This window comes from Phalacrocorax carbo, chromosome 2 (genome assembly GCF_963921805.1).
Source record: "Phalacrocorax carbo chromosome 2, bPhaCar2.1, whole genome shotgun sequence".
In the NCBI taxonomy this organism is placed as follows: Eukaryota; Metazoa; Chordata; class Aves; order Suliformes; family Phalacrocoracidae; genus Phalacrocorax; species Phalacrocorax carbo.
Window position 1 is genome coordinate 6,528,310 of NC_087514.1, and position 270,534 is coordinate 6,798,843.

General features: G+C 40.8%; 1 protein-coding gene across 1 annotated transcript; it reads left to right on the forward strand.

Annotated features, from left to right (window-relative positions):
• Positions 1-710: 710 nt before the first annotated feature.
• On the forward strand, positions 711-150,557 carry FAM135B (family with sequence similarity 135 member B). Its single transcript, XM_064442042.1, is given in 23 exon segments — positions 711-790; positions 33,114-33,193; positions 71,670-71,809; positions 78,780-78,850; positions 81,033-81,206; positions 90,807-90,933; positions 120,387-120,540; positions 123,192-123,241; positions 127,981-128,136; positions 130,239-130,312; positions 133,751-133,905; positions 136,464-137,065; positions 137,067-137,526; positions 137,529-137,735; positions 137,738-137,782; positions 137,785-138,535; positions 140,261-140,427; positions 141,616-141,707; positions 144,313-144,410; positions 144,704-144,855; positions 145,684-145,794; positions 148,254-148,367; positions 150,070-150,557. Coding segments are annotated over 23 exon segments (4,263 nt in total). The 5' UTR covers positions 711-713; the 3' UTR covers positions 150,276-150,557.
• Positions 150,558-270,534: the final 119,977 nt, after the last annotated feature.

Here is a 270,534-nt window from a genome sequence, read left to right on the forward strand (position 1 = left end):
CTCCTAAGGTCCCTTCCAACCTGAATTATTCTAAGATTCAATGAATCTACGAGATGTTACCTGTAAATGGCTGTAATGCTTAAAAATATTGATCTTGCTGTTGTGGCCTATTAGGTGTTTTGATTGTCGGCATTATACTTAGAAGAATCTCTTCCATTCATTAATCTTTAAATTATTCATATTCCCTCAGAAGGTTCCCTTCCGGGACTTTAGTAAAGTCATAGCAAAAGCAAGAGAATTTTGAATTCTGCTCTCATCTGTCTAGGGTTTTTGGCCTGTGCTGTTACAGAAATGAGCTGTGCTGACCCTGGATATCTGCCATTTGGTAAACGGGAAAAAAAAATCAATTTCCCATACAAGAGTAGCAAGAAAGTTAATTAAAATTTGCTTTGAGATTCTTGCACATGGTATGTTATTTACTTTTTGCTTCTTATACTTTCCATAATATTATCATTCTCTCCTCAGGCTTAATTAGATTTTTTACCGCTCTTAATTACTGCTTTGATCTGACTTTTATCGAGCCTTCCTGAAGATGGACCCCAATGATGTTATTGGAAAAATTCCAGTTGATTTCAGTGGATTTCAAGCTTTGCATGAACCCCAAGATGTTGAATAAAATGTAGTAATCCATTCATAGATTTGTTAAGGAAAATACTTCCAACGTTTATAGTGCCTGTATATATGTGTTGTTTAGGTGATGACCTGAAAAAATCATGTCTGAGGTCCAGGGAACGGTCGAGTTTTCTGTGGAGCTACACAAATTCCATAATGTGGACCTCTTCCAGAGAGGGTGAGTTGATGTTTCCATTAATTTGCAGCTGATTACAGAGGAGTAGTTTACAGAAAAGGGTTAAACTCCAGAACAGGTTCTTTTCTGCTAAAGGCAGTTATATTTAATGCAATCTCCAGGGCAGAGAAGGATGTCATTGGGCTTTCATTGCTGTCAAGGAAGATCAATGTACATTACTTTCACTGTAAAGTCAGACTGACTGACTTGTTTTTGTAATACAATGTTATAATCCTCCAAACTATTTTAAGCATCTCCTCAGATATAAGCACAATAGCTGCTTCAAATGCTTCTGGACTGGTGTTGAGCCTCTGTGCTGAATGATAACTGCATTGAACTATAATGAAAACATGTTCATTTTAGGGTCATATATCTAATGACTATATTCTTTTAATGAAATTTAGCTGAATCCCACCATTTCAGCAGGGAATATAAATACTAATGTTTGCCAAAAGCTCTGGTTCTGGTGGCTGCATTGTTTTTTCATATCTCTAAGTTATGCATGCACAACTCCTGTTTTACTGAAACTTTTGCTCCTATTCTTTTGCACCTCTCTTCCTAATAGCTTTTATAACAGCCTGGTGGCTGTGAAGTGAAGAAGCCTAACCAGGTGAATATAGTCATGGCACCAAGCCTGACGATATTCAAGAGGCGCTTGGACAACGCCCTCAGACACATGGTGTGAATTTTGGGGTTGTCCTGTGCAGGGACAGGAGTTGGACTCGATGATTCTTGTGAGTCCTTCCAACTCAGCATATTCCGTGATTCTATGAAGTGTGAGTTGTTACTCTGCATATTGGACCCCACAGGTGTTTTTCAGTGAGGAAAATGTAAGATGCTGAAATACTTTTTGAGGAGACCAGAAGACCCAGATGGGTAAAACCAATGTACTTCATGGACAATAATGGGTCTAGAGGAATATTATTTTCTTTCATCTATGAGGATCAATACGTACAGCACACTAGATACTCTCTTTCAAGACTTAGCTTGTCACAGGGGTGGTTCACAGCTGGTTTGTCCATCTCAAGCACCATTTTGAGCAAGAAAACTATGGAATTGTTTCAGATATTGGGATGAATTAGGTAGAACTGTTTCCATCAATATACAGGGGGGTTTTTTGTTATTTGTTTTTACTGTGATGAACTACATAGAAAAGATTCTGTGAACTTGAATGAAGGAAACACAGCTCTATTTTGTTTTAACAGCTGACATCTGTCATTCTGTTCATGTCTCCAAGGAATATCTACTAACTTTATGTAAAAAAGCATTCTCAGTATACCAAGTACTTGTGTTAAATAAAAAGAAAAAAGCAAATCCTCTGTGCTTGAGGTGTTTGGTTTATCTGAGTTATAAAAGAAACCTCCTGTGTATTCCAGTCCTTATGACCTTAGAAGCAGTCCTAGCTATAGACTTTTTTTCTTGGCTTCTCATGATCACTGTAGTGTCTTTGATCTTCCTCACTCATCTGTGGGTTCAGTTATTTTTTTGGACTTAGACAGTAGGATGTTAGAGGTTAGCCAGGAATCCTCCCACTTCTCATGTTGCTTTATGACAAGCTGCCTGTTTTTTGTTATACTGAACGCAAAAGCAGACCAATATTTTCTGTAAAATGCTTTCTTTGGCTTTGACAGTCAGATCAAATCTCTCGTGTGGGGGTAAACCAGCACTAACACAGATAATATATTCTGCTGTCACACTAATGAGTTCCTAATTATACTTGCTTTTTTCCCTACTGGTGCTTACCTTGCTTTAGTGATTAATATTCCAAACACATGGTACTATAGGTTATACTGCCTTAATTTGTTTACAGTAATTTTTCTTTCTATGTATCCTGCATAGTATTACATTTGCTTTCCTTCCATAATTTTAACCTTTGAATTTCCAACTAAATCCTTTATTCTGTCTCATATTTGCTGATCAGCATCCTCTGGCTGGCTTTATCCACTCAACAGCCCCTATCGCCATAGCATGAAAGTGTGAAGAAAAGGAGTAGATGAGCTTGCCAAATTCCATTTAACTTGGGCACACTTTTAATTTTTTCTCCTCCTCTTGCCATTGTTGATATTCACTACAGAAATCTGGGATGCCTTGGACTGACATATGGTCTCCTCAAATGAGATGGTGGTAGGACTAATAATGATGGGAATTGTCTATTTAAGTAGTGTTTTTCTTCTTTGAGTGCCTTGTAAATTGAGTCAATATCATTCTGTCCTGAGGAAGGCCAGACAGGTGATTTATGAAAGGTTGTCCATCCTGTTAGCATTGGAGCTGAAATGAATCTTAATTTCTGTGGGAACCCAAGATGCTGTGTTTTTTAACAAAAAAAAAGCAAGAACAACACTGAAGAGTATTAGTAATAATTTATGTTGTCTACTTTCCTCTTAATATTTTGGTACAAAAACAAAATAGAAAAACATAAACATAAAAGACCTGATTATGTATTTCCACAAATACATAACAGTCCTGCTACCTTATGCATAATTGACATAAGGTTGAAATTCCTGGGTAGGAACTGTTTAACTGTGCAGAAGTAGGGACAGTATTTTCCCAAAGCACTTATTTTGGGCTAACTGTCCTTCTAGAGACAGTACCTTTAGGAAGAGCATGGCTGGGCCAACAGTGAGACCTTTAGAGAAGAGCACTCCATGGAAAAAAAGGAATGAATAAATCAACAAGGTTTAGCAAGAGAATCCTGGGAGAATCAGCCCTTCTGGAGCTGTTAGGTGATGGTTAATAATCAAACTTGATTAAGGACATGATTTGCTGGCCATAAACCACATAGTCAAAGTGCTTTAAAATGTTAGGCCTTCAGTAACAGTCCTGTTCTATTTTTGATTGCACTGGAAGCTATTTTGAATTCTGTATGCACACATCGCCACTTGCCACCTCTCCCTCCCCACAAGAAATGGAAACTTTTTATTCTCTCTGAATTATACCCTGCAATATTGGAATCATGTTTCTTAACCTGTGTGAATGGTTAATATTGAAAAGAGACTCCGATACAAAATAGATCAGAGTTATTTTGGTGAATATTTATTATGGTTATATGTTTCTGGCATATGCAATAGGAGCAGTCATCAGTAAATTATGTGTTGCAGGTAGTTTACTTTGGTCAGTTAGTGTTAAATTTATCTTCTTGTGAAACACAAACATAACGGTGTCAATATTTATAGACATCAAAGATTAAATGCTGTGGGTGCTGCTATATGGGAAGAAAGAACATTTTCTTTGGTCAAACCAAAGGATTTGTAATGCTGTTTGATGCCAGAGTTCTAAAGGTTGAGTCATAAGTAATATAATTTCTGGAAGAAAAAACATTTTTACGTTTTCTATCCTTAATTCTCTCCACCATGTGCTGCTTAATAACTGGTGACAGATATTTTCTCTAGTGAAATTAGCTAACTGATTCTGATTTTCCTTAATAGAGTAGGAAATAAAATTATCCCTGACTGCCAGAGATCAATTAATTGATTTGTCTGGTTCTGTCAGAAGCAATTCTTCTGCACCTTTTTTTTTTTTATAAAGCTTTTCAAAATCTATTTGACAGAGGAAAAAAACAACCCCACAACTGTTGCGTTCACAGAGTAAAGTAACTTTTGGAGTCTGTGAGGGAATAGAGGGCACAAAGAAGGCGAAATACTGACTTAATAATGCTGGGATTCTGGCAATGATGAATTATAAAACAAGGATCAAGGTAAGTCATTAGTTACCAATCAAAAGACTGTATCAACTACTTATTAGTTTTTGCACTCCATAAATTCCAGGCTGCAATTTGTAAGTGTCTAACACTTACACCGATGTTTTTTGTGTGTAAAGGGTGGTGGAGATTAAAAATAAGTGCAAAAATGAAGTCCAGCTTCCTCTGAAATGAATGCAATATTGCCTTGGGCAAAAGATCAGTGGTCTCAGAGTTTCCAAAATTCTACAAGTACCAGACCAGGTATCAGCAACATTCAGAGCTGCTGAAAACATGGTATTTTGCCTTAACAGACAAAGCCTTTATGTGGCAAAACACCCCTATTTCCTACCAGATGGACTACAGTGTGCTTAGTCATGAAATCATCCCCTTCAGGGACACAGTGCAGCAGCTCCTTTCTTCAGTAAACTGGGGCTCGGCAACCAACAAATGCCTTTCTTTTCAGGATGGATACCTGGAAAATGCACATCATATTCAGAGGTTCAGACCTTATTTCCTGGACTCTCTGAGGTACAGTGTCAGAATATGGAAAAAAAATAATTTAAAAGCCTAAGACAGAGGTAAATCTTGTTGCTTTGTTCATAACAATATGAATTTTTTCAAACTTTTCACCTGTTATGAAATGCAAATCACATTTGGACTGTAAATCTATGTCCTTTTGAAAATACTTGCCTAGTTCATTTATGATGCAAGGATTCTCTTTAATATAAATGAAGGAAAAAAAGAAAAAGAAGAGGGCTAACAGACATGCTGAAGTGGTGCATTTCTGGAATAATGAGTGCTGTCCCTTGGAACAGATGTATTGACAGAACTGAATTTCTTCTTGGCATGAAGATATATTATTTCTGTGACTCTTGAACAGACCTTCAATTTGAGACAGCATCAGATACCTTAAAAAAAAAAAAAGCTCAGGAGTATGAAGGCGATGACTGTCTACATGGTCATGCGGTGATATCTGAGAACCTGCTGCACTGAACTGACAGGACTGAACCTAGTGTAGCACAAACCTGTACTTATCAAAGTAGCTGAGGCGATGGTGTCCGGTAAGCTAAACATCAGTGTCCCAAAGTGTAGCAAATGTCCAACTTCAGAAGAGTCAGGTATGATGAGTTATTTTCATGACAGTTGGTGAAGACAGTTCTCTCATTTGGTTAACAGTGTAGCCATCTTTAATTTTCAGGCACCTTGTGTCTACTGAAGAGAGGTGGGATCTCCAGTGCCAATGGTAGAGGTAAAAGATCAAAACTAAATATCATCAAGTCCAAGACATGAGACTGTTCTGCAGAAGAACAGCATCTCAACAAACTGTTGACCAATTATCAAAATAGTGGAAAGTAGGACACTCTCGTATATGGAAATTATCCTCCTCCTTCAGACAAGCAATACTCTGACTTACCTTAGAATACATACATTACATAACTGTTCTGTGTCACTTCTCTGCTTACAGAGAACTGAGCTAAAGGCCAACTCCAACTCATTGTATTGGCTTTGCATGTCAAGGTTTTGGTAGTGGGGGGAGGATTACAGGGATACCTCTGTGAGAAGCTGCTAGAATGTCTGATAGAGAAAATGCCACCTGGCTCCAAGATGGCCAAGAGCCGCTGGCCAAGGCCGAGCCAATCAGCAATGGTGGTAATGCCTCTGGAATAATAAATATATTTAAGGAGGGGAGAAAAAACCTGCTGGGGAAGTGCAGCCAGAAGAAAGGAGTGAGAATATGTGAGAAACAACCCTGCAGACATCAAGGTCAGTGAAGAAGGAGGGAAGGAGGTGCTCCAGGTGCCAGAGCAGAGATTCCCCTGCAGCCCATGGTGAAGACCATGGTGAGGCAGGCTGTCCCCCTGCAGCCCATGGAGGTTAATGGTGGGGCAGATATCCACCTGCAGCCTGTGGAGGACCCCACACCAGAGCAGGTGGATGCACGAAGGAGGCCCTGACCCCATGGGAAGCCCGCGCTGGAGCAGGCTCCTGGCAGGACCTCTGGCCTCATGCAGAGAGGAGCTCACACTGGAGCATGTTGGCTGGCAGGACTTGTGACCCTGTGGGGGACCCACGCTGGAGCAGTTCATGAAGAACTGCAGCCCATGGGAAGGACTCACTTTGGAGAAGTTCATGGAGGACTGTCTCCCATGAGAGGAACCCCACGCTGCAGCAGGGAAAGAGTGTGAGGAGCCCTCCCCCTGAGGAGGAAGGAGTGGCAGCAACAATGTGTAATGAACTGACCCCAATGCCCATTTCCCATCCCACTGAGCTGCAGCAGGGAGGAGGTAGAGAAAATCAGAAGTAAAGTTAAGCTGAGGAAGAAGGGAGGGATGGGGGAATGGTGTTTTAAGATTTGGATTTTATTTTCTCATTAGCCTACTCTGATTTTGACTGGTAATAAACTAAACTAATTTCCCCAAGTCAAGTCTGTTCTGCCATTGATGGTAACTGGTGAGTGATCTCCCCTTGTCCCTATCTCCACCCATGAGCCTTATGTTATATTTTATCTCCCCTGTCCAGCTGAGAAGGGGAGTGACAAAGCAGCTTTGATGGGCAGCTGGCATCCAGCCAGAGTCAATCCATCACACTCAACTAACAGGTTGGCTAACCAATGCAAAATCACAGAATTAGTACAATCTAGATTCAGAAATAAACGGCATGGATAGACAGTACTCAGGATCCTGAGATAATGTTTCACATTCTAGATGTGGCAGAGAACCTTAGTGTGTGCTCTCTGAAAGGCAGCCAGGGTAGAGTGATGAAAACTGTGCCTTGCCCGCTGGAGCTCCTTCTGTGGCCTACTGTAGTCAGTTCTCTTTGTGTCTTTTCAGCCATTTTTGTGTAATACTTGCTGATTCGACAATTAACAAGATGGTGTAAAATCAAGTGACAACATTATGCAGAAAAAATGCACATCCATTAGTTGCGTGTGTGTCACACTACAATGGTTCAGTGAGAAAATAGAGAGATGAACCTAAGAAGACACCATTTAGCAGTTAAATGACATATTCTTGTAGAGCATGTCTCACTATCCTTTCATGAAAGATATATATAAATCTATCTCTGTAACTGGTCTGTCTGGCCCACAGCTTGGCACTGTCCCTAGGCTGCCTGCTGATAATAACCTTACAGATATGACTGATATGCACAGAATCACAGAATCACAGAATCCCAGGTTGGAAGGGACCTCAGGGATCATCTAGTCCAACCTTTCTGGGAAGAGCACAGTCTAGACAAGATGTCCCAGCACCCTGTCCAGCAGACTCTTCAAAGTGTCCGATGTGGCTGAATCAACCACTTCCTTGGGGAGATTATTCCAGTGGTTGACTGTTCTCTCTGTGAAAATTTTTCCTCTTGTGTCCAATTGGAATCTCCCCAAGAGCAACTTGTGTCCATTCCCCCTTGTCCTCTCCATGGGACTCCTTGTAAAAAGGGAACCTCCACCTTCTTTGTAGCTGCCCCTTAAGTACTGGTACGTGGTGATGAGATCCCCTCTGAGCCTCCTTTTCTCAAGGCTGAACAAACCCAGTTCTCCCAGCCTATCCTCGTATGGCAGCTTCCCAGTCCTCTGATCATCCTGGTGGCCCTTCTCTGGACCCCTTCCAGCCTGTCCACATCCTTTTTGTATAGCGGGGACCAGAACTGTACACAGTGCTCCAGGTGTGGCCTGACAAGCACTGAGTAGAGTGGGATAATGACTTCTTTCTCTCTGCTGGCGATGTCCTTTTTGATACAACCCAGCATAGTAACTAGTATGGGGCTATGTTTTGGATTTGTGCTAAAAAGTGTGTTGATAACACAAGGATGTTTTAGCTATTGCAGAGCAGTGTTTACACAGAGTCAAGGCCTTTTCTGCTCCTCACCCCACCCCACCAGCGAGTAGGCTCGGGGTGTACAAGAAGCTGGGAGGGGACACGGCTGGGACAGCTGACCCCAACTGACCAAAGGGGTATTCCATACCATGTGATGTCATGCTCAGCATATAAAAATGGGGGAGGAAGAAGGAAGTGGGGACGTGCAGAGTTATGGCGTTTGTCTTCCAAAGTAACTGTTATGCGTGATGGAGCCCTGCTTTCCTGGAGGTGGATGAACACCTGCCTGCTGATTGGAAGTAATGAATAAATTCCTTGGTTTGTTTTGCTTGTGTGCACGGCTTTTTTGCTTTACCTATTAAACTGTTGTTATCTCAACCCAGGAGTTTTCTCAGTTTTACTCTTCTGATTCTCCCCCATCCCAACAGGGAAAAGTGAGCCAGTGGCTGTGTGGTGTTTAGTTGCCAGTTGGGGTTAAACCATGACACTGGCATTTCTTACAAGAGCACATAATAGTGTGTTTGTGTGTGCAAAGAGTTTAGACTTAAAATAGAATCACAGAATCACAGAATGTCCTGAGTTGGAAGGGACTCACAAGGATTATCAAGTCCAACTCCTGCAACCCCAAATTCACACCATGTCTCTAAGGGCATTGTCCAAGTGCTTCTTGAATACCACCATGCTTGGTGCCGTGATGCCTCCCTGGGGAGCCTGTTCCAGTGCTCCACCACCCTCTGCGTGAAGAACCTTTTCCTAATACCCAACCTAAACCTCCCCTGGCACATCTTCCTGCCATTCCCTCAGGTCCTGTCATTGGTGACCAGAGAGAAGAGATCAGCACCTGCCCCTCCTCCTCCCCTTGTGAGGAAGCTGCAGACCGCAATGAGGTCTGCCCTCAGCCTCCTCTGCTCCAGGCTGAACAAACCAAGTGACTTCAGCCGCTCCTCATACGGTTTCTCCTCTCAATCCTTCACCAACTTCATGGCCCTTCTCTGGACAATCTCTAGTGGCTTTATATCCTTAAGTACTGTGGTGCCCAAAACTGCACACAGTACTCAAACACACTCTACTGCTCAAGTTTCTTCCCAAGGGGACAGAATTAAAGGAAAATTATATGACAGACATTGGTCGTTGTGGAAGTACCACTGAGGGTTACTCAGATATTAGTCATGAGTATCATATAAGAATCTCATACTGAATGGGACTAAAAAAAAACCAAAAAAGGAGAGAGTTTGCCAGCTGGTGTGTTTATGTACATGTTTTTAACTAAAGAATGCCATAATCTTTTGGATGTTTAGACAAAGCCTGTACCACAGCAGAATGGACACATTTTAGTGATCTTCTCAGCAATGGGTTGTGACAGGCAAATAAAACAATGCAAACATCTACATTTCAGAAAATATAGGGTTTCACTGTTCTTCTAGCCTCAGTTTTCAAGACTGCTAAGTAGTCAGGAGTTCAATTAAAAGCATGTGCCATTTTATGTTAATCAGGCTTCTATAGCCTTCAAAACTATTGAGACAATGGGCATCTTCCCATCAGCTTGTTGGATTGGGTCAACTGTAATTTAGAGGCTGGTAAGAAATACACCTCTATAACTCATGCCTCCAAGAAAGCTTAATTTTGATACCCAGTATTTAGCAAAGATATTTCTAGTAAGTTTTCTGTGCCCGAGTTTGTAACTGAGCCTTTGGCAATACCTATGCTTTTGATGCAGGTCCCACCCTTTTTTCTTTTTAAAGCTGTGTTTCCTGGAGTCAGGCAGTTAGACTACAAGTTCTTGCACTATTTAAAATTAACCTTTTAATACTCATGTTTGCTATGAAAATCATGGAAGGATGTATGTCAAAGCTTAAAAAAATAATTTCATGTTTATTAGTTTTAGAAAATATTTTTAAAAATATTAACTCCAAGTTCCATTCACTTGTTAAACAATCCCTTGTTGGTAATCAGTGTTGGAAGAGTGGAAAAGAAGTGTGTTCCTTGCAAGCCTTTGAAAAAAAACCAAAAGAAAAAAAACCTAAACTTGGCTAACTGTTGTGTTTGGTTGACCAAAAAATAAACCTTTGCTCCCTTAACATTTGGATACTATCTCCTCTAAGGAAAGCAAATATCACCCCAATCCAAGTGACATTTACATTGCTGCTTTGATGACTTTCTGAGTGAGTTATGTCAGAAAGCAGCTTCAGTTTCACCTAACATGATTTACATTTACACAGAGCTACACTTCAATTGTTGACTGCAGTCCCTAATTCACAGAGCCACAGATGGACCTGTGTCTACCACTGGGAATCACTCAGCTCTGTGCGTGTATGAGTGTGTATGAGTGTGTAGGGGAGGAATAGGAGTCTAAGCCCTCAGACTTGTGAAAGGATATATATGTATGCGCTGCAACATTTTATTACTTAAGAACAAGTGAAGTGACATATTTTTAAAGCACTGAACTTAACCAGAACTAGCCAGAAACATGACACCAGCATAGACCGTGTCAGTGCACTTACTCTAAAGAAGAGACGGTGCCAGAAATTACTGAAAGAGCAGCTCTGGTAATAAAATGAGATCCTTCAAAAAACCACTGTGTACCTTGCGTGTAATTTTGAGGTAATAGGAAGTTATTCTAGAAGTTTTCATGTGAGGGTGATTGTGGTGCTTTGCAGCTCTTGTGGCACTTTTCCTCTCTAAAACACTTTGCAAACAGCAACTAATTGAGGCAGATGAAGTTATCTGTGTTCAGAATGTGTTATCACGTTGTTACACACTGTGTGTATCCCTAGAGGAAGCATGGCATAATCACCAGCAGCAAATCTGGTCTTTAAATATAGGACAAGCTGTTGAGAAAACAGACCTGTTCCCTTCCTACACTTCCTGGTTGCAAGGGGAAAAAAATCCAGTCCTGTGAGGATAGTCAAGCTCTGGAATTTGCTGTCCAGAGAGGCTGGGGAATCTCCATCCTTGAAAGTTTTCAAGACGTGACTGGACATGGCCCTGAGCAATTTGGTTCAAATTTAATAATTGGTCCTCCTTTGAACAGGCATTCGGCTGGAGATAACCAAAGTTCCCTTCCAGCCCGAATGATTCCCTGACTTTAGGCTGAGTGTGACCAAAGCCTTCTCCAGCATTGAAAGAAACCTGTACAGCTTCCTTCTGCATTGCTCAGTTGCAGCCCGTGCAGTAGACACTGTGTCTTAGTGATTTATCATCAGCACCACGGTCTGTATTAATTTGTCTACCTGCTTAGCTTACAGCACAGAATAGGTTTATCCGATTAACATTAAAAAATTATTTCAGCTGAGTGATGCAGTTTACAAATAAAATTAAATCCTGCCTTCTCGTCTACATTCAATGCTCCACACCTTAAGTCTTGATGTTATGGTGTCCATTTCCTCAATAAATATGCCACATCCTGAAGGAGCCCAGTTTTCAATGCTGCACTGAATGCCTCCCAATAATAAGTATTTATGGGATTTGTGTCATCAGTTCTCAGTGACATCATTAAGCACAAATACTCAGAGGGTAAACCATTAGACTCGAGTGCATCGATGAAGATCACAGCTGTTTCTAGAATATCCATGAATGAAAACCAACCACTTTTTGTATAAAGACTTTTGCTTCAAGCACAAATTCACCTCAAAGACATGGTTTTAGCCCGTTAAATGAAAACCTTTGCTTTGCTGAGATTAAAACTTAATTAACTTTCTCAAGGGTGATCAAAGCCACTCTGATACTCCAGAGTACAATACTTTAAATTTAAGGTCTTGCTTGTAGAAATATTTTTATTTTATGAATTGGATTCATTAAAATGGGCAAAGCACTACCCAATTACATACCAAGAGCTTTGAAGAAAATCTTATGATGGTCAATTTTTAATGCTATATACGATAGAATAAGCCATCTTCCAGTTTAATGACTGATGAGCATTAAAAGCCGGCTAAATCCCAAAAGTTTCATTTTAGTTTCTTCTTCGCTTTTAAATTATATTTTTCACCCAAGATTTTAATCTAACATCACACCTTGCATTTTATTTCCTAAGAGAGTGGATCCCATCTGTTTGCATGAGCTCCTCTTGGCTAGCACTCTCTGTATGATATATTTTAATGTTTGTCTTCCAGAAGCAAGCAGAATGCCTTCTCTGTCTTCTGAATTTTCCTGGTGTGTACTGTCTTTCTAACTGGGTAGTCAGAGTATCTATACCAAACTATGCTTTACTTAAGTATCACCACCTTTTATCTTTGGATCAGAAATCACTCTACACCTTTACTTATGCTTCAAAATACTTTCTTAAGTCCTCGTTGTTTATATTCTACAGATGGGAAAAAGCTAAGGTGACTGTAACAAGACTAGGATCAGAAAGAAAGCTAGGAAGTGAATGTATTGATTCACTAGATTATTCTTAAACTATTTTTTCCTTGATACCTATGACTAAACAGAGGCCAATTTGCTGAATGTTGTGTAATATGTACTTTTAAATAATTTGTTTTAATGACTAGTTATCATTCTAGTGTTCATGACCAAGAAAAATCAGCTGCCATCCCATGTGTGAAAGGTGACTGAAGTAAAGTGAGCACAATCTTTCTCAACATATGACTCAGCCAGTTCTTGTTGTGCTACACGGGCACCAAATGGGAGCAGAACAAGTGGTGAATTTGGTCCATATGTGTTGCAAAGTGACAAGGCGACATTTGGAGTTCTCACAAGCTCTCAAATTAATGTAACATTTCTGGGCTCTCCAACATGTGTTTGTTTTAAATAACCATGTTGTCCAGAATTTTCCCTCTGATATTGCACATGCTTGGTTTCAACTATGCATTAATGATTGCTGGGAACTGTATGTGAAAAATTTCACATTGCCATGCAAACTAGGGTTGAAGAAAAAAGCTACAACAGTAGTTTCTCTCACTGTTATGTCCTTGACTTAGTGTCCAATGCCCATCATTTTCAGAGAGAAAGCACTGCCTGATGGCTAGGACATGTGGTTCAGTTCTATTTCCCGCTCTATCTTTGAAGAAATCCTGTCTCTTGACACTACTGCCCGCACACTTCTGCACATATTGTCAGGTGCAGTTAAATGTAACTGATCCAAACCCAAATGATCTATGGCTGGTTTTATTTGTTGGAGTGAGTAACGAGTCTGGGAAATTTGAGGTAGGCTTGAACAGCCTTTTAACTCATCAGCTATTATCTACAAACATGGGAGTAGTAATAATATCTCAGAAGATTGTTCTTAACAAGGTACAATCACAAATGGTCAGATGCTGTGATAGTAGAAGACATCATTGTGCATGGGAAAAGTCTGCTCCAGAGTGCCTCTGACTTTTATTTCCCAGATATTTTTGTGTTCAGCTTAAAATATCCCAGAGCCTAATTTTCAGGATGGAAAACTGTACACCATCTCCGGATCAGATCCTTTTAAGATGGCTTATGTTGGGAACTCAAAGTCGTTATTTATTTCTGACACTTCATCCTTTAGAGCTGCCTTGAGATAATAACTGTTTGTGTAACTGGATAGTTTAATTCTGTGGATGCAATCAAACTATATGGTGTGTATAATGCAGACAAGGTCTGCTTGAGGTGCAATGGAAAAAAAAACCCGGCCTTTGTCCTTGCATTAAAGGAGTTCAGTATATTGTGTTTCTGGATTGGAAGATCTTTTTTAGCACTTTAATTACTTAATGTGCTTGCCGCAGCAAAAGTACATTAACAAATGCAGATCAATTTCTCCCATCAATCCACATCCACTTTGTTACTTCAGAACATTCATTCATTTGTGGGGATAACATTTGCCAAGAAAAGGTATTACAAATAAAATGCAGCTGAAAAATGAACTGTTGTTTACTAATCTCTTGTTCCCATTTGGCTATGCATGATAAATCTTTATAACGATGTCCTACAACAAATGAGAAGTCAGTTTATAATGCGACTGTTTGGAGTGACGTCAGTGATCAGACAACAGCAAGAATTCTGAGGAAGCCATGGATTTTTAATTTATTTTGTGATATTTTTGCTGACCAGTTTAACATATTCTCTTTGGCTTAGATACTGCCAGGACTCACACGACCTCCTCACAAGATAAACTTTGTGAAGCAGTGGAGAGAAATAAATTGATGTAGTAGACCTACTAGAGCTTAAGGAAAATGACTTGGTGTGAAGATTCTGAGATAAGAGCAGCCCAGGCTTGTCCAACCACTGGATAAAGAAGGAAGGCTAAATCCCTTAACAGAAAGCATACTGGACTCAAGTTCTTACTTTTGGCAATGGACACAATACTTAAGCATTCAGATATTAGTAAATAGATAATTTCATTTAAGTCAGTAGGTCACATTACCAGCTTGGGATGAATAAACCTGTTTAGGACTTGCCCTAACTATGTTCAGATAAAGAACCTGTGCTCCCCTACCTTATGGAGTTACCAAAAGGTGAAATACATGGGCAGTTTTTAGATAATAAAACAGTAGGAAATATTTCAGTGGATGAAGTGGGTAGAAGGTCTGTAAATATTGAAAACTAAGAATTTTTATCTAACCTGAGCTTCTGACAAATTTTGTTCCCTTATTTAAAGGTGTTAGTTATGTCATCCCCGGTGCTGGCTCATGGTCAACTTGTTGTCCACCAGCACTTCCAGGTCCTTTTCAGCAGATCCGCTTTCCAGCAGGTCAGACCCCAACCTGTACTGGTGCACGGGGTTGTTCCTCCCCAGGGGCAGGACCTTGCACTTGCTCTTGTTGAATTTCATTACTTTCCCCTCAGCCCAGCTCTCCAGCCTGTCCAGGTCTCGTTGGATTGCAGCGTAGCCTTCTGGTGTATTAGCCACTCCTCCCAGCTTGGTGTCATCAGCAAACTTGCTGAGGTTACACTCTATCCCTTTGTCCAGATCATGGATGGATATGTTGAACAGGACTGGACCCAGCACAGACCCCTGGGAACACCACTAGTGACAGGCCTCCATCCAGACTACCCTGTTAATGACAACCCTCTGAGCTCTGTTGTTGAGCCAGTTCTCTGTCCACCTCACTCTTCACTCATCCAACCCACATTTCCTTAGCTTGCCTGTGAGGATGCTATGGGAGACAGTGTCAAAAGCCTTGCTCAACTTGAAGTAAGCAACATCCACTGTTCTCCCTTCATCTACCCAGCCAGTCATGCCATCACAGAAGGCTACCAGGTTGGTCAAGCATGATCTTCCCCTGGTGAATCCACACTGACTGTTTCTGACAACCTTCTTTTCCTCTGCATGCCTGAAGATTACCTCTAAGATTAACTGCTCCATCACCTTTCCAGGGATGGAGGTGAGCCTGACTGGCCTATAGTTTCCTGGGTCCTCCTTGCCCTTTTTGAAGACTGGAGTGGCATTTGCTTTCCTCCAGTCCTTGGGCACCTCTCCTGTCCTCCATGACCATTCAAAGTTGTTGGAGAGTGGCTTAGCAAGAACATCTGCCAGCTCCTTCAGCACTCACGGGTGCATTCCATTGGGGCCCATGGATCTGTGAGGCTCCAGCCTGCCTAAATGATCTCTGACCCAATCCTCCTCAACCAAGTGGAAGTCCTCCTTTCTCCAGATTTTTTCTCTCTTGTCTGGGGGCTGGGATGCCTGAGGGGCAGTCTTAGCAGTAAAGTCTGAAGCAAAGAAGGCATTCAGTAACTCTGCCTTCTCTGCATGCTGTGTCACCAGGGCACCCACCTCATTCAGCAGTGGGCCCACAGTCTCCCCAGTCTTCCTTTTACTACTGTTGTATTTGAGGAAGCCCTTGTTATCCTTGACATCCCTTGCCAGATTTTGTTCTGAGTGGGCCTTGGCCTTCCTTGTTGCATCTCTGCATACCCTGACAACATTCCTATATTCCTCCCAAGTGGCCAGTCCCTTTTTCCACATACTGTGAACCTCCCTCTTCCATTTGAGTTTCTCTAGAATCTCTTTGGTTGTCCATGCAGGTCTTCTGGATCCTTTCCTTGACTTCCTCGTAGGGATGCACAGATTTTGAGCTCAGAAGCTCAAAAGTCTGGAGTTTCTTCTTCTGCTCATTGAAATAGTCAGTTTCTTGATTTATCTCTTGAAACAGTGTTAGTGGAAAAGGAAAATTGAAGAGTCATTGTCATCCAGTGTATTGGGTGGCAGTGGGGGCTGCAGGGGTGGTCTCCGTGAGGAGGGGCCGGGGCCGCCCCGTGCCGGGCACAGCCGGTCCCGGCCGGCTCCAGCGGCCCCACGGCAGGGCACAGCTGGGCCCCTCAGCCGAGCTGGGGGCGCCGGGGGCAAACGGGCTTCAGAAAGGGCCAAAGGCAAAACACGGCACAGGAGGAGGAAGCCGAGGAGGGAGCAGCAGCAGAGGCACCCCCAGGCCGGAGGAGGGGGAGGAGGGCAGGAGGCGGTGCAGGCCCGGAGCAGGGACCCCCCGCAGCCCTGCAGAGGCCCCGCCGGAGCAGAGACCCCGCCTGCAGCCCGGGGAGGGCCCCACGCCGCAGCCGGGGGATATTTCCTGCGGGGGCTGCGGCCGTGGAGAGCCCAGGCGGGAGCAGGGGGTCCCTGAAGGGCTGCAGCCCGGGGAAGGGCCCGCGCTGGAGCAGGGAGGGGTGTGAGGAGGGAGGGGCGGCCGAGAGGGGCTGGGATGGGCTGACCGCAGCCCCCATGCCCACTCCCTGCATTCCTTGGGCTGGGGAGAGGAGTCAGGAGTGAAGGGGTGAAGGTGGGAGTGGGGCAAATGTAGGGGGGAAGGGTGACTCTATTCTTCTTTCTTGCTCAGGCCTAAGTCAAAAGCCTAGGAAAAGGTTGAGGAGGTGTTGCTTTAATGTTTGTCTTTTTTTCTTACTAATCACATCTTTTGTAATTGGCAAAAATTAAATTAATTTTCCCCAGTTAGAGTGTGTTTTACCCATGATGATCATTGGTAAGTTATCTCCCTCTCTTTATCTTGACCCAAAAGCTTTTTCATCCTCTTTTCTTCCCCTGTCCTGTTGATGATGAGGTGGAGTGAGTCAACAGCTGGATGGGAGTTTAGCCGTTAGCCATGGTCAACCCACCAGAGACACACAATGTTTCCAATTACAGAAATATTTTTTTTTTACATACAAAGGCAGAATTTTTCATTTTGCAACCAAAGAGTTTGCCACTATGCCACAAATAATCAGATTCCATCTGGGACATTTTAATCTCAAAATCCTTTTTTACAGGAGGTGGAAGTAAACTGACTCAGAAAAGACCATGAAGTGGATTAGCATAAAGCTCTTTTTAATTAGTTTAAATGTGCTATTACATTTAAAGTGGAAAATAATTCCTATTGTGTTACATTCTGAAGTGATCGAAAAGGTATAAAAATCAAACGTAAACTTTTAAACTAAATTATAAGCTTATTTCAAAACATTTCATTTGTGTGATGTTTCCTGAGAACTTACATACAACTACAAACACCAATCCAAACATTTTCTCAATTAAATGCTATTTCAAGAAATCTTTCTGACCTAGTTCTACCATCGGCTTCTGGCAGGATATAGAATAACACCAGAAAAAATGAGTGAGAGTGTGACACAGGAACTACCAGTAGGCAGAAGGTGCTTGTTCACAGCAGCCATCACCATTCCCATCATCAGCATTTCATTCCCACCTTTCTGGCAGTAGGAGGAACACCTCGAACATCCCAGGGAACCTTCTGCTCACTTTGGAAACCATTGAAGGTGGCAAGAGGAAGGCTCTCCTCAGCCCTCAGTGCTCAGTCATACACAAACATTGAACAAGATGACAGGTCTGTCTGGCAGCTTCCTCTGTACTGTCCATGGCTGCTGTGCCAGGGCATGACAGCAGGTTAGTCAAACACAACTGTGGCACTCCAATCCAGACTCCACAGCCATTTATCACATCAAGTTTCTACGATTCTTGCCCCAGATTTATCCTCATGTTCTTTAACTTGATGAAGGTAGATCTAAAATTAATAGGGAAAGAGGAGGGCAATCCATACCCTCCTTATAGTACAGTAAGTAAAGTAGCCCCTGTCTCTAGCTAGAAGGTGTAGTGGGTTTACTGAAAGCAAACGTCTCACCTACAAGGAAGTTGTAGCATGCGGACAAAAGGAAGCATGACAAAGGGAATTGTGCATTCAATAAGAGGAAATTGTTCGATTCTAAATCTAGGGCAGGCCTCTTCTTTGATTTTTCATTCTGACAGAAAATCCTGCTTTAACAACAAGTGCTGTCCAGTTCTGCAGACCTGAGAGGTACCTGGTGTGATTTGTTCTCACGCAAGCAAACAGTGTGCAAGGGTTCTCAGCATCTTCTGGAGGTGCTCAGCCTGGCCCAGAATCAAACACAAGTAGATATGCTTTGAGTCCAATATTTAGAGCTGGAAGCTCCCAACAGCCACGTGCTCTGGGTACAATGTGGAGAAGATATAAACAACTTTTGTCAAATGAGCACTAGTGTTAACAGGAGAGCTCCCATGTTTCGGTGCATTACTGAATCTGAGCCTACACTCGGCACTTGATGCATTTCAGGCAAGGCTTTCATTTGGACCCAGGCAAGCCACAACCTTGATCTTTTTTATACTTCTAGCTTCTTGTAGCTTTTCATCAGATCATCTCTTCTCTGCAGAAACTTGCTACCCTACAGGCCATAAAAGCTCCAGCCCTTGCATCCCTGCAGCTCTCTGACAATTACACTAACCAGCACTCTTTACATCTCCTTTCATGCTCACCTCAGGGGCTCTTGCCATTTTATGCTCACCAAGGTAGCAATGCTGCCTTTTATTTGGTCCCATATCCATACTCTTAAAGCAATTTGCCCTTTACTTCCCTTTCAGACAGCATAGTAAAGTAGGGGTGAAGAGGAGTACGCAGTAGTATGATGAAGAGCAGAGTAACATGAAAGAAATGTGCTTTGTTGTTGGAAGAGACAGCGAGAGGAAAGGGCAGAAAAAATAGAACCCTGATATGGATACAAGCACTTATATGCTTGTCTCAAAGTCAATGAGAAACCTTGAAAACATGGCTTAATTTAGTCTCACAATCAAGTAGTAACCTTTTTCAATCTGCTCTTATGTTATATGAACAGCTAGAGATTGAGAGATTTTGTACTTTTCTAACTGAAACACCTGAAAAATCTTCCACTGTGATATCTCAGAGACTTAAGTTACCCTTAACTGTTCTGGGTGCAAACAAGAGGCACTCTATAGCGATCATTTAATAGATGTAAAAGGAGCTGAATATTCCTGAAGATTATTATTTTTCTTTCTTAATTCAGACTTTTATATTACATCTTTTTTATTAGAATAAGACAAGTACGGTGTCTCATGAGAGTCCTAAAGTGTTTCTGTAATGTTTATGAACTGAAATGGATAAACAGGTTTGAAGAAATGGTTATTTACACTAAATTTTATGAAGTTTTGGAACCTGCTCATAGAAATAGGAGACAACAGAAAATTACAACCATGAAATGGCTTCTCAGAGGCTGCTGCTTTAAAAAATACACAAATCTTTTCATATTCTCATTCTCAAAACTTCCCAGAAGATTGAAAGCCAAAGTGACCATGAAGCAGAGATACAGACAGACTGGGGACAAAATGGGTATGCCAAGGAGAGATTTTTCACTTCATTCACAGCCTGGCAATTGTCTAATCCCAAACGAATACAAAACCTGAGCTTCTTCCAGCCATTGCCCCTGAACTAGTTTCCAAAAGAAGGAAGTCTGGGGACATGAGAAAAATGTAGACATAGTGCAGTCTAACAAAATTAATCATGATCCCAGGAGAAGTTATGCCACTTAGTCGATCTAGAAGATCCCTAAATTCTGCTGTCACTAAACTGGTCAGTTCAAATACCTGTAAGTCCCATACAAGATGAACACTTCTTATGATGGAAGAAAGTAATGCAGCTAAGTCAAGTTGCATGGTCTCAGCATAGGACTTGCTTTGTTCCATGGCTATACATGTACCCCTGGCAACTTCAGGATGGTGTCCTGGTCCATAATCTTACCCAGCCATTGCTCAGGTACTGATCTGCCATCATTGGGCTCAGTTTCAGCCATTGTTGTTTGGCTGGCAGAACAAGGAGTAGAGAGGAGCCACATTCACAGAATCACAGGTTGGAAGGGACCTCAGGGATCATCTAGTCCAACCTTTCTGGGAAGAGAGCAGTCTAGACAAGATGGCCCAGCACCCTGTCCAGCAGACTCTTCAAAGTGTCCGATGTGGCCGAATCAACCACTTTCAATGGTTGACTGTTCTCTCTGTGAAAAATTTTCCTCTTGTGTCCAATTGGAATCTCCCCAAGAGCAACTTGTGTCCATTCCCCCTTGTCCTCTCCATGGGACTCCTTGTAAAAAGGGAACCTCCACCTTCTTTGTAGCTGCCCCTTAAGTACTGATACGTGGTGATGAGATCCCCTCTGAGCCTCCTTTTCTCAAGGCTGAACAAACCCAGTTCTCCCAGCCTATCCTTGTATGGCAGCTTCCCAGTCCTCTGATCATCCTGGTGGCCCTTCTCTGGACCCCTTCCAGCCTGTCCACATCCTTTTTGTAGAGCGGGGACCAGAACTGTACGCAGGATTTCAGGTGTGGCCTGACAAGTGCTGAGTAGAGTGGGATAACGACTTCTGTATCTCTGCTGGTGATGCCCTTTTTGATGCAACCCAGCATCCTGTTGGCCTTCTTGGCTGCAGCAGCACACTGTTCGCTCATGTTGAGCTTCCTGCCCACCAGGACCCCCAGGTCCCTTTCCACAGAGCTGCTCTCCAGCCAGGTGGATCCCAGACTGTGCTGTACTCCCGAATTATGTTTTCCCAGGTGCATGATCTTACACTTCTCCTTGTCAAACTTCATAAGGTTCTTGCTGGCCCACTCTTCCAGCTGATCCAGATCTTCCTGCAGAGCAGCTCTTCTTTCTGGAGTGTCTCCTTCCCCACTAAGTTTGGTGTCATCCGCAAACTTCATCAGGCTACACTTGATGCCATTATCCAGATCACTTGGTGAGATATTGAACAACATTGGGCCCAATATCGATCCCTGGGGACTCCACCTGTGACAGGTTGCCACTTGGAAAAGGAGCTATTTACCACCACCCTGTGGGTGCGGCCTGTCAGCCAGTTCCCCACCCACTGCACAGACCACTTGTCTAGGCCATAACACATTAATTTCTCCAGGAGGAGGACATGGGGACCATGCTGTAATTGGAAAGTGCCTACCACTAAGGCCTGACATTTACAGGATCTCAACAGGAATTTAACACTTTTCTCCTTTGGACCCTGGTTTCTAGAACTCATTATAACTTGGTTTTCTCCTGTTAAAGAGAATGGGGTTGCAATGGTTCAGCTTTTCTCAAAATGAGGTTCTTAATTCAAAGAGACAGCCTTATTTATGAGGGCAACTCCTATGAGATGTAAATAGAGAATAAGACATGACAGTGCCACACATGGTACAAATAAAGAAATAAAACACACAGAAAGGCAGTATTCCCTATTCTAAAAGGCTAAGGTTCTCAGCACAGAATCAAAAACAAACACTCAAGCAACAGCTAGGAGAAGTGGATGCTTTTCAATGTTTCATGAGTCAAACACGGAGCAAAAACGGTACAGTTTTTGTACAGAGTATTAGTTTGACAAATTTCACATACCCTGTACAACACCGTAAGACAATGAAAAGAAAGTGATATGCCACAAAAGTGTAAAAGAAATAATGCAACTCCTTGGGTCCTGTTATAAACATTTTCTAAGACTAGAAGTGGAATTTTTAGCAATGGAGTAATTAGAGCTTCAGTGTCAGGTCAGAAAGGACTGTCTAAGCTTGCCCTCTCAAATGAAAAAAATAGGACGTATAACCTGAAGAACAACTGCATAGTAATCAGGACTTGGCTAAGTAATTATTGGAGGCTGTGTATCTAAACAAGCAAATTACAGTCCATGAAAAACAGCTTGAAAACCAGTGGCAACTGATGGATAAGTAAGCTATAGAAAAGAAAAATTAATGGGATACAAAAAATTAAGGAACTGGAAGAAGAGTTAAAACTTACAGAAACATCAAAGACTTCTGGAATGCTCAAAGAATATGAGGGAGAAGTTTTGCAAGCAGGAATAAAATAGAGGATGGTTTATTACAGTAAGTTTTTATTAGAAAAGGAGCAAAACTGTCAAGAATGTACAGCTTGTGACATAGAGCAACTGGTGGCACAGATACAAGAACTGGAGAACACAGGTACTGAAGCCTTGAAGACTATAAACTAGTTGGAATAGCAGCTGCAAAAAATGAAGAAAGTGGAAACAGAATTAAAACAAAATGAAGAAGAATTACAACAGCAACGGTACAGTAATATGATTCAGGTGTCTGCTATAAAGTTTAAATTGGGTGATACAAGGCATGGCATACCTACAGAAGGCAGTTCTGATCAAGTGCTGAAGGAACAGTTAGAGGCAGAACAGGAAGCACTTGTGACAAAACAGAGAAAAAGACTGCAGCCTGATTAGACCAACTAGAAGAACATACAGACAATTTAATCAGTAAAAATTAGGAGATATCACAGCTGAACTTGCAGTTGAAGATGCAGGAAAACTACAGGACTTCTAGTGTCACTCAGCTTCAGTCAGCAAATGCACACCTGAAGGTGGATCTGGGTGTTGTGAATTGACTCAGGCCAGCTGCCAGATCCCGCCCAGCCACTTTCTCACTCCCCCTCCTCAACAGGATAGGGGCAGAAAATAAGACAAACTCTTTAGTCAAGATAAAGACAAGAACATCACTTCCCAGTTACCATCAAGGGCAAAATAGACTTGATTTGGAAAATAACTCACTCCTTTATTCCCAGCTCCTCTACATCCTTGCCCTTGCTAAGTGGCCGGGGTGGGAATGGGAGTTGTGGTCAGCCCATCCCAGCCCCTCTCGGCCGCCCCTCCCTCCTCACACCCCTCCCTGCTCCCGCGCGGGCCCTTCCCCGGGCTGCAGCCCTTCAGGGACCCCCTGCTCCCGCCTGGGCTCTCCACGGCCGCAGCCCCCGCAGGAAATATCCCCCGGCTGCGGCGTGGGGCCCTCCCCGGGCTGCAGGCGGGGTCTCTGCTCCGGCGGGGCCTCTGCAGGGCTGCGGGGGGTCCCTGCTCCGGGCCTGCACCGCCTCCTGCCCTCCTCCCCCTGCTCCGGCCTGGGGGTGCCTCTGCTGCTGCTCCCTCCTCGGCTTCCTCCTCCTGTGCCATGTTTTGCCTTTGGCCCTTTCTGAAGCCCGTTTCCCCCCGGCGCCCCCAGCTCGGCTGAGGGGCCCAGCTGTGCCCTGCCGTGGGGCCGCTGGAGCCGGCCGGGACCGGCTGTGCCCGGCACGGGGCAGCCCCGGCCTCTCCTCACAGAGACCTCCCCTGCAGCCCCACTGCCAGTGCCTGGGCACGGACACTCAGTACATTATGAAAGGTTGTAAATGGATTATATCAGTGACTGATATGTTCTATAAGCATTGTTCTGTACTGATACTTGTTTCCTGAGGCATCATCCACAGCTGCTATGAGCACCATATTGTCACAGTTTGGAGGGTGATCGTGAAGGGAAAACTTGTTCACAAACTGATTTTGTGGAGGTGTTGGTGAACCACTGACACTGGCTGTTCATTAGGATAAAGGGATTAATGGTTTGTCTGAAACATTTTGTTGTCATATTGTACAGCTTCCACATGGGTGTGGGTATTGCACAGAGTACTTGCTTGTATAGCAAAGTGATATTTTTTCTGATATGCAGCACAGTCTAATTTATCTGTCTTTAGAATTGTAGAATCATAGAATCACAGAATGTCTGAGCTGGAAGGGACTCACAAGGATTATCAAGTCCAACTCTTGTCCCTGCACAGGACAACCCCAAATTCACACCATGTCTCTAAGGGCCGTGTCCAAGTGCTTCTTGAATACCACCATGCTTGGTGCCGTGATGTCTCCCTGGGGAGCCTGTTCCAGGGCTCCACCACCCTCTGCGTGAAGAACCTTTTCCTAATACCCAACCTAAACCTCCCCTGGCACATCTTCCTGCCATTCCCTCAGGTCCTGTCATTGGTGACCAGAGAGAAGAGATCAGCACCTGCCCCTCCTCCTCCCCTTGTGAGGAAGCTGCAGACCGCAATGAGGTCTGCCCTCAGCCTCCTCTGCTCCAGGCTGAACAAACCAAGTGACTTCAGCCGCTCCTCATACGGTTTCTCCTCTCAATCCTTCAACAACTTCATGGCCCTTCTCTGGACACCCTCTAGTAGCTTTATATGCTTAATGTTCTGTGGCGCCCAGAACTGCACACAGTATTCACGGCGAGGCTGCACCAACACAGAGTAGAGCAGGACAATCCCCTCCCTTTCTTCACTCTTCATTCTTAGGTGTAAAGTCATCACCTTTTCCCATGCTTTCCTGTCTTTGAATACCCAGAGAGTCCACCAAAATATTTATAGACAAAATAGACTGTAAACAAACAGGGGATGGATTCATACAGTGCAGTGCTGTTTGACTCGTGCTTTATAGATCTGTGAAATATTATTGACTCTGCCAGATATGTAACCTAAAGTATTACCATGACAAGCAAGGAAAAATCCTCTGTTGTTTGATGCTCTCCTGGTTCTGGCTGGGGTAGAGTTAATTTTCTTTCTAGTCACTGGTATAGTGCTGTGTTGGATTTAATATGAGAATAATGTTGATAACACACTGATGTTTTAGTTGTTGCTGAGCAGTGCTTACACTAAATCAAGGACTTTCATCTTCTCATGCTCTACCAGCTGAGAAGGTTGGAGATGCACAAGAAGCTGGGAAGGGGCACAGCCAGGAGAGGTGACCCAAACTGGCCAAAGGGATATTCCATACCATATGACATCATGCTCAGCATGTAAACTGGGGGAAAGCTGGCCAGGGGGCTGCTGCTTGGGAACTGGCAGGGCATTTGTCAGCAGGTGGTGAACAATTGCATTGTACATCACTTGCTTTGTTTATTTTTTATTTTTATTATTAATTATTTAAATTATTAATCTGCTCTTACCTGAACCCAAAAATTTCCTCACTTTTATTCTTCTGATTCTCTCCCCCATTTCACCATGGTAGGGGAGTGAGCGAGCAACTGTGTGGCACTCAGTTGCCATCTGGAGTTAAACCATGACATATGCAAAGTTACAGAATCTTTCATGGCTGCACCTCTGATTTGTCTCATTCAAGGGAAAAGAAATAAACATAGTGCTCTGTGTTGCCTCCTTTACCCATGCTTTCTCTATATACCTTCAAGACAGGTATTGCTTTTCACTTTTTACTTTCTCAGCATAAAGCTAACTGGATGGGAGACTTATTTTTATGTTTCAGCTCCCAATGTCTGCATAGCTAAAAATTGTTTGGCTGATTATTGATTACTGTGTTTTCCTGGGAATCAACCTGGATGATCACAGGTGTTTCCTCTGTCCTCCATAAACTTCTGGAATATGTAGCAAGTAGATCTCAGATGCTAACACACTTGGGAATCATCAGCACAAGACAGAAAGGTCTGTTAATGTTTCCAGAGAGGGAATGCACTTTTTCCAGCTGAAATCCCTGAGTTCAAACTTTCCTTATGGCTAATAAAGTTACATCTTGCATAGAGATTTGAGGTCTCTCCTCATGGTGTTTTCATGAAGAAATCTGTCTTTTTCCTTGCCTATAAGGGTTTTACTCATTGACTTCCAAAACTGTGTGCTGCCTTGCCTCCCCAGCAGCAGTAATTTGACAGAGAAGTTTTGCTGACAGGATCTGCTGGAGGGCAACTCCAACACCCCTCTGAGGAGCAACAGAAACTCCAGGCTGACTGATCAGGCTCAAGCATACAGCTGGTTTGTTTGCAGAATGTATTAGCTTAAAGGTTGTTTATTAAAATGTAGCCTTACTTGGGATGAAATTTTAAGCCTTAGAGCTGGTCAGGTATAGTTCAAATCAGGCAGAGCTATGCAATTTTGAACTTGTCTGGCTCCTACACAGTATTACTGAGCCAATCTTTTCTATTTCCATGATGCAGGAATGATCAGGGAGGAGCAGCCTGGTCTGTCAGTGATCCTGGTAAGAGTGATCTGGTTTGGTAGTGTGATGCATCAATATTACCCAACAAATTGCTTCTCTCAAACTAGGCATCCCTTCTTAACCTAGGCTCTACAATGCTACTACCAGTCAATGGCAGGGGAAGAGAAGTAGGCAGCAGCTTGGAGGACCAGATGAAAGCTGAGCTCTGGCATTGATCTGAGAGAAGGGAGCAAGGGGAGGATGGAGTCCAAAGCATTAATAACAGGGCTGGTAGCAGCTTGCTCCCTCAACATGTCTCTTTGCTCTTTTTAATGTAAATCCTTTGGGGTTAGGTGCCTCCTTGTGGTATGGTTAGATCTCTAGAGATGGCACAATCTCTAGTAGAAGCAGAAACATCTTATTCTCCTAAAAGTAAATATTTCCTCTATGTATTTGATTGCATTGTAATATTCAAAAAAGACAGCAAAACACCCCAACCCTCTGCACCCTGCTTGATCATTTAGGGAGCACTTAACAACTGAGAGTGATCTTTGTGCTCCTGAGAGGAGGTCTGACCTCTGCAGTGCTGAGAGGCTGAAAGATGACACTGGGAGGCAAGGGGAGGCAGCATTACCTAACACATATGTTAGTGGAGTCAAGGGCCCAAGGGAGGCTTTAAGTTCAGCACACTAGGTGAGTCAGTACAAGTCATCAGGGATTAGCATGTGTCCAGGCACAGGAAAACAAAGTTAATATTCAAATTATCTATTTAACTTTAAAGATTAATAATTCACAAATGGCCAGTGAAGGTGGTGATGGCAAACTCATTGCTACCAGGGTGACCCATGCAGGCTGTCTTGCAGGAGAGGAGGGACTTGGACTGGTATGCAGTGCCTGTGTAAATAACATTGGTCCAGCAAATAAGAAGGATCCATGTCTTCTAAGTCTTTGGGAAATTTACCAAACTTCCCCTAAAAGTAAATTGGCTTTTTCATTCCTGCTTCTGTTAGGAGATTGTCTTGCTCCTTTGCCAGCTACAACTTCTTATTTCTAAATTACATTTATTCATGGGCAGTTTATATATGGTTTTTCTTGTGCCAATGTTGTACTTTTTTGTACTTCACTCTTCTTCCTTCCTGATTTTTCCCTCCCAGTATATTTATAGATCGAGAGGGGATCTGATTGCTCTGTGTTTTGCTAAGTTAAGTGTGCCAAGTTCCTTAAGATCTTTTCATAAAATCAGCTTGCTGTTTCCTGATCTTCCCTTCACAGTGATTGTTCCACATTAAGTGGTGATTTTCCCTGGTCTCCCTACTTTACCGAAGACTGCTCTTGTCTTTAAAAAAAACACAACAACCAAAACCTCCTCAAAAAGCCACACCCCAAAAAAACCCCAAACCACAAAACAGCTGTTTACTCAAAGAGAAGTACCATCTAGACTAATTCTAATGAGCCAGGCTTACACTAATTGTAATAAAACAGGAATTCTATTGCAGTTTCTAATTTATTTCCTAATTATTCTTTCCTTCAAAATCTACTATAAAGTCTTATGTATTGCTGGGGCCACTCTCAGAGCCTATAGTGCTGTCTGTTTTAGCCCCTTTGCAAAATTACTGTTTGGCTTCTGCTCATCATCAGCCTTTCTGTACCTTTATCAATTTCTTGGATTTGTTTTACACCTGTATTACCAAAAGTCCAGTTCACATGCCACTTCTGCTAAGGTTATCCAGCTTTATCTTCAATAAGCATGCTGACTTCTTTATTTTGGCAGCTTGGCTGTGATTTTTTTTAAAAGCTTTGTACTCCTTCCCTTTAGCCTTCCTATCTGTAGTCTTCATAAAAACAGGTAAGCAAGAGGGCAAAATAGCTTGCTATTTTTGGAGGCAATCTCTCATTTATCATTACTGTCAGCCCTGTCAGGCAATCCTTTCCTGCACATATCTGGTAGACAACCTCCTGTAACTATTTTGGTGGATTTTGCAGTGTTTACCTCAACCTGATTTTCCAGTTTTGGGTGTAGATTTTGATCTCCAGGGTCTGTTCCTATTCTTTGTAATTTTTCTGTTCTTGCCTCATTTCCTTTTGGAGAGGCTCACTCAGCTGGGCAGAGAGAAAGCCCTTGTCTGTAGGCTTTATTCCCAAGCCTGAAAAGCAGACAGCAGCTACTTACAAAAAGAAGAAGCCATGTCTGTGCAGTTGCCTCCACCCAGACAGCCCACCCTCAAGGCTCTGCTGTCACAGTGTCCACACAGCAAATGTTCCACTCGGGTGAGAGCAGGTCGAGCAGACTCTAGGAGAGCTCAGGCCATTAAACTGATCCCCCTTTTGTTTGGGTGGATTGGAAGAGGCTGCTGAGGATGGCCAGCCTATGAGGCCATTTCCTGATGAGAATATTTAGAGCCACCTGGAGATAGTTTGCTTCATTCTGAGGAAAACCAGAAACACTGAATGGTCAGCTGGACCTGTCACTTCTCAGCATGATTTATGCCGTTTCTAGTTCAGGCAGTACCTTGCTGTAACAGAATGAATGGTCTTAGCATGTTAAAAACATTTTCCATCTGCTGTCCTGTTAGCAGGGACTAAGCACGGTGTTCAGTCATACATCAGTGTGGATTTTTGTAAAGGTAGTGGCAAAAAGAGTGTTTTAGTTGTTATTTCTGTTCACATTAACATGGTTCTGTTTTACATCTTGGTCTCACTATTACCTGTACTGGCACAACCAAGATGTGTGTAGGGCAGTGGGGTGTGGAAATGGACATATTTATTTGTTCGTTGCTAAAGAAAATGTATGAGACTCTGAGTCTTACAGTAGACCATATTTTGACCAGGAAAACCCTCCTCACACTCCACAAACTATTGTGAAGTAACATCCAGCTTCACAGTGTGGGAGCAGGAACCTTGATTTTTATGTTTTTGCTTAGGCATAAAGTCACTGTTTCACAATTCCTCCCTGCCTACAAAGACTCAGAGGAAGCTCTGAGGAAGAATGGATACCATTTATCTGTCTTATGATATAAATATTGATATGTGGCTTAAAAATAGGAAAAAAAAAAAGTAATGGGTTTTATTCAATTTTCTGTAGGGAGGTTCTTTATTTTAACTGGACAAGAGTTTTGATGAAACTCAAATGAGGATGTCTTTAGCTTTTTCTGGCCACCCAGGGTGAATCTGTTCTTTGCTCATATTTTGCTTGTGATATTTATAACCTCCTTTGGAGCTGTTGTTAATGTTTTGCCTGAAACCTTCTTTGAAAAACGACTTGTTCACAAAGATTTTCAGGGAAAATATTCAATTTTAAAAAGAATAAATGGATAAACTGTGAGCATTTCTGTTTCTATTTAATTTTTAATTTAATCTTAGGGTTTGAGCCTTTAACACTTTCACGGCCATGTGTGTTACTTTCCACAAATGTCCCTGAGGAGTTGGGGGACTTTGATCTGCGGTACTCTACATCACTGTCCTTCTCTGCCGTTAATCTAATTGACCAACAGTGTCACTACCTTGAGGTGCAAGGCATTGCATTGTGCACATACGCACAATTGCACAGATCTTGAAACAACAGGATGTTCAGAAGTCTCTTGTGTCTTCTGGACATAGGACCATTGTCTAAACTCTTTATTTAAGAAGAATGTGTCTAATTCCATGATGGTTTGTACCAGAATTGCTTTATGCCATTGCATTATCAAGGCCAGACCTTTTGGATTCAGGTACCAAACAATCTGCAATAAATAGTTTATTAGTAACTGATTAGTGTCATTGTTTTTAGTAAGAATAAACACATGTTTGGTCACCTAGAATCATAGAATTATAGAATGTCCTGAGTTGGAAGGGACCCACAAGGATCATCAAGTCCAACTCCTGTCCCTGCACAGGACAACCCCAAATTTACACCATACCTCTGAGGGCATTGTCCAAGTGCTTCTTGAATAACATTAGGCTTGGTGCTGTGACTGCCTCCCTGGGGAGCCTGGAGGTAGAAAATATGAGTGGCATTTTTTGATGCATTCCTTAGTATTGCAGACCTTACCAGCTTCCAGATTCACTTTACATCTGGGACTTTAACGATAGAGTTTAACCTTAATCTGAGAGTTCCTTAGGTTTTTTATGAGTTTTCTATTCAGTCTTTGTTTTGAGAAGTTAAACTTGGTGGGTGCAGAGGAAGATGTCTATTTAAATGAATTTGCCAAAATTAAGGAGATGAACAAGGAAAGGTTAAAATAAGTTGAAGACCTATCTCCTTTATGTCATTGCACCTACTCCATTTTGCAAAGGAAATAATAAAGAGTGGAAATAACCTTTTAATTTCCAGTCACCAGGATTGAGGTATCTTCATGTGTTTTTGATATTCAAGGCTGTGTTGTAGTCAGCAGTTCTAGTCTGGACAATGAGGGAAGTCAAGGTCTGCCCAGCATCCCCTCTTAGGAACGAAATGTCTCCTCAGAATTTTGACTACATGGTGATTGAAACTGGCACCTTAGGCACCTATGTATAGTCTCCTCAGCTTTAGGTGACTTAATCTGGAGCACCAGCCAAACCACTGGAAATAAGTTTCCTAGTGAAAGTATTTAGAACTGCTTGAAATGCTTCTGAACATGATGAGGGAAGGCAGACATTATCATAGTTTGGCAGTAGGTAGACAACTGGGTATTTCCTGAAGGAACTGAAGCTGCTGGAAGGGTCCACACTGGATCAGGGAATGTGTGAGGAGGATGGAGCGGCAGAGAGGGGCTGTTATGGACTGACTGTAACACCCATCCCCATCCCCCTGAGCTGCCTGGGAGGAGAGGGGTCAGAAAGTGTGAAGCTGAGCCTGAGAAGAGAGGGGTTGGTTTGGGGTAGGTGTTTTTTTAATGTTTGGTTTTGTTTCTTACCACCAAATTGTGAATAAGTTAAATTAATTTTCCCCATGTTGAGTCTGTTTTCCCTGTGACAGTAACTGGTAAAGACTGATCTCCCTGTCTGTATCTTTTCCTATTTTTCATGCTATTTTCTCCTGCTGTCCTGTTGATGAAGGGGAATGAGAGAACATCTGGGTGGGAATTTGGCTCTTAGCCAAGGATAACCAATCGCAATCTTAAGCAGAAACAATCTAAAAGAGGTAGCTATACAGTTATAGGATATCATTCTTATGAATAAGTCTAGTGGAATGGACACATAGTAAAACATTAATATCTGCATACTGAGGGGTGTCCTGTTACGCTGCTGTGCCAATCCTCCTTTAATACTGCTTTGCTGTTATCTGGAAATGATTAGACTGTGTGGGTAGTCCAAATAGGGTATTTTTGTCTGTTAAAAAACTGTATTGCATATCATTGCAATGAAAATAAAAATGGTTTTAAGGCATTATTCTTCCATATGCTCTGGAAGAAATCAGGAGCGACAGCATTAATTAAAAATTCCTGCCATAGAGCAAGGACAGCATAAGAGGGAGAAAGATCAGGCAGTTTAGATTTAGATGCTGTTATTTTTAACTAGGCAATGTATGCATTTTGCATCTGAGACTCTTTTATTTTCTGAAAACTAAAATGTAAATGGAGATTTTTCATGCCCAAATTCTTACCTAAAATAGATACCTAAAACTGTCAAAGGATGTTCTCCAATTATATGCGGGTTGGCAAGGGTCTGCCCGTTGGAGTAGGCAGGGTAACGTGAGCATTCATCTGTGAAGGACCATGACACAATTGCCTCTGAGGTGTTATTTTAACTCCCCATCCTCCCCTTTCTTCAGCTTCTAACCTAGCAGAGACAGATGTGGTTTATCCACTGTTACACCCCTACCAAAGATTTTATTGGTAAGTGTAACCTGTATGAGCTGTTGTTTATACAGCAATTCACAGAAAACTGAATGTTTTAAATGTTCATTTCCACGTATTGTTATACTCTTCAGGAAATAATTCTGCTAAGTGTGATAACATCTTTAGGTGCGTGGTGGACCTTTACAGTTTTAATTTAACCTTTATTTTTGTATTTTGAGGCTCAGACACAAATCAGGCCAAAAATATCTGCAAGCACTTGTGAGGTATGAGGAATTTATTAACAAATAGACTGAAGAGTAGGAAGGAAAATGCAAAAAAAAGGGGGACTGACACCAACATGGTGTTACAGCAGGTCAGTGGGAGATCTGCAAACAGGCGGAGATATCCTGAGCTACAGTGTAGTAGATTAGGTACTGTAATGTACACTGCTTCTTACTCCTCATTCATGAAAGTATTCTTACTCCTCATTCATGAAGACTGGGATGAGTTTTTTTCTCTGTTTAGACTTGAGCTCATATTTGCAAACATTCTGGAGTAACCTGCACCACGTGTAACCTAAACTGATGAAATTGCTGATGTTTTCTTTTTCTGTCTTTCTTCATCTAACATAGTCACCACCTATGGGTTAGCAAATAACTAGAATACAGCTAGTTTAGATGTGATTAATGCTAACATTTTCATGATGTTGTAGCCTCCATACGGAACAGCAGAATGGTAATCACTGTATAAATTGAATTTTCCTAGATGTGAGATTAGCACATTTGTTGTCTTCCCACAGAAGTTTCCTCTTTCTTTATTCTGTATTAAATTTTTGTCACTCCTTGTCTGATCAGACTGTGTTTTATTGTAGATGTTTCTCTGCCTCTTTTCCCTACAAGAAGCCAAGAGGTTTTCACAATCTTTCCTCATTAGTCACACATCAGGCCAGTGTGTCCACTCTCACTACTGTAAAAGAAGAGGGGCCTGATTAAAATCAGCATAAACCCACTTTGGTTAAAATTCCAAAGCAGAAGAAAAGGCTCAGTATTTCTGAGCCTTTCTCCTGGGCACTTCTGTTTCAATGTGGATGCCAAGGATGTGTTCGCACAGATTTTTAAGTTGGATCAAGTGGTTGCCTGTGTAACAGCATGTAATTTTTAAATTCTTTCTCCTCAGGTATTACCAGATAAGAGCTGGACTGAAGATCCCATCCAGGATTCCCCACAGGCTGTTTGCAACAATTGCAGGGCAGACGGGTAAGTGGGTCCAGACACATGTGACATGACTGGAAGTGGAGAAGGAGGGGGTGTGTGGGGAATTGGTGAAGTGAAGCCATGAATTTCAAAGTATAAGCTTGAAACCTGAATTTCTCTAATCATCAGTGGCTGTTCAGCTCTCTGCTCTGGTAAGGGCTGTTACTGAGTTGGGCTTGAGTTTTGGTGTTTATATCTCTTTCCATGTTCAGCTCTGGATAGGTGTAAGGGGGTTGGTTTCAGACTGGGTTATACTTGGAGGAGGTGGATGAAGAGCAGTCCTTGCCATTGTGTGAAAAGAGCAGCAGGAAGAATGTCTGCTGAGGCAGATGGAATTGGTCCAGAGGAACACTGAGCAATCCAGATGTTACTTAGACATATTTTTTCTAGACTTGCAAAACCTGGGGAGCCTTATGAATTGTGTTGGGACTGAAAGAAGGGAAAACAAAATCCCGTACTGGGGAAAAGCTGTGCATCTAAAAAGAATACTTTATAACCTGCCCTAAATGTTTGGGTAACATTGAGTGCTGTCATGTGGTGCTGCAGAGGTGGGAGCATCTCAGTAGGGTAATGAATGTTGAAAGAAACCTGACCAAGTCCACACCCAAGTTCAGGCTGGAGGAAACCAGTGCAGGCTTGGCTGCAAGGTCCTTCACATAAGGATATTCACTGGTAGAGCAACGTTGTAACACAGTCTTACTGCAGAGCTTTCTAGGCTAGTTGTTCTCCAGGTATATATTCATTATTTGGACATTTCTGGACCGATATCACAGTCTGGCATACCTGTTAATTTATTGCAACATCATTATTATCAGCATAGATCCTGTAACTGCTTGTGGAATTTAAATTGCCCTTTTGCTGTTGGGTCTTCTTGTCAGAAAAGCAGAGGAAATTCTCACCATCCAGTCTGCCAGCAGCCTTTCTTATATGTGGCTTTGCTTGCTGACAATGGAAAGAGTTGGCTTACTGTTCTAAGTGATTTCTGGATGAAAATTGTTTTAGTGCTAATGGCAGCTTGTAGAGAACAACTTATGGAACCCTTTTGATTCAATATTGTGCATAGATGAAGGAAAAATGTGAGTGTAAAACTAATGAGCTCCTGAGCTTGGATATAGCTTTTAGGGATTTTTTACTTTTTACATTTGAAATATTCCGGTTTACCATTATTTGGCAGGTTAAATGTTCTCTTTTCTTTAAGTAATTATTTTAAAATTTGGAAATCTGGTTCAATTAAATAGATACATCAAAATACAAAATTATTATAAAAATTATATTTGCATAAAATAGAAAGAGTTATACAAAATATGAAGAAGTGATCTTAATAAAAATCCACAAACTCAAAATCTGAGTAAAGAAATTAATTTGGGAAATAAACAAAGAAAGATAGTCCAGGTTTGGCAAAAGAAGTAAGAAAACTGTTTTTCATCATGTTCCAGTGTAATTTGCCCTTGGTGTATCCAGAATCCCCTTGTGTTCCTTTGCTCTCTAGAAATGTCCTCAATTTCCAGTAGTTTCTGGCATAGGCAGTCTTGAACTAATGAAATACTCTCATATGAAGGTATCTAGAATTTTACTTTCTAGGAGCAAAACCCCCTCAACAACAAACAACAAAACCCAATATTCCTATTCTTCATTAAGCCAGGGATGGCTATATTATTAAAGGAAGAAACTCGGCTATTTTCTGTGTTTGTTTTTTATTCAGATTAGTGTTTTCTTCTGCCAGACATATCTTCAGTGTCCCATATTCTTTCACCTCTGCTTAAAACAATCCATGTAAAAGCATGGGCAGGAGAGAGGCGAGGCAAGCAGTGAGGTTACAGGATTAGCAGTTGACTTTCATAGTGCTAATGCAATCCAGACTGGAGTCTAATAGCTTTATAGGGCTAACATCAAGACAGGGTATTTAAGCTGTTAAGGCTTTAAACAGTTTTTCCTTGGCCATCCTCACAAGTACTTCTTAATTGATTTCATAGGCCTGCAACAGAGCATAATTTAATGGGATTGAACTTAAATGCAAACAGGCCATAATGTTCTTTTTGTTCTAATGCCACAGATCTCTCTCAGTATGGGATGGCTGAGATAGGACTAATTAAATTGCTATGCATGTTTTGGTAAGACACCCCTATTAAAGTCGTATTACAACAAACAAGGGTGTTACAAAATAGTGAATAAGCTTCTACCTCAGCAAAAAGAAAGAATACAAAATAGGTAGGATTCATGAGTTGGTTTAAAGGAAATATTTTTAATATTTTCCTTATCAGGTTCATAGCATCTATGAGAACTGAGAATATACTTTGAAAATTATAATGAAAGTTTATAAAGTAAAATCTGTAGATATATGTAGTAATAAAATATCTAAGATATGTAAATATATAACAAAAATAAGAGGTAGTACTTCTATTCCAGTGCATGTGGTTGTTTTTTTTTTTAAAATTTCATAAGATTTACAATAAAACTATGCGAACTGACAGCATTAGCAATATTTACTTCCCACTAAATATTTTCAACAACAGGGGTGCAAAAAAAAAAAAAAAGCTTTCAAGAATTCATTGGGAGGGAAGCTAAAGCTTGCACTGGGCATTCTTTTGGTGGTTGCCAGCCAAATCTGAGCAGCAAGGACTCCATCCATGGCACAGGACCTGCAGGTTGTACAGGAAGCCTTAATGCCCTGCTACTTGTGGACCTACTACAAAGTCCACAGCTGGCCTCATCCTGTCTGCATTGTGGGAAGAGAACTGACTATGTCCCAGTCGAAGCAAGGGGGAGATGTGCTGTAGCCCAGTAGCCCCTGTGGTTTGGTCACTTAGATCATCAAGGCTGCACATTAGCTTGTATTGAGTCAGGCTGTATGAACATAGACATGCCATGTAGCATATATATATGAACATACATATTCATAAAAATATATACATTTCATTCATACTCCTAAGCATTTTCAGCAAGGTGGGTTTCCTTAAAGACAGGAGAAGACTGGTGGTTAGTGACTTTTTCAGCAATGAAAAGGAGGGTGGGAACAAGGCATGTTATGCAGTCTTTAGTTGCTCTTATTCAGGTTTTCAACCCTGTCTTTGAATAGACATGACCGATGCAGCTTGCTTTTGGCTTAGAAAGAACAAATTATGCTCTCTGCTTCTTCTTGTGCAGCTTGTAACAGCACATACTTCATTGGCCTCAGCATAAGTTCTGCAGGGCTGAGCTAATGCAGACATATCTTAAAGCTGAACTCTAGAAATGCTTTTCTAAGCAGATTTCTGGGGCTTTTGCCTCTGGTGCTCTTCAGCAGGTTGTCTTGTTAAAGTAATCATGTGATGGTGTCCACCTGCAGCATACAGTGGGCTGAATCTGCATGACTCAAACATGAACAGCTAAAGGAATGGGGAATGTCAATATGCCATCTCACAGTAGCACATTTGCATAATTAACTCCTTGGCTGAGTCGTTTTATGATCCACTAAGTATCTTCCATAAGTTTTTAGGCTACTGTATAAATTTTGTGACAAGGATTCATAAAAGTTATGAATATACAGTCATTCAGTGATTTCCAGGCTATAGACACAAGATGAAAGACTGCAGGAGCTTATCTTAAAAACATATATTTGAAACACACACGATCATTGGTTAAAACACTGGGATAAATAATACTGGTCAGAAACAGTTAGGATTAGCTCTTTTATTTTGATTTCCTACATCACCTGAAAGAGTGGAGAATGGTGAAGATCAGGAGAACAGTATAGGTGACGATTACTTAGGGAAGATGAGATATATGGGGTAAATCTTAGCAGCATTACTGCCTATGAAGAATTTGAGGGTGAATTACATTGCTGAAAATGCCAGCTAAGCCAAATCTCAGGAAAAGTATAAATTTTAATTTTCTTTGCAGTGTTTTGCAGTTGTCTGCACTCCATCTGGATGCATTAGTGTTTTGAGAGAGAATTATTCTTTATTAGTGAAAATTGCAGACACATTTTTTTGTAAGTTCTGCTTTTAGACCCACTATGACTCGTTCTCATGTACTGCAACCATGGATAGCTGTTTGCCTATCAGCTTGCCTAGCTGTTTACCTTACAGGCCAAGGAAATTTTTTTGATTGGTGAACATCAAGAGAAAAATTATTTTACATGGCATATAACTAAAGAAATTACTTAGGACTTTGATTTATGCCCAGATTTCTTTTGTTTTTCCATCCAGAAGTATTACACTTCCAATTTTCAAAAATTTCAAATAGACAAATATTTTTGAAAACTTGGCCTGAAAAAGCTAATTGCAAGTAATATAAAGTATTTAAAAAATTATTACCTGCCAGGCTAATCTTTATTATATTATAGCAGTGTTCCACCTAATTCTAGTCAGTAAATTCGGTTATTGTCTCAGAGTGCAGAAAACCAAAGACAGCCAAGGAATGTGGTTCTTTCCTCGTCTATCTCATACAAGGTAGGGGAGATAAGATCCAGTACTTGTTCCAGACAAGTCAAGAAAAAGTAGTTGTGACTGCTATTACACATTAAATCTTCTGACTGGCGATATAGAGATGTTTCATGTACACACAGTTTGATGCTTTCTCATAAAATGGAATAGCTGACGTTAGGTGACACGAAAAAAATAGCATGATTGTGATGTGCAAAAAGGAAAGTAGGAGAGAGTCTCAGAAAATGAAGAACATTGCTGTAACCTGTGTCTGCATTGTGCTGTACAAGTTCATGATCACCCACACTGAATGTGTTTTGCTATAAATTAAATGTTGATCTGTGAGTACCTTGCACCTAAGACCTAATTTGAAGAGTTATTTATGTTTCTGTGATGCTCCTTAACTAACTGTTTGGGCCTGTTTTAAATAAAAAAAAATTAGTGATCCTAATCTCTTTATTAGTATTTGGATATCTCAAAGAAGTTCTTGGTGAAGGAATTCTACTTTGATTATTAAAGAAAGACCTTTTTTTGTAAATGGCTTCTTAATGCAGTCAAAACAAGCATTTGCAGTTAGTTGCTCATTAGAGCAAGAAGAAACAGCACCATGACTTGTGGAACAGTATGAAATTGCAGTCATTATTTTCAATAGCTTTTTGAAAGATAATTTCTGCCTCCATTAAGTGAAGATAAGCTTACTGCTTTCAAAAGCATGAGAAAAAGGGGGAGAGATTCAAGCTTTGGCAAACACACGGTTTTGTTTTCAAAGCTTATTAAAGTAATCTGAAAATAAATATGTATTTTATATATAAAGTAAAGCATACCTGACAAATACAAATGATATCTAGAGGGGACTTACTGTGTGAGAAGTTATTCTGGGGATGAGTTGTCTTAGAAAACCTCATTATCTGTGAGATCATAGGAGATGGTCAGACATTTTAAGAATTGTTGATTCACTCTCTAAACAGAACTAATTCCATGATATTCCAAGAGAAAAGAAAGAGACAGGAAAAAAAAGATGAAAATTAGTAAACTGAAGATATCTCTGACCAATGTGCTACTTCTGTGTGCATGTCTCAATCCTTTTCCAGTCAAGGCCTTTCATATATGACTCAAATGATGGAAGCTGAAAAGATGTTTTTGTAGCTGGGAGACTTTCCATTACAGACCCTGAACTATGCAGGACACCCTCCCTTCCCCCTCCAGAAGCTGGGGCAGATCATGCAGGTGGCAGTGGGGTAGGCTACAGTCTTGAACATGCTGAACAGCATCCCAACCTAAAACTGGACTTGGTTGGTGGAGAAAGCCAGAACAAGGGAGGGCCTGTAAGCACCAGTGCATGCCACAAGTCTGTTCCCCTAGGCAGTGAGTCTGAGATACAAAACTTCATCATCAGTGGCCACCTGAAGGTCTGGCAGAAACACAATCCAGTTGTTCAGACGCAGAGAGCCAACGCAGTATTTCTGCTGCTTGAGGCCAAGAATGAACTTCAGCTCTGTTAAATAGGGCATACAGCTCTTTCAGGCCTACCACTCTGGTGTGAACTGGACTTTCACAGAGCTCTCTTCTCTTCCAGGTTTACTTACATGTCTCTGATTTCCCCACACAATGATCCTTGCTGCCTTCAGTCTAATGTAAAGTTCAATATTGCAAGTCATTTGAAAGCCACCACTGCCCTAAATATGGAATAGTCATTTACACTAATTCAGTAGGCAAATTACATCCAGTCAACTATTTCCTCCTGCTCTTTTTTTGATGAAGATCTATTTGGTGTCCTATTGTGATGTCCCGTACTTCACTCAGGGAATTTTCTCATCTGAATTAATATTTGGAATAAATATACGGAGTGTCAGCTACAAAAAAGTATTTGCTCACCTAAGCTTCTGAAGCACGGAATTATTTTCAGAAGTTAATTCTCTAACTGAACAAAGCTCTTAAGGAACTGGCAATGAATTTAGAAACATAAAACATTACAAAAGCATAGATTCTGTTTATTTTAACAAAATATTAAGTATTTAGAGAAAGCAAAGACAAAACTCTCCGATGACCTTAAGTGGGTCAGCAGTTTTATCATCTCACATTTTAGCAGGTCTGAGAAATGAATCTTAGTTTATAGACCAATATAGTGATAAGAGACTGCATTTATGTTAGGATCTCTCATACAAGGAAATTAATAGGACATCTTCCTTTTTATCATCACTGAATCTATGTATGGGTAGAGAGACAGTTTTATGCAATTCTTTCCATGAGGCTAATTCAAAATGTCAAAAGGCAAGGTTAAGATAAAGGATTCATCTCAGAAATGTGCAGCTTTAATCAAAAGTCATGCTGAGGGAGAAAACATTCTGCACTTTTTGATCAAGCAATTTAAAAATAATGGTGTCTCCTTTAGAAATTATTTATCCTAAATATAACATCTGCATTTATTCCAAATATAAATATGCTAAACATAATATTTCAAAACTAAAACAAGTCTCTTCAAACATTTAAATAGGAAAATGATGATGCATTGAAAGAGTTTGTGCTTGAAAATGTTGTCTGTGCATTTTCAAAGTAAGCTTATTTTAGCTCAACTATAAAAGTGGAGGGTCTGCACGAGTATTCTTCTGCTAAAGAATGTGTATTTTCAATCTTCAGCAACTGAATTTTCAAGCCTACTAAAAAGATATACAACTCAGTACATGCAGATAAATGTGGCAGGTTCAACCCTGGTTTGTTGTTTTTGAGCCTAAATTTTCAGAAGTCACTGGTTATTTGTATTGCTTCAGTATTTCTTTTTTTTCCTTTTTTTTTTTTTCCTTCAGCCTGAAACACTAAAGTTTGAATAGAAATAGAAAGGTAATTCTGAAGATGGGATGTAAAAATGGGCTAACTAAATAACCTATCACAACTTAGTCTGCCAAGGCGGCCAACAGCATCCCGACTTGTATCAGCAATAGTGTGCCCAGCAGGAGTAGGGAAGTGATTGTGCCCCTGTGCTCGGCACTGGTGAGGCCACACCTCAAATCCTGCGTTCAGTTTTGGGCCCCTCACTACAAGAAGGACATTGAGGTGCTGGAGCATGTCCAGAGAAGGGCAACAAAGCTGGTGACGGGTCTGGAGAACAAGTCTGATGAGGAGATGTTGAGGCAATGAAGCTGGTGAAGAAAGAACAAGTCTTCTGAGGAGTGGCTGAGGAAGCTGGGGTTGTTTAGCCTGGAGGAGACTGACGGGAGACCTTATCACTCTCTACAACTACCTGAATGGAGGTTGTAGTGAGGTGGGTGTTGGTCTGTTCTCCCAGGTCACTAGTGATAGAATGCAAGGAAACGCCTTCAAGCTGCATCGGGGGGGGGGGTTAAACTGGATATTAGGAAAAAAGTCTTTACTGAAAGAGTGGTCAGGCCTTGGAACAGGCTGCCCAGAGAGGTGGTGGAGTCCCCATCCCTGGAGGTGTTCAAAAAAACGTGTAGAGGTGGTACTTCAGGGCATGGTTTAGAAGACATAGTTTTGCTGGGCTGATGATTGAACTTGATGATCCTAGAGGTCTTGTCCAACCTTAATGATTCTATGATTCCGTGATTTCTAAGTCTGTTATCAGATCCATAACCATAATGGGTTTACCTTAGCAGTTCATGGGTGCTATAAAGTCCTCTGAGCTCCAAGTACCTGAAAGGATGGTACAGCAGAGTTAGTGCTCAGACTGAATAACAGGTGTATTGTCTTTCTACAGATATAACAGACAAAACTGAAAGTTTGTCCTGCATCTCTTCAATTCAGTGTGAACTTGAGGCAGTATTATGTGTAACTGACAGGTGTAATAACCTCATTTTCCCTCTAGGTAAGGTATATCAGAGGGAATACAAGACATTGAATAGAGGTCTAAAAAATACTAGAAAATTCGGCAGAAGATGCTACTCTGCTGAAATTATGTTAGCTAAGAAATAGGCAGAGATCACAACTGAGTGTTTTCATAGGATTGGTTTGGTTGGAAAACACCTTTAAGATCATCAAGTACAACTGCTAACCTAGCACCGTGAAGTCCACCATTAAACCATATCCCTGAACGCCACATCTATATGTCTTTTAAATACTTCCATGGATGGTGACTCAAACACTTCCCTGGGCAGCCTGTTACAAAGCTTGACAACCCTCTTGGTGAAGTTTTTCCTAATATTGAATCTAAACCTCCCCTTGTGCAACTTGAGGCCATTTCCTCTCATCCTATCACCAATGAATACCCACCTCATTACAACCTCCTTTCAGGTAGTTGTAGAGGACAATAAGGTCTCCCCTCAGCCTCCTCTTCTCCAGACTATACAACCCCAGCTCCCTCAGCCATTCCTCAGAAGACTTGTTCTCTCTTTACCAGCTTTGTTTCCCTTCTCTGGACACGCTCCAGCAACTCAATGTCCCTCTTGTACTGAGGGGCCCAAAACTGAACACACTATTTGAGGTGTGGCCTCACCAGTGCTGAGCACAGAGGCAACCACTTCCCTACTCCTGCTGGCCACATTATTCCTGACACAAGCCACTATGTTGTTGGCCTTCTTGGCCACCCGGGCACACTGCTGGATCATGTTCAGCCATCTGTCAACAAGCACCCCCAGGTCCTACTCTGCCGGGCAGCTCTCCAGCCACTCTTCCCCAGGCCTGTAGTGTTGCATGGGGTTGTTGTGACCCAAGTGCAGGACCTGGTACTTGGCCTTGTTGAACCTCATACAACTGACCTCGACCCATCGATCCAGCCTGTCCAGGTCTCTCTGCAGAGCCTTCTACCCTCAAGCAGATCAACATTCCCGCTGAACTTGGTGTCATCTGCTGCTTTCCATCATCTTTCTGTTTTTGTAAAAGCTGTTTTCTACAGGGTTTAGATAGTTCAAATCCTAACAGAAAGGTCATAGACACCCTTTTTTTGAAGACCATGAATAATCAGTTAAGAGGGGATCTTCTATGCATCCAAAATGCAGAAGGTAGTGAGGGATGCAGCATGGCTGCACGTCTCTAGCCATGTGTTAGAGGAATTCCCCCGTAAGGAGCTCATTTAGCATGATTACATTCTTGGTCACCTCAGCCTCTTCATAAGCTTTATCATCAGATTTAGCAGGTAATTCTGGTTTGAAGATTTTGCTACCCAAACAAGGTGATAAATATGAAGTCTCACTGGTCATCTGAGCTGAAAGACTTTGGGGTCTGAATTAGTATGAACTAAGTTATTAGTTCCTATAACTAGCTCTAATTTCAGGAAGGTGCAACTCATTTTTTGTATGGGGACAAAAATATTTCTAAGCCTTTCTTTAAAAATACTTATGGATGGTGGATTATGTCCCAGTGTTCTGCTTGGCAAATCATTACAGACACATCTCAGGGAGTGATGGCTTTTTGAGAGTATAGGTCATCAGGATGTCCTAGTGACTATGGGACATAGAAGATCATAGAAAATTAGGATTTAAACACCCTGAGATCTTTAGATGACAGTTGGTATGTAAAAAGTAAATATTCAGTAGTTAGAACATATGTATATACTCTTAAAAGTTACAGGTAGTAGTGTTTTTTCCCTGGGGAGGATATCTTACATGATTTATATATGCTTTCTAAAAATATTATTTCACCAAGTTTTCTATACTAGCAGGAAATAGTTGTCTTGTAATGATGTGTTAGGCTGTATTCTGAAGGCAGGCAATAAATCATGCGTAACCTGAGTTATAGCTGTGAGATGGAAGAATCCCTGGGAACCTGTGACTAAGGGTAAAAATCATATTATCTAGCTGCTGATATCTGTGCTGTGAGTGTCTCCACCTAAGCTAATCAACCAGTCTCCCTGTATAGTCAGAGGAGAGAAACAGGTAATTTGACGGAGTAATTTAACGTATCTATTTTAAGATGAGTTGAATCACACCTATTTCTGTCCATTTACCATAAAAGAAGTTGCAGGAATTTCTGCAGAGAGGGGCACTTCCATTGTGTTTGTAAAAGACCTGTCACAAAAAGTCTGTGATTGCGATTTGTGCCTTCATGTATGTATGAATGCAAATTAGGCAAGTAATAATAAAAAGTAGGAAAGGTGACACAGTTTACAGAGGGAGCAAATGGTACTCTTGTCTTTCCCAGCAAATAATCAGATGATAGTTTGATTCAGGATTTTGTACAATGCTTCTGAATGGTTTCTCAGGGTAAAAAAGTATGATTAAAAAATGTGAGAACAACTTTCTTATTCTCTTCTTTGGACCTGATTCTGCCTCTGACAGGAAAAAAGCTAAATGATCTAAAATATGAATTAATATTTTCCTTCCAGATTGGCACAGTTATTTATTAATTGAAAATGAAATGATGGAAGTGGTGTAGTTTGTTTATTTTTATTTAATTAGTTATTATTTTTATTATTTATTTATACTTTGTATGACTAAAACTATGATTATATTTTCACCATAAATTTCATAGATGGATAAAGAATATACTAGGAAGTAGTAGCCAGACTTGAATTTTGATGAACCAAGAATTGAATTTGAGGGTTCAGCAAAGCATTCTGTACTATTAACAATTCTCTAGGACATTACTTGGTTGTGAGAGGCTCTGAAGTTTAACATTATGTATTAGATGTGATCATAAATCAGAAAAATGAGAATTTTCTGTGCATTCAAGTGTACATGTGGGCCTTTCAGAAGTATTTGCTTAATTTACTATTCCAGCCAAGGAATGCTGGTTGGTTTAATTTCCCATCGATAACGCTGACAGGGACTGCTCTGAAAAATCTTTTGGCCTACAGATTAAAACAGAGAACACAGACAACAGGACAAACTGTGTGTCCTTGTCTCTGTCTTATCTCTAAAATGATGGTACTGCTTCAAAGATGCAAATAAATATATAACTTAATAACTTCACAAATGTGTAAGTTAAACAAGAATCCAAATAGCTAGAGAGATATACCCTCTAGCAGGCGATTCAAAATCTTCCATCAGCAAAAAAGCTATGTCCCGGGCAGGATAATGAAGTCAGAATGAGAGGGAAAGTTCTGGATGATTTGTTCATGGATTCTTTTATGTTTAGAAGGGACCATTTTTATAGTTAGTCTGCTGCCCTCTGAACCTAAGCCATAGAACTTCAACAAGAGTTTTGTGCACAAAGCATAGCTCTGGTGTTTGAACTGTGGCATACCTTTGTAGAAGGATATTCAATGATAATTTTAGAGACAGGTGTGTTTTCTGGGGAGTTGTTTTTGGGTTTGCTTTGTTGTTTTTTTTTTTCTTTTCCACTTGAGAGAGAGGACTGGCCTGCTTTTTAGTAATAACTTTATGGTAGAAGTAAGTGGAACATCCTTTGCCTTTCTAGTAGCTATAATCAGAGAGACTTGATATCTTCTTTTGTGATTTTAGTAGTCTTCATCTTCTTTGTGTTCTCCTTATTGCTGAAAGAAGCAAAAAAAAAAATCAGATACAATCTGCTGGATAGGGCTTTGAGCAACCTAATCTAGTGAAAGGTGTCCTTGTCCATGGCAGGGGAGTTGGAACTAGGTGAACTTCCAACCTCAAGCATTCTATGATTCTAAGTATGAATTGTCATGACCAGCATGAACAAAGACTATGGGTTTGAATGTAGTAATTACCATTTTCTTTTTATAGTTGACTTATATGCCCAGTAAGTGTGAGAAGAATAATTAAGTGTGAGAAGAATAAACATAAACGCTGTTGCTGAACTAAGATTGCCCTTTAAGTACTTACATTTCATTCTGATGTTTAGGTTGCACAGACAAGATGTGTGTTATGGTATAAAACTTTGCCTAGAGTCAAACCACTTTCTCACTGATGATATGTGTACTGCCCTTAAAGAAAGGCCTCATTGTGTAGGTGCTCTCATACCTTTCTATCTCCCGTCTGTAGTAGGACCTTCGAGACATGCTATAGGCAGCCCATCCAGCAGTGCCTAGCAACCTACTACAGCAGTCCTGATGATGCGCTGATCAGTCCTGGCATTGGACCGTATGTCCCAGTGGGAAAATGCCAGTTTTACTTTAGACTTTGCTTGGCAGAACCCATTTGCATGGAGAGTCAATCTGGTTTGAATGGCAGCCTTGAACCATTGGCTGCCTACAAGGCTTCATCTTGCTCTCCCTCTGACAAAAAACTTGGGAGTCTAAGGGTTACAACAAATGGGATAAGAAGATACAGGCCTGAGGAAAATGAGACCTCACGCTTGTATAACATAATGAAAAATATGAGAACGATTCAAACCTTTTTCCTTCTTTAGACTTGCATTCCCTGCTGGTGTGACACTGTCTGCAGGTAATGCTGGAACTCAACACTTCCTTTCCTATAGATTTCTGCATGCAGATGTGATGTGTGTATGTTTATGCATTTACTTAAACACCCTTTTTGTCTTGGATTTCATGCACATCTTTCACACCTTTGCTGAAGATAAAAAACAATGTGTACCCTGACAGGGAACAATTTGCATTGTTTTTCACCTCCATGAATGATTAGGAAGCACTTGAAGGAGGATAACAAACCAAATAGTTCAAACAGTTCCGGCTATGTGGGAAAAAAACCCCACTCTGTTTGGTGTTTTCTTCTTTTCTGTATCTAGGCTTATGTAAATGTGGGTGGTCTTTCATGTTCCATGAACAAACAATTTCCTCCATGCTACATGGAGCCTCTGAATATGGCCTGATCTGTCAGAAGCAGACACTTTCTCTGGTGGATGCTGTAAAATTCAGTGGAGTAAAATGCTGGCTTTTGACTTGAAGCTTAAAACCAATCTTGTTGGATTAAATAGATCCTGCTCATTTATTAGATAAGCACTTCTTTAATGGTTTGGTAGACTGGCGATGAATGTTAGGAAAACTCCTGATTGCACCTTGATTTTAAGTTATATAGTCGGTGGCATAAAAATATGTGGTGTAATAGCATGCATTCTGTAGAAAATAGGAAAGTTCAAAATGACAGATTTAGCTTGTAAAAGGTGGTAAAAGCTCACCTTCTACTGAAGTTACCATGTAACTTAGTCTTCCCCTTGCATACCTGTGGGGGAAGTCATAACACATATTAAATATTTGCTAGCACAACACCCTCCACTGGTAAGATCACAAACTCCCTGAAATCTCACTGTGTCCATTTAAATGTGCCTCTGAGGACTGCATGTAAAATGGGTGGATCAGTAGAATAGTTGACCCACTACATCTTTTTGTGTCAGAGTAGAAAGTGATAAAGTCAGTCTCCAGCCAATATGGGCCATAATTTTTACTCTAGTATTGCAGACTATAACTTTGAGAGATCTGTTTCGCAAGAGTATTTTATAAATGATATGAATGAATTTTGACGAGCAAAAGAAAATGTATTATAAAAAAAAGCATATAACTGAGGGATGGTACTATACCTTCTGTTTTTTCTTCTTAAAGAAATGATATTGCACATTGCTTAGGCATCAGATGTTAGTATCTAAAGCTTATATTTAAACTAAGAAAAACAAAAATACAAAAAAGTAAGTTAGAAAAAAAATAGGAAATACAGTATCCCTTAAGAGTAAGACTAAAGCTTTCTCATTATGTTAGAAGAAGCAGTAATGAAATTGTTATTCATATTTAGTTCAGAGAATATTATTTCAGCATTTGTAGCTTTTACAAAAGAAACTAATTTGAAAGTATACTGTAAAGAAAATCCTTGTGTTACAGACATTTCACCTGGTTAAACAAATAACACAAAATTGAAACTATGGCACATATGGATAGTGACCAATGTGTATGTCCAATACCATGTCCAATGTACTCATTCAAACCAGTGAATACCAGAAGCAAAACCTCAGGACAGAGCAGAACAGAAACAAAACACCCTGAGTGTTTGTAGCACTGAGCTTTGTGAAGTTATAAATATGCCTGTGTGGCATATGACAGCTGGAGGATTTGAGGACCCAGGAGGATTTACTAGTCCTTAATTCCTATGATTGCTGGGCTCTTTCTCCCAGCTCTGATCTTGAGCAATCAGCCTCCCTCTGTTTTAGTTTCCCCATATGTGTAATGGGGTTAATTGTGTCTGTATCGTAAGGGTATTGTGAAACTTAATTACTTAATATAAAGAGCTTTGATATCCTTGGATATGTGACAGTGTAGGAGAGCAGAGAATTATTTATGGTCTTGAAACTTTTTATGGTCGGTTCACATTTTAGAGAGTAATACGGTGGATCCAAAGAGAGAAATATTTGACCTACTATTTCTGCCACGCACTGTATAATGAGTTGCAATAATAACAGTAATCTGGGAGTCTGTTAATGTAATTAAAACCACTGACTTTTCTTCTAGGTGGGAGGTTTTTGAATATGGCTTCTGTCCTAAATGGAAGCATGCTGCAACATCATCATAGCTGCTGTACCACATCCAAAATTAGAAGAATAATTATGCTCATGAAAATATTTCTTTCCCACCTCTACACATTAACCTGCCAGAAATAACTAATATGAATTTGGAAAATCTGCAGCAGTGGACCAGCTTCTGCTTTTCACAGTCTGAATACAGACACTGGCTCTGTAGTGTTATCAGTCCCATAGTCCTTCACGGTGAGAAATGGGTTAGTTTGGCGGAAGGTGTTTCCCCCAGGCACTCGAGTGTAAGAGGCATAATAAGGGAGTGGAGGGGTGTCTAGGACCTTTTCTTCCATTACGTGCAAAGGAAAATATAAACCTACTTCTTTTATATGCTCATCAAAACTATTGCCAATTTGCCTGAACTCCAACATGGGAGACTCCTCTGTGTGATGGACACCTCTGGATCCAGGTCTAGGAGGTGAATCACATGCTGAGCACAGAGTTGAATGCAGAGCTTCCTTGGAGCTTGGGCTGCCACCCCATTGCAGGAGGCTGCACTGCTTCACTTGCTCCATGACCCTCCATGTCTCCATATCTATCAAAGCCTGGAGCTGAAGGGCCACTGTGGATGCACAATTTGTTGTGAATATGAAACAGAGCCCAGCTGAGATGAGTGTGCAATTCAGGGCCAGCCAGACGGAAGGAGATTTAAGTCTCAAACAGCAAAAATCGCTTCCCCCACCAGCTTAGCTACATCTCTTCTGCACAGTGCCTGGGCAGCATAATATATGCAGCCAGGTACTACCTCAGTGGAAATTTTCTCATTAACACCTTTTTCACCTTAGGGCTGTTTTTAAGCAGATGAAATCCTCCTGTTTGCTGGGCGGTGTTCTTTCACTTTCTGGGAAGACTAAGCTTAATGCCTGTCATGTGTATGGAGGAAGATGCATATTTATGTCTTCAGAAACAGCAAAGGAAGCCAATTTAAAATGTGGGGACAAAGAACTGTTTAATTTTAAACAGCTTAGACACACTGATTAATGATTTTTGGTATTTTCTCATTAACAGCTACTAGGTCTTGCCACTTCCACGTAGCACTTCCCATCTGCACATCTCAGCATGCCTTATTACTGTGAGTTAACTCAGCTTTAGGGCCAAGTTCTTGTGAGGTAAACAAGAGCTCATTGTCTCTACTGTGAAGCACAAAATCATACCGAAGATCTTTAGCCTTAGTTTTGACCCGGTACGTTCTGCAACCTAATACAACACCTTTTGTTGAGAACAGTGTGCTTGTGCAGAATGTTTCTCCATCAGCACATAGGACATTATTTATCCTGTCTATTGCTCTCATAGAAGTCTGCTGGCTGTTAGGTGTGTTTGCACCATCCTCTGTTGTTCAGTTTTTGGTATCATGCCAAGACTTTTTCCATAATTTTCACCCAAATAAACCCATTCAAAGACCTGCACAGATGTGGGCCAAAATTTCCATGTTTGCAAGCCATCCCAGGAACTGGAAGACAGTATAACAGGAGGACAAATTTTGTCCATGCAAATTAATGGAAAGTACTGAGTGAGGTTTTTAATGCAACTCTCCCTGAACCTCCACTCTTTCCACTGAATTACTGCTCAGGTTTTCCAACAGTAGTGGTGCTCTGGTGAAGGTGAAGGCTTCATGCAAGTCCAGCCTATTGTTGTGCTGAGAGTACTTCCAGTCATGGTGACTAATATAATCTCATAATTTCCTGGATTCTTCTGTTTATGCCTACACATCTGTTATCTCTCATCTTACACTTCACCTAGAAACCAGTCACAAAAGTGAATATCCCTTTGCTTTGGATTTGAATTTTGCATATATGTATTCAGTTTCTGCCATGCCCCTAATAAGTTTGAATTGTCTCTTGCATCTCTGTCTGCTGGTCTTGACATTGGGGTTCAACTCACAGTATCAGGAGGAAGAAAGGGATTTTCTCACATGATCTTACTAATAATTACAGACTTGAGTAGTCTTGGAGTCAGACTGAGTAGCCTAAGATTATAGTGCAGGTTTCCTTCATAAGTAACACTGGAGGGATGTCATTCCACATATCTTAAGGATTAATTTTAGGTTACAGTGATTTTCTCCTATTATGTCTTGATTTACCTCCACTGATCATAAAAAAAAACCCCACACCAAAAACCCCCAAAACTTAAATTACTTACCTGCATTTTCTCTGACTAAAATGAGACATGACATCCTACGCTGAAAATTTTATTCAAGCCTAGTGGGTGCAACTGAGTGGTAGTACAGGTATGACGTGGATCTGTTCTAAGAAGGATGTGGAAGTTAGGACTTGAATTTTCACCATGTGACTGGCTCAGAAATATCAAGGTTTAATTCCCTCTTTTTTAAGTAGTGGGCAGTAGTGTAATAACTCCATTTGACCGCTAATAAAGTAGGTATTATATTTGTGGGAGATGAAAAATCTGTTGTACAAATAACATGATAAGGATCTCTGTGTTACTAGGCATAATAATATTTGATTGCAAATACAGTCACCAGAGCTCAGAGTCTCAAGATTTAGATTAGAAGAGACTACGAAGGAAAGGATCCAAAGGATTACTGTGTTCTTTCATACTGCTGCTGCACACAGGAAGCAAAAGCAGAATTTTAGACTTCTATAATGAATTTCTCTTGTTTGTGGATTATAATAGGAAGGCTGGGTGTTTTTTTTGTTTGGTTTTTTTTTTCCTTTTTTTTTTGTTGAATTGTGTTATAGGGTTTAATGAAACCAAATTAAACTGAAAATTGTTGCATCTTTTGATTTCTGGTAACAGAAGTTTCTACAATATCAGGAAGAGAGGAAGAGAACAGGGAGTCTAGACCGTCACTGAACTGTGAGATGTGGCTTCAATTTCCTACTCTCCAACACGCTTTCTCGCCAATGTTAGGCAAGACACTTAGATTCAGACCTTCAAAGTCCCTCAAAGGCCTAATTTGTGTTGGATTATATTGACAACTCCTGAGGAGACAGACCCAAATCATGCTCTCCCTCAGGTTCCCACCTGTAAAAGGGGCATGAACAATATCTACAAGCAGCATTTTGAGGGATAGAGAAGAAGGTGAAGAACTTACACTGTGAGGATGTGGTGAAGGCCATAAAAATATTCATGTGATGGATTGCCTCTAAGCCACTGAAACAATGTTGAAGGCTTTCATGTCATATCAAGTAGACTTAATCGAGAATGTTGCTCACTGTTTACATTGCACGGTGCCTGGTTTTGGCAGCAGTTAGCTGCAGCAGGAAATTGAGTGACTACACACAATGAAATAAACTCTTAACAATATAATGTGGATGTGGGTTTTCGTCCATTTATTGTTGTCCTTTCTGGTTAAAGAAGAAAGCCCATTTTAAAAAGTCCTTTTTAGAAACTTATTTTTATTTTTTTGTTTGGGTAGCAAGCTCTTTCCCTGGACTGAAATGAAAGTTATTTAGTTTTTCATCTTTTTAATCATGAGCTGAGAGGAACCAATGGAAGTTATCAGGAACTTCACCTTCATTTATGTAATTGATATACAGAATAGGAAATTGGCTTATGCAAGGAAGGAATCTGAGGCTTATATAGTGACGAGCATTTTCAGAAGAGAGAGTGCTCCCTGACATAGTATTTGGTTGCAGAATGTGGGTGGTCTTAGGGGATTCATGTCATGTGAGCCAGCCAATTAATGAAAACACAAATGAGTTGAACTGAATTTAGTGCTTGCCCGTGTCTGTGAGGTTGCTTGCCTTGCGATTGCAAACAAAAGCCTGATGACTATACTCATACAGCAAAACAAGATGGTGAACACAAGCTTGGGGAAGGATGGGAAGAGATACTTCTATTGCATATAGTGTGATCACCATAGACTAAAAAAGTGCTTCATAGTCTGAGTTGTGATGTAGAATAAAATAATGGATAAAGAGGATAAAAATTCCTCCTTCTTCTTTAAGCTTTTAGGTCTATCAGCAGCCTGGGGAAAAGGGGAAGTGCAGACACCTGAGGGAGCCAGCCTATTCCTTCACAGAAGTTTGATAGCATTCACTTATACTTGTTGACTCAAGTGGCTGATCCATGTCTAGGGAAAGGATAAACAGAATGTTGGTGGTGCTTTTGTACAAACAAGAAATTACCAAATTCCATCTTATTTCCCTAAAAGAATTCAAGAAGGAGCAATACCTGCATGGGGCTTAGGCATAGGGCTCACATACTTTATAGTCCACTGAAAAGCTTATTATCCTCTGACCCAATCCTCACATTGAAGGCACCTGATTTTGATATCACTTCCCTCTCTGCAAATATAGTTCAACATAGGCCAAAGGTTCTCAGCAGTATCCTTGATTTAAAAGATCAAAAGGTGGAGTTAAACAAGTGAAAAGCTAAAGGATGAGTAACAGCTATGACTGGATGAGTTGACCAAAGTGTCTCCCTTTTTGCACCAGGGACTCCTGGTGATCAGGGACTCCTTGTTGTTTCAAGTTTTGTGACAATCTGAGTATAAGGTAGACCTTAGTATACAACCATTGTCTGAAAGGTTTGCTTACTCACAGCTAGGTGTCCAGGTAGAAGTGTGATTTAAAATATAAAGTAGACATATGGTAGGCAGTGCAAGGGGAAAGTACCTGGCTTCAGTACAGAGAAGAAAGTAGTAACACAGGAAGAGCAATGTGATAGAAAACTACTGAGTATCAGTTGTAGTTTCCAAAATATCTATCCAGAAAGTCTATAACAGCTAAATATTAACTACTGTGTGTAAATGGTTGTCATGCTGTATGGATAAACTCTGCAGTTCTGAATGTCTCTAGCTGCTAACCTCCTTCAACTCATGACTTGACTGCACCTCTCCTATAAACAACATTAATTCTAAGTCTGAATTCAACCTTTCAGACAGAAAGGGAACAAAGGAGTATCCAGGATGCTGAAATACCACAAACTTAAGCATCATCAAAGGAAATCTTTGCCAATACATTGAGCCTCTGAAACTTGCTGATACCAAATAGTGTTGAATTTGGTAACAGTGGACAAAGATCATAGAATCATAGAATGGTTTGGGTTGGAAGGGACTTTAAAGATCCTCTTGTTCCAACCCCCATGCCATCAGCAGGGATGCCTTCCACTCGACCAGGTTGCTCAAAGCCCCATCCAACCTGGCCTTGAACATTTCCAGGGATGGGACATCCACAACTTCCACAGACATCCACTGCATCCCTGGGCAATGTGTTCCAGTGCCTCACCACCCTCATAGTGAAGAATTTCTTTCTTATATCGAAACTAAATCTACCCACTTTCAGTTTAAAGCCATTACCCCTTGCCCTATCACTACCTGTCCTTGTAATAAGTCCCTCTCCAGCTTTCTCGTAGGCCCCCTTCAGGTACCGGATGGCTGCTATAAGGTCTCCCTGGAACCTTCTCTTCTCCAGGCTGAACAACTCCAACTCTCTCAGCCTGTCTTCACAGGAGAGGTGCTCCAGCCCTCTGACCATCTGTGGCCCTCCTCTGGACTTGCTCCAACAGGTCCATGTCCTTCTTATCATGGTGGTCCCTGAGCTGGATGCAGTACTCTAGGTGAGGGCTTATGAGAGCACAGTAGAGAGGCAGAATCACCTGCCTCGACCTGCTGGTCACACTTCTTGTGATGTAGCCCAGGATACAGTTGGCTTTCTGGGCTGTGAGCGCACATTACTGGCTCATATTGAACTTCTCATCCACCAGTACCCCCAAATCCTTCTCCTCAGGGTTGCTCTCAATCCATCCTCCGCTCAGCCTGTGTTTGTGCTTGGGATTTCCCTGACTCATGTGCAGGACCTTGCACTTGGCCTTGTTGAACCTCATGATGTATGTACAGGCCCACCTCTCAAACCTGTCCAGGTCCCTCTGGATGTCACCCCTTCCCTCCAGCATGTTGACTACACCACACAGCTTGGTATCATTAGCAAAGTTGCTAAGGGTGCACTTAATCCCACTGTCCATGTCACCAAAAAAGATGTTAAACAGCGCTGGTCCCAATACTGACCCCTGAGGAACGCCACTTCTCACTGATCTCCACGTGGTCATCAAGCCATTGACCACTACTCTTTGAGTATGACCATCCAACCAATTCCTTATCCACCAAGTGGTCCATCCATCAAATCCATGTCTCTCGAATTTAGAGACAAGATTATCCTGTGGAACAGTGTCAAATGCTCTGCACAAGTCCAGGTAGATGATGTCAGTTGCTCTTCCCTTATCCACACTGCTGTAACACCATCATAGAAGGCCATCAAATTTGTCAGGCACGATTTGCCCTTAATAAAGCCATGTTGGCTGTCACAAATCACCTCCTTATTTTCCATGTGCCTTAGCATAATTTCCAGGAGGATTTGCTTCATGATCTTTTTGGGCACAGAGGTGAGACTGATTGGCCTGTAGTTCTCCAGGTGATGACGCATAAGATGCATAGGAATATCCAGTTATCTCAATAGGGATGTAAAAAGATAAGTGAAATGATGGACTGCATATGGATCCCTCAAGAAATTAATCTGCTTGTGGAACATTAAGGAAGCAACTAAATGTCCAATACAATATTGCACATCTTTCCCCAGAAACCAGGGAAATTTGAACAGCTCATGCAGTGAGGTGTTTGTTATACAAGTGATGATTTAGTCTGAGAAAACCTATAATCTTCCTTCCTCCCTTTTCTCTTTTTTTTTTTTTTTTTATTCTCCTTATAATTTATTAAGGTTTTCTACCATTTCTGCTAAAGGTTCTTGCCAAGACTATTTTGGATGTTTTCCAATTTACCCACAGTTTTTCATTCTTTCTGCCTGCATGGAAAGTTCCCATCAAGTCTTTAAATTCCCTCTATTAATTTTAAATAAGAACAAGCTAAGTCTTAGTCTTTTCCCTATGATTCATATCCATAGGCTCTTATATGATTTCCCATAGCTTTACTTTTCAAGGACAACCATCCTTACGAGGACATGGGCATGTGGAAAAGCCTTATGGAAAATGCACTCTATTTTTTTTCTCCTTCATATCTGTAGAACACTACTATGGACTTCTGGAGGGCTGACTTTGGCCTTTTGAAGACACTGGTTGAGAGACTCCCTTGGGAGGCAGTCCTGAAGGGCAAAAGGGTCCAGGGAAGGCTGGGCGTTCTTCAAGAAGAAAGTCTTAAAGGCACAGGAGCAGGCTGTCCCCAAGTGCAGTAAGATGAACCAGCAGGGAAGACGAACCAGCCTGGCTGAACAAGGAGCTTTTGCTGGGACTCAGGAAAAAAAGGAGAGTCTACCACTTTTGGAAGAAGGGGCAGGCAGCTCAAGAAAAGTACAGCGATCTCATTAGGTCTTGCAGAGAGAAAATTAGAAAGGCAAAAGCCCAGCTAGAACTAAATATGGCCACCATTGTAAGAGATAGCAAAAAAATATTTTTACAAATATATTAACAACAAAAAGAGAGCCAGGGAGAATGTCCGTCCTTTATTGGATGTGGGGGGAAACATCACCACCAAGGATGAGGAGACAGCTGAGGCACTTAAAGCCTTCTTTGTCTCAGTGTTTAATAGTCACACCAGTTATCCCATGGGTATTCAGCCCCCTGAGCTGAAAGACAGAGACAGAGTGCAGAACAAACCCCTCATAATCCAGGAGGAAGCAGTTCATGACCTGCTGTGCCACATGGACACACACAAGTCTATGGGGCCAGATGGGATCCACCGAGAGTACTGAGGGAGCTGGCAGAGGAGCTTGTCAAGCCACTCTCCATCATTTATCAGCAGTCCTGGTTAAGCAGGGGAGGTCCCAGATGACTGGAGGCTTGCTGATGTGACACCCAACTACAAGAATGGCTGGAAGGAGGATCCAGGTTACTATAAGCCAGTCAGCCTGACCTCGGTACCAGGGAAGACTATGGAGCAGTTCATCTTAAGTGCTCTCACCAGGCATGTGCAGGACAACCAGGGGATCAGGCCCAGCCAGCATGGCTTCATGAAAGGCAGGCCCTGCCTGACCAACCTCATTTCCTTCTATGGCCAGGTGACCCGACTAGTGAATGAGGGAAAGGCTGTGGATGTTGTCTACCTGGACTGGAGCAAAGCCTTTGATCCTGTCTCCCACAGCATCCTCCTAGAGAAGCTGGTGGCTCATGGCTTGGATGGGTGTACTTTTCACTGGGTAAAAAACTGACTGGATGGGTGGGCCTAAAGAGTTGTGGTGAATGGAGTTATATACAGTTGGCAGCCAGTCACAAGTGGTGTTCCCCAGAGCTCAGTTTTGGGGCCAGTCTTGTTTTTTATGTTTATCAATGATCTGGATGACGTGATCGAGTGCACCCCCAGGAATTTTGCAGACGACACCAAGTTCAGTGGGAATGTTGATCTGCTTGGAGGGTAGGGAGGCTCTGCAGAGGGATCTGGACAGGCTGGATCAATGGGCTGAGGCCAATTGTATGAGGTTCAACAAGGCCAAGTGCTGGGTCCTGCACTTGGGTCACAACAACTCCATGCGATGCTACAGGCTTGGGGAAGAGTGGCTGGAAAGCTGCCTGAAGGAAAAGGACCTGGGGCTGTTGATCTACATCTGCCTGAACATGATCCAGCAGTGTGCCCAGGTGGCCATGAAGGCCAACAGGAACAGCGTGGCCAGCAAGAGCAGGGAAGTGATTGTCCCCCTGTATTCAGCACTGGTGAGATTGTTCCTTGAATACTGTGTTGAGTTTTGGGCCCCTCACTACAAGAGGGACATTGAGTTGCTGGAGCGTGTCCAGAGAAGGGCAATGAAGCTGGTGAAGGGTGAGGAGACCAAGTCTTACTAGGAGCTACGGCTGAGGGAGCTGGGGTTGTTTAGTCTGGAGAAGAGGAAGCTGGTGGGAGACCTTATCGCTCTCTACAACTACCTGAAAGGAGGTTGTAGTGAGGTGGGTGTCGGCCTCTTCTCTAATGTGACATGTGACAGGACAAGAGGAAATGGCCTCAAGTTGCACGAGGGGAAGTTTAGATTGGATATTAGGAAAAATGTCTTTACTGAAAGAGTGTTCAGGCCTTGGAACAGGCTGCCCAGAGAGGTGATGGACTCACCATCCCTGGAGGTATTCAAAAAAACATGTATAGGTGGCACTTTCGGGACATGGTTTAAGAGATATGGTGGTGTTGGGTTGACAGTTGGACTTGATCTTAGAGGTCTTTTCCAACCTTAATGATGCTACGATTATATGATAACAATCTTAAACTAAATCACTATTCCCTGGTTAATGGAAAACATCTGCGTGGTTTATGGTATCTGTATAAGTATTGAAAACAGAAGGGACTTTGTTTTTACAAATTTTGAGTCTTCTGACCGTACTTTATAGATACTTTTCTGGTTACAGGACTGCAATTTTTGCTAGTTGGGATCTCTGATATTTGTTCTTCTCTCAGACTTTCCTATGACCAAAATCTAGAGGAACAATGGACTTACATTCCTTTTCTTAATTTAAATGCAGCAGCAGAAATCATGGGTTGTTTCCAAAGTTATGTCACTTGAATATATACTATTCATTTTATTATTCTCTGGGAAAGAGTTTAAAAGCTAAGAAGGGAGCTGTGAGCAGCTGCAACATAGGCCTGATTTGCCACCTTCTGCGAACTTTGTAAGAAGTTATAATCCCTCCGGGAAATGACCCCGTGGACTTCAAATCTTGCAAATCATGTGTCCTGAATATTTTCACATTTCATCAGGGAGGTGTATTTGTCTCCATGAAGTGCACTTGGGATTATTGCTTCCAAAATTATTAGGAATGTTGATGGATATTTTTAGAGGATGAGGAAATAGAGCCAAGATTTTATTAAACATTTAGAAAAACTTATGAGTATGATTGTCACTAGACAAAAAAACATCTAGGTAAATATTTGCACAATTTATCTATTGTGGATTCCATTAAAGACTTGTATTCCAGGTTCAGCAGTATTTCTCAGACGAGTTAGATGCAACAGCTGAGAGCAGTGTAGTAAGTACTGTAATAAAACTCAGCTCAAAATGGCAGCCACAGACTGGTTAAAAGAGACACAAAGTGAAGGAAAAGTTAATATATGGGAAACTGAGGCACACAGATAACTCATGATTTGCCTAATGTCTCTCAGGAAGACGGTGATAGCATGGGAATGCAGATCTTTCAAGTTCTGTCTGAATAGAATCATAGAATCATAGAATCACAGAATGCTTTGGGTTCGAAGAGACCTTTTGAGGTCATCTAGTCCAACCCCCCTGCAGTGAGCAGGGACATCTTTAACTAGATCAGGTTGTTCAAAGCCCCACCAAACCTGGCCTTGAATGTTTCTATGGATGGGACCTCCACTACCTCTCTTGGCAAGCTGTTCCAGTGCTTCACCACCTTCACTGTGAAGTTTTTTTTCCTTATATCCAGTCTAAATCTACCCTCCTTTAGTTTAAAACCACCACCCCTTGTCCTGTCACAACAGGTCTTGCTAAAAAGATTGTCCCTATCTTTCCTGTAGTCCTCCTTTAAGTACTGAAAGCCTGCTATAAGGTCTCCCTGGAACCTTCTCTTCTCCAGGCTGAACAACCCCAACTCTCTCAGCCTGTCCTCATAGGAGAGGTGCTCCAGCCCTCTGACCATCTTTGTGTCCCTCCTCTGGACGTGCTCCAACAGGTCATGTCCTTCCTGTGCTGAGGGCTCCAGAGCTGGACGCAGCACTGCAGGTGGGGTCTTACCAGAGCGGAGTAGAGGGGCAGAATCCCCTCCCTCACCCTGCTGGCCACGCTGCTGTTGGTGCAGCCCAGGATATGGTTGTCCTTCTGGGCTGCGAGTGCCCATTGTTGGCTCATGTTGAGCTTCTCATCCACCAGTACCCGCAAATCCTTCTCTGCAGGGCTGCTCTCAACCCCTTCATCCCCCAGCCTGTATTGATACTGGGGGTTGCCCTGACCCAGGTACAGGACCTTGTACTTAGCCTTGTTGAACCTCATGAGGTTCTCACAGGCCCACCTCTCCAGCTTGTCCAGGTCTCTTTGGATAACATCCCATCCTTCTGGGGTGTCATCTGCACCACTCAGGTTGGTGTCATCTGCAAACTTGCTGAGGGTGCGCACAATCTCACTGTCTATGTCATCAATGAAAATACTAAACAGCACTGGTCCCAGTACGGACCCCTGAGGGACACCACTTGTCACTAGTCTCCATCTGGACATCGAGCCATTGACTACTACCCTCTGGAAGTGACCATCCAACCAATTCCTTATCCACCAAACGCTCCACCCAACATATCTCCATCCATATCTCCCAATTTAGAGAGAAGCATGCTGCGGGGGACTGTGTCAAAGGCTTTACAAAAGTCCAGATACATGACATCTGTAGCTTTTGCCCTGTCCACTGATGTAGTCACTCCATCATAGCAGGCCACTAGGTTGGTCAGGCAGGACTTGGTGAAACCATGCTGGCTGCCTTGAATCACCTCTATGTCTTCCGTGAGCCTGAGCATAGCTTCTAGAAGGATATTTCCATGATCTTCCCTGGACAGAGGTGAGGCTGACAGGTCAGTAGTTCCCAGGGTCCTCCTTTCTACCCTTTTTAAAGATGGGCACAATCTTTCCTTTCTTCCAGTCCCCAGGGCCTTCATCTGACTGGCAGGACTTTTCCAATAGTTAATGAGAGTGCTTGGTAATGACATCAGCCAATTCCCTCAGGACTCTGGGATGCGTCTCATCATGTCCCATAGTTTTGTGTATGTTCAGGTTCCTCAGGTGTCAGCAAACCTGATCTTCCCTTACAGAGCTTTACCCCACCCCCAGGCCCCCCAGTCTCCATCTTGTGGTCTGTCAACTTGGGAGGGGTGAGGAGTGAGGTTACCATTAAGGACTGAGACAAAAAGGTTGTTGAGTACCTCAGCCTTCTCCTCATCTGTTGATGCTAGGCCACCATTTTGTTCCCCAGGGCAGGGCGGGGGGTACACTTTCTTTAACCTTGCTTTTCTGGCTGACATACCTGTAAAAGTCCATATTATTATTATTTGCATCCCTTGCCAAATTCAGCTCCAGCTGCGCCTTGGCCTTCCTGACCCCATCCCTACACAACTGGGCAAATAGCATTAGTGTAGCCACATACTCCTGCAGTGTGATGCCCTATAAAACAGCAGTGCATATGTATGTTTGGTAGTAAATACAGGATTTTCTTCACACCAGATGTGAGCCCATTCCCAGTTTGCCAATGATTTTCAGGATTACCTTGAGCAATGTACTATAACTTTGTGCAAGTGTCTCTCTATAATGTGGTGGTAATAAGATATTTTTTGGCACCTTTATTTGTCTTGGAGAGGTAAAAGCATTTAAAATTTTGAGTATAGGGAAGTTTGTATGAGATCTTTTGGACAGACAGGATTTGGCCCATTTCAGTTTCAAAGTCTTAGACAGGTTTTATTGAGAGTGGTACATAGGGTTAGGTTTAGGACTCTGTGTCTTATATAGCTTAGTCCATTTAAGAGCTTACTGCAGGACCATTATATGTATGCAAAGTTTATGCCAAATAAAGACAGGCTGTTCAGAAAGTGATAATAGATTCTTTTCTTGAATGACCCTTATCTCAGACTGAAGGCCATGAATAGCCTTACCAGAAAACAGCCCAAAGAAAGAGAACAGCTAATGATACTCTTTGCACATTACAGACAGAGAGAACATTAATGCAGTTTAATGAAATCCCAGACAGAAAGCCAAATGGCTTGTGCCTGACATGCATTGACAAAGTATGATTTGTCTCTTGCTGATTTATGTGCATGTGTGATCCAGATAAAGCTACAGGATTTCACTTAAGATAATGTACATAAATAAAAAGAAAAAAAAAATTAACTGATGTAGTGGCAGAGGTTGATGGAATCTAATTGGAGAAGCAAATTAATAAGAAAAAATAATTCTATGGTATTTTTGTGCTGGGCTGTATAGACAGTTCAGCACTTAAATCACTAATCAGACAAGAAGTGGCTGACCTAGGAAAGGAGCAATCTTGTGTCTCAGATGGATGGGAAGTTTTAAAACATCTGCTCAAAGGAAAGTTTAAAAGATACAAAACATGCAGAAGAACATTTTGGGTTTCAGTTAAGCTTATAGCTTGTATGGAAACAGTCCCTATTACAGATTAGCAATATAGTTTGCTTAATTGGAAGCTACTTTGTAATATATTGGTTTTATTTTTGACATGAAAATATTTTTCAGCAAATAGAACTACAATATATTTTTGTGTGCATGTGTGTTAGTATTTAGGTGAAATTTTTATTCCTTTAACCTCTTTAAAAAGCAGACAAAATTGTCTTTGTGTAGTTGTGCTTGAGTATCTAAGTGCCACCTGTCTGCTTCAAGGGTTGTGATGACACTTGTGTTCAAAATACGAGGCCCTGACATAACTTATCTGTGGTCTGATTCTGCCAATCTCCTTCATGCTCACTGCCTTTTTGGAGGCTGGTTTGTATTTCGTCACCTTGAGAAACCAGTGTTGTACATGTGAAATGTCTCCAGAAGAAAGATTGTAAAGTAATCTGTGGAACAAAATGGGGTCAGAAGAGGAACATCTTATTTATAGCTCATTAGCTTGCCCTGGGAACTCAGCAAGTTCTTCCATCCATTTAATGGGCAAGTAAGGAGGAGGTATGTGTGTTTCTGCCTTTTCTCCCACTGTACACAAACACCAAAGGTAGTGGTCTGAATCACAGACCACCTGGGCACTAGGACCAGGTCTCTCCTGAATGAGTAATGGATCTGATCAGGTCTACCTGCACGAGTGGAGGGATTGCTTTGTGAATGTGGATGTGACAAACCCACCTTGAACTTCACACTATAAATTGAAGCTGCAGCCTGTAGAATGAAAGATCCTCAGGTGCAGGGGCTAAGGAAACAGGTCTCTTGTACCTAATTTAACTCTGAAATTGATCCTAGAAAGGATATGAAAGACCTCCTGACTGGGATTGCACACAAACTGGAAAAACTGTAAGGTCTTGAAGACTTTTTTGTGTGTTTACTTTGGTGATCTAGAGTGAGGTTCAGGAACCTGTATTTAAATACCTAGCTAACTTACCTGGTTTTTCAGAAACACTAACCAGCAGTGGTGGCTTCTTTCAGTGGGAGCCTGAGGTCCTTTATCCTCAGGCTTTTTATTTTACAGTGGGAACCTAAAGACTACATTTTACATCTGACAAATTAGATTTATTGTCTGATTTTTAATTAGACTTCCACAAAATGTTTTACATATTTAATTCACGATGATTTACCCTCTGAGTGAAGTGCAACTGGCCATAATGCTGAAGATAAGAGTTTGGTAAATGTATGTCCTCCATCCATCATCTTGAACACAGCAAGCATTGCAATAGTACATTAGGAGAGCATTTAGTTCCCAATCCATACCATTGATCAGAGGACTTGAAAGTGTTACAGTCCTGTCTGGGAAATCTTTAATTTCCAGTGTGACTTAAAGTCTGTGATTTTAGCTCAAGACGTTTCTGCTTCAGTTGCTGTTGCGTTGATGAGATGGTGCCAGGTACGCTATGCAGCACTGAGGAAATAACAGGTGGGTCCTAATGTTATATCCATGCTTGAAGCGTCTGTAAAGTGCATATATTCACATTTTTTATACGTATTTCAAGTCTTACTTATCTGGACCTTTAAACATTTGTGGTGTTCCTGTTGTCAAAACATCATGTGAGCAGTAGTGAGAAAAGTGGAAGGAAATCTTCCCATTGGTAGCCAGATGAAAAGACTAGTTGAAATTAAATCGTGGAAGTGTTAGCTTTCTTCTATGTATGTGCACCACTCATTTACACAAAGAGGTTGTGGCATTTATAATGGGAAACAACTACTTGCTTGATGGCTGGAATGAATTAACTTAAAACATGCTATTTCCATTTCCCTGTTGGGTTTTGGGATTTTTTTTTTTGGGGGGGGGGGGGCAGGGATTGAGGGGGTTGGTGTTTTTCTTTATTTTTTTTAATCCAAATTTCTGGCAAAACTGTTCTAAACTTCCTGGAAGGTCAGCATGACTGTTTGAAATTGCCAGAGTCTTGTGATGCTGAAAGAGCTATTTAGAGTTTGGGGTTTTTAAAAGGCACTTCAACCCTTCATACCATATTTAGGACTGGGTTAATTTTTATCCTTCAGTCCTTTCACATTACACAGCAATTCAGAATGACATTGACAATGGAGGCAGTTATAAAACATTTGTGTGAATGGTATAAATTGACGTTTTTACAAATGGACGTTTATACAAACGTCCATTGAACATGAAAGTCAAATCTTGTCTTATTTGAGCTCATTAGGAGATTTATTGTTCTTTAAATGGGATGGAATCTCTCTTCCAAAATTTAATTTTAGTATTGGATCCTTTGCTCCAGTTCTTTAGTGCTAAAAGCCAGATAATCTTGTGAAAGGGTTTTTTCTTTTCTCTCTTTCACTCAGTACAACAGCACAGGGGCAGTGAAGGAAAATTTGAAACCATAAGAACTCTGCTACAGTACATATAAGTGGATATTTATTAGACACAGTCACTTTCTGTCCCAAAGTCTCCCCTCTGAATGAGCTTGGCAGGAACTGTACTTTGGCTTTTATTATTTCTCCAGCTTGTTATGAATTTCTCCCATATGTTAACACAGACATGTGTGCATCAACTGTAACTACTGTGTACCCAAGTCCAGAAAACCATAGAAAGGCAACCATCTCAGTGTCTGGTTTGGGGGGAATTTTTATAAAGAAAAAATTAATTTTCCAGCTGAAGTTTGCAACAGTTACCACTATTTGATTAGTTGTGGTGGAGACCTATAATTAGCTCTTATTTAAGAAGACATATGGCTGCAACAGATGGTAAAGGAAAAAAAGCAAGTTAGATAAACAGGGTTATTTGCACAAGATTTTCTGGTATCCTTTGGTTATATTTTGCAGTATGGAGCTTGGGTTCTAGCAAGACGGCATACTGTTTATTCGAGGAATGCCCACAAGTCTCAATTTTCTCTAAAAAATAGCAAAATTAGTATGGCCTGCAAGTGTTTAAGCATTTTGGCAATAGCAGAAGAGACTAGATGACAAGGAAACTTAGGAATGAGAAAACCCATACCTGTTTTGTAGGGACTCTGAACAAGAGCCAACTCTCCATATGAGGCTAGTGGGAACTTCAGATGCTGAAGACCAAGAGGCAGGACAGCCCAAAGTATGTGCCTGGATGGGAGAGGGAGGTAGTCAACTACTAGATCAATTTGGGTTATGTTAATGACAGTACAAGCCAGGACAATGTGTGCTGTAGAGATCACTCAGATTACAGATATGTGATCTACAGCTATTGCAGACTGAGATTTTAAAGACAACACTATCTATACCCATTTATTATTGTCCTCCCTGTTCACCTATGTTAATAGACTATGTGGTTGCTCTCAATCCGCTTCAAGGCAAGGACATCTAGCTCAGTTTAGACTGCCTTCTGCTGTGATTTACCAACAGTTGACTTTCCGCTGAAGCAGATTAGGAAAGATCACATGAACTGCTGACACAACTTGTCTGCGTGGGTAGTAACATAAGGTTTGGGGGTAGGAAGGTTTCAAAACGCTCACAGATCTTTCTTAAGTGAGTGCGTTGCAATGCCCTTCATCTGTCTGTGCATGAGTGACCTATCTACATTCAAAGGTGTCATATGTCTCTGAGATTTTCTTGTGTGAGAACCCAAGTATAGAGGCTATGAGATGCTTCTTATGGCTCTGAATTAATCTGAAATATAAATGTTTAAGTGTACACTGTTATTCATAAAGAAATATTTACAGTAAAGCTCTGTTTACAACTGCAGCATCTTGATTTCCCCGCACTATTGAAAAGCATTTCTTTCATTAAAACAAAACATAACAGAACCCTGCTTTCCCATTTATCTGAACAGCAGCATAATAATACTGCTTCTCTCAGACAGCAAGAGAGATTAGAGAAGTTGCCAGCAGTTGAATAATTATCTTGTTTCCAGTGCTATAGTTGTAAAGGCATCAAAGAGGCTAGATCTGGTTAGATCTGTTTTCTATATGGATTTTTTCCTGACTGTATAATCACTCCCTGTTCATTTTAGACCTTTCACACAATGCTCAATAAACCATAGAGAGATAATTCTGGAGAAAGCATGATGTAAACCTGAGGTCATCCTTCTGAAAGGCCATATTCCCTGGAGTTGTAATTTTATATTTAGAATTAAAAAATATTACTTTCTTTGTTCTCTGCCTTACATGGGGAATCGGAAGCAATGTAATCTCTCCACAGCAGAGCATCAGGACTGAGTCGTCACATTTCCTCCTTCCTTATTTTGAAAAAGTAGTGATTAACCTTGCTTCTCTGGGCTACTGAATAGAGAACAGAGTCAGAGTAAATCTTATCTCTGCTCTTTCTTTGCCAAACCCAGAAGTTGAAGTATACTCAAAGCAGAGGTAACAGGGGGATATAACTATGATGTTTTCCCATGTAATTCTCAGCAAAGCTGTAGCCAAGTCCGACCAGTCTAACAGAAAAATTCCATGGGAGAAAATTCGCTGTGAAGGAGGTTTTAGTGTGTTTCCTTTGGAGAACAGTTTTTCACATTTCATTTAAGTCTCACACTCCTTGTTGTGAAGGGAAATCTAACATTATTTAAAGTAATTTTTAGCAAGGTCATTGATTTTAAAATAAACCAAGGAGCTAATTCCAAGGCTTTCTTGATGCTTCTGGTACCTGTTGGAAGCAGAGTTAAAAAGTAATGTAAAGTCATGCAATGATGATCATGCTCGCTGTGCATGGCCTCTGTAGTACTACAGCTGAGAGCCTTTTCCTTTCTAACTGTTGTTTTTTCTTCAGAATCTCTCTAAAACATACCGCCTTTCAGTCATGGCTTTGAAGGTACCCTCCTATCGTAGAAACATTACGCAGAACTCATGCAACAGTTCTGAGTTAGGGGTTGTGAGATTAGGCATTTACCTGTTTTAAAGCCCTGAAAAAATAAATACAAACAAAACTCCAGCATTTTTCAAAGTTCAGATTGTGCCAATACTCTTGGGCAGATCTGGGTCTCAGACTGGGCTGCCTACCTTCCTCAAAAAGGTTTGTTGGTTAACATTTATGCCAGTCTTCTTTGACATTTATAGACATCAGGAGGAAGCACAGTTGAAAATGTAATTATGGAAAGAATCTAGCTGTTGAGATTGGAACATGCTAATCACTTACACGCCAAGCAGATTGCAGAGGGTATAAAAACTGGCCAATCCTGTTGCTTTGCAAACAGCAAGGGTTCATATGACTTAGGTAGCTCTAGGGAAATCATTCATCATCAAGTCTCAGCTACACCAGACATTGCCATTTCAAAGTCTCTCCTTGACAGAAATCAGAGGTTGAGATATGCTCGTGTCATTGTCAGTTGATTCTGCCAAGGTGAGTTCATTGTTTGTTTGCTCTGTGGAAATGTTATTGACATAGAACAACTACAAAACTTCTCAAACCATTTTTATAGAGGTTTAAAAAAAGTGAGTAAAGGATGGTTCAAATAAAGGAGATTTAAAGGGAAAAAGTAAGATAATTTAGGCATGGTGAAAGCAAAGGAAGGATCCTACAAAAGTTCAGAGTTGAAAAATTAAGATTTTGGGATATTTGGACAGTTGGGATAATTGGCCAGTGGAGTTTGGGAGAAGGAATGCTAATCTGTCAGGTGTGTATATTATGATCTTAGAAAAGTCAGGGCAACTGCCCTGACCTGCAGAATAATATCAACATTTTTAATTACTTTTCGCTAGAAATGTCTTCCTCTCCTCACATGAATAGAAGTGGTGTGTCTCCCCTTTCCAGGGGAAATGACACAAATGAGAACATTTGAAAATCAGGAAAACTTAGGTTCCTGTCACAGCCTTCCACCAGCTGAGGGATGCTGCCAGCCTGGCCTGGCAATACTCTCAGTTGATGTACCAGTGGGTCCTTCAAGTAGAAGGGCAAGCTTCTGTTCTGGCACAACACACCCCTTCAAAACACAGAGTAGCACATCAGTCAGATAAAGTTGATTTCATTATCAACTTTATCAAATTATACCTACTACCAGCAGCAAAACTATAGTTAAGTGAGTTTGACTAGATGTCACGTGTCTCTATAGGAGGCTATGGTTTCTGGTGGTGTCCTTCAGGTTCCAGTGCTTTTTCTTGAAGGTGTTAAACCAGAATTTCTTATCCGTTGCTTACTTCTTTCTACTTTCCTATCTCAACTCTCATTACATGCTCGGAGGCATTATGCAAAAATGAACTGTTTTCTCTTCTCTTCTCTGCTCTGCTCTGCTCCTTTTCTATATATTTCTTTCCTTTTCAATTCTAATTCTAATTCTAATTCTAATTCTAATTCTAATTCTAATTCTAATTCTAATTCTAATTCTAATTCTAATTCTAATTCTAATTCTAATTCTAATTCTAATTCTAATTCTAATTCTAATTCTAATTCTAATTCTAATTCTAATTCTAATTCTAATTCTAATTCTAATTTGTATTGCATTGCATTGTATTGTATTGTATCGTGTCCTGTCCTGTCCTGTCCTGTCCTGTCCTGTCCTATCCTATCCTATCCTATCCTATCCTATCCTATCCTATCCTATCCTATTCTTCAGGGGCTTTTGCACATATGCCACAGACACACAACACCCACTCCCACCAGTGCCTTCCTACTGGCAGTAGCTGTCAGAACAAAATAGTTTCTATTCTCACTAAATTAGGCTGAGGATAAGTAACAAATCTGTTTACAGGTCACCTATCCATCAGTTCCTTCCTCTAAAGACTATCTGGGCAGATGTTTTCAGGGGCCTTTAGGATCTAAATAGCAAAGCCTCACTCTGATTCTTTAAAGGGGTGAATAATAGGACCTGATGGAATGGCAGGAATATGTGCCAGAGGAGGTTTAGGTTGGGTATTAGAAAAAGGTTCTTCACATAGAGGGTGGTGGAGCCCTGGAACAGGCTCCCCAGGGAGGCATCATCGCACCAAGGCTGGCTATATTCAAGAAGCACTTGGACAAGGCCCTCAGAGACATGGTATGAATTTGGGGTTGTCCTGTGCAGGGACAGGAGTTGGACTTGATCCCTGAGGGTTCCTTCCAACTCAGGACATTCTATGATTCTATGATTGTTTCCCTTCCTTTTTTTAAAATACCATTACTCAATAACCTGCAAAGGGATTGCTCTGGGTGGTGGTTGGATGGCAGTATATTTCCTATGGAAAGAACAGAAAGAGAGAGATGCATCAACAGGCTTTTCTCATTCTCTGAAATGCATGGTTGTGGAGCACAACCCTCCTCTTCATGCTTGTGATGAATGATAGATGTTACAGCCCTGAGAGCTCTTTCACTTTCCTGATAATTTGAAGACATATTCAACCCAAAGAAGATAAGCAGTAATTGGAATAGCCACTTAGGAAAAGGAGACAGGAAAATAAGATTCCTTCTAGCTTAGGGGACACTGCAAGTGACACAAATAAACCTCCTAGCAGGGAAATTCACTACCACAAAATTAGACTTTCCTTGTTGAGTTCACCAAAGCTCAAGCCTTTGAGACTGTGGAATAAAGAGCTAGATGCAGGTTAATACAGTCTTAACTCCAGCTCTCACCAGGGAGTGAGAGCTCCCAGCAGTTTCCACACATTATGTCTGGCCTCCTTGCATTGCATGTGACTGCTGAGCAGTGCAGGCATAGCTTAGAGCTGTTTGCGTAACCAAGGTTATGCTAGAAAGAGATTTGGCAATGCCTATAGTGTCAAGCTTCTCTCACACACCATCCTGCGCTTTGTGCTGAAAGACAGAGGTACTTGTGTGAATATGGGGGTACATCTGCTATGTCTCCTGCCAGCAACCATCTCTGAACGTGTCAGCCATGGCAAAAGCCAACCTTATTGACACTGTGTAGAGACACTTGAGTGTTAGAAGGTATCCCAGGAACAAGTAAAAGTTACCGGGATGATAATGTTTTCATGGAGTATGCTTAGTATACTAAGGAAGAGTATGTCTGGTGCAGGTACCAATTCTTGTTAGTGAAAGAAGCTGGAGCACAGTCATACAGCCTGGTCCCTGTCTGTACCTTAAAGCACAGAATACATCAGTGAGTGCTGCTGCCTGAAGGACAATATCTATGTAGATGTTGTTCCCCTTTTCTCTGAGAGGCAGGATGTCTGCATTGCTGTCAGCATTACTAAGACATATTCGTGCTGCCAAGCGCTCCTCTCAGAAGACTCCCGCCACAGCCTTATGTCATACTTTAGGAGGGAAAGAAGCAGGCTGCGGCCATTGAAATAGGCAGGGATGGGTTGTGTTTAGGAAAAGATCAGGCACTCATCTGCTGTAGTTCTTTGCTAGATCTCTGCAAAGGTAGATCCCCCTGCTTAAAACGGAGCAATTTTTGGCCCTCTAGTATCATACTCATTCACACCGATTTGAGACGACCCTAAGCGTTGTAGCATGTCTTTGACTCGACCTTTCCAACAAAAGAAATTACTCTTTATGCCACCTTGCAAATCTAGCTCCTAAAGCAATTACACACGAGGAGTGGTCTGCGCAGAAGTGTGTTTGAAGAGAAAATTACATTAAACTTTCCAACTAGAAAAATACCAGTATATCAATATCCAAATCAAATAACATAAAGCTTCCTTCATCTGCCAGCTAGAAATAAGAATGCATTATACCTCTAATATGATTTTTACAGTGTCTATAATATGATGAGTTTTAAATTAAAATAAATATGAGGTGCATGCATTAGAAGAGCTAATCAGGCTGAAACATTCTAGCCTAACTGGTGTAGCACAAGGAATAAATGTGTATTTATCTAGGCTGTCAGGACTTATGCATAACCATTGTGCAGGATATGTGATGGAAAGACAATAACAAGGTGAAACACTTAGGCCGTTCCTGGGTGTGCTTGGTAAATGTCAGTAACAGGAAAATTATTTGAATGTAGTCTGGATGACAGCACTATGGTCCTTCTAATTAATTAGCTCAAGTCTTATTGGTCTTATTGGTATTTAATCAACTCTTCCTCCTGCCCCATATGAAAGACAAAGGTACTTCTTTGTCTACACTATTCCAGTTCCAGCAGACTGGCGCCACAATAACTAATCATTATAATGACAAAATTCCATTCATTTGTCTACAGAGGCCTTTAGTGCTTTTCTTTTTTTTAAAGTCCTTTCTCTTATTTTTTTTTTCCCTAACAAAACTTTACCTCAGGAAATCTTTAGTCTTCTGTCAGTCTGGACTCACTGACTTTTGATTGCAAATTATCTATGATTCTTGCACTGAAAAGCAAAGCAGTAGCTTTAGCACAGCAGAACAGGCCTGTCCTGATTTGAAACTCCTGACAAACCAGCAGTCCCTAAGACTTTCTGACCTGGACTTTTATCTTGCCACAGCTCATGGACTCAAAACAATTTTTTGGAATTTGGGCAAAGGCCCAAATTCCCAGAAATACCTTCTGAAAAACTATTCTTTGTAAAAGGCATGTGGCTGCTGGCTTCCTGATGATCACAGATCTGTCTCTTTTGAAGCACTGATACTGGTACACCTTTTTTAAGCACGCCTGGTCAGGAAAGTTCCAAAATACCATTTGCTAAAGGGCTATATTTCAAAAGCTCAGATTCCTACGACACTGGATGCTGGAGAGGGACAAAACTAACTCTGAGTAAATTTTGCAAGAAGTTTTTTTCTCAGGGGCTATGGAATTGGAATTAGCAAGGGATTCTGATTAACAGCCAAGAAACAGCTTGAAAGTACCTAACTCAAGTGCCCAGTTGTTCATTAAATAGTCACACAGTCATCGCAGGCTCCTCTGGAAGGAATTCTGGAAGGAATAGTAAATATTGTTGCCTCCAATGTGGGTTTGTACAGCTAAGTAAGTCACACTGTTCTCCTGTTAGTGAAACAAGAATTACTCAATAAGCAATAGACTTCAACCAAAATTTGCCTCAGTCTAAAGCATGCACTTTTTTTTTTTTTTTGTCAGATGAATGATGTCTTAAATTCCATAGGCTCCATTGTACCCAAACCAAAATGCATATGCTGGAGGCACCTAAAACTTAGGAAGGAAAAATTCCACCTGAGTTTCAATGAAGTTCATTTGAGATGATGTGATACATCAGCACACAGATGAAGCTACTGACTGTCTGAATTCAATGTGGAGAAGTTTAGGGTTTTGGTTCTTGAGTTCCTCAGATTAATCCCCATTGTATGGGTCAGACTGGGAGCTCTTACATGGGTCAAGGGCCTGAAGGGTTACACAGGACTTTTGGCATCTTGAAAAAATGGCTACTTTTTTCTTTTTCTGTATTTTAACTTCAGATGCCTCTGCACTTCCAGGCTCTACATTCGAGACCTGCTATTAGTTATTGTCCCCCTCCCAGATAGTAACTTCTGCAGCACCAGAGATGACAAGAAAACTCTCAATTCTGAAAGATGCCCATTGCAGATAAAAGATGAAATTTGACAGGTTAACACCCACAGTCCTCATGGTGCTGGGTAGCAAACCTCCCTAGAAGATATTTGACATTTTATCTTTCATTAGAAATAAAGTTAATAGGGTAAGTGCTGTCACAGGGTCAGCTATTCTCATTTTGAAATCCAGCCTGCCTATAGTTTAGCATTTATTTTCTTTAAATACCATGTTTGGGGACCTCCAACCCACAATAACAATCTGCTCCATTACCACTAATTATTGAGAATGCAAGTGTTTAATTACAAGTACACAAGATCTAATAAAACTGGCCTAGATAACCTGAAGTAAAAATGTGGGAGAAAAATAACCTCCCTGCAGAAATCACACCAGGGATCTGTCTGTGTTTTGTGCAGGTGATTCCAGCCTTTGCTCAGCCTGTGTTCATGAAAACAACGTTTACAGCAGAATATTTCAGATTTTGTACAGAAACGAAGAGATCATTCTTAATGAATCAATGAACTTCAGAGTGCACCTGCTTCTGGATGGTGAAAGGGTGAGTTGTCTTGAGATGCACATAAAAGCCTCTTACCTAACTTTAGGTCTCCTTTGCACAGATCTCTCCATATGAGAAGTTGTCATGGGTCCCTGTGCTGTCACAGGTCTCATCAATGTAGCTGGTAGAGGTAAAGGCATGACCAAATACCAACACCTGCATTAGAATGAGATCAGCTGTCCTGTACCCATCACTACATATGCCAACAAGGGTGCCTGGGGTGATTTTTTTATTTGTAAATGCAAACACTATAAATATCTACATTACGTCAAATAGATCCTCTGCACTGTGCTTGTTACGAAGAGTAGTCTATACTTTGGCTTTCCGGTGGAATAAGACGTTGACATATACTGGTAAATCAATATATCAGAAACTCAAGTGTATCAACCATAATTTGTCATTTGTGCACTAGATCACTTAATTTACATATCTGTGTAGACCAACCTCACCTAAGAAAGCCAGAAATCTGCATCTTACTTGGACCAGCTTCTACTCCTACCATCCATTACTGTTATCTTCTCCTCCTCCTCTTTCCTTGTGACTGTTTTTTGCTACAGCAATGACAATACTGTGACCAGGCTACCGGTCCCTTTCCACCACTCAGAGGTCTCCTCACCCTTCTCCTTAGTGCTTCAGATTACATGAGTGCATGGCAGAGTTGCTGGAGCTTACCCTCCCTATAGTCCACACACAACCTCTTTGCTTTCTGTCATGTCTCAGCTAGAGTGGTTTCATACTGAGATCCTCCTCGCCACTCAGCATCCACTCCTTCAGCCAACGTGAGCACATGCACAAGGGAAGTACATGATCTGAACCACCCATCTTGTAGGATACCTTTAGCTTACTCTTAATGATGTGAAACTAATGTCTTTCAGTGATAATTCCTGTTCTCATGAACTACAAGAAAGGAGCAATTTTAGGGTACGGAGAGTACTGTTTTACTGGACTCTTAAATAGAAAGGGGAGAAAATGTCACGGTGGATTGGCACTCAAGCCTGGCCCAAAGTGTCACTGCTGTGCTTTGCCAGCACAAGGACTGTTACAAAATATATGGCATATTGGTACTTGTTCTCATTGATAATGAGAGCACACAGGACATCAGCTGTTTTTGCAAAATCAGCATGCCATCAAAATTTGTTATGCAGCCAGTGTGAATCAAATGCTGTGTGCTGAACTTGGGGCCAGAGGTTCTCACCTGTCCTTCCTTGTATAACTTTGTATTTGAGCATGAAGAGATTTAAAATTCCTGTTTTGTCTGATTTCAACCCATATATACGTGGGTTATATATAGTTCTAAATTAAAACATCTGGAGAACCTAATTTAAGCTCATTTCACATGCTTCCCTTTAACTCCCACTTTTTTCTTGATGTTTTGGTTTGGTTGTTTTGTTTTGTGTTGTTGGTTTGTTTGTTTGTTTGGTAGGTTGGTTTGTTCCTCCATAGAATTGCTGTTCTGTGTTTATATGAAAAATTACTGAATGCAAGTTTATCAATATTTGTTAGGAAAATGTTCCAACATGCTTAATTGAATATTAATTTTATCCTTCCTCAGTGGAACATCTCTGATTAAAAGTCCCTCCCCTCAAATTATAGCAATTTCCACTGCATTGAGCAGGGATGATTTCTGATGATTTTTGCATTGATATTCCAGAAAGTTGTGCACCCCACAAAATGATGAAGGAAAAATAAAAGATCCCGCAAGATTCCTCACAGCTAAACCTCATTCTGACTCTTAATGTGCTGTGTGCTTCACACTTGTCTTTTCATAAGAGGTCCCTTGGGAAAAGGAGAGTTGCCCGATTCTTTATTTACAGAATGGTTTTGTACAGAGAAAACTTCATTACCTCTGGTGAAGTTGCTTTGGTTTTTCAGGGGTGTAGAATAAGAGGATAAACAGGTCTGTTGGTCCCACATCAGTTGCTGAAAAGACTCTAAAGAATCAAACGCAAAAAATAAAGGTCTGTAAAACATTTTGCGTGTTGAGCACATTAGCACAATTCACTTCTGCCTGATGCTCCCAGGTGTCTTTTTTCTGCTTTGATGTCTTGCCCTCCACAAATTTACATATTTGATATAGATATAGGAGAGACCAAGGTGTGCCAACCTACTATAGACACAATTATTGTTCAGAGAAGGTTTTGTATCTCTGTTATCTCTGTTGCATGTGATCCTTGCAATGCGGTGTTAGCAAAACACCTAGAGATTTGTAAAAGGTTTTATATATTATCTCTGTTCATAACTTGTTAACACACAAGATATGCAAATCCTTTTTGTGCCAATTGTGTGTCATGGTGGAGATTTTTGATTGAGGGTGAAGAACCTATTCACTGCTTTTTCTGTAAATGGAAGTTATGATAAATGGACAAGGAAGTTAGACCAGGTAATGGAAGCGCTGAGTTCTCACGCTCCATGTAGTTTCTGCTGTCAGAGTTGGAATTATGAAATGTTAAGCAAGCAGTATGCTTCCTCCTCATGGTGTTAGGGTAGTTTTGTTGATGAGATAAGTTGCTGAGATAGACTTAGTACGAAAAACCCCAAACAACAAAACCCAATGTTCATGTCCAGATTAGATTATTTGCTACTGTTTTGGGTTTGGTTTTTTTAAAGTTATTTTTTTTCCTTGTTTTCCCCTTCACGTGCATAACCCTAGATAAGCTTAAATATGGAAATACATCTTTTGTCTCATTAAATGGAAGCAGCCTCAATTATCCACCTAAAAGTGGCACTGAGCATACTTTTCACCATGTAAATGGTGCTTTAAGACTCTCTGGTTTATTAGATACTTTTTTCTATATTATCCCAAAATGTAGCATCCTTTGAATTCATAGGAAACCATAGTGCAGGGCTGAGGCAGCCTTTAGTGTTACAAAGAAGTCCAATATATTTTCATAAGCTTTTGCTTTCATTCTTATTAAAGAAGGAGCTCTGCCTCTTTCATCAAGCAATAAAACAGGTAACTTGTCTGCCTCCTTGCTTGCTGGCTCCATTCAGGGACAATTTAGTAGCTGAGAGCGGACAAGCTGAGGTATGCTGGGATATCACAGTATATTAGATTTTGTACTTTCCAGAGAAATTTAAGTAAGATGGGATATCCAGATTATTCAGTCTGACATTCTGGCTAAGTGGTTAGATATTATGGACGTACATCACAAGAATGCTGGAAACTTCAGTTATAAGTACTATTGCAGCTCTTAAAAGCTAAACCAAAGATGTAAATGTGGACTTGAAAAATTAGAATTCAAAACTGAAATGCTGCACTTCATTCCAGGCCAGTTCAACAGAAATCAGAGTACTTTGCTTTGTATATACATTTAATTGTATAAATACTTTCACTTCTTAGATATAAATACCTTCTGTTGTACAGATTCTGAATATTGTTCAATAAAATTCATTTCCCTGTCAGTGCAGTCTTTTGGCAAAAGAGGCAGAGGTCAGAAAACAGCCTGAACTCTGCACAGCACCTTCTGGAAAATTGTATGTGCTCCCAGACAAATATGGGGTCTTTTTGCACAAGCTATGAGGCCCAAGGTGGGAGCACTAGGGAAAATGTAGGCACACCCCAGCAATGGAGAACGGGATAATGAATTTGCAGACTTTATTGTCCAGAAGTCACAAGATGATTTTACAAGAAAATGCAGAGTAATATTAAATTGATGCAAACAATGAAGAATTAATCAAATCAGAATGATAACATTAATTTCAGCCTTGCTTGATTTTGGCGGGGGACGAATGAAATGCATGTACTATTTCAAATAAAGTTTTCAAAATTTCTGTTCAGATTGGCCTTTACTTATTTTATTTTTGACTGGGGACAAGATCAGCACGTAAAATACAATATTATTTCCCAGAGGTCAGACATTCTGAATTTCCTTTACTTTTGTTTGGGTGCATGGAATATAACAGAACAGCATAATATGCCTTGTTTAATATGAATGTGTTTGCACAAACACAGATCTTTATATTTGCTTTCATGAGTTGTGATTTTAATCAATAACACAGCTGCAGGGTCAAAGAACTTTATAAAAAACACTGGAAAACACAGAGTACCTGGGAGAATACTGCTTGGCTTAGCCAGTCAAAAACTAGTTATATTCCACAGAAATTTCCAGTTTAATTTCTTAAGTAAGTTGGTATGAAATTTTAAAGCTTTTCTTCAGGTGAGGGGAAAAAACCTGATAGTCTATCAAACTTTTGGAAAAATATACAGTCTGTAAATGATAACTGTGGAAAACACCACAATAGTCACAGTAGTGCTAAAAGAAGCATCCAATATTTCATTTAACGACGATATTATTTCATACGGGAAACTGAGGAATGATAGAAATTTCAGTGCCTCTTCTGTGTGAGTTATGGAAAGGCCATTTAGTTTTCTCCCATGTAAAGTATCTTATGCACCTGTGGTTCTAATAAGTGAAAAAAGTAAAACACAGATAAGTCCAGCAGATGTCAAAGCTGTAGAGTTACTTGTGTCATGTAATTACTGTATGTTATTCTGTTGTGTCTCAACCTATGTATAAGCCTTTTATTGATATTTTCTCACGGAGTCTAGTAATTTTTTTACAACTGTCCAATTTTCACTTGTCTTAATATTTGCACCTCCAATATACAGTAGAAAATATAAACTCTGTAGTGAAGGCCTTGATTTGATTTTATGTGGGTTTTTGCACTATTCTGAGCAGTCTGATTTCAATACAGTTTTGGGACTAAAAATATCCTATACTTGCACCATACTGCATGACCCCATGCAGTGATGAATACTTCTAAGTCTCTCAGACATCTGCTCATTGCCTCAAGGTGTTTTGAGCTAGTGTCACTACCTATTGAACACATTTTAAACACAGGCTCAGATTTCAGTGACAGTTGCAGGTGCTCAGCAGTATTAGGCACAGGCCCAAAATTTCATCCCCTCTGCTGGAGGATGAGTTTTGCTTTGTTTGAAGCACTGTACTTCAGCTGAATTTCTAGTTTAAATTCAGACTGTACCTTCAGTAATGATTATTTCCTTTGCAACTGTGATTTTTAGTGACAACAACTCATTACAAAAGAAAAAGTTTTTTTCTGAAAGACATACATCCAGGTGTTTTCAGACAAACACAAACAAGGAAGCATATTTTCAGTAAACAGAAGCTGGAATTTTCTCCTCACATCTCTGTGCCCGTGGTCATGCCAGAAGAAATACCATATTACTTCTGAAGGGTTTAAATTTTATATCTTTGATAATTTTGTGAAAGTGCAATGAATCCTTGGTTCAATTTTCATGCTTCAACAGAAAAAGCCACACTGTAGATGGAGTTTCAGCTTTGGAAAACCTAGCTAAACATGTTTTCTGTTATATATTTTCTGAATCCTGCCTGTCAGAACAAGATAAATGCCTCTGACATTGCCTTCAGTGCATTTTTGGTATAGTCTGTTGTTAAGAGGGTGCTAATCAGCTGGACAAAGCAGAATTCATCTTGCTTAACTTAAGCCATCTAAAGTTCAAGTGTGTCTAACCAAAATATTTCACTAAGTTCTACCTATTGTCAATGAAAAGATTCAAACATAAACAGAAACCAGGTGTCCTTTTCAGATGTGTACCTCAGGACAGGTCAACTCACTGTATGCATCTGCTTGTTGCTTTCCGTTGACAAAAGATGGAACCTAGATGTCTCACCTCACCTTTTCGTGGCAAAAACTGTGTCAAAAGAAGTTGTATTTATAATACTTTATCCCCAGTGAACAACTCCACTTTTCCACCTGTATTCCTGTGTGTCTCCTGTTGTACTCTGGTACACAAGAAAAGATGCTTAAACTCAGAGAAAAAGACCAGTTTTGTAATAAAATGAGTGATTCTTTTGGTTCATATTTACATTTAGGTTGATAGAAATAAAAACTTTTTTAGTTCTACTAAACCTATGTTTCTGGGGAAGAAAAAACTTTCCAAAGGAGTGAAGGAGAAAGTACTGGGCAGCTTAATCCTTCTTCCATACTAATTTACTTATTTCCATTGATTATACTTGCTTTAAATATGCCAATCTGGGATGTGTTATCCAATGTAGTCCTTTCCAGGTTAAGGTAATGAACAGACAGCTTCTTTCATATACTGTTTCAGAAAATCCAATTAAAGTATCTTATTGACAATAAAAGAAGGGTAATCTTGCTGGTGGTACCTATCAGAAAAAGGTACAAATGAGCCATCTTATGATCAAGCATGATATCTTCAGTGTATTTGGCAAGCTGAATCCTACCATGTATAAACATGTCCAGTGCCTTGCAACAAGGTGAACAGTTAAAGTTCCGTTAATTGAAGCTTTAAAAACAATAAAAGCCTTTGAATCTTGCAAAGAAAATGGTCTAGATGAGAATCAATTATAAACATCCTCCATGAATCTATCAAGGGCCAGAAAGAGTGACTGGGAGGCAGGAAAGCTTCAGTTTGCTGAGAAAAAACCTAACAGGTTAATGAAAGATCAGAAATCATCAGAATTATTTGAACCATTTCTGGTTGTTTTAAGCTGTAAATTTTGAACCTTTCATTAGCTACAAGCAGGTACTCATAAGGATTCATGGTTATTTCTCAACCAAGAAACCCTAGTTCTTGTTATCATTCAGCTGACAAGATAACCCAAACAAATACTCACTCAATGAAGGAGCTTGGCTTCAGAAATACTCCACTGACTCTCAGTCTGCAAAGAGCAAGTATCCAGCAAATGCAGTGCTCTACACACTCTGGTTGCTCTTGTCTGGAGTGATTTTTTTGACATGACAGGACACCCAGGAGCAGATAACACCTCTGACTGCTCTGGTTTTGTCTGACTCCTCCAGCAATTACCTTGACTTGCTGTCGCATTGCTCCTTTCTGCCACTGTGGCAGGGTGTTGCTATTGCTGCGTATTTATGCCTTTGCTCGTATCAGACAAGCCCATCCACCTTTGCCTTCAATGCTGTAGGTGCCAATTTATAAAGGTAACCTGCCTTTCTCTTTTTGTAGGTGGAAGATGCATTGAGTGAGGCAGATTTTCAGCTCAAGTTGGACCTGCACTTTACTGATAGCGAACAACAGTAAGTGCTGTTTTAAAGCTCAGTTGGTAATGCAGGCATTTGTTCAACTGGGAAATCGCTCTGATGAAGCAAGAGTCCTTTGGAAAAAGGAATAGCTTTGATTAGTCTTTCTTTTGCCTCAATGCTGAAGTCTCTCTGTTTCTTCCCTCTGTATTGGAAGAGTGTCTCTCATACACCTCTTTAAAGGAACAATATTTTCTCTCCTTTAAGTGTGAGGTTTTCAAAGGTGTTAAGTGTTCCTCTGTCTCTGCTACTGTTAAAGTCAAGGGGAATATCATCACTGACCTCCATGTGAGCAGGGGCTGTGGTTCAGGAATGCATTTATTCCAGGAGACAACGAAGTATTTTCTGGCTGAAGATGAGTGTATGAACATGCTAACTGCTTTTCTTCTGTAAAGAACCAAAGCTGTCTCTATATTTCAGGAGGAGTCTCCCCATTGACTTTGATCTCTTCCCACTGCATTTGATTCCATAATCTTAGGTGAAGTGGGGGTAGCATCCCTTCCTGAGACATAGCAGAAAATGTGATCCCAGGCATTATTTAGCACTTCTGTATCCCAGAAAAGGCTTCCAATGACTTCAGCAGCATTTATGGGGGGGTGGGAAGGGAAGCAGAGAAATTTTCTGAGCTGTGTTTCATGCTAGGACTGTCCCCATATGATTCTATTCATTTGCATGGGGCACACAAATGAATCTTAAGAACATGTTTCCTTTATCTTCAAGACACAAAAAGTGAAAACTTGTTCTCTCAGGCAGGTGAGACTGGACCATCAGTCATCAGCTGTGATGCCAATGGGTCTACAAGAGAGAAAAACCAAACATTTAGTGGTAGCCAAGAGTAAAAATCCTGAAGCTTTCATGTTATGAAATTGTGCTCTAACACATACATTTAATTTCTGTTATCATTTGAATGAATAATCTGATTTAATATAAACAAAAGCAGTTATTTTTATAAAAGGATATTCTGCAAATCTCATCAAAACATTTCTTGTGACTAACCATGCAACATACTCAACCATCTCATAACAGATTTTCTTAGCTCTAGGAAACAGTTGGTTTCAGAAGGGTCTTTAATGCTAAAACAATTCATAGAATCATAGAATCCTAGAACGGTTTGGGCTGGAAGGGACCTTAAAGATCATCTAGTTCCAACCCTTCTGCCATGGTCAGGGACACTTTCCACTAGACCACATTGCCCAAAGCCCCATCCACCCTGGCCTTGAACACTTCTAGGGTCAGGACATCCACATCCACAGCTTCCCTGGGCAATGTGTTCCAGTGCCTCACCACCCTCATAGTGAAGAATTTCTTCCTTATATTGAACCTAAATCTACCCTCTTTCAGTTTAAAGCCATTAATTCTTCTTTAGATGTGCGTTTCACTTGCATTGGGAAGATGTGGTTAGGCATGCTCCAGGTTTACATCTCAGTCTCCTGTCCAATAGGTGACTCAGATGTTATGTGGTTGACTCCACACTAGGAAAGTTATTTTGGAATAGTTATAATCAAGCTTTAAATTAAAATATTGGGGTTTATTTACTGGAAAAAGGAGAAGCTAGTCCAACTTGTGTTGTCCTTCTGCTGTTACTTCACTTTTTTTTTTTTGCCTCTTGACAAAAGTTTTTTCTGATCCACTATCGGGAAAGGTACTCTGAATATTTTCAGCTCTCTCTGACACATGACTGCTTCTAACTCTCACCGATTGCCTAAGTTGATTTTTCTTACATTGAAAATCACAAGAAGTGAGCTGTCCTGGCTATTAACACTCAAATAATCTGGGCAGTTTGCTAAATGCATTTCCTTCTGCTGCTCAGTTCTTGATGTCTGTAGAACTAGTGCATAGGTGAACATCAAGGACTATCACCAGGGGAAACTGGAATCACCTCTATTTTAATTTATACAGTATATTTATAGATCTCTCTATGCCTGTTATTTTTTTTTTTTTAATGTGTATACATATATGTGTATGTATATTTATATTTATGTTAATGTTTATGTTTATGTTTATGTTTATGCTAGGCACAAGTACAACACAAGATGCTCATCAATTATGTAAACCCTTATGAAGCTGGAGAGTGATAAAAATTTGCCTCAAGCCATCTCCCAGTCTCCTGCCTGTGGCATGTTACAGGCTGTGGCAGCTCAAGCTTTCACTAACCCTTGTAAACCTCTTTCTCTTCCAGACTGAGAGATGTTCCAGCGATCCCCATGATCAGCAGCCGTACACTGTGTCTTCACTTCCACCCCCAGAGAGGTCTGCACCACCATGTTCCTGTCATGTTTGACTATTTCCACCTGTCAGTGATATCCGTCACGGTGCATGCATCACTGGTAGCATTACACCAGCCTCTGATCAGGTAAAGGACACAGAAATGCCTGTTGAAAGGCAGAGGAGATTCCTCTTGAGTTCATTTGCTTAGTGTATAGGAGAAGTGGAGAGGATAGTTTAATTTGAAGTTTTTTAGTCCTGGGTTAGGATCCTGGAGATTGCGGTTTAGAACCAGCCCCTGACTCAGGCTCCTCCCCTTGATAAGATGTTAGGGGTCTGATGAAAAACTAAGAAAATCTTTGGGAAGAGGTTCAGAAATTTTGATTAGCCTTGATCTCTCTATTCCCCATCTGTAACAGAAGGAAAGTGAAAATTTTCTTCTCCTTGGCTGTATTTCCTCTTTAATCTAAAAGCAACTAAGAGCATTTACATTTTTTCCCCTGTTGTTTTGCAAAGCCTTTAGGATAGTTGGACTCTAATCTCATCTGTGGCCTCTGTGCATTAGCATAATTCATAATATGGCTAGAAGGAGGTATGCATGAGTCAGTGCTGGATAAGAGTCTCTTGAATTTTCCCTTTGCAGCATCATCTGATTTAACCATGCAGCAGTATAATACTAGCTGCCATGGGGTCTAGGTGTGATTTGTGTTATCTGATTCATAATGACAAGAAGATAATTCAGAACTCCTTCAAATAAAACAGGGCTGGAGGTCAATATCCTCTAATATTTAGAGCAAGCGAGGGGAAGCAAAGGTCTTTCTGGTAATTTACTTTGTGTCCAATCTTGTCATTGCATGAGATAAAAGAGTGGTGAGAGGGAGAGAGCTGTTGGTCCTGAAGCAAAATGCAGTGTTCAGCATTGTTCAGCTTCCCTTACTCCAGCAAGGCCTTGCTGTTTACCAAATGACCAGGAGACACTCAGGTTTGTCAGATATTGTGCAAAGAAAGAGCACTGTGTTAGAAAGAAAAGATGAACATGTAGACTTTTTTCCCTCAGGTTTCATGTTTTGACTTAATACATCTTTGCTTCAGTTCCCCATTTGTATAAAGGCATTGCTTGTACCTGCTGCCATAGAATGAGTTAAGATTGTAAGCGCTTGAGTTGTGACAGTGATGTGAGTTGTATTGGTAGATCAGACTGACATCTCTGTCTTTTCTTCTGCTGCTGAGATACAGGTAACTACTGTCTTTCTCTTCTGCTGTGTGTTGACTTTTTAAATGTGAATTAGATTGTAACAGACTGCTTCTAAGCAGATAATTTTGCTCAGATAATTTCCCTATTGTTCTACTATATAAAAGGATGAAAGAACAATAGTTATCAGGCTTAATGACTGTTTTCAGTGCTTTATTATCCTCTAATGAACAGGGCTGCAGAGACTTGTTACTGTTATTAGGCATAAATCGCATGATGAGCACCGTTCCATAGTCAGATTATTATAGTTTTTAAAATATGATTTTGTGGACATTTATGAAGTATGTAATATTTTTACTTAATGCAGTGGAATGAAGATTTTTGACAACACAATATAGAGTCTCATTTGTTTAAGCCAGTAAAATAATTTTAAAGTATGATACTGAGGATTTATCTTCTTGATAAATATTCAAAACCTGAGGAGTTTTTAGATCATGCGTTCTCTAAATATAAATCAGAGTGAAGACACTAATGTAAAAGAAATGCCAGTTCCAAGCACTCTGAAACAAAACCAGCCAACTGAATCTTACTTGCTTTTCTCCCAGCTCAGAGCTTTCCTGCTTATCACTTATCATTGGAATTTTCTAGGAATATAGAAAAAAAGGTTTACTTGTAAAATCAGATTTTTATTTTTGTAACCCAATAGAACCTGAATGACTGGAAAGTCTTTTTTGTCACATTGTAAAAAAACCCTGAACACAAGATAGTTACGTTGTCTGAGGAAAATATCTATGCAGTATTTCACTTTAGTTTGCTACCTTAAACTGTCCCATCATAGCACATACTTTACATGTATATGCACATTATTTCTACACCTATGTATACACTTAACTCTAAAGCAGTAACAGTTCTAGACCTGCCTTGGAAATAAAGATCTCACATTATGTAAAATTGAAATTCACTGCTGTCCTGAAGTTGTCCTGGAAAACAACTTTGCCTGAAGCACAGCTATGTGCTTACATATGCCCTGTGGACTCAGCTTTTCATATTTTCTTAGATCTGTTGGCAAATTAGATACTCTTCCCCAATGTCCTTCCCTGTTCTATGTATTTAAACAGTGAAAGTGGTAGGGAAAGCAGCAAGACTGACTCAGGCTTTTCCCTGCAGGGTAATGTACACCCACAAATAGCTGCTGTTGGGCAAACCTTGCCAGGGTCCCTTCATTAGCTCCTGTTTTTTGACAAGTGAACATTTTGATATTGATATTTGTCCTGGTTAATAATTCTTATACAATAAATATTACATTAGGTTTGATACTTTGAAACCCTTGCCTCTTACCAAACTGAGAATGAGTGAAATTCGTGTTTATGGGATCCTTTGCAGGATTCTGGATGGAAATTTTGTGATCTGAAACACTCACCTGTGCCTTCGCCTGCAACCAAACCTTTCTGCCAGGCGCAGCAGGACATTGTCACACCACTGCTTGCAAACCAGAGCCGCTGCAGACCCCAAGCCCCTTGGCCTCCGGCAGTGACATCTGCTGTGCGGGTCAGTGGTGTCGGCACTGAGTGCTTTTGGCAGCTGCAGATCACAAAGCAGGATTTTCAAACTTACGGAGTGTGGGAGAAAGAGGAGAATTTAGATCAGGAGTTGGCTGGCACATCTCAGCTAACACCATAGAAATGACAGTTCTCTTTGGAAAGTAAATGGCTTGCCTCTGGCAACCTCATTTTATCCAGGATGACAGAAGATGACCCCAGCAAGACTGTCAAAAGATGAACAGAAAAAGTGAATGATGTTCAGGCTTTTGAATACTCCCCTGCTGAATGCACTGGCCTCCACAACTGCTTAAATACATTTTTTATCCTCTTACCTAAGCTCCAGAGGCTAAATGTGAGTAGAGAGTTGTAGGAGGAAGGTGAGGAGGAGTTAGGGCTTTTGCACTCCAGTGTTCTGTTTTGTCTTTTGTATACATCAGTTTGGTTTCTGGCCTGAGACTTTGACTTCTTTAGCTCCCTGTCACTGGCTTTGCTGCTGGTCCAGTCTGTAAGTGGAATCAGCAGTTATTAGCCCAGCATCAGCTGTTAGAAAAGGCGTTTTGCTCCAGCATGGTTCAGACTTCAAGAAGTATTTCTGCTGTTCCCAAAGGGACACATCCACCTCTCTGGCATGCAGGTCTACTTGGTCTTAGGCATGCTGCAAGCTCCGTGCCTTTCTTATATTGGGCTCTTCTAGGAAGCAAACTGCAAGAAGCATGGTTGCCTGCTTCATTAATTCCATAGACTTCTGCACCACTCCTTCCAGAGCCGAGTTAGCATACGCTACTGCTTATAAACAAAAATACAACTTGTAAATTATCTCTGAAAGAAGTACCCAAATACATAGATTCACACACACACACACACACACATATTTTCCCACACTGAATACATTGCACTATATGTTGTATTTCTTGTTAAGTAGCATGGAAAATCGAACCTGATTGGCATGTCTTCTACTGAAAGTTTATCCAGTGACTTCAGATGATTTTTACTTTCCTCCTCTGAAAGCTTTCTGGAAATGTAAGAGCTGTGTTTCAGCACTAGACTGCTACTATCTGTACAGACCAGTCTCCCCAAAGCCATGTTTTCTCTGAGGACTGCACAGAATCCAGACCACCTGATGGCCATAGCATCTGCAGTCTTACTCTGGCTCTTGGGCTTCAGCTAAAAACCTCTGCAACTTGAATGAAGAAAATAAAAAAAAAAGTAAAATAAAAAAGCAAGGCTTGAAATTGCTGCTAATAAGCAAGATTCTTCGTCACAGGCAACTGGTAAACCTGTTTTCTCTTGTTTGCACAAGAAGGGGTTTTAATTTCCTCAGGTTTCTGGATTCTCTTCAGCTTTCTTTTCTCTTCCCCACTTTCATACATACTTTCAGGATTTTACTTGTTAGTATTGAATGCTTAATTTCCCACATCCAAATTACTGTATGAGAAACAAGAAATCTTGGTGGCATCTGAGGTGGAGAAATAATAAAATACACATTTTGCAAGTGGAGAAACCAAGACACAGATACTGAATTTTTCAGTGCCTTGAGCTTACTCTGCTTTGGGAAGAGGAAACAGAATCAAAGGCAGAACGGGTATTTAAAGGTTTCAGCCCTGACCTAGTTCTGCTGTGCTCCACTGCACTGAGGAATCAGGCCAACCCTGGCCATCCTCGAGCAATTTCATCTTGCATAAAATCTTTTATTCCCAGGCATCCTCCTGTTCCTCGAAAGCACGCCTGTAAGTGCATACATGCACGACAGGCTGTATGTGATACACTGCACTAACCTGCACACCTTGAATCTGTGTGTGGATTATGCAGGTCAATTTTTCTACAATTTTAAGTGTTGCTGACAACTACTTATGGGCAGCTTATATCTGAAACTGCCACAGATGTAAGCCTGCGTAGCGAAGTTCGTGACTTATATTTCCCACTCCATCTCATTTGCAAATAATCTGTAGAAAGAAAATGGAATATTAATGCAGTAAAGAGCTATTGCTTCCATATTATGTTTCTTAAAAGAACATATACATAAAACAACAACTGTAAATATCCACATATTATTCTCAAAACCAAATAACAGATCATCCACGTACCCTATGGCCACATGCCAGCAGTAATTTGCCAAAAGCTATATTAATGTTTTGAGTTAAAACAGTGAGGCAAATCAGTGTTGTGCACTGCATCTTTCCTGATCTGTGGGAGTTAGAAGGAAGTTCCTGGTGAAATGTAAACAGTGCTCTCAGTGGAGTATGTGGGGGTTTGATTCTGGAGTGTTTTTTCTATGGGACTTACTTATCTTTTTCATTTTTAAAATCAGTAAGATTTTATGCATAAGGGACTGATGGAAAAAAAGTGATTTCTCCATAGGATCTGGCCTAAATGGGATGCAAGTTCATTTCCTGAACATCCATTCCTGGTTCAGTCATAAGTTTATAATTTCTTGTCATTAGAAATGTCAATATTGTGGGGATATTTTTTGTTTGGTTTGGTTTTGGCATTTTATTTGTGTGGGTTCTTTTGTTTGGTTGGTTGGGTTTTTTGTTTGTTTGGGGTTTTTTTTTGTTTTCGTTTGGGGTTTTTTTTCGTGGTTTTGTTTGTTTTGTTTTTGTTTTTCACAGTTTAACCATTTCATTTACTCCAAAATAATTTTTCCTCAAGCAAGATTCAGAAGATGCCAATCTGTTAGATTTTTGCCTCATTCTGCTGAAATTTACAATTCATGAAGAAACAAAGCTTTTCTTCCAAAAAGAAAAAATAATCTTCATTTTGAAGAAAGTGAATGAAAAATTTAAAAAATTTATTTCATTTTGGGGCAGTTTAATCGCAAGAGGAGTATTATATTTTACTGAACTGGCCTAAAGCATTTATTCTGAATTACTTCAGAAACACCTCTGAATTAACATTTATGAAGGCCAATCCATATCTTATGCTAGGGTACTGCCATCTGGTTTATATGTTAAAGAATTGTCCACAGAAGGTAAAAAACCAGGGAATGGTTAATATTTTGTGCTGTAAAAAACTAAAAGGTGCCACATGCAATTCTCCAACAGCAGGTTCAAAACAAACAGAAAGTGCAGCATATATATATATATATTATATATATGCAATTGATTTCAAAATAAGTTACAGAGGACAAAAGTAAAAATGAAAAAAGCATGGACACAAATTCATGGAAGATAACCATAAGTGATGGAAATAATTACCTGAATATAACCTCTGAGTCAGAAAGTTCTTAAATTTTGATTGCTGGTGTCTTGCAGGCAATACCATAGGAAATATCTGGGTTTTCAAGGCAGCTTACTAGACTGTCTATCAATGGCTGCTATAAGAACTATGGGACTCCTCTGAAGGATACAGACCATGGATAAGGTCATGAAAAGAACAGTTCAAAAATAAAAGCAAAAATAAATTGTTTCTTTTGCTGAAAATATCAATATTCTGCACATTTGTTCGTTCTCTCTGACACATACACACTACCTCTTTTGACATTTTTCATTCTGACACCAAATAAAAGCTACGGTTAACATACAGGATGAGGAACTAAATGTTAAAATTAAATCAATGCTGTTAAAACATAGTCCAAACGGACACATAAATAACCAAGGTTCAAGATTCACACAAATGAGCATGGCTGCATGAATAACAGGAAAAAATAAATTCAGAAAACAAACTTTGATGTAGCAAATTAACCTGTTATTGTTAATAAAAATTGTCTTCAAGTATTATGTGCTTCAGAGAGCATTAGAGGAACCTCAACATTTTGCAAACCTTCCAGTTAAACTTTCACTAACAGACAGATGACATTTTGGCAGGTTTCCCAAAAAAGGTTTTTGTTTCAGTGTTATGTGAAATCAATTTCCATAAAACCAACAGATTAAAATCCCTTCTCTGCTGTAAAATCAAAAGATAAATAAATAAAAAGGCATTAAAAAGTGCTTTTCTCTCCCTTAAAACCTTTGAAAGCTTTGCTAATATTCAAATGAGGAGTTTTTCATGTTCAGGCAACATTTGTTTAAGCTTCATTCTCTGATACCACAGCAATCATTTTTTATTTCTGCTTCTTGAGCCTTTCCAACAGACCAGGGCAGGCAACATCATCTTGTAACAGCTGAAATTATTCAGAGCAGTGTTTATCTCTTGTCTGTTCATAATTGCTTTCGTTTATTTATTTATTTTTATCTTAAATGTTGCCTGTAGGAAATACATGCTGCTTAGAAGCAGCGAGCTGGAAATTTCTTGGATCACATAAATTAATACATACATAAGCAAGGCCAGATGTATACTATGGTCCTCTACACCATCCTCCCCGTCGTGGGATGTCCTTTTTCAGTGTAGGAATGCTAGGGGATATATAACAAAAAGCAGGTTTGATTTAGGGGCAAGGCAGGGATTTGTGATTAACTTTCTGAAACTGATGCAGTTCCTAACTTCGCTTGAGATTCTTTCCCTGATACTGCACACATCACTGAGTTCCCCTGCACATCAGAACGTCACCTGTTATTTGGGTAATGACAAGTATTGCTGCACATCCTTTTGTCATGTATCCTTAGCATAAGCATCCTTTCTTTTGTTGTGTGTTTTTGTACAGCAGTCAGGACTCTTGTCTGCCCTTAAAAACTGAATAAGGCGTAGATATCCATGAATTATGGCTGGTCTGAGCTGACATGACCACATGATACACATCTACATAGAGGAATAACCTCAGATTGGAAAGTTTTGGCAGAATAAATGACACTGCCCTGTGGCTTTTAGTTCTGGCATATTATGGTTTTAAATTTTTTTGTGTGCTTTCCATCTTGGAAGATTTTTTTTTTCCAAGAAGACTGGGTCTTCTGGCTATGGTGTTGTTTGGGAGGTCTGGATGGGCATCAGGTGCCTGTGGATAGTGATCCCAGTCTGAAAGCGGTAGCACAAACTCAGTGGGATTACTTCTGCCTTGGGTATGAACAGCAAATGTGTTTTTTCTTTTTTCTCTGCAGGTCATTATTTCAATTCCACCTTTGCCTACATGCTTTTTAAGAACACTTGTGGCTGCTTGCATTACTGTTTAGATTCAGTAATTTAGCTCATTGTATTTGCCACAAGTAGTCTGATTTATCTCTTGAAATCTTGATGTTGTTTATACACAGAATATGTTATCACGGGCTAACAGTGGGGTTTATCTTGCTTAACTGCAGTTCATAGAATCATAGAATCGTAGGATCATTAAGGTTGGAAAAGACCTCTAGGATCATCAAGTCCGACCATCAACACTACTATGTGTCCTAAACTATGCCCTGAAATGCCACATCTACACATTTTTTGAACACCTCCAGGGATGGCGACTCCACCACCTCTCTGGGCAGCCTGTTCCAATGCCTGACCACTGTTTCAGAAAACACATTTTTCCTAATATCCCATCTAAGCTTCCCCTGATGCAACTTGAGGCCATTTCCTCTCGTTCTGTTGCTAGTAACTTGGGAGAAGAGACCAACCCCCACCTCACTACAAGGAAGGTCTTTGTTGCCCTTCCCTGGACACGCTCCAGCACCTCAATGTCCTTCTTGTACGGAGGGGCCCCAAACTCAACACACTATTCAAGGTGTGTCCTCACCAGCGCTGAGTACAGAGGCACGATCACTGCCCTGGTTCTGCTGGCCACACTGTTCCTGTTGGCCTTCTTGGCCACCTGGGCACATGCTGACTCATGTTCAGGCAGCTGTCAAACAGCACTCCCAGGTCCTTTTCCTCCAGGCAGCTCTCCAGCCACTCTTCCCCAAGCCTGTAGCATTGCATGGGGTTGTTGTGATGGAAATGCAGGACCCGGCACTTGAACTTGTTAAACTTCTTTCAACTGGCATCGACCCAAAGATCCAGCCTGTCAGATCCCTCTGCAGAGCCTTCCTACCCTTGATCAGATTGACAGTCCCACCCAGGCTGGTGTCATCTGCAGACTTACTGAGGTTGCAGTCAGTACGATCATCCAGATCATTGATAAAGACTTTTTATGAGGCAGTCATCCTAGCCTCTCTTTGTAGTCCAGAATAAGAGATAAGCACTTTGACAGTGAAATTCATCTGACCTATTTGATATCACTACTTCAGAAACAGATGGCTCATACCCTGGAAATGCCAAATCCTCTCCAGCAACTGTAAAGGCAGCCTATGTCATGAACTAGGATGTAGACATTTGCTCAGATTAATCCAGAAGAAGAGCTCTTTCTACGCACTGGGACTCTGGCAGGATTGATGCTGAGTAAACTCTAGACAAGTTATTGCACTCTTAATGGGTTCACACTGTAATATAGGAGACACTGTGACTATAATAGTCGTCACTGAGAGGTAGTAACTTCAGCACTAAACCAGCATAAATTCTATCAGGTTTTTGAGGAAGGATTTGGATAATAGTAAATTCATGTTGCACATGGGTATGGGAGAGCACATCCCAAATGGATGGACTGCCCCCAGCAGAAGGAAATGCACGTTTTGGCCTGAAGTCTTGTCATTTTGATGCTGGAAGCTTATGTCAGGGGACAGTGAGAATTGAGCATGAAACTTACAATCTATAATAAAAGATTGGAATGAGCTATAAAGAATATTGACAGTAAAGAGAGTTCATGCACAGTTCAAAGAGGAAGGGTGATATGTTTTAAGCCAGAGAGAAAGATGTTGAATCAATCAAAATGCAAGTTGATGAGAAGCCGGCTAGATGGAAAGGTTGTATTGTTAAAAAGTTATGCTGGGAAAAGGTCTGTAAGATAGCAGAGACAGGACTGAGTGAAAGAGAACACTGAAGCCACTGGACTGAATGCCAAGAAAGCAAGCTCCATTCACATCATTTGAGCCAGTGCATGCTGGACAATGTTAATTTTGAAAGGAAAATGTGGACTTACAGTGTCAACTTGAAATAAATAAAAGCAGAAACCAACAAGAACAACAAAACCAAAACTGCAAACATATTCTAAGGAAGGAAATAGCACTCGGAAAACAATGACTCTAACAATACTGGTCTGATTATTTTTCTTCTCCATTTTTTCTCCTTCTAGTTTTGCTCGTCCAGGAAAAGGTTCATGGCTTGGTAAAGGCAACCTTGAAGCAGGACCAGACCAGTCCAGTATGTCACTAGAAAATCTAGTCTTTGGAGCTGGCTACTGCAAACCCACTTCTTCAGAGGTAAGGAGGATGAACAGTGATGTCTTTCTTCCATTTGGTCACACAAAGCATCCACATTACCTGTGAAGATTGTGCCCTGGTCTATACTGCTAGTAGAGGGATTTTGTTGGAAGATGAACCACCTGGCACCTGGATACACAGTTCCTGGGTGTTCAGCCCCACCTATATGAACCATTTCAGAAAAGTTCAAGATGTATAGATATACCCCTGATTGCCAATGACACTTTTAAGGCAGGATTCACCTGACTAGGTGTCTGCTGTAAGATGAAATTAATTATTCAGTAAAAGATCCTTGCTTTCAGGTCTTAGGTTTGACAGCCAGAGGACCTGAGTCATTATTGAGGACTGTGAAAGAAGGCTTTGTGTCTGGAGTATTGAGTATTGTGTGAGTTGGGGACGGGGATTTATGCACATTGTCTTCTCAAGGCAGTTGGTGAAAAGGAGAGCTCATTGTGCAATTTTAGTACAAAGTTGTCTGTTTGGAAAAAAATTATTAATGGGGGGTTTCTTGATTGTTTTTTAAGTGCTGGCTTTGAAGTCGTTTTTGTCAGAGATGTTTCCTCAGATCTAGAAACTCAACCCAAAATATTGGAATCATTAACTTGTTAAGAAACCCTGATTCAAGGGTTCTGATTAACATGCTGCCTTCAGCTTCCCTTAACCTTTCCTGTCGAAGCTGTTCTGTTCTGTATAAATATTAAAAATATGCTAGCCTGGAGCGGCTGGTGCAGAAGAACTACCAGGGAATTAACTCAGACTGAGACAATGTTTGGCCTGAGGGTGCTATCTTGGGTCATTGTATGCTTTTGGCAAACAAACTGACCTCAACCTCTGTTTCTGGTAGACAGTCACAACATATAAATTTAAATCACTGATTCAAGCATTTGTCTTTGTAGACGAATTTCTGTACATCACACATGAGAGAGAAGCTTCTTTGGAGAGTTGTTCCTACTCTTCATTATCATTTGGGCAAAACTCGATTGTAAGAAAATAAATGGAAAGACTAACTCTCCACTCCCATTTTTCCTTTTACTCTTTGTCTGGTGTGATTAGAAAACCTTATTTCCTTCCCAAATGTTTTCCATAGCTGCAAACTCTATTTTCTACCTATCTCTGTTGACTAATCTTCTTTGATTATAGGGTTGGTTTGTGGGGTTTTTTTTTGTTGTGATTTTCTTTTTTTTAATGACAGCATAATTATTTTCCTAGCAGGTGACCTATTCAATACCAAAATGAAAGCACTCTATCTTGAACCGGCTTTAGCACTCTGCTACGCCGCAGGTCATCCAAACATCACACACCAAATAATCATAGATATAATGCTATACACTTCACCTCCACATGGTCAGATGTGTATTTGCTTAGCTCCAGAAACCTCTGTAAGTCATGACATCTGCTCTTGATCTGAGCATTTTAATTTAATAGACTGTGATGGCCTTTTGCATATGCTATCCATGATGTATGATAATGGGCAAAGACTATTTCTTTTGATTTAACATAAATAAATGAAAATTCAGAGATAGAAAAGAAACTGCTGTGGAGGTAAACTTAAGTCCAAGTGAGGTCCTTGTCACTGACTGATGGTTTATCTGGGAGTTTATATCAAGCCACAAGGGACTGAAGGAAGAAGAGGAATAATTTGTCTTACAGTGCTGCAATGCTTTGCACTGGGTCAAGTTTATTTCCCTTTACAAGTTTGTAAATTCCATTCCAGGTTGTTTGAATGTATTTGTTAAATGTAACTTCGACTGGACTATAGACATGTTCCAGTTTGGGGAATTTTGCAGCTACCATCAGTGGGCATGAGAATGGATCCTACCCTTTTCATTAGCTGAAAACTGCAGAACTCTACTCGCTTTATATATATTTTTGGTTAGACCTTGCCTACTGCATGTCCAAGTTAGTGACTGTTGGATACCTTAACTCAAAATATACCACTATATAACAGACTTTATTTGTAAGCTACCCTAATTTGATGCAACTGGTTAAATCTAGGCTAGAACAATTAATGTATCTTGTCTTCCACGGCAGACAAAGCTTCATTGGGCAGGAGGACATGGGAAAATGACTTTTAAAGAGACTTTGGTTAGTTCCTTTTTATGTCATAAGATAGTGTGAAACAGTTAATGTTGGCCTATCCAGCTTTTTGTTCTCTTTTGTTTTGTTTTGTTTTCATCCCTGCAAAGCTGAGTTTGGATCCTTCTACTTTTTATGTAAATTTCTGTGTTTTCCTTGATCTGAGAAGTCTCCAGGCTTAAGCTCTTAAGATGCATCTCCTGAGCAAGTGTCTTCTGTCTGATGTCTTTTCTAGGGAACTGAATCTGATTATTCAGTTCTCTGTAAGACTGCAAACAACTGAGACTTCCCTTGTTTCGGGTTTACGTATTATGAGTAAAGCAAAAAGAGCTTTTTCCCCCTGGTTGCAGCCAGATTATTTTTCCAGAATAATTCCATTTGAGTGGAAGCTTGTCATGGGTAGGAGCTCTAAATCAATCCTACATCACCCTCTTCCTCAAGTCTAGGAGCTGCATGGCTTAAACCCCAGGTAATCAGTAGTTCACTGTGTTTGAGGCACTTACTAACTCCACAGTTTATTAATATTCATAGGTTTGGCATAAATTCTACAAAGTCATGAAGCAGACTTGCTCATGAGTAAACTTTGCCCTCACTAGTGTCATCGTACTCAGTAGACAGACTAATGTGCATTGTGTTTATGTGGCAAGGTTTTGGTAGCGAAGGGGGTTGGGAGCAGGGACAGCTTCTCTGAGAAAGCAATAGAAGCTGCCCCCATGTCAGCCAGCTGGCTTCAAGATGGACCCGCTGCCGGCCAGAGCTGAGCCTACCAGCAATGGTGGTAGCTCCTCTGTGATAATATATTTAAGAAAGGGTAAAAAAAAAGCTGTGCAGCAGCTGTGAGAAATAAAAGTGAGAAAATGTGAGAGCAACAACTATGCTGGCACCAAGGTCAGTGAAGAAGGAAGAGAGGAGGTGCTCCAGGTGCCAGAGCAGAGATTCCCATTCAGCCTGTAGTGAAGACCATGGTGATGCAGGTTGTTGCACTGCAGCCCGTGGAGGACCCTACACTGGAGCAGGTAGCTGTGCCCTGAAGGAAGATGTTTTTATACTTGTTTTTATTTCTTATTCTATTCGTTTAATGGTAATAGATTAAATTAATTTCCCAAAGTAGAGTCTGTTTTGGCCATGACGATAACTGGTAAGTGATCTCTCTGTCCTTATCTTCACCCATGAGCTTTTTGCTGTATTTTACTCCCTCTGTCCTGTTGAGGAAGGGGACTGATAGAGCAGCTTGGTGGGCCAAGCTGCCCACCAAGGTCAACTCACCACACATGGTTCAGACAAGTTTTGAACACATAGCTTTAGCAGAATAGTGGCTGGATTTACAATAGTGCGAAGCCCTCAGAAAAGCCAGAATTGTGCTCAAATCTGATGTTAATACTACTAACTCATTTTCCAGACACCTCTTGAATACAAAGTAGAGGACTCTTGTCTTGACATATCATCTCTAGGTCATACATCCCATTTTACCTCTTTATTCTTCAGAGTAGATATAATAATTCATTCTATTCAAGCCTTGGAGGTTTTTTTTTTGTCTTCCACTCTCTTCCCAGTCATCTACCCAGCAGACAGAGATCTTCCCTTCCTCCATTCCTCCTTCCCCCTCTCTCTGATACTTTCTCTCTATCTATACTACACTTTTCCTTTCAAGCAAAATTAAGACAACAAAGATATTATTATTGACATGAGAAATTTTTGTTGTCAGATAAATATGAAGGAAGATGCTTTCATGGTCAAAAAACCAGGAGAGAGCAATCTACAGAATAAGAAAAAGTACTAGTACTTTCTCAAGCTCTCTTCAGCCCATAATCTATACTGACTGCAGGCTTGGGTGATTTGGAGGGATGAAACAGACTCATGAACTGTGTGTGACTGGCTTCCCTCAGGGGCATCTGAATTCCCCTCTGGGTCTGCTAAATTGCTTTTCTCTGTGAGGAAGTTCAAGGTGTTGTTTCAGATGTTACGAGGTCTGTATCTGAACGTCACACTGACTCATGCTTTCAGGTGATCTCAGCAGCTGTAAGAGCTGGACACTGAAAAATATACACAGATCCTACATCTAAAATAAAATAAAAAGAAGATGTTCCTTGCACAACTGAAAACCGAATGGTCACTTACACTTTAGCATTTTTATGCCTTGCCCTCTACCATACGTCTCTTCTGTATCCATTGTTATCAGGTTGTTCTAATGTCTTTGTAATATTGTGCATCACATGCCTGCTGTGTTATAATCAAGTTGAGTCAATGACATACTGGGTATTATTAATAAACCCTACTCACAGTAATCTTATTTTCATTTGGATAGCAGTTCCACTGCAGATAAACTGACTTCTAAGTAATCAGATTGATTATTCGAATGCCTTCCCATTAATAAGGCACTGGTGTTTGATAAGAAGTGTTCTTCTTCCATCCAGCATTGATGTAGCTATCCCAAAAGACAAAAAGTTTATGCCTGGCATAATACAAAAACTAGGTGTGTCACTGAAATAAAATTGCATTGATGATAAGAGTTCTTTTCCACAGATAGGTTGCTAATATTTTCATCTTTTCAGCAACATATGGAAAACTTAGGCTGTTTCAGGCTAACACCACAACATTACTCAAACCCACATTTATATGTCACATCAGAGTCACCTGTGTTTTATTCTTCTTTCCTTCTCTATAGTTATGGCTCTTTCGTCATGATACTTTACTTTTTCAGCTATTGAAAAAGGAAAGTTGTGCATCAGAGAACAGTCTATGTAGGATCCAGTGAGGGAACTGTGGTATGCCCTGAAATCCCAGTTTAGCTGGAAGAAGAGGAATATATAATTGTAAACTCCATTCCTGTTAAAAATCTTAATGTAGAGATTCCTGTGATACTTTTTGTATTTATTTGCACAGAAGCCATCTTTCTAACTTTATTCCATTGTTCCTTCCCCCACCCCCCCACCCCTCCCAGGGCATCTGCTGCGCCCTGACCCCAAAACACAATTGTATTAGAAAGACGGGGCGGAGGGGGGGAGGGAACGGAGAAGTCTGAGGGAGAGAGGTATGGGTGAGTGAAGGCAAGGCAAGACAAGAAGAAAAAAACCGGTGTTAGCTTTGCAAAAGAACTAAAACTTTGCAAAAGACTAAAACGCCACTGTTTCCTTTAAAGGAAGGACAATGTGTATTTTTCTCTTTTTACCCTTTGAAACTAGCAGAGGTTCTCTACCTCCTCCTAGAAAAAAAAGAAAAAAAAGGACCTGATGTGTTATGAGGGCTGTGAAGTTGCCAAACATTTCCTATTATTTCCTACTTTTAAAAAAATTTTTCTTAACTGTGTATGAAGAGAGATTTTTTAAAAACAATGCCTGATTATTTACGAAGTTAAGGCTGAGTTAATATTCTGATTTTACCAATTTATAACTTATATAGGTAGGATAGCTCATATATATTATTTTATGTTTTAAAAAATAAATTTTTAAAAATGTCAGTATTTAAAATAACTTTTACTTATAATTACTCCATATAACTAATCTAGACTGCAGAAGTGTAGTCCACACCAGAATTTTAACCTAAATTATTATTTTTACATGGAAACAGCTTTATTGCTGTGAGTGAGGTATGGAAAGCACATCTTTCATGTATTAACATGAATTTGTAATGGGCATTTTTAAAGGAACAGGATTCTTGCAGGGTCTTGCTCATGCAACTGGTGATTAGATGTGATTGGGACTCCAGCAGATGTCCAATGCATAATTATTCTGAGAGCTGATATACTGTTCTTTATAAGGTATAATGACAACTATCTCTAATCAGTGTGTTCAAGGCACAATTTGCAATAATTGCTGATGAAGTCTTTAATCTCCAGTTGCCTGAAGATAAATGGCTGATCTTTAGAAAGAACTAAATGATTTCCTAGCTATAGCAGTGTTGTGGTTTAACCTGGCAGGCAGCTAAACACCACACAGCCGTTCGCTCACTCCCCCACAGTGGGATGTGGGAGAGACTCAGGGAAAAGGTGAAACTTGTGAGTTGAGGTAAAGACAATTTAATAGGACAGAAAAGGAAGGGAAAATAATAATAATAATGATAAAAGAATATACAAAACATGATGTACAATGCAGTTGCTCTCCACCTGCTGACCAATGCCCAGCCAATTCCCAAGAAGTGGCTGCACCTCCTCCCCGCCCGCCAGCTCCCCCCAGTTCTTGTTCGGCATGACGTCATACAGTATGGAATATCCCCTTGGCCAGTTTGGGTCAGCTGTCCTGGCTGTGCCCCCTCCCAGCTTCTTGTGCACCTCCAGCCTCCTCGCTGGCAGGGCAGTGTGAGAAGCTGAAAAGTCCTTGACTTAGTGTAAAAACTGCTCAGCAACACCCAAAACATCAGTGTGTTATCAACATTGTTCTCATCCTAAATCTGAAACACAGCACTGTACCAGTTACTAGGATGAAAATCAACTCTATCCCAGCTGAAGCCAGGGCAAGCAGAAAACATCGCAACAAATAATGTGACAATAACTGGTTTCTTTAATCACTGGCATATTTCTTTTCTGTGGCTCTTTTTTATCTCACATATGCAGGGTTCTGCAAGGCAATGATCTGCATTATGATAGCGTTCAAAACTGAGATTAATTTGGGATTAGGCCTAAAAATTGTTGAAAAAGCTTTGCAATCTTTTCACCGTGGGTGTTCAATTAAAATGTCATGAAATCCTCTGGAGATTCTTGTGAGACTCCAGAGAGGATGGTGATGGAATCTCCTCTGGAGAAAATCCTCAGGAATTGCTCAAATTGTACTGATAATTGATTCCTTTTGAATGTCAATAGAATTTGCATAGGAAATTCCACTTCTTAAAATTTATTTTTCTGCAATGCTTATGTATTGGAAAGAGTCATACTGCTGCATTCTCTTTACAAATCTCACTGTTTGCATGCCACTGTGAAAAAGTCAGTCACACCTAGACTGGTATAACTGAAAAGAGGTTTTTTATGGCTAATTTAGAGTTGTTGTAAGTAGAGTGGTAAAGGCAGACTGAGCATGAAGGATCTATTTTTCTTTCACAGCTACTATTACAGTTATATACTGAAGAATTTGGCTCCTATCACCATAATTTCTCACTTTGGGGCTGAACTCCACTGATGTGGTTTGTACAGTCATTCACTTGACTGACATTCTTTCAAATAAAAATTTCCCTTTCTACAGATTTCAGCACTGATTTTTGAGGAAGTTTATAGGAGGGGCTTGGGACAGATGTTTCTATCTTTCTTCCCTGAAATGGAGTACATGAGCAGCAGGAACAGCCTTTCTACTCTTCACTTTCGGAAGAGGACTTGGCTGCTCTCTACATTTTGATGGAGTGCTCTATGTTTCAGATTTTCTTTCTTGTCTGTAGTTTTTTCCCAGTGGTACTTTGTTGAAAAATTATCCTCATATGCCCTAAAGAACACTACAATAATTCCCACTGACTGATGATGACAGAGTTCTTGAAAGGACATCTAATCAACTCTCATAGCTTCCGAGCTGATGGCTTTTCCAACAGGAGCCCAGATGCCAACAACAGCACAGTTGAGATCCATCATCTGGAAGCTAAGCCTTTGCCATTGGCAGGTGTCCCAGACAGCAGCTTGGGGACTGGAGAATGAGAAAAGAGGTTCCCTCTTTTTCCAACGATTTTATCTTGTTTTGTGGAAACAAATCTTCAAGTGACAGCAAGAGCCCGTACCTCTGTTCAAAGTCATCACGCCAGTCACAATGACCCAAGAATCAGTTTCACGGCTAATATGAATTACAAGTTTTGGTGCAGTGCCTGGGAGGGACGCTTACAAGTGCAGTCCCCATGACACCAGCTTGTGCATAAACAGCTGCCCCTGCTCCAATGATGTGACAAGTTCTCCGAGAATCGGATAAGTTTCAGCAGTCTGACAACCATAAAAAAAGATGGGCTAAGAGAATAGACATGGGTCAGTGTGTTACGATTCTCAAAAGTATTGCCAGAGAGAGGCAAAAGTTTAGCCAATATAGACAAAGCATTTTTTGAAGCTTCATGGCAAGATAAGAATATTTTTAGAAGCTCTTCAGTACAAGAACAGTGAAGTTGACTTGACTTAATCACATGTTCAGAGTCTGAACTGGAGTGTTTTGATGAGTGGCAAAAAAAAATTTTGTGCAGAATTGGGTAATACTTCAAGGAAGCTCTTTGCATAACCAAGAAAGGTGTGTGAGTATTCAGGCAGTTAGAGGTGTGAGTTTTCAGGTAAGAATCTGGATCTAAAGGTTTATTTAGGGTAATCTAGACATAGTCAGATGCATATGAGTTTATACTACTACTTTGACTGGCATAAACCTTGAGAAATCAAGCTTCTAGTCAGTCTGGTTTTACAATACTATTTACCTCTGCTGTTCCCAGCTTCATAGTATGGTTTTTGAATAAGGTCTGGTGCATTCGTGCTGTCTGTGCACTCAGTCACTTCCAGGTTAGCTGGGTGTGTCATGAAGTGTGAAGGAGCTGCAGTTTCATTCATCTGTAGCCTCTGGTTTCTAGTAAGTCCGATAAGGCCAACAGCCTATTCCCATCACTTTTCTTCCTTGTCATGTTCATAGAATCATAGAATGGTTTGGGTTGGAATGGACCTTTAAAGGCCATCTATTCCAGCTCCCCTGCAATGAACAGGGACATCTTCAACTAGATCAGGTTGTTCAGAGGCCCGTCCAACCTGACCTAGAAGGTTTTCAGGGAAGAGCATCTACAACCACTATGGGCAACCTGTTCCAGTGTTTCACCACCCTCACTGTAAAAATTTTCTTCATTATATATAAACTGAATCTCCCCTCTTTTAGTTTAAAACCATTATCCCTTGTCCTATTGCTACAGGCCCTATTAAAATGTCAGTCCCCATCTTTCTCATAAGTCCCCTAATATTGAAAGGCTGCAATAAGGTCTCCCAAGATGTTCCCAAACTCTTCCCATGTGCAAGAGAAAGCCATAAAGTCAGCTGAAGGCACTATATGTTTGCTTTTTAATGGCCCAAACCAAAAGCCATTGTCATCTCACAGATTTTTGTTAGGTCTTGAAGCGGTTTGCAATGTCTCTGTTGGAATTAGGTCTACCTGGCATTGGTAGACAGAGTTGGCTGATAAGAAGCAAAGGTGAAAGCCTGAACAGGACAGAGGGGTACCTCCAAAGCAGTGCTGTCATGTTCCTGGGGGTGGTAAAGCACCTTTTCTGCTCTAAGTATTGCATTTCTTTTGTAAAAAAATAATTTGACTCTCCATAGCTGTCAGTCAAACCCTCTTTCTCCTTTACTGAACTCACTAAAAGTATTTTATTTAAAACCATAAAATGATGGCCTACAGACTAAATGGTAAGCTACTCATGGCTCATGAAATTTGATTGTCTTTGAGTGTAAATTACTTGAGGGCTGGTACATGTACTATGCATAATACAGGAGGTATCTACTGGGCTAGGAAAATGACTCTGTGAAAATGTAATACTTATGCAAATTTATACATCTCCAGCTATTCAAAAGTTCCCAATTTTGTTGCAGTAAATTATAGCAAATTAATATAATTGCCTTAAAGTAACATACCAAGGAAAGTTTCTGATTAGCCATTACTCCTGTTTCAGTGTTAAAATAGAAATTGTGGATTTCTGAAGTGATAAAAAGGACTGTATATTGTTTTATAATTGGCTTTGCAATTTGATGTATGTTTGCACGCATGTCAAAGAGCTATAAATTATTCATTGTCTGAGGGTGTCATAAGTGAAGACTTCAGGAATGGAGCATAATGACAACATTAGACATTGAGCTGTTTCCTGGCAGCAAAAGGCATAGAAACCACATCCCCCCACATCAAAGAAAAAGAGACCAGCATTATAGCACCTAGGCCAAAGTGGAGCATTTATTGTGCGGACTGTTTGTAAGAAGAAAGGTGCCTGTAACCAGGGCTGTAAATTATTATTTTTGGGGGTGAATGGTTGAAATAAAGTAATGCTCCAGGTTTTGAGGCATTGCTAAGAGAAAAATCCAATGGATCTCATTTGGTCACTTTGAAAACTTGAATCATCTGAACAATGGAAGTCTCTGAGCCACAAAATTATCTTCAGCAAAATAACTGGGAAAGGAATGGAAATTTATTTGCTTTACTTGGTTTTGCAATAAACCTTGGAGTAGAATCTTGCAAAAGATCATCTCCTGATTATTTTTCACAATACAATAATGGACAAAATTCAGGTAACCTGAAAAATAGCATATTTAGAACCAATAAAACGATCCTTTTGTTTTTCTCCATTTTTATAGACTGTAAGATAACTGGGTAACACGTTGCTGGAAGGTGCTTCTGTGAACTTTGTAGGATTTGCCACAACTGTGCAAAATGACGGCACTAACAATTCCTACAGTCCTCGATCAGAAAGGATAGGAAGTGTGAGGGCTGTGGCATAAACTAATATTTGAGCAATTTGAGGAAGACTTTGCCTGAAGGTATGCGATTTCTGAAGTTGTCAGGGCTTAGGTTTGGATTTTCTTTTCTTTGTTTGCCTCTGTCTCCTTAGTCAGTATTTGATAACATTTAAGTACGATGGGTTGAAAAATGCAAGACTTGTTGGACTTATGTTCTGATCCCATTTGACAGAGCCTATAAAAATCAGCATATTTTGTTCACATCTTTGGGGGAAAATGAGAAGTCAGTCATGAACCTAGTAGAAAGAGGGGGGTATACAACAACATTTGCAGGTGATAATAAAAAATAATGGTGCTATCAATAGAAATATGATTTCTTCCCACCTGCATATGACTTACAAGAACTTACATGGTAACACTGTGGCTGTGTAATGGACTGAAAGAAACAACAAAATAGAAAATCTGCTTTAATAACGAAATGTCAAACTGCTTAAAAAAATGAATGCATAAAGGTTGAAGTACTTTGTCACTGCCAAAAGACAACTAAATATTTCCTCTTTAGCCATGGTTTGACAGCATTCTTAATGTTTAAATTTACCAAGCTAAGGAAGAGATCAGAAATAGTGTTATGATTGTTCTAATTTTTATCTCCATTTGTGAAGACAAAGCTAATTAGCCAGCATGCAGCAACTGCTTTGATTATAGAGATCTCCACACTAAATTCTGAGCAAAGTTCTCAAATGAATAGATTTGGGTGGGCATGGTTGGCACCATATCCCTTCTATCCTATGAGACTATCTGTGATCAAGAACCCAGATGACCCACTGGGAACCTATTTTGAGATGATACCTATTGTAAAACTAACTTCAGAAGCGAAGCCAGTGGGAGTAGAATGACAGTATTCAAAGTGATCTTGGCCACCTGCAGAAGTAGTCTAAAAAGCAAACGGTACAATTCATAAACAGCCTGTTCATAGGCAGGAATGACAACATATCACAAATTCCAATTCCAATTCCCTATACACTTTCTATTAAAATAATTCACAAGACTTCTTTGCTTCTTGATGTCACCAGGCCATGTTGCAAGACAGTAGATATATGTTCCCCACAGCTAATACCAGTTAGAGCAAAGGCTCAGGCCATTAGATTGGTAGGGAGTACAGGCAAATGCTGTAATGCACAGAGATCCTGTTTTGTCTCTCTCGGTTTGGTTTTTTTTTTGTTTGTTTTTGTTTGGTTTGGTTTTATATTTTTTTGTCTGGCCTTTTTGAATTCTAGGTTCCCCAAGACAAGGATACATCTCTTATATCATTGCATGATGCTTGAATAATGGTCCTCAGATTTTGCTAGTGGTAGCATCAGACTTAAAGAGGTCTTTTCTGCAAAATGTGAACAGAAAATGAGGAAATTCATCATCTCATTTAAGTGGGACTTGATTTTTATAATATTTTTCTATCCCTTCTGCATTTTTGTCCTGCCTGGTTCTTTACATATTCCTTTCTTTGGACAGGAGGATTCCTGTCTTTGCTTTTGAATCTTTCCTTCTGCGCAAATGTCAAACACACTCATGTCAATGACATCTGAGAAGCAAATTCTATTTCTACTTGTAAGTCTTACACCAGTCATGAAAGAAGAGGTGCAGAAAGAGACTACTACTTGGAGTAACCAGCAATCCATTTCCTCCCATTTCTTATTACAGATGTTCCAAAGTAAGACTCCAGTCTTATGTCTCCATCTAATTTCTCCTTCTCTTTTGCCGTAGACCAGGACCCATGACCACTTTGTTACCAAATTCCCTGTTTGCTAGCTGTGGGCTTTTTCTGTCTCTGCTCAGCTGATAGGTAATGCTGATACATAGTCAATGGGCTAGACAAATGAGGTCACCCTTCAATTAAAATACATTTCTCTAACTCAAGTTACAGCTGTGTATAACTTGGACACGACATGTATACAAGCAGGGTTGTAAGTACCAGAACTTCCTGACTGATATCTTTTATTCAGCCTGCAGGTTTGGAACACAGTCGTCAAAACAAACAATTTTTTCAGGCTGCAGTAACACCAAAACTCCATCCTTTATCTTATGACAAGTTGGTGCTCCAGTGTTTGAAGTAATTAACTCTGCTTTGTATCTGAATATAGTTTTGTTTTAGAGAGTAGCAGAATGCAAAGTGGTTGGGGTTTTTAAGCTTAAAATGGCAGCTCTGTGTACTGCTGTCTCAAGGTCATCACACAACTCAAGCGCAGTTTGTTGGGAAATTTCACTAGGCCCAGGCTAAGCTTCCATTGGTATCACCTGCTGCATAAACAAAGAAAGCTTGGTTTCTATAGGCAGATTTCTTTAATGAGACTGCTGAGTTGAGCCTGTGGTTACTGGCAGGATATCAGTCAGGACCCTCTTTCTCTGAATCCAGCGACAATACTCCACCTTAAAAATAGACTCATAAAATGTTTGATCACTGTGATATTGACTTTTGAGGCAACTTCTGTTAACAGTTTGGAAGGGCAAAAAAAGGAACCTAATTTCAGGAAGCCTAAATGGAGTAGCAGTGGGATAAGTGCAGTGCAACAGGTTTTTTCTCAAAACTGAATGACATGCAGAGGATGCAGTGTCAGCCTAGGTCTCCTCTTATATGTTGTAGCCCATTGGTATGACTTTTTCTTAACAAGTGGGAGAGCCCAAATACTGTGGTCAGAGATAGGAAAGGGTGATGTGATCGCTGAGTTCCGTTCACCACCTTTATGGGAAACTGTGAAATAGGCATGTACTATAGAAGGTTGGAATATATTTTCTATACGAACATCCTCTCTCCATCGTACTGTTTACTGTTCACCAGCTTAAAAAATTGCTGTGACATCCTGTGTTATGTTACTTGATTCATCACGTGGCAATTTGTTTAGCTTCACAATGTACAGATGAGTTTAAGGTATGTTTTAACTTGCACCTGTAGCACATTAAGAGGGTGTACAAGGTCTATTATGGTACCTAAGTTACAAGTCTTGAAATGTGAAGCCACAAAAATTAGATAACTTGCAAACACTATCAAAATGTCTTTAAAAAAATAAAAAAAAAGAAGGGTGTTTCATTTCACTCTGAACAAGGAAATACTTTCTTTCTAAGTTGAAGTAGCACATTCTTTTTTTCCTGGTTTGGGCATCAAACTGTAAAATGCATTTTTCCTGTAGCTCTAGTCATATGTGAACAGAGATCCAAGCCTGAAGTCACTTTCTCTCCGGCAGTGACTGGCAGTATTTAATAGAGCCTGGCATCTCTAAATAGGAAGCAGTGGTCCTCGCTGTTGCTTTTATCAAATAAAGAGCATTTCAGAGTGACCATTTGCTCTGGGTCTGCATCAGAAAGCAACGCTGAGCCAAGTAGTTCAGTGCATGCAGTATCATAGAAGTTCATTGTGTTAAATAGCATATCGTGCCAAACTCTATGAGAGAAATGGCATCTGCAAGAGAACTGGTTTTAACTAATTTGTTTGCCAGGTCTGAACTAGCCCACAAGCTCTGGCAAGGTATCTTCAGTTGACTCCTGCATCAGCCATGCCCATACCCTCCTGCAGGGATCACTCTGAGGACAATGCAAGATGGGACCTTCACTTCCCTACACACCACTTCCATCTCAGGTGCCTTCGGTTCCTGCTTTTTCTCTAAGTTAGAGGAATTCCAGTCTTATACTAGACCCTGTCGTGGTTCAGCCTCAGTCAGCAGCTAAACACCACGCAGCTGCTCGCTCACTCCCCCCACCTCTGTGGGATGGGGAAGAGAATCGGAAAAGCAAAAGAACTTGTGGGTTGAGATAAGCACAGTTTAATAATTACAATAAAATAATAATTATAATAATGATTATGATAATAATAACAATAATGATAATATAATTAAATGGAAAAGGAAGAAAAAAAGGAAAAAAAAAGCCACAGAAACACAAATGATAGAGCCGCTCACCACCCACTGACAGACGCTGCCCATCCCCAAGCCGCGATTGCTGCCTCCGTCCCCCAGCCAGCCCCTCCCAGGTAACATACTGGGCATGACGTTACATGCTATGGAATATCCCTTTGGACAGTTCGAATCTGCTCTCTTAGCTGTGCCCCCTCCTCTCCAGGCTTCTTGTGCACCCGGCAGAGCACGGGAAGCTGGAAAAGTCCTTGACTGGTACAAGTGCTACCCAGCAACAGCCAAAACATCTGTGTGTTATCTCAACATTTTTTTATGCCAAGTTCAAAGCACAGCACTATGCCAGCTGGAGTGAAGAAAACTAACTCTATCCCAGCTAAAACCATGACAGACCCAAATAAATACATGCCCTGGGACTGGTTGTCAGCTCCTTGCAGCCAGCAGTTACCGCCGGGTGAAAAATCCAAATCATTATGTCTGAACCATTCATACCGTTTGAGGGAAGAAAATATCTATTCCAATTCAGGATGCCCTGCAGTTGTCTTCCTCTACCTGCACCTGAAAAGAGTTGCTCAGGTGATCTTTCTCAGCATTAGTTTTCTGAAATGTAAAACATGGAAAATGGTACTGACTTATTTATGATGCACTTCAGATTTTATAGATGACAACCGCAATATAAAACCGGAGCCTGTTAATCTTTATGTGTTGTTTTTATTGCCATTGATATTTCAGTATTTGCAGGCTGACATAAATACAACCCCCCAATTAAATCCTGATTCTTTCTCCAAAAGCTGGTGAATTTAAAAAGTAAATTAAAATAGCAGCTCTGTTATCTCTAAGCCCTAAAATGCAAGGTACACTGGGAAAGGACAGTTCAAAGCTGTATTAATTACTTTCATTTTTTTTAGTAATGGGTGAAACTTCTCTGCCCATCTCTCAGTTGTCTGCATGTGAGCCTCTAGCTTAATTTTCCTTCATGCAGAGTCTGTGGAAATCAAGGAGCATTTCTAGGGAATGATGCATTATAACATCAACATTTGAAGTAGAGGGGATGAACTGTGCTCCAAAAATGCCTGTTCCTCTCTATGTGCTGTGGAGACCAGAGTGATAAGCTAAGTTGGATATATTTACAGCCCAAATACAAAAGTTTTGCTAGATAGTAATCTCACCATTCCTCTGTGAGCAAACTGGAGTATGTGTTAAACTTTGGTCATTGCCACCTATGTAATTAATTACAAACTTTTTAAAACAGAACTATTAGGATTCTATAAAATCCTGGGAAGCACCTATGTATTAATTTCTTCATTTACTCATGTATTTAGTATCAGTCAGTACATAGCATTGATGCAAAGACCAAAATTCTTGTGCCAGCTGCTAACCTGCATGATTACATAGCATAAAGCCATCCACAACCCAGCCAGAGCAGCTGCTGAATGTATCCTTCCCTGTTGCTATGCATAAAAGTTGAATCAAAACATTTTTGGTATTTTCTGTTGTCCTGAACGTCAGTTCTAATGGCATAATTGTGTTATGCACTGGACAGGATCTCCTTCTGTATGTGTGAGTGTGTACATACAGGTGGGAGAGACAAAAATATGTTAACAAGTGTCCTTTTAAAACTTGACTGGCTTTATGCCTGCTGCCTGCAGCGATGTGTAATAACAAGGCAGTTCTTCAGCTCAGGGGTCCTTGTTTGATCACAGCAAAAGGAGTGGATTTGCTTTCCTTATCTGTGAGTAAGCAGCATGGGCTCTCTTTAATGAGAAGGGACAATGTACTAAGGCCTTTTGATGTCTCCACTCTGTTATTTTGTTTAGGAGGTCAGAATTGACACTGTGTGTGTGTGTATGTATATTTACAAATATTAAATTCCAAATTACATATAAAGACCTATTATATATATATGTCTGTCTTTCTATCTATGGATCTAAGATGATCTCTCTCTTGCATAAACAATTCTTTTCAAACAGTTTGAAAATCAGCCACTTTTTTTGTCCCATAAAATAATTATTCAGTGTTGCTTTACCATCTCTTAACCAAAGGATGCTTCACTGTGCTTTGTGAATGTTCTCTACACAGGCTCAATAATAGCAAGATGAAGATATGGATTAATAGGTGTCGTTTTCTTATGTGTACCCAACAAAGAGAAAGGAAAACATATGACTTTTCTTGTGCCAGATGATTCACTGTTCATCTCAGAAGCAGCATGTCTCCTGTCAGACACCTGCTCTAACTTTCAAGATATATCTTCCCAAGTGCTTAATTTACTGCTAAAGAAATGTTTTTATGGCTTTAATTTTCTCTATGGTGATGTATAACCGTAGAGATCAGGTGGAGGAAATGAATTTTTTTTCTTCATATTCATCATAATCAGAATTGTCTAAAGACAAGAGAATACCCTATGTGTGTTTTTACACGAAGAGTCATCGTAAATGTAGACACCTGTGATGATATATAGGATGTAACATGACCTCCAGACACTAGGTTCAGTTTTCAAAGTGATGTGGGAAATAGACTTCAGACAAGCTCAGGAGATTTCAGGACTTGGCATCATTGCTATTGAATAGAATTTAAATATTGTGAAATGCCTCCTAAAAGAAAAATCTGGAAAACCAAACCAAAACACCTGTGCATGGAAGAAAGATTTTTGTTTTGTTTTGGACCTTTAAACTGTATAATATGCTGCTATCTGAATATGATCTTGATGAAATAATAATTTTTATTTGAAGTGAAAAATCATAATGTTTTAAGAGTGTCAATATGAGACATTACCAGATTTTTCTCCTAGAAGAACTTTAAGGGAAATCAATGTGATCTGTGAAGCATTTTTATTTTACAAGAATGGTATTTTAGATGGAAAATTTCCTATCAAATATTTTCATGGTGACTTCTTCTTTCTCAGCCACTTGTAATTAAGAAACATACAGCTTCTGTTTTGAATAGTAACTTACAGTATTGAAACCCTGAGACACAACCATTAGAGCTGACCAGGATAATTCTCTTCTACCTGTTCTACCATCTACCATCTACCTCTTCTACCATCTACCTGATGGTTCCTGTTTTTCAAGGGGCTCAAGTAAAATATTTTCTTCCTGCTAATTTTGGACGAAGTATAAATTATCACTAAATCTGACTCACTAAATCTCAAATATTTTTTTTTCTACTGCATTATCATCCCAGTGGTTGGTCAAAGTAACTCTAAGAGTTAATATAAATGTCAAATTGTATCTTGTATTTATGAAATACCAACCTACATTTTCTTACATAACAGATTTAGTGAGCATAAATAGTTCAATATATTGTCAATGTCTTTCTATTGTCCTTTATTGACACTTTTGACAAGTTACAAGTGACATAGAAATCAAAGGTACATATATTATAATTTTTTTTTAATATTTTTTAATTTAATATTTTTTTTTTAGAGTTTTGGGTAATGAACCATCATATTATATAGCAGACTAGTAAATAAATACAAGCAAGGTAATACATTAAGTTGATAGAATATGGACATTCAAGTGCATCCTAATCCAATATATCTCTTTATCTTACATGTTTGGTTCTAGGTTTCACTTTGTTTGATAGAAAGTACTACATTTTCTCAATTTTCCGTAACTATTTCTCCCATAAGCCTGTTGTCTTCCTGTTAGTGGATATTAGAGGAATAAGGCTTATAGGAGCTGGCTTATGTGGTTGTCACCCATTTCTCAAGAAAATTGTCTTCACAGATCTGCTGCTGACAGATGGGGAACACAGAGATGTATTGTTTTTCTGCCAGATAGGATGAATGTTTGTGTACCATGCCTGTTATATGTAGTCTACAGTCTTTTTGTTAGACAAATATTTAAAGTCCCCTTTCTTTCTTGGCTGCCTATTTTCACCACACCTTTAGGCATTTAATGTCTAGGGGACTTCTTCCTATTTCTCAAAGAAGGCTAAATTCAGACACCATTTAGAAAAATTGCTGGGAGCCCTACTGGTGGAGTGACACAAACACAGACAGCATGACTGAATATGCAGTGTTTGCTGAGGAAACCAGGCTAAGAAGACAGAGTATGCCACCAGAGAGTGGCATCCGCACGTTGGCCACTGTGGACTTTCATGTCTTTGAACTATGGTAAGGTTGCAGATTTGCCAGTAATTTTTTACTGTCTGGCCCAGGGATCTAGAAGATATTTTCTATTGATGAGTGAATTAATGAGGGGGAGTTGTTTTGGTTTGGAGTTTTTTCCATAGCTGAATGGAAATGTAAATCTATACACACACAAGTATGCATAAATACGGAGTTTTTAAAATAAATACAGTATATATTTATAAAAATATTATTAGTCAACCTAAATGCAGGAGTTTTCTGTTTTTTTCTCATGAAACTTTCTCATTGAAAGTACTTAATTCTAAATTATCAAGGTTATTATTTTTCCCTTTGGATTTCATGTCATTTCTGCCATAGGCACTGCTTTGGGGCTCAGAAGAAGACATCCTTTGCCTCTTTGGTCTTCTGTTAGAGTTCAGCTTAGCATATTTACATGATAACCTCTTTAAGACAAAAATAATTTCTGACATACAAGCAGTTTCAGTAAACAGGGTAAAAACTTGCCCTTCTCCCACCACTGGCATCCTCTTCTCAAGATGTAGATTTTACATTCACAACACTGGTTTGATTAACAGGGATATATCATATCTCCCTCAACATGCATAGTCATGTGTGCCCATCACATGAAAAGGGAACCTCTGTGGGTCTACTATTGGTTTCTCAGCAAGAAATAAAAAACAGGGTTAAAGGAGGGAGAGAAACAAAGGTCAGGAGAAATGAAAAACTAAAATAATTGAAATCATTTACTAAATATATGTTTGCTTCCTGTCTCTGTGGAGTGCTAGATATAGCAGACCTTCTCTTTTTATTAGGGTCCCTGCCTTAACCGCAATATAAGTAATATGAATCTTCTGGAAATTATGCTTCTGAAAGCATTGGTCAGCTTCTCTAAAATAAAGCATTTTATCATTGGTGGCAACAGCTATGAATTTAAGTGATAAGTGTGTTATAAATATGAAGTTTAAGTTCATCCTATAGTTATATTTATTGAATGGTGGGGTGTCAGCACTGTGACTGTATAGACACTCAGAACACTTAGGCATTAATCCACTGGTGGTCCAGAAACCCCTCAGTTTGTCACCTGTATGGACGAGATAATGGATCAATCTGAGAGAAGGTGGCAGCAATTAGAAGCAGCATTAAGTCATTGCTGTAGAATTTTTCTGGGTGGAAATTTTAATCTGACCCAGAGATTCCTCCAAGCAGCTTCTAGGAAAGTTGACTGGTACAACTTCTGTGCTTTGGTATCATGACAAACATCCTGCATGGTCAATCTGGCTGTCCCAGAGATTCTGATGAAAGGTTCCTGATGCCAAAGTGACCAAACCTACAGAGACAAGACTCTTGCAGATGGTCAATAGGAAGTATTCCTCCAGAGGTCTTTTTAGAACAGTCTTTCAAAAACAGTTGAGATAATGAGATGTTTCATATGTAGTTTAAGGTACTCAATAACAGTGGATGATGCATGTGCTGGAGTGGTCACACAGGACCACAGCCTGCTGGTATAAGAATTCAGCAGAACAAGAATTGAGGGAGTCTCATCTGACCCATCTAAATATCATTGTAAGGACCCTTGCAATGGAGACTTGAATCATCCTCTGGACAGCAATGAACTGTCTTGTTCAGGAGCTTGGATTCACATACAAGCATTACATGATGCGAAGTTCCCAATATATTAGGGTTTTTTTGGTTGGTTGGTTGGGTTTTTTTAACACTTTGCAGATATAAATGTTCGTGAAATAATTAACAAGCATAAGATAACTGGCAAAATACAAGCTGCATGGTATAAGTCCTGGTGCCTTTCATGTTTTGCATTTTTTTCTTTATCTATAAAATACAAATATCTCTCTTTGTCATTTGTGTTCCTACACAGGTGAAAGAGTATTCTTCTGCTTGTATGCTTCAGTCATATCCCTAATTACCATAAATTATTGTCTTTTAAACCTCTTTCTTAAAAAAAAAATTATGAGGTGTAAACACTAGTATATTAGCTCAAGCCATAACTATAATTTCCCTTCCAACCACCAAATAACAGAAATCTCCCACCTTCGAAAACAGTCTCCAAAGTAGAGATGAAGAATCTCTTTGCTCAGCGGGTTTGAAGCTAGAATAATATTTATGTATTATGTGACCAGTGTGGGCATGCAGACAAATGGGCAGACACTGTGCTCTCAGAAACTGCATTCATCCTGGGATGCTAAGATTTATTCCTCTGTTTCAAGCAGTTCTCCACATCTTTGCCAGAGTAGTCAAGGTAGGCTAGTTCTGCCTGCTAATGAAATAGTGTTGGAGGCTGCAACACTTGTCTATTTAGTCTGGAATGGCTTTTTAGTATCTTAAAATTCTCGACAAGCAATTTGAATTTGAATCTGAATTGTGAAATGCTGTTTCAAATTAGGTTAAACATAAAGGGTCTAATTTACCAACTGTTAGTGCTGTTGAACGTTACACATAGTTAACATAGTTTGTGAAATTATTTAATACAAAACAAAAACAAGCAACTTACTGTATATTACAAAGCATAAAATCCAATTGGTGCCTTTTGATATTGGATGGATTTATTATGCTGGAAGTGGATATTCACAAATTGGCCTCTGGATTTGAATAATGAATTAGAATGAACCTTATTTAATTACAGTGTTTGCTTTTCTCAAGTAATTTTCTTTTCTCTTGTTATAAAGGAAAAGTACATTTATAAAGTAATACACTCTAATTACAGAAGAAATCTGTTGACTGAAAAGAGCATTACACGGGAAATATATTCATTTAAAAGGCTGATTTATATAAATATATTCAGCAGGGATATTGTTAAGAATGTTTAGTTTGTTTGGGGTTGTTGATTTTATAGGCTGTTTTACTTGGCTGGGTGGATCTAGAAGAAGAACATCTTAGAGGACAGAGGGACAAGGGGCAGTGACAGTCCAGTGTTGAAGTCTAGCTTTGCAGAGCATGATAAAATTGAACTGAAGCCTTTACATTTCCAAAACACTAGGCAGTTGTTTTTATCTAGCATTTAACTAGGTTTTTCTTTATGTCATCGCTTTATGTCATCCTCATTAAACTGACAAACAGAGAGATTAAGGCTATGTGTACATGATTCTTCATGACACCCTGCAAACATACCTTAAGGGATATATCCTTTTTGATGTAATGTATACACTTATGTGCTCACATGTCAGGAAAATTAATGTCTGTATGTTGCCACTGAGAACCAAGGAACTATGAAGTATTTTACCTTTATTCAGTCGCTGAGGTGAGCAGCTCTGGTGAAAGCACGATCGGCTGTAGAGTGCTCTAGCACACTGTGCAGTAGGGTTTCCTGAACTGGGGGAGCGTAAGGATGATCACATAGGAATTAGGGCTTTGTCCCCCAAATAAGGTGGCAGGATTAATAGCCCAGCTGGAGCGCATCTACACTGGTGCACGCAGCATGGGCAACAAACAGGAGGAGTTGGAAGACATTGTGTAGCTGGAAAACTATGATATAGTTGCAGTCACAGAAACGTGGTGGAACCACTCACACAAATGGAGTGCTGCAATGGCTGGCTATAAACCCTTCAGAAGGAAAAGGCAAGGAAGGAGAGGCAGTGGGGTAGCCCTATATGTTAGGGAGTGTTTTGACTGTCTAGAGCTTGACAGTGGTGATGAAACCCCTTTTAGGGGGTGGACAAGATAATCTCCAGAGGTCCCATCCAACCCCTGCCATTCTGTGGTTCTGTGATTCTGTGAAAGGGTCGAGTATTTATGGGTAAGAATCTGGGGAAGGCCAACAACGCAGGTATGGTGGGAGTCTGTTACAGACCACCCAGCCAGGATGAAGAGACAGATGAAATAGCCTATAAGCAGCTGGGAGAAGTCTCACAATCACTAGCCCTTGTTCTCATGGAGGACTTCAACTTACCAGATGTCTGCTGGAAATACAACACAGCAGAGAGGAAACAGTCTAGGAGGTTCCTGGAGTGTGTGGGAGATAACTTCCTGACACAGCTGGTAAGCGAGCCGACCAGGGGAGGTGCCCTGCTGGACCTGTCCTTTGCGAACAGAGAAGGACTGTGGTGATGTGATTGCTGGAGGCCCTCCTGCGCACAGATATCATGAAATTGATAGAGTTTTCGATTCTTGGAGAAGTAAGGAGGGGGGTCAGCAGAACTGCTGCCTGGGACTTCCAGAGGGCAGACTTTGGCCTGTCAGGACACTGCCTGACAGAGTCCCCTGGGAGGCAGGCCTGAAGGGCAAAGGAGTCCAGGAAGGCTGGACATTCTTCAAGAAGGAAGTCTTAAAGGTGCAGGATCAGGTCATCCCCATGTGCCATAGGATGAGCTAGTGGCAAAGACGACCAGCCTGGCTGAACAGAGAGCTTTGGCTGGAACTCAGGAGTAAAAGGGAGGTTTATGACCTTTGGAAGAAGGGGTAGGCAACTCAGGAGGATTACAAGAATGTTATGAGGCTATGCAGGGAGAAAATTAGAAAGGCAAAACCCCAACTAGAACTTAATTGGCTACTACTGTGAAAGGCAGTAACAAATGTTTCTCTAAATACATTCACAACAAAAGGAGCGCTAAGGAGAATCTCCATCCTTTATTGGATGTGGGAGGAAACTAGCAACAAAGGATGAGGAAAAGGCTGAGGTACTTTATGCCTTCTTTGCCTCAGTCTTTAACAGACCAGTTGTTTTCGGGGTATGCAGCCCCTTGAACTGGAAGAGAGGGGAGAAGAATGAAGCTGCTACACCACTTAGACACACACAAGTCTATGGGGCCGGATGGGATCCGCCCAAGGGTACTGAGTGAGCTGGTGGAAGTGCTCACTAAGCCACTCTCCATCCTTTATCAGCAGTCCTGGCTAACCAGGGAGGTCCCAGTTGACTGGAGGATAGCAAATGTGACGCTCATATACAAGAAGGGCTGGAAGGAGGATCCAGGGAACTACAGGCCTGTCAGTCTGACCTTGGTGCCAGGGAAGGTTATGGAGCAGATTATCTTGAGTGCCATCACACAGCACATGCAGGACAAGCAGGGGATCAGGCCCAGTCACCGTGGCTTCATGAAAGGCAGGTCCTGCCTGAGAAACCTGATCTCCTTCTATGACAAGATAGCCCCCTTAGTGGATGAGGGAAAGGCTGCAGATGTTGTTTATGATGTCCAAAAAGCGGATTCATCACCCAGTGTGCAATGATTCAATAATCAAACATTCAGGAGAGACACTGCTAATTTATTTCAGGGTTGCACAAGCCTGGGTGCTCAGTGGTTTTCCACAAATCAAGCACACCAAAGCCAGCTACTTCATTATATGTATACAATAATTCCATACATATTCTACTTATCTAATACATATTAATTCTAATCTACATAGGTTGCATAATAGTGTTAAGTCACTCCTCTTGGCTCTGCATCAGATTGTTCTGCACATGCCTTGCTCTCTTCAGGGTCTTGGTGGTCTTTGCAGATGAAGTACCCTAACCCTTTTTACCCATATACGGTTGTGTGTTACACAAGGATAATTTAAGGCTATTTTCTCTTGCCAACTTTCCATAATTTTCTTCTAAAAGGAATGCTGATCCTTGATTAAATGGATAATTGCAGGTGACCAAGATATGCCATCCCTAAGCTTAGGTTAAATATTAAAGGAGTCTAGATTCATGATAATTAAACATACACAATAACTGTTCTTTCCAAGGGGGAGGTTGTTCTCTTACATTTACCTAGACTTTAGTAAATTCTTTGACACTATTTCCCACATCGTTCTCCTGGAGCAACTGGCTGCTCATGGTTTCAGTGGGCGTACTCTTCGCTGGGTAGAAAACTGGCTGGATGGCCAGGCCCAAAGAGTTCTGGTGAATGGAGTTAAATACAGTTAGTGGCCAGTAACAAGTGGTGTTCCCCAGGGATTAGTAATGGGGCCAGTGCTGTTTTAGATCCTTATCAATAATCTGGATGAGGGGATCGAGTGCACCCTCACTAGATTAGATGGGAGTGTTGATCTGATTGGAGGGTAGGAAGGCTCTGCAGAGGGATCTGGACAGGCTGGATCGATGGGCTGAGGTCAACTGTATGAGGTTCAACAAGGCCAAGTACTGGGTCCTGCACTTGGGTCACAACAACTCCATGCGATGCTACGGGCTTGGGGAAGAGTGGCTGGAAAACTGCCCAGAGGAAAAGGACCTGGGGCTGTTGATCTACATCTGCCTGAACATGAGCCGGCAGTATGCCCAGGTGGCCAAAAAGGCCAACAGCATCCTGGCTTGTGTCAGGAATAGCGTGACCAGCAGGAGCAGGGAGGTGATCGTGCCCCTGTACTGGTCACTGATGAGATTGTTCCTTGAATACTGTGTTCAGTTTTGGGCCCCTCAGTACAAGAAAGACATTGCAATACTGGAGCGTGTCCAAAGAACAGCAACGAAGCTGGTGAAGGGTCTAGAGCACAAGTTTTCTGAGGAGCTGTTGAGGGAGCTGAGGTTGTTTAGTGTGGAGAAGAGGAGGCTGAGGGGAGACCTCATCGCTCTCTCCAACTACCTGAAAGGAGGTTGTAGTGAGGTGGGTGTTGGTCTCCTCTCCCAAGCAGCAGGTGATAGGACAGAAAGAAATGGCCTCAAGTTGCACCAGGTGAGGATTAGATTGGATATTAGGAAGAATTTCTTCACTGAAAACGTTATTAAGCACTGGGACAGGCTGCCCAGAGAAGTGGTTGAGTGACCGTCCCTGGAGGTATTTAAAAGATGTGTGAATGTGGTTTTTAAGGGACGTGGTTTGGTGGTGGACTTGGCAGTGTTAGGATAATGGTTGGACTTGATGATCTTAAGGGTCCTTTCCAACCTTAATGATTCTATGATTCTACGTTCAGTATAGTACGTTCAGTTTGATGCCTCACTTCTAGTTTAGGGAGCACAACAAAATAACATTCTCTATATGAGATTAGACAACATGCAACCTTATCAACATCCCTGTCTCCAGCTTTTCAAATTTATCAGTTATAGGACTGGTTCAGTCTTCAAAGGTAGTAAAGCTTTTCCTTCTCTTGAGGTTGCTATTTGTAGGTTTTGGTAATATGCCTATTACCTCCCTACCAGAAGTTGCTCAATGTAGAAATGAATCTCATTGCTGAGTTTATCAAATAGGTGCTGGAAGATAATCTCATTTGGCAGCTGATGGGACGACTTTTTTTTTTTCATCTAGGATCAATACAGCTGATGTTCTTTCAAATATCACAGGAAAAAAAACCCAGTTCTTAAAGCAAATCACTGCAGAGTCTGTAATTATCAGCATTATTTGTGGTTGTTTGCATTGTTTTTCTGACTACCTCCTCTTCCATCATATCTTGGCTTTCTTGATCTATTTTGCCTCTGATGACATTAACGCAGTGGAAGTCTTCTCTGGTGTCACTACTGTAAGCATCTGTTATCCATCTTTGCTATCAGAGTACCTTTAAGTGGTAAGTCTTGAAGTGAAGATATGTCGGGCATTAATTTGCTCCCAAAATTTTCATAAGTAGAAATGGGCAGAAACCAGAGATACTGTCTATGGTTACATACAGAGAGGGTCTTGGAAAAGGAAATCAGTGCAGATGCATTTTTCAACTATCATAGAAAAATCTGTCTACTTACAAACTAATGAGATTAAAATAATAGTAGTCCAAAGGAATTAACTCAAAAGGTCATGAGAATCTTTACACAGAATCTATCATGTACTTTTACAATGGATATTACAAGCCCAGGGCAGCCATCACGCTTTGTGCAAGCTGGGATTTTCAGCTTCGGTGTGAACTTTTGTTTTAATAGTTTTGTCTTAATCAGAAATAAACTGATATCTGTCCTCCTGATTCAAGAAACCTAGAAAGCTGAGCACTTTGTAGGTGTTTAATGGGTTATAGCCACTGTTTTTCCTTACTGCTAGGTTTACAGCAGTGTTTTTCCTTAGAATAGCATGTACCATGTTTGTTACTGAACCAGATTTGTTAGTATTGTAATCTGAATCCTTGTTTCAAGCTATAACGTAGGAAATAGGGGACCACCTAAATAAATGCACAGAAGAAAATGCAATTAAAATAACAAGTGTGGAAGGTTTGCAATCTTCAGGCCATCCCAAAGGAAGATATTGCTTGACATTTCTCAGCTTACTGAACAGTGACGGATAAGCTGATTTAGCTGCAGCAGTTTATAATGGCATCATCTGACAGATGCCTGCCCTGCTGGGGTCCCTGCAGATGAGGATACACAGACCTTAGTTCACATTAGCTTAAACTGTCCCTGAGGTGGGTTTAATAATCGCTGTTACGTCCTGCTCTGAATCCTGTATGTGCGTGACAACTTTCAGAAGAAGCAGTCCTGTGAGAGCAGTAATGTCTTTAAGTCACTGAAGGACCTGTGATTTGGAGCTTGGCATCTTTTTTCTATCAGGCTCACTTTCCACTTTGACAAGATGATTTTTCAAATTAGGATGGATGTTCCCATTAAACAACAGAGTTTCAAAGTCAGTTGCCATTTAATACAGCTTCATCAAAATGCTTCAGCTTAATGATATGACCTCTTACTCGTGTGCGGCACAGCCTGGCCTGTGCCTGTTTGGCATTGCCTCGAATTAAGAATGTGCATTGCAACGGTATTCTCAAAGCATAGCAGCTTTCTTTGTCACAGATATTCCTCCCAGAGAGCTGAGACACGAAGAGGAAGGAGATCTGGGAGCAATGTTTTCAGCCCTCTGTGCACAAATGTATATCACCCATAATTTACGGTGATCTGATTAGACGTGTTTTAAGCAGACAGTTGGACTAGATGATCTCCAGAAGTCCCTTCCAGCCTAAATTATTCTAAATTTCTACAGTAATGGCCAAGTTATGCTGCTAACATACAACACTCAATGAGCCGGTTTTATTTTTTTATAATGATTCTTTGCCTATTTTATGTTTTGCTACTGTGTAAATCTTTGCAAAATATACTCTCCTAAACCCTGTGATTCAGCAAGTTGAACTATCTGGTCTCTAAGGATTGTTATTAATTCAGCTGAGGTCAAATTTGAAAAAGCACTGTAAGAAGAGCAGGCAAACACTAAAGAATTGAAAACAGAGCTAATTGATAAAAATTTTCAACATATTTAATTCACACATTTTCTGAGCCCACCTGCAGTTGTGTTTTGCTATTACTTTTTATTTTTAGTTTTTAACAATAATCTATGTCAAGAAAGGCTGCAACTAGACCTATAAAAGTGTAGTATTGCACAACAATACCATGTTATACTATTGATATGAACTATAAAATTATCTCATATTTTTTCTTCTGCTTGTCAGTGTAGTATTTAAACACCAGAGTAATTTTTGCCTGAAAAAAAACAGCAATGGATTATAAAAGAAGACATTTTTTCATGACATTGTATTTGAATCCACTTCCAATTTTCTATTGTTTCCAGCACCACTTCTTTATGCTTCCTTTTTCTGTATTCCATGGTGGGAGTGAAATAGATCCATGCTGAGGCTGGAGGTTTTGAAACCTTCCAGGAACAAACAACTCCATCAATTATCATCAGCCATTTCTCTGTGGGTCAAGATGAGCAAGTCCTCATTTTGTCTAACACAGAATGCTAGTTAACATCTTGAAGCTTTGCATGAGAAAGCTGAAGGAAACATCGCAGCTCAAGCTAAGAGGCATGAAATACTGGGTTTAGGGAAGCCAAAGGGAGGAAAATGGGAGATGCATTGGTGTGTGGTTGGTGAGTCTTCACTGTTGCTCCTGGAGATGCATAGCTATTGGGACTGTCAGTGTCTGAAAAGGCAATCAGTACCTAGTTGGGATGCAGGATGTATTTTTACCCCGTCAGTGATAAGTAGTGGCCCAGTCTGCAAATTGTTCACGTTTCTCCATAGCCATGCAATGAGGCACCATCCTGGTGCCTTTGTGCAGTCCATATGCTGTAAAAAGCAGATCTAGATGTATTCTCAATTTACTTGATGTTTCATAGAGTTCAAGGACAGAGCACCTGGGTGGCTTTCTCACTTCTCTGTTTTCATAACACTTTCTTCTCCTGCAATACAGATAACTCACTCCTGTTTGGGGGAACAACAATCAGATATAATCATTGGCTGCAAATGCTCACACATCTTTCTACTGCATTGTTGGATAAAAATTATAAAATCCATACAGAAACCTCAGAAATATGAGCAGTTACTGATAGTTGTCGTACTACTCCTTGCAACTCTCCATGAAATCCTGGACACAAAACCACAGTTTATTAAATAGTTGTATTTTAAGTCTGAGCAATGCAAATTTCAAATATGAGTAATTTATACAAGTGGTCATTTTGGAGAAGTGAAAACCTTTCATTTATGGCTCCCTAACGTAAACTCAGCTTATTATCTAAGTATAAATGTGTTGATTGGTAAATTTTTGTAATAAACATGCTATGATCTGTCCAATTACATCTCCTCCCACAAGAGATGTGCTAGCCCAGACATTGACCCTGGAGTACAGAGTGGCTTATGTCTGTTGAAAGGATAGCAAAGCCATCTGCATTTTTTTTTCACTAGTATGCATAAAAAAGCATACCATGATACTGTCAAGCTACAACCTTTGCAGATGGGTATAAGAGGATATGAAGAAAAAGGAAAGTGAGTGTAGCCATCTTTATAGTCCTTTCACCCCTTCTCCTGTAGCGGAGAGTGTGTGTTTGGCACAGCTCTATGTTGTGGGCAGACATTGACTACACAGTGGGACATGTGTGAAGGGCAGAGATGGACTTCTCTGTTGGACTCTTTAGACTGAAGGTCTCTGTACATGTAACAGCATTGCTGGGACTAATAGTTTTGGTACAGTTTGGGCAAAATCTACATGTAGAATGAGATACTATTATGATTACACATCTAGCTATGTAGGTGGCTAGGAGGTAGGGATGGTTAAAATCTCTCTTTGGTGTCAACTGCTTGACTAGAAATGAAAGGATGCCCACAACCGGATTTCTGTGGAAACCTCTAGCACAAATGGCTACCATGAATTTTAATCTTGGTATTTTATTTTCTTGATACTTTTGTTACGCAGGGCAGCTTTTATGTCCCATCTGAAAACTGCATGCAGCATGCATACAAATGGCATAAGGACCTCTGTCTTCTGCTCCTGAGTGCTCAAAGTGGACTTCACATGTACTACACCCTCATAATGAAGGAGATTCCTGATTTACCACAGCTGAAGTTGGGTAAGTGAACAGATGTTTAAAATCAATCAATATTTTACAGTGCTGCATTTTCAATACACATTTTAGTACCAAAATTCTTGGACTGTTCAGAGATTTTAGAGGATTTAGTCCCTTTTTTCTGATTAGTGTTGATTTTGGCACACTGTTAGAGATCACTGCCTTCTCAGCTTATGCAAATCCTCTTCTAGGATGTGGTCCGATGTGTCAAGGGTTAATAAGTTTTGATAGATTTCTCAAAACACTTGCCTTTTGGTGATTTTTGGCCTCGGTTGCTTTTTGAAGACTTGAACTTCCAGTCCTGAATTGACATGAAATCTGGGGAAGACTCTGGCATTTTTCTTTTCTCTTGAGCAAACATCTTTTTTAAAACTGAAAAGAAAAATCTGAAAGGTGATATGAGTGTTTTGAAACATATAATTTGCAATGTATTTTTTTTCCTGCCAATTACATAATTACAACTTGCTTTTTAACATTATTCTGCTTTTCTTCCTAATTCAATTGTGTAATAGATTTTCTGGTTTTGGCAGAATACCTTTTTGGCCGGCCAGGCCTGTTAGGTCCAATATGCAAGTGCTGGCTGGCTGGATTTGTGGGATGGAGCTCTGTAATTTGTATTTAGTCATGTTTGTAATGACAGCATGAGCTTCTGTGAAAATGAGGCACATCCCTGACTAATTCCTGCTCTCCCACCTGTTTCTTTGAATTCAAGGAATGTGGCTCATGATTTCACATCTGTGTTTTTGTGTCTTTGTATTTCTGTATACAGGTTTTGAACTTATCAGTCTGTTATGTTGCAGAGATAATTATACTAGAAGAGTCGATTGCATTGGTCAGCAGATTTAAAAAGGGAGAAAAAAAACATTTTCCAGTTTCAGTGTATAATGCTTGTATACAAGAACTATCAAGCATATTACATCATGCTTTACAGGCTTATGGGCTTGATAGTTCCTATTTTCCACTTCGTGTCTTGTTCCCCAACATATATTTCCCTTCAAGACAGCCTAAATCTCATAGGGTGGGAAGACCACACACTGTTATTCAATCCAGCTGTGAGAAAAAAAAATCACAGCATTTTTATTTGCAACTTAAGAGCTCTCAGGCAGAATGCAACATGCAACGAAACTCATGCTTCAGGCATCTTGATTATCAGGCACCTATAATAGATTTGTGTCTCACCTGGACAGGCTTATAGGTTGGGAGATGGTAGAGTTATATATGGTTTGTTGACAACAACTCGAGCACTACCCCAGAGCACATGCTGGCTTTCTAAATAAAATTAGCTTGGTTTTCAAATGAATACAGGTACTGAAGAAGGCACTTAATTTGCAAATGTACTTGTTGTAACGCATGCAAATTTGCTAAATGCAAATACCCTTTTTAGCTTCTTGAGCAGAGTGTAATTTGCATCATTTTATTCACAGTCTGAAAATATTGAAGGTTTAGTTTTAAGGCTAATCTTCTGACGCCTGTTGCAAAATGCAGCAAAATCTTGGCGTGTAAGATTCACCCAGTATGATGAATATAAAGCAAATTTTTATATCTGTCTTCTCACAATCACTGGGGAGAAACAGGCCCATTTAGCACAATAAAACATGTTATATGACAAGTAGTGCGTTCCTTGGAATAGCATGAACTACACCTTGTACTTGCTCTTTTTTCTCTACTGACCAGGGGGAGAATGTAAATGACTCATTCAGTTGTAAACATCTATATTGATCAGATTAATCTTGTCATAGGTTTCTAAAGATAATTAAGATAAATCGAACACTATAAATCTCTGAAGACTTTCTTAACTCTTTCTTTCTAGCTCCTTGGGTAGTATATGAAAAAAAATAATAGCCTAGTTTGGACATTAAAAGTGGGAATGATTGTTTCCCAAATTTTACAAGCTGAGGATGGGTCTTTTCAAGGTCCTACACATCTCAGTCTGTCCTTCCCCATTCCTTAGTACTATTTAAGTAGAGTCATTTGGGGACTGAGGAGGATATTGGCCTGCTGGTTGTTCTGTTTTGTTTCTTTATGGATGCTATTAGAAAGTTCCGCATTGCAAAATCAAGCTGCCAAAGTTGGAGAGTTGATTTACGTCCTCCTTTGCCTTACAGTCTGTGGTGCATTTAAAGTGGAGTGTCCCTGTGCTGGATTCTCTCAGGACTACATCAAAGCACTGCTGCTTGCTGTAGGAGTGGAGAGGTACTTCACGCTCCACAAGGCACTATGGAGATGCCCAATTTTTCACTAGTCAGACATCTTGTATCACTTGCACAGTCCTGTGTAGCACAATAGGGAGAACCATTTCTTGCACACCATTTTCTCAGACTTTGTGTTCGGTTCTGGAGTTGGCCATAAATACCAAAGGCTATTAAGCAAACCTCTAGTAAAAGCGAGGGTAGACAATGAAAATCCAAATTCTGATGTCTTTTTCCTGACAACAACATTCCAGAACTTCTACACATTTAGTGGTGCAGGTTGCACAAGCAGAAATTGTACCTACACCTGCACCAGTACCAGGTGGGTTGTGGTTTCAAACAGAAAATTGTTTGTGAGAGTAAGACTATCATATGGTCTATTTCTAACAAGAATAAACAGCAGAACATAAACATTTCACATTTACTGTTCTCAAACCTGATCTTTTTCTTTGTGTTTTTCCCTAGAGGAGCTATCTGTGGAAGAGACGTTATCTCAGCTTTGCACGGAGCTGCAGGTATTTACTTAAACAGAATCTGCCCATACATTTTTCAAGTCCAGTTTTCATGTGCACTGCAACCACCCAGTCACATATCAGAGTGGGAAGAAAGGGAATTTGGTGCCATCAGAAAGTTTGTTGAATGTTTTTCTTCCACCAACAATTTAACGTAATTTTGATTAGGCACTTACAATACGTTTCTGTCGCTTTTAACAAGTCACCAGCTGGATTGCTTTAACATCATTAAGTGAGCCTAGCCCTGAGTATCAGAGTATGCAGAAAAACGTTATTTGGGGATAAGTTGTAATTACAGCTTTGATGCTGACAGGACAAAAGGTACTTTGGCAGGTTGTACAACTATCTCTTTTCAAATAAGAATTCCTAAATATGTAGGGAGGCTCATTGGAGAAAAAAAGTGATTTGGACACAGAAGTGACTGAACTACTCCCTTGAACTTGCTTCAGCCATGTTTATTTCAAGTCAGACACAGAGAAGTCATCAAGGATGCCAAGAAGAAATGCAAGCGTCAGCTGATCACTGAGGAAACGCTTTATAATCAGACATTTACTAGATTTTATTTGCTTGGTTTATAAGCAGCAGAGACAGCCATAGCGAAGAACGACAAAATAACAATTAACAGAGAGAACGGGGAGCCAAACCAAATAGGAAGTCCATTGACGTTCCACTTATGAATGGTGGGCTAATATTTGTCAGCCATGGGTGAAAGATATTTGAAATGGCAAATTTGTAAAATTAAGTCATGACTTGGATACTTTGCAAGCAACCTGATTTCATATAAATTTGATTAAAGAGAAACATAAGTTATTGGGCTCAGCTCTACTAGATTTAGAAGCTGTAAGGTTATAGGAGGTCAGACAACAAGATCTAGAGTCTCCTTTGGACTTTTCTATGAGTCTGGGAAAATCCACATTGGCTTGGCACATATCAGAAAATGTCAGCATTAATTTATCTGTATTTTCTAATTCCTGCTCAATTCTTGTTCTCCCAAAAAACTTATTAGCTTGTTTTTTCAGGGCAATATTAATAAAGCCAGACTGCTCTGACTGTTCTCTGAAAGCTGCTGGGAACAGCATAGCAACAGATAGGTGAAACACAACAGCTAGAACAGCTATTTCTCTGGGGTGTTATAAAAAATTTGGTTTTACTGTACATGATGAAAACATTTTGCATTACCATCCTGAGATGATGGTTTTCTATCCATCTGTGCATAATTTGATGATAAAGACAGTGAATTTGCAACAAATAAATGTTGAGATCTTGTACATTATTGGTGGAATATAGGTGCAGCATTGGCCATCACTCCAGTGTAAGTGCTTAAGTCATAGAATCATAGAAATGTTTAGGTTGGAAAAGACCCTTAAGATCATCAAGTCCAACCATTATCCTAACACTGCCAAGTCCACCACCAAACCACGTCCCTTAAAAACCACATCCACACATCTTTTAAATACCTCCAGGGACGGTCACTCAACCACTTCTCTGGGCAGCCTGTCCCAGTGCTTAATAACGTTTTCAGTGAAGAAATTCTTCCTAATATCCAATCTAATCCTCACCTGGTGCAACTTGAGGCCATTTCTTTCTGTCCTATCACCTGCTGCTTGGGAGAGGAGACCAACACCCACCTCACTACAACCTCCTTTCAGGTAGTTGGAGAGAGCGATGAGGTCTCCCCTCAGCCTCCTCTTCTCCACACTAAACAACCTCAGCTCCCTCAACAGCTCCTCAGAAAACTTGTGCTCTAGACCCTTCACCAGCTTCGTTGCTGTTCTTTGGACACGCTCCAGTATTGCAATGTCTTTCTTGTACTGAGGGGCTCAAAACTGAACACAGTATTCAAGGAACAATCTCATCAGTGACCAGTACAGGGGCATGGTCACTGCCTTGCTCCTGCTGGCCACACTATTGCTAATACCAGCCAGGATGCTGTTGGCCATTTTGGCCACCTGGGCACACTGCTGGATCATGTTCAGGCAGATGTAGATCAACAGCCCCAGGTCCTTTTCCTCTGGGCAGTTTTCCAGCCACTCTTCCCCAAGCCCGTAGCATCGCATGGAGTTGTTGTGACCCAAGTGCAGGACCCAGTACTTGGCCTTGTTGAACCTCATACAGTTGACCTCAGCCCATCGATCCAGCCTGTCCAGATCCCTCTGCAGAGCCTTCCTACCCTCCAATCAGATCAACATTCCCACTGAACTTGGTGTCGTCTGCAAAATTCCTGGGGGTGCACTCGATCACGTCATCCAGATCATTGATAAACATAAAAAACAAGACTGGCCCCAAAACTGAGCCCTGGGGAACACCACTTGTGACTGGCTGCCAACTATATATAACTCCATTCACCACACCTCTTTAGGCCCACCCATCCAGTCAGTTTTTTACCCAGTGAAGAGTACACCCATCCAAGCCGTGAGGCGCCAGCTTCTCTAGGAGGATGCTGTGGGAGACAGTATCAAAGGCTTTGCTCCAGTCCAGGTAGACAACATCCACAGCCTTTCCCTCATTCACTAGTCGGATCACCTGGTCATAGAAGGAGGTGACGTTGGTCAGGCAGGACCTGTCTTTCATGAAGCCATGCTGTTGTATGACAGTTGTATATACCTCTGTATGGTGTTCAGATTAGTTTTGGCAATGCTCTTCCAGTATTTTATCTCTAGGAGTATGTGAACTGAAACCATTTCTTCTCAGCCAAACATACAAAATCCAGTAATTTATAAAGGAAGAAAATTGCTATTAAAAACCATAAAGAAAGAAGCCTGTGGGGTTAGTGTCCCATTACCATGGTGTTACCAGAGCCAAGGCCATTTTGAAAATTAAATACAAATAAAAAAGAAAAAAAAACAAACTGAGTTTAACCTGCCATGGCTTTGTACTGAAACCAAGAACAGAGCAGACACTCAATGCAGGAGAAAGTGGAAGGAATATATTTTTTTCAATTGTAAAAATACATTTGTATTTTTATATTGATTTGTAACCAAACAAGGGAAAATGACTCGTCAAAAAACCTCTCAGTTTGTTTTGCGTGACAGTGTTGTTAAAGCCAGGCTACCCTGAGCAGGGTTTGAAAGGTGCAGTCACAGGGAACAGCCCAGCAGCAGGTATGTGAATGGAGTAGCCAGAATCACATTTGGTGATCATTTTAATTGCTGGGTTTTGCTTTGAGGAATTGAGTCCCTGGGATTTGACCTGCATCACTAGGGTTGCCAAGCTCTTGTCCTGCGTATGGTGGCAGTGCAGTGAGACTCTCATAGTTAGAAGTAAGCATTGTCTTTTCCTTCCTTCCTTCCTTCCTTCCTTCCTTCCTTCCTTCCTTCCTTCCTTCCTTCCTTCCTTCCTTCCTTCCTTCCTTCCTTCCTTCCTTCCTTCCTTCCTTCCTTCCTTCCTTCCTTCCTTCCTTCCTTCCTTCCTTCGAGAAGCAATAAACTAGACAAGTAGCCATCATACACCTATTCCTAGTATGGCTTGCATTAATAATGCATCCCCTTTGAAGACTGTGCTTTCAGTTTATGATGTAAGAGGCAGCTTACTGACTAAATTAAAAAAAAAATAAAATTGACATATAGGATATAAAATTGAGTGCAGTAAATAAAGTAGTGCCCTGACTGCATGGAGACGTGTTTGTGCAGGATTTTTTTCCACCAGTATCCACTGATTTTTGCAGTACCAGAATGGGTACTGGAGCTGGTGCCATTTTGGACAAGTCATTAAAACAGAATAGCACCCAAACAATGACAATATCTGTGTTGTCCACACATGCATTTTCTCTGTTTCTCTCTCTCTCACACAGACAATTTGATTTAAATCATGGCTTAGTTTGCAGTGTCACCAATCTGGAAACTACCTGAATAATAAAATGTGAAAAATAAGCAGACTTTCAGCTAGACTACAGTCCTAACCAAACTAAGACCTGGCCAAGAACTGATAAGCAATTCCTCTGGTATTATTTCTGGAGTCTTACTGGTAGTATTACTGGTTTCATGGGAGCAAGTAGGGACACTAGGAATAGGTGAAGGCTCAGTTCCGTACTCTTTGTCCCAAAACATGGTGGTAAAATGCCATGTCTGCCTCTTGTTAAAGAAACTGTGAAACGAGGAATATTGATATGGAGAGACTTTGCTGCTGACATGCACTTCCAGGCGGCACAGCTTTAGTGCAGAATTGCAGCCTAAAGCTGGAGGGCACAGAGGGCCCCATCATGTCCTAGCATGGGAACGAAGCAGCAGCAGGCTGTGGGATGTCTGTCCTCATCATATGTTGAGTACACAGTGTTTTGGTTTCGGGTTTGCTGTTCGTGTTCCCCCCAACCCAGCCCAATGACCCATGTGGTATCCTAGTGTGACATGGCTGAGAAGGTTTATTTTGCTATCAGAAAGGAGATGATGGGCCATAGTTTATTATTTCAGCACCATCTGGTGGATAATTTGGGACACACTTTGATTTTTTTCCCATATTAGTATGTCTGCAGTGAAGCGTCTGCAAAAATTGAGGCTGTTCCTACTTCTTGCTCTCCAGTTGTGTAGCTGAGACCTTTTGCGCTAAAATATGTGGCTTTTAAAGCATAAAAGCAAAAGTCTCACCATCTTTATTTGAGGTAAAATAACTGAAGATAGCAGTTTTAATAATAATTTTAAATCAAGTGGAAATTTTTTTGTTGTTCCTAAAAGGACTTAATCTAACATATGAACTGATTTTCCTTCATGACACTGCCTTGATCTCCAAATGTCCTTTCCCTCCTCCAGCTGCTGAGCAATCCAGAGAAGATAGCAGAACAGATAAGCAAGGACCTTGCTTGGCTTTGCTCACACCTCCTGGCCCTGTGGACCCAGTTCCTGGAGGTGGCAACACTCCATCCAGAAGTCACAGCTTATCTGACTCAGGAACATCACATGCTAAGGGTAATGTTGAGATGTTCAAAGCAAGTTCAGTAATGGTAACCTCCTGATAGATGTTAATGATTTATCTGGCTATATATTTCCAATACTGTTCTGCCTATATGAATATTTACTTGAAATGGGGTGAGAAGGACAAGGGGTGAAGAAGAAGTGAAGCCCAGGATTTGAAATTACAGATTTCAATTTCTCGAATGAAGGCTGTTGCTTTTATGGGATCCTGTATAAAATGAGTGCACTTTGAACACCACAATCAGACATGGAACAGGAGGTGAGTGGGAAGAGGTAGATAGCACCTGTATTTGCTAGATATCCATAAACCATAAACATTTGTTTCAAAAAGGACAAGCATCACAATGACAAATAACTAAAAACATGATTTTATCTCAACTTTTTTCACAAAACTACTATGAAGAATATATATTTGCTTTCTTCACTATGTCACACATATATATATAGCTAGCTCTTGCTTTTCTCCTAGTCAGGTGCACACAACAAGGTATTAATATTGTTCATGTGGAAATTGCTTCTTGTACATAATACTAAAGAAAGCACAAGAGCACTTGTCTTTTTAGCTAATTTTGTCAGGTCTGCTTATCTGATTGGTTCAGCAAGTGCTGTGTCTTCCATTAGGACGTTTTTGGTCATTGTTCTGCACATCACCTGAGCTGAACTCATAGTCTGATCTAATGATTAGATTAGGGACAGAGAAAAGGGTAGGATTCACCTTGGTTAGCTTTAGGAGTCTACAGTGTATGTATTGACATCTCAGCTTATGTTCTGGTTCCTGTCAAAGTCAGTGGAGGTCTGGTTACTCTCCAGAGTGATGAGAACAACCCTCTGGTTTCTCTCCCTGAGAGCATGGTTGAGTTTGCAAAAAGGAAGCATAAAATTCAGGAGGATGTGACTGAAGCTGAGACTCCCCTGGTTAATTTGACTAGGTCTCCCTTGACTCTGAGAGAAGCTGTGTGGCTTTCAACCAAAGGACCCAACTGTGTATGTTCCCAGCTCCAGCAAGGTGAATCCCAGCCTGTGGTTTGTTCCCGGCTTAACTGATGCCAACTGCCTGCTTGACTTTTGGCAAATTACTTATCTTTGTGAGCTTCAGTTCCTCCCCATATAAACAGTGTCTAATGACGCTTTCCCATCTCTGGAAAACAGTTTGAGAGCCCCAGATGAAAAGTCATACTATTATGTTACAGTCTTTTTGAAAGGATGCTAGTCCTTTTTTTCAGAAAGGCCATTTGATAAAGCACAGCTGGGATTTACGGAGACGTCAAGATGCTATGACATATGCTTTTCGCTGTCACTTTCTGACACTGTAACAGAGGTCATTTTTACAAAAATTATTAGTAATCTATGGGCTGTAGTTTAACAGCTTAGTACATTTGATTGCATATTGCACTTGATTCATTTAAACTCAAAGCTTACTCCAAGGCAGACAGCAGTACCGATATTTTTTTGTAGTGAATTCCACATTCTGTGCTCTGCCAGCCACTTCAGATCTGTGGCTCTTTTGTAATTGATTATCCAACACTGAACAGATCTGATGTCCATGAAGAGATTTGAAGAGCTCTTATTTGTAATTATCATGACATAGGCAGATGTGCTCCTACCATGATAGGTCTTACTCTCCTCTGGGATGATATATGAGACTTCCTTCATTCTCTTGGGAGTCACTGTGGATGTTCCCATAGAAGAGATGATCAGTTATGAATTGTTCTAATTTAGTAACTCACTCCACTGCTGCTATATTGTTTGCACAGTGGGAAAGGAAGAAAATTTCCCCACTTCAAGAATACAGGGGAAAATGGTAAATTTGACAGCTTTTAGAAAAGTAGTCAGAAGTGCACATAAGCAAATCTTGATTTACTGTCAAGGGACACATCTTGCCTCCCAGCAAAATATGCAACAACACCAGCTGCTTTGTGCTGGACTGGGAAAGTGAAACATATTTGAGCTCTTTGGTTTTTTTGTCACCAGAGTGGTTTAAGGCAGACAGAGCATACTAAGGAATCTGGTCCTGACATTCACTGCTCTGTATCAGCCTCATTGTACTTGGCATCTTTCAGCAGATCTTAGATTTAACTTGTGTGTTTCTCCCTCAGGTGAGGAGATTCTCAGAAGCCTTCTTCTACACCGAGCACCAGAAACTTGCTGTGCTCACTTTCCAGGAAGGCCTGTGAGTAACCAATTAACCCTTCCCTGTCACTGGAAAACTGAAAATGTAGTTTAAAACACTTTGCAATCAAGACCAAAGTCTTTTTCTGCTTGATATGGAGTTTAGTTTGAAAGAAGTCACTGAGTCTGTTCTACCTCCATATTGTAAAATCATTGAAATCAGCATCAAAAGTAAGTGACTCTGATCAGGCCCCAGAAATCATTAATTTCAATGTTCCTATAATCTAGGGATACGATGCAGAACATCCTCTTTCCCCACCTCTCTTCTTAGTTGCAATTGGGTGCATTTCTCCTCAGAGCATATGTCCACCAACACCACCAGCCTCAGGGCAGGCAGAAATTTTTTTTTTATATCTTTCTTCAGTTAACTTCCCAAACCCACTACACCAGAGCCAGTACTGGTATTTTTAATGTGAAATAAATGCTGACAAGCAGCAAAAGACTAACATTTCAAAATTTGCTTTTTACCATCTCTAATATATATTTTTGGGGGTGGGCAGTTATGGATTTCTTCTGGTGTTTAGTCCAGCCCTACTTTCTATAGCAGAAAGGAACCTTAAATGCAGACAGGAACATTAAACAGCCAGTGCAAAGCTGTGGATGTTCATTAGATGCAGCAGTGGAGGACAGGAATGGGAAATACCACCACATTAGCTGAAGGAACTGTGGGAACGATGTGAGCTCAAGGCTTATAATTAACTGACCAAGAATCAACAGTGCAAAACAGTCTGGGAAAACAAACACTGCGCTGGGCTGCATTCATAACAAATTGCTATAAAGCATTGGCAAGGTAAGTATTTCCTTCTGCTTGACCCTTCTTGCTTGGAACCAAGATGTGCAGTATGAGGAGCCAGTTTTAAAGCTACACCAGGACAAATCCTGCCTTCAGTTTTAGCCAATGATCCCAAGTGGAGCACATGGACAATACTCAGGACCTGACCCCTGAAGGCAGAGTTCAAAGATGCTCCAATTTGAATTTATGAGTAACAAGGAATATTCAGACTATTTGTCCAATGAAACAGCCTGTCACCATGGGAGGACCACAGCATTACCAGTGTAGAAACCCATCTTTCAGAAGGGGCTTAAAGGCCACGACATCAGGTCCTGTCACAATGATAAAGCTTAAGTGAGCCATCTGTTTCTGACCTAGTGCAAAGAAGAAAATCACTTTTTCAGAGCTGTCACTAAGGACTTTAGGGCTGATTCAGTGTTGATGGAAAGGGCCATGACTTCATTAGTGAATGGGTTGTACAAGGCTACCTTGTTCTGCCAAATTAGATCATCACCATAGCTGCAGGGGCCCAGCTGTGCTCACCTAGACCTCCCATGTCAGGTTTTAAGTGAGCTATGTACAAGGAGAACCCCATGTCAAGAGCCTGGGGTGAGGGCACAGACACTCATGGCCCCATTCAAGCAAGCATAACCCTGCACAGGGGAAGCCTAATTGCATGAAGTGCTTTTATTTCTCCAGGCAGCCACAGAACTAGCCCATATCCTCAGACAAACCTATTTTTCCTCAGTGATTTACAAGAAGACTGAGTAAAATAAAAAGTAAAATAGTTTACAAAATTTAAAAGTTGGTCTATGTAGTAAATTTGGTCTATACAGGCCTCATGACAAAGTCATGTTTTCTTTTTTATTTTTGCTAGATGATGTAGTTAGAAAAAGAGAGCCTTGGCTGCCTGAGTATTATTAATGGGGGGGATGACAGTAGGGAGTATTAGTCGGGTTCACAGACTTGCCAGGTGAGATCAGTTCTCAGCATGCCAGGTGCTGTACAACCACCTCCAACAGTAACAGTCTTTTCCCCTGGTTATTTCTTCCTTCTTACCAGACAGGAGCTTTATTTTTGCCTCCCATACTGTTGCTGTGAGTTCTTTGTGAGGCCATGTACCTACATGCCTGGCAGCATTTGACTGCTTGGTCAGAAGAGGACACACCATTTTCAATAGGTTGGGTGTCACACAGGGTGGGAGCCTCTAGCAGGCGACATAACCTCCCAATATTTTACAGAAAAAATATTTTTTCTCACACCTTTCAATATCAATAATTCATCTTTTGTGCCTGAGATTGGTCTCAAAGCAAGTTGGGTTTATTATTTTTACACGTAGTCTTTAGTAAAATGCTGATGCTATTAATTAATGTGTCAGTGAGAACTTTATTATGCTGTTAAGAGCTAACTCTAAACATCCAGGTGGTGCTGCTGCAGGCAATATTGAGCAGTTAGTTGTTTGTGACTCCTGTCTGAGTCATGTTCTAGCAACCAACGACTTGTTTATCTCTGAGGAAAAAATAACTGGCCTACAAGTAAGAGCAAAGGATAGAAAGCAACAATTATGTTCTGAACTTGAATCTGGTATGCTGGTCTGAACAAGTTATTTGTGTCTGGACATAGGAATCTTCCATACTAGCATGAATTACAACCTTGATGTTTGAGTTTTGCTTCATAAATTGTAAAGTGAGTTTTTTTCCAGTTAACTTCCACATGATGATTACCTGCCTTTTGCCAATGTGAAATATTGCCATTGTGCTGTCCTATGGGATCTGTGCAGAAGTGCTTCCAGCTGACCATCTATGAAAAGCTTGTTGCCTTCCCCTTTATTCCTTAGGATAAACAGATTAATTCTACAAAGAGTCAACACAAATAAACAAACTTTGTAGTTGCTGTTTTCCCCATTTTTTCAGGAAGATGATTACATAAGAAAGCTCATCAGAACTGAAAATTATTGTATTTATTATAGCTGAACCCACATTTGTGTGCCAGTTTAATGTCACGTTCACTGACGAAAACCAGGTAGCATTTTACATGGCCCAAAAGATGGAAACAGACAGTTATTCTAATTCTGCCAACAGGCAGTGGCTGAACTCATGTGTCTTAGCTCTTCCAGATGCATACGTATGTGAGATATTGCAGTGCTCTGTGGGCTGGTATAAGTGAGATAGAGGGCCTGCCATGCATCCTTCTTGGCCTTCTTTCTCCCTGTACTGCTCAACCAAATTTTTGATTACTGCTTCCTGCATCTGTGTTTTGTAACTGTTGCCACAGCCAGAGAGACCTCTTTTCTTGACCAGGAAGCCAGCTGAAGGATCCAGTCTCAGCCAGCAGCAGTGACCCCGGGGAGGACAGCAATGAGTTATGGTAGCTAACAGGAGCCTGTAGCAGAGACATCTGGAAAATTTTCAAAAAGACAGGGGTTTTGCAGTGAGGTAGTGTGCAAGTTGTAGGTTTCTCTAACTGAGAGATAGAAATCAACTCATGAGAAACCTCCTAGGAGGGCTGGGTACCCCCTTATCATGCAGTACTGCCTCCTCTCGTTTTAAGCACGTTGCCTCTGTCTTCTGCCTACACATCCAGCTTTGCTGCTGGGCTTGCAGGGGTCATGGAGAAACAGCACAGTAACTACTCAAACACTCAATTTCTTTTGTACTTTGCTGCCAGGATCCAAAGTCATGGACAGATTTCTACAGAAATTCGTAATTCGGAGTACTTCACCAGCATGCCCCCGCTTCCAGCAGAATGCCTCGACATCGATGGGGACTGGAACACGCTCCCAGTTATCTTTGAAGATAGGTACATGGATATGCCTTGCAAAGGTGAGTGAAACAGCTTGTGCTGAGGGAGGTTCACTTCCCCAGCCCAAGGTAAGCGATTTCCCATCCCTTGGGCTGACTCTGGCTTGAATCAGTGTGTGATATACTATGTAATATAGCTGAATTCACCTGCTTTCCCCAGCAAACTAGAAAAATCTGTTTTCTCTAGCAAACTAGGGTGTTTCCTGTAGATTCATATTTTTCATCTTCAATGTAAGCTGTTTAGTTACAAGAGCTGGAGGCAAAATCTTTTGGATTTTTGTTACCGTACAAATTTAAAGGAAAAACAGCACTACGAATTTCATCTCCAGTGTGACATCTAGTGGTAGGAAATTCAGAACAAAAAGGACAATCTCGGCAAAAAGCCCAACACAGCATTGCTTTCCAAAAAAATATTTTCCACTTGAGTACCCGAATCAAACTTTTAATTAAAAAATTATTTAGTTCCACAGATTTGTAGTGAAACCTCACAGGCCTTGGTTCCCTTTCTTCTTTTTATTTGTTTACTCAATTATTAAGATTAGCAAGGAATCAATATGTATTAATATTCTAGGTGGCCATAGTCCAGTAAATATGGCCTGTGGTCCCAAAATTCCCACTCTTCTAGAATTAGTCAACTCCCTAAATTTGGACAATGCTCATTAGAGATATTTAAACTATTAAACTGAGTATTAAACTGACTCACAAGCAAGAGCTATACTATAAACAAAGTTGTAGGACAGCAGGAATAAAAAGAAGTGTCAGCTTGGTTTTGCTTACTTATGCTGTAAAAACTAGCAGTTTAGATACAGTTATACTAAGGAAAATATATTTTATTGATATTGTCTACTTTGACCTCACTGTAACTGTTCAGTGAGTATAATTCTAGTTAAATACATTCTGGCATTTGCATTTGTAATATGCCTCCAACGTATGTGTAATTTATATAATATAAATATAAATAATTTTTAGGCCTTACAAACACCTTTTGAAGTCCCACATGACCCTAGGGTTAATTTGTTGTGCTCTTGCAGATACTACTTCTTTTTCTTCTTTCTTCTTTCTTTCTTTTCTTTCTTTCTTTCTTTTCTTTCTTTCTTTCTTTCTTTCTTTTCTTTTCTTTCTTTCTTCTTTCTTTCTTTCTTTCTTTCTTTCTTCTTCTTTCTTTCTTTCTTTCTTTCTTCCTTTCTTTCTTTCTTTCTTTCTTTTCTTTCTTTCTTTCTTTCTTTCTTCTTTTCTTCTTTCTTTCTTTCTTTCTTTCTTTCTTTCTTTCTTTCTTTTCTTTTCTTCTCTTTCTTTCTTTCTTTCTTTCTTTCTTTCTTTCTTTCTTTCTTTCTTTCTTTCTTTCTTTCTTTCTTTCTTCTTTCTTTCTTTCTTTCTTTCTTTCTTTCTTCTTTCTTTCTTTCTTTCCTTTCTTTCTTTCTTTCTTTCTTTCTTTCTTTCCTTTCTTTCTTTCTTTCTTTCTTCTTCTTTCTCTTCTTCCTTCCTTTCTTTCCTTCCTTCCTTCCTTCCTTCCTTCCTTCCTTCCTTCTTCCTTCCTTCCTTCCTTCCTTCCTTCCTTCCTTCCTTCCTTCCTTCCTTCCTTCCTTCCTTCCTTCCTTCCTTCCTTCTTCCTTCCTTCCTTCCTTCCTTCCTTCCTTCCTTCCTTCCTTCCTTCCTTCCTTCCTTCCTTCCTTCCTTCCTTCCTTCCTTCCTTCCTTCCTTCCTTCCTTCCTCCTTCCTTCCTTCCTTCCTTCCTTCCTTCCTCCTTCCTTCCTTCCTTCCTTCCTTCTTCCTTCCATCCTTCCTTCCTTCCTTCCTTCCTTCCTTCCTTCCTTCCTTCCTTCCTTCCTTCCTTCCTTCCTTCCTTCCTTCCTTCCTTTCCTTCCTTTCCTTCCCTTTCCTTCCTTCCTTCCTTCTTCTTCCTTCCTTCCTTCCTTCCTTCCTTCCTTCTTCCTTCCTTCCTTCCTTCCTTCCTTCCTTCCTTCCTTCCTTCCTTCCTTCCTTCCTTCCTTCCTTCCTTCCTTCCTTCCTTCCTTCCTTCCTTCCTTCCTTCCTTCCTTCCTTCCTTCCTTCTTCCTCTCCTTCCTTCCTTCCTTCCTTCCTTCCTTCCTTCCTTCCTTCCTTCCTTCCTTCCTTCCTTCCTTCCTTCCTTCCTTCCTTCCTTCCTTCCTTCCTTCCTTCCTTCCTTCCTTCCTCTCTTTCCTTCCTTCCTCTCTTCCTTCCTTCCTTCCTTCCTTCCTTCCTTCTTCCTTCCTTCCTCTCTTTCCTTCCTTCCTTCCTTCCTCTCTTTCCTTCCTCTCTTTCCTTCCTTCCTCTCTTTCCTTCCTTCCTCTCTTTCCTTCCTTCCTTCCTTCCTTCCTTCCTTCCTCTCTTTCCTTCCTTCCTTCCTTCCTCTCTTTCCTTCCTCTCTTTCCTTCCTTCCTTTCTTTCCTTCCTTCCTCTCTTTCCTCTCTTTCCTCTCTTTCCTCTCTTTCCCTCTTCTTTCTTCTCTCTCTCTCTCTCCCCCCCCCCTTCCCTCTTTCCCTCTTTCCCCTCTTTCTCTTTCCCTTTTCCTCTTTCCTCTTTCTCTCTTTCCCTCTTTCCCTCTTTCTCTCTTTCAGATCAGAATTTGGAAACTTTCCCAGATTTTGAGGTTCCTGCAAACACCCAAATGGATGTAATAGATGACAACGAAAGTTTTGAATCAAATGATGTCACTGCAGTAATGAAAGGAGACTTTGGGAAAGGGACTTTGCTAATACACACAGACAGGATAAAAGGGAATCCCTCCTGCATATACAGTGGTACTGAAGGTGCTGCTCATACAGCTAAGGGTTTGAACCACCACTCCGCATCTCAGGTATGTACAACGAACAAAGAAGCCCAAAGGAAACCTGAAAATATTTTTATTTCAAGTAAGGAAACTACTTCTGACTCAGAGCCAGGCAATACAGAACGCACATCAGAAGACTTCAAAACACCCAAGGAAGTTTTATTAAAAGACAGTAGGCTTGTGGCGGATGTCACCTATGGAGATACGAAACCTAGCAATAAGGATTCCCACAAAAGTGAGCCTGTGTTAATTGTTAGTGCTCAGTATGAGTGTGGAGCATGTGGAACTGATGGCTTGGAAGACAGGACTGAAATGCATAAAATAGATGAATCTAGTCATCCCGAGAATAATTTCACTTCTTCTGAGTTTGCACTGAATGAATTAACCAGTCCTTGAAAAAACAGGAGATTCAGACACCAAGGCTCTGCTCCCTGCTTTGAAAGCTTTGCCCACACACAACTTTGAACTGAAATTGTTCACAAAGGAGCAACGAGGTGAGGAGTGTGAAGAATTTACCCTGATGTCAGGGGTTATAAAAAGATCCTCCTCTATAATATCTGATTCAGGCATTGAAAGTGAACCAAGTTCAGTGGCATGGTCTGATGCTCGTAGCCGGGCACTGGAGCTGCCCAGCGATCGAGAGATCCTGCACCACTTGGTACGAAGGCATGCCATCCACCGAAATTCCCTGGAGGGTGGCCACACAGAAAGCAATACCAGCTTGCCCAGTGGGATCCAAGCATCGCTTACATCCATCAGCTCTTTGCCCTTTGAGGAAGAGGAGAGGGAAGTGGAGCTTACCAAACTGACGAAATCTGTCTCAGCTCCTCAGATCAGCAGCCCAGAGGAGCCGCAGAGGAGGTGGATATATCCAAACACAGTGAAGCAAACTCAGGAGATTCAGGAGGAAACTTAAAAATTTGCACAGAAACAGACAATGGAGATGGAAAATTAATCATGGACTTTTCTGAGTGTCGATTCACTGCTGAAAGTGGAGAACCAGAACCAAGAGGACATCCCAAGCCCTCCATCAAACACAGTAGCAGTAACACTGAGTTGAAGGGGAGGAAGAGAAAGAAGTTTTTCCAGAGACTTACTGTAGTTTGGAAATGCAAAACCACCCATTTGTCCAAAGCAGCTCCGAGATAATGTCTCTGAATGCCCGTCACTGGAGAGCAGTGTTGAGTGCAGCTTAAAAACACCAAGTGCTTCTAATTACTTGGACAAAAATGTAGATAAGTTTAATACATTCACTGAGGATCCAAAGGATAAGCTTAAGCTGGACAGTTTAAAAATACAACAAGGCTTTTACTCCAATAGCAGAATTTCAGAGGAAGAGAGTTTCTCACAAAGCGTAAAGCTGGTACCAGATTTTTGCTATCCTGTTCCAGCTCCTTCAGAGACCTCAACTGACCTTGGCTCAATGCAAGGAGAGTGTGGCAGCTCTCTTGCTGATGAGAGCCCAGCAGTGTATGCAGAAATGCAAGGGTTACAAGAAATTGAGCTCAACGACTCACCTGCCTCAGCAGACGCTGCTGCAGGATCCTACCAAGCTGAATATCCTCAGGAACCCAACAGCCAAGAGCATAAACTTGTAGCTAATGGCACTGGCTTTCATTTGGCGACAACGGAGGGAGTAGCCCTGGATAGCAGAAAGGCTGTTGATGTGGTTAACCTGTCTGTCTCTTGCACAGCCACATGTCTTCCCTTTTCTTCTGTGCTCAAAGAGACCCCTGCTATGGTCGGCTTCTCTGCAAAGCAAGCTGCATTCCCCATTACACGCCAGCCTCTGGGCTCTTTCGGAGTTGTCTCTTCTAATTCAAATGAGATGGATGAAGAAACCAATGAAAGGATGCTGAAGTAAGAATATCTAATTACTTTCTTTGTTAATGTTACTGTAATGCCAAGAGACCCTGACAAAGTTCAGAGCCCTAATACAGTAAGTTTTCTTTCAGAGACAGTTGATGCTTGAGGAATTAAAATATAAATAATCCAAATAGCCAAATGGCTTATATAGGATATATAATCTAAAAAGATAGAAAGGAATAAAACACAGAGAGACTGAGATTGCCAGAGACGTTAGGTCCTTAACCCTCATTAGGCACAGTGGGTGTCTAAATAAACTTTAAGACCTGGCCCTCCTTCCTGAAGTCAAGGTCACCCAGACTTGATTATTGATCCCAGATAGTCAGTTCACTATGGCAGTACCATAGCTTGTTTTTCTCTTCTGCTTAAATAATTGCACTCATTAGCTAAACTATGGAATAGGAGCAGAGATTGGCTGGTTGGGTCTCAGCTTCAGCTTCTGAAACTAGAAAAAATGGGTCAGTTGGCATTCTGGGTAGCTTGGGAAAAGGCATTATTTTTTTTGCTCGCTGCATTGCCCATGCACATTGTGGCCTTGATGTTACAGTGACCCATTTCACAGATTGACACGCTAGAAAATGTATACTTCTGACGTATTTTGGTGTCTCTGTTGTGCTGAGGGAAAACAGAAACATGGGAATTTCTCAACCCATTCAGCTGCCCAAAATTTTGGCTTTCTGCACTTGCATTCATTTGCCACCCAAGGCTTTATTTTTATTTTTCTGAAAGCATCTTGAGGTTTGTTTAATAGACCGTGTTGTAAGTCCTGCTTAATCTAATCACAAAATTTGTTCCTTCTTTGTGAAGCAAAATGTTTAAGCATGGATTCATGCACATGAATCCAGGGCGTCCAGGTCCAAATGCTAGATTTTTCATTCTTGTATCCCTTTAAAGTCGGTAAAGCTGACGTAAGTAATTGCTTGCCATTATATCAAGTGACCTTAAGCTATCCCCAAGGTTTGTATCTCCTAACCTGGTTCATCCCAATTTTCTACCTAATTCTACACTTATGTTGTGATTATTCCTTCTTTCAAAGCTCTGGATAAGTTTTGCTAAGGCAAAAAACCACTGAAGAGTTTGGCATCTTCAGCTAGCAGAATGTTTCAGAATGAATTCATGTGTCAAATTTTAGGCCTTGAGTAAGAAAGGGGCTAGGTTAATTCTTTCAGCATTGAGCTGCTTTTCCTCTACCTACTAAATATTTTCAAAACAACCTGAAACCAAACCAAACCAAACGTATCTACCATATGAGGTGCAACGTTTAACTCCACAGTCTGAAGAATGGAGAGAACACCTTCTGCCTGCCTATAAATGCATCTGATGCTAGAAATTTTTTTTTTTAATGTTTCTTTGAAATATAGCATTTCAGTATCTATAAGGCTGATGACATTGTTAAGATGCAAAATTGCTAAGTTTGTATCTTAGTCTCATTGTTATGGGCCATCATAAAATTACTTTTTGTAAATCCTTCGTTCCTCTGGTAGGTATGAGGTGTTAATGGGCTTTAGGTATTCCCTGTATGTAGCCAAATCATTCAGAAACTGATTTTCTTCCCTGCATCCTGATTTGTCTCAATCAGAATAGATAAGGGATAGTGTCCAGGTCTCTACTTAAAAGTTGCAAACATAACTTCTTGCAAATACCAGCCTCCTCATTTCTAGTTTGAAGGTTTATTGATGAACACCCAGTTCTATTGTGATTAATTAATGTATTCTCCAGTTTTTATCAGGCCAAAGAAAAATTTAAAAAAGAAATGAAGATTGAAGGATTTCTGTACAGTGACTTATCTGTACTAGCTTCTGATATCCCGTATTTTCCACCAGAGGAAGAGGAGGAAAATTTGGAAGATGGAATTCACCTGGTTGTCTGTGTCCATGGATTGGATGGTAAGGCCAGGAAGAATTGCTGTTTGCAAGTCATTTTGGTTTAAACAAACAAACAAACAAAAACAAAAAAAAAGGCAGATGTTCAGCAAGTTTGAAAGAATGGAGAGTCTAAAGTATTTATCTTAGCTAAGTATTTAGTCCTTATCATATTATTCATTTTATTGTAATAAAAGATCTAGGAGAATATTAAATATTTGCTGTAAGAAATGGGTGCTGCAACTTTTTGTTGTTGTTGTTTAAACAGAATTCTACACCAATTACACCAGTCCTTCTGTGTACAGATGGAGTGCATTACAGTAACTCTTCTTGTCTTTCCACAGATGCTTGGTTGTTTTGCAGTATGTCACCAGGATGAAAACATTATTTAACCCTCCCCCAATTCTGTTATAGGGTAGACAGTGGCTGGTTTTAGAAAGTAAGAGAATAAAAATCATTATTCACTGCAGAGGAAGCATGCCCTGGAATTTTTTACATATATGCTTTCTAAGCAGAAAACAGATGGGTTAAACTTGAAATATCTCTTGAAAAATTATTGGTATCAATGGGAAAGGTGTAGATGTTGACCTTAAAACTGCAGTGAAGAAGGGGTAGAGATTGAAATCTCAGGCATTCTCAGAAATATGGAAAACAAACATTGGCTTGAGCAAGGACTATTTGCCATTCAATATCTCAGTGGCAGTGAGTCCTTCTCATGAGGTGGAAGTACCTCCTTTTCCAACAAAATATTTCAGAAGATTTTGGATTTTTCTGGTATAGAATGGGGCATGTCCCAAAATATTTGGAGCCTGACAGTATTTCAGCACCATCTCTAATTGTGAATACACAGAGGCAGGCTACTCTTCCAGCTGCAAGAACAGACCTCAGCTTTTTGGCTTTTTGGCTTACCTCTCCTGTTCAGTATATAGGGGACAGAGTTGTTCCAGGCCTGATCTTCACCCTTTCTTCCCCACCATTTATGCAGTCCCTAGCAGCAGGAGGTGAGGTCCAGCCCCACCTTGTGCAGGCTGGGGGTATTCTTGCCCTCCCACTGTTTCAATGCATGATCCTGAGGTGTAGTGAGCTGTCTTAGCAACATTTAGCAAAAGCTCCCTGGTGTCAAGGTTTATTGGAAGAGGAATGTATCAAATTTACTTTATATTAGTTATTTTTCTGTTGAATTACATCTTTTACAGTACCATTTATTTCTAGGTAACAGTGCAGATCTGCGGCTGGTAAAGACTTTTATAGAACTGGGACTCCCTGGTGGAAAACTGGACTTCCTAATGTCTGAAAGAAATCAGGTAGTACAGAGCTAATTTCTGTCTTCCTTTAGATATGCTACAAGCTGTTGACATTGCTGAAACAGGGCCTTCAGCAAAGCCTTTTCACCAAGTGAATGAAGTAAAAGCACTGGAGAATTCAAGGAATTTTATATAGTAGTTAATGCAAAGGCCTGTTCCTGTTCCTGTCTAATTTGATAGGGTATTCAAACCCAAGAGAAAATATTCCTAGCATTAAAGCCAAAGGCAATGACATTAGCAGTCATAGGACTACAACTTAGAAGAAGAAAATTGATTTATCCTGTCAGTTTGCAAACTTAGCCTCTGCTTATTGAATGCCAGGCAACACAGCACTGACAGAAAGCAGCAAATTTAGTGATGCTAAATTCCCTGGAGGATGTGCAATATCCAGCAGGTGTTGCCAGCTTCCTTTGCTGCATCAGCCATTGTTTCTCCTGTTGCAATGTTTGTGAGATTTATTTCCTTGAATGATAAAGAAATGCCTTCCAGAAAAATTCATTGCTAGTCTAGGCAGAGAAACAGAAATGAATTCTGTGCTTTGCTCTGCAATGAACCTGTATTTATGACACAGAGGCCTCACTTTATGCACAAGATAAGGATTTCCAGTGCCCAGTCAGAAACATTATTCTGATTTATGAGCAGCTGAGAAACTTGAGTCAAAACTTTCCCACCTTCTTTGTTCAACAGCTTTTGTATTTTGAAGTGGCCACTTGGTGTTAGTCTGTGAACTTGCCACCTTCCAGTGCACATCTCTGTCAGCAGCAGACCTGCACAGTGAACGTAAGCAAGATGAAAATAATGAGGAGACCCCTTCAGACTTTCATCAAAGCCTCTTCTCATGTTTTCAGAGAATGAAACACCTTACAACATCTCTATTTAAAATTATCAAGAGCCCATAGGGGAAATTTTAGTGCTCCTGTAGTTTGGGAAATTGAGTAAGTTCCCATGGCACTGGAAATAGAACCTGTGTGGTTTGATGACTATTTGGGTACCGTAAATCATCCTGTCACCCTTTTTTCCCTGCTCTGTGAAGCACACTGAAAATGACTCAAAAAATCAGTCATTTAGCTGAAGTTTGCCTTCAAGAGGAAAATGCAAATCACTTTTTTTAGACATTCATTTGTAATACATTTGACAAGCTCAATCAGGCTGAGGTGAAACTAAAGGATGGAGATATAACCAGGTGAAATTTGATGTATTTTGTTTATGATTAATGTTCAGGCTGATATTCTTCCACTTTTAAACAACCTGAAAGATTTGGGATAATGAGCCTAGAAGGAAATAATTAATTATCAATGCAGAAAAAACAAACAGGCAGAAGGTTAGTGGACTGTTTGTAGTTTATGAGAACATTTATTTTAAGACTGTATTGCAACGTGAACATGCTCATGTTTTCCTTTGCAAGAGCTGCAATTAGCAAGATGAGTTGTGTCACAAAAGCATTAATTACTGATATGTTTGCTCTGAATAGCTGTTCCAACATTTGATGATTGTTTTTGTGGTATCTCATTAGTTATGAATTTGATTTAGAGTCCTGTTGGATTGTCAAATGACACAGTTCTGAATAAGATCTGCTTGCAATCATATAGACTGGACAATATATTATATGTTTTATTGTACCACAACTGGCAGCACTGTTGCAAGCAACAAATTGTTTGTCTCTGTCTAGCACTCATTCTCTTACTGATAACTGCTGAATAACAAACACACAGCATTTCATGAAGATGGCCAAATAATTTTGTGATTACATCCTTAGCATCAGCATAACCCACGTGTCAGTGAATATTGCTGTAAACTATTTTATTGCAGTAATCTGTTAAATCTTAAATGCCAAAAGCTTTTCTTCCATGTGCAGAGTATGGTATCTAGAGCAGCTGAGCCTTAGCAGTTCTCACCAGTGTCAAGTCAGGCTGCTTTGAGATAATACTTATGATTCTGGAATCACTCAGCCTAATATTGTTAATCTTACTGTTAATAAATTGTAGGTCCGGGTTTATACTATCATGACACGTACCAAAGTTAGAGGCACAGTCAGTAGAGAAAGAAAAGTAACTGCAGGAGATAATTCACTCCCCTTAAAATATAAATTGTCTTCTAGAGGGCCCAGTTTTCATGCCTTACAAAGTGTAGAGTTACTGTAGTACTACTTAAATTCTCAGGTTGTGTTCTTGAAGCTAAAAGGCACAATATAGAGTCAAAGAGACTCTATGACAGAAAATTTTGCCTTACTTTACCTACGAGCTCACTGAGGACAGTGAATATCCACATGGGCTTTAATGGTAGCTAAGTTACCCACACTGATGGTCTCAATACTGTTGAGGTTATTTGAGAAAGGGAATTCTTGTCTTGAGTAAGTGTGCAATATTAGTTGGGAGCTATTTTCTAAAAAACTGAAAGTGAAACTTCATTAATCTGTTTTCAAAGCAAAACTTCAATTTTTAGGGGACTTGAAGACTGAGAAAAATGCCCCGGTCCCCACCTTGAGCATGTATAAAGAAAGTTTGGACTGGTTTTTACTTCTGCTTGCATTTTACTTTGGAAATATCATCAGTCTGCAATAAGTGCAATATATTTTAATTCTCCAACTCATTCAATTTTTCACTAGACTGATACTTTTGCTGACTTTGATACAATGACTGATCGATTATTGGATGAAATTATTCAGCATATCCAGTTGTACAACCTCTCCATATCCCGAATAAGGTAAGTGTTCTGATAATTAATAGACTGTAACTGAGTTACATGAGCAACATTCAGTGAAATTAGCTTTTCCAAAAGTGCCCAGTGTCAAAAACCATTGTATCAGTGAGATGGATTTTCACTTTGTTGTAGATGGAAGAGCATCTACTGGCTGAAAAAAATGTGAAATGGTAACTAAAGGATGTTACTGAAAACCCTGATAGAGTCCCCTCAAGAGAAATTTATGCCACCCTTATGTTTAATTTAAATAAAATACTGATGGGTTTTGTGGTAATGTAATTCTTTCTTTCCAACAGTTTCATTGGACATTCCCTTGGTAATGTCATCATTCGATCTGTACTAACTCGCCCCAGGTTTCGCTATTACCTCAACAAGTTACACACCTTCCTGTCCCTCTCTGGGCCTCACCTGGGAACCCTTTACAACAACAGTACTTTGGTTAGTACAGGTAAGAGTTGATGGGAAACCTATGACTGGCTGCAGTCCATGGAAGAGTGCATGAGAGAGCAACACATGGAGGTAGCAATAAATTGTAACAACGGGACTTGTACACTGAAGTTGTGGAAAAATATTTGCTGAAGTCTTCAAACCCACACAGAAAAATTTGCAGTGAGAGGGGCTTTCAGTATGTACTACCAGGTCCAGCACAGTGCCCCCTGAAAAACCCAAGGTGTGCAGCAGTGAAAGATGATCTTGCTTCCACTGTATTCTTCCACTTCTCTGTGTACTGCCAATTCAGAGAGACATCTCCAAGGCTGACGAAGATACTTAGAGTGTTATGGGAATGGAACATCCTACAGTTCAGCCTTCCTGAGTGTTTAAGCTACCAGGGCATTGATAAACATAGAATCATAGAATCACAGAATAGTTTGGGTTGGAAGGGACCTTTAGAGGTCATCTAGTCCAACCCCCCTGCAGTGAGCAGGGACATTTTCAACTAGATCAGGTTGCTCAAAGCCCTGTTCAACCTGACCTTGAATGATTCCAGGGATGGAGCATCTATCACCTCTCTGGGCAACCTGTGTCAGTGTTTCACCACCTTCATTGTAAAAAATGTCTTCCTTACATTTAGTTTAAATCTGCCCTCTTTTAGATTAAAACTGTTACCCCTATCCAGTGAGACCCTTAGACTTTTCTCCCTGTTGATTAGCAATACAAGAGGAAACAAAGACTTATATTGAGTTACAGCACTACCCTTACTGTAAGCACATGCCTTTAATCCCCTTGGCTGGTAATTAGCAAACAAGATAAAAAATTGCATCAATTTTCATTCCAGGTCTATGGCTCATGCAGAAGTTGAAAAAGTCAGGGTCACTTTTGCAACTGACCTTCAGGGACAATGCGGATCTGCGCAAATGTTTCCTCTATCAGCTCAGCCAAAAAACGGGTGAGTAGGGCTTGGTGTGGCTGTGTAAATATCAAGGGCATTCCAAAGGATTGTGCTGGATTGCCATATCCTGCAGGGAGTAAAGGAAATCTACATTTTGTTAATGAATGTTCTTTAATCACTCTTGCTTTCAAGAAGGGCTGCTCTGCCTAAAATTTGATATCAATTTTCTCTGTTAATTTTTTTCTGTGCCAGTTATCAGTGAGTATATTTGCCAAACTTTTAGCTCCAAAGAAGACCTCCATGATGTAGTAAACATGCACCTAAGTTTATATTCTGCAAGAAGAAACATCATTCTTGACAGGCCACCATTGCTTAATTTATGCCACTAGATGAAAACCATTTTTCCTTTTTTATTATTTTTTTAAGTTTAACATCTCTTGTCTCTAAGAAATATGACTTTGTGAGATGAAAAACAAATTTTATTCATGTCTATTTTGACACCTTTGTACTACAGAGGGAGATGTATGGCCGCACACTGCAAAAATGATGGCTAAATAGAGATATTTTTACCCCATCCTTGGTCTGTCATGAATAGATGAAATAAATCAGACTTTTCTTAAGGAAACAAAGCAAGCATGATCCTTCTATTCAAGCAAATGTTTTCTTTTAATAGTTGGCTTTTTAATATTGTGCGTGAGCAAACGGGGGCCAAGTATGTAGTCACAAGTTCACTACTTGATATAGAATTTTTTTTCTCATATTTTGGTACATTGCTAATAGGAAACAAAGACTGTGTTAAGATTAATATAACTTCTTAATTCTTATTCTGACAGACAGATAGAGGTGTTTTATAATTTTATGAACATACTACATGACATAATCAATGATGGGAAGCTGCTGATTCTTGACATTACTTGAATTTCCTTATTTGAATTTTCCTTTTGATTCCCTGGCTCTCATTTTTGTGGAATACAGTTCGTCTGCTTTACTACTCCTATGTTCAAATAAAACCGAGTCTACACAGGAAGCTCACATTGTAACATCCCAAGCAAAGAATTCCCAAGCGTGTATTGTGAGTCAAAGCAATTCGTTGTTTGTTAGCTTTGTAGACTGGAGGTCTAACAAGCTGTAAATGAAGGTGTTGTCCCTGCAAAAGCAGAAAGCAGAAATTTAAATGTGAAGAGGGTTGTTTGTAAGGTCAGAATCATCCAGGTAGGTGCTTAGGTGAAAAATCTGAAGAAGGAGGTAGGTCCAGATGTGAACATATGAGCTGGCATACTAAGTCAAAATAGAGGTGCCACTACTCCAGCAACCTTCTCCCAAAACTATTTGAGAGAACCTACAGAGGGAGAAATACCAGAAGCAGTGTTGTGCCTACTTTTCCAGATAACTCTTTAAGCTTCCAGTAATTTCTGACTTTCTTCTTAAAGAAGAAGTCCCTGCTACTTTAATCTTGTCTTTCTTGCTTGTCTTGAACGAAAAAATAAATATTCCCTATTGAACCTTGTCACATAGATTTTAGATATAGTTACACTCACTGTTGCTTCTCCTACCTTTTACCTCAGACTGAAGTCACAAAATCAGTTGGTTTGATTGCACAAGAAAAAATGATAGACAGATTCGGCCAGGCTTAGCAAAGACAGCCAACAGGACTCTTCTTCGTGGTGGTGATCACATATTTTTCTATGAAAATCTAGAAATCAAATTATTTGATTCTGGGCCCCTTTCCCATAAGAGGCAGGGAAAGATGGTAGTCAAACCTACATCTCTGCTGTGTTCGGGATACTCTCTGGACTATTAGATTAGATCACCTGTGTCCATTTTCCTGCTTTTCTGCTGAATGTGGGTGATGGAGGGCTGAAGAGATCACAGACTGGGTAAACAGCAGGACCCTGTTTCCACAGTCTGTCAGTGCCCACATTGCCTCCAAGGAAGAGGGAGGATTCCTGTTTTCCAGTCCAGGTACCACCAGTATGCATTTATCAAGGGACTGCTGAATGCAGGGACTGGATCCCAAGACGCCCTGAAAACTGATGTAATAGTATGACATCATAGCAGTGAAGATGGTTCCTCTTCTCCTCTCTCTATTTTATTTGAAAATTGTACTAATTTGTTGTGTTCTTTTTGGATGTGATCCCCATTCCTGTGAACAGTTATTTCTCCAAAACCACTCATTGACTGTAGTGGGTCTGTACATGTGTTTCCAATGTTTAGAGGCATAAATATTTCAAGATTAAAGTTTTAATCAAACCGGTTTTTCAAACAGAGACAGTTCTTACATTTTTGTGGACATACAATTAACCTATATGGGTGTTGATAAGTAACAAATAGTTTCTTATAGTTAAAATAGAAATGAGTTTGAGCTATTCTGAATCTAAGATTGTGTTGCATGTTTATTATTATTTTGCACTGTAGATTTTCAAATGCATTTGAACATGAAGTAGTCATGTTGATGCTGTATATATTTTCATTTCTGTGCATCATTGTGATAAATGTATTTAATGCGTTTGTCACAGGTCTTCAGTACTTTAAAAATGTTGTGTTAGTGGCCTCACCCCAAGACAGATATGTACCCTTTCATTCAGCAAGAATAGAAATGTGCAAAAATGCACTTAAGGACAGACACACAGGTATGTTTAAGATCCTTTCTATATTTACAAAACTGTTGAGGAAATGTGTTTTTGTGTAACTGAGGTAATTGCATTAGAAGGGTTTTTCATAACCATGATGAAAACTCAAATGTTTATTTGATAAGGAAGAAAGTGTTTTCTTCCCACAGGAAATTACCGAAATCAATAAAAGAAGCTTTTTAAGATGCACTTTGTCTGATGAAAACAAATTTCAATCAGGTCATAATCAAAGGTTTCTTACTGCTTCTTCCCCTTCCCTCTAATTTATTTTTTTTAAAGTGATGATAATAGAACTAGCTCTTCAAGTGTTTTTCTGTAACCTACTTATTTGCTACTACTGTCTCACCTTTGTTTTACATAATGAAACATCTCTCAGCACATCCAAAGTCAGGGGGTTTTCCCTATGTTTTCAATAGTGTTTGGATGATTGCCAGGTAATTTAAAGGAATAGATCTAAAATAAAGATCTAAACTAAAGTAAAGCACATCAGGGCTCATGCCATCAGAGGTCTAGCCCTCCTGTGGATTTAGGCTTTATATTGCCTCTAGGTATTGCCTTTGTTTTTAGCAGTCTCCCTCATTTATAAAATCACAGAGTCACAGAATCACAGAATAGCAGGGGTTGGAAGGGACCTCTGGAGATCCTCTTGTCCGACCCCCCTGCTTGAGCAGGCACACCCAGAGCAGGGGGCACAGGAACGCGTCCAGGTGGGGTTTGAATGTCTCCAGGGAAGGAAAATCCACAGCCTCCCTGGGCAGCCTGTTCCAGTGCTTTGTTTTTCCTCATGTTTAGGTGGAACTTCCTGTGTTCCAACTTGTGCCCATTGCCCCTTGGCCTGTTGTTGGGCACCACTAAAAAGAGTCCAGTCCCATCCTCTTGACACTCACCCTTTAAGATATTTATAAGCATTGATAAGATTCTCCCTCAGTCTTCTCTGCTCCAGGCTAAACAATATTCCATGGCTTCAGTTTGATACCACTTCCAGAAATAATTTTCAGTGTAATTTCATACCCATTTAGCATAGGTGATTATCTAGAAATGGAGGCAGTCTTTGGAAGTAGAAAGAGACACCCAGGCCCAATAATCAACATGGTTGCCTTTACACATCTTACCTAAATTGCAGCTCTTTCTATCTACCTCAGATATGAATCAAAAGGTAATTTTCTAACTCTCCTGTTGGTTGTTTCTCAGGGAGATGTTTTACCTAGCAGGACCCATATCTACATTCAGTGTAGATCATTTATGAGCACAAGTTTCCTGAGCCATTGTTTTTGCCCTATAAACTCCTCAGCTATCTATATGATGTCCTCCCTGCATTTAGATTCCCCAGAGAAACCTGAATGGACCTCTAGGTCTTGCCAGACACTTTTGCATTTGAAATCACAGGCAGCATGAGTCCAACTATATTCCCCTGAAGGAAACGAGCATTTCTTTCCACCACAGATGTAATGAGTCTAAATGCTCAGGAGTGTCCCATTCTTCATGCTAGGAGCTTCAGCAGACCTTCTTCAGATGGCTAGTGCCTCCATTAAATTAACAACATCCTGGCACTCAGCAAACCTTTAAAATGGATTGCTCTCTCTTGCATTTTGGCCTTGCTTCCATTTTCCTTCTCATTGCTACTGTAACTAAATGACACTGGAAGGAAAGAGGGGATCTAGCAGCTTTGGCACATAGGCGTGACATCTAAACTCTTTTGCAGGTCCTGTTTATGCAGAAATGATTAACAACCTTCTCCAGCCTTTGATTGGGGCGAAGGACTGCACTTTGATCAGACACAACGTGTTCCATGCTCTGCCAAACACCGCCAACACATTGATAGGCCGCGCTGCCCACATTGCCGTGCTGGATTCTGAACTCTTCCTGGAGAAGTTTTTCCTCGTGGCAGGACTCAACTACTTCAAATAGTGCCTGAAGTACAGGGTAACAGAGGCAAATCATTTAATTGAGCTGAGGAGAATCTCTTAGCCAAAGGAGTGCAGTGTTAGAAAATAGATCAGGTGGGACTTTCAAACTCTCCATTTCCATTTCTGTTTCAGAGAATAAAGTGCTATGGCTTTAAGGCATTCAAGCTTCCAAATATTGGTGCTTTTGGAAGAAATAAATATTTGTCTTCAGTTTCTATGTCCTTTGTCCACATAAAGACATGAGCCACTTCTGAAGTACAGAATGAGAATAAGAAAGCTAATTCTCTAAATGTGATTGGACCAATATGATTCCTATTTCTCCTGAATATTAACCCAGGAACTTGGCTGTCTTTGATTTAATGATCATTTACTTATTAACAAAGTTGTAGCACTTTTGGGGTAGTTAACACATGAGGAAATAAGCATATATGATATATGAACTCAGGTTAAAACCTCCTTTGTGATGAACTGAGAAGTTTGAAAACATTTATGAAAATTTCAATGTTTCCATTCGTTGAATGAAAATATTTGGATGGTTCCATTACTGGTATTCATTTGTAACATGCGTACATTCAAGTAATAGAAAGGAGTGAAACTTTTATCATAGAATGAAGAAACCTTGATATTTGTCTTTTTTTTTTTTTAAAAGAAACTTTAATTTGTGAAGAATTTTTTTCATGTTAGAAGCTGCCAAACCAAGAGGAATCTATTGGATTACTTGTAAAATATCAGTGGCGTCTGTTCACATTTCTTCTGTTTACATTTATAGAGCATCATTCTTGTGCTTGTTATGACCTTAGAGGTACAATTTTTATTTTTACATTTGTATCTAAGTACATTTAACCCTCCCCCAATTTTTTTTTTTTACATTTATTACTCTGATATGAAATTCAATATCTAGCCAGTAATGCCCCTAAAAAACCCAATCAGATGAAAACAAGCTCAAGACATAGAGTGGTAAGGATTGTGGAAATCTTAAAAAATATAAGGATGTCTTCCTAGGCTCCTCTGCAATGCTCTGTTAATGCTTTACTAATGCCCATTTGCAGCACTATATACAGTCCTAATTATTATACAGTTATAGCTGGTTAAAACATTTAAAACTTTATTCATAAAAGAGATATCCAAGTTGTTTTTATGGGTTTGGAAAAGAACCCATTTTTCACTTTTTAAAGTTTTTTTTTCAAATTTTCATTGAAATTTTTATCAAAAATTTATCAGATTTAAAATTTAAAAATTTCAATAACTTTCTATACTTTTTCATAACATTTTGATAAATTTTCAATACCACTGCAGCTTTTTCAAAAAAGAGAAAGTGAATAATTCTTCATAGTTATTTTTGTTTGGAAGGTGGGCAATTTTTTAATGCAAATGTAATTTGTTTAAAAACATAAGTGACCAGTCCTCTGTAGCTTGTGCAAAACCCATTAAAAAGTGACAAAGGTGGTTTCAGTAAATTAAGATCAAGGTAGCGGAGATTTCTGAAATACAGAGTTAAAAAATTAAAACAAAAAACCTCGCAACCACAGGGAAATAGCTGTACATGCAAAAAGTAAAACTATTTTTTTCCAAAAGAAGAAGAGTGGAAAACTTACACAGAATTAGTTCAAGGAAAGAGTTGATAGCAGACTGGTAAATGCTGCTAAAGAACAAGGTTAGTTTGATAATGCAAGCATGTTTTTAAAATAGAAAGGAGAAAGAAGGAATATACAAAAGGGTGAGGTTAAGATCACCTGAAAATAGGAAAGTATATTGCACCTAAAAATCATCTGCCCGCTAAAGGGGCAGAAATTATATAGAAACAGTTACATGATGTGTTTCAATATTGACATTTTTTTAAAACATTAAATATTACCTCAGTACTTGAATTAAATAGGTTGATACTATTTTCTTAATTTTTTTTCCCCCTTAATAAATAGACAGTTTAAAGCTAAAAGACAGATTTACCCAGTTAACTAATAAATTGTCAGGAATCAAAAATATCTGGTTCCTGCTTCTTGTTTGGGAAGTCTTTATCACTTTTTGACCTCAACATTTTAGTGCCAGCTACACTTACACATCACAGCTTACTTCTTCCTTGGTAAATTGCTTACAGAATTTTAAATATCATGGGTCATGTAGGTTAAGCTGTTGTACAATGCAGTGGTTTTGAGCCACAGACATGGACTGCTAACGAGTGTGTGCAAAACAAGAAAGAAAAGCCATCCCCAACCATCAGCAAGCTTCAGTACGCTGTATGAGGGTCTGCTCCTCTTTTAGAAACTGTTCAGGAGTCTGCCGACAGAAAAATTTGAAAAATATTGGGAAGTTAGTTTACAGATATATACATGCTAATGTATGTGTGTATATGTATACAGTCTATACAAAGAAGTGTGCTTATTTCAAGGTCTCGTGCACCAACTTCTTCAATTCTGAGTATACTGAGTCTGACAACATGCCAGTGTAGCTGTTCTTACATTCAGATTGGTGGTTTCTTGCCTTGCCTTGTTCATTAGACAACATTCACAGCCTCGTGATTGCATGAGAGAAGGGAAATCTGAAAAGGAGTCTTTTGTATTGCTGCAGAAGTTGGTGGGCCTTTCAGTACTTTCACACTCTGTAGTGCTATTAGCGCTCTGACTGATGGATAAACATAGCTAAAGGTTTCTGTGTTCCTATATATAATATTCTTCCATGCCTCAGAGTCTGATTTCAGAATTGGAGTTGGATTGTACATGGAGTTGGATTAGGTCCACACAACTTGCTCCTCATGGGGTATGGCAGAGAGCGTCTACGGAGCCTCAGAAAAATCTGGGAGATGTCATTCCTGTGAAACGATGAGACACAGATTTAATCTTCCTTATGCTGGCAGAACACTGTAGGAAATATTGGCAGCAATGGTCTAGCTGAGCATTCATTTTGAAGGTTCTCAGAATAGCCTCCCCCTCTGTTCCTTCTTTTATTCTTTTTAATGGCATGTTGCCTTGATAATAACTCTCAATATTGTAAATCCACTCTAATTGTGTAGACTATAGTGCAAAGAAATCCTTATCATCATTATAATATAAATAACATCTAAGTAGTTGGACTTCATCAAACTATAGCAATCAACATGGACTTTTTTCCCGATTTTTATTTAATATAGATAAATATAAATTAAAGATTACCTTCATAACAAATAGCAAAATAACTGGACGTCTATCATCTTTGTTTCTTTCTCAATCTTTGGAATTTTAATGTATTGTCCTTTTGCATAAAGCCATTTTAAATACACATAAGTACATTAGCAGTATTGTTACAAGCATTTCCCTTCAAATTGCACAAGTTCCTCTTGGCTTGATATATCTATGGAGTCAGTGCTTAAATTCTTAAGTGAAGCTCGCTCTTATATTCACAGACAACACAACAGTTTTTCAAGAAGTTGGACAGAGGAGGGACAACCATGACATTTTTGTAACTTGCCAGTGCCCAGAGCCAGCTCTGGGCTTAAAGTTTGCTGTGTTTAAAGTGAAACTCCCTTCACTTCTGTGTGATTTTTTAGTTAAGAAAAAACAAAGCCAGCAATGCAGGGTTGTTTCTTTAGCATCTAAAAGTCTTACAGTCAGCATGGAGGTTCTCCTGGCTCCAACAGGTAAAGTGCATTTGGCTATTGAGGTTTTCCAGTGCTAAAGAAGTATGGGCTATAGCTGAGATAAGTAAGTTCTCTGAAGGAAAGGTGATACCATACATGTAGGAGAAGATCAGCAAAGACAGAGGATCTCACGGTTTTGAAAGGCATGAGCAAAGGCTGGGGGAAGGAAGGAAGGCAGGAAGGTGCACCAGCAAGGGTGAATTTCATAGAATTATAGAATGGTTTGCGTTAGAAGGGACCTTTAAAGACCATCTAGACCAAACCCCCTGCCATAATCAACCATCAGGTTGATCAAAAACTCATCCAACCTGCCCTTGAGCCCTTCCAATGATAGGGCATCCCCAACTTCTCTGGGAAACATGTTCCAGTGTCTCACCAACCTCATTGTAAAAAAACCCACCAATTCCTTATAAAGAATTGAAAAACTCAGCACAGCGTAGTATCACCTCACTTAACTTTAGACAATTGTGGTGTAGATGTCTGTTTGTGGCCTAATAAGGGGAGTTTAATTATTTTATGATAAGTAAAAGGAAATATGCACTTTTAGAGTGTGATTTATCTTTTTATTTTTACATATTTTACTTTTCTGTTCTAATTCTCCCCAGGCCTGTGTTTTTCCACTGACTATATCTGATTTAGCTATCTCCTCACTTGACACCTACATTTGATCAGATGAATTCCACAAAATACTGAAACTCTTATGGGACTCTATCCCAACCTCAAAGGCCCAAAGAAGGGGTATTGTGCTTTGAAATAGCACCTGGCCCTTGAAGCCATTTCCTCTTCAGTGATAGTTATCTACCTTGGAATGCCACAGTAATTCTGGAAGAACAAAAACTTACCTGGTTTTATTGATAAGTTCATAGAAGGATATGGTGAAAAGACACAAAGATACCTTGACTTGTTTTCAATCTATTTTATCTTTAAATAAAAAATATATATAAGCAGTCTATAGCATTTAAAATAATGGACATTAAGTATTTTTTAAAAATTGAAGCACTTGAAAACAGTGCAGTTATAACGATTCAGTGGATAACATGCCTTTATTAATAGCTGGGTGATTTTTTTCCCACTATTTTCGGGCTCCTAGAGCCCATTGAACTCCACATTTGAAATAATTTAATCTCTTCTGAATTGGAAGATTAGTTTCTTGAATATGGATGGAAAAAAACCACAGTAATGACTAAGTGTGAGTAGACAAGGGACAGCAAAGCTAGTTCTTTCTGCAGCTGGGCTGAGGATTTTCAAGTGAATGGTTTTCATTCTCCTGATTATAGTTGCATGCTAACCTGCATAAAACCTGGAGGAACCTCTGGAGATGTTTCTACTTTGAGGATAGGGTTTAGCCTAATTTAATCACTTAATTTGTACTTAAAAAGTAGTTGCAAAATGGATTTGTTCCACTAAAAGTCTTAATTTCTCTATGTAGTCGATGAAAAGAGGTGGGTACTACTCAAAGTCTGCAGGATTGATCCTGTTTTCTGCTTTGGTGGCATTCAGGGTTACTTACCTCTCTTCTTTGACCAGGGAACTTATTATAAGACTCTTTTTTTGGCTGCCTAAGATATAGTCAAAAAGTAGAAGTGCAGCATTCATGAACTGGATAACATGCCTGATTATTAGCTCTTCAGTTTTCCCTACTTAGGTGCAAGTTTTGACTGTACAGTTTGATCAAAAGCAAACACTGAAGAGGCGAATCAGGCTCCTTTAAAATTTGGCAGGAAATGTGTCTTTTCCCATCCGCCAATAGATGCCTATTTTCTCTTTAATAAAATAGATAATTGTTTTTCATAATCAGGTCTGTCCACTGACAACAGAGGATGTTGAAATTAATCTTTAAAGGATTGTATTCTAAAGGTTTGAAACGTTATCCCAGAGCTCTGGAAATTAGTAACAGGAATACTGAGCACTATTTTACTTCAGGGAACTTCATAAATAGCCACTGACCGATCCTCTTCACTGTTCCCTTGCCAGAGAAGAGCTTGAGAGGTAAGGCTATCACAAGACAATGTGAAAACTAGGAATTCAAGCCAAACTTTCATTAGAATTTGTAGGTTCCTGTAGTGCTTTATGCATGTTAAAAAATCACAGTGGTCTCTTCCTTTTTACTTCTGCATTTGAAATAGCTAAGTGGTGATGTAGGAGAAAAGTGATGACTTCTAATAACAGGGTTAGACCCTTGTGAAGGTTTATGCAAATACCCCAAGAAACTTTATATATAATGAATAGTCATGGAGCACTTCTGCAGCAGTCCCAGTATGCCAATACATGTCAGCCCAGCTGAATGATTATTTGCTTTGTGGACTTAAATCTCCATTTAAAAATTATCATCAGGACAGCCTAACATATTTCATTCCAGCTGGGCATTTAGGTGTTAAAGGTCATGTCCATTGAGAACTCTTATGGAGTGTTTTGTTTTATTTCAGTACACAGGCTCAGCAAATTTTATGTTGAATGTTGTTAGCTGAAAATTTCAAGCTCAATCCTTAATATTTATTTACCCCCTCCCACAAATTTCCAGTGTGTTTTTAAACATTGAATTGTTTTCAGGTATACATAAGTATAAATCCAGGTCTACTGGAGTCAGAGTTCAGCCTAGCCATTCCCATTCTTTAATGCAGTTGTTTTATGGCAAGCTATAGTACCAGAGGCTCAGGAACTTCATGAAACATAACACAACTGTGTGCACAGATTATCACTGACATAAAAATTAGTCAATTAATGTTTGGGGTCATAAAATAAACAGTCTGGAACTAGTTTAGCTATAGCTCACTCTTCTTTGGTTTGGTTTTGCCTTTTGTATCAAATTTGACCACAGCAAGACTGTGCCTTTTGTTCAGTTGTTCATAGTTCCCTTATTTGCTATCCTTTGAGTAGCCTAAATTGCCCTAAGATTTACCTAAACATTCCCAAGTTTGCATGGTCACCTTTCCATGATCTGATGGCAACTCCTACTTTTCTTCTGCCAATGTCTTCCATGGGTTCCTCTTCTCTTTATCACTCTGTCCTTAGAATCATAGAATCATAGAATCGTTAAGGTTGGAAAAGACCCTTAAGATCATCAAGTCCAACCATTATCCTAACACTGCCAAGTCCACCACCAAACCACGTCCCTTAAAAACCACATTCACACATCTTTTAAATACCTCCAGGGATGGTCACTCAACCACTTCTCTGGGCAGCCTTTTCCAGTGCTTAATAACGTTTTCAGTGAAGAAATTCTTCCTAATATCCAATCTAATCCTCACCTGGTGCAACTTGAGGCCATTTCTTTCTGTCCTATCACCTGCTACTTGGGAGAGGAGACCAACACCCACCTCACTACAACCTCCTTTCAGGTAGTTGGAGAGAGCAAGAAGGTCTCCCCTCAGCCTCCTCTTCTCCAGGCTAAACAAACACAGTTTCCTCAGCCGCTTCTCATAAGACTTGTGCTCTAGACCCTTCACCAACTTCATTGCCCTTCTCTGGACACACTCCAGCACCTCAAGGTCCTTCTTGTACTGAGGGGCCCAAAACTGAACACAGTATTCGAGGTGCGGCCTCACCAGTGCTGAGTACAGGGGCACTATCACCTCCCTGCTCCTGCTGGCCACACTATTGCTAATACCAGCCAGGATGCTGTTGGCCTTCTTGGCCACCTGGGCACATGCTGGCTCATGTTCAGGTGGCTGTCAACCAACACCCCCAGGTCCTTTTCCTCCAGGCAGCTCTCCAGCCACTCCTCCCCAAGCCTGTAGCGCTGCCTGGGATTGTTGTGACCCAAGTGCAGGACCCAGCACTTGGCCTTCTTAAACCTCATACAATTGGCCTCAGCTCATCTATCCAGCCTGTCCAGGTCCCTCTGTATGGCCTTCCTGCCCTCCAGCAGATCAACACTTCCACCTAGCTTGATGTCATCTGCAAACTTGCTGAGGGTACACTTGATCCCCTCATCCAGATCATCAATGAAGATATGGAACAGGATCAGCCCTGACACTGAGCCCTGGGGAACACCATTCGTGACTGGCTGCTAACTGGATTTCTCTCCATTCACCACCACTCTCTGGGCTCGGCCGTCCAGCCAGTTTTTAACCCAGCGCAGGGTGCACTTGTCCAAGCTGTGAGCAGCCAGCTTCTCCAGGAGAATGCTGTGGGATAAAGTGTCTTACTTAAAGTAAGACTTTAATTTACTTAATTACTAAATTCCAAGTAGACAATGTCCACAGCCTTCCCCTCATCCACTAAGCGGGTCACCTTATCACAGAAGGAGACCAGGTTAGTGAGGGAGGACCTCCCTTTCATAAACCCATGCTGGCTGAGCCCGATCCCCTGGTTGTCCCCCATGTGCCGCATAATGGCATTCAAGATGATCTGCTCCATGACCTTTCCTGGCACCGAGGTCAGGCTGACAGTCCTGTAGGTCCCCGGATCCTCCTTCCGAACCTTCTTGTAGATGGGTGTCACATTCGCTAGTTTCCAGTCATCTGGGACCTCCCCGGTTGACCAGGACTGCTGGTAAATGATGGAGAGTGGCTTGGTGAGCTCCTCTGCCAGCTCCCTCAGTATCCTCGGGTGGATCCCATCCAGCCCCATGGACTTGTGAACATCCAGGTGAAGGAGCAGGTCAGTGACTGCCACCTTTTCAACAACTGGGACTTCATTCGGCTTACTAGCTCCATCTCCCAGCACAGGGGCCTGACAACCCTGAGGATGACCAGTCTGACTATTAAAGGCTGAGGCAAAGAAAGCATTAAGTACCTCAGCCTTCTCCTCATCTTTCATGGCAAGGTTACCTTCCACATCGAACAAAGGAGGGAGGTTCTCCCTGGCCCTCCTTTTGTCACTGATGCATTTATAAAAACATTTTTTGTTACCTTTAATGGTGGCAGCCAGTTTAAGTTCCAGCTGGGCCCTCGCCTTCCTAATCTTTTCCCTGCATAACCTCACAACATCCTTGTAGTCCTCCTGAGTCACCTGCCCCTTCTTCCAAAGGCAGTAAGCTCTCCTTTTTTTCTTAAGTTCTAGCCAAAGCTCACTATTCAGCCAAGCTGGTCTTCTCTCCCGCCTGCTCGAATTACGGCACATGGGCATGGCCTGCTCCTGCACCTTTGAGACTTCCTTCTTTAATAACATCCAGCCTTCCTGGACTCCTTTACCCCTCAGGACTGCCTCCCAGGGGACTCTGTTAACCAGACTCCTTAACAATCCAAAGTCTGCCCTTCTGAAGTTCAGGGTAACAGTTTTACTGACCCTCTTCCTTACTTCTCTAAGAATTGAGAACTCTGTCATGTCATGGTCGCTGAGCCCAAGACAGTCTCCAACCACCACATCACCTACCAGGCCTTCTCTGTTCGTAAACAGCAGGTCCAGCGGGGCACCTCCCCTGGTTGGCTCACTTACCAGCTGTGTCAGGAAGTTATCTCCCACACACTCCAGGAACCTCCGAGACTGCTTTCTCTCTGCTGTGTTGTATTTCCAGCAGATATCTGGTAAGTTGAAGTCTCCCATGAGAACAAGGGCTAGAGACTGTGAGACTTCAGCCAACTGCTTGTAGAATACTTCATCTGTCTCCTGATTCTGGTTGGGTGTTCTGTAACAGACTCCCACCAGGATGTCTCCCTTACTGTCCTTCCCCCTGACCCTTACCTATAAACACTCAACCTTATCATTACCGTCGTTGAGTTCTAGACAGTCAAAACACTCTCTAACACACAAGGCTACCCCTCCACCTCTCCTTCCTTACCTGTCCCTTCTAAAGAGCTTTTAGCCATCCATTGCAGTGCTCCAGTTGTGCGAGTCATTCCACCATCCTTGCTATCATGCAAGTCTACAGAATTGTCTAACTACCCAAACAAAGCAATTACTTTCTTCCATCCTCTAAAGTATTGTTAGTAGTTTTAGGTTTTTTACTGATTTTGACTGGGATAAAGTTAAATTTCTTCATAGTAGCTAGTATGGGGCTATGTTTTTGATTTGTGCTGAAAACAGTGTTCATAATACAGGGATGTTTTTGTTACTGCTGAGCAGTGCTTACACAAAGTCAAGGTCTTTTCTGCTTCTCACCCCACCCCACCAATGAGGAGGCTGGAGGAGCAAAAGAAGCTCTGAGGGGACACAGCTGGGACAGCTGACCCCAACTGACCAAAGGGATATGCCATACCATATGATGTCGTATTCATAAATAAAACTTGGTGGTGGGTGGTATGGAGGTTGGCTGGGGCTGCCAATGCTCAGAGACTGGCTGGGCATCAGTCAGTTGGTGACGAGCAATTGGGTTTTTTTTTCATCACTTGTTTTTCCTGTTGTTTTTTTCTTGTTGTTTTTGGTTGGTCGGGGTTTTTTTCCCTTTTTCTCTCTTCGTTATTTTTCCCCCTCCTTTTTTTTTCCTTTAATTTTTTTTTTTTTAATTATTAAACTGTCTTTATCTCAACACACGAGTTTTTGCACTTTCACCTTTCCTTTCTCTCCCCTGTCCCACTGAAAGGGGGTGTGAGTGAGTAGCTGTGTGGTGCTTAGCTGCATACCTGGGTTAAACCATGACAGATTTGTACTAATCTGGTCCTTCAAGCTGCATTTTGTGTGTGCGATGTGAGATTCTGATTAAGTGACCCAACAGAACTTTTCCCAGAATTCAAGCTTATTCTTCGTGACTCCTTAGTGAGAAGTTGAAATATGGCTCCCCTGGTTATCCTGGGCTTTGTGATGGACAGAAGATATCTTGCTGATTCTGGATAAGTGTACTCAGTTCGCACTGGTTTACACCAGTCTGCTTTGCACAGTCTTGCAGCATGCTTTCTCTGCATCATTGTCATATGCTGCTAGTTGTAACTTTCCTTCCTTCCTTCCTTCCTTCCTTCCTTCCTTCCTTCCTTCCTTCCTTCCTTCCTTCCTTCCTTCCTTCCTTCCTTCCTTCCTTCCTTCCTTCCTTCCTTCCTTCCTTCCTTCCTTCCTTCCTTCCTTCCTTCCTTCCTTCCTTCCTTCCTTCCTTCCTTCCTTCCTTCCTTCCTTCCTTCCTTCCTTCCTTCCTTCCTTCCTTCCTTCCTTCCTCCCTCCCTCCCTCCCTCCCTCCCTCCCTCCCTCCCTCCCTCCCTCCCTCCCTCTGTGACATTCTTGGTTGCTCAGTACATACTCTAGCAATTAGAGAAAAAACTGTCATGCTGGTGATTAGCATCTCTTTAAAATGACAGAACCAAGTGAGGGATATGCCCTTTTAAAGAAAAAAAAAAAAGAAAAATATAATTATATGTATTTAAAATGTTCATAGGCCTGGTCCAGCTTATTCTGAAATAAATTAAAAGCTCTCAATACCTTTAAGAGTGCCACATATAACCACACACAGAGCTTCTTGCCGCAGTGAATATTCAGTTGGTAGTGTTTGCTCCTGAGACTGTGAAGTCAGTGTGGATGTGCACTCACAATATTCATCACTGCCATTCCCTTTATCCAGGAGTGGTACATCGTGTTCATACATTCATTCCAGTCAATTTTCTCAGCGCTTTATATAAGAACTGTTATCCACTGTCCCAACATATTGCAGGTGACAGAATATTTTCTTAGAGAAGGAACAGCTGGAAGTCTCCCAGTCTAATTGCCGTTCAAAGCAGGATTATCACAAGCATCGTAGTAAGGTGAGCCATGCCTTTGTCTTGCTGAGTCTTGAAAAAGTCTGGTGATGGATATAGTACAACTACTCTGGATTTCCTTTTCAACTGCTGTACGTCTCTCCTAAGGGAAGAAAATAACATAAAGAAAAAAATCCAATTCGAACTTTCCAAGCTGCAACTTCTTGGTGTTATATTTTATTATACAACCTTTTTATTCCATGGGGAAGATCTTGTTTCTGATGTATGGAACTCCCTTTTCAATACCTGCTGCAGCTCTTAGATTGTTACTTGGTCTCCTCTTTGCTAGACTAAGCAAGCCTAACTCTCAACCTTTCCTCAGAAGCCAAGTGCTTAGACCCCTCACCATCTTGGTAGCTCTTTGCTGGGCCCTTTCCAGTTTCTCAACCTGGATTTAGGAGGCTCCAGGTACTGGCAAGCTTCCTCAGATGGTAGCTGTGGTGCAGACTGGTGCCATTTTCCTGGGCAGGAGGGGCTCACTGGCTGTAGGCTCCCATCACATCCTCTCCCTAACTCAGGGTCTAGTCTGAAGAGCTGGAGCTGTTCTCAAGTTGCCACAGTTTGCAAGCTTCCAGCTTGCATCTGCCTATGAGTTCTTCACTTCTTGCTCTTGTTCTGTATTGGTTAAGGTAATAGCACTAGCAAGGGCAAAGAGTTGTGACCCATGGCATATCACTACCATTTATGGGCCTGTTTCAGCACACAATACGCTGGACCCCCATTGCACCCTTGGCATGCTCATTGCCATGCTAACTGTTTCCCTCCTGGTTTTGCACATCTTATTTGAGGTGAGCTTAGTCATTGGTAAGCTTTAGGCACAGATAGTGACGAAGCTTGATATAAGTCTGCTCCACCCTTGCATGACATACAGGGATAATCACTTACCCTGTGTTCATCAGGTCCATGGCATGCTTCTTCCTGACAGTCTCTGGTCTGAAAGAGCTGCTGTTGCTGGTTTTTTCTCTATTTTAATAAGACTACATAATACATATGCTTTTCCCTAAGAGAATTCCACACACTGAATATAAATGCTTATGAAAACAGTTTAATCAGTGTAGAGTGGCTTTAAATGCAGATGAGTCAGGCCTGCTTTTCATAGGATAAAAGCATAAAGAATAAATATGTATAAACTCTTCTTGTGCAAAAGGTCAGACTAAATTAACCTCTACTATAACCTTGAAACTTGATTTCTCTGCTTTTGAAAACTCATCTCTACTTTCACCCAAAGTGCTGCAAGATGCTATTATCTGTGTAGCAAACTAACCACATCCATGTGAAACTGATTTGCACACATACATGTGTGTGCCACAAGACCGCTGGTTATATGCATGGAGCTGCACATCTTCAAGTGGCTTCTGCCTCTGAAAATATGGAACTGTGTCACAGTGAATAGGACTACTTTTATTGCAATCCAGCATGCCTTTCAGTCTTTGAAAGCTATCAGCTACAAACACAAACAGCTTATCCAAAGGAACAAAAAAACCTCCACATAAAAGTCCAGTCTCAAACACCTCTTTTTTTTTTTTGGAGTGGGTGGTTCGACGCTTCAAAGGCCTCACTTATTCTACATTTCCCATAAATGGGGTTATACTAATAAGTGTAACAGCTTGTGCTGCTGAAAGCCCCAGTATTTCAATTTTCATGGCAGTTACTAGCAATAATTTAAGAAGTTTTTCATTCCTTCCTGAAAGCATAAGTGCTAGTAGAAATGTACCTGTCCCAGTCCAGGAGAAATGTTCACTTGCTATTTTTATATGGATAAGACTACCTGCATCTTTCCCAGCTGTGGAGAGATATCAAGATGTTTGTGATACACTATCATATACACAGCTACACGCATGGGAAAGGTTAAAGGAGAAACTATTGGAATCTTTTTGATCTAATGTGCGTCATCACTTTCAGTAAAAATGATAATACCTAATGTAGTTCTTGTATGCCATATATACCGTGTGTGTGGTGCACCCTACGTACATATGTGTACAAAAAATGTCTTTTCCCTTATGTAATGTATGTTATGTTCCCATATGTAATGAATGTATGTTCCCATATGCAGTGTGTATATGCCATACCATACTTAGAAGCTGGTGGTGATTGTTGAGTCTAACAGGTTTCTGTTACTTTTGCGGGAGTTTACTTTGGTGATCCTCTAGAGCTCCTGTGAAGGAAGAGTTTTCTGGCTCCATCCACCTCACTGGAGGAGAAAGACTGTTTTGTGCAGTGATTTGTAACCTCTTGGCACACCATTAGTCAACTAATCTTATCTGAGCAGTCTTGAACTTGATGTGTGTTATCTACCACCTCCATGGTTTCCATGGTCAATGCAACATGTCAAACCAAGCTGCCCTATCTCCTGAAACAGGAAGCTTGCCACCATTGTTTAATTTTCCTTGACATCCATCCTCTTCAACCAAGCATTCAGTTTTAAGCTGATAGACCAATGGTTTATCAGCTTTGCCACTCTTTTTACTAATTTTAATCTTGTATATATTTGACTATGCATCCAGTTTGGGAAATTAGCTATTTCTTTTTTCTGCCGTGAAATCTTCATATAAAGTATGAGGGAGATCGGTCTAGACAAGCCATGGCGCTCCTTTGCAACTGCATGTCTGGCAAAAAAAAAAACCCACCACCAAAACCACACTAGTAAAATGTAGTGTTTTCTATGTTTATTTTCCACTGTGTTTTTCTAAGAAAGAAGATACACTGGTGTTTCATCCCATGCCTTTTAGGATCTCCAGATGAGCAGGAGTCCAGATATAGCTCTGATAGGCTAAGGATGGGAGAAGGTAAAGATGCAAGATAAACCCTCCTTCTGTCTATGATGTGACAGGAATGTAACCCTGCAAAGATGGCAGTAATGATAGAGAAAGCAAAAAGAACCTTTTCCCAAACCCTATCCACTTCACCAAAATAAATAATTCCAGAATATTATTGTAGGTTTGGGAAAAGTATTGGGTCAAAATCAAAACAAATATCACTATATTCCAAAACACAAAGTTCAGAAACAAATTTAAATTTATGTCTATGTTTTGTTACTTGGATGTGTCGCTAATAGTAAGATTTCTTAAACGCTGAACAGTTTAACCCAGGACTGGATTTCTTGGACTTGGAACAATGACTTCCTTTATTATTGAGGGTTTTTTAACCGCAGCCTTAGACTAAGGCCTCAGTCAGGTGATTAAATCCCTTAATACATACTCAAGTCCTTTTCTGAAAAAAACCTTGACCTTCAATCTCTATGCTTCCACTTCTGCTAAGACAATTAGCCACAGCATCTGATATATCAGAAAATTTCCTTTATATCAGAAAACTTTCTTTAAATAAGAAAACTTTTTTTATATACAGAATTACCTTCAACAAACAGTACAAGCCTTAAGAGGCGAAGACTTGCCTGCTGGGGGACCTTCTTGTTTAGAGGGAGCTTATGGTAATGACTCTTTAATTTAGGCAAATCAAGAAAATAAGTTAATCCTGTGTTCCTGTTATCCCTTTGTTCCATGGTGCAAATTCACACTCAAGCACTTAAAATAATTCTAATTTATATTCCAAACAAAACACATCTGTGAGACAGGTCTTGATTTATGTCATATCTTTCCCTGTATGCAATGTACAAACACAATTATTCTTTTTGATGCTGGAACCACTATCTTGTTTTGAGAGTCTTGGAAACCTTGATGAAACTGTCTTTAAAGTATATTAAAATTGTATCCCTCAAAATCAGTCTCTAACTTTTTAATAGGTAAAGTTAGCAAAGTCATCGGAAATAACTTCTCAGTTGTACAGTATCTATTCAAATGGAACACCTTAAACTGACGGATTAATTCTCAGCTCAATGGTAACACCTAAAATTGGACCTTCACTGTTCCTCAACTGACATGTGAAATAGAATTCAGTGGACAGGAGCATAGTTCTGTGAAGATCCTTATCCTGTGTTTCAGAGAGTTATGTTTTACTTATTTTATTAAATGATAAGAAAATACCCTTTGGAATGAAAACCTCCTATTTCCTGTAAGTAATTTGCTCCGAAAGTGGTTTTCTTTAAGCTCATCTTTACAGTTTTTAGTTAACAAGGGCAGGGCTAGAAAATTTTTAAGAAGAAATATGTTTTTTTCAGATAAGCAACTGACAAATGCTATTGGGCTGAGTTTCAAGTGATTAATTTAAACTTTAAGCAGTTCAATTTTTTTTTTTCATAGAAAACTATAAAAAGAGGCTGACCCCTGGACATACTAACTATTTGTACCCATGCATAGTGGATGTAAAATACTAGAATTGATATACATGCCCATGTTTGTGTACACAGGCTGCAAAGCAATGCATCAGAGATATATAATTCTCCAAGTACTTCCTTTAAGGCTGATTGTTCAGGGCAAGCAATATGCATGATATAACCGGTGCATGTAACAGTAAGTACAACCTCTTGTGAATTTGGATTTAAAGACAGTACCTTGATACTGAGGCTGAATTTTGCAGATGAGTAGTCTATGGTATTTTTAATTATAACCATTTCTGTGGTCTGCATATGCATACAACTAATTCTGTCATGTGACACTAGAGGTTGTACCTTTAAATCACAGAATCACAGAATGGTAGGGGTTGGAAAGGACCTCTGGACATCATCTCATCCAACTGCCCTGCTTGAGCAGGTACACCTACAGCAGGGAAATGAGACATTACATTTAAATGAGGCAGTTATGTTTCTTACAAACTATATTTCAAATCAGACAGAAGAGGCAATAATTAAAGGCTGCGAGCTTGGAAAATCTGTACTATTTATTTATTTATTTTTAAGGTACCAACAACACATGCTTCATCTGCTTCTCTCTAATTTACTTCCTTTTCCCTAATGAACATTTGTCAATGGCCATACACTTCAATTTAACTATGTCTGTCAAGTGAGACTTACATTGAAAAAAGAAAACTGCTCTCACAAAGAGGAAACAAATGAAGCTGAGTCAATTCCATGACATTTTAGGGAAAATGGAGATGAATATCAATTTTCTTGAAATGTAGGTTCCGACTCAACAGCATTCACAAGGTCTTTGCTAAAGGTCTGATCCTGAGAAATGATGCTCAAATGCACTCTTGATATAATGGGCCAGATCCCCAAGTGGATTAACCTGATAAAGCAGTTTATACAGCCTGGGGATCTTGCCGAATGGCAGCCAGTAGCATTCAAGGCATCTCACATTCAGAGCACCAGAAGATAGCAAATGTCCTGGGTTCTTCTAAAGGCCAATTTTCAGATTGGTCAATTGTGTTTTAAAAGTAACATCTTTTTAGACAAATGCAGACCTCTCCAAGGGATCAAGTCATTGGATTAATGTGGACAGATCCTTATAGGTTAAAGGAAAGGGCTTTTAATTTTTAAATCTACTACTTCTAATCATGATCATACAAAAAAGCTGAAGAAATCTGACATGGTCCCTTGTATAAACAAGATCATGAATGTAAAGCTTATAATGCCACTGTGAAATTTTAATGCTTATTTATTATGGTTATGATGAAACCTGTATAATAAGATGATGATAATAATAATGAATAGTCATCAGTGCCAATATGATTCTACTATTTTTCTACATATGCTTTATTGTGGCATTTTGTGTAGCTTGTGTTCTGTGTAAAGAAATGTCAATAAAATATTTGCTTCCTTTTGTCTGTACCTTGTGTGGTTCTTGATACTTAGATGGGAAGTTCCCCAGCTGCTTTTGTCCACGTAGCGTGGGGCAAACATGATGACAGTGATAAAGAGAAGTAGAATAAAATATTCTGAAGCAAGAGATTAGATGAGCTGATGAGAAGCATAGACTGTGGCTAATTCAGACTGTCCTTCTGTTTGAAGAGTGCAAAACAGCTCTGACTTAGTGAATCAGTAATTATTAAATAAACTCATCGTGGCCTAAAAGCCCTTTAGCATGGAGCTCTTTTTGACCTTGAATGAGACCTTGAAGCAGCAAAACCTTGAAGGTAACAAATTAGTAAATGTTTGAACACTTTTTTTATGTAGGTCTTTCTGTGTTTAATGTTTAAGAACTCGTTTCAGGAATGTAATTCATAGGTAGGCTTGAGTTCCTCTGGCCTCATGTATTGAGACTGTGAACTTCCTTACACCCAGCTGCACACTGACATCAGGAGATTACAGAAATCATGGGGTTGGGGGGGGTTGCTGTTTCTTCACACCTCTATGGCAAAGTCTATACCAGTTAACAGAACAAGGAAAGGACTTTTCTGCTTTTTGTCCAGTCAAATAAATCGGGACTACAGCCATAAGTTCTGGTCTTACCCCACAGAGTTCCATAAAAATACATCTGCACTTAAAATTGGTCACAGCTGTGCATCAGCAACACAGGTATATGTTTATCCTTACCTGCTATCAAGGATATAGCCCTCTCTGACTGTTTGTGTTATTCTAGCCCAGGGATATTTACGACTGCTGATGGCACCGGTGGTATAGAGTGATATGATGGGATCCATCACAAGGTATCTATCTGGGGAAACGGAACGGAAGGAAGTGAAGCAGAGCAGAGTACAATCCCAGAAGAAATTTCCTGGCCCTAACTAGTGTATCTTTATGCTATTTCAGAAAAGAGATGTTCAGTGGTGTCTTCCACAGACACTCCAAAAAACAGCAAATACATGGAGAAGCTGTTGAAAGCCCAGACGCAAGAAGGGAGAGAGTGGGAAATTTAGGGGATTGCTGCCTTCATGTTTTAAACTGATTAGTAGCCAACAAAGGGCTGTGTTGTTGTGTCTGTGTCTGTATAGATAGGTTTTTTGCTGACGCACTTCTCAATCATATCAAATGGCAAAGGGACCAGCAGCAGGGAGGGAATAATTAGTCCATTCGTTAAATGCATTTCCCTTTTACTTTTGAATATAATTACATTCCACTTGCACAGGTAGAAAATGAATTGGCCTCACCTTAATCCCAACAAATCATTTGTCAATCCTCAAAATGTTACAGGCGTTGGCATAATTTCTGGAATTTGGCAGAATGCACCTCAAAGCAATCAGGAAAAGCACATAAGCAGATACTCTTGTCAATACGAGGAGATATTTGTTGGGACAACTATGTTGGAAAGCCAAGCCAATGCCAGTTTTATTGTGTCTAGTCCAAATTGGTATTTTCAGTCCATTATTAAAAAAAAAAAAGCTAATTGCATCTTATAATTATTGTAATTCAAATTGTGGTAGCATATGGTAAAATACATCCTCATCAGACTCTAGTGCTGTGCTGGGGCCTTCTAGTGAAGAAACACCATGATTTGTTGCCATGACTATCTGGAATGAAGTAGGTATTTTCCAAAAAGACCTATGGTACAGTCCACACCCTGGTTAGATTTTAGTCTACATTTCAGAGATGCATGGATTTTCTAGACCAATAAAGATGAGAGCCATACTTTGAAAGACAGGCCTCCATTGTCTAAAAGGCAATAGGCAGATGCCTGTAAGGGGGAAAAGGCTTTGTTTGGCCTTTTGGATATATTCTTAGTGGAGTATAACAGCAACCGCATGTATGCCCTTGAGACATAGGGTGAATCACAAATAACTCCATGGCGGGCTTGAGCGATGTGAAGCAGAGAACAGGTCACAGAAGCTTACTTAAGACTAGGGTCAGTCAGTGTTTTTTCCTTTCTGGTTGGAGAATTAAAAGCAAGTAGGCAGGCTAGTAAGATGTTACTCTATATTGCCCAAAGTGAATATGGTCTAAAACCTCTTAAACACGTGGAAGCGCAGTGCATTCTGCACGGTACTAGTCCGCGTATGGCTGGTCCTGTTCTCCCAGATGTAACTTATATCTGTGGCTGCAGTCTGTGTCCCTTCTCATAATCTTTAGATCCCAATTTCTCTCTCCTTTTTCTCTAACCTGTGCCCCAATGTAAACACATCATCTTCCCTCCATTACCAAGGATAGTACATAGCATGATGGAGAATTGACTAGAAAAGTCAGGAGGCAAATTTAAAACTGAAGAGACTGAATTAGTACAGACCCAAATATCTATTGACACAATTAAGACTGTAATTAGCAAACGAATAAGCCCAAACTGGCTTGCTGGACTTTGAGTTCATTACTGTGCTGGAATTGAAGCCAAGAAAAGAATAAAAGAGTGGGCTTTCTGCATTTCATCCTTCTAGGTGTCATTGATCAGACACCGATATGTACAGAGTGGTGGTATTAGCAACCTGTTCTTCAGCTTGGATGGTTCCTGAGAGTTTACACTGGCCTGATCAGGTTTTAATTATTTCAGGTTTTCATATTTTCATTTTCATGGCCCAAAGAGGTTTCCTCTCTAATTTGAGTCAGAGGAGTGAGACATATATTCACACATGTTCTCTCTCTCTCATACACACACACGTGAGCGCACAGAGATAACATTAGCATCTACTTTTCTTACAGTTAATTCTGCTGTAGGCCTTTGTCCAAATAGGTAACTAATAGCTTCATATTCATACCAAATCACACCTTTGGAGAGACAGATGAAATTTGAGCTGTGCTTTTCTTCTTTTAGCCATGAAAGTGCAAATAAGAAGAGACACCCAAATTGAAAACACTTTCATCATTGCTTGCCTTTTCTCCATTGTATTGCATGTCTACTGCATTTGTTATTCAAATTCAGCCATTAATTAATCATTGCTAGCTATTGTTGCTCCTGCTTCTAGAATAGGTTCATCCCATGGGTAGCATGAGGTGGTGTTTCAAAACAATGTTTATTGTGGGGACTGCAGAGAGTGTAAGTGTTACTCTATGGAAATACAAGAAGCCTGTCTTGTACTGTGCAGTAGGGATAGGTTAGCTCAGGAAGCACTGACTAAGATCCATCAATTGTTTTAGACAGATCTGGTGATTTCTCTAACAAATTTCAAATATTTTGGTGGGCTTGGACATCAAAATCATAGAATTGTCTCTCTTTAAATTGTACAACCTCTTGCCACAAGCATGCATCTTGCCTGGTTGTATAATCCAAAGCTGCCACAAGCTTTTTAGCTGCAAAGTTATTTATGGATTACCCTGTTTGATCTTTAATGTGGAACATATACAGCAATATCTCTCTAGTGCCGCACACTACTGTGCTAACTGTAAAGAAGCAGCAGGCAGCTCAGAAAGAACATCCTTAAGAAGCTTTGGTAAATCATAAAAGCAATCTCTACATGGCAGGGAGACACAGCTAGTCAAAATGAAAGCTATTTTAAATCACCAGTAATAGCAACTGGAGGCTCGCCATGTCTGGTTCAGTCTGGGTTAGATGTGAACTTTCCCAAGAGCTTTTTGTGCTGCATGGAGTCGCGATTGTGAAACCGGCATGCTGCCTTACCTCCTTGTGAATGTCTTTGACAAGAAATGTCTTTGGCAGGGCTAAACAGGCAGCAAATCTTTGCTTCTATTCTCAACAATAAACTTTGAATTCAACCTAGCACCCGCATGGCCATGTCATTTCCTCCATAGCTGAAATGCCACTGACTACAAAGGTGAATCGGTGGGGTGTCATTACCAGCCCCGAATAACCTGCACAGTCATTTTGTACATAACACAAAGTGGCCCTTGCCACTGGAAAATTTCAGAAAGGAAACAGGAGGGAAGACTCAGATTTTGTTACTTTTATGTTGGCTTCCCAAGCTGCAAATCACTAACAGATGCTTTTAAAAATCACAGGGATTTTTAGTCCTACAGTCAGTGGACAGTCACAAGAGAAGCCTGAGGAAGAGGTCTCCTCCTCTTGCCAGGCAGCCACACGATGTCAGTATTTGTTCATACAAATACAGTGAGCTGTACATTTCCTTGACTGTCATTGTGCACCCTGGCAGGACTATGACAGGCCAGGGATATGATGTTAGAAGCAACCCCAGGTAGGTGGCACACCATACCCAAGCACAGAACCAGGTGCACAACAGGTTGGTCATAAAGGCAAAGCTGTGTGTTCTTCTGATGTGCAGGTTTGCCTCTGGTAAAATTTCTTTTTTTCAGACTACCATCATGTATCCTGAGGGTATATGAATCACTGTTTCCTTATGCTTTTCCAGTTACAAATGGTATAGTTTGGAGATTCAGATCCAGCACATGGCTTAGCACCCATAGGCTTGGTTTGTGTTTTACCTCACGATTTTCTTAGAAAATCTAGAAATTGTCCACTGAGTTCTTACAAACCTAATTTCTTTTAAAGGCTGTTGAGGGCTCACTGCTTCTTATTAACAAAACTGTGAGCTCAGATTAGGCTACTGTACTATCAAAAAACCTGAGGGCACAGAGCCTGCTGGAATTTAATGGGAACATTTCAATGGATGAAGCTCTTAATGCAGGAATTAACACAGGAATTGCCATGAGGCATTAGTCAAATACTACCTTTGTGCTTTTTATGGACTTTCATTAAAATGGCCAGTGAATCTTTGATATGGACATGCCCTCCAGCAGAAGGGAATACTTGTCTGACATAAAGTTTATATGAAATATTGGATGTATTTTTCCACTGGAGAACATGTAAATACTAAACTGGAAATGGACTAGGCCTGTTACTTGGCTAGTCTGTTCCTGGATTTCTCTTTCAAGGTAGAACATCCTTAAACTTTTTAAGGAATTGTGCTGGGGAGCCTGTATTGAAAACCTTAAGCCATTCTACTGGTAACATGTCAAAGCTCAGCTGAAACCACATACTAGATACATTCTGTAAATGTTAGGTTTCTGGGTTTCTGCTGTTCTACACTTCCTTTTCTATGAGATGATTCATACACAGAGAAAGATTAGCACTGCATTACAGCAATTCTGTTGTTAATGTTCTATAAATTAATATTTTCTCTGTTGCCACAGTTTGGACGGTATAAAGACAAACAACAATGGTGAAAAGACAAGAAATCCTCTTAGACCCCTTTAGGAGGGAGCCAGCTGTCGGAGTTGTTATAGTTAAGCAACAAGTTTCTATTTTAAATTAATATTAGGTTTTTTGCATTACACTTGTTTAAAAGTCCTCCAGTGTGGTCCTCTCTAGAGAAACAGACGCAGCAATTGGGCCAGCTTCTCACTGTTCCTCTGCTGCCATCAGCCACCACCTTGGTGGTTCTCCAAGGCTATCACAACAGCTATCGATGTGTCTCCTCTTTTTGATAAAATGGATGGAAATTAATGGCTGTTAGAAACACTGAGGTCTTTCCAAGCTAGAGTTCTCTTGAAGCATTCTGGAAAAGCCTTCATATTAATGACACTTCTGCTCGAGATGGGACAAGTCCATTTGCTTAATTTCCTTAGCTCAGGTCAGGTTCAAGCATCACAGTAAACAGCTCTGCTTCAGAAATTAAATATGAGGTGAAAATGTGTCAAAGCTGAAGTGGAAGTACTTCAGACCTTCTGGATTCCTCAGAAAATGACAGGATCACACTATACCACAGCTCTCCCTCTCCTGTTACTCCAAAGGGGGGAGGGAGGATTTAGTGCATAGACACTACTGGCTGCATTATCCTGGGATCTAACAGCTAGAGTAGAAATGCTTCCACTATGAGGGATGAGTGAAAGGACTCCTTTCAGCCTCTCTTGCTTTCAACCAATCTAAAATATGAAAATGTGAAAGGCTTTCACATGGGCTTTTTTCATAAACAGATAAAAGGAAAAGGGAAGTTCAAGCTATGAAGAATGCTCCCAAATGCACAATTCTTCTGCCTTCCTTTGAGCCATACTGCAATACTCTTCAGTTTGTCTTGGAAGAAAGTTTCCACCACATAATAAAGGTTCCATTATGCAGATCGAAACACTAAAACATACCTCTAGGTCTCTCTCCCTCTCTGGGACTGCACTCACCAACAGCATGTGGTGAATGCCCTCATGTTCAGTGCACTTCCCATAGGAGTGCAAATTACTCATTAGTATGAATTCTCCCAAGGGGAACTGAGTGTGTTGAGTAGGACATTTTTTACCATCAAGGGGTTTAGCAGTTTTATTCCCATCCTTTACCATAGGTTTATTGGAAGAAGCAGATCCCAGGAGTACAATATCTTCATGGTAGTTCTTGGCTCTTAGAAGAGTTTGTGGCACAACTTCAGATTTGCACTGAGAAAGCTCTGTTTCCCTTAGCTTTTATTTGATAGGATATTCTTGTAGGTCCAACCAAGTGCAATGTCCTCAAGGGTTGGGTGCACCATCCTGAGGTGGTGACAAACGCAGCAGCAGCAACGGTAAGTTCCACAGCTGGGCACTAGATTGGGGCAGACGAGGGGGTTCCCAGAGCCCAGGAAGCCTGAGGAAGCACAGAGCAGCCCTGCAGCTCTTGCGAGGGAGGCTGACGCAGCCTGGGCATTGCCACGAGCAACCGTGGGAGTTTTAAACGGCCCCAGGGACTGCGAGCGACCAGGACGGGCAAACAGGGTGTGGCACGTCAGCCAGGGCGTGGCATGACAGTTTGCGCAGGGGCAGCGAGCAGGACGGTGTTGCATCCGGCTCATAGGCCCACAGCCCGGGGAGCTCTCTCGGTCTCTGCCAGGATGCTGAGTGCTCGCCACAGAGCGAATACCAGTGTTGTCATGGCGAAAGCCACAGAGAGGTCTGATGCATCCACCCAGACGGAGCTGGAGGCTTCAGTACAGACGGTAGGTTGCAACCTGTGCCCCAACCCCTCGACTAGTGAGAAGGTACGTACCTGCACAAGGTGTGCACAGGTTGATGATCTGCGGCGCCAGGTGGCTGAGTTGCAGGAGACAGTTAGAAGGCTGAGTAATATTAGTAGAACTGAGGCAGAGATAGATAGGTGGCCCCAGAACCACGCTGCTGTAGCAGACAACACTGAGAAGGAGGAAGCACCTTGGACCCTGGCCAGCTGCAAAAGCAGGGCTCTGCCTCAGCCCCCACCTCCCAGTACCACCACCAGCAACAGATTCGTAGCTTTAGCGACTGCAGACACCCATGAGCAAGGTCCACAATGAGACATTCTTCAACAACCATAGCCTGCTAGCGAGGGATGGACTCCACCTGCCTGGAAGAGGCAAGGGAATCTTTGGCAGCAGGTTGGCAAACTTGGTGAGGAGGGCTTTAAACTGAGGAACTTGGGGGGAGGGGGACAAACTGGCAACGCTAATGCCATCACCCACAATGGGGGAATAAGATAGGACAACCTGAGCAGTGATAAAGGTGCTGTGGAGGCCTCATGCAATGGCAACCAGGATACCAAACACCTCAAGGGTTTGCATAGCTGTAGTGGGTCCTCATATACCCCTCCGGGGAAAACTGAGTCTCAAGCACCTTTCTGAAGTGCCTGTACACCAACGCACGCAGTGTGGGGAATGAACAGGAGGAACTGGAGGTCTGTGTGTGGTCACAGGGCCATGATCTCATTGCAATCACAGAGACACGGTGGGATAGCTCACATGACTGGAATGTGGTCATGGATGGCTACAGTCTTTTCAGGAAAGACAGACCAGCAAGGCGAGGTGGGGGAGTTGCTCTTTATGTGAGGGAGCAACTGGAATGCATCGAGCTCTGCCTTGGAGTGGAAGGAGAACAAGGTGAGAGCTTGTGGGTAAAAATTAAGGGACAGCCAAGTATAGGTGGCACTGTTGTGGATGTTTGCTACAGGCCACCTGATCAAGAAGAGGTAGTTGATGAAGCCTTCTACAGACAGCTGGAAGTAGCCTCACAGTCACAGGCTCTGGTCCTCATGGGGGACTTCAAACACCCTGATATTTGCTGGAAAAGCAACATGGCGAGCCATGCACGATCCAGACAGTTCCTGCAAAGCATTGAGGACAACGTTTTGATGCAAGTGGTGGAGGAACCAACGAGGCAAGATGTGCTGCTCGACCTTATCCTAACAAACAAGGAAGGACTGGTTGAGGATGTGAGAGTTAGGGGTAGCCTTGGCCCCAGTGACCATGAGATGGTTGAGTTTAGGATACTGAGAGGTAGAAACAGGGCAATGAGTCAGGATACAACCTCAGACTTCAAGAGGGCCAACTTTGGCCTCTTCAAAGACCTGCTAGGAGGAATCCCATGGGCCAGGGCTCTGGAAGGCAGGGGGATCCAAGAGTGTTGGACATTATTCAAGGACCACTTCCTCTGAGTTAAGATCGGTGCAACCCTGGAGGAAGAAGTCAGGCAGAGGAGACAGGAGACCTACCTGGATGAGCAAAGAGCTTCTACAGAAGCTTAAATGGAAGAAGGAAGCTCACAGTATGTGGAAAAGGCACTGGCCACTTGGGAGGAATATAGGAATGGTGTCAGGGTATGCAGAGGTGCAACGAGGAAGGCGAAGGCACACTTGGAATTAAGTCTGGCAAGGGATGTCAAGGATAACAAGAAGGGCTTCTTTAAATACATCAGCAGTAAAAGGAAGACAGGGGAAACTGTGGACCCACTGCTGAACAAGGAAGGGGCCCTGGTGATGCAGGATGCAGAGAAGGCAGAGTTACTGAATGCCTTCTTTGCCTTGGTCTCTACTGCTAAGGCTGGCACTCAGGCATCCCTGCCCCCACAGAAGAGTGGACAAATGGGGAAAAAAGAAGACTTACCATTGGTTGAGAAGGACTGGGTCAGAGATCACCTATGCTAATTGGATCGTCCCAAATCCATGAGCCCCAATGGGATGAGTGCTGAGGGAGCTGGCGGTCGTTCTTGCTGAGCTGCTCTCCATCATCTTTGAGAGGTCGTGGAGGACAAGAGAGGTGCCCAAGGACTGGAAGAGAGCAAATGCCACTTCAATCTTCAACAAGGGCAAGAAGGAGGACCTGGGGAACTATAGGCCAGTCAGCCTCGCCTCCATCCCCCAAAAGGTGATAGAGCAGTTCATCTCCAGGCATGTAGAGGACAAGAAGATTATCAGAAATGGTCAACATGGATTCACCAGGGGAAGATCATGCTTAACTAACCTGATAGCCTTCTATGATGGCGTGACTGGCTGAGTCGACAAAGGGAGAGCAGTGGATGTTGTCTCTCTTGACTTCAGTAAGGCATTCACAGAATCACAGAATCACAAAATCACAGAATCACAGAATCACAGGTTGGAAGGGACCTCAGGGATCACCTAGTCCAACCTTTCTAGGAAGAGTGCAGTCGACACTGTCTCCCATAGCATCCTCATAGGCAAGCTAAGGAAGTGTGGGTTGGATGACAGGACAGTGAGGTGAACAGAGAACTGGCTCAACAACAAAACTCAGAGGGTTGTGATCAACAGAGCAGAGTCTGGTTGGAGGCCTGTCACTAGTGGTGTTCCCCAGGGGTCTGTGCTGGGTTCAGTCCTGTTCAACATATTCATCAGTGACCTGGATGAAGGGAGAGAGCGTCCTCTCAGCAAGTTTGCAGATGATCCCAAGCTGGGAGGAGTGGCTGATACCCCAGAAGGCTGTGCTGCCATCCAGCGAGACCTGGACAGGCTGGAGAGCTGGGCCGAGGGGAACCTCATGGAGTTCAACAAGAGCAAGTGCAAGGTCCTGCACCTGAGGAGGAACAACCCCCCACACCAGTACAGGCTGGGGGCTGAACTACTGGAAAGCGGATCTGCTGAAAAGGACCTGGGAGTGCTGGTGGGCAGCAAGTTGACCCTGAGCCAGCAATGTGCCCTTGTGGCCAGGAAGGCCAATGGTTTCCTGGGGTGCATTAAAAGGAGTGTGGCCAGCAGGTCGAGGGAGGTTATCCTCCCCCTCTACTCTGCCCTAGTGAGACCCCATTTGGAGTGCTGTGTCCAGGTTTGGGTGCCCCAGTTTCAGAAGGACAGGAAACTGCTTGAGCAAGTCCAATGGAGAGCTACCAAGATGATCAGGGGACTGGAGCATCTCCCTTATGAAGAAAGGCTGAGAGACTTGGATTTGTTCAGCCTCGAAAAGACTGAGGGGGGATTTCATCAATACCTATAAATATCTGAATGGGGGATGTCAGGATGATGGGACTGGGCTCTTTTCATTAGTGTCCAATGACAGGACAAGGGGCAATGGGCACAAGTTGGAACACAGGAAGTTCCACCTCAATATGTGATGATCTTCTTTCCTGTGCAGGTGCCAGAGCAGTGGCACAGGCTGCCCAGAGAGGTTCTGGAGTCCCTTCCCTGGAGACATTCAAACCCAGCCTGGACGCATTCCTGTGCCCCCTGCTCTGGGTGTGCCTGCTCAAGCAGGTGGGTTGGACAAGAGGCTCTCCAGAGGTCCCTTCCAACCCCTGCCATTCTGTGATTCTGTGATCCTCCTTGTTCCAGGTCACACGTCAAATGGCTGAAATAATGTATGAGAGGCCAGACCAAGTATAGTCCTAATGTTGAACGAAATACATGGAGGAGGGGAAATTAATAAGGAATACCCATTTATTTTTAAAAAAGTATTTGTTTAGGGTGCACTCAGTCAGGACTCTGTCAGAGGTTTTTAAAGCTTCAGACTTATTAATCAAAACTCAGATATCTCTGCAGTGCTCACCCTTCACAGAGGAATGAAGCACATTGTTAGCCTGAAGTGTTACAACAAACAGGTAAAGTAGAAATTAAAAAAAAATCCCAAATGAGAGACCCTGAATCCACTCATATCAGTCACAATGTTTTAACAATCTGATTAATCTTCACTGGGGCAATTTTGAAGCAATGTTCGTACTAGACAAGAGTGCTTACAGGTTTTGTAGTTTAAAGGCTTTTAACAGAAATTCTTTGATGGTTCCCCAGTCACTGCAAATATTGACTCCTCCTTTGAACAAGACAAAATGGAAAAGTGAAATCAATTAAACACATCCTCTGATTGCCAATGTACGCAGGAGATATTTGCAATCAATCCTAAAGGAGTAGTGTAGTAGTGAAGAAGTATCAATGCTCCACTTGCTCTCTCGGGGTAAAAGTGGTTCAGTATTCCCTCAGCTATTTTGTGGACTATTTTCTTGAGGCAATGGGGCTCATACAGTCCTGCGAAGCATTTCAGCTGAAGTCCAATTTCATCTAAATTTGATGGGGGGATAGAATTCACTAAGGTATTAAGTTCTCTCTCCTTCTGTAAACAGGAGAACCCATCAGAAAAAAAATACTAAAGTGCAAGTCTGGTCTTTATTAGATATGTTACTCTGCTCATTTTCTTTTTAGCAGCAGAGTAACTCAGCATTAGTATAGACTTGGGTTTATAATGATTATTTATTGCTTTTGAAATTAATGCCTAACATTAAGATATCTAAATTTACTGGGTCATTCCTGGGGTTCTTAAGTGATAAAGTGAACTGTGGTCTCTCCTCTGTCTCTCATTTTTCCCGCTAAATTTTAAAACCACATCTACTCTGTTTTACTAGTAACCAGGCAATGTTTTTTCTCCTCTGAAAGGCATTAGCATTAATAACTGAGTTGCCATTGTGCTCATGTGAATGCTAAACCAACCTTAACCAACACTACATATATTGAGGGGATTGAAATCTCGTGATGCTGCAAAGTTAAAATATATGTGTCATGAGGAAAGATAGAAGAGGTAAAAGGTATGGGCAAAAGACAAGCTCCAAAATCTCTCAGACTGACGTCCTGTATTGCTGCATTCAGTCTGGGCTCACAGGTGGCTGGTTCTCACTCTGTGGAAAAGAAATAGACTACAAAATTCTCCAAAGATGATGATCATCCACTCCATCTTCACCAGAAGCAGAGGTGGATAATGTCCTCGCTGATCGATGTGTCACATGCACTTTGTGGGGTTATAAACAACTACACTAAATGCAAATAGGAGAAAAATTATTCCCCAGGTACTTGTCCCTTCAGGGTACCCACTATCTTCACTGCAGTCGCTGCCTGTTTTTGAATGAAAATACCTATTTTGTGTTGGAAAGGCTGTTGGAAACCAAATCCTCATCTCACATCTCCTGCTGTCACCACAGGCAGGTCAGTACTGTCAACTCTACATTTATGTTTGTTAGCCTGACCTACTGTCCCTTCCCCCAGGTTGAGAAGGTTTTATCCTGGAGCCAAAGCAGAGCTAAGTGACAAAACCCATTCTTGCTTTGTTATTTGGTTGCCACCAGACTGTGACTGATGGTTTTTGACAAAGTGCCTGCGTCTGTTAAAGCTCTCAGATGCAGAAGGCTCCTTGATAAGCTGGTAGCCTGGGCACTGTGGGCTTTGTATAATGGGCAGTTAGTTCAGCTTTCCTGGCCATTACTTTCTACAATACTGTGGCATGATGAATAGCAAATTGTCCATGTTATCTTTTCTCTTCTGAGTTTTTTTTTTTTATGCTTAGCAATAACTATGCTTTCTGTCAGAGCTATCTGGGACTCCTCTCAAATGAAATGTTATTTGGGGGAGAACTGTAAGTTGTCCAGTGCTAGGTCTAAATTATATAGCATGCTTGTTTCAGCAGAGCAGAATACGGCTTTACCTGGTCTGTGCCTGTTCCTCTGGCCAGGAAGCAGAGTTATTTGGCCCATTCCTGCTGTTACAAGGGCCATGTAATAATTATAACATCTAGCCTGTTCAACAGTCCCAGCTGGTCCTCATGCTGTCAGGCTTCCTGCAGACCTACCTTTGAACACAATGGGAAGTCAGTCAGTGTCTGAGGACACATAGATGTGACCAGGAAGCCAACCAGACCCCAAAAACCTTGTTGATTCTGCAATTCCTCTCATTGTGTGGCTTTATATATTATAGGCAGGTCATCAAAACCTCATGGTTTCCCATGGTTCATGCATCTTTAAAAGAACTATTGCAAAGATTCTGGCAGGAGAAAAAGGGATCACAGAGGGAAGGAAGGAAGAAAGGGAGGGAGAGGAAGAGAGGAAGGAAAGGAGAAAAAGTGAGCAGATGAGGGATTATAGCAGACAACCAAGGAAGATAGCTTCTCCTCTGTGGAGATTACCATATAAAAAATTCCAGGATGGTGGATGTATAAAATACTCAAGTTGGAGGATGACAAGTGGGTTTTGTAGCAGCATTATGTTCTCCTTTTCCTAAGGGAACAGAAAGACAGTGGGTGGGAAGCACCTGGCACTTCTCCCCGGTAGCATTTTCTGGCATGCTCCAGCACAGCAGCTATGAGCTGCTCAGAGTGCTATACTGTACGTTCTTGATGCATGACTTCACAGGACAGAAGTGAGCCTGGAGGCAAAGAAGTAGCTCTGAATAGATACAGATCTATTTGTTGCATCTGATTAGCATGCAGTGTTTGAAGGATTAAGAATAAAGATAGGGGAGCTTGCAAATCTGAGGTAAAATTCAACAGAAGTCAACAAAAAGCCAAGACAAAATAACACAATTAATTTAAAATACAGAGAAAACATCATAGATCTTATTTGTCTTACGACATACTAGTGAAATCTCATCTGAAACTGAATGTACAGTGCTGGCCACTTCTGTCCAATCAATGTTAAAAAATGATTAATTGAAAAAAGGGTATGAAGGAATGTATAAATAGACTAATATGAAAACAGAAGAAAAGGAAAGCCTTTCAAGACCTAAAGAACTTGGGTTTAGTCTGATAAAAAAACATGGCAAAAGGGGCAAGAATGCTGCCTGCAAACATTAAGGAGGTAACATTTAGGGATCAGAAGAGCCATTTTTGTTGAAGGAAAAATGATAGAGCTAAAAAAGGAAACTCTGATAAACTAACTATGAATGTAGTTTGGCTGAATATAAAAGGCTTCCAGCTGTCAAGCACTATAGTCTGAAACAGCTTTCTGGTGAGAGTAAAGGGAAGTGGAAGCTGATCTTGCCTCAAGGTATTGGTCAGTAATTATTATAACTGAGGTTCCAGGACACTACGTTCTGCCATAACAGTGATCTGAGGTCTCCAAGCTAAGAAATCCCTTTCTACCAGATATCATACTCCAAAATAACCTGTGTCTCCAAATTGTAATTTGATTCTCATCACATCTCAGAGCAGTGAACCTTTCTGCACTCAGCAAATCTCTTTCAGATGTTAAAAGAAAGGTCAAGAATAGGGAAAAAGAGTGAGAGTGGAAGCTAATATTGACTATTTATAAAAATGGTCATGGTCAGCTATGAGTGAAGAAGAATAGAAACATTCACAGTTGGCAAAAACAAATTTCACAAGTCAGTTATAAAGTGAGATTTGCTTCAAGAGAAAAGTAGGATTTTTTCTGGAAAGATATTAATGGCTTAAGTTTCCAAAATATATGAATGATTTAGCTTAAGTCCTGTCTTCAAGTAATTATTTGAAAATCAAAATTCCATTTGCCTTCAAAAAGATCCAGAAACCTGTGTCATTCAAACACCTTAAAAAGAAACAATTTCTCATTTATGCTGCTGTCTTTCAGACCACTTTGAATCAGGTCAGAAAAGCTGTGAATATGAGATGCTGACTTGAAATATTCCTAATCCTTTGCCATTAAGAAAAATTTCTACTTACAGTCATTTCAACACATGCTAGTGCCGTACAGCATACAAAGAAGAAAATGACTATGCTTGCTAAAAACATGCCTGTATGGTAACATGGTTATTGATCTGTCACTTAATGTGGACACACTGGCCTTTCACATTTCAATCTTTATCTCATGATCTAAATGTCTAACTTCCTTTTTGAATCAATAGTCAATGAGGGTATGTAATTACTGCCCAGTCATGCATGCAATACCATTAAAATCAGTCTCAAGAATCTGAGTTTTGGACTCATTGACAAATATTATGCCCAGAAGGAACTACTGATACTCTATAGTGAATATTCTAAGAGCAGTAGAATTTCACCTGCTGCTGAAATGCATTATGTCCCAATTTCATCCACCCTTGGACCCCATTGTGTTAAACACTGCAACTTAACAAAGTTACAAAGAATAACTGGCAGTTTCTTTCCTGGAGTCCCTGCAATTTCAAAGTATGACCAAAAGGTAACTGGGAACTTTCATAAATGGAACAATCTATGCAGGAGAAAACTGTCAGCTTTCATGTACTGGACATGCAATTGAATTACCTTCTTGAGTTTGATTTCACTTCACTGGGACCAAAACAGGACGCAATCTGTAGTCGTTGAGAGAAAAGCCTCATCAGCACAATGAAATGGGAAAATAACCCTGAAAATAGTGCTGAGGTAAAAGCCCTTACACTCCTGCCTATCCTTCCAAATGGCTGGGGGTGAGAGAGAACATGTTGCTAACTTTGTAATGAGGCACAGATTGAAAATTGCTTAAAAGCCTGTGCACAGTAACAGGGAGGATTTTACCCAGTGGCACTGTGAGAAAATTATTGTAATTGCACTTTTTAGTTATTATCAACTTGGTCTCCAGGACCTCAGTAAGTGCCATTAGACATCTGCTGTGGGACTATTCTCAGGAAGCAAGAAGCCGCCAAGTCCTTTAAAAAATATAAATAAGTGGGGAGCACATATCGAGTTGGTGGTTTCTTTTTTTTTTTTTTTTTCTGTAGATGTGCTTCACAAATAACATTATGGAGATCTTTTTTTAAAAAAATAACACTTAAATATTATTATTAGGGTAGGTTGGTATATGCTATTTGTTGTAATGAGTAATTTCCAGGTGAGTTGTGTAGTATTTATTCTACTCAATTTATTACTTATAATAGCTGAACATCTGATTAAGGTGAATTTTCTAAACAATCCAAGAAAGGTGTGTTAGAAGTTGATAGAAGCTGAATATCTAGACTCCTCACTTTCAGAATTTGATAACCCATATTTGCTTTACTTCTACCACAGTTCTACAGGGTTACTTTTGTAAAAAGATGGGGAAATAGAGAGAAAAGGGATTGAATTCAGAAAAGAATGGATGGATTTAAAGAAGAAGTCATTCTCTGTTCCAACAGTTAGGAATTAGGTACCCAGCTCCAGGTGTCGCATTCACAATACTGAGCCTGTGGTAGGGTTTCAGGTGCTGATTTCACCTGTGTTTTGTAAAATTGTTGTGGGTTATCCCCAATGGAGAGCTAAGCACCACACAGCCACTCACTCCCTTTCCCCCTCTAACCCGCAATGGGACAAGGGGAGAGGAAAAGAAGGGTAAAAGCACCACCTGCCATGGGTAGACTGATGCCCAACTGATTCCCAAGCAAGAAATGGCTAACCTCCCTCAACCTCCCTTTTTATTGCTGAGCTTGACATTATATGGTGTGGAATATCTCTTTGGTTAGTTTGGGTTATCTGCCTGGCTGTGTCCCTCCCAACCTTTTGTGCACCCCCAATGTGAGGGCAGAGGAGGAAACAGGGAAGGTCTTGCACAAACACTGTTCAGCAATAGATAAAACATGGGTGTGTTATGAGCATTGTTTTGGTCAGAAATCTAAAACACAGCTCCGTGCCAGGTGCTATGAAGAAAATAAGCTCCATCCTAAACAGAATCTGTACAAAAATATTCAGAAAGGAGAGCTCCAAGGGGCAAGACCTGAGTCCTAGTCCCTCTTCCACTGGAGACCTCCCATATCTGAAGGGACAATACCAAAGCTATTCCAAAGCCTGGGCAGAGACTGGGTAGAGATGCTACCATCCTTCCTGTGGAGGAATCTGTGCTACTGCAGACTTGGGCATGTAAAGTTTGTGGCTGCAGGAGGAAAATTGTCATGAAAGAGCATAAACTCATAGTGAGGATAATCAGCTGGGATGGGACCATCCAGTTTTCATCCCTGCTCTTGGATTATTTCAGAATGGTAACCAATGCTTGTTTAGCAGAAATAACTGAAGTCTACATGTACACTGTAGAATTAAATGTGGTGGGACTCGCCTTTGGCACTGATACTACTGGCATGGAGTGGCCAATATCTATATTATTAAATTGTCTTGCTTTCCAAAACAGAATGTCTGCATCTAATATGCTTCTTGGAAATGGCCTGTGGCCCGCATTGACTGGTTAACTGCCTGGGAATTGTCTGGAGGTGCTAGTTTGTCTGGAGGTGCTAGTTTGTCTGGACCAAAACTGTGACAGACACTATATTAACAAATCAACAGTATAATATAGCAAGTTGCTGTCACTACCTAAGTAGAATATAGGCATAGTCAAATGGCCCAACAAGCACATGTGTATTTGCCCACTGTTGGCCTGATTATCTGCTGCAGCTCTCTGGTTTTGCCAAGTACCTGGGGCAAAGTTATCCTGCCCTAAACGGACCTACCTCAGTGGCGGTGGCTCTTAAATGGACCCAACTTCAACAGTCCTTAGACTTCAAATGGTTTATCAGACCAACATTGAGAAAAAGACAGGAATCTTCTTTTGCAGATGGAGTCCTCCTCTTGCAATAGCCACACTGTTGAAAATGCATAGCTGGAATGGCTGGAGGACAGGGAGGGACTTATCCTTCAAAAAAACCTTGTTCCCTCCCCATGTATGCTCCACTGTTTGCCCAGGCAAGGCAACAAGGGAGGGCAACAACAAATAATTGCACAATGATTCTTGCAGTAAACCTTGTTTTGCTCCCCTCTGCTCTATATTGTGCCTGTTTTCACGTGTTGTTAAAACTAGGACTCTACATATAAAGAAAGAAGCTAACTCAAAGCCTCTCACACATGTAGGCCCTCACCCTCCTGCTTATTCCTTGCTTTTTTTTTTTTATTTTTCCCCAGGAGGCCTTACCTGGGAATCGAACACAAATCTACTCTTCTCCATCCTTTGAAACTTGGTAAGACAAAAGGGAAAGCCTTGAACGCAAAGGTAACTGCAGAAGAGCAGGCAGCTATTCAATTGCAAAGAAACCTTTTTGGGCTGTTTCCTGTGCTTTTGCTTCTCAGTTTCCCCCTGATCAAAGAGCAGTCTCCACAGCCTGCATAATACATGAAGCCGAGATAGCTAACAGCATGCTCCGGCAGGGAGGCCATGTGAGAGTGTCGGGAGACTTTGATGTCTGCACGCTCTGAACGGCCCTAATGGACACTCTTCCCCTGTTTGCCCCTGCATCCCTCAAACCCCTGCTCAGGAACAAAACTGAAGAATTACAGTTTTCTTGCATCTTTCACTAGGATGGTCTCTTTTTTCCCCTGAAAGAAACGACCCGATTGAGGCTTTCTGATGCCTAATGAAGCAAGTAGAGGACAAGATTCTTCTCAACACTATGAGGGATGAGAGGAAGAAGAAAACTTGTTTAGTGACACCAGTGGAGATGAGTAAATACAAGGCAGTATCTCAGAGTGGAGCAAAAAACATCCCCTACCGCTGCACGAAGGAAAGGGATTAGTTCTCAGTGCTAAAGCCATGCTTTATGGTAGGCTTCTACATGCTTTGAAGCACAAGCCTGAGAAATTGAAAAGGAAACAATCCTTAATCCCGCTTTTTTACGATTTAGTGATAAAGTCAAATCCACTTTGCTGTAAGTAGCTCAGCTGATTTTTAGAAGCCAGGCTATTTCCTGAGATACAAGGCTTTGCTTATATAAAGAGATCGTCATTGTTTATCGGGGGAGAGGGGAGGGGAGGAGTAGGCAGTGGTGTGTGGGAGAGGTTTGGATGATCTTTGTAGAGGGCTGCCTTTTTAAAATTTCTTTAATGGTATTGTAACTATTTATTTGCTGCATTCAGGGAGTGGGGAATAGAAACGGAAGAAGAAATATGAGGAAGGAAAATAATTTTGCCCGTTTTTACCGAGAAATCCTTAAAGTCCATTCTACAGGTACATTTTTTTCACTTTGCATTGCATGAACATTTCTTTCAGAAAAAAAATGTCTGCTGTTCCCATCCTGTTCAATATGAATGATGTAGCCTTAATTACATATGTCCCATCCTGCTAAAAAAGGCCATCTACTTATTCTTTGCATGGCTGCTGAGCACACAGAAGATCTTAAAAGCATCATCCCAGTGCATGCCAAGGTCCATCCCAATGAAAATAAAATTAACTGCAAAAGAAAAATAGCTATAAAACAATTAAAATTCTGTATAAACACCATTAAAAATATTTGATCTTTTAAATCAGGAAGCTTTTACTTGTCCACCTTGACATTAGAGACTTAGATACAGGAAAAACTAACTCACAATAAATGTGAAAAATCTCTAGATTAGATGCATTCCGTGGTCAATCCACCCATAAATCTGCAGTCCTACTGATAGCACTAGGCTTTTATTACTCATTCTAGAGAGAGGGATATTCAAGGTGACTAATTAAAAAGCAAGTTTTTATTCGTTAAAAAATGTCACCTTTGTTAGTAATATCTATTAAATTTTTTAAATATAAATCGAATAGGGAGGAATTATACACATGGCATTTTACCTGCCTGACAGTAGTCTACATTCAGAAATAAAATAAAATGTGAAGATACAAACCATAAATATGAACATCGTGCATTTTCATATTTTGGCTAATGATCTTTATTGAAAAAAAAAAGAATACAATTATCTGCTTATTTTAATGTTATAATTTGCAGGGACCTTGGATCAAGATTTCTTTCATAAGCAGGAAGCAAAACATTTCCAATTTTCCAAAGTACTGAGCATCTAGTAAGCCAACTCAATGTAATATGCATTTTGTGGAGTCACCAAACAGCCCAAAAAGAAGTGAAATAGTAACATTTTACACAGTTTCACATGTTCATGTTTATTGTTATTAGGAAACTGTAGACCAGTCTCTTTACAGGTTTATGATACTGAAAATATCAATTCAATAGCTTTCTCCAAAGCCCCTATCCATTTCCATCCATGATGTCACCTATTGATACATGCCTAATTTCTCCCTCTTCCTTCCCCTGCCCTTGTACCTCATCTCTAGCTATAATTGAATCTCAGGGAACCCAAAAGGGCAAATGGAGCTTCTCAGACTCCAGACATCTATAGCTCAGAGTAAACCTTTTCACTGTTCTTTGCATCCCTTATGCCCAAGACAACCATTTTGCTTTGCAAAATAGAGGCAACGGGTCACAGCTTGTCTGTGTCCCCTCTGACAGGCAGATGGGCAATGCATTTTTCTCTCCTTCATTACTTTCTCAGTCCTGTATGCCCTTCTCCCAACATTGTTCCTGTCCTGGAAGTCTCTCTAAGATGGTGTCTTACTTTTCTACATACTGCTTTGAAGCAACCTGCCTGTCTTTTATAGAAACTGTTCCTTACCATTTGCTAAGCCACATCTAAAAAGAAATAACCAATTGCAAGTCAGTGAGAAGCATATATACCATCATAAGTAAATTCTGAAAATCAACAGCAGGACTCTCAGAGAAAGTGTAAAAACAGCAATGGATATTCATTATTACTTTTCCTGAAAATTCCTCCTACAGGGATGGTGAAACCAATGGTGATGCACCTCCACTAAATTTGATTTGTCATTTGTCAAGACCAGTAAGAGGCATCCTGGACTTCTGTTTTGTCTTAGGAATGGGAGTCACCCTGAGAATGATCTGTCATTACTATTTATATTACTTTGCTGGATTTGCTAAATAGCCTAGTGTAGGATGAGAGCTCAGTTATACTGAATGAAGAGTGCACTGTGTCTGAAGGTCTGTCGTCTAGGCACATGAGAAATAGGTATGTGAGATGTACCTAAAAGCTGAGATACACATACCAGAAAATACCTTAAGAAAAAAACAAAACAAAAGGAAGTAAAACAAAAGACCACTAGGTGGTAATTTCTTCCTTTTGATAGAGAATAGTAGTAAATTAATATAGAAAAAAAGAGGAGAGGTTGGGGAGGGACTGTTTCTACCAGAGACTCAGCTTGCTGATAAACTGCTTTTTTTTGCAAGTCTGCCAAAAGACTGTAATGAAGAATTGAAATAAGTCAATACAGTAGGTGGGTTGGTGCTGCAGATGTTGTGTTTCCTGAGGGACTGGGGGAAATCTGTTAAAAACCAAATAGTTGCAAGAAGGATGTTGACTGGGTTGTTGGGTGGGTGAAGTTTTTTTGTTTGGTTGGGGGTTTTTTTGTTTTTTTTTTTTTCTTTCTTGTTTGTTGTGGTGGGCTACAGAATTGTCGCTAATTAAAATAAATGAGTGAATATTGGAGAAACTTGCTAAAGAAGTACTTAAAGGAAGCAGGTCCGGAAATCAGATTTCATAGAATCATAGAACCATCGAATGGTTTGGTTTGGAAGGGACCTTCAAAGGTCATCTAGTCCAACTCCCATGCCATTGGCAGGGACATCTTTCTCTAGATCAGGTTGCTCAAAGCCCCATCCAACCTGACTTGCCCTTGATGGGGCATCCACAACTTCTCTGGACAACCTGTTCCAGTGTCTCATCATGCTCATTGTAAAAAATTTCTTCCTTATGTCCAATTTAAATCTACCTTCAATCAGTTTAAAACCATTGCCCCTTGTCCTGTCACTACAGGTCCTGGTAAAAAGTCTCTCTCTTTCTTTCTTATAAACCCCCTTTAAGTACTGAAAGGCCTCAATATGACCTCCCTGGAGCCTTCTCTTCTCCAGGCTGAACAACCCCAACTCTCTCAGACTTTCTTCATAGGAGAGGTGCTCCAGCCCTTGGATCATTTTTGTGTCCCTCCTCTGGAGCCACACTAAGAGGTCCATGCAGTTCTTGTGCGGGGGGACCGCAGAGCTGGATGCAGTACTCCAGGTAGGGTGTCATAAGAATGGGATAGAAGGGGAGAATCACCTCTTTTGACCTGCTGGACATGCTTCTTTTTATGCAGTCCGGAAAGATCTCTCTGTCCTTAATGCTTACCTTCAAGTGAAGATCTGTCAAGAGAAATCTTGATGGGTGAGGGAGAAGAACAGAATGAAATAACAACAGTAAATAAAATTAATTAGGGAAACTCAAGCTGGACCTTCAAAGATAGGTCAGATCAATCCTGTTGAGATGCACATATTCAAATAAAAGTAGGAGCTATCTTCTTTCACTTCCTTTTCTCCACTTTTGCTTTGTCTTTCATCCTTCTTTGCCCCTATGTGCCCTACCTTTCAAAGTGTGTTGTCAGTCTCCATCTTCGTCTAAAAGAGGAGAGAGGACTTAACTGCAGATTAGGCCACAGTAAATATCCCCACCCACCAAGAGCAGTTTGTTCAGGGGCTGTACTAGTCTTTATGTTAAACTGTTGACACTAACATTTTCTCACTACGACTGCATTTCTCCTACCCAAATCCTCCCATTATACCTTTCCAGCTTAATCAGGACACACAATGCAGAGTAGCCACAAGAGAGGACAGAGCTCTACCTTGGTAGATGTTCTACCTCCCCATAATGCCTTAGAGGCTGTTCCAGAGCAATATTGGTCTCATAATCAGAAACAGTCTCCCACATTAATTCAGAGTTAACTACATATTAATTTCTTCAGTCATTAATCATGTCTTTTCTTATCTCGTGTTTTGCAGGGACAAACAAAATCTCTTTCAATCTTCTTTGATAAAAAAGAAGTGGCCAAATCTTGGTGTCTGCTTTAAGATGGTCTGAACTGAAACATAGATTACACTGAGTAGCACTCCACTGACAAGAAAGAAAACAAACGCAGAATGATTATTCTGAAATATCATTACAACCAGGTAGTACTGTATATAGTTGTAATAAATATATATGTAGAAATGTTTTATAATTGGAATTTGTTAATTTCCAAGCCAAAGCTAACTTCAGGGAAAAACTTCAGTCACTATATATAGAGAAAACATAGAATCATAGAATCATAAAATATCTCAAGTTGGAAGGGACCTGTAAGGGTCATCAAGTCCAACTCCCTGCTCCTCACAGGACTACCTAAAACTAAACCATAAGACTATGAAGGCTGTCCAGATGTTCCTTGAACTCTGACAGGCTGAGTGCCTGATCACTTCCTTGGAGACCCTGTTCCAGTGACTGACCACCCTTTCAGTGAAGAACCTATTCCTAATGTCCATTCTGAACATTCCCTGGTTCAGCTTCATTCCGTTTCCTCATGTCCTGTTGCTGGTCACCAAAGAGAGGAGATCAGCACCTCCCCCTCCACTTCCCCCCTTGAGGAGGTTGTGGACTGGAGTGAGGTTGCTCTTTAGCCTTCTCTTCTCCAAGCTGAACAAACCAAGTGATGTCAGCTGCTCCTCATAAGCCTTGCCCTCTAGCCCTTTCACCATCTTGGTCGCCCACCTCTGGACACATTCTAATAATTTGATGTCCTTATATTGAGGCACCCAAAACCGCACACAGTACTCGAGGTGGGGTTGCACCAGTGCAGTGCAGAGTGGGACAGTCACCTCCCTCGACTGGCTAGCCATGCTGTGGGTGGTGCACTGCAGGACACAGTTGGCCCTTTTGGCTGCCAGGGCACACTGTTGACTCATATTCAACTTGTCATCAACCCAAACATCAAGCTCTCTTTCCACAGGGCTGCTCTTCAGCCTCTTGTGAAAAAATTTTTATCTTTTCTGTAATATGTATCATTAGATTACATCATCAGGTCAATGTCTTCTCTGTTTTATATGTGGAAAGCATGTGGAAAGAGTCAATAGAGACGTTTTCTCATAGTTATATGTGAAAATAGAACCATGCATTTGACAAACAGTATGCACTATGCCTATGACCTAATCCCTGGTCTATTCAGCTAGATTCTGGCATCTTCTTTTCAAAGGACAAAAAAAATCTGCAATTTAACTGAGAACTGTATACTGCATAAAAATGCATTTTCACTGCATATTTCACTAAAATATAAAATATTATATTTTCAGGTAGGTGTCAGTGCTGTGAAATGTCAAAGTCTTTTTTTTACTTCTACAAGGCTTTTAAATATTATCACAGCAGAACTGCTGTTTAATTAACATTCCCCTTACTGTCACTCAGACAAACAGAAGGATTAAAACATCAATTAAATGGTGATTATGACACTGTCCTACTTCACAGGATCTGAAATTAAATGCTTAAGAATAAGCTTTTGTGGAAGAAGCTGTTGAAGAGCTCTTTGAGGAAGCAGTTCTGAGTTTAATATCTGAAAATCTTATTTCTGAAATGTTTTTTATATATTTTATGAAGAAAATGAATGCTTTCACTTCTAATTTTAAGAGGATATGTGCACCAAAAAATATGTTAATAAAACAAGGAAATGATGCAGGAACCTAGGCTGTCTTCTAAAACCTCTATGCAAATTCAAGCTCTAGCTCATCAACATCTGCCTCCAGAACAGAGATGAAAATAGATGCTTGTCTTTGCAGCTCAAGCAATTCACTGAGAGATAAGTGTAGCTACTGAGAACAGTGAAGATACTGAATGTCCATTACAGTTTTAAGTATGATTCTTTCACTCAGTTTACATAAATGTATGCTTTCATAGTTGATGTCAATCCAAAATAGATGTGGTCATTGCAGTATTGGGATGTAGAAGTCCCAGCTGATAGAAAATTAACTTAGTAGCTTCCTGAATTGTGTGTGGGTATATGTGTGACTATGTGTGACTATGCAGGCTCAACTTCAAAATAAAAGAGTTTCCTAAGAGGTGCCTAACTTAATGCTTGAAACATAGGTGCTCATTTTGCTAGGCTGAAGAGCATCTGCTGATGCAAGGGAGGCTCTTCAGAAAACCTGGAAACTCAGAATCACCAGCCATTTCCAAAATTTGCCATGGATAATCTTAAGAGCTAAAAAATAGGGAAGGTGGGAAAAAGGTTTCATATTTGAGTGAGCTCCAAGCCATGTATCAAATATTTTCAGTATTGACTGTCTGCTGTGGAGAATGATCCAATCATACATTAAACTTTATGTCATTACAGCCACTTGGTAACATTTGATTAAGCCAATTAGAAATTTTGGAAAGAACAGGTTGTCAGCACTTTTATCAGGAAACCTTGGATAAAGAAGCATTTCCCCAAGGTAACAGTCCCCGTAAGCAATAACCCCTTTAGTATGCGAGGCTTTCTGGGGAAGGAATGTCTTTGGCTGGCTTCTCATGGTAGCTTACATATCAGGACAGTGGTCTAGTCTGCAGGAGAAGCTGGCTCAGTGCTCTGGTTTTCACTGATTAAGTTACTAGTTCCTTCACCTATCATTGTTCCTTTGATCCTTGACAGGTCCTTATGCTTAATTTGCTTAGCCTTTAATCCAATAACTTAACAATATCAGTGCAAAATCTTTGAAGAAACCATATCCTCTGTTTCTATGCAGCTGCTAGCCAAGGATTGGGTCCCTGTGGTATAATATTGTTACCAAATTACTCCTTGTTATGCCACTGGCTTGCTGCATACTGGAAACACCTTCTTAAACAAGTTATTTCAGTCTCTGTTCTCAACTGATAAAACATGTTGAATATGAATGCATGCAGGTGTCATAACGAAGAAGGAAGTAGTTCAGCTTCTAATCCATTTCTAATGTGCAAACATAAGTATTAAGGTGACTTTCTAATGTTTTGAAGACTTCAGTACAGTCCTTGCATTGTCATTTCCTCTACATTAATGTCTCAGCAGCTTTCTGGATTCCAGTCTTGCATTGTACTGCCTGTACTAATTCTGTGCTACGCTAAAATAAGTCAGATGCTGTTTTTCCAGAATTTTACACCAACTTCTGTTCAGATTTGATAAGCACTCTCTCGTAATGCTTATTTTGTTTACTGCATGGGTGACTGGAGGTATGGTAATATTTTTCTTGCTGAAACAAAACAGGGGTGTGTTTTGAGATGTGGATATGATAATGAAGGGGTGGTGCCTACAAGTTCTTCTGTGTTTTCACTCCATCCACACTTGGTCTGATAACTGGGAGAAAACAAATAATTTGGAAGCTCTGCCTCAATTTTCTTTGAAAGGAAATATTGCCATGGACTTGTTAAGTTTATAAAAACAGATATGTCTTAGGATAGAGTGGCTATAGTCAATGACGTTCTAAAAGTCTAGCAAGAAGATCAAATTCCCAGAACCAACTGTGAGTCTAAAACAGGGAAAGGATAAACAGTCAGTGGGGGGAAGACTGTCTCAGGAGGAGAGCATCCAGTCCTGTGGTTCCTGTAGGGATTTTAATGACATAAATAAATGAGTCAGAGATGTTGCTACAGCAGATCCTCCCTAAGGGAATGGTCAGCCTTGAGGAACTTTAAAGGAATTAATGTTTTTTTCCTTCCCAACACAATTCATGTGCTAGATATTGTGTTTCCATAGCAACACAAATTTACTTAATGAGACAGTTTGCACAAAAGGAGGCTAAGGGCTCCAAGTCTCTGAGTACACTGATGTATATAACTGCGTGAGCCATACAGCATCACAAAGATCAACACATCGGGTAACTATGGATGAAAAAGCTGTAGTTCTTTCTCATGATGTTTCAGGTAAGTTAAACTATAATTTCCCCAGGTATTTACTATTTAGGATTTAGACCATACCATAACCCAAAAATGCCAATACTGTTGACATGAGGTGACACACTGTGCAAAGTAATAAAGGGGGAAAACCCCTCCAGAAGGGCTTTGAAGAGCTAGCTCTAAGTGGAAGTACTACCACCACTCTATGATCTATTGTTGGAGCTCAAATTTAGCCAAACCATTCTTACAGGTGCAGAAGCACACACTCACATGCTCACAAACATACACACTCGTGAGAAACACAAAGCACAAAGCACATGTGACAACGGAAGAGGTTAAGAGAAAATTGGTCTGCTTAAGTGCTGAAACCTGTCATGCTGCATGGAGCCTCTGGTCATTTTTAGAAGGGACCATGACCATAGTCACAGACAACCAGGTTCCCACAAAGTTTGGGTTAATTCTCTTTCTCTGGAAGATTTTCAGTTATTTTCCAGATGACAGCAGTTTCTCTCTAGCAAAACACGATCCCACAGCACACAAAAGGCTGAACGTAAGCAAAGACTTTGACTAATATCTTGCAAACACTTAGGCTGGAGAATTTGAGGGAAATAAATTACTCACCTAAATTAGCATTTACCTGTGAAAAGGCAAATAATTATCATGCTCATCTGAGCATAGTTGATTGAAATATGTTAAATTCTAATAATTTCTGATGATTGTATCACAAATAATGGTCCATAAAGCCATACAAAGAATTCCTGTCAACAAGAGTTCTGCCTGCCTTCTGCTCATGGAAGTCAAGCCTTTTGATCAATGCAGAACAGAGGTCCATACCTGAAATCATCCCTAAATCCATCTACATGGGTTCCCTATTTCTCTTGCGTGTTTTTATCTTTTTTTCTTAAAAAAAAAAATAATTAAAATAACTATTTTTCATGTTTTCAAAGGCTGCAAGGGACTTGTGAGGAAGGAGAGACTTACAAACATTATCAAGAAAGTGGAATTTCAGTTTTCCTTGGATGGAAAAGGGAATCTGTCTGTATAATGGCCTGAACTCTCAGCTTATTTATTTTAAAAATGCAATACCCACCCTGAATGACTGATATGTGTTGTATTTGCTGTCACTAACACCTGGCAAAAGAGTTATAATTATAAGCAGAGAAATTCCTGTTTGATCTGATTACAGTGTGGTAGCATGAATGAGTAGTAAGTAAGTGGACAATGCAAAGTAATAAAATTAGACCAAAAAAAAGCAAAAAACCCAAGATTTCCCCTAAAATATTTGACCAACCTTTCATTTTAATGGATTCATTCCCTGTTCTTCCCATGTATTCATACCAAGCACAGACCAAATAACAGTAGTAGGGACCTGTTATTCCATACACTAAGCAATAAATGACCAGTTTTATCCAGTTCCCACTGAACAAATGCTCTTGACTTTAAAACCATCATTATGCTTGTCATGAAGAGGAGCATTTGAGTGTATCCTTGCATGACTCTGGTGAAATGGGCAGAGGAGGCTGTTTTAATGCTGATAAAGTATTTTCTTATAACAGATACCTTCAGTTCTTTTCCTTTGAACTGGCAAAGATTATGCCTGCTTTCTCTTCTCTCTCCCACTGGCAACCCATTTTTTACCTAAGGATATTTTCCAGGGTACAAGATGGGAACATGGGCACTAATCACAGAAGTTGTCTTTTCCTGGTGATCTGGGTCATGGAAGGAAAGAAAAGACACATCAAACCCTGGCTGGGTCTTTGATTATCTTTCCTTTCCAATTTTTCATTGGGTCTTATTTCCTTTCCACTGGCTTGCTGAGTTTTCAGCAGCTTGATTTTCCTTTCTAAATAAATTATAATGAATGTTGGATTTTCTGGTAACAACTGGCCCAATTCTGTCTACAACATGAGTCTAAATCTGTAATTACATTAATGGTGTCCTTTTTTTTGTTCACAATATGGTCTTTCCTTAGTTTTAAATAAAAAAAAAAAGGTTCTCTGGAATTCTTTTCTACTTAAAATTTATGTATTAATTACTTTGTCTCTCTTTTCACACTTAGCTAAATAATTACAATTCCTTCCTTCTCTGACATTAGTTTGCTAATTCTGAGAAGCTTCCAGTCCATCTACAGAATTTTAGGTCATCAAGGGATGTGGTGAGGGTATTACCATCATCTCAGTACAGCTCACACCTTTTTGCAGATGCAGGTCTCTACCCTTGTTGTCTCTGTTTTAGCTGTCCATCAAGTCACCTTAATACATCTTCCTTATAAAAGAAGCTTGCAGGTCCATCCTTGTAAAGTCCTCTAACACAGTCCTAGTTAACCCATGATGTCTTACCTTGTTTAATCATATTCCCATTTGCTATGAAATTTCCTGGTGATTTCAGTGTCAGCAGACTACACTCTGAAACACCAATTCCACTCAAATAAATTCCACCTGGGACTTAATACAGGTACATGTGCTTTCGTTTCAATTTCATTGTATCAACAACTTTCTTTAGGGAAGTAATTTACTCTTGGTATCTCTTTTTCTCACACTTTCCTTCTCTTCTTCTCCATCTTCCATTTCATACTATCTTAGGACTCAAGGAATAAAGACTGTCATTTACAATCATAGCCAGCATTCTAGGAGAGAATTGTAGGTTTGAATTATATGGTGTCGCTGTAAATGCATGTATGTGTATACACTGTCCTGTACACACCATGCTGTTCTTGAAGGAAAGATCAGGAAAAAAATAAAGATAGGAAAATGACAAACCTTAAATGGCTGTTTTGGGTTTACAAGGATATTTTAATGGTATTTTGGTCTAAAACCATCAATAGTCTGTAACAGGGTAAAAAAGCACTGACACTAAAGACTAAAGTCTTTTGCTGCATTCTTGATCCATATAATTTCGTGCTGCTGCCTTCCATTAAGTTCTGTATAACTGCTTCCAAGCTGCTGGGAGAGTCTGAATTAGGGAGACCTGTACCCCTGATCAGCTGCAATTCAGTCTGGTGTCATAGATGAAAACGATGATAAGGGACTTGTGAAAGCAAGACTTACGCTAGTAAATGCTCTCTTTCATGAGCTATCAAAGTGTAAAGAAATTGTAATATTAATTGTATTTATTAGTTCTGAGCTGAAGGTGTTTTCTATAGAGGTAGGTAGGAATAGAAAAATGAGACAAGATATTGATGGCGTGAATATATAAAATAACTTACTTATGCAGTCTGAATGTGGTAGAGATTATTCCAAATAGATGTCTTTTCTTCCCCCAAAGAATAAGCAAAAATATAAGTTTTGTAACTGTAATTGCATATACAATGTTAATGAGCTCAAACAAAGGCAGCAACCTTTTTGAATGTATTGTCCTGTGAATAAGCTGGGAATGTGACAAACCCATTGCTAATTAGACTAACAACATTAATCTGAAATGGTTCCAGAGAGGGTTTTTTTTTAAAAAAAAGGATTTGAGGATCCAAAAACTCTGCATTATTGAAAGGACCATTACTGTTCCTGTCATAGAAACAGATTCTCTATTTACTCAGGCTTTTACTTATTTACAGTTTCACCTTTTTTTTCTCTCTCTTTTTTTTTTTTTTTGTAATTCATGCTCCCTCTGAAGTAAGTGGCAAAGGATACAAGTCATAGCACTCTAACATCTTTGTACATGTGTTATATATACCTTACCCTCTCCAAAAAGCATATGACTCATCTGCACAACTAGTAGAAATGTGAACTAAAGCCCATTGTCCTGCCTACAGCCTTTTGCTTTAAATATTTGGGCACTTAGATATGTTTCCTAGATGACAGAGTGGGATTCTTCTCACCTAACATCATCCATTTAAAGATGTGGGGTTTAGTATAAAACTAGTGCAGGGTTCATCTCATCCAGTGCTGCGTGCTTACAGTGCAGGCATCTCCATCTGTGTTGTTATTATAGCTAACAAAGATAAGTTAATGTAGTCAGTGAAGTTTAGGATGTCCCTAAACTCTACTGACTTTTGACCACACAGGGAGCGTAGTGTGACTTGATCATATGGATATACCAGCACAGGAGGCACACACGTTCATTCAGCAGATGCACCTAGGTGTTTAGGATTCCTCAGCAGTCTGTGAGAGATAGAGAGATGCTTCTCCGGAAGGTGAATCATCTCATCCTAAGACTGATATTGGAAACAAGTCAGGTGAATCACACTCTTAAATTACTTAGATGGATATCTGACTCTTCAAGCTATGCTGGTGGAGGCAGTAGGTAAAATGCCACCCCTCGGAATGCAAAAGACCTGTGAAAAAGACTTTTCCCTTTCTCATCAGGGCATGATAGCATGACTCCCAAGCTACAATGGCCACTAGTCAACTGGGACGATGAGAAAGTCCTTGCCCAGGCCTGTGACTGCTAATTATTAGTGTGACTGTCCCAAAAGAAACCTGTGATGGCACCACCCCCCTTACACTAAGAGAGACCTGCAGGGTGTAGAGCAGTGGTAGCAAACCCCAGGCTAAGATAGGAGAGGGGATGTTCGAGTCTGAGTTTTGGCCTTTGAGCTGCTCCACTGCTGGCTTTTTTGGACTGCACAGTTTTAGTGCCCCCTTGCCTAGAGCCTATGGGGGATTGCGGCATGTACAAGAGCGTGCAGAGAGTCCATGTTCAGTCCCTTATCTTTTGATTAATACAGAAAGTAACAAGCCAAAGCACAGGCATGAAGGAATCAAGTGCTCTGTATTTTAAAGTGACTTCATCTCTGTAGACATGTTTCACACCCACTGCTCCAAACACAAGTGTTATCTCACTCAGTTCCATGACAGCACATTCCTCTTTTGAAACCTGACGCGAGTACTTTGAGAAAGGCAGGGAACAACAGTTACTGAGCACAGCCTTACAGTCTGGAATAAGAACAATAAGTGTCACAGTCACAGAGCTGACATGCTTACAGTCATTTGCCTACCAACCTATTAGTAGGATGTTCTTTCTGAAGAGCAAACAGAAGGTGGCACTCCATCAAAAAAGCTTAGATAACACCAAGTCCCAACACATAATCTCGATAACTCCCCCTCTCAAATCCTCACATAATGGATTTGCAACTGATCTTGACAAAACAGATGGGAATATGGGAATGGAGCTTGTGCAGGGCAGGGAGCAGGGTCTGATTTCACTTTAGACTTTAGATAGAAAAGCAGCTGTAAAAATCTGCAGGAAATGCAGCCAGACATTTATCTTTATATGTCTATTCGCTGGGGACAGGTGCCATGCTGATCCGTATTGGGAAAGGAAAGAGAAGGCAATTGGTGTGCTGCTGCATGGCCTTGGCCACAAACCAAAGCACTACAACACCTCAAACAGATATGATCCTCTCCAAGATCCCACACCAGTGTATTTTCACCTGGCCCAAATAAGGATCCTGTAAAGACAAAGTCAGGCAACCTGTATCCAAAGGCTGTGGAAAGTCCAGATATGCAAATCCCAGACACCTGAACACCAGTGTAGGTTCTACCTTCTCTGTTCTGCAAAGACAAACTAAATCCTGCCTGATGTCTCCATGTCATGGCAGGCCAGCCAGTTCATAACTGGCTCTAATTGGTATGGTGATGTACTTTACCTGCAGGCAAATGGCACTCAGAATGGTGTGAAATCCTCTCCACTTCTGAAAAAAACATCAAACTGATTTTACAGTCAACAAGACCCACTGATCAGGATAATTGAGATACACAAAGCCATTAAAACCCATGCCCACAGTGTAATAAATTATACACATTGGGGTGCATGAAGGTTCTTGTGCAGTAGCTTTAGAGGCTGCACGACTGTGGTTAGCCTTTGTGTGCTGCATATATAAATAATTTCCCTGCCTGAATCATGCAAAGAACAGTTAGATCCTGCAGCTCCTCACTGTAACCATGTGCTATTTCTCAGACAAGCCTTTCAGACAGAGTCTTCCAGGAGTGCATTTACTTTCTGCAGTCTTGGTCAACAAATGGTGAGCGGAGAGACAGAAAACAAGTCCCTGGATATATATCTTCAGGCTTTCTTTGATCATATCCTAATTTTTCAACTTGACTTCAAGCTAGACGCTGTAGCTATTTTAAGATTTGAAAGGAACAATGCTGGAAAAAAAAAAGGAAATGAAAACAATATTAGGAGCACAAGGTAACTTTTGGGGTCATAAAGGCCAGTCCTCAAACCCACAGGAAACAATGCAATTAATGTTTGGTCCACAGAACATGTACTTCAAACCCTGGGGCAGAAAATACTTTCAAACAGCCTGCTTGAAACTAAAATTTTATATTGAAAGACCAAAATCTCCAAATATGATATGTCAAAGGAAAAAAATGCAAGAGGTGTTTGGCATTGCCACTATACTCACCTTCTGCAAAAGCTAGTGATGATTTAGAAAAAATTCATGTATGATTTTAGAAACAAACCATACTTTGCAGGTCTGCAGAGCTTTGTCCCACAAATTCCCTTATGCCTGCAGCCTGACAATCATTCCAACCCTGAGTGTATGTTGAAGAAATGCCATCCAGATTCTGGAGGAATTTCCATATCATTTCTGTCATTAGCACATCCTACCCTGAACCCCTGGGTAGATTCTGAAGTGTCAGAGGGAAACAGACAAACGGACGAACAAACCCCACCAGTAATTAAAAACAGAAAGAAATGAAGAGCAGGGAAAGGAAAAGAGGCAGACTCTTCTGCCCCTGTTGCTGGAAGTTATTATGGGAAACTGCAAAACATGAAGTACAGAATAAATACAAGCTAAGCAAAGAGCAGCCAGGTCTCCTTTCAGACCTTTGACACAAGCATACTGGTACAAATCCCTGCAGAACTACTTTCCAGACCCACTTTTCCTATCTTTTATTCAGGAAAATAAGAACACCTCTATCCCCGTTTCATTCCGTCAGCTATAAGAAGGCATGGAAATATGTCATCCAGCATGATCCTTCAGCAGCTGGAATGAATGATTTTCTTGGAGTCTTGCTTCATAATAGTGCTTTGCCTTCTCATTAAAATAAATCACAGAAAGTGTTGTCATTGCATGCTCCAGGCTTAAAAAGAAGTCTTCAGGTAGTTATTCATATCTTAAGGGACTGGCATGAAGGCAAACTCTGAATGGCACATGGAGAGAGTATAGAGAAAAAGCTTCACAATGGGAGTGAGAATAAACTTTCATTGTACCTACTCTTGAAAAATCAAATTCAGGGGTGTATTAAAGAGTCCCTGAGATTTTACGTATATTTGGTTATGTTGCCATAGTGAAATACTTCAAATGATCATGTATCTATATATGGCTGTCATTCAGGATTGGTTACTCTGTGTGTGTGTGTCCATGTGCCTTTTTCCCCTGTTTGGAAATAGATTAATGAAATACAGCCTCTGGGAATCAGGTAGCTAAATTTTGAGGATTCAACAGGTGTTTATGCTTGCTGCTGGGGAGATATAGGTGCAAATATCACATATGTATTTACAAATATCCATATACATATATGTGGAATAGAGGTGCATATATGTAGCAGGAATATTCAAGGGCATCACAGGACCAGAGTCGTTACTTTCTCCCACTCTTGTAGGTGCTAAGCAGAGTATCCTAAAACCTCACATAGAGATCTCAATGGGTTTCCTTCTTCCACAAGCTCTGGATACTGTCTCCTCACCTTCACTCCCATCTCCAGGGCAGCTGTCAGGTTTGTGTGCAGACGCTGCCTGCCCCTGGGACAGGTCACCTTGGTGCCACAGAGACATTATTAAATATTATACAAGGTGGTTAATTCCTGGGGAAGATCTTGAGCACTGCAGCTCTGCCTGGTGGCTCAGAGGCACATATGTCACTTACATCACTAGATGGCACTATTAACTTAAAATCATGGCACACTTTCCCAAGAGCCTCCCTCCAAGCCTCAGACATAAGAAAGAAATAGCAGACGGTCTCTCTGGGGAGAAGAAAGGGGGGCAGAGTAGAGGCCATTGGCAAAATATTCTACATCTTTAATTTTGCCAGGTTTCTAAAGAGTTACATGTCTGAAAAAAGTCCAGGACTGCTAAAACCATAACAGAACCCCCCCCTCCACACACACACCCCCCATGCCCCAGGCTAATCTGGCTCCCATTTGGATACCGCTCACAGAAAAGGTCTGAGTTGCATCTTCAGTCCTAGGTGGGCTGGCTCCACTCTCAGCTCGTGCCCATGAGCCTGTGGAGTGTTTGTGCCTGCGGCAGGAGGATAAACGCAACACAAGTTGTCTCATTAAATTATTATTGTCTTTAAAGCCTGGAAGCCTGTGGGATCAGCCCTGGGTCCTCTTCTTTCTAGTAATGAAAAAGAAAAAAAGTGCTTGTTAGGAAAATCACAGTTAATTGAATTATGATCTGAAAGAAGCAGCAGTTTCCTGTCTTTAGTGAGCTGATATTATCTGCCTCTTATGGTCAGTTAGTGGGAGAAATTATGTGCTGGTTGTTGCAGGATCCTTGCCAGTTTGGGTCAAAAAGCAAGGGATTGCTTCAATTTGTTCAAGTAATTGTGTGTGCTGCTGTTCTCCCTCCAGTTGACTGCATTCTCCCTCTGCCTTTGTAAGGCAAATTTACATGCACGTTTAGTCTCTTCATGCCTGCTCCGTAGTATTGGACTCACGCTGGGGTCAGTGTAGCTGTGAAACAGGTGTGAGAGTCCTCTCCTAGCTCCTGGGGTAGCAGTTTCTCAGCGCTGAGCAGTGCAGGGCAAAGATGACCTGGTCCAGGCACATATAAAGTCAGCAGCAGACTGCTGGGACCCACTGAAAGCATTGCTTTCCTGTGGGAGCCCAGAAAAGGTAGGCTGGGTGCTGGTGCCTCTTTATAATGGTGGTGGTGGTAATATAGGTTTGATCTATATTTCTGAGAAGCTTTGGGTTGAATCCAATGCTCACTGCCCTCTTCTACGCAGGCACCAGTATCAGACATATCTTGTCCTTTCCTGTCCCTGCCACAAACCAGAAAAATTCTGTCAGAAATTATGGATAAGCGAATACATTGTACTTCTCTGAATACTTCTGATACCCCCTGAAGTCTTAGAGATTATTAAATTGGTGTGTATTCCTGGTGAGAGCAGAGCAAAGGTGAAATCTGTCCTCCAGGATTCAGCACGAGGAAATGAACATTTAGGCACCTAAGAGATTTAGATTCCCCAGCTCCTAAATCAATACATGACCTTGAATGAGATGCTTGGACTCCCAGCACAGTGAAGATGAAGAGGTAGGAACATAAAAATGGGACCTGCAAAAGACATTACCCTGAACAGACAGCAGCCAAAACCAAGTGTTGAGAAAGCAGGTGAAAATACAAATCTCTCAAAGATTTAGCTGTTTAGCTCCGGGCTCCCCACACACTTCCATCTCTTCTTAGGATTCAATTATTTTGACAATTCAATGTCCAAAACCCTCTAACAAACTGCAAGGAAGGCTCAATAACCCCCGCTTTTTCATGTCTAGCAGACACAGGATACCAGTAATGCCGGAGTCCTGCTATGCCTTCTCATGGAGAGAAAGACCTTTACAATGTGGTTTAGACTCACCTTGTGAAAGAGAGAATGGAAATTCAATTATTATGTAAATATTTTAATACAAAATGCAGAAGTTTCAATGAAACAACTGAGTTGCCCGTGTCCTTCTCCTCTCTCCCCTTCCCTTCCCTTCAGGATACTTCGTTGCCTGATGATTAAGACTTGGTCTTAGGAGATTAAAGATGGGATATTGAGTATACTTGGTCTTTCTCCATCCAAACTACAATAATGTCTGAGTGAAGAGCACTGTATGACAGTGAATTTCTTATGGGGGGGGAATATAAAAGGTATTATATGAAGATCTTTATTTGCTTCACACACCCCCCCCCAAAGAAATCTCTTTGATTCTGAGGTGCTGGAGGTTCTGCACTATTTCTGTCGAATACTGCAGACTACAACCAGAGCAAGCTGTGAGGAAATGAGCATGTGAGGGAATGAATAATAAAAAATCAAGAAGGTTTAATAAAACGTGAAAATATTGGCGTGGTAAAGGCACTAGCTCAATAAACAATGGACAATGCATGACTGATGATGAGTGCTGTGTTGGTAAGCACTAATTCTGAACTCTCACTGTGAGGGAAAAATACTTTTCTTACAAGATACCAGGTGGGGGGGCAGGGGGAGTGGGTTTTCAAGAGGCATGTTTAAGAAAAGCTTTAAGCAGAAGAAAATTTCTTTTGCTTTTTTTTCTTTTCGTGGGTTCAGGGGGTCGTTCTCTCTGCCCCTTGTACACACACACGGACCCATACACAAAGCTGTGGTCATAACAAAAAATATCTCTTATCTTCCCATTTCTAATTCTTTGACAGATTTTCCCCACTTCTTTTTCTGCTGTTGTTGCAGCCTGAGTATTCTCACAATTTTGTATTGCTGTGACACCTGCCAGGAGAGGAAAGACAGGGAACAAATCCTGTTTTTCCCTTCCACACTTCTAATGTCTGTTGCTTTAGGAGTATGCAGCTGCTGCTCATGTGGCAGGACAAATCAGCCTGCTTTACCTTCCTCCCCGAGAAGTCATCACCCTCACCAGAGCTGTGATGCTTGCTTTCAAGATTAGACCGACTTTTGGGTATGTTTTTCTTCAAATTGGGTCATGTCAAGGGTGGTGACTTTCAAGAAGAAAGAGTGCACTGCAGAAGGTGGAATGCATTAACGCCCTGGGTCGGTCATCAGCCCTGAACATTTTCTTGAACTGTCAATTTTATCTTAGACGGGTGAATTACATTTCACTTTTGTGGTTGATCGAAGACTGATTTAATAAAGTGGCTACATCTGTGAATGGACCATTTTATTTTCTCACAGTCTTCACAGAAAGAGTTTTGGGGGAAGAGAAGAAAAATAGGAAAAAAAAACCCACAGTTGCATGTCCAGATTCCCATCCCAGTCCTGCAGCATCTTTTAAAAGAACTCTGTTTAGGAGTGTCTCTGTTTAGGGCTGTGTATAATTGCTTTGCCACCAGATATCACTAAACATACAATAACTATGTAGCTGTTTCTTTCTATAGAAGCTCAGCTGACAGCTTACAACAGGTTTTGCAGGTAGAATAGACAATGCAGTTCATACCTGTACATCTAGAATGGAGGGGGTGAAGGGAGGGAGGGGGAGAAGGAGGAAGGGAAAAAGGGAAGGAGGGAAGCAGAGGAGGAGAAAGAGAGCGGAAGGAAGAAAGAAAGAAAGACTGATTTATTTAGTAGAATATAATTTTATGTACACTAATTTAAATAAAAGAGTGATCTTGTTTCTGAGAAATGGTGATTTAAGTCAGATCTGGTACTTGTGCAAGGGTGACAGCCTGTTTTTTCTTGGGCACGAGAAAAAGATAGAAAGCAGCTGTGTGTCAGCTGTTAATCCTCTACTGGAAGGTATCCAGATGCTATGGTGATAGGGCTGGCATAGACCCTGTGGACAAGAGAAGGGAATAGCCCCGGAGGAAGTGTGCCCAGAGGATACAGTGCAGCAACAGTGGAGGTTTCTCACCATGCTTAAGCTAGTAGAAAACCTTTTATTTCAACCCACAACACTAAAATCTGCTGGAGCAATAAGTAAGAGTTTAATGTGCTCTGTTTTTTATGTTAAAAGAAGGCATCAGAGACACCTTTTCAGAGTCAGTAAGCTTAATGTTCTAGGAGTGAGGTTCGCTGAGCCATGTAAATGCTTAACTTTTATGTTTCTTGCCATGTAGGGGAATGCATAAACTAGACATCAGAGGCCTAAAATTGCTCTACAGTGAGGGAAGAACTAAGTCAGCTAATAAGTACTGATAAGAGCATGCATGAAAGCCATCCCTTGTGTATATAAGTTATCTTTGACTTAAAATTAACTGGAAATTTCTTGTGGCAGAATCTGGCCAGAGATGTCTAGTTTACTAATCTGAGTTCCAGAGCTGGGAACAGCCAACAGATGCTCACCTCAGCCCAGATGGTGGCAGTTCTAGGACAAGTGTGACAAAGCAGGGCCAGACACAAAGCGGTTGGGATGGGATCAGTCTTGAACTGTGGCCTGGGCTTCCACTCCGGGTGGACATCAGGTGTCTAACACTCCTTGGGACAGGCATACTACAGGGATAATGTGAAGGCTTCTGGGGCTGTTATGGCTGTTTACTAGACCAGCCTGTTAGTGCAAAGTGCTGATGTGTGATGTTCAAGTCATAGACACACATAAAACTCTGCCACGGCAAGCCACCATAGTTCCTGTATTTCCTCAGAGGGAGCCATGGTGCAGTGTGTACTTCCGACCAGATTTTGGAAATTCCTAGTTAAACCCTGGTCTGCATAAAATAGAGAAGACCCAAAACCAAGCTAACCTGCCTTTAGTAATACTTTCACATTATCTTATATTATCACCAAGTAAGAGGAAAAGAAGGCCCAGCATTGTGGTCCCAGTCCAGTGGCTCTGCTGACAAGATAAATAGAGCCTACTTCCACAGCATGGTGGAGAGAGGATGAACAGGGGGAAAGGGAAGGATGGGGAGAGAGGAGGAAGGTGAAATGAAGACACATTGCAAAGTGCAGTTTTTACCTTCAGGATAGGCAACATCCAGAATTGCCTTGAAAAACCTTTGCATGTAACTGATATAAATTGTGTCAGATAGATAGGTTTGTTCAGTTGGCTGGGGAGCATTTAAGAACAGAAATGACTGAATAGATTTCTTTATATTTCTAACTGAAATAACTACTTATACTTTGAGAGATTTGTGGGAGTTTTGGGTTTGGGTTTGTTTTTTTTTCTAATAGCGTAAAACATCTAATGCGAGATTAGGGGATTATTATTTCAGGGAACAGATGTATTGGTTTTATTCACCAACCAGGAGTGTCCCAGATTGTCTTGTCAATGACCTCAATCCTGGATTGCCATGATTTAGATGGGAAAGGAGCACGATTCCATCTCTGTGCTTGCCAGAACTGTCCTGAATTCCACCAGTCCACTGGGACCACTCGAAAATTTTACTTGCACCATTTATTCTGTTGGACACCCCATACAACCCAGATTTTCCTAACTGAAATATCAAATTTCATTATGTTGTCCCCACTTCTCTAACATACTTGTAAAGCCTGTCCAGCTTGATTCATAACTTTTAATTTCTGATCTCCTGCTTCAACATCTTATTAGGACTAGAACCGTGGTGGAAGAAAGGAGCAGGTTTCCAAACTCTTTGCCTTTGATATAGAATCACAGAATCACAGAATGGTAGGGGTTGGAAGGGACCTCTGGAGATCCTCTTGTCCAACCCCCCTGCTTGAGCAGGCACAGCCAGAGCAGGGGGCACAGGAACGCATCCAGGTGGGTTTTAAATGTCTCCAGGGAAGGGACTCCACAGCCTCCCTGGGCAGCCTGCGCCACTGCTCTGGCACCCGCACAGGAAAGAGGTTTTTCTTATATTTAAGTGGAACTTTCTGTGTTCCAATTTGTGCCCGTTGCCCATTGTGCTATTGTAGGGCACTATTGAAAAGACCATACTCCCTGCTTTTTGACACCCACCCATCAGAGAAGTATTGATAAGCTCCCCCCTCAGCCTTCTCTTCTCCAGTCTAAACAAACCCAGGTCTCTCAGCTTTTCCTCATAAGGGAGATGCTCCTGTCCCCTGATCATCTAGGAAGCTCTCCATTGGACTTGCTCAAGCAGTTCCACATCCTTCTGAAACTGAGGCACCCAAACCTGGACACAGCACTCCAAATGTGGTCTCACTAGGGCAGAGTAGAGGGGGAGGATAACCTCCCTCGACCTGCTGGCCACACTCCTTTTAATGCAACCCAGGATACCATTGGCCTTCTTGGCCACAAGGGCACACTGCTGCCTCAGGGTCAACTTGCTGCCCACCAGCACTCCCAGGTCCTTTTCAGCAGATCCGCTTTCCAGTAGTTCAGCCCCCAGCCTGTACTGGTGCCTGGGGTTGTTCCTCCCCAGGTGCAGGACCTTGCACTTGCTCTTGTTGAATGTCGTCATGTTCCCCTCAGCCCAGCTCTCCAGCCTGTCCAGGTCTCGCTGGATGGCAGCACAGCCTTCTGGGGTATCAGCCACTCCTCCCAGCTTGGGATCATCAGCGAACTTGCTGAGGGGACGCTCTCTCCCTCCATCCAGGTCACTGATGAATATGTTGAACAGGACTGAACCCAGCACAGACCCCTGGGGAACACCACTAATTACGGGCCTCCATCCAGACTCTGCTCTCTTGATCACAACCCTCTGAGTTTTCTTGTTGAGCCAGTTCTCTGTCCACCTCACTGTCCTCTCATCCAACCCACACTTCCTTAGCGTGCCTATGAGGATGCTATGGGAGACAGTGTCGAATGCTTTACTGAAGTCAAGAGAGACAACATCCACTGCTCTCCCTTCGTCGACTCAGCCAGTCAGGCCATCACAGAAGGCTATCAGGTTAGTTAAGCATGATCTTCCCCTGGTGAATCCATGTTGACCGTTTCTGATAATCTTCTTGTCCTCTACATGCCTGGAGATGACCTCCAGGATGAGCTGCTCCAGCACCTTTTGGAGGATGGAGGTGAGGCTGACTGGCCTATAGTTCCCCAGGTCCTCCTTCTTGCCCTTGTTGAAGATTGGAGTGACATTTTGCTGGCCTCCAGTCCTCGGGCACCTCTTCTGTCCTCCACAACCTTTCAAAGACGATGGAGAGTGGTTCAGCAAGATCATCCGCCAGCTCCCTCAGCACTCGTCGGTGCATCCCATTGGGGCCCATGGATTTGGGAGGATCCAGTTTGCATAGGTGATCTCTGACCCAGTCCTTCTCAACCAAGGGGAAGTCTTCCTTCTTCTGTCCTCTCTGGGGCTGACATGCCTGAGGGCCAGCCTTAGCATTAAATACCGAGGCAAAGAAGGTATGAAATAACCCCACCTTCTCTACATCCTGCATCACCAGGGCCCCTTCCTTGTTCATTAGTCGGCCCACTGTATCTCCTGTCTTCCTTTTACTGCTTCTTTTTATTTTTGACATGCCTTGCCAGATTTAGTTCAAAGTAGACCTTGGCTTTAGAGTGGTTTAATCTTTTTCAATGGCTCAAAATAGTTTTAGGTGGGATCAAGACCATCACCAAAGATCTGAAATATCACTCTATCTATAATTCTGGTCCAAACACTCCCTGTTGTATTTATGAATGGACTGATAGCAAGCAGTTCCTTGGTAAATACAAAATCAACAGGTACTGTGGGAGGACTGGGAGAAGTGCATGGTCATTCTTCAAGAGGGAGAAACCAGCGTATGTATTAGTAATCTGCATGACTCCCGCATGTTGCCTTTATAGACTCCTCAGGATGAGAAGCTCTTTTCTTAGAGCTTTGTGAATGAGAATATTTCTCAGAAGGACTTCAAAAGCTTTTCCAAAGTAGGAACTTGATTTTATCTTATCCATGAGTTTTTGTTGTTTGTTAAGGAAAGCTCCATGCTTCTGTGCAGTGACAGATTCTGCTATAGACACCAAATCCAACTGATACTCAAAAACATGAATTCTTTTTAACACTTGTTAGCTATGTCAGGGCGAGATGCCATGCAGGTATGGATGGAAAAGATGTGATCCAACAAAGTATGTGTTCATCTCACATTACAAAAAGCTCTCTCACCACACCAGGAGTGCTAATGGAAGGAACTACATTCACTATGGCCACCTGGGAAATGCTCTTAACCAGGCATCAGTTTATAAAATATACTGAAATAAGCTATTGTTTACATAGAACAGATTTGTTCTTGTACAGGGTAAATTGCTCCTTCTGCTTTTTTTCTCCAGCAAAACCCATCTAATGCTATTTAAATCACTAAAATATCACTTCAGTATAAATTTCCCCTGTGAAGGAAGCTGAATCAGGGAGAAAGACTGAGGACTGTAGAGTGCAAATCACATCACCCTCTCCAAGGAGTGTTAGTATAATTTCCTGCCTTGAAATCTAGAACAGAGAAAAGAGAAAAGTTAAATTGATTACAGCAAATGGTAGTATCTTCCATGGAAACAGCAAAACAAAAACAAAACAGAAAAAACAAGCATGATGCTACATGAATGATCAGCAGGGATGATGACTCTGATGAGTTATTCTTTAAGGAACCAAGGGATCCCTCTAAGTCATCTGCTCTTGTCCTTATGGGGGACTTCAGCTTGCCAGATGTCAATTGGGAATACCACACAACTGGGACAAACAGGTCCAGAAGATTCCTGAACCATCTGGACGATAACTGCTTGGTACAGGGACTAAGGGAACTGACCAGGAAGGGTGCCTTCCTCAATTTGTTGCTTATTAACAGACAGGGCCTCACGGGTGAAGTGGTGATTGGTGGCTGCCTTGGCCACAGTGACCATGAAGCAGTCAGGTTTAAAATCTATGGTAACAGGGGGAAAACTGCCAGCAAGACGTCAACTCTGGATATGAGGAGAGCAGACTTCAGGTTGCTTGGTGAACTACTTAGTACGGTCCCCTGGGGAAAAGCTTTTGAAGGTGCTGGGGTCCATCGGTGCTGGTCACCTTTTAAGTACCACCTCCTAAAATCACAGGCACAGACAATTCCAAAATATAGGAAGTCAAGGAGGCGAGGCAGAAGGTCAGCTTGGCTGACCAGGGATGATCTTCTAGAAATAAGGTGAAAAAAGAAACTATATGACCAGTGGAAGCAAGGTCAGGTGACATGGGAGGGCTATGGAGATACTGTTTGCCACGGTAGGAAGGAAATTTGTGCACCCAAAGCCCAATTAGATAACACAAAATTGGGAGGAGCTGTCGACACTCTCGAGGGCAGAGAGGCCCTGCAGAGAGATCTAGATGAGTTAGAGAGCTGGGCAATCACTAACTGTATGAAGTTTTACAAGGGCAAGTGCACCTGGGGCATGGGTACCCCAGATGTTACCTGGGCAGGCCAGAGAGCTGGGCTGAGGGGAACATGATGACATTCAACAAGAGCAAGTGCAAGGTCCTGCACCTGGGGAGGAACAACCCCAGGCACCAGTACAGGCTGGGGGCTGAACTACTGGAAAGCGGATCTGCTGAAAAGGACCTGGGAGTGCTGGTGGGCAGCAAGTTGACCCTGAGGCAGCAGTGTGCCCTTGTGGCCAAGAAGGCCAACGGTATCCTGGGGTGCATTAAAAGGAGTGTGGCCAGCAGGTCGAGGGAGGTTATCCTCCCCCTCTACTCTGCCCTAGTGAGACCACATTTGGAGTGCTGTGTCCAGGTTTGGGTGCCTCAGTTTCAGAAGGATGTGGAACTGCTTGAGCAAGTCCAATGGAGAGCTACCAAGATGATCAGGGGAAAGGAGCATCTCCCTTATGAAGAAAGGCTGAGAGACCTGGGTTTGTTTAGACTGGAGAAGAGAAGGCTGAGGGGGGAGCTTATCAATACTTCTCTGATGGGTGGGTGTCAAAAAGCAGGGAGTATGGTCTTTTCAATAGTGCCCTACAATAGCACAATGGGCAACGGGCACAAATTGGAACACAGAAAGTTCCACTTAAATATAAGAAAAACCTCTTTCCTGTGCGGGTGCCAGAGCAGCGGCACAGGCTGCCCAGGGAGGCTGTGGAGTCCCTTCCCTGGAGATATTTAAAACCCACCTGGATGCGTTCCTGTGCCCCCTGCTCTGGGTGTGCCTGCTCAAGCAGGGGGGTTGGACAAGAGGATCTCCAGAGGTCTCTTCCAACCCCTACCATTCTGTGATTCTGTGACATACTGACAGACTGGGGAACAAGAGGCTGGAGAGCAGCCCAGCGGAGAGGGACCTGGGGGTTCTGGTCAACAGCAAGTTGAACATGATCCAACAGTGTGTCCTGGCGCCCAAGAGGGCCAACTGTGTCCTGGGGTGCATCAAGTACTGCATTGCAGCCAGTTGGGGGAGGTGATTGTCCTGCTCTACTCTGTGCTGGTGTAGCCTTATCTTGAGTGCTGTGGGCAGGTTTGGGCACCACAGGACATTAAGGATATAAACCTACTAGAAAGTGTCCAGAGCAGGGCCATAAAGTTGGTGAAGGGTTTAGAGGGGAAGCCGTATGATGAGTGGCTAAAGTCACTTGGTTTACTCAGCCTGAAGAAGAGGAGGCTGAGGGCAGACCTCATCGCGGTCTGCAGCTTCCTCACAAGGAGAGGAGGAGGGGCAGACACGGCGCTCTTCTGTTTGGTCACCAAAGACAGGACCTGAGGGAATGGCAGGAAGATGTGCCAGGGGAGGGTTAGGTTGGGTATTAGGGAAAGGTTCTTCACGCAGAGGGTGGTGGAGCCCTGGAACAGGCTCCCCAGGGAGGCATCACGGCACCAGCCTGGTGATATTCAAGAAGCACTTGGACAAGGCCATCAGAGACATGGTGTGAATTTTTGGGTTGTCCTGTGCAGGGACAAGAGTTGGACTTGATAATCCTTGTGGGTCCCTTCCAACTCAGACATTCTGTGATTCTGTGATTTTATGATCACCTTCTCTATGATTCTCTTACCCCACCCTGCTCTCAATTTGGAAGTTAGTGCTGTCTTAGGATATGATTGACTGAGCCTAGTATCTCATTTCAGGAGTCATATAGCCATTGTCCAGCGTCCTCTATGTTTGCCCCAGACTTAGGCCCTGTGCACGTGGGAGACTCTTCAGAAGGGTTATCAGATATCCCTAAAGGGAACCAGTTTATAATGCTGCAACCGTCCATACTGTGGAAGGCTGCCTCCCCCAAGGAGGTGTAACCTCCCTAAATTACAGAACACATCATTGTAACTGAGACAGCTATCTGGTTTTGAATTAGGAAAGAGGAAGGCAACCTGATTGTTCTTTAAATCATAAGCTCTGTGCAGCTGAAATAAGGGAGGGTTGGGTGTTCTTATAGAGAGCCTGCTAAAGACAGCCAGGGTGAGAGGTATTTTGGTACTAATGTAAGGACTTAACAGTTGATTTTTTTTTCATTTTAGAGGTAAGAAGAGCTAAATAAGCAGGTATAAAATATATTTTTCCAGAAGCCTGAACAGGAACAGTCTGGTCTGTGTCCTCATTCACTTAGTCAGAAAAGTGGTGCTTTTCTATGTTCAGAAGATGCCTTATCGTCTTCAGAGGAAGCTCTTGTCTACTGGTGGAGCATCATAGCTTCCTCAGATCTCATTTTTCTGCTTTGGTATTTTGCCTCTAGCCAAAGGCAGATGTGAGTTTAATTTGGATTGTGAAATTTCATATTATGCACACTACAGTTTTGGGGGGTTTTCTGCAGTTACACTGCTATATGTCAAGTATCATAATACCGTTAACATTTAGAAACGGCTTATAAAATAAATTTGGTTTCATCTCATTGTCGTAGGGATGCAACTGTAGCAAATCGCTGGCATGATGAGTTTGGTGGGTGTGATGGGAAGAATCATGCCTTTCAGTGAAATGGTTTGAGATAGCAGAAGTCAGTCTGCATTTCCAGGTCTGCACTTCAGATGGCACTAATAGGGAATAAAACGATCACTGAATTATTTTGATGATGACAGGCTTTTACCACACAAATAGACTGCTGAAAAAAAAAGCCTAGTAGAGCAACAAGTTTTACATATATGAATCTGTGCTGAGAAAAATATTCTGATATCTGCAAAGCCCCCTGTAAGGAGGTTCACAAAACTGCATTTTTGAGACAGACAGCTGACTAGTAATGAGTATTTAAAAACCTTCCATACTCCTTCTCCACTGCTTCAATTTATTCCTGTTCATGGCCTTCCAGCTAAGAGATACTTATCATCTAAGACTGAAAAATGCAGACAAAAACCCTGTCTTGAAAATAGATATTTGTGCTTGCTGTTTAAGAAGCCTCCTAAGCTCGTGTTGCAAACCCAGGTAAGAGGAGGACAGAGTCCAGTGCTTCCAATAGTTTTTTCTTTGTAAATAGCTTTTATTTTTTCTCAGCTTCCTTATCTTTCTAATAGGCCTAGATCAAGACCATATGATAGAGACAACTTCTGATTAGTTTTGCTTGTTTTTAGTTTGTTCATTCGCTTCATCTTTGAAGCCACCTGGATTTGAAAGCAAAGTTTTCATTGAACCTGTCCCAGCTGTTCATTGCCCATTTCAAAAGTCATTTTGCTCTGTATTAGTAGCCCCAACAAGAATAATTGTCCAAAATGCAGCAATGCTGAGCAGTCCAGGCTGTTCTCAGAGAAATAACAGAGATAAATTAGTTTCCTTCTATATTTCAGATTCCCTAAAAAAAAAAATCCCTGCCTATAGGAAAGAGACTTTGAACATCCTATATCCCTGATGATCTGTTGTTCTTGCTTGTTTTCTGTATTCATTAATGCTCAGAATTAGCTCTATTAGGCAATAATGTAATATATCCAGTAGATGGTGCTGTTAGTTTCAGCTTTTCCCTCCATCACACCTGCTGAGTTTTTAGAAAGAAGTGGGTCAAAAAAAAAAAAAAAAAAAAAAAAAAAAAAAAAAAAGAGAGAGAGCTAAATTGCAACAGATCTGGGCTATGTGCAAGTCCTTGCAGTCAGGGACAAAGGGACCAGTCTGTACAGAACCGATTTGCACGGATGCTTTGGATTCCCCTGGCTGGAGCTGGGACCACTCCATGCATCGAATAATAACCCCTTGTGATTGTCACTTCTGCCTCTGAGCTGTTTAGCTGGACAAACATGTAATTTGAACGGTAATTTCTGCACTCCTGAATGTATAGACATCTGGCATTTCCCAGGTACAGAACCTACTATACAGCCAGCTCTTGGCTGGACTCCAGTGGGATTAATTCTGCACTTCTTATCACTTCCCCCTATGTGTGGCTGCCTTATATGAAAAAGACAGTCATTATAGAGAGTGTGCCTAAGAAGAAATGAGCAATTCCCTTCTCTGTCCCTGTAAAAGCCTCCAAACAAATAAACAACAAAAATCCAGCCTCAGATGCCCCTCTTTTCCTTCGGAGTTTTTTGCAGAATACTGCCAATGCATTTCTGTGAAGGAAAATTGGTGAGTTAGAGCAAACATCTGAAATATGCAAAAGCAGATCGAACAGGAATATTTTTGGCAGCTGCGTAGAGGTAGAATGGGCTCCATGACAGCTGATTTAAACAGCACTATATTTAACAACAAACAACAAAATTATCAGAAATAAATGGCCATCGGTTCTCAGGTTTTCTCACAGACGAGAAATTCCTTTCCCTTATAATTCTAAACTGCTTTTTTCTTTCCTTTTCCTTTTATTTTTACCACATTCATCAGAAAAAAAAAAAAAAAAGACAAGAGCAAAATGAAGAAAGATCATGCTCTAGTAATGCTGCTTAAAAAAAAAAAAAAAAAGGAATCAAGTAAACTGAACTCCAGTAGTTTGTGAGATTCAGAGTTAATGAAGCCTGGTTTCTATGGTCTTGTATTTCTAAGCTGATCAACTGTTTAACTATAAAGAGTTTCTTCTCATGTATCTCAGTCTCTTAATGTAGATTTTGATGGTGAAATATATGCTGGCCTGTTTGATTATAGAAGTTAACACATGAAAGTTTTTAGAAACAAAGTTATGAACATTTGAACTGCCTTCTCTACTCAGATTGCCGTTTTCGTGAAACTTGTTGGAAAGTCATTATCTTTGAGATCTCTGTTAGAATTGCCTGACTGCAGACAAGAACAGTTTTGCCCTTGATATGCAGAACATAGTGAGGTAAGGATGCCTGAGAATGAGCCAACCTATGTCCAGAGAAGGGACTTCCTAAATCTGGTGAGAAAGCGAAGAGTAGGAGTGAGATACTCTTATGCTATTGAGGAGGAAAAGAGCTCTGAAGATCAGAGCAGGGACATGGGCTACTCAAATGACTGAGCCTTGGCAGCATTTCCTAATCTAATTAAATCCTTTTCAGTGCTATTTCTGGGGGAAACTTTGCTTTTTGACATTTCTAGACCTCTCATTGTGCTTAGAATACCCCTTTCCAGAAGGTTTTGTAAATGTTGATGAGGTAAATTATAGGAGAGGTCACATCCTTCCCATTTTTTTCTTCAGCTTTTTCACTCCAGAGTCTTGCTCATGCAAAAGTAATGCTGCACCATACAGCTTAATCCAAAATACTGCTTCTACACACTTTACTTGCATTTTCTGGTGACCAAGGAGGTATGAGCTCTGACCAAACCTTCTATGTCCATAGGGACATTTAGAAATTTTTATGTTTTATATCTAGCTGACTATAAGATCTGTAGGACTACAGTCATATGTGAATCCTCTATTCCTTCAGTCCATTTAGATGCCTTCAGCCATTACTTTTAATGTTACTGCTGAGATGAGATTGAACCTACACATACCCTTTACATTAGGGCCACATGAGCCTGGGTGCTTTGGTAGTACACCTAAAAATCTTGTTTAAATCACATATAGATTTGAAGTGAAATGTTCAAAAAAGTTGGGGAAATTTTAACTACCTGCATGCTCATTTAGCACTTGTAAGTGAGATCTTTCCTTTCCTAATGCCACATCTTACTGTGTGGTCCTGCTGGTGAGAGTCAAAATTTAAGCATTTATGCATAATTCTCCCTCCATGAAGTTTCAATCAAGCTGCTTTCAGTAAATCCTTAGAGGATTCTCAAATTTAACTCAATCTGCATCCACTGTGTAAAAACTCTTCCTTCAGCAGCTGCTGCAGTAATGGACCCTCTTCAGGGACACCTGAAAACATCATCTTCAGAACCGTGAGGTTGGTTTAAATGATATGTTTTGATCTCCTGTGACGGCCAGGATGGAAATGTCAGTATTCCCAGTTTAATTCCATGGACAGCAGCTATTGCAGCCCCAGAGAAGGGACTAGACATGTTTGCAACTGCTTTCCCAATTGCTGCCAGTGGCAATCATCCTGGTAGTCAAATCTGGCCCTGTCTTGGTTTTTTTCACATGCAAATATATACTCACAGGCACACAAACATATATACAAGAAATTATATGAGAAAAAACTTTATATTAACTAATATAACTTCATCAAATTAATATAGGTACATTTAGAGACACTGGGAATAGGGAAATATTCGCTATAATCGTTTTTCACTAGAGATTCATTTCAGGAAGATGAGGAGATTGAAATAAACTACTCTTGTAAAAAGGCTATTCACTGGGAGTGAAAGAGCTAATTTTGTAGTACAAATAGCTGTTTCATCACTACATTTTCTGTCTTTCGTGTATTTATTTTGTGGATATGGCAAATACAGTGAAAAGTCCCAGAACAATCCTATGGATCATTTTTCATTTTCTGTAGAATAATCATGTAGGTTCTATGTTTAATAGATATATGACACTGCTCCAGGAGAAATTAAAAACTATACTCTCTTTAGAGACAAAGCAAATAAGCATTATCTGTACTGCTTGGAATCAGCAATAAAAGGATGTTTCAGTGTTCCTTACTCTGACAATGAAAAAGCAGGTTTGGAGTAAGTTGTGTGACTGCTGATTCAAATTTTATTTCATGTGGGCAGTTGTGTCTATGGCATGTAAAGACAGATACACAAAATGCGTGCCCATCTCAGAAATTCTCATACTTCTTCAATTACAATAAGCAATCTAAATTGATCTGATGGTCAAGATTTCAAATACCCATGGCCACTTTTAATGTCAACTTGATAACAGCCAGAGTGAACTTTAATTTAGGAAACTGCATGTTTAAAGTTAAATGTTTGTTGTCATCCTTAATATGATGGACTTAAAACCAATTAGCTCAATTTCTCCTTTCATGGTGTATGTGAAAAATTCACAGAGATTAAAATCACTACATAAACTCTTCATTGTTGTAAAGATTTGGTTATTTATGGCTATTGCTGAAGTATAGACATTCATGAACTGTTATAGAAACTTGAGAGGAACATAGTAAAATGGACTAATGGTATAAAGTTGTACAAGGAAATGAGCAGCATTAGGGTCAAGGTTTTGGTATTGCGTGATGCCATTTTATGGGATGTGTGGAGCTCGGGCAATGCCATGTCCCACACCCTGTGCAATCCCTGGGAATATCAGACAGTTGCCACTCCATGACTGGAGAGCTTCCCCCTTAGATTTGTACCTTATCCTGCCTCAATGGGAACAACCGATTCCTAGGATAATTCCCACAAGTCTTTCAAATCATGGCATGGGCATTCCCAACGCAGGTGTACAAATCCTCAGACATATATATATATATATGTGATCTTTAGGTTCTCTTTTTCCACTTCCATGAAGACTGACATGGAAAGTTTAAATCCTGCTCATCAATTCAATTTTATCCAATAACTACTTGATATTTCCATTCTTACCCAGAGAGGTAAATACATTCCTGAAGGAACCAAACCAGTGGCTAAAACACTCCTCGCTGGCCCTGTGCCCCTGTGCAGAAGTCATTTACACAAAGCTCCACCTAAGCCTAAATGGAATTTCAATGGCATGAACTCATTCAAGCTTTAATCTAGAAAGTCAGTAAATGCTGAGCTCTAAGCTGGACCCGGCAGTTAAAATGTTTTAACTGGAGACTGTACAGTTCTTCAGCTGTATCTTACTGACATTAAATGTGTGTTTTAATTGTTTGCTTGACTGAAGCAGATCCAGCCCTGAATAAATCATCATCCTTTGGGCACTTACTAATACTTCTAGGAAGTGCAGCATTTGGAAATTTTCCTATATCTTATCAATCACGTGAAAAATTGTTGGCTGATCATGATCAGAATACATAGATATCCATGCTTTGGAAGAGGTTAGGTAAACCTTATTTACAAGAGTAACTTTCTGTGATTGCTTGGTTGATATAATGAGATTTTGAACTTGGGAGGAAGATGAGTGTTGGGTTATTCACTCTGCTTATCTCCAGGGACTTGACAAGCTTTTCTTAGCCTTAAAGTTGTTTGAGCCTCAGGAGCCCTGGATGTATATGTGGCTTTTCCTAAATTTGGTGCTCTGAGTCCTACAGTGGAGGTGTCCAACTCTTTCCATCAATTATATAAAGATCCTAAGCCCCTATATTTCTACGGCATTAAATTAATCTACAACAGATTGAACTTGTATTTCTGTATTTTTTTGAAATTCTGTATTTTCCTGAAAATTTAGGCAGCCACTTCAGACAAAGGAATGACACCACCCTTGTCTCTTCAAGCTGGTAACAACCACAGACTTTTTCCAAATGAGCAGAGGTGTAATACCCTCAAAGCTCTACGTTCATTTTCTCCTCTCTAGTCTTGAAGAACTTACTGTTAACCACTATGATTTCTGTAGTATTAAGGCATGTACCTCTCAGTGAGGAGGAATGAAGAAATGAAACATCTAGAGACTGAATATGACCCTAAAGGACCGGGGACAACTTGGTGGCAATGTTCATTTACTGTCAAGACTGATGAGCTGATAAAATTACAGAAAATTGTGTGTTCAGTTTTCACAGTGAGACTACAATTTGCTGATGCTTTCTGGAGAGAGTTCTTACTGTTTAGAGATATTTAAACAATTACTCGGTGTGAAGCACAGCACAGCTCTGTTACCATACTGCATCGGTAATTATTTATTCTGATTGTGCTTGAGTGGAGATGGAGGGACTGATACACTATACACTAACAGACAATATTTACTCCCCTATTGGTGCTGAAAAATTGCATGAAAGGAAGCTGAGAAAGCAAATTACCACCTCATGTGCTTGCCGTTTGAGGACGTGGTTACAGTTAGGAATGGGTCAGCTGATAGACTCCTTCAAGAAAAACCCCTTTGTTGTTTTGGTTAGGAAACATCTTTTTGTTCTGGTTTCTTCTTTAGACAAATCTAAAAAACACAAAGAAAAACTCAGCAAAAGAAGCACATGTTGCTTCTTATTGTTTTCTAACTGTATCCCTTGCCAGTGTTTCTAGAAATAACATGGCATTGGAGTGAGTTCCTACAGGTGATCATTTTAACCATGGAAGTGGTGCATGTCTTCAGATTTTTGCTCAAGTCTCTATCCTCTTGCGTTGGATGATGGTATGCCAGGACAACACAAGGCTATCCTACTCAAGAAATCAGTAGATCTTTGGACTGTTAAATTCAGATCTCCTATATGCTGGAATGTGGTCATATCTTGAGAATCTCACAGATTCATATGTATGGGGGATATTACTTACAAAGTGAAAGGGGCATTGCAAAAGGAAGGAGGCCAATGACACAACCCAGTCTTTACTCATAACCCTTGGACCACCAAATAGAGAAACACAGTTGTGGTCACAAAGACCAAGAAATGCTGATGTGCCTACAATTTCATATACAACCTATTTGTTTGCTTAGTACTGGAGCACGATGTATAGACATTTCTGTACAGGGTCCTCTTTTACCCAAGCCCTAGGTGCAAAGAGGTTACTTTTTAACACTTCCAAATGGAAGCATCCATTTGGAATCCATCCCCAAAGGGGAGCATTTTGATACTTTCAAATACAAGTTTATAACTTCTTTTTTCATTGTCAGGTAGCATCTAGACTATTTATTTGTATATAAAATATTTGCAATGCAGCTGCAACAAAACCAATTTGTAAACCATATTTTCCATTAAGATAAAGAAATCCATAGGAATTACTGAAAAAGCCAGGGGCTTAGCATATTTCTAAACTTTCAGGCCCAGGAGCAGAATTCTGCTTTAGTTACACCACCACAGTCCAGAGTAACCAAATCATGATTCAGTCTGCTGTCACATGAACCCTACCAACAGGACAGTGCAATTATGGGCTATTATTATGTGCTCAGTTAGAGTGATTATGTATGGGACTGATTCCAGTTCAACAGCCAAGGATAGATTTTGTTTATTTGCTTGTAAAGCTTCTAGCACATTTCAGTCATGATATAAAGAAGAACAAATACCAAGTCTTACAGTAAAAGAACCCTGTGGAAACTGAAAATGATTGTGTACAGACAAAAAAATGGGGGGGTTTAGAAAAAAAAAACAACAAACAAAAACAAAAGACAGTAGTGAAATGGACTTCAAGTCCTTAGAATAGTTGTTTATAAAGTCTTGGTATACACATGCCTATTAAATCAAAGGAGGATGCCAAAAGCACAAAATTATGATGTATCAGTTTATCTGCCTGAAAAACATCTGTTCAGACTACTTCCTACACATGGATTTCCGTGACCGAATAAAGAGCAAACAAAAACCATCAGGAGCACAAGCATTTGAATCTATCAACAAGTGAAGGGATGTGTTTGGAGCAACAAGGGAACATTTGTGTATTCAAACTGGTGAACACAAGTTCTTGGGAAAAAAAAAGAAGGAAGAAAAGCAAGTCAGCAAGTGATCTGAAATGCTGGGAGATATATGGATTAACGGAAAGAAATATGCAAGGAATTTCATATTAATTTTAGCATATTCAGTTTGATATATATTTCTAGCCTCTCAGGAGAATGGATTGAATTTCAAAGGTGCTTCAGTGATAGTTCTGGATGAGCCACAGTCTGGAATATTAAACTGTGGAGTTATTATTTGCACAATTGTATGATTGTATGCATTCTAAATGGTGGTAAAAAAAAAGGAAAACAACCCCCACAAAAACCAAGCCTCCAAACTGATTATTGTACTACAGCACTTAATTATCAGTCCATGACTCCACCTCCACTTCTTTACCTGTGTTGGATATTTCTATAAATGAGCACTCCTTCTTCATTGTTGTTTTCTCTATTGAAGAAATCTCTGTATTTCTGGAATGTTGTGGTTCCTGTCTCTCTGTCTTTCCTGAGGAATAGTTGGATTTGGACTAGTCCTAACTCTTTGATTTTGAGCAGGAAGTTGATAGCAATTTGAATGCTCTGTGAACCACAGTTCATCCATTCTTCTGTTTTGTTTAGATCCAGCTGGGAAACAGGTTGTTACATTACTCAAAATGGAACACATTTCTTCCATTAGTGAATACTCAGATAACGTTGGAAAGTAAGTCCTACACTCTCCTCATACTCTTTCATACAAAGAAAAATATAGAGACAGAATTCCAGTATGAAAACTATGCAAATATTTGTATAAGTTGTTAGTAGATCCTATTCTGTTTTTGAGGAGAGCATTCCCTATTTTATTCCCAGTGACCCTCAGAAAAATCTATCAGAGGTGATGGGATATGACTTCACTGCAAAGGGAAGTAGTGCTTCAGCTCATACAAAAACTCAAACACAAGCCTGACAACAGTGAGATTTTCTACTTAAATTGGGAAGTCTTTGGGGGATCTGATGACTGAAACCTGAATACTATTCTGCTGTGCACGGTAAGGATGTAATCTATCTAATTCACAGTGCAGAAAGACAGTAATCAGCTAAAACAGATGAAATTTCTCTAAAAGCTTTGTGTTGTTCCCCTAGAGCCAAATTTTTTTAGCATATCTTCAGAAATCACCTATTGTTCTGTGTATACCAATTCAACATTTAAATCCCTTTTCATGTCATCCTTGCTGTAATTCTGCTGTGCTTTCAGGTGATATGTCTGAGATCACACTTACACAGTGCTACCAGAGGCAAAATAAAGTTTGTTCCAGGTGGGCTCTTACTGCCACTAGAGATGCCCTCAAGTAAACAGGCTGTCCCCCACTTGCTGTTTCAGAGGATTACAGGTGTTCTGAAGATATGACAAGGAAAGAAACCTGCAGGAAACCTGAGAACTTCTGGAATGGCAGCTTGGGGGCATCTCAAATGGTGCTAACACATACATTTGGGAAAACTGGATCAAAATTCAAAGCTCTGTTTCTGCAGAAAAAAATTGTATAAAATTCAGTTGAATGTTGTCAAAAGGTAATCTGAGATTGTGGCAGGTGTTTCAGACATCTGCATGAGACTAGCAGATATGGCATAAGACCTGGAGGAGAGCTGTTCCCTTTTGAAATAGCAACAGGAGGGCAGCTGAGATTCCTAGGTGGTACTGCACATTCATGTTTAGACAAAGGTGTATGTGTGCGCCAGCACAGGCAGGATGTAGGAACAACCACAAAACCACAGAGGAAATGAAAAAAGTAAATTTATTTTCATTACCTCGCCGACAGGGTGTTCCCTGAAGCAGCACCCGGGTGGAGGCACACAAGCGGGGATGCAGGCATCACAGAGCTCAGTCCTTGCTAGAGGATCGCTGAACCTGCTGTTTTCACTTCTGTGTATCAGGGATTCACACAGGCATAATTTACCACTGTGCTTTGTTCTTTCCTACAGCAGGGCAGGAATCGCAAGCATGTTTGATAGGGTGCCTCTAAGTCTAACACAGGCCTATGTTATCTAAACATAGATGTTCTACTTGTCAAACACACAAGACTAACCAATGATTAGTATGATATATGCATAATTCTGCACCCCAGCTGTAAATCACACGAGCATGTTTACAGTCCTCTTCACCAGACTTCTGTTCTTTTCCCACAGTGTGTCTTAACTGCGTGTTAGATATCCAGTTCCCTTGCAGTTCTTGCCTGCAAGTAACCTAAACCCAGTTTTCTTTTGATCAGACTTTTATACAATTTAAGTTGAAATCTTCATATCTATGAAGCCATGACCAAAGACCCCAAGTAGAAGGAAAATCATACCCTTCAGACCCCTCCCAACTCACATTTTTGCCTGAACTAACCTTGCCTCATAGATCTATTCCAAGAATTAAGTAATTTACAGAAAGGAGTTTTATTAATGCAACCAGTCATCTACTGTACCTCAAGTCTTAAAGTTAAGGGTTTTTAGAGTTAAGCAATTTCACCAGGTGTAGGTAACATGGTGTTAAAGGTGTCTCTCCTTTTCTAACATAGATATTAAACATGTCTATGTGTGGGCACATATATATATATATATATATCTCTCCCAGCTGAAACCAGGACAATTAGTGAGTGTCTTTCTTTGCAGATTCATTATTAGCATTTGTGGAGGTAATCCAGATCTTAAAAACCTGAGATGAATACCAGCGGGTTTTGGTTTTGGTTTTGTTTGTTTGTTTGTTTTGTGTTTTGTTCGGGTTTGTTGTTGTTGTGGGTTTTTTTTGTTGTTGTTGTTTTGTTTTTTTTTCAGAAAAACAGCCTTTAGCTGGGAAACCCAGGTAAGGTTTGCAATGACAGACAATGCTGGTACATATCTATACAGCCCTTAGCCTTTCTGTATTGGCTTGAATGTTATTCAAGAGAAACTCTAAGCAAACCACCACATTTTCAGGCAGATCATGTTGCCCGCATGCTCTTTCTAACCTGTCTCTCAGTGGTCCTTCTGCAATCATTACTCTACTTATCAATCATCCTCATGGCCAAGACAGAGAGGCTTCTCAGTGGCCTGGGAGTACTCTTATCTTTGTCACCGAGAGATGGCAAGAGATACCTACCATTTTTTAACAGCGCGGTGTGAAACAAAGCCATATATAACAACTGTGAGAACAATTCTAGAATTGCTTTCTCCCTTCTTTCCTCCCTAAGCATAAAGCACTTAATACTGGCTTTGTCAGGTGGGCTTGTGATTAAAAAGCCACAAAGCAGAACTGGAGAATGTACAGGAAGGAAAAAACCTGACAAAACAAACAAGAAAAACTCTGTGGTCTTCTTTCCTGTGATATCCAATATTAAAGACAACCCTGCCTAGGGTTTTCTGTCTTTGTTTTCCTGAGCTGGTTGGAAGAAAATTGTCCAGGGTAGCACTGAATATCAATGAGAGGGGATAGAGTTTCCAAGATTAAAATGATGCAACTATTTTTTTTTTTCAAGGAGGAAGAGGAAAACTTTGTCAATAAGGCAGAAGGAAAGCCAGGAATCTGCAGCAGGATTTCCAGAGGCAGATAGGACTGTACAAATGTGGGGACATGACTACACTGAGCACAGTGAGATAATAAAAATGCAAGACTCCATCTGCAACATGAAATATGGCATCTAAAAAGGGCGTTTAGGAAATGTGTGACAGGTATTAACTGCTGTTGGCACTCGTGCCTTCAGCTCCTTTTGTAGTTTGGCTCTTGGCTTCTTTGTCAAGCAACCTTGTCCGCAGTAGGGAATCTTGTCCTTGCAGTAGGGAATGTCCAACCAGCAGAGACAGCTGAGGAAGACGTACGTGTCCAGAAACACACACAGTACTCCAGAAGTGATGGCAGGGGAGAAGTTGTGCATCAAGGACTTGCAGTTACATCGGCAGAGGAGTGGAACTCTGTGTTTCTCTATCTTTTGGTTTTAGAGTCACACAGTTTTTCAGGTTGGAAGGGACCTCAGGGGATCTCCAATCCAACAACATGTTCAAAGCAGTATCAGCTCTGAATTCAGACCAAGCTGCTCAGGGCTGTCTCCACTTGGGTCCTGGAAACATCCAAGGGTGGAGACCCCATCGGCTCTGGGCAGCAAGATTCTGTTCCTTATTACCATCATTGTAAAAACCTGTTTCCTTACATCACAGAATCACAGAATAGTGGGGGTTGGAAGGGACCTCTGGAGATCATCTTGCTCAACCCACCATGCTTGAGCAGGCACACCCAGAGCAGGGGGCACAGGAACGCGCCCAGGCGGGGGGTGAATGTCTCCAGGGAAGGGACTCCACAGCATCCCTGGGCAGCCTGTGCCCCTGCTCTGGCACCCGCACAGGAAAGGATTTTTTCCTCATACTGAGGTGGAACTTTCTTTGTTCCAACTTGTGTCCATTGTCCCTTGTCCTATCGTAGGGCACCACTGAAGAGTCCAGTCCATCCTCGACACCACATCCTGTCTGAGCTTCCTCTGGTTTGATTTATGATGACTATCTCTTGTTCTCACCTCAGTAAAGAATGTCTCTCTTCTCCATAACTCCTGTGTAGGTACTGGGGACTGCTGTTGGGTCCTGTGGCAGGTGCACCCACCCTGACAAAGACTGGCGCTTTCTGACTGTTGAAGCAAAGCAGCCCCTGATACTTTTCACACTTTTACTTTTGGCTGCCTTACTGCCTTGCTGTGACTATTGTCATGTACACCGTTGCAGATAGACGGAGCCCTCAGCCAATAGGAAATGGACATGACCATATATGACCACAGGTCAGATTTGACTAGGGTATAAATGGAGTCCCACTAGAAAGCAACTTGAGTAGGTCCTCCTTGGAGCAGTGAGTCTGCAGTTGGGGACTCTCCCATTGGGTTGGGATGCTGCCCAAGGTAACTCCTCCAAGTTGAAAGCCTTTGCCTTATTAGGTGAGTGACTGTGCATCTTGAGTCATCATTCTAAAGCTTAGGAATTCTTAAGGCAGCGCTGTAGTATTAAGTCTGGGTGGCATCCTGAACCTGTGGTTTACTAATGTTCATTGGAGTACCAAAACATTTTTGATTAGAATGAATATTGTTTTGGGTTACATCACCCGCCTCATTTGAATTTGTGTACCTCCACAACAGGTCCCTCTGAAGCCACCCCTTCTCCAAGCTCAACAAGCCTAGCTCCTTCTACCTCTTGTCACGGTGCTCCAGTTCCTGACCACCTTGATGACCTCCTCTGAACCTGTTCCAGTTTTTTCTCACCCTGGTGCCTGAAACTGGGTACAGTATTCCAAATGCAATCTAATAAGCACCAGATAAAGGGGAATAATCACTTGCCTTAATCTCCTGGCAATGGTCCTGTTGATACAGACCAGTAAGCTGCTAGCCTTTATCGCTGCCAGGGTGCACTGCTGGCTGATGTTTAACTACTGTCCAGTAGGATCCACAAGCCTTTTTTCAGCATACATGTTACCCAGGAAGTCAGCCCTCAGCTGGTAAATTATTTTTTTTACATTCTCTGGTTTGTAATGGCCCATTTACTTTTGAAAAAATTATTTTATTCCTCAACTGCTCAGTGTGTGAACTCTCGGGAAATAGGGAGAAATGAGAAGTTTAATTATAAATAAAATCACACATATCTATACTTAGTTTTGATCAACCTTCAGCCTTTTAGTGCTTTCAAGGCACATTGTCTCTTATAGCCCAGATGCAAGTCGTCCTTACCACAAGGACTCCCCTGCAGTTAGTACTGTGCTAGAAATAAACAATTCTGAAGAACGTGATTTGCCTTATAACTAATCATGGCTAAGCAGATCTAGAGCACTATGCTCAGTGCTATGGAAGTGGAAGGTGCTTGCCAAGAACAGACAGGTTCTTTCCAATGCTTCCTGGAGAGTAAACCCAGGAAGACAAAGCCTATAGATAACTGAGATGGAAGTCAGTTAGAGAGTCAGACAAATTTAGGTGGCTACAGTACAGGCGTCTACACTGGAAAGATTTGGCAACATTTCTGTTAGTGACTGAGAATACAAATCCTGCTGCTAATCCTGTAGATGATATGAAGATTGACATCATGGTAATGAGAATGAAGCTGGGGCATTTATGAAGTGCTTGACTGCTTGGCAAGTGGGATTTCTTCAAAGAAAATGTGTTTTAATACATCAGGCTGAAAGATCTGTGTTGAGGAACAAGATATGCAGTTCTCAAAAAATGGAAGAGCAGAGAGTCTGCAAAGGAGCAGAGGTGACAGTATGCACAGTGCAGTGAGCTCCCAGTGCAGCACTGCAGGGGAAGGGATTGATGATCTTAGAGGTCTTTTCCAACCTTAATAATTCTATGATTCTATGATTATTCTATGACTTTTATGTCTGTGTGCTGGGTTGGTCAGACTGAGAATCAGACTGCAGTCCTGAAGGTAGTGCTATTATTTCCTCCCCCTTTTCAGCCAGAAACCTGAGTTAGAAATGCCTCCTCTGTCCTAAACAAAGAAAGAAGAGGTATTCCTTAAGTTTGTATAAGCATGCATAAATATGAAGTTAGAACAAGACAATGATTTATCCTGAGACTAAATAAAAGAGTATGAAAAGTATCTTCCTTTATCAAGTGTACCCACCAAGTGGTTTTCTCCTTCTTCATTCTTTCCAACCAGTAGTCTTCAGTGATGCAAAAAATTCAACACAATTCACAAGGGATTCTTCCTCCTTGTAAAGCTGTTTGCTGTAGGGTCTTTTCCTAGCACAGTCTATTCTCTCCTGCATTTGTGTTGCAGACCTCTACAAGGTCTCTCTCATTCCTCCTTCACTCAGCTCGCCTCCAGCTACATCAAGGGAAAACCACTTCCCTGCTTCCAGCAGTTTCTGCAGCAGGCAGAACAGAGACCCGAACAGCATTCCGTCCTCCTTCCAGGAAATCTCTTTTTAATAAAATATAGTATGGGTAGTATTCACTCTAGCAAATCATTTGAGAACAAATTAGAGAGACCACTTTTACAACTGGTGTCTAGAAGTTCTGTTGTGTTCTGGATTCTTCCTAGATGAACAAAGTATTAGACTGAAAATGGGTTGGAAGGTGAAATTTCTTGTCTATAAATAAGGGGTTTCTTCTGGTCTTGGGCTCAGTAAGCACTTTTTCATGATATCTTGCCTACATGGATATAAAGTCAACAAACCAATATAGGGACAAGTCTTCTGCAGTGTGAGTTTGCAGGCATAACGTTTTCTTTTTAAGTTTCTTTTCAGTTCTGTACACTTCACTCCTCCCTGTTTACTGAAATATGAACATTAATATTTTTGTTCTTGTTTGTCTGGCACTCATACTGCAACAATCAGTGTTCTCCTTAGGGAAATTATTCAGCAGGTATTAATGCTTCTTCATACAACTCCATATCCATTTTCTGTGGTTTTTTTTTCAATTGCAAATTGAAAACCAGTATGAAAGTCTTACCACTGTAATCAAAGTTAAGTCTACTAAGTTCATAAAGGGAGAGAGAGAAGAAAAGAAAGAATTAAATTACAATAATACAAATATGAATGCATGAAGTGCTGAATGCAAAATTGAGGAGGGCGTTGTGTGTCTGTGTGGGGAAATCAAACTACCGTTGTATTAAGGCAGTTTGCTTCTGTCACGTAAATGGCACAAGGTGATAGAAAGAGAAATGAGAAAAGCATAAGCTGTAGTTCTTCCAGCACGACTAAACTTCTTTCAGAGCTCACTGAAGCCACTGTGGGTCTTTGAACTGCTTCCATGTGTGCTGGTTTTGGCTGGGATAGAGTTATTTTTCTTCACCATAGCTGGTATAGTGCTGATGGCACATTGATGTTTCGGTTGTTGTTAAGTAGTGGCTAAGTGTCGCTAAGTAGCGCCTATAGTAGTCAGGGACCTTCCCAGCTTCCCATGCTCTGCCAAAGCCGGGAGGGGAGGGGGCACAGCCAAGACAGGTGACCCAAACTGGCCAAAGGGATATTCCATACCATATGACCAGTCATATGATCTTGACCAGGATATTAACTGGGAGAGTCAGCGCGGGGCGGGGGGTATTGTTGCTTGGGGACTGGTGGTGTTGGGTCGGTGGGTGGTGAGTGGCTGCAGCACTTGTTTGTTTTGGTTGCTTATTCTACCACCCCCCTCCCCCCCCCCCCCCTCCCCCCCCCCGTTTTTCACCTCTCATTATTTTCCTTTTCATTATATTATTATGGTTATTGTTGTTATTGTTTAGTTTGATTATTAAACTGTTCTTATCTCAACCCATGAGTTTTCTCACTTTTACCTTTCCGATTGTCTCCCCCATCCCGCTGGTGGGGGAGTGAGTGAGCGGCTGTGTGGGGCTGAGTTGCCGGCTGGGGCTAAACCACAACACCATGAGAGACTTCTTCAAGCATAACATGCTTCCACTTCAGCATAATGTGAGTAATAAACAATATAACTGGAACATGTGGCTTAAAACAAAGAACACCCATAGAGCAGTGATGCAGTATGCTTTCTGTGAGAGTAGACAATATCACACACAACTGAAGAGAAGCAGCTTTTCTTTGCTATCAAGATGCCAAATTTTAATGCCAACATTTGAGCTTTATTGTTTTAAATTTTATCTCACTCAAAGGTGCTAACTACTACTCCTGATTGAAAGTAGTAGTAGTAATACTGCAACTCTTTGTCCTCTGACCTTATTTTTTAGGACAAAAAATAATTCTGGTATGCCTTCTCAGGAAACAGAGGTGGTGTTCAAATCTCTCAGACCTAAACTTGGTGTCTTAAATCTCTACATCTAGGATTTCCTGAACTGCTCTTTTCTCCCCACAAGGGCACTCTGCTTTATAATCACCTTTGCCTGGAGACATGGCATTTGTCATAAAAGACAAAAAGTTTGAGGTAAGTTCTTTCTACAAACTTAAGGTAGATATACTGTACTCTAGGTAGCACAAGGCATAAGCTAATCCGTTCAAAATAAGACTTATGTGTATGCAATTTTTCTCAGCATTTTCACTGAGATTTGGTTAGAAGGGTGTCCAATATAATGGTTTTCTCTCGGTTTCTGTTCGACAATTAATTTCTGGTTCTTATCTCTTATCTGAAATGGCTAGAACCATTCTTTTTATAGATTTGTAGTACATACTATACAGTCTCCCTACGCAGCCTCAATTCATGTCCTGCAAATAATTTATAGAATCCAGAATGTAACTACCCTGCCTAGATCAATGTTAGCGCTTGCATCTGAAAGGTTGCATACCAATGTGTAACATAACATCTATTAGTTTTAAACCTTCTGTTAGGTGTGATAATATCTCTGACTACTGGGGATTTTTTTAGGCTCAATATGAAGGCTACAGAACTGAAAGAAAATGGCACAAATCCATTTAAAAACAACACCACTCCCTCTCCCCTTAAAAAAATAAAACATGAACGTATTGAAACCACGAATGAATCCTGACTGCCACTGGATCCACGCTTTCTTTTTAGGCTTTCCAACTGAGTGAATTTGGTCAGTATCTGTACCTGCACAATAATAAAAGTCATATTGATGTAAGTCTGGTGGTCTCAGGTCCTAGTGAAGTGTTGACCTGATAGAAAACTAATATCACGTGGAACATGTACATAAAATACTTACTTTTTAAAATCAGCCTTAGACATCAGTTCTTTGTTTCTAAGGAGTAATAGAAATCTCTGAGCATGTAAAAATCTATGGTTATTTCAGACTTTTACAGATTTAGTGTTGGTTTTTTTCCTTTCTTTTTTTTTTTTTCCCCGGAACAGAACTTCCATTACGACTTAAAACACAGCTTCCAGCTATTCATTAACCTGTTTAATTTCCTTAGTGGAAGTCAGACTAAAGAAAAAAAGAATTAGCACTACTCAAAGAGAAAATTCCTGGTCATTCATCTAAATGTTTCTAATTTTAAAGCCTAGCTTGACCATTTAAATGCTAGCAGACTGGAGTTAATTTGTGTGTATAAAAGGCACCTTTGGCTTTTGTGACTGAAAATGAATGATGAAATAATTACTCTCCTAGACTACAAAACACTTATTTATAAACAAAACCCAAAGTATAGTACATTAGCACTAACGACTAAGTAATTAATTGCTACCAGCAAAAAGTATTGAGGAAGGTCTACACTGAGACACATTATTATAAAATATTTCACCTTTTTTCTAATTTTAGAATTTTAGAATTATTGTATGATCTGCTAATAATAATAATAACAACTTTAAATTATACTCAAAGGACTTAGAACTCTGTGTTAAATAGAATTATAAACCTGTGGGTAGATGCATCTTTCTCTATCCCAACAGGTCTGTTTATCTGTAGAGCTTGAGATACTATTGCTGTTATCTGTTAGTTTTTTCTTTAACACAGGTGAAAGACACCTGCACATTAGAGATAAAGCCTCTGGGATCAGCTGCCTGTTGTGAACAGTGGCAAAAGCCATATCTGAGCCTCTCTGAATATCAAATACAAGAAAGAAACTTTCACTGAAGAAGAAAGATGCTGCTTACCAGCAGTGTGGATCATATTGTCTTCTGTATTTCACATAAGCTGAAATAACTAAGTATAGCTACAAGTTAGTGAAATGTGTTTTTTGATGTTGGTGATGGAGAACTTCATTGCAACAGTGCTCCACAGGTCTGTAATATGTACATCTAATGGAGGCGTAATTATACAGCAAGCTAGAGAGAGTAATCCCTATTCTCCAGCACACCTGTGTGACAAGTTTCTCCACTCACAGTTCCCTATTCCTACCTTCCCTTCTCTTTGGCTCCTCTCAGGTCATAAGCCTTAGAAGCATCTAGTTGCTAATGAGATTTTGGAATTGCAGCCTGCTCTGTCTTTTAACTGAGGTGGCATTTGGAGGTTAGCACCCACTCCAGGTACTTAGGCTACCAACTACAACCTTCTTTACAAAGGCAAAGGAAATAAGCCCATCCCTGATGGCAGAATCTACTGAGAGGAACCAGACATTGCTGACAAAGCCAGTCTTCAGTGTAGGAGAAATGAAATACAGAAATTTCCTGGTTATGTTCCTTTGAATGTTAACAACACCATAGGCAATAGTGTGTTCCAGAAGGCAGCAAAACCCCATCAGCTGCTAAGACAGATGTCATCCTCAGGATGCAGATAAATAATTTTATAGATAAAAAGACATTGGTATGTAGAGCCTGGAACTGATGGAGAAATGTTTGAATGAGTACTGTGATAACAGGGGGAAGTCCTGAAGACTACTATAATTCGGTTTATCAGACTAAACTGATGGAAAAGGAGGAAGATCAGAGCAACAACAAATTTGTTGGCCCATCCATATGCAGGATGAACGTCTGGTAAGAGCTGTTTTTGTTTCACTAAGTACCAGCAATGTGTTTTCGGTTTACCCATTATGCCATAGAAAAGCTAATTCTGGGGTATGCTGAGGAAAGCAAATTAAGGTCTTCATTGTCACTGTCTGCTTGTCTCAAGAAGCAATTGGCTATGACCAATATGGTATTTTCGGAACAGCAAAGGAACATCCTGCACTGTGCTGAACAGAATCTTGTTTTTCTTTATTAATAAAAACAAGAAGTGACTTTGCCGAACTCTGCTCTGCTTTTTATTGATTACTATTATTTACTGTTTGGCACAATACATAATAGGGAGAAAAGCACTTACTATGCTTAAATGAGCTCAGAACTGTATTATCTTGTGTGGTAAAAAAGAAAGCAGCACATTGAAAGTATGTAATTAACTTGTACCGTGAATGATGTGGTAGAAAACAAAGGCCAGTGTAGAGCTAATGCGGTAGATGCAAAATAATGTGTTCTCATGCACTGCTTTCTGGAGGTGTACATTATTCCCACCATTTATTGTGTTTCCTGAGTCATAGTGTTATTTGGAAAATAATTTGAACCAAAACAAAAACAGAGCCTAAATCATATGCTTTTGTGGAGGAAAGAAATCTCAGTAAAAAAGCAAATAGTGTTACAGCCCCCCCCTTCCTTCTTTGTCTAGCAATGCAAAGAACATTATATGTCAAGGAGCACGGCATAGCAAATAGCCCATTTGCAGCTTAACTGCTTGACAGTCCCAGGAGCGACTTTGAAGCCATCAATACAACTACAGTGGCTGCATCCCATTGGTTTGCTTTAGTCCAGTCACTTTGTATTAGCAGTGTCACTCACTGTATTGCAGCAGGACAGACAAAGCATGATGTTTCGTGTCATGAAAAGGAGCTGAAAGAAAATGTTCCCTGAAAACAGTGGTGATTTTTTCTTTTCTTTAAATATCTTAAACCAAAATATCTTCCCCATATATAACAATTTTTCTTCTGAGGATTCCCATGGCAATTTTCAACTCTGCCTGTAAAGGAATGACTTCACTCATCCAGTTAATGCAGCCCCCTTGGGATGGAGAGTGACAGACAACAGGTAGCAATGGAGTTGCAGAGGGAACTCTGGGACAAGGACACCAGGGCAGGTCTCTGCAAAGCACTTCTACAGAGCACTTCAAAACAGCCTGGGATACATAGGCCTTTTTCTTTTTCCTTTTCTAACCCCTATCCAAAGGGCCTAACTCACTTTCTACATCTTAGAATAGGAAGAGCCAATCAGTAATATATAGAGTCAAAATATTTTAAACCTTAAGTTTGTAAAATCTGGGCCTCAACATATCTTTTGAAAAATTCAAAATAATAATAATTAAAAACCCCAAACACTTTCAGATGGGAGTACATGTGGAGAACATTTTAAACCTCTAAATATTTAAATGTTGATGCTTAAAATAAAAGTAAGTTTAGTTGTCTAAACATATTAGTAGCATTGGACATACCCTGGGATATCAGACATCTACATGTGACTCGCAAATATGACACTTTAAAATATCTTAAAAAGTACTGAATATCTATGTTTAAGTAACTCAGTTGAAATATTATATATACCACCAGAGGTCCAGAAGGAAATCAGCCTTTTCTGAATTTCAGATAATGTATTTTATTGTCTTAGTGTGGTTTTCACTGTGCAACTTTAGACATTACAGGTTTAATCATTTCCTCTTGTCACAGAAAGTTGAATCATGAAGAAATTTAGCTGGGTGTTGCATCTATCAGGTAATCCATCACAAAATGACAATGTAGTTCTTTTTTAAGAAGCTCATTCCTGTCCTAGATATACATATGCCCTCTTAAGTTCATTGTAGAATAACACAAATTGTTTTTGTTCAGCACCATCACATCTTAAATGCCATCTTAGTTGCCGTCATCAATAGCAGGAATAAAGGAGGACCTTATTTAAAGATTGATATAGAAGCTGGGATTAATTCTGGTTTACCCTCTGCTTTTGTTAATTGAACTTTGAGGAAAACTGAGCAATCAGCTCAGATGTAGAAACTTGCATTGCAGAGATCTTAATTTGATCAGATGAGTCCTGCCCTCTGCATGAAGATGAGTAGTGGGGCAGAAGCAAGTCTTTCATTTGGTAAGTTCTTGAACAGAAAGCAACTTCCTTCTGTGTGTACACATCGCATTACACAAAGAATATTTATTTATTTATTTATTTGGCTATATAACTATCTATCTATTTATTGAGTGGGAACTCTTTCACGACTCAAAATAAAGTAGAACAGAAAAATCCAGAAAATAATAGACTACTTCAGTTGGAAGGTGCTTACAATGATCATCTAGTCCAACTGCCTGACCAATTCAGGGCTAACCAAAAGTTAAAGCATGTTATTAAGGACATTGTCCAAATACCTCTTAATCACTGACAGCCTTGGGGCATTGAGCACCTCTCTAGGAAGCCAGTTCCAGTGTTTGACCACCCTCTGAGTAAAGAAATGCTTCTTAATGTCCAGTCTAAATCTCCCCTGGTGCAGCTTTGAACCATTACCATACACTTACAGGAATCTCCAGAGTGCATGTGACTGAAAAGACCTACAGAAAAGAGAAAGCAAAATCCTACAACATGCCTATCTAATTACTGAAATACTCCCTGGAGCTATCAACATACCAAAAATAAAAAAGTGAGAGCTGGAGCCATTCAAAATGCAAAGCAGCCAATTCATTAGGATACAAAACCTATGGAAGAGGAAAACAGAGACATAATTCTGGGTTGTCAGGGTATGCAGAGATGCGACGAGGAAGGTCAATGCCCACTTGGAACTAAATCTGGCAAGGCATGTCAAAGATAACAAGAAGGGCTTCTTTAAATACACCAGAAGAAAAATCGAAGACAGGGGGTACAGTGGGCCCACTGATGAACAAGGAAGGGGCCCTGGTGATGCAGGATGCAGAGAAGGTGGAGTTATTTCATACCTTCTTTGCCTCGGTATTTACTGCTAAGGCTGGCCCTCAGGCATGTCAGCCCCAGAGAGGACAGAAGAAGGAAGACTTCCCCTTGGTTGAGAAGGACTGGGTCAGAGATCACCTATGCAAATTGGATCCTCCCAAATCCATGGGCCCCAATGGGATGCACTGACGAGTGCTGAGGGAGCTGGCGGATGACCTTGCTGAGCCACTCTCCATCGTCTTTGAAAGGTTGTGGAGGACAGAAGAGGTGCCCGAGGACTGGAGGCCAGCAAAATGTCACTCCAATCTTCAACAAGGGCAAGAAGGAGGACCTGGGGAACTATAGGCCAGTCAGCCTCACCTCCATCCCCCAGAAGGGACTGGAGCAGCTCATCCTGGAGGTCATCTCCAGGCATGTAGAGGACAAAAAGATTATCAGAAACGGTCAACATGGATTCACCAGGGGAAGATCATGCTTAACTTACCTGATAGCCTTCTATGATGGTGTGACTGGCTGGGTCAATGAAGGGAAAGCAGTGGATGTTGTCTCTCTTGACTTCAGTAAGGCATTCGACACTGTCTCCCATAGCATCCTCATAGGCAAGCTAAGGAAGTGTGGGTTGGATGAGAGGACAGTGAGGTGGACAGAGAACTGGCTCAACAACAAAACTCAGAGGGTTGTGATCAAGAGAGCAGAGTCTGGATGGAGGCCCATAATTAGTGGTGTTCCCCAGGGGTCTGTGCTGGGTCCAGTCCTGTTCAACATATTCATCAGTGACCTGGATGATGGGGTAGAGTGTAACCTCAGCAAGTTCGCTGATGATCCCAAGCTGGGAGGAGTGGCTGATACACCAGAAGGCTGTGCTGCCATCCAGCGAGACCTGGACAGGCTGGAGAGCTGGGCCGAGGGGAACTTAGTGAAATTCAGCAAAAGCAAGTGCAAGGTCCTTCCCCTGGGGAGGAGCAACCGCCCGCACCAGTACAGGCTGGGGGCTTGTCAGGGTCTAGAAACATGTCTCAACATTGTTGGCAGGCAAGTTTCACTACTAAAGCTTGATCACTGCAGCAGCTGAATGGAACAGTTTAATCACCAAGGTCGACCCGGCAGGAATGTGCACTCCTTTATCTCAGAGTGCTCATCCTTCGCGCATACGCCCAGGCCCAAGTTTGTCTGGCAACATACGGGGGTTTGGGCTTGGACCCTCCAGAAATTTCAAGCACCTTCTAGCGACAGTACAGGGATGCACCCCACTGGCAAGAGGGAGGCAGGGATATGCAGAAGAGTTACTGACCATGCAAGAGAGCAACCTTATAAAAGGGGAAACCAGAAGAGATGACGAAGAATGTGTTCTGGAACATCCTCCCCTCCACCCGCTTCAAAGATGCCCGGACTCCCCACCTGGACTGGACGGACTGCTGCAGATCCATGGTGATGGCTATCGCAACAGTCCCACTCTCTCCTTCCCTGTCTCCCTCTAGTTCCCTTTTTCGCCTTTTTTTTTTTTTTTCTCTTTCTTTGCTTTTCTCTCCTATATCTATTTCTGGCCAAACAAAGAGACTTGGCATTTCACTCCGTTTTGAGTCTTAATTGTGTTTCTGAGAATGTAAAAGGAACCTAGTCACGATTACACATTGGAGTTAATCAGAAGTTAAGCCCAGCTGCCCCCAGCCTCCCAGAATTATCTGAGGTCGGTTGGAATGCAAGGGGGTTTAACCTCTGCCAAACTGTTCAACCCAACAGTGGATCGTGACAGGGCTGAAATACTGGAAAGCGGATCTGCTGAAAAGGACCTGGGAGTGCTGGTGGGCAGCAAGTTGACCCTGAGCCAGCAGCGTGCCCTTGTGGCCAAGAAGGCCAACGGTATCCTGGGCTGCACCAAAAGGAGTGTGGCCAGCAGGTCGAGGGAGGTTATCCTCCCCCTCTACTCTGCCCTAGTGAGATCATATCCGGAGTCCTGAGTCCAGTTTTGGGCCCCACAGGTCAAGAAGGAGGTAGAACTTCTTGAGCAAGACCAGTGGAGAGCTACCAAGGTGATGAGGGGACTGGAGCATCTCCCTTATGCAGAGAGGCTGAGAGACCTGGGCTTGTTCAGCCTGGAGAAGAGAAGGCTGAGGGGAGATTTCATCAATACCTAGAAATATCTAAAGTGTGGGTGTCATGACGATGGGATTAGGCTTTTTTCAATAGTGCCCAATGACAGGACAAGGGGCAATGGGCACAAGTTGGAAGTTCCACCTCAATATGAGAAAAAACTCCTTTCCTGTGCAGGTGCCAGAGCAGCGGCACAGGCTGCCCAGGGAGGTTGTGGAGTCCCTTCCCTGGAGAAATTAAAAACCCACCTGGATGCGTCCCTGTGCCCCCTGCTCTGGGTGTGCCTGCTCAAGCAGGGGGGTTGGACAAGATGATCTCCAGAGGTCCCTTCCAACCCCTACCATTGTGTGATTCTGTGATTCTGTAATTCTCCTTCTCTCTTTTCCTGCCTCTTTTATAAAAATGACAATAAGCTTGTAGCTGCCACATCTGCTGTGAAGAGACTTGAGGTGGAGCAGAGATAACCCTGCACTGTCTTCTTCTCTCCAATTACTTACTAAATAACACTTTTTTGTTTCTGAGATCAGAGGTTCTTGGTATAACACTGCTGTTACCATCCTATTTTAAATAAATCCAAGCCCCAAAAGGGAAAAGGTGCGTCCTTCCTGTCGTATTAGATTTGTGCCATGGAAGACACTACTTTGATAAATAGAGGCAGTTCTGTGCTAGACTTCAACATACATTATGACTTTCACACTGAACTCTTATCAAAATATGCCCTCAGGAGAAAAAATAAAACAACACACAGAAACAAAAACCCAAACCAAAACTAAACAAAATAAACTCCCCCCCAAAAAAACCAGAAAATTTCGATCCCCACTCCAGATTTTGTTAAAATTTTGGTTTGCAACAGAAAGTAGAAGAAAAACAAAGGAGAGAAATTCTGACAAGGCTTATGCAAGCCATCCTCTTTAACAGTACATACTGTCTTCTGGGTGCAAAAGCTGGGTGTTTGGGACCATGTTTTCCCAGTTTTTCCTTTGAGATAGTGAAGGTCTGACAGTTTTTTTCAGGCAACAGCCAACAGGTAGTCAGCAGCAGGGTCATGATAAAAGAGTCCTCTCATTTGTGCTATAAGTCACAGAAACAATTCCAATTCCTTCCTCCTCCTGTGCCATGTTTTGCCTTTGGGCCTTTCTGAAGCCCGTTTCCCCCCGGCACCCCCAGCTCGGCTGAGGGGCTCAGCTGTGCCCTGCCGTGGGGCCGCTGGAGCTGGCCGGGACCGGCTGTGCCCGGCACGGGGCAGCCCCGGCCTCTCCCCACAGAAGCTGCCCCTGAAGAAGCCCACTGCAACACCTGGGCACAGACACCGATCCAATTTTTAAAACTGATGCTGAAAACCAGTGCCCTTGCTCTGAACAGCTCTAACAACTGTGTACACCTTCCACTGGCTGCCCCTTTCTCTGTCATTACACATGTCATTTGCCTTTGCCTCCAAAGTTCTTCAGTGTGTCTACACCTATATGACATCATTCATGTGGTATTGTAAGGACTTTTGCTGTTCACACTGTACAGTCTCCTTTATTTTCCACTTAGCTTTCCAGAGAAGCAATCCAGTGCTTTCCCCCATATTCCACCTCAAGCTGTGGATCAGCTGATGAAATAAACCTCAGCAAAGTCAATAAATTTAGTTTATTGTGGGGCTATTTGAAGTGAAAGAAGCATTATACTCAGACAGTCCATTTCTTACTAACACATATGGAGGGCAGCACAAAACTTTAATGTGTGGCAGAAAATACAGGAAAATGCATCCAGATTTCTTTTGCTTGTTATGGCCTTAACCGCTTCCTTGGGGAAAACACAAAAGGCTGTTTTCAGGATTTAAAGGTCAGGCCTGAAAATGTGTACATAGACATGTAGTCTCTTGCCTTCCTTTGGCACTACTTAGCAAATACTTAACCCTTACAACCCAGAAGTAGGTTTTCAGCACCAGCTTTTCAGAAATGAACTGTCTTCAGACTGGATATTTGGATTGCTGTAAGAAGTTGAGTAAAAGTGAAGTTTGAGGAACCTCTCTTTCTTTCTCATAAAAAAGTGTATTATCTGTATAAAGATCAGTGAACCAAATAGTTCATTTTCATCCCCTTTTAATTAATAAATACTTGGAATGAGACAGTCTCAAACCACTGCACACTAACAAACTTATTGTCTCTCAACATCTGTACATTAGGACAATTTTAAATCCCTGAACAAATCCTCCTCTTGCATTAGTAGAAGCAAACATGGAGCGTGAGCTTTGATTTAAGGACTGGGTTTGGGCTGCTTGCTAATCCTGCTTTCCATTTATTCATTACCAGCAGGGTTCAAACTGGGTCACAAACTGCATGCTAGTTCAGTGCACTTCTGGCACTGCGAGTCTGGCTGATTTGTTTTCTTCTTCTCCGTCTAGTCACACCTTTCCTTCTCCATTAGTAGCTGGGCAACAAAGCAAAAGAGCTGCACAGAAGATGAGCAGGGTGGCAACACATGCCTTCCTCAATAAGGATAGAGTCGTTACTCATGGTTCCCTCCAAGCCTTATAATGAATATTTGTCCAGACCAGCAGACCGGCATCTTGTTTCAACAAAGCTTTGAATATCTAATAATAGAACCCAAGTTAGAAGGTCATCTGACCTTGGATCCTTTTGTAACCAGTGAAGGGTATTCTTTCCACTGACTGTAAAAGGAGCCTAGAGTGACTAGACTCTGCCATTATGTTCTTCAGTTAAGTAAAAAATAACAGATAGATTGGAAGGAACCTCTGGAAGTCTCTAGCCCAACTCCTCCATCAAAGCAAGGCTTGCAGACAATCTTGTCCAGTCTGGTTCCAAAAATCTCCAAAGATGGAGATACCACAACCTCACAAGGTAACCCTTTCCCACACTTCATCATTCTTTCTGGGGGGCAAATGTTTTCCTCGTTTCCAATCAGAATTTCCTTTCTTGAAGTTTGTGACCCCTGCCTCTAATTCTCCTTAATACATCTAAGAAGAGCTTGGATCTTTCTTCTTTAAAAGCTTCTTTTATGTAATGATGAGACCCCTTACAGCCACCTTTACTTTCTCTTCTCTAGGCTGAATAATTCAATTTCCTTCACCCTGTCTTTATCTCTTATGTGCTGTAGGTCCCTGATCATCTTAGTGGCCCTCCACTGGCCTGTTACTGGCTTGTTCACAAAAGTAATGATAATTAGTAGCAGGAGATCACTCCAAATGTCTTGGCATGGTTCGCCAACTCCCATATATGCAGGCAAGTTCAATGGTACACAGGGAAACTAGGATTTGCCATGGTACAGTTCTTACATTTCCAAGCTATGGCTCAGTATTGATCAAATTCTGTGAAAAACACTGCTTTTCAGAATCGCATTAGGTCACTATTGCCAAGGCCATCTACTTTATCCTCCAGTAAAATGATGCCTTAAAATTTCCAAAATTATTCTTCTTAAAAACAAAATAAAAGCCAACCAAAAACTAGAGGACCTTCTTTAAGAAGATCTTCAAAATACATCTGAGCTAGAGAACTCTAAATACTGACTTTTGCATGAATCCCTTAGGTATATCTAACCTATTTTTTCACTACAGGTATATCTGTACAACCAAAGAGTCAGTATTAATGCAAAGGATGAATAATCAGGAAAAATCTCAATATCTGCATAAGAATTTTCTAATTGCCTCTAAAGAAATGCAGAGGAAGCCCCCTTACAAGAGATGATGCAATAGAGGTCAGCTATGACCTAGCTAACTCTTTTCCATCCAGGGTCTAGTCTTGAAAATCACAGTTATCCAAACAAGCTTTACTTCTCTGTCCTGTTCCACTGCATTTAATAGACTTAAATATATGAGAATGAGTTAATATAGGTTGTGATATTCAAGCTTCAGTTAAATTGGAATTAATTCCTCAGTAAAATGAAGCAACATTATTTTATAGTAGACACAGAATCCTTTACAAAGAAAAGTGAAGTGCATTGCAAAAAAATGAAGGCTACCAAAATAACCAGTTCTACATAATTTGATTTCTCATATTACTGAAGGAGGTTGTCTCATATCTGTATACATATAAAAATATAAAAAATATATTTCTAAAATATAAACAGGAGTATATTAGCAACTCTTTAAAATACTTTGGAAGGAAATTAATAAGCAAAGATTTTTATTTCTTTCTATGACTTGTGAGTAGTGATTCTCAGGATTTTTTTTTATTACACATGGGAGAATAGCTTTACATATGAATTTGAGCTATACACATGCATGCATGCACTGACATAGACATGCACACACATAAAGACAGACTCCACCAAAGAACTGAACAAACTGCATTATATCTCCCTCTCTTTTGGATTTAAATGTCAACAAATAGAAACTGAATTATTAGTATGCAGACAGATTTGTCTAAATTACACCTCTAGCCATTTTTATGACAATGCTGACAGTGTTATTACCGAGTAGAAGAGAACACCCTGCTGAACAGTATTTTCCTGCTTTTAGCATGAAACAAAGAGAAAAACTAAAAGAAAAAAATAGGGCTTTCTTGTATATCTCTTTTGGTGATGTGCCTTTTATGCAAATATCTCATAGTTTTCTACAGTAATGGTACCATTAAATGCCTTGAGATTATTTGTAAGAGAAAAGTGTTACCTTGAGATTAAGACATAAAGTACTAAGTGCATTTTTAGGAACAGAGAAGATTTCTCTGTAAAGAAGTTAATGTTCCAAAGAAAGCTTTGTTTATTCGAAAGGTTTTATGGTTGTGCTGTTTTCTTCACTTAGCACCTTAATTCTCATGAACCATACGGCTGTCCAGATGTTTAAAATAAAAAGCCCATTTGGGTATTATCAGGGATTACTGTGAAAAGATATACAGACATGATGTTTAGCTCTGCAACATAAATTCTCAGAGCGTGTAGTACCCAATGAACACCATAACCTAGATCTGATGAAACTGAACACATAAATCATAAAAACTAGACGAAGGGCTCATAATACAATTTGCTTCTAGCCAGATGTCATCCAAAAAGAATCTACTAGCCAGGGTGATAATCCTTTTTTATTTTTCTTTGTTTTTTTGCTGTTTTACTTCTTTTCACCAAGGTATTATGGGGAAATGTGTTTACCAAGGTTGAATATGTTTCTGCCTAACCCAGATGCACTTTTCACATGTTCTTGTTGCTTGTAATGCCTTGAGAATAGGGTTGCCTAACATCTAAAATACATACATTCTCCTTATTGCCTGAATCTTTCATCTCCTCTCCTCCAGGGTTGCCTAATATGCTCACCAAGCTATTATTGTTTTGCTTCAGATAGCTTGGCCCACTTGCCGAGTTTCATTTGCTGTCACACAGTCACAAATTACAGCATTTACTTCACACTACCTCCATTCCAAAGTATCAGTTTGTGCTTGCTGAACTGGAGAACATGATGATGGATCAAGGCGCATTTGCACTAATCCATCGCAAGTTGATTCTCCAAAGAATGCAGCACAGTAGTAGTCTGTGGCATTTGCCTTCCATTTTAATTTGCTTATGCTGTTTTCTAGTAATTGTTTGCTATCCCAGGCTTTGTTTCAGTCACAGCAGTTTGCTCTCACTTTTCTTCCTTGGCTTTTGACAGATCATAAAAAAATAAGTAAAAAAATAAAAGGAAAACAGACAGAAAAGTGATTTTTGTTTTTTACCTTCATAAACAAATCTTTAAAGCTAGCCAGATTTTCTGCAGGTGTAAATCACTCTAGCTTCACTGTGCATACCATTTTATGCCAGCTGAGGTTGTAATACAATAATTCTAAAATGCCAGTGATGTAGCTGTTGTCTAGACTTCATTTTCAGCCATAGACTCACATCTCCTAGAGGAATCAATTGCACCACGTTGTCTATATTCACTGACAAATTGTATCTTTTGCTTCAAATCCCTTCAAAAATACTTGCTTCTAAATATATGAAAATTCAGCATTAGAGTGGGAAGTGAATGTACATTACACGGAAATGGATTAGCATGTGTGTGAAATACAGTTCAGTTGGCAAATCCTGAAGGAACGGGTTGGCATTTATCTTTTATTTTATATGCTTCATTAGTGGTTCAGAGTCTGGATTACGGCCTACATCCCCACTACTGTAGCTGCTGTGTTTGCACAGAAAAACAGAAGGGTCCTCCCTTCTTGAAGAGTACATTTTTGTGCTGATTTAACATTAGGATTCTTTAATCAAGTTCATCCATATAAGAAAACTAAAAAGCTTTAATTCCATATTCTTTTTTTTTTAATAATAAAAAAACCCCCAACAACCAAAAACGTAGTGACATAATTGACACAATATGGGCACAGTGGTTTTAGTCTGTGAAGACTACTTCAATTTTTGTGTTCTCACAACGGGTAGTGTAGCATAAATATAATTGCTGTGAAAATTTTAGCTTGGATTTCTTTAATGTTGCCTGTTCAAATTACTGATGTTCAGTTATTGATGCCATTTTTTTCCCCTGTGTTTGATTTGCATTGGGTGTCAATTCCTCAAAGCAGTGCACAGCCTTACTTGCATGTTCTCTCTGATCTTCCAAATAAAATCCATTTCTACAAAATTGTAGAAAGGGCTTGCTTTTCTTCTCTCAATAATTCTTATAAATTCTAAGCTGATCTGATGGTTAGTGAATATGATTGGAGTAAAACTAACTTTTAATAAGAAAGACTTGCATGATAAAGGCTTGTGAGTTTGAGCCCTAAAGTAGCAAGGTCACCGGTTTATCATGTCAGCATTCAAAGTTAGAAAGTTATTTATTTAGCTAGAGTCCCCTGTACTACCACATATATCTCAGGAATTTATGTTTGGCTTACAGCCCCTGAGGTATACCTTGGAAATATGAAGGAAGCAAGAAGGGACAGCCTTTCTGCTGGCAGGATAGGGTTACTTTGTGTTTGCTGGACTTTCTGTGCAGTGCTCTGGTATCCTATCTTATTGAAGCATTTATACTGGCTTCTAAAGAAATATCTTGCCAAGCTAAGCTTATCAAGGATTGCAATTATTGTTCTTAATTAATAAGAATCATAAGAATGTGTAGTATTACCAGTTAAAATGTTTTGGGGTTTGTTTTTTTTTTTCTTTTTTACAAGTGCCAATAAATATAATATCATCCACTGTACTAAAAAAAAAAAAAGAATAAATTTGGTTAATTGGAGGACAGGTTGACAAAACTACATTGTGAGAAGTTAAACTTTTTAGTCATGAAGAAGCAGACAAAATCAATAGAAAATATTTGCTTTCTTTCGAGCAAAATTAAACTACGTACAGAAAAATAATAGAATATTGGGTTCAATTAGAAGACATTTAGTTGCCTCTTCAAGTTAATCAGATATAGTTTCACATCTGTTTGAATTTAGTATCATTTTCAATACTGAATGAAAAAAACCAAACAGTCTAACAATCTTTAAAACTTCCTGAGCCTCTGAATGCTGTGGGATTGACAGTGTGGTAGGTGCTGAGTGCTGGAGCCCACCACATACATCCAGGACACACAAGGCCAAATTTCTCTGCTTCTCTGGCCAAGATTCATCCCATCAACAGAGGAAGGAAGATGATGACATCTCAGAAAGGCATTCAGGCTGCAGGAGGTCTGAGCTGACTTCCTAAAATAAAGTCTTGTTCACTGCATTGGCTACAGAGAAAATGTACAGCAGTTATAGCACTAACTTAGTCTTGTCAGGTAACAAGATTTCAGTGAAATGAATCTGAGCCTCTATGTCTAAAACCTGCAGTGCTCACACACAAAGCTGTGCCTGGTTTTGGTGACAGGCAGATAGGTACTGTGGGAGTATCATAGGTCTGCAGAATCACGGGTTGTCTGGGGAAGGCTGTCTGGGGATGGTTGTGCTTATGCTCATGCTCTACCTCTTCTCAGCACAAACTCTACAAATCACCAAAAGTAACAAATGTCAGATTCAGAGCAAACAAGGGGCAGTGATTCTTTACACAGTGTGCAGCTGAACTTTACCTCAAGAGGTTTTACTCTAGATCTGGAGACATCTAAATGCCACAGGAACTTTATTTACTCATTTACTCAAAACTTCTGTAGGTGCTTTAAGCTCCTCTTCAACAGCTCAGAGTATTTCTGCTCTGGTAGGATTGTGATATTTGATACCCAGCTCATCTTCATCAGGATCCTTCCTGGAGGAACATGGTCCATTAAAGATTTCCACAGAAAACCTTACACAAGGCAAATTGCGGGACACCCTTGATTTCTTTTCTCTGCCTTGAGCTTTTCTTCTGTAATGCTTCTCCCATGAGGTGGGAGAGTGCAGGCTGATATCCATCTCTAGATGAAGAGATTTGGCCCTACTTCTCTTATTTTGTGAGTAAGCTACTTTAACCATCTAGATGTGGAACACAGTCAGAGAATGAGGGAATTTGTGCATGTTTGTCATTCTTTACTCCCTCCTGAGGAAAGTAATCTACTAGATAGAAAATAATTTGAGATGCATGAAACCCAGCAGAGCACAAGTGGGAGCATAAATCTGTAGCCTAGTGATTAGGACCCCCTGGAGACCTAATTTACTCCTCCAACAATACTATTGCATGTAAAAACGGTTACAGGATAAAACACAGAATATTCACTTCTTTTTCACTCTGACTCAGAATGTCCAAGTGTGATCTTCTTTCATAGGAATGGCATTCTGAGCAGACAATGGCCATACAGATGATTTAACAGGAATGGGGTCTAACATAATGGTTTATAGCAATAGATTCTGGTAGCTGTTAAAACTACTTTTGCTCACACAACTTTTCCTATTTTCCAGTAGTGAAAGAGCTGGTTCTGGAATTTACTAAAACCACAAAGCTATGACTGATCTTACCAAAGACCTGAAAGTGGCCAAGCAGGAATCAGATTCCCCAACCTGCTGAAGGTGCTAGGTTACCAAGACTTCCCAATAAAAACCAGAAGCAGCTACAGAACAAAAAAAGAGTAGTTTTTCTTTTTGACTTTTAAATTCTAAATGTGACTTCTAAATCCTAAAGAAGGCTTCTTTAAAAATTCTCAAAATTAACATTTACTCTGAAATTTAACATTTCCTTTTCCAAGCAGCTAATGGGCAGCTGCCAGACACAACGGTTTTCACAGCAATCTCTGTGCTTTGCTTTTTGATATCCTGAGAACTTCTGGGTCTGTCAGAGATGTCCTTGAAGCTCTTTGAAATCCTAGGTGCCAGCTGAGGCTGGGAAAGAGTAGCTACAGCAGGCCCCGATTTCCAGTAAGCTCTAGTAGCTAGTAGCTTCTAATGATCTCTGCCAAATATTCTTGATCTGAAGGTGCTTTGAACTTTTTTCCCACAGTGAATTCTTGGTTAGGATGTGTCAAACACCTTTTCAACAAGTGCTAGGAAGAGTCCTGTATAGCTGCTGACCTTAGAGTACAGATCACAGATGCAGATGTTGGTACAGAAGGGGGCACAGAAAGTCTAATGTGGTCATTCTTTGTGCACTCAACAACGATGGTGGTATGCAATGGGTCATCAGAAACCTTGACTGAGATCCCAAGGGGGGATACAGATTTCTGTGAGGATGGTCAAACACTGGCACAGGTTACCCAGAGAGCTTTTGGGGTCTCTGTCCTTGGAGTATTCAAAACCCAATGGAACATGGCCCTGAGCAACCTGTTCCTGCTGACTCTACTTTGAGCAGGGGTTTGGACTACACAATTTCCAGTGTCACCTTCCAACCTCAACTATTCTGATTCAGGAAGTACAGAGAACACCCAGATAAATCTTGGGAGAAGTAAGGTACTTCAATTTCCTCCACCCATGGAACTTGCTACTGATTTTGCATCTGAATGTATCTACTTTTTTGTATTAAAAAGTTTTATAAATCTCTCTAGAATTGCATTTTCCAGTCCAGTTATACCTGTAGCCTTTCTTAGGACATTTGAACCAGTGTGTCTGGTTTCAGTTGGAATGGAGTTAATTTTCGTCATATTATCTAGTATGGGGCTGTGTTTCAGGTTTGTGCTAAAACAGTGTTCATAATGGGGAAATATTTTAGATGTTGCTAAGTAGTGCTTACATGAGTCAAGGACTTTTTTAGCTCCCCATGCTCTGCCAGGTGCACAAGAAGGTGGGAGGGGACGCATCTGAGACAGCTGACCACAAGTGACCAAAAGGGTATTCCATACCATATGGCATCATGGTCAGCATATCAAGCCGGGGAAAGAAGAAGGAAAGGGGGGATGTTCAGTGTTATGGTGTTTATCTTCCCAAGTAACTGTTATGCGTAATGGAGCCCTGCTTTCCTGGAGATGGCTGAACATCTGCCTGATGATGGGAAGTAGTGAATGAATTCCTTGTTTTGCTTTGCTTGAGTGTGCAGCTTTTACTTTACCTATTAAACTGTCTTTATCTCAGTTCATGAGCTTTCTCACTTTTACTCTTCTGATTCTCTCCCCCATCCCACCAGGGCAAGGAGTGAACGAGCAGCTGTTGGTGCTTAGTTGCCAGATGTGGCTAAACCATGACACAGTGGTTCCCAAGTATATTCATTTTTACCTCAGTGTGTAGAGTTCATCAATGGTGTTTTTCATAGACTTCATGCCCATGGAGGCTCCTAACCTTTACATGAATGATTAACCGTTCAGATGTTCCCCTTCATAAGACAGCTCATTACAGCATTAATTCTATCCAGAACAGCCTGCTGGTCTCATGTTTCACTGCTAAACTTCCAGTTTATTACACAGTTTTAGCTAACTGAAATACTGAGATGACTATTCCTTGGCTAAGTACATCTTTGTAGTTTCTTTCTCCTCTAAAGCTCCTTATGTCCTTATGCCCACACCTCCTCCAGGAAAGTTAGTTATGGCAACAGTCCATCACTGAGAAGAAGCTTAGACTAAAGGACCTGCAGATGACTCTGTGTAACCCATTCCACAGCTTCTAGAAATTTTGTTCTGAAATCTAACCTCAATTTTTAGAAAATTTTGGACAGTAGCTCTTATCCTGCCCTCCATGGATATTTCTTTCCTGTTTTCAGCAGCACATTATCTACTTGAAGATTTTTACCAGGCATGCTTCCAAACTTTTCCTCTTTTGGCTGAATGGTTTAATTTTTCAATCTTTCCTAAAATATCATGCTTTTCAGATATGTGATCACTCTCACTCCTGTCCTCTGGCTTTTGTCCATAGCTCTCTTGGATATGTTGTTCTAAAAGAGGCCTCCCCAGTGCTGAATAAATTGGAAGGATAACAGCATATGGTTTTGAAGGTTATACTACTGGTTTTACAGTCATGGTGGAGGAAGGGGCTTGGAGGAGCATGACAATGTTCACTTGTGACCCACTATAACTTCTAAATACTTTTCTGTATAACGGCTGCTCAAGCAGCTGGTCTCCGTTCTGAATTTTTACAGCTGATTATGCTTGTGAAGTGTTATACTTTGCATGAGTCCCTAATGTATTTAATCATATTTTTCTTACCGTATCTCCTGTGTCTCAGCATAATTTTGCATTCCAGTCTTGTTCTTGAGCTTCTTGAAGCTTGTTGTCACCTGCAGATTTAATAAGTACACTTTCCATTCCATCATCTGGGTCATTAACAAAAGTATTGAATAGCTCCAAAATGAAGGCAGGCGCCTGTTGGATCCTGCCCAGCACTTCCCTCTGCTCTGACTATGAACCACTGACAAATAATCCCTCAGTACAGCTCTCTAATTGTCTCTGCACCTACTCTGTGGTACCTTCATCTAGTCCAGATTTCAGGTTTATCTAGGAAAATAACCTCTAAACCTGTGTCAGAAGTCTTACCAAAGTTAAAATATGAGGTTTCCAGCTTTTGCTCAATCCACAAATCATTTTATAGAAGAAGAAGAAAAAAATCTGGTTTGACATGCTTTCTTCACAACAAATCTCGACTAGCTGTTGCTCCTTGTTATTTCCTAGGTGCTTACAAAGAATTTGTTAGATTTTGTAGCTCTTTTTCACTGCACAAATCACAGTCACAAGCTATTGCTTATCATTGCATATATGCTTTAACCAAAGCAATGTTAGCTTTTAAAAAAATGACAGGTGGGTAAAATTTGTCTTAAAATTAAGTTGTAATACACATTATCTTCATGCTAATGATGCTTCAGTGTTTTGTGGTGGCTGCTATTCAGCATAAATATCTAGATTTATGCATAGAGGTGAAAAGCATATTTTTTTATCTATGTGTATATAGTGCCTCAAAGAAATCTGCTTTGCAGAAACGCAAATATCTTTTAGTCATAGACTCCATCAGTTGAAAAAAAATGGTAATTGCACCTTAGACATATATCTGATGGAAGAAAAACATTATGGTTATTTCAATTGCTATTTATTCTAATCATGGAGACAAAATATCATGAAGTAAGTGGGTATTCTTATTTTATGCAGATGTTTTATGTATCTAAGTTTGGACGCTAAGCTTTTAATATAACCAGTGTAGAAAAGTAAGCTCTGAATCACCCCTGAGAGGTTCTTAGGACTCAAAGTATAAGTCTAGAGTCAGGCAGTGTAATTAACCTCCATTGTTCCTATTCTTCCATTGCCCACCAATCCCACGCTGTCCTATCCTCAACCAGCTGTCCATTAACTTCTGTTTTTCATACCTCTCAGTTTACAAGACTTGGGTCTCAGCCTTAATTTTACTAACGTGTACAAAACTGAATAGATTACAGTCCAAATCCCTCACTGCAATTTCCTTTGCTTTGTTATTACTACCACAAGTAGGATGAGGCCTAATTGTTTGTTCAAGCTTTCTTTTTATCCAGATTTATGCTGGATCTTGCTTCTTCAGGGAAATCAGAAGCTGGCAGAGCTTAGTGCACTGCAGTTACAGGTTAAACTGGCAGCAATGCATGATAAAGTTTATAAACCTTTCCAAGCATTATTTCCCACTGTTCTTTGCTGTTGTTCATATGACATTCAGCAGTGAAGCTCTTTAGGGGGTCCTCATGGCATGCTTATTAGTGTTTTCTGATTGCTGCATGCAGAGGGAAGTGACTTTACATGGCAGGACTGCACTGTTGCTTTAGCCTGTTTAACTCATGAGGCCTCACGTTGCAAGTGTTAAACCACAGAGAGTGAACTAATGAAAGAAAGGTTAGTGTAACAACCCTCTAATGTGTTACAAGGAAGGCCTATGCCATTGCATTAGGCTGAATTTTCCCAGACTAATATCAGCATATCTCTACTGTTTCCTGTCTTGATCTCCTTGCTCTCTCATCCTAGGTTCAGCAACAGTCCAGTCTGCTCAAAATGGCCATGTACATTTTGTAACTTACTCCCCATCAGAGACTTGTCTCTGAACCAGCCAGATGTATGCTTCAGGAATGGAAAATACCAACCTCCCTTTAAATATTCAAGACATAAACAGAAATAAATTTTGGAGGAGAGCTGTAGGAGTTCAAAAGGAAAAAAAAAACCAACAGTGCCTACCTCACACCTACAGAATGCTGAACAGGAACTGAAACAAAGAAAAAAATAGTTTAAATATTTTTAATTTTTTAAAAAATCCCAGCATAACAAATGGGGTTTTATTGTACTATACCTAAGCATTTAAGATTTAAAAATTCTCTGTGCCAATCTGTAAGATTAGATAATGGCATAAAAAAATGATAAATAACGTTATTTATCATTTAGCTTTAAATATTCATTTATTTTCAAATAATTATGAATTATGATTATAATAATTCTGATAAAAAACATAGATTGGAACAAACCCTTTTACTAAGGTCTGAATCCTAAGAGAAGCAAATTACATTGTCTTCAATATAAGACAGACAATAAAATAAGGTCTGCACACCTGTCGTGGTTTAGCCCCAGTCAACAACTAAACACCACGCAGCCGCTCACTCACTCCCCCCACCCCAGTGGGTACAGGGGAGAGAACTGGAAGGGCCAATGTAAGAAAATTCATGGGTTGAGATAAGAAGAGTATAATTATTAAAATAAAACAGTAATAGTAACAATAATAATAATAATAATATAATGAAAAGGAAAGTAATGAGAGAGAAAGAGAGGCGAAACCTCTGGAGAAGGGAAAGAAAAAGCAAACAACAGTAATGCAGCCGCTCACTACTCGCCAGCTGACACCGCTGGTCCCCAGGTGGCGATCACTGCTTCCTCCAGCCAGCTCCCCCCAGTTAATATACTGATCATGACATCATATGGTATGGAATATCCCTTTGGACAGTTTGGATCACCTGTCTTGGCTGTGTTGCCTCCCCTCCCAGCTTACTGCACACCCAGGAGAGCATGGGAGGTTGGAAAAGTCCTTTACTAGCACCAGAACTACTTAGCAACAACTAAAACATCAGTGTGTTATCAATATTATTCTCATACTAATACCAAAGTGCAGCACTATATCAGCTACTGTGAAAAAAATTAACTCTATCCGAGCTAAAACCATGACAACACCTAAGAAAGGTTGAAATTCAAACCCAGAGTATGCACTCAGATTTGATATAAAAAGCTGCTGCTCCCTCAGTTGATGAAGCAGTTGACCTAGTTACAGCACACTTGTCTGCTATTTCTGCTCATCACATGCTTAATACTAAAATTCAATATATACTAAATAAACTTTCAGTTCTCTCATTAGGACTTTCTATTGCTCTCAGCATTATAAATCTCCTTTTCTTCCTTTAATCCTTTTCCTTATGACAATAAGGTGCTCCTCATTATGCAGAAAGTTCCTGCGCAAAAGGATATGAAGTATTTGCTGGCCTGTCAAATCCATCTACGCATGGTTTAGAAAGAAGCAGCGGGCACCATAATGATTTACTGCCAGATCAGGCAATAGGGATGGAGCACAGCAGATTCAGGGTGGAGACCCTCAGGTGCAGTAACTTGACACCTGCATCCCTCAGATATTCTAGGCAATGTGAAGGCAAAAGGCTTCCACCTAGAAATGTACATTGCAAGGCTCCTCTTTCCTGCTGCAGAATATGACTTTATTCAGATCCTTAATCATAGAATCATAGAATTATAAAGGTTGGGAAAGACCTCTAGGATCAAGTCCAACTGTCAACCCAATAATACCATGTCTCCTAAACCTGCCTTGAAGTGCCACATCTACACATTTTTTTAACATCTCCAGGATGGTGACTCCACCACCTCTCTGGGCAGCCAGTTCCAGTGCCTGACCTCTCTTTCCTTAAATAAATTTTTCCTAATATGCAATCTAAACCTCCCCTGATGCAACTTGAGGTAATTTCCTCTTGTCCCATCACTTGCTACTTGGGAGAATAGACCAACACCCACCTTACTACAGCCTCCTTTCAGGTAGTTGTAGAGAATGAGAAGGTCTCCCCTCAACCTCCTCTTCTCCAGGCTAAACAACTCCAGTTCCCTCAACCTTTCCTTATAAGACTTGTCCTCCAGACCCTTCACCAGCTTCGTTGCCTTTCTATGGACATGCTCCAGCACCTCAATGTCCCTCTTGTAGTGAGGGGCCCAAAACTGAACACAGTATTCAAGGTGCAGCCTCACCAGTGCTGAGCACAGGGGCACAATCACTGTCCTGTTACTGCTGGCCTCACTATTCCTGATACAAGCCAGGATGCTGTTGGCCTTCTTGGCCACCTGGGCACTGCTGGATCATATTCAGTCAGATGTAGACCAATACCGCCAGGTCCTTTTCCTTCAGGCAGTTTTCCAGCCACTCTTCCCCAAGCCTCTGCATGGGGTTGTTGTGTCCCAAGTGCAGGACCCAGAACTTGGCCTTGTTGAACCTCATACAATTGGCCTCAGCCCATTGATCCAGCCTGTCCAGATCCCTCTGCAGAGCCTTCCTACCCTCGAGCTGATCAACATTCCCACTGAACTTGGTGTCATCTGCATACTTACTGATGGTACACTTGATCCCCTTGTCTAGATCAATAATAAAAATATTAAACAAGACTGGCCCCAAAACTGAGCCCTGGGGAACACCACTTGTGACTGGCTGCCAACTATATATAACTCCATTCACCACAACTCTCCAGGCTTGGCCATCCAAACAGATTTTACCCAGCCAAGACTACACCTGTCTAAGCCACAAGCCTCCAGCTTCTCTAGGAGGATGCTGTGGGAGACAGTATCAAAGGCTTTGCTGAAGCCCAGGTAGACACATCCACAGCCTTTCCCTCATCCACTAGTCGGGTCACCTGGTCACAGAAGGAGATCAGGTTGGTCAGGCAGGACCTGCCTTTCATGAAGCCATGCTGGCTGGGCCTGATCCCCTGGTTGTCCTGCACATGCCTGGTGAAAGCACTCAAGATGAACCATCCCATAACCTTCCCCGGTACCAAAGTCAGGCTGACTGGCCTGTAGTACCTTGGGTCTTCCTTCTGGTCCTTCTTGTAGATGGGCATCACATCAGCAAGCCTCCAGTCATCTGGAACCTGCCCTGTTTAACTAGGACTGCTGATAAATCATGGAGAGTGGCTTGGTGAGCTCCTCTGCCAGCTCCCTCAGTACTCTTGGGTGGATCCCATCTGGCCCCATAGGCTTGTGAGTGTCCAGGTGGTGCAGCAGGTCATAAACTACTTTCTCCTGGATTATGGGGGGTTTATTCTGCTCTCAATCCCTGCCTTCCAGCTCAGGGGGCTGAATACCCATGGGATATCTGGTGTGACTATTAAACACTGAGGCAAAGAAGGCATTAAGCGCCTCAGCCTTTTCCTCATCCTTGGTGTCAATGTTCCCCTCCACATCCAATAGACGATGAAGATTGTCCCTGGATCTCCCTTTGTTGAAGTATTTGTAAAAATTTTTTTGTTATCCCTTACAATGGTGGTCATATTTAGTTCTAGCTGGGCTTTTGCCTTTCTAATATTCTCTCTGCATGACCTAACAAGATCCCCGTACTCTTCTTAAATTGCCTGCCTCTTCTTCCAGAAGTTTTAAGCTCTCTTTTTTTTTCCCTGAGTCCCAGCAAAAGCTCCCTGTTCAGCCAGACTGGTCACCTTCCCTGCCTGTTTATCTTGTGGCACTTGGGGACAGTCTGCTCCTGTGCCTTCAAGACTTCCTTCCTGAAGAATGCCCAGCCTTCCTGGACCCCTTTGCCTTTCAGGACTGTCTCCCAAGGGAGACTATCGACCAGTGCTTTGAACAGTCCAAAGTCTGCCATCCAGAAGTCCATGGCAGTGGTTTTGCTGATGCCCCACATCTTACTTTGCCAAGAATTGAGAACTCTATTGTATCATGGTCACTAAGCCCAAGGTGGCCTCCAGCCACCACATCTCCCACCACTCCTCTGTTTGTAAACAGGAGGTCAAGCGAGGCACCTTCCCTGGTCGGCTCACTTACCAGCTGTGTCAGGAAGTTGTCTTTCACACACTCCAGGAACCTTCTAGACTCTTTAACTTGGCTGTGTTGTATTTCCAGCAGACATCCAGTAAATTGAAGTCCCCCATGGAACAAGGGCTACCACCTTTGATACTTCTGTCAGCCGCTTGTAGAATGCTGCTTCTATCTCTTCATCCTGGATGGGTGGTCTATAACAGACTTCCAGCAGGATATCTGCTTTGTTGGCCTTCCCCCTCATCCTTACCCATAAGCACTTGACCTTATCATCACAATTGCTAAGCTCTGTACAGTTGAAACACTCCCTAACATAGCCACCCCAAAACCTCTCCTTCCTTGCCTATCCCTTCTGAAGAGCTTATAGCCATCCATTGCAGCACTCCAGTCATGACAGTCATCCCGCCATGTCTCTGTGATGGCGACTAAGTCATAGCTATCCTGCTGCACAATGGCTTCCAGCTTCTGTGTGTTGCCCATGCTGCGTGCATTGGTGTAGATGCACTTAAGCTGGGCTATCGATTTCACCCCCAACTTTGGCACACCATCCCTAGGCTCCTCTCTAGTGGGCCTGGCTATATCCCCTTCCTTCTTCCAACATAGTTTAAAGCCCTCTCGATGAGCCCTGCCGACTCATGAGCAAGTATCCTTCTCCCTCTTTGAGACAGCTGAACTCCATCTGCCGCCAGCAGGCCTGGTGCAGTGTAAACCTCCCCATGATCAAAAATCCCAAAATTCCACATGTTGCAGGAGCCTGTTAATCAGGTGAGTTTTCCTGTTCCTTTCAGCATTCTTCCCTGCCACTGACAGGAGTGAGGAAAAACACTACCTGTGCTCCTGATCCTTCAACCAATCATGCCTGTGCCCTGAAGTCCCGTTTGATCGTTCTTGGACTTCTCTCCACAACCTCATCACTGCCCACCTGCACAACCAAGAGCAGGTAGTAATCAGAGGGCCCTACCAGGCCAGGGAGTTTCCTAGTACCATCTCTGACCTGGGCCCAAGGGAGGCATCAGACTTCCCTGTGGGATGGGTCTGGTCAGCATCTTGGGCCCTCTGTCCCCCTCAGAAGGGAATTGCCTACAACAGTTACCCTCCTTTTCTTCTTAACAGAGGCAGTCGTAATGCGTGGGGCTGACCGGTGCTCCCTAGGCAACCCCCTGGATGGACCTTCACCTACATCCTCATTTGCCTGGCCCCCAAGTTCCAGAGCCCCATACCTGGTGTGTAAGGGCAGCTGGGAAGATGAGGGAGGCCAGGAGGGGATTTGCCCTGAGCAGGGACCTGTTTTCATTCCCACCTGTCTCTTAGGTCCCCTCCATCTGCTTCATGGCGAGAGGGTAGGGGATCCTCTGCTCCTTGTGGAGCCCCCACCTGCTGCCTTGGCCCCAGGGATGGTAGGGTGCGGCTCCACCAATCTATCTCCCCCTCACACTCCCTGATGCTCCTTAACCTTTCCACTCCCTCCCTCAGCTCTGCCACCAGGCCGAGCAGATCATTCACCTGGTCACACCGCAAGCAGCTGTGGTCTCTGCTGCCCTCCGGTACGAGTGCCAGGCTCAGGCCCGCCCTGCAGCCGGAGACCTGGACAGCTGCATGGTTGTGTGGGGGCTCCGCCTGGGTCACCACAGTCCTTCTGGCGATGGCTTTTGGGTGAGTGGAAACCGTAGCTGGGTCCTCTCCTGGGGGCGATGACCACTAGCTGAGTTACCCTGTAGAGCCAGGAAAGGGACTGCGCCCTTCCCACACACCCTGCCTATGCGAACTGCCATGCAAACTGCCGCACCACACCCTGTTTGCCCACCCTGTTGGCCACGTTCCCAGTTGCTCATGCTCCCTCGGGGCTGCTCTTGTATGTGAGGGGGTTTGGCACCATCACTCCTGTCCTGGCCCACACTGCGTCGGTGCTGCGGCTTGTCAGGAGCTCACTCGGTCCCGCTCTGGGGGGTGTCAGAGGTACCCTCTCTCTCCCTGTGCTGTTGCCCTCATGCTTTTGCCACTTGAGGAAGGGTGTCCCGGTACGATCCTCCTCTCCAGAGCCCCTTGCCTTGGTGCCTTCACAGAAATGGCCACAGAAGTCATAACTGTGGGAGAAAATGTGATAGGAATTAAAACTGCATATGTATTGACAAAGTGTAAAAATGTCAGGTACAGGTAAAGACATAAGAATGTTCATGCTCTGGGTGCTTCAGAGTTTTTGTCTTTTGTTTGTTTGGCTGGTTGTTTCATTTTGGTTTTTATGTTACATAATTTTTCCAATAAATTTTTTTTTTGTCTGGTTGGTTGGTTGGTTGTTCTTTGCTTTGAATGCTAGAGCAAAAAGAAGGAAATAGATTATGGGGGATCTAGTTTCCCTTTTAAAATATAAAAGGGAAGAACCTAAACAATGACGAAAGAAAAGTTTTCATTGAAAAATTTTATTTTATTTATTTTATTTATTCAAAAATATTTTTACCACAAATTGACATTACTCCAGATGTCTTTCATTCATTGTTTTAAAATAGTCCTTTGATTTTTAATAGCCTGGTTGCATGTGTTAGCACTTAGGTTTATTTTCTTCCTCTCCTTTTTTAAAAAAAATAATTTTTAAAAACAGTTATTCAGAATAAGATCCTACTGGACATCCTGAACCAGGCTAACAGCTTTGTAACTGGCTTCCTGATTCCAATATATATGCAGAGGTACAATCGGTCCTTTCCCCCATAGATTTCTTATCTGGTTGCCTGGCAATCACAGAACCCATTCAGTTGAATCAGAAGAGAGTTGATTCCTGATCCTATCATATTAAAACCAAGAAAGATCAATAAAAGAAGTAAAACTTGAAATGCTAATTGGTTCTTTTGACATATTTCACATATTTCTGTAATTTTGTAGCAGGATCTGAGGCAGGACAATGAAATCTAGCAGCAGTTAATGTAGCCAAACAGCAGAGAAGTGGTGCAATTTGCCAGAATGAAAATTCTGCATTTTTCTACATAGCTAAATCTGTTTTATAACAGGATCTGAGATTTCCTTAAAGAAGAATAAGAGGAATAGAATGAAGAACAGGAAGCCGAAGAATTAAATTAAAGGAAATTAAATGAAATCTCTTGCACTTGTAGGTGTCCTTTCCACCAAAAGAAAAAAAAAGAAAACAAAAGTCAGAATATTTAGGGTTTTTTCCCAGTTTGCAAATTTTAATCTATACATCTGGTGTCTGTGCATCTACTGTTCTGGGGTTGCAAGCACAGTTGGAATGGTTTGGCAGACACCTTGGAAGGTGACCTCTTCAGTTGCCATAGCTAAATCTGACAGGGACAATAAATCAGAGATTTTATTTTGGTTTCAACCACCTTATTTTACTTCAGTTTAAAAATAAAAATATAAGATCCAAAATAATGAATGCACTCACCATAAATTAATTTTGATCATTGAATTATGGAATACAGTTCTTCTAAGAAAATTGTACAAGCTTTTAAAGAAAAAAATTTGTTTTGCCTTGTTTTAATCAAATTAAGTAGCTCAGGCTTTAAGCTCGTATCCTTTTGGTCCTGGCCAAAAGCTTTTATAAAAAGTAACAATTTTTTGGTAAAATTTGTGAATAAATTATCCTCTGTTTTCCAGCTGTAGTGCCAAACTAATTTCTTAGAATATGGCTACCATCCACTAATAAACTTGACATAGTTAAAAATTAATTTATTCCCTGTTAACATCTTTCAGGGGAAAAAAAAGAAAACCAAAACATGTAGTAGGTAGATTTTAAAGTCTGACTGCTATTTCATGCAACTGCAGAAGTCTGCAAAAATAATATAGTTTTCTGATGTAGAACAAGTCAGCTTTCAAGCTGGCCAGCACTTCTTATTTACTGTTAGAGGAAATTAATTTTGTCTCCACTGACAAAATCTGTCAAATCCATGCTTGTAAAAAGGATATTCCTCTTGAAGGTGTATGAAAAAGACTGTAGAAATAGCTTTGTGGCCTATGAAAATTGCCTGGCTAAATTACAAATAAAAGATCCTACATGTACAGAGACAAAAGATAATACATTGCTCTCTAAAATTTGAATAAAACAGAATCTTTAGATTATGATAATCTTATAATCTGATACTGTCCTGGTTTCATCTGGGACAGAGTTAATTTTCTTCCTAGCAGCAGGTACTGTGTTCTGTTTTGGATTTAGAATGGGAATAATGTTGATAACACACTGATGTTTTACTGTTTTGTTGCTAAGTAGTGCTTACACTAGTCAAGGACGTTTTCAGTTTTCCATGCTCTGCCAGGTGCACAAGAAGCTGGCAGGGGGCACAGATATTAGAGCTGACCCCAACTGACCAAAGGAATATTCCATACCAAATGACATCATGGTCAGTATATAGACTTGGGGGAGTTGGCTGGGAGGACAGCGATCACTGCTCGGGGACTGGTGGGGTGTCGGTTGGTGGGTGGCTAGTGGTTGTATCACTGTATTCCTGGGCTTTGTTTCTCTCTCTCTCTCTCTCGTTGTTTTCCTTTTCATTACAATTTATTATTGTTGTTGTTTTGTGGTTGCTGTTGATGTTATTATTATTATTACTGTAGTTGTTGTTGCTATTAAACTCTTTTAACCCGTGAGTTGTCTTACTTTTACTCTTCAGATTCTCTCCCATATCCCACTGGGGGCGGGGAGGGGCAGGGTGTGAGTGAGCAGCTGGGTGGTGCTTGGTTGCTGGCTGGGGCTAAACCACCACAAATACTTATAATTTCACAGATTTTCATTTGATGTTAAACTTTTTTCTACTAGCAAAGTAAAATTTGAAATAAAAAAAAAACAGGGTGAAGAACACAAATTTTAATTTAAAAAATTATATTTCAGCCATTCTAAAATTGTCCTTAAGCTGATATGGGAGAAACAATTAAAATGACCATTTAATGTGAAGTGTTTTGCTTATCACACTGGCAATTTATAGTTAAAAATGCCTGATGAAAAATAAATGAGTGCTTCTACAGATAGCTGTTTTTTCAACTAGGTAGTTATCTACTGTAACTAGAGCTAAATGCCTCTTTCTAATAATCATAAGCTTTTCAAAGAGGTTTCATCAACTCTGTGCAGGTTTCCTCATTGAATACAATTATCACTGAACCATGAAGTAAATCTATGAATACTGTGTGGAGTTTTCTGATTCTGAGCCTATCCTGTACCATGACTTAATCTATGCTCTCCTGAAAGCTTTGCCTCTTTACCCAGTAAGTCAGCTTGCTGAGCAGCCTTCATCATACCCCAAACTGACACCCCAGGTCTTGAGGTACAAATCAAAAGAAAAAAGGAAGACAGGATCTTTTAGGACAGGTAGAGGAGCTGGTAAAATTGGAGACAGTAGGAGTATAGCCTTGCCTATTGGCAATATTGATAATGCCTCCATTATGGAGTTCACTAATTACAGAGCAGATATAAATTGTTTTGTAAAAATCTATTGGTGAAGCATAAAGAGCAGTGAATGAGCCTGCAGCTTAATCTAACAGACATTACAGTGGCAACCCCAGGCACATTAAAAAGTTAATGTGACTTTAATAGGTCATAATCACACTAATAAAGTTTATAACTAGTCACTTTAGTAGCCAAAGTCATTTAATAAAACTATAACTTTTGTTCTTGGGGTCGCATCAGACTCAAAGTACAATTAATCTTTAACAAGGGCAGAGCTCTCCTGTAATGGAGTTTAACAGCAAGAGACTCTGGGCCATCCCTTCATAAACAACAGAAATAGGGAAGCTAGGACTAAAAGATCCTGCTGGTCAATTTAGATGTGCACAGAAAATTTCCTCTCCAAGGAAAGGGAGAAGTTTGAACATATCCAGGATGCATCTCTTGGTCTGAGACGTCAGGGACCTCCTGGAGGTCAGTTCAAAGACCTTCCCTGTCTGCAAGAGCCAAGCCAATTATTGATGAAAATACTGCTTTGCCTTTCCTGTATGCTTTCTCGTTGGCTCAATAGCCTAGAAAATGTTTCTGTTGAAGGGTCATTTTTATCCCGAACCAGCTCTAATCAATATATTCACCTTAATCTGAAAGATCATTCAGGTGAATCCTGTCAAATAGAAAACCTTTTGTGTGGCCATCTATCTGGCGCTGTAAGAACAGAGAACAACCTGGCCTAGAAAGGACTGGAGGGTGGTATCTCTAAATAACCTTAAAACTTATTTTGATGAGTGGTTAGAAAAGGAGTCAATAACTGTATCCTTTCCTTTGAGTGATGCCATACTCTCCTTGCCCAAAGCAGAAATGTTTATCCTTCAGCAAGGTTGGCAAATCAAAGGTGGATTGGACCCACATCACTGCACAAAGAAAGTGACAGCAATCCCCAGTTTTCAGAAAGGGTTATATTGCATGAGCAAACGTCAGGGGACTGAAGGCCTTTGAAAGGCAAAAGAGTTCCATTCATTTGAACTTTAGTTTATCTGATAGAAATAGCTGTCAGATATATTCAGCTTCTCTTTCTTCCTTTCAGTGACTCTGAGACAGTCCTTATTGAGATAAGCGTGAGAAAGAGGAATAAAGGGCAGATAGTCAGCATAAAGCAGTTGTATTGTGTAGTGTGACAGAAAAGAAGAGCTGAAGAGCTCAGCTAGAAGTCTGTAGTTAATGTTTTAAATATTGTCCTGTTGAGCTTAAGTGCTAGCCAAAGCAATTTCACCTTAATGACAATTCTGCTGCCAAGGCATTCTGCCTAAAAGGAAAGCAATGCTGCTAATGTGTTTAGCACTTCAGAGGAAGCTGTGCTTCTGCAGGACTGTGGGGGATAGAGGGGAGTGGCTCCTGGGTTTAAAGGCAAGGGCAGTCTTTCCCAGTAACTCATGAAGGATTCCTATGTTTTTCAACAGGTGCTGAATGATGGCGAACAAAATATTAGGAACAAATTATTCTGTTCTGTTCTGCCTTTAACACCAGGCAGGATGTGATAATACCGCTAAATCTTGCAGAAAAACATTAAGACCTTTCCAAGCACTTTCAAGACACTCCATGGAAAACAGCAGAAGGAAAAACAAATAAGAGAACACATATTTACATTTGAAACTCACAAATAAAAATAAAGAAGTAGGAAAAGAAACCTGAATCCATCCTGCCACTGTTCTGGTGGCGTTTTTCTTCCTCATACTAGTACAGCTGGTGTGGATTCCTATATGTACGTGGGTCAAAACTGTTATAACAAACATATAAAATTCACATAATTTGAACCTAATTTTTAAGTTCTAAAGCATTTTTAGATAAACTGCTGAAGTCAACCCTTTGCTTTTCTGAGTCTTGTTTCCAAAACTTACTAACCCCCTGCCAGGGTTACTAGTACATCAGTCTGATTGGAAGAAAAACCCTATACAATTCTGGCAGGTTAACCTTAAACTGTACTCTCATTTTTAATTAAAACGGTGTTTTGAGATTTTCTGCCATTTTCCGTGCACGTATTTTTGGACAAAGATTTAATCTTGCTTACTACTTCATGGATTGCCAAATGACTACTGACACGCTAAAAATCTATATAACCCAAGTCCTTAAGTTCTTAACTTAAATATAGACCAGCAGAAAAGTAACAATAATGAATCAGTTCCAGACTACGCTTAAAACTTAATGATAATATCTGTGTAGGTGTTTGCTTCTTGTCACCCATTTCTCTAATGAAGAATTCTTGCATAAACAATGAATCTGTGAAGTTTGTCAAAGCCAGTGAACACTTGTTATTTCACGGAAGAGGCGATAGTAGAGGTGAGCAAACAGCAGTTACTTCATGACAGTATGCTAAGCTGATGTTGCAGGTACTTGTAGATGATTTGCAGTGACAAAATTGGCTTTATTATATGCATGTGAGCAGGTTTTGGCTGGGATCCAGTTAATTTACTTCATAGTAGCTAGTATGGGGCTATGTTTTGGATTTATGATGGAAACAGTGTTGATAATATAGAGATTTGCATTATTGTTGAGCAGTGCTTACACAGAATCAGGAACTTTTCTGCCCCTCACACTACCCCACCAGCGAGTAGGCTGGGGGTGCACAAGCAGCTGGCAGGGGACTCTTTAGGGCTTTACCTACTAATTGGTCTTTATCTCAACCCACATTTTTTTTCACTTTTACTGTTCCAGTTGTCTCCCCCATCTTTCAAAAGAAAGATGCCTCTGTAACAATCATCTGAAAAAATAAGCTGTGACACTTAGAATATGACCCTTGTTGCAACAGGTGAGTTTTCTGAAAATCTGGTATCTGATAGATGCCCAGTTCTGGACAACATTCTTGCCTTAGCATTTAAACCTCCATTCCACCAGCAATCAACTGGGAGAGAGACGGGGGATTTATTTTTCCTGATGTTTATTTTCAGTCTTGTCAAACTGATGCAAGTGTTTTGGAACAAAGACTATGCCTTCTTATTTGTTGTTTCATTACCTTGCACAAGGGGGGCCTGGGGTACTACAACAGGACTCTGATCTTGGTTGTGGCATAAAGATGATATTTAACACTTCTGCTTATTTAAAAAAGAAAAAAAGCAAAAAAGAAAAAGACAAGGAAAAAGAAGACCAATTTCCCCTCACTTAACTGAAGAAAATAAGAAGGGAACAAAGTCTTATGTCACCCTGATGAGCTTTCTTTGGTGCACAGATGTGTTTGTGGTGAAATGAACAAATTTTATGTAGAATGGATAAGTCACTTTACTCCCAAGCTTGTCTGTGAGATCTAATGATGGCTCAAGCAACAGAGCTTTTGAAAAGCTGGGGAATAATAAAAAGCACTGTGCAAGACATGACTTTTTCCTCCTGCACTTTCATTTCCTAGGAAACAGATGCAAGATCAGTTGGCCACCTGGCATCAGTCTGCATGCCTTTTTTAAGGGAGTGTATTGTTCATAAAATGTTATGAATACAGTTACTCCACAGATGTGTGGAACTAAATTTAATGTGACATCAGTTTAATGATAACACATGAAAGATTCAGAAGACTTCCGCTTGTGTTGCTTCATTATATGTGTGATTGCATACAAAACCACTTGTAAGACAGAACCTGTGCAAATGACCCATTGATGTTGGCTGCTGATTAAATCCACTGTTCATGCAAATCCTAATAAAACCAAGACAAAAGTATAAGGACAGTTATCTGACATTCTCCAGCATCATGAGACTTTTTGATGCTTGCTTCATTATTGTTTTGTTTTCTATGTGCTTGCAGGTAATTGTGATAAATTTTAAAACAACAATTCATGGGAGATTAAATGCATGGTGGATGGAGCTTTTATGAAGCCATTCTCTCCAAGTTCAAAGCTGGTCCAGACTATCAGGGGCTGAAATATTTCTGCTAAAGTCACATATGAAATGTATTGAGTTCCTCAACTTAATCACAAATTCATTATTCCAACTGGTTGCTCAAAATAGCTTGCTGAAAAGCCAAAGATTATGATGTCTCAAGAAAGTCTGTCAATTGCTTCCATATCCTTTATATATATGTTTTTGCTCTCCTAGCTGACTAATTGGTAGCAAGACTGTGAGCAATCCAGAGCTATCCATACATTTATTGGCTATAAATTTCTAGCTGGCAGCTCTCTCACCCATTGGACAGAATAAGAAAATTAATAAGGGCTGAATTGTTCCCCCAGTTTCCTCAGTAGGGTCCAAAATAGGATCTCTACCCCACTAAACCACCAATTTTAAACAAATATATCTCAGTATTTTTGTGTTTTATACTCATCTCTTCAAAGTTTTTTAAAGAAGACAGTGAATCCCAAAGTTACCGGGTCAAATACAACTGACAGCAGAGAGATGGCAAATTCACATCATAAACTACATTTTCAGGAAAGCAAGGCGAGAATAATAAAATGCTTTGGGGAAAAAAACAATCACAAAAAATCCCAGACAAACAAAACCCTACACAAAAACAACAAAACACAAACAAAAAGATAGGAAAACTCCACTTAAGGTAGAAAAAACCCCTTAAAAGTCAACGTCATATGAATCTTTGTTTCAAAGGCCTAAGGGAAACACTTCTAGGTATACCAGAAATATGCCACTGGAAAGTCATTAGCAAATAACCTTACACAGTGGTTTTCACTGGACACTTTAGATTCCAGTGTCAAACTTTATGCAGCTGGCAGTACTTTTATGACTTCAGTAGTAGTGGTGAAAAAGAAAGCAATCATACAGGTGGCCATTATGCAGATATAAAGGTTATAAAGGAATAAGGTAATTAAAAATGCATGCATACCTTTTAATTAAACTAATTGGTCTTTCAAGCAGCATGAAGCTCTCTGAAGACTCAGCACTGTGCATCTACTTTATGCCTTTGGAATCCTATAATACACCTCTGTTTTTTCTACTTAGAAATCCTGTTTACTGCAGTGAAAAGTGACACTCGAAACCTTGTATGGATAACCAGGATGCCAGTGATGTAAGGCACATTATTTCATCACAAGATGGATGTGTCATCTCACAGTAGGTGTGTCAGAGGAAAAATTCCGTAGCTTACTGATGTTGCCAATAGGTGCACCCTCACATAGAGCTGTCTCTGAAGAATAGCCACAAGCAGGTTGAAAGCTTATGGGTAAGAATTAGAGACCAAGGCAACAAAGGGAACCTTGTGGTTGGTGTCTACTACAGGCCGCCTGATCAAGGGGAGCCTGTTGAAGAAGCCTTCTTCCTCCAGGTACAGCAGTCATTGTGCTCTCAAGAACTCAACCACCCTGACACTTGCTGGAAAGGTAGCACGGTGAGTTGTAGGCAGTCCAGGAGACTCCTGGAATTCATTGCGGATAAATTCTTAAGCCAGGTAATAGACAGTGCTGCCAGAGGGAATGAAACACTGGACCTGCTGGTCACCAGTGCAAGTGAAGCTAATTGGTTATATCAAGGTTGGAGGCAGCCTGGGCTGCAGTAATCGTACACTGTTGGAGTTTTCAGTCCTGAGGGATATGGGTCAGGCAAAGAGTAAAGTCAGGACCCTGAAATTTAGGAAAGAAATTTGAGCTGTTCAAGGAGTCAGTCATTAGGACCCCCTGGGAAACTGCCCTCAGGGACAAGGGAGCAGGAGAGAGCTGGCGGACATTTAAGGACTGTTTCCATACAGTGCAAGAGCTCTCGATAACCAGGTATAAGAAATCAGGCAAGGAAGGGAAGAGACCAACATGGCTGAGTTGAAACTTGATGGTCAAACTAAAAAGCAAAAGGGAACAGCACAGGCAGTGGAAGCAGGGACAGGTATCCTGTGAGGAGCTTAGGGACGCTGCCCAGTTGTGTGGGGATGGGGTCTGGACGGCCAAGGCATGGCTGGAGCTGAACTTGGCAAGGAGTGCAAGTAATTATTAGAAAAACTTCTACAGGTATGTCAGCTAGAAAAGGAAGGTCAAAGAAAGTGTACCCCCCTGTGATGAGCAACACTGGCAAATTGGTAACAACTGACAAGGACAAGGCTGAGCTACTCAACAACTTTTTTGCCTCAGTCTTCAGTGGCATCCTCTCTTCCCATGCCTCTGGAGTGTATGGACAGCAAGACAGGGGCTTGGGAAGCTGTCATGGTTTAGCCCCGGTCAGCAGCCAAGTAAACGCAGCTGCTCGCTCACTCCCCTCTGGTGGGATGGGGGAGAGAATCGGAATAGTAAAAGTGAGGAAACTCATGGGTTGAGATAAAGACAGTGTAATAGGTAAAGCAAAAGCTGTGCATGGAAGCAAAGCAAAACAAGGAATTCATTCACTCCTTCCCATGGGCAGGCAGGTGCTCAGCCATCTCCAGGAAAGCAGGACTCCATCACGCGTAACGGTTACTTGGGAAGACAAATGCCATCACTCCAAATGTCCCCCCCTTCTTCCTTCTTCCCCCAGCTTTATATACTGAGCGTGACGTCATATGGTATGGAATATCCCACTGATCAGCTGTTCTGGCTGTGTCCCCTCCCAGCTTCTTGTGCACCCGGCAGAGCACAAGGAGCTGAAAAAGTGCTTGACCAGTGTAAGCGGTACTTAACAAGGACTAAAACATCTCTGCATTATCACCGCTGGTTCCAGCACAAATCTAAAACACAGCCTCATACTAGCTACTACGAATAAATTTAACTCTATCCCAGCTGAAACCAGGAGAAAACTGAAAGAGGATAGATTCAGACTAGGTATAAGGAAGAAATTTTTTACACTGAGGGTGGTGAATCACTGACCCAGGTTTCCCAGAGAGGTTGTCGGTGCCACATCCCTAGAAACATTCAAGGTCAGACTGGACGGGGCTCTGAGCAACCTGATCGAGCTGAAGACGTCCCTGCTCACTGCAGGGGGGTAGGACTAGATGACCTCTAAAGGTCCCTTCCAACCCAAAATAATCTATGATTCTGTGCTTCTACGTCCTGAAGTAGTGGATGTTGCTAGCCATTTGTCTTAGCCTGAATATGCCTGCTCCAAGGCTACAGGATTGTTCATGAACGGACTTCTGAGAGTGAACAATGTAGAAATTTTGTCAGACCTTGTGTGTGGTCTTATAGGCAGTGAACAGAAAGTATTAGGGGACTAAACAGTGAGTATATGAGCTATATTTTCCTAGAAATGAAAGTCAGAGGACCTTTCATAGACCTAGGCTGACCTTCACAGATATCATACAGCACTGCGCTTCATTAGGCACACCGTTGTCTGCCCCATTATACCTTCTCCATAACTCAGAAGTAGCCAGGAAGTGACTAAACCAGTTCAAGAAGTCAGGACATTTTGAGTTAATCTAATATCTCCTTCCTTCTAAAGTGGGTCTTGTTAAGGATGTAGCTCCTGCAAAAGCATAATTTAATAGCTGGATCATTTTTCCTCTTAGTTGTGAATCACCTATAACCTGTCATGCAGATACCTTAAGGTGGGCTATGCAAATAATTACACAACTCTTAGGTTTACATATACTTGAGGTTGATTCCAGCAAACTAACTCATATGAGGTGATTAGCTAATCTCTCTTTACATTTATAAATAAATAAAAATAAGATATTTATTTATTAAATATAGATAGAATTATAAATTTACATATGAAATAAAATTATATAAATATAAATAAATAAAAATATTTTATCTATAAAATAAAAGATTATAAATATAATATTTTACATTTTTCTTCCTTTATTTAAGAACAGGTTAACTGGTGCTAGCTCTTTCAACTATCTTCAGTCAAGCAGGATATGAATGTGTGGCACTAGATCAATGCTTGCATAATTTGGGTGGAAAGGGACCCTTTAATAAAGACAATACTTTCCTCCCTCTACACAGCTCAGGAGCAAAGCAAGCTACTCTGCCACCCCAGGCACTGATCAAGGCCTGTGGTGTCAGACTGTGTCCTTACTAACAATTCAGCTAAACTGCTGGGTTGACCTAGTGGTCTCTTGGAGGTTTTCTTTTTCCCAGATATGGACTAAATTGGGAACTGTACATATAAAATGTCCATTGCAACAGCTCTTGCCAGAGCTAAGCTACTGTGACTGTGTTTATTCTGAAAATGAAGGAGTAAAAAATTAGAAATTAAAGAAAATATAAGGCAGAACTGTACTGTACTCTGGTCTGAAAATCAAAACAGAACTAATAAGATTTTTTTCTCATACAGAATCATATTCAGTTTCTCTAATTTTTCCAAAACCTCAAGAGTCTGGGACAGGAAACCAAAGTTCAAGTGGTACACTTTCAGCTGATGCTTCTTCCAACAAGCTGAGACAAAATGTGTGTGTGAAAAGCTCCAAGGAGACACCCTTATGCCTTTTACTCTTGTTTTCCTCAACCATTTTAATTTCAAGAGTTCAGTAAGTTGGCAATCTGTAGTGAGACCCACCTGTCCTTCCCAGTTTGCTGTGCTTTTCAGAATTGTAATTTTCTGAATCACCTCACCTTCTCTTCTTACCATTGGAGAGTCGGCTGTCTCAGCAGTCAGCTTCGCACAGACAGGTCCCCTTACGGACATAGAATTCCTCAGATTGTCTCTGTGATATATCTTTGATTTTCACATCAAAACTTGGTGGTAAAAACATCATGCTTCACTGTGGCCGTGCTGGCACTCTGGAGTCCCAGGAACAGATTAGGCAGTGAGTACTGCTCATGAGGGATCTGTGCAATGTTTGATGAAAAATAGACCTGCTGTTAAAGTGAGTTACCCTCACTAAACAACACTCCTGGCATCTGTGCTGTGTTTACCTGTGTGCAGCCATGGTTCATTACTCATCACATTGCTTTGTACAGCTTCAGGCAATTTTATGTCGTCCACTCTGAGACTGACAGTTGCTCTTCCCCATAACCCTAGTTCTGTAGTCGACAGCTTTCATGCAATTCAGAATGTCCTTTTCAGATCTATGACACATTTTATAGCATATTTTAGGGCCTGTGGCCTCACTTCCAGGGATCCCCCCTGGATTGCTCTCTGACTAATGCAATTTCTACAGCCTAAAGGCAGCTTTACAACTGCCATTCAGGCTCTCTCTCTGTTGACATTAGTTTGTTGGTGTTGCATGCAGTAAACAGCAGCCTTTCAAAGTTCATATTCTTTATTTTTACACAATTTGATGTCACATCTGAGAGACATGGTTTATCCTACCAACAAATCTGTGTGCCTTCTCAAAGCTATCCTACTTGTGTCTTCACCTCAACAGGGTAGGTATTATCTCTGCTAAAGGGAGAGAAATTCTTTGGTCATGCTAATGTTTTCACAGAATCACAGAATCCCAGGTTGGAAGGGACCTCAGGGATCATCTAGTCCAACCTTTCTGGGAAGAGCACAGTCTAGACAAGACGGCCCAGCACCCTGTCCAGGCAACTCTTAAAGGTGTCCAACGTGGCCAAGTCAACCACTTCCCTGGGGAGATTATTCCAATGGTGACTGTCCTCACTGTGAAAAATTTCCCTCTGATGTCCAATCGGAATCTCCCCAAGAGAAACTTGTGTCCATTCCCCCTTGTCCTCTCCATGTTTTACCTTTGTTCAACAGTGCTCAAGAATGGTTTTAGCACTACCAAATAGTATGAAACTTCTTGTGTGTCTTTGTATGGGGATGGCACTCCCAGACTAGGTATATATGCCAACAGAGACAGCTAAGGAAAGTAACTCTAGGAGCTGTGGTGGGTTAGCTTTGGCTAAGGGCGAAACGCCCACCCAGCTGCTCTCACGCTCCCCCTCCTCATGTGGACAGGATGGAAAAGTTTACGATAAAGGAGATCACTTACCAATTACTGTCACAGGCAAAACAGACTTGACTTGGGGAAAAGTAGTTTAATTTATTGCCAGTTAAAGTAGATTTAGTTAGTGGGAAACAAAGACAACTTCTCAGGACCAACTTGACTCCCTCACTCCTGAATCCTCTTCCCCCAGAGCAGCACAGGAGAGTTGCATTATAAAAGTTAGTTGGGTTATTGTTATAAAGCTGGTTGAGATAGATTTGTCAGGTTAATCTATCACCTGACTCTGGGACCTGCCCTGTGTGGCGCTGTGTTAGCTTTGCACTAATGAGGGTGTGGCCCAGCATCTGCCTTTATCAGAGGAGATTAAAAATCTCTTATACTATTCCTGAAGGCTTGTCACAGATAAACCAATAGAACAGTGTCTGATTTTTGACTAAAACAAATCAGGTAAAATGACTGCAGATAGAATCTGCTTTTGGTAGACTTTTCTCTTCTAAAAAAATGTATATATAATTGAAAATTTAAACTTGCTGCTATTCAGCCTATACTGTACAGGCAGTGTTTGCCAAGTGTTATACTTCAGGCACCTAATGGATCCATGTGTCTGGTTGCAGTTCCCAAGCAGTGTGCATGTCCCATCAAGAACCATTGACAGAAATTAGTGCAGGAGGGGAGGCTGAAGTCCAGTGGGTCCAGTTTATTCTGCCACAAGTTGACAATAACCAGTGTCCTAAATATGAGATAAATTTATTTATTACTAGTGATAGAATGAAGAAATTTATTTATCTAGGGATTTAACCTATAAAAACTTAATCTCTTTTTGGGATATTATTACATAATTTTCACTCTTAACCAGTTTGCCTTAAATCACTTAATTTTTTTTTTAAACATTTTTAGCACTTAGAGACATTTAGTTTGATTTCTAACTTATTTTTAAATGTGTAACCAAAAAACACTAATAGCTAATTCATATGCACAGAAGTGAAAAGAGTGAAGGGAAAATCAACGGCTTAGGTCAATTTAGTACATAGTAAAAAACCTGCCGTTTGACAGATTCCTGAATTTAGTTTAAATTCACTGAATAATTCTGGATAAATAGAAATGACAATATTTTGGAAATGCTGAAATCAATTCAATTAGAAATTTTCAAAGGCTATTGACATTCCTGAAATAGACACTTGCCAAAAAATAAAAATCCAACCAGATTCCCCAAATGTTGGATGCCAAAATACCTTCATTTATGTGTAGTGGTTAGCGTGCTTAGCTAAAGTATGAGATAGGCAGAAAGTCAGTAATAGAAGGAATGACTCTGTATCCTGGCCAACAGTACACCCAAAGG